The 264,494-nt window shown below is 37.3% G+C and overlaps 13 protein-coding genes and 2 long non-coding RNA genes across 21 annotated transcripts; 5 read left to right on the forward strand and 10 right to left on the reverse strand.

The window, feature by feature from the left end:
• Positions 1 to 24,186: 24,186 nt before the first annotated feature.
• On the forward strand, positions 24,187 to 66,030 carry LOC131951454 (uncharacterized). Its single transcript, XM_059313875.1, has 4 exons — positions 24,187 to 24,378; positions 62,045 to 62,179; positions 63,166 to 63,429; positions 65,917 to 66,030. The coding sequence occupies exons 2-4, from the start codon at positions 62,118 to 62,120 to the stop codon at positions 66,023 to 66,025; spliced, it is 435 nt and encodes a 144-aa protein (XP_059169858.1). The 5' UTR covers positions 24,187 to 24,378; positions 62,045 to 62,117; the 3' UTR covers positions 66,026 to 66,030.
• On the reverse strand, positions 41,183 to 42,550 carry LOC131951283 (mucin-2-like). Its single transcript, XM_059313644.1, has one exon. The coding sequence runs from the start codon at positions 42,548 to 42,550 to the stop codon at positions 41,183 to 41,185; it is 1,368 nt and encodes a 455-aa protein (XP_059169627.1).
• A 1,945-nt stretch (positions 66,031 to 67,975) lies between the features above and the next one.
• LOC131951294 (uncharacterized) lies at positions 67,976 to 70,264 on the reverse strand. The gene is made up of 2 exons (XM_059313656.1): positions 70,229 to 70,264; positions 67,976 to 69,377 (listed from the first exon to the last, which is right to left on the reverse strand). The coding sequence occupies exon 2, from the start codon at positions 69,203 to 69,205 to the stop codon at positions 67,976 to 67,978; it is 1,230 nt and encodes a 409-aa protein (XP_059169639.1). The 5' UTR covers positions 69,206 to 69,377; positions 70,229 to 70,264.
• Positions 70,265 to 77,591: 7,327 nt separating this feature from the next.
• On the reverse strand, positions 77,592 to 86,324 carry LOC131951463 (uncharacterized). Of its 3 annotated transcripts, none has more exons than XM_059313886.1 (4): positions 86,195 to 86,324; positions 84,680 to 84,891; positions 80,636 to 80,779; positions 77,592 to 79,807 (listed from the first exon to the last, which is right to left on the reverse strand). In XM_059313886.1, exons 3-4 carry the CDS (start codon positions 80,767 to 80,769, stop codon positions 77,704 to 77,706), a joined length of 2,238 nt encoding a protein of 745 aa, XP_059169869.1. In that variant the 5' UTR covers positions 80,770 to 80,779; positions 84,680 to 84,891; positions 86,195 to 86,324; the 3' UTR covers positions 77,592 to 77,703. The 3 variants fall into 3 exon arrangements, with proteins under 3 accessions (XP_059169869.1, XP_059169878.1, XP_059169882.1); XM_059313895.1 differs by having other exon boundaries at positions 84,680 to 84,894; XM_059313899.1 differs by lacking the exon at positions 84,680 to 84,891.
• Positions 86,325 to 102,234: 15,910 nt separating this feature from the next.
• LOC131951301 (uncharacterized) lies at positions 102,235 to 114,704 on the reverse strand. The gene is given in 4 exon segments (XM_059313665.1): positions 102,235 to 104,271; positions 104,669 to 104,868; positions 110,871 to 111,163; positions 114,599 to 114,704. Coding segments are annotated over 3 exon segments (2,487 nt in total). The 5' UTR covers positions 111,121 to 111,163; positions 114,599 to 114,704.
• Positions 114,705 to 123,579: 8,875 nt separating this feature from the next.
• Positions 123,580 to 129,043, forward strand: LOC131951169 (phosducin-like protein 3). Its single transcript, XM_059313497.1, has 6 exons — positions 123,580 to 123,713; positions 125,514 to 125,649; positions 126,486 to 126,576; positions 126,913 to 127,056; positions 127,541 to 127,749; positions 128,369 to 129,043. Exons 1-6 carry the CDS (start codon positions 123,708 to 123,710, stop codon positions 128,503 to 128,505), a joined length of 723 nt encoding a protein of 240 aa, XP_059169480.1. The 5' UTR covers positions 123,580 to 123,707; the 3' UTR covers positions 128,506 to 129,043.
• Positions 129,044 to 129,862: 819 nt separating this feature from the next.
• LOC131951315 (lysine-specific histone demethylase 1B) lies at positions 129,863 to 147,135 on the forward strand. The gene is made up of 21 exons (XM_059313671.1): positions 129,863 to 129,970; positions 131,196 to 131,257; positions 132,296 to 132,430; positions 133,194 to 133,283; positions 133,431 to 133,665; positions 133,939 to 133,977; positions 134,430 to 134,589; positions 134,743 to 134,927; positions 135,555 to 135,725; positions 136,045 to 136,119; positions 137,443 to 137,613; positions 138,330 to 138,501; positions 139,054 to 139,112; positions 140,229 to 140,324; positions 141,107 to 141,322; positions 141,559 to 141,630; positions 141,964 to 142,080; positions 142,684 to 142,812; positions 143,251 to 143,373; positions 144,194 to 144,346; positions 145,787 to 147,135. The coding sequence occupies exons 2-21, from the start codon at positions 131,241 to 131,243 to the stop codon at positions 145,874 to 145,876; spliced, it is 2,505 nt and encodes an 834-aa protein (XP_059169654.1). The 5' UTR covers positions 129,863 to 129,970; positions 131,196 to 131,240; the 3' UTR covers positions 145,877 to 147,135.
• Positions 147,136 to 149,859: 2,724 nt separating this feature from the next.
• Positions 149,860 to 152,277, reverse strand: LOC131951183 (uncharacterized). Its single transcript, XM_059313522.1, has 2 exons — positions 151,652 to 152,277; positions 149,860 to 150,113 (listed from the first exon to the last, which is right to left on the reverse strand). The coding sequence occupies exons 1-2, from the start codon at positions 152,275 to 152,277 to the stop codon at positions 149,996 to 149,998; spliced, it is 744 nt and encodes a 247-aa protein (XP_059169505.1). The 3' UTR covers positions 149,860 to 149,995.
• Positions 152,278 to 153,911: 1,634 nt separating this feature from the next.
• On the reverse strand, positions 153,912 to 155,494 carry LOC131951444 (uncharacterized). Its single transcript, XR_009388424.1, has 2 exons — positions 155,306 to 155,494; positions 153,912 to 154,176 (listed from the first exon to the last, which is right to left on the reverse strand). It is a non-coding gene; the product is annotated as an uncharacterized LOC131951444 (long non-coding RNA).
• Positions 155,495 to 157,278: 1,784 nt separating this feature from the next.
• LOC131951363 (ficolin-1-A) lies at positions 157,279 to 160,726 on the reverse strand. The gene is made up of 5 exons (XM_059313754.1): positions 160,556 to 160,726; positions 159,440 to 159,546; positions 159,164 to 159,286; positions 158,428 to 158,544; positions 157,279 to 157,960 (listed from the first exon to the last, which is right to left on the reverse strand). Exons 1-5 carry the CDS (start codon positions 160,632 to 160,634, stop codon positions 157,571 to 157,573), a joined length of 816 nt encoding a protein of 271 aa, XP_059169737.1. The 5' UTR covers positions 160,635 to 160,726; the 3' UTR covers positions 157,279 to 157,570.
• Positions 160,727 to 163,917: 3,191 nt separating this feature from the next.
• LOC131951382 (fibrinogen C domain-containing protein 1-like) lies at positions 163,918 to 188,886 on the reverse strand. The gene is made up of 4 exons (XM_059313776.1): positions 188,735 to 188,886; positions 177,004 to 177,110; positions 172,523 to 172,639; positions 163,918 to 164,330 (listed from the first exon to the last, which is right to left on the reverse strand). The coding sequence occupies exons 1-4, from the start codon at positions 188,811 to 188,813 to the stop codon at positions 163,968 to 163,970; spliced, it is 666 nt and encodes a 221-aa protein (XP_059169759.1). The 5' UTR covers positions 188,814 to 188,886; the 3' UTR covers positions 163,918 to 163,967.
• A 1,827-nt stretch (positions 188,887 to 190,713) lies between these two features.
• Positions 190,714 to 197,814, reverse strand: LOC131951373 (ficolin-1-like). Its single transcript, XM_059313765.1, has 5 exons — positions 197,593 to 197,814; positions 196,403 to 196,509; positions 194,081 to 194,203; positions 193,757 to 193,873; positions 190,714 to 191,887 (listed from the first exon to the last, which is right to left on the reverse strand). Exons 1-5 carry the CDS (start codon positions 197,660 to 197,662, stop codon positions 191,525 to 191,527), a joined length of 780 nt encoding a protein of 259 aa, XP_059169748.1. The 5' UTR covers positions 197,663 to 197,814; the 3' UTR covers positions 190,714 to 191,524.
• A 4,240-nt stretch (positions 197,815 to 202,054) lies between these two features.
• On the forward strand, positions 202,055 to 209,679 carry LOC131951358 (ficolin-1-A-like). Its single transcript, XM_059313742.1, has 6 exons — positions 202,055 to 202,161; positions 205,234 to 205,415; positions 207,545 to 207,651; positions 208,017 to 208,139; positions 208,604 to 208,720; positions 208,977 to 209,679. The coding sequence occupies exons 2-6, from the start codon at positions 205,337 to 205,339 to the stop codon at positions 209,364 to 209,366; spliced, it is 816 nt and encodes a 271-aa protein (XP_059169725.1). The 5' UTR covers positions 202,055 to 202,161; positions 205,234 to 205,336; the 3' UTR covers positions 209,367 to 209,679.
• A 14,459-nt stretch (positions 209,680 to 224,138) lies between these two features.
• On the forward strand, positions 224,139 to 227,781 carry LOC131951333 (uncharacterized). 4 transcript variants are annotated; one of them, XR_009388417.1, is made up of 5 exons: positions 224,139 to 224,213; positions 226,500 to 226,617; positions 226,792 to 226,934; positions 227,297 to 227,361; positions 227,682 to 227,781. It is a non-coding gene; the product is annotated as an uncharacterized LOC131951333 (long non-coding RNA). The 4 variants fall into 4 exon arrangements; XR_009388414.1 differs by lacking the exon at positions 224,139 to 224,213 and adding an exon at positions 224,990 to 225,016; XR_009388416.1 differs by lacking the exon at positions 224,139 to 224,213 and adding an exon at positions 225,010 to 225,090.
• A 16,347-nt stretch (positions 227,782 to 244,128) lies between these two features.
• On the reverse strand, positions 244,129 to 256,979 carry LOC131951397 (tumor necrosis factor receptor superfamily member 10C-like). 2 transcript variants are annotated; one of them, XM_059313803.1, is made up of 3 exons: positions 256,914 to 256,979; positions 244,868 to 245,156; positions 244,129 to 244,497 (listed from the first exon to the last, which is right to left on the reverse strand). In XM_059313803.1, exons 2-3 carry the CDS (start codon positions 245,120 to 245,122, stop codon positions 244,141 to 244,143), a joined length of 612 nt encoding a protein of 203 aa, XP_059169786.1. In that variant the 5' UTR covers positions 245,123 to 245,156; positions 256,914 to 256,979; the 3' UTR covers positions 244,129 to 244,140. The 2 variants fall into 2 exon arrangements, with proteins under 2 accessions (XP_059169786.1, XP_059169793.1); XM_059313810.1 differs by lacking the exon at positions 256,914 to 256,979 and adding an exon at positions 256,881 to 256,907.
• Between the last annotated feature and the right edge of the window lie 7,515 nt (positions 256,980 to 264,494).

The following is a 264,494-nucleotide window of genomic DNA, read 5'->3' on the forward strand; positions in this document are numbered from 1 at the left end:
TTCGAGAACAAACAGTTAACACACGTGTTAAAAATCACAGTTAACGTTGTCATGTACCTACCTACCGTGTAGTCGACGATTCAGGTGAGTTACTAGACCAAGACGTACAGCACACACGTGTCAACACATCCAGCAACACACATATGACACACCGAGGAAGAATAAAGCTCTGTGTCGCATCAAACTATGAAGAAAGAGTGACAAGTGTGGGAAAACCCTGACCCGATTTCGTTGGAAAACGGAAACATGCCTTAGGTCTATTTATAGCCGAGTGAATGGCTGTGTCGTTTTAATAGTCGTTGGAGATTGAACCCGTTTCCGTTCGCTAAGTTTCTTATTGTGATAATATGTGTAGGGTTAGGTTATGGTGTTGTATGGTGATATGTGTAGGTTTATGTTATGGTGTTGTATAGTGATATGTGTAGGGTTATGTTATGATGTTGTATAGTGATATGTTTAGGGTTAGGTTATGATGTTGTATGGTGATATGTGTAGGGTTAGGTTATGGTGTTGTATGGCAGAGGCGTAGCGAGGGGGGGGGGGGGGTGCGGACCGCACCGGGTGACACCATTTAGGGGGGGGGGTGACACCAAGGCAAAAAAGAGCGAAATATATAGAGAAAAACTTGAGGGGGGGGGGGGTGCAAAGCAAATCAAAAGTTCGAGGGGGGGGGGTGCTAATCGAAAATTTGAAAGTTTGTCCCCGGGAAGGGTCGCTACGCCTATGGGGGGGGGGGGTGACACGACACCATTAAGTGCCGCACCGGGTGACACCCGACCTCGCTACGCCACTGTTGTATGGTGATATGTGTAGGGTTATGTTATGGTGTTGTATGGTGATATGTGTAGGGTTAGGTTATGTTGTATGGTGAAGTGTTAGGAGTGGGAAGTATACGATAGAAAAGGGCGGTCCATAGCGGTGACGTGGGAGGGGCGTCCTCCGCCATAAGGGATTTTGTGTTCTGGTGATTTGTTCAAGTAATTACTAATTAGATTTTATGATCAGTGGATTTCTTCCCATAGGCAACTGATCCTCTAGAGCGCATAAGCCGATCCCCTCCCACCAGCCACCAACCCCCCCCCCCTTTCAGCCACCCCCCCTCCCACTACCCTCACACCAGCCCCCCCCCCCCCCCCCCCCCCCCCGTCTGAAGGAAATAGAAAAACCAATTAACTATATGAAGAATATACTTTAACCAGTGCCCCACCCCGGAAGTTTCTAGTGCTCCCCCCCCCCCCCCCTTGGAGAAATTCGATGCGCGAAAGACTCTCTGTATTAAACACATTGTGTTGGGCCAATGTTTTGTTGTGTTTTAATCATGGCGTTGACTGTTTAATTCATATGATCTTATCTTTAGTTACATGAAGTAAAAAACAACACATGATACCATATTATACCTTCATATTCCTTATACCATCATAGACTCATTTTATAAAACCATGTACCCATCTTATGCCGTTGTATACCAGCCGTATACCATGATGTAACCATCTTTTGCCATCGTATACCAGCCATATACCATCAGGTACCCATCTTTACTATTATACACCCATCATATACCCATCATATAACCATCATATACCCATCATATACCATCAAGACTTCGCGGGCCAGTAACCCTCCGACTGAAACTGAAAGTAGCACGCAACTGTTTCAATTTCACTGTGTTGGTTTCTGTTGCTTTAATCCCAGTACTTAGGTTGGTTTAAGGTTAATCTCGTGACGCGGGTTGGGTTAAAACAATATCCGAAGGGAGCGTACACAGATTATTTAACACAATTTGAAACCGACTCGACAACCCCAGTTCATTTATTACAAGCTTTTATTTTACTCACTTCCTCTGTCGTCAGTCTGTCGTCAGTCTAGATCGAAACGCCCGTGTGGAATTGCAGGCACTTCTAACTGACAGATACGGTTCGTAGTTGGTACGTGGGCCAAGACATGAAGACAATGCATCGTGACATACAATTTGACTTAATTGGTCGCCTAGTTATTTTTTTATGAATTAATTAAAATTTGGACCGAATTAGTGGGCAGTTCTATCCACACGCGTCATCACGGCCTTGTTGGGCGTGGAGCGAGGGGGGGGGGGGGGCTCTACGACAAAAGCGCGTCATCACGTTCAATAGGCGCGCGATGGTTTTTAGTCGGGTCAGCAGTCTAGTTCTTTACCACTAGACTACGCCATCCCATAATATTAATACTTTACTGAAACTTTAGCTACAAACTTGATAATGGTTTTTTAGTCATGTAACTATTGTAAATAAAACATGTAAAGTACTGAAAAAAAAAATCATAAAAAAAAACGTTTTAATAACAAGCTTTTATGTAATAATGCACTAAAAAGTAGAACATAAATAATACACTACTATTTAAATAACTATAAAGAAAAGCGTGGGTCACTTTAGTATCTATTGGATACCTTTACTAATATTTAGGAGGAGACCCACGCTTTTTTTTATAGTTATTTAAATAGTAGTGTATAATTTATTTTCTACTTTTTAGTGCATTATTACATAAAAGCTTTTTATTGAATCGTTTTTTTTTTATGACTTTTTTATTTTAATCTTTCCCAGTGTTTCTTCCAGACTTTTTTCTCCGGGGGGGGGGGGGGGGGGTTGCATACACTGTTATAAGTGTTTATTTTCTATATAAATTTAATTTCGTTCGGGGGGGGGGGGGCAGACTTTCTTCGGGGGGGGGGGGGGCTCCGCCCCCGAAGAGATGCCTGGAAGAAACTCTGATCTTTCCCTAGACCAGGGGTCGGCAACCTGCGGCTCACGAGCCGCATGCGGCTCTTTTGATATCAAGATGCGGCTCTCCAGCTCCTTGAACAAATACTAATAATCTTAATAAAAAATAAAATATTTGAAATAAAAAAAAAATGATAGTGGCTCTTTAAAACCAGGGAAATTTTGAAAAATGTAACTTTTGGCTCTTCCGCTTCAAAAGGTTGCCGACCCCTGCCCTAGACCACCACAGATTATAATGTCTAGACCAGTAATTTTTAAACGTGTTAATGTACCGAACCATACCAGTTTCATAAGCGCATTCACTTAACTCTTCAGCCGTCAGGTGTGTCTTGACCTCCAATGAACTCCTGAGACTGACCCACCAAACTCCTGAGACTGACCCACCAAACCCCTGAGACTGACCCACCAAACCCCTGAGACTGACCCACCGAACCCCTGAGACTGATCCACCGAACATCTGAGACTGACCCACCGAACCCCTGAGACTGACCCACCGAACCCCTGAGACTGATCCACCGAACATCTGAGACTGACCCACCGAACCCCTGAGACTGACCCACCAAATCCCTGAGACTGACCCACCAAATCCCTGAGACTGACCCACCAAACCCCTGAGACTGACCCACCGAACCCCTGAGACTGATCCACCGAACATCTGAGACTGACCCACCGAACCCCTGAGACTGACCCACCAAACCCCTGAGACTGACCCACCAAAGCCCTGGGGATCGATTGATATCCATGTTAAGGACTTACTGTCTTCTCCCCATTGCCAATTGAACTTTTAAAGTAAACATAAACAGGTACACGACTCCTTATATCATCGTTGAGTTAGCCGCTTCTTCTCGTTTAATTAGAACTCCGATACGCATCATTGAGCAGATTAACAACATGAACATGAACAATTGATAAGATCAAGACCTTGATTGTGTATATTTCATATTTATTGCTGCATGATTCATATATACAAATAAATAAATAAATAAATAAGGTCAAAACATGGTAATACATGGGTTATAACATATCCATAAAACTGGATTGTATCTGTGAGCAGTAGGGCTATAACTGGATTAATGGGGGGGAGGGGGTTGGACGAGGGTTAACTAGCTGGATTTCGTTATAAGTTTGGTTGAGTGTGGGGGTGGGGGTGGGACGAGGGTTAACTATGTTAACTAGCTGAATTATGTTTTAAGTTTGGTCGGTGAGGGGGGGAGGGGGGGGGGGAGAATAGTTGGCATGTTAAATTTCTATTGACTTGGTATGACAGAGGTCCTCCAGTATCGCTACAGACTGACGATACGAATACGACTTTGGTCAGTCTGAAGTTGACCTTTAAGCCAAATAGTCGTAGCAGTTCAGTATTGCAAGGAAAACGACCACATCATATTTTTCTACATACCGAAAAAATTGAGTGTTTACAGTTTGATCCAGTTCTTTTACCAATTTTACCAGTCAAACGTTTTTAAGTTTTTGCTTAATGTTTTAATCTGTAATCTCACTTATAAAGCTGTATAGATAAAATAAACCAAATGTTCTAATCCTTTGCTCACTATTCAGTTGCATGCCATTCTCTTCATTTATATACCAGGGTTAGTATTTAATACTTTTAATCTCAAGTGAAATCGTTTAATATCAAATAACGCTATTAACAATCACATTTCCTTGAGTTTTGTTGAAAGGAAGTGGTAGAATACATGGAAAGATGACAATAAAGGAATATATTGCTGCCTAGAGTTTAATGAGCTGCATGGAGTTTAATGAGCTGCGGAGAGTTTAATCCTCTGTGTCAAGTGGGGGACATTTCATCACCTGGGGTGTCGGTAGGGGGGTGGTTTGTTGGGAGGTGCTACTGTCGTACACAGGTGGGCGTAAGGTGTGAGGGGGAGGGGTTGTGGGAGGTGGAGGGGTTCGGGGTGGTGGAGGGGATCTGGGTGGCGCGGGTGTTCTGGGTGGTGGGGGTGTGGTTGGTGGAGGGGTTCTGGGTGGCGGGGGTGTTGTGGGGATTGGTGGGGGTGTGGTAGGTGGGGGTGTTCTGGGTGGTGGGTATGTTGTGGGGAGTGGTGGGGGTGTTGTGGGGAGTGGCGGGGGTGTTGTAGAGTGTATAGGAACAGCCTTGTCTTGAACTCTCCTAGGTGGGAGATCTGGGGGAGTCTCATCATTGCAGCATCGTGCTGGTGGAATCACATCTGCCCGAAGCTGTCTGAAGACAGTTTGTCTAGGCGGCGTTTCGTCTGTGCAACGAACTTTGGCTGGTGTTTCGTCTTTTGGGTGTCGCGTGGGACTTCCCCTAGGAGGAAAGTTTACTGTAGTGGGTGGGGTAGCCCTCGGGTACAAGACAGTCTCTGACTGTTCGTTGCTGGATGTGTTGTTTAAACTCACTGACCGAGGGGGAAGGGGCGGGGGGCGGGTGATGTCTGGAACTAGGTAGTCGTTCTCCACCGGAAGTGGGGGCATCGCTGCCGGAAGTGGGGGAATCGCTGCCGGAAGTAGGGGAATCGCTGCCGGAAGTGGGGGCATCGCTGCCGGAAGTGGGGGCAACGCTGTCGGAGGTCCCAGTGGGCCTTCAGCGGGGCGGGACGGGACTGAGATTTGAGGGACCAGGTATCCCCCCTCGGTTGGACAACTTGGCGTCGGTCTATAGTCACGGTTGTTGTTCGTGATGGGTTGTATGGTCACGCATGCAGGTGCATATCTGCATGAGTTGCTGCAGCTGTCGTCCATTTCATCGAACACAATGACCTGGCCTAAAGCATTGTATCCCTGTTGTTGGCTCGATGACCCCTCGTACCCCCGTTGCTGGGTCGATGACCCCTCATACCCCCGAGTTGGGATCAACGACCCCTCGTACCCCCGAGTTGGGATCAATGACGCCTCAGCACTTGCGTCCTCTGGGTCCCTGGTGTATTTCACCAACAGTGCTGGGCGGGGCGGGATCCGGGGTGGGGGTAACGGGGGTGCTGCTCTCCCCCTTGAGGTGTTTGAGTAAGTTCTAGAACTTTGTCTTCTATAAAAGTAGTACGTACTGCCGTACAGACCGTCGGTGTGTTTACAAACAAACACGACGGTTGCTATGACAACGGTGACCAGAATCACGGGCAGGAATCCCAGTATGACGTAGGTCAGCTTGACCTCCGGGATCCAGACTTTGGACGACGCGCTCCGTTTCTTGTACACGACAACCGTCCTGGTTAGATTGTAACACCCGGTCACGTGCGTTGCGCGGCAGACGCACGTGATGATGTCGGTGCTGTTGGTGAGTACCACGGTGAAGTTGATGGCGTGCGACTCGGATGTCTGCTCCAGGACCAGCATCTCAGACTTCCGGCACCGTACAGACGTGGACGTAACGCTGGGCGAGCCGCCGTCCACTGAGCAGACGATGCTCACCACGTCGGTGTCGCTCATCTCCAAGAAGTCGCCAAGTTCGGACTCGTTTGTTTTAAAAACTGGTTCATGCGCCGGGGGCCAATCTAGAATTAATTGTTTCGAATCACCGTAGGAGACGTTTTTAACTTTCGCTTCACATTTCAACATCGTTCTATTGTGTGATGTATTCACAGGGATAGTGTATGTAGAATTAAATACGTAATACTGCTGGAATGACGTACTGTGTAAAGATACATTCTCTGTTAGTAATTCATTTGCGACCCAAAATTGAAAAGTCGGTGTACTTTTCGACCACTTTAAAGTGCAGGTGAGTACAGCGACGTTCCGCATCCCTGGACACACATACACCTGCCCCTGGGTCACCTTGACCCGGGACTTATACTCAATTCTTATTTCGTTTCTACCAGGAATGATGATCTCTTCAAATTCTTTCAAGTTTTCTCCAGTGTAAGGAGGCAGTATTTTAAACTTGTAAGAAATATTCCCCGGCCATTTTACTGTGACATTTTTCTCACACGTATGCTGTTCATCGGTATTAAACATTGGACCATCACTTTCCGTGATGATGCCGTCGGTAGTTTCATTATACACACACCGAATTCCCGGGAAAAAACCTTCGCTTTTACACTCTAATCCGACAACTTCGGAAGAGGCGGAAGCGGCGTGTTTTGCACTACAGTTCACGCGTCCTCTTTGATACACCGCCATTTTACATGAGGTCACGTTCTTGATTATGACGTGAGAGCTGTTGCTGAGACTGCAGGAAATGATGCTGTTGTTGTGTTTGGTGGTGACGCTGCGGATGGTCAGCTCGCTAAACAGGGAGGCGGCGGTGCCCGTGTTGTAGATGCTGATGTCGGCGTGGTGTTTGCATGGTAGTGGACAGCAGGGGGTCGTGTTAGACGGGCAGGTGACGTCTGTGGCGTTGAAACTCCACCTGACAAACTCGCTAAATTAAAAAAAAAATTAATAATAATTGCAATTAATAATTTTATAATTTATTAAAAAGGTAATATATGAAAGCAAGAATTATTTTAAATATCACAACGTATAGTTATGTCTTTATTGCTACAGCGTTAAATAATGTAATCTGTAAATTTTTAGCCCCCCCCCCCCCCTCAACCCCATACCTAACCCAGGGACTGATTAGTGCTGAGAAGGCTCAGGGACCAGAGTCTCGTGCTGGCGATTAAAACCTCATCACGTGACATGGTATTAGATCTTTCGTTCGTTTCAGCCGCCAGGTGGAGTAGTCCCGAGATAAATACTGTGTTTCTTTCAGGCATTTCTTCAGTGTGGGAACACATCTCCCCCTTACCTCCCCACCCCACAAACGAAATAAAATTTGGATAGACAAAAATTATACTTTGTCTGCCCCCCCCCCCCCTCCAGAAAACCTATGAAAGATTTTACAGTCGAGGCTAATAGGTTTACCAACCTACCTATGAGAAATATTACACCTGAGGCTAAAAGGTTTACCAACCTACCTATGAGAAATATTACATCTGAGACTAATAGGTTTACCAACCTACCTATGAGAAATATTACACCTGAGGTTGAAAGGTTTACCAACCTACCTATGAGAAATATTACACCTGATGCTGAAAGGTTTCCCGACCTCAGCGATGGGACACAACTCTACTTCCTCGCACGTGCACGGCGCTAGCAGAAGTTGCAGGAATACAGTCAGGCTTAGAGAGGGCCTAAGCCTTGGCATCCTATCTACAGGGGTACCAGGTTCAAAACCCGCCGGGTCAGGGACATATTTTTTTTCTGTCCCAACCTTCAGGGTTTGGTCGGCACTAAACCAATAAATCAAAGAACATATTAGAAATTTACACTACACATATACGTAAACATACAAACATACATACATATACACGTATATATATGTATGTATGTATATATATATATATATATATATATATATATATATATATATATATATATATATATGTATATATATATATATATATATATATATATATATATATATATATATATATATATATATGTATATATATATATATATACATATATATATATATATATATGTATGTAACTAGGGGAAGTTACCAGAGACATAAGAACGCAGTACAGCGCTGTCAACTTTGACACGACTGATGCAATAACACAGGTGTTGGCTGATAACGATCAGAAAGCCAAGGCGTAGTATCTTGGGAAGCGATACGATAAGAACGCAATACGGTCTGTCAACTTTGATGTGACAGGATGCAGATGGCTTATTAAATCGGACTGTACGACAGAAGCGGCGTAATTAACATTCTGATGCAACGATTAGAATCGATTACGATTACGATTATGATAGAACCGAATACGATTACGAATACGAAGGGGATATATAGGAAGGCGACGGCTGAGCTCGGTCTCTCTGTCTCTCTCTCTCGATCAGTCAGTCAGTGTGGCAGTATCAAGTTGGTTATTGAACGGGTTAGCCGTATTGTGTTAAGAAGGACGATAGACATGTGCATTCAGTTATGTGAAGACTAGTGAGGACTGTTGGGGGTCAGTTGATTCAGACTATTATTGTGAAGCATTCCTTTTGATTCATTATATTATTGTGAAGCATTTCTTTGATTCATGTAATAAAAGGATCAATAGCGAACCTGCATCTTCGAGTATCTATACTGTGGTCGATGTTGTGTAGAATGAGTGGTTAGACTCGGTAACATTTGGCGTTGTCGAGCAGAACTCGTTAACATTTGGCACTACAGGCAAATAGTCTCGTTACATTTGGCGCTGCGGACAGGATGAATTCAACTAGACTTGCCGCTTTAGGCACCCATAGTCAACCTTGTTCATAACTGTGTTTCGTGTGTGTGTGAATTCGGACATTCAGGAACAGTGAAAATTGAGGAACGAGGAAAATTTTTCATACACACACGGTAAGAAAGAACTCTTTTTTTTTTACTCAAGGAATAAAATGTCTACTCTGGACGAGAAGCAGACCCATATTGTGGTCCTGCCCAGAGAGTCCCACATTAACAAATTTTACGGGGACGGTGATCCAGCTTTAACCAACAGGTTCAGTGAAGAGGTCAAAGCGGCCTGGGCCTCGAGACACATGTCACCAGAGGAAAGATTAAGACTGCTGATGGGCAGTATAGGAGAGACGGTTAGGGCAGAGGTCAAATGCCACGATAAAACCATCCAATCAGATCCAGATAAGGTGCTGGATCTAATTATGGAGACCTTTGGGGAGAGACGGTCGGGATCGCAACTGCTATCGGGGTTCGTAGGCTTAAAGCAGAGAATGGCGGAGAGTGTGATGGAGTATTCACACCGAATGAACAGGGCCTTTGATTCGGTAAAGGGCAAAACACCTGACATTGATGTACGCCTACTGAGGGACCATTTCATCGAGGGGCTAGCAACCCCGATCTTAAGGAGAGAGTTGAAAGAGGAGGTCCACAAAGACCCGCAGTTGACCTTCCTTCAGGTCAGGAACTCAGCGATCCGCAGGTCCGAGGATGAGGACCAATCGAACTGTTCGGTGGACAAAGTCTCTGTGCCGGAACAGAAACAATCCCCACCCACAGGGACCGGCACGGTGGAAACCATGATGGCTCAACTGTTGGCCCACCTGGATAAGGTTGACCAACGATTGGAGAGGTTAGAAAGCAGGTCAACAGCTGAGAATCAGGAAAAGAACGGGACAAAACAGAGACAGGTTGGACGGCCGCGACCCGCCGGTCCATCGCTCCGGTGGACGGCTGACGGTCGACCAATTTGCTTGTCCTGTTCGCAACCCGGACATATGGCACGGTACTGTCCGGTGAAACGATCGCCCTCTGTAAGGCAGGTCAAGGCTACAGAGCGGCGAGGTTATGGCCCAAGAAACAAAAGGAAACAAACAATGAAAGAGTCTCAAACAAGACTCGAAGAGAAATTATCAGATATTGAAAAAATGAACTGTGAAATGAACTTGAATGTTAAAAAGTTTCAAGTGAACAATTTGTTGGCTAAGAAAAATGATGATAAGGAAGAAATTGGTAGACTTAAGAATGAGATCTCAAGGTTAACCATGAAACTGGATAGGGAAAGTTCATGCAAATTAAAAGCACAGGAGAAATGTTCATCTTTAGAGTGTCTGTTATCTGAAGAAGAAAATAGAAAATTTGTACCTGGTTTTGCAAAAATTGCCGCACCGTTGCATGACTTGGTAAACAAAATGACAAAGAAACACAGTAAGGAGAAAAAGAAAGGCAAAACACAACTGATAGGTGAATTAGGGACTGAGGAATGCCCGAACTCGTTTAAGCTACTGAAAAATGCTTTGACAGAGGCGCCGGTATTAGGATACGCAGACTTTGACAAACCATTTCGGCTAGAAATTGACGCCAGCTCTAAAGGTCTGGGAGCTGTACTATCACAACAACAAAAGCAAGGTTTCAGGGTTATTGCGTATGCCAGTCGAGCTCTGAAGGAATCAGAGAAGAACATGACAAATTACAGCGCCATGAAACTAGAACTTTTGACATTAAAATGGGCTGTGACTGAAAAATTCAGGGACTATCTATTAGGTGCTAAATGTGTGGTATACACTGACAATAACCCCTTGAGTCACCTAAAGACAGCAAAGTTGGGATCCATCGAACAGCGATGGGCAGCAGAATTGGCGCTCTTTGACCTGGAGATAAAATATCGCCCGGGGCGGTCCAATGGCAATGCGGACGCTTTATCAAGGAATCCGTACGAGAGACCGGGCGATGAGGAAGAAACGCTGACAGGAATATGTGAGGTCAGAGCGTCAACAGATATCCCTCACGGGGTGCAAGTGATGCAAAATGGGAAGACCGGGGTGGAGCACAAATCCACAGAGCCCGGACATATGGACATTAGTGATTTTAATTGCCTTAATCACAAAGAGATAAGAGATGCCCAGAGAACGGATAGTGGCTTACAGCCGCTGTTGAAACACGTCCAGGAACAAAAATTCCCAGGAAGAAGGGAAAGAGAACAATTTGGTCGAGAAACAAAGAAAATACTGAGTCAGTGGGACCGTCTCAGTATAAAGGATGGTGTTCTCATGCGGAGAATTCATGACCAAATTGATGGGACAATACACCAGGTGGTGGTGCCTGGACAATTACGAGAAGAAGTGCTAAGGTTGGCACATGACAGGGCAGGACACCAGGGTCAGGACAGGACGCACAAAATATTACGACGGAGGTGTTACTGGCCCAATATGGAAATGGAGGTCAAACGCCATTGTGAGGCTTGTGTGAGGTGTCAGCATGCGAAAATGCCAGTTGTCAAAATGAGACAGCCATCAGGACACTTACTGGCGACAAAACCACTAGAGATTGTGGCTATGGACTTTACGTCGTTGGAGCAATCATCGGATGGGACGGAACATGTGTTGGTAATGACTGATGTATTCACCAAATGGACTGTGGCGGTGCCCACACGAGATCAGACGGCCAAAACAGTGGCAAAGGTCTTAATAGAACATTGGTTCATCAAATATGGCATACCAAGACAATTACACTCTGACCAAGGAAGGGCCTTTGAGTCAGAAGTAATTAACCAACTGTGCAGCCACTACGGGATCAACAAATCTAGAACAACCACATTTAATCCGAAAGGAAACGGACAGTGCGAGCGGTTCAACCGCAGCATGCATGATTTGCTGCGTACCCTAGAACCTGAACAGAAAAAACGTTGGCCTGATTTTCTCCCAGAGTTGGTATATCTATACAACTGCACCCCCCATGCCACAACCGGCTTTTCGCCACACATGTTGCTGTTCGGACGGGAGGCTCGACTCCCTCTTGACTTGTTCCTAGGAAAAAAGGAGAGTATGACTGGCTCATACACTGCACTGGAATATGTGAATGAACATATGAGACGAATTAGAGAAATGTACAGGGTAGTACAGGAAAGACTAGAACATGAAGCACGGCGAAGGGAACCGCCGGTACAGACAAAGGACCCGCCACTCAAACTGAACGACAGGGTATTACTGCGTAGCCACCCGTTAGGCAGAAACAAAATCCACGACCTCTGGGGACAGGAGATATGGCAAGTCGTGGAGATGCCTAAAGTAGCAGGTGGCCCCTTTAAGATAAGACCCATCGATCACACCAAACCGGATCGGTGGGCGAATATTGCTCAATTAAAGAAATATTGTCATAGTCAAGAAGAGCAGTTACACACAAGGAAACCCAAGACAATTAGGGAACCGGAAACTATAACGGAAATTCACATACCCATCCCGGAACCATGTCACCATCAACAGAACAACAGCGATACACAAGTGGAGGATAACGGCAACGAAGAGGATCCCGTTCCTCCCAGAAGCAGAGAGACAGTAGACCATCAGATAAGTGGTCCGCGGAGAAGTTTGAGAAACAGAAAGAATACGAAATTTTTTGTCAGCAACCATCAATTCTTTCATGGTCGCGCTGGTATGAGAACAGACTGTTCAAAAAGTCATACAAGTGAACTGGTGAAGGCACCAAACGAAAAAAGGTGGATGTGAATTCTAGAACTGTTTTGTGTCTGAGGAAGATGATGTAGACACATTTGATATGTGAAATAGGGATAACGGTCAATCTTATACGAATGTGACGACATTGACAGTGAGTGGAACAATAAATTTTTTTACGGTGGTGCGATTGACTTTGAAGGACTGCACCTGCCAAGCGTTGTTTGTGGTTGATAACACACAAAAAAAGGCAGGGGTGGATGTAACTAGGGGAAGTTACCAGAGACATAAGAACGCAGTACAGCGCTGTCAACTTTGACACGACTGATGCAATAACACAGGTGTTGGCTGATAACGATCAGAAAGCCAAGGCGTAGTATCTTGGGAAGCGATACGATAAGAACGCAATACGGTCTGTCAACTTTGATGTGACAGGATGCAGATGGCTTATTAAATCGGACTGTACGACAGAAGCGGCGTAATTAACATTCTGATGCAACGATTAGAATCGATTACGATTACGATTATGATAGAACCGAATACGATTACGAATACGAAGGGGATATATAGGAAGGCGACGGCTGAGCTCGGTCTCTCTGTCTCTCTCTCTCGATCAGTCAGTCAGTGTGGCAGTATCAAGTTGGTTATTGAACGGGTTAGCCGTATTGTGTTAAGAAGGACGATAGACATGTGCATTCAGTTATGTGAAGACTAGTGAGGACTGTTGGGGGTCAGTTGATTCAGACTATTATTGTGAAGCATTCCTTTTGATTCATTATATTATTGTGAAGCATTTCTTTGATTCATGTAATAAAAGGATCAATAGCGAACCTGCATCTTCGAGTATCTATACTGTGGTCGATGTTGTGTAGAATGAGTGGTTAGACTCGGTAACATTTGGCGTTGTCGAGCAGAACTCGTTAACATTTGGCACTACAGGCAAATAGTCTCGTTACATGTATATATATATATATATATATATATATATATATATATATATATATATATATATATACCCTTCATACGTTTATGACTAAATATCCTTTTTGTGCTTGGACAGAACAATTTTATATTATCACTTAAATGAGATTATGGGGAAGTGTGGCCAAAGCGTAGAGCGCTGGGTAGCTAACCCGGACTCTCGAGTTCAAATTTTGGTTAATGTCAGTGGAACGTCCCTGAGTCCACCCAGCTCTGATAGGTACCTAACTATTGTTAGAGAAAGTAAAGGCGGCTCGGCATAGAGCTTACCGCATCTTCTCTTCATAAGCCGGGGTCAAGAAATAAATGAACTCTACTTCATCTGCCCAATGGATCGTTAGGTCTAAGGAGGATTCTTTACTACTTTACTAATTAAATGAAATTAATTGTTGTAAAATTTATAAAATCAATTATGGTATGGACGCTATGTATGTGTATACTAAAAGTATGTTTGAGTAATCTAACAATGAAGAGCATTAATACAAAAATGCTGATAAACGTATGTAAACAAGAAGATATCTGTAAACTGTGTTGAGTAGATTTTTCAGACAAGCATGATTGAAAGTATTGACATATTTGATTGGGGTTTGGGAAAGATTGTTTGGGTGGGCTTGTTTGCGGAAATGTGTTGAAAGTTTTAGAAATAAATGTTAACATTGACGGATATTCTTGGAATGGATGTATTGTAAGCAGGGTGGATGAAACTTACATGTATGTAAGGATGAATGGATACAGAGATGGATTGAAGCATAAACACATAGGTGGGCATATTTTCGTATGGAGTAGCAAATGAATAAAACGCAATGCTCAAGAAACATGGGGCAGATGAAAAAAGCCAACCCCCCCCCCCCCGAGCAAATTGGAATTTATATAGAAAATACATACATTTCAAGTGCCCCCCCCCCCCGGAGAAAAAAGTCTGAAAGAAACACAGCATATGAAGTAGATTCAATCTTTTTAATAACATCGAAATACAAGGGAATATTGTGTTTATCATGCCCTATATTAAACTCGAGACTTGCTGAATAACAGTCTAGCGCTCTACCGCTAGGCCGCGCCGTCAATGAAAGAATTCATAAAATTCATAAAAACGTAAGTGGGTTAATGACATGTGTTAATTGCTGATAATTGGCTGTTAATTAGCGGTGACCTCCTAACTAACAAATTACCATAGAAGTTCTAGCGCTGGTTCTCAAGTGTTGAGTGTAATCTGTAATTGTTTCTGTGTAGGGGAGCATTCTGGTAGAAGGTAGCTGTTGACAAATTACATGCGGAGACAGTCAATGATTGTTAGCCAAAAAAAATAGAGTATAAGCTTACTGGCAAAAATCTGAGTTAGAACAAATTACTTAAAACAGTCTATCCATTATTAAGTAATACTTTGTTAATTACCAAATAATGCAGTACTAAATTCAACAAATATATAAGTATTTATTATTTAGATGCGTCTCTCTTTAGTGGTTATAATGTATCAGTTTTTATACTTAATTACTTAATTAAAATATCAGTTAATTACGTTTGAAAATGATTTCTTTCACGGCGTCTTCCATTTGCTCAGAGCTTTTCCTCATTCACAACACAGTTGTTGAGTTTGGTTGGTTCCCTGTTCCTTGGGTCGATCTAGTTGGTTGGTTCCCTGTTCCTTGGGTCGTTCTAGTTGGTTGGTTCCCTGTTCCTTTGTTTTATCTGTAGGATAGTCGAAAAGCAATTGACTTACATATTCAGGAATGGATTGAATTGCATGTTATTTAACGACGTCTTTAACTTGTAGGTAACTAACACTATCAGTAGTATTACTTATGTCATTTAACGCTATTTTTACAACGTAAAGAAATATTAAAAAAAAAAACAGAAAGGAAAGGGAAGCAAGAGCACGAGATGTATGCGAACAGAAATCTAAAACAGATCCAGGTTTGTAGAGGGTAGTGCACTCAGGGAGTAATATGACATTACACATTGTACAAGACACCTACACCCAATCACAAGATGAACTGGGACATTCAAACTTTAAGGAAAGATCAGCAAAACCTGGTCCTAAAAATGACCACAAAATGGAGAGGCAAAACAAAATGACTAAGAAATTAAAAGACGAAAATTACCAGGGAAAAAATCATACAAGAAGCAGGCTGTAAACATATTTTTTTATCTACATGAAACATGAAAAACGTTTGTTACCACAACTACATTTCTCATTTTACCACCCTAACCTCACACCACGTGCAAACACCACATGATAATGTAGCTAGATCAAAGTTCAAAATCCAATATATTGATTTGTGCAAAACAGCGAAATTCGAAGTTAAAAACGGCCTTATCGTTTCCCCCCAAAAAACCCCACCCCATTCACAACCTAAAGAAAACGATTTCACTTCTTTTACTCATGATAAAAAAACCGAGGCCGAACGAAAGTCACGTGAAGAGCGACTCACTCAGTGACCTAGATTAGCGAGTCGAAACATTTTCTAGGAAACACCCAATTCAGATAGAAGTCTAAACTTGACATTCGATTCAAACTAGAATTTTGAACTTAACATTACTAAACGCCCCCGCATGTTTCCGAGGCCACCTAACAGATTTGTTTGAACTTCTTTATTTCCTTGTCAATTAGGCTAAACGTTAGGATGCCACTAACAAGGGTGCCACTAACAAGGGTGCCACTACCAAGGGTGCCACTAGCAAGGGTGCTACTACCAAGGGTGCCACTACCAAGGGTGCCACTACCAAGGGTGCCACGACCAACTATTAAGGGTGCCACTACCAAGGGTGCCACTACCAAGGGTGCCACTACCAAGGGTGCCACTAGCAAGGGGGCCACTAGCTAGGGTGCCACTACCAACTATTAAGGGTGCCACTAGCGAGGGTGCCACCTATTTAAATTGTATAATTATGTGGGTTGGAGGTGGGGTTGAAAATTTAAAATGTATCCAAGCAAAACTAAAAGTAACACTTTAAGAAAACGAAATAAAGTATGTTAATATTCAATACGGTTTACCTTATTTCTGTATTTAAAATCTTGGTATAACACGTCTTAACCCACGAACATTAGAACGTAAAAAAAATATTGTAAGAACGATTTGAATCTAACGAGAAGATTTATAGAATACGAACAAATCTATAAATAGCCGCATGACTTAATTTGGGCAATCCGATTACTTCAGTAGATGAAATTTTTTTTTTAGATTTAATTGACGTACACTTTAAATGTATGCTAATTAGTTCAAGTTCAAGATAGTTTCAATTAGGTTAATTAAAATTTGTCCCTGAAGACGTCATACTAATTTTATTTTTATAACACCCAATGTCTGATGATGCTCTCTCTAATTAATTGATCGCTAATGTTTCTATTAAAAGATGTCCTCAAAATCCACTTTTAAAAATTACCGATTGTTGCCATAGCAACGCCAAAATACCGGAACGTTGTTGTACAGATTTTCAGCTTTAATTCATAATTCGGCAGCTGTAGGGTTGGAATTAGAGTTCGGTTTTTTTATGTATATATTCAACTTTCAGCCACGAATACTGCAAGCCAGTAAAATGGTTTTTAAAAGTAGTGCTTTACCTATTATAATTGCTAATAACAATACAACAGTTGCTTGTAAAACGATTGTTGTTTAACGCTTACATAATTACTAGAGTAATTACGGTTACGAAATTTAATCGTTATTGCGATTATCGGCTTAGTAATTATCGACAAACAATTTGACAGACACGATCTACACGTTTCAGCAATTAATTAAATTAATTTAATTAGGAATATTGACAACTCACCACATGCATTATTATTATATTTTTAGACGAAGAAAAAAGAACGATGGAAATTACCAAAAAAAAAAGAACTTTCAGCGTAAGCATACCCTATCCACTAACGAAAACAGCTATTTTTGGCTGTCTTCAAAAAATTTCCAGAAAATAAGCATCATAGGATTTTCTGTATTTCATAATTCCCAATTGTGAACACATTTGTTACGGATACTCAACCGAGTTGTGAATTACCTACTTCTGTCCCTTGGCTGAACAAGGGCGGTAAACGCGATATGCGGCGAGTGATAAGTGGAGATAACTCTAGCACCAGGTCTACGTTGTAAACATCACGTGCGGCAGATGTAAAAATAGACTCACTTCCGCCTCATGGTGTTGACGGGTCAACTGAGACGGTCAGCAACCACTCACACAAAAATTTGGGGGGGGGGGATGAATGGGGGCTAGTGGGGGTGTAAGATAAACGCTTTTATAATGAAACTTAATTAGTTAATTAATTAATTAAAGACATTTATTTTTAATATCGCAGGATCAGTCATGTCGTGATTAGATTTGATCTCTCATGACGAGATGTTTTTCAAGCGTACTTGTATAAGCGAAACTGCACGTTATTTTTAGCTCTAACGTTTTATGGCACCCCCCCCCCCCCCCCCCCAAAGAGAAAGTATGTCATTGATACAAATCTTTCTATTCCGCATGACAGGCGATATATATTTAGAGCCTTAGAACTGTCTCACTGACTCCAGGAGTCATTTGCTTGGTTTGGTGGAGAAGTGGTTTATAAACAAAAGTTGTCTCACTTAGCGACCGGCTGTTTCACTTAACGACCTAATTGTTTCATTAGCGACATGGTTGTTTTACTTAGCGACAGTGTTGTTACACTTAGCGACAGTCTTGTTTCACTTAACGACAGTGTTGTTTCACTTAGCGACAGTATTGTTTCACTTAACGACAGTGTTGTTTCACTTAGCGACAGTGTTGTTTTACTTAGCGACAGTGTTGTTTCACTTAACGACAGTGTCGTTTCACTAAACGACAGTGTTGTTTCACTTAGCGACAGTGTTGTTTCACTTAACGACAGTGTTGTTTCACTTAACGACAGTGTTGTTTCACTTAGCGACAGTGTTGTTTTACTTAACGACAGTGTTGTTTCACTTAACGACAATGTTGTTTCACTTAACGACAGTGTTGTTTCGCTTAGCGACAGTGTTGTTCACTGAACAAACGAAAGTTTTAGTTTCATTTAAACTTTTTATTATTCGTTTCAATAGACAGGGTTAGTTTTAATGAATGGTATATCTTTCACCGCCTGTAGCATACACTGATAAACTATCATCATTGATACACTATCATAATCGATACACTATAAGCTTTGATACCCTATCATCGTCGATACAATATCATCATCGATACACTATCATCATCGATACACTATCGTCATCGATATACTATCATCATCAATACACTATCATCATCGATACACTATCATCATCGATACACTATCATTATTGATACACTATCATCATCTATACACTATCATCATCGATACACTATCATAATCGATACACTATCATCATCGATACACTATCATTATCGATACATTATCATCATCGATACACTATCATTATCGATACGCTATCATTATCGATACATTATCATCATCGATACACTATCATCATCGATACATTATCATCATCGATACATTATCATTATCGATACACTATCGATACACTATCATCATCGATACACTATCATTATCGATACACTATCATCATCGATACACTATCATTATCGATACATTATCATCATCGATACACTATCATTATCGATACACTATCATCATCGATACACTATCATTATCGATACATTATCATCATCGATACACTATCATCATCGATAAACTATCATCATCGATACACTATCAGCATCGATACACTATCATCATGGATACACTATCATCATCGATACACTATCATCATGGATACACTATCATCATCGATACATTATCATCATCGATACACTATAAGCTTTGATACCCTATCATCATCGATACACTATCATTATCGATACACTATCATCATCGATACACTATCATCATGGATACCCTATCATCATCGATACACTATCATCATCGATGCACTATCATCATCGATACCCTATCATCATCGATACATTATCATCATCGATACACTATCATCATCGATACACTATCATCATGGATACACTATCATCATCGATACACTATCATCATCGATACACTATAAGCTTTGATACCCTATCATCATCGATACACTATCATTATCGATACACTATTATCATCGATACACTATCATCATCGATACACTATCATCATGGATACCCTATCATCATCGATACACTATCATCATTGATACACTATCATCATCGATACACTATCATCATCGATACACTATCATCATCGATACACTATCATCATCGATACACTATAAGCTTTGATACCCTATCATCATCGATACACTATCATTATCGATACACTATCATCATCGATACACTATCATCATCGATACACTATCATCATCGATACACTATCATCATCGATACACTATCAACACATTCTTCGTGCATCCATCATGTCTTTAAACTTCCATTCCAACTTATTTGCTGGTGAGACAAACATTTATTGTGGGAATAAAAATACTGATTGTTCACAAAATGTGTATTCAATGAAACTTAAACCTCTGCTCTCCCCTCCCCATCACCCCACCACCCTCTTCCCCCACACAATTCTCCACACTACATACACCACGATTAGTTAGCGGACAGCTCAGTTCAGTCGATAGATGTCTTGTTTTCAAGTCAGTAACTTTTAGACTTAACGGCGTGTGTGTGTGTGTGTGTGTGTGTGTGTGTGTGTGTGTGTGTGTGTGTGTGTGTGTGTGTGATCAAGAAACGATGGCGGTTGTAGGAGGGTGTGGGGATGCACGTTGGAGGGTGTGAGGGGGGGGGCGGTGGGGGTGGATCATTATGAGGGGGTGCACTGTTGAGAAATATGACAGTATACACGTTGTGTTTTTCTTCGAAAAAGCAACGATCATGTAATGTTTTAATAGAATTCGAGTATTTTAAATTGGAACATGTTCGAGGCGTGGGCGTGGGGTGGGGGTGGAATAGAGCTCTTACTTTGTTGGAAATCTCAAGAAGATTCTGGAAAATTTTTTGACAGTTGTGTTTTTATCGTTGTTTTTTTTTTCTAAGTTGATTGTGATGTCCGATTCAACACGGAAATAAAGTTTCTTCTAAAACATCAGTCATGATGTATCTCTTGCATTCGACTTTCTGTCGTTTTAGTACACCGTTTCTTATCTCGTTCTAAAGCTGTTTCCGTGAATTGTCTTTTCGTTGAAAGATAGCGACAAATGTTTTAAATAATCAGGCTAAAATCTAAAATATTCTCGTATTGTCCTTTGATTGAAGGGTCAGTCTAGATTAAAAACACGAGGACGTGCTGAATCAAATAATTGATGCACTGATTTTAAAGGATATAGTTGGGTTTAATGAAGGAACGGTTAGTTTGGTGTAGCGTTTGGATAGGTTTAGTGGCTTCTTCTTCTTCGTTCTTAATTTTTAGTGTTGGGAGGGATCGAGCCTTATCTACCAGAGGGTTTGAACTCGAGACTTTTTTAGAATTTATTAACCATGCGCTTTGCCGACTCGACCATGCTTCCATCACAATTAAGGATTACGTGTCAACTGGTTATGCGCCATTGAGGCCATTGACTCCGATTTCAGCCTGCTTTTCATTTTGGATTTGCTTCCATAGCCTTTGTCCAACCAAGAACAAACTACAAGGCAGCAGTTGTTTGATTTTGGAGTTGTCTCTCCTAGAGGAGTGGCTGTCCCCAGCTAACGAGCCTCATCTGCCCGAGGGTTCGAACTCGAGACTTTTCGGTTTAGTGGCTGATAACTGGAGAAGTAATACCACTGATGTTCTGGCACACCATCATACACACCATCATACACACCATCATACACACCATCATACACACCATCATACACACCACCCAATAAACCACCAGATAATTTGTATAAATCATACATCATCATACACATAACCAATTATTAATGTTGTGTTAACACTCACGGCAATGAGAATGCATGTTGGTGGAGTAAGTTGGGGTTAGTGTTAGGTCAAGTTTATGGTCATCTTGTAGGTGAGCTGTTCGTTTAGATCTAGTTTAGAGCTAGCGTTAAGGGTAAACACAGTCCTAAGTTAGGGCTTGTAGACGCTGATGTAATGTTAATTGCATGAGTACAGAGTTTCTTCCAGGCATCTCCTCGGGGTGGGGGGACGGGACTAAACCCCCCCCCCCCCCCTCCCCAAGAAGGTCTACCGCACCCCCCCCCCCCACTCCGAACGAAATGGAATGTATATAGAAAACATACTTTTACTAGTGTCCGCCCCCCTCCCCGGGACATGTCCGCCCTCCCCCCCCCCCCCCAAAAAAAAAAAAATTATCTAGTGCCTCCCCCCCCCTACTCGCTGCGTGAGTAGAGGTAAGAGCTAGATTTAGATTAAGGTTAGTTAATAGTCTCTGTAACTAAGTGATACTATAATTGACATAGCTAATGACAGCTACACATTAACACTGCTAATTACTCCAAAAAAACACAAACCTACTTGAGACTGGCCTAGATTGCACGATACTATTGCATACTATATCCCAATGGTTTTATTTAACTACACGCCGCTCAGCTCAGAAAGACAATGTAAACTAGTAAACTGCTAGCATCACTATGTATTTGCTACAAACAAGATAAGAGTAGAAACTCTACTTACGGTAAACTTATCCGTCTAGTGTTGACCTACTTAAGAAAATGACACATTGGCAGAATGAAATTGTCACAAAGTTCACTTCAAAACCTTATTAATAGTTGCAATAACAATAGTTGCAGTACAAAAGTTGCAGAGACAATAGTTGCAGTACAAAAGTTACGTAAAATGTGCAGCGAGTAATCCAAACCCTAGCCTACAAATAAGCAGCGATCAACTAACTTCTTCCTACTTCCACTACTAGAGAAGTGCTTCCCCGATGACGCGCCATTGCTATTTTTAGATGCATGGAGAAGCCTTTGGGAAAACCTGACCTATTTTTACGCGGAGGTAAAACATTTACAATAGATATTAATTTTTGACAATTTTCACTGCATAATCTGATGTAAAATATTGCGTATTTGTGTGGGAATCCAAGATAAAAGTTTAAGATGATCCCAGTGTTCAATTATTCGTGTATGTTTGTTACACGTAAACAACAAGATACACAGCAATATTTGGGGAACTTTGAGTTTCGATGACGTTTGAACCGAAACTGTCACTAACCTGCCTTAAAGGCTTTTTAATGCTTGAATATGGTCACATAGATGACACTACATAACATGAGATTTGTGTAAGGTATTGTCACATAAACGAGGGGATCACTGTTTCTTTCAAGCACCTCTTCCGGGGAAAAATAAATACTAGTCGCTTAATTAATTAACTGATTATTTAAAATAAATAAGGAATCTGTTCATGCAATATGGTGTAAATGTTCATGCATGCAGAATGTAGCTAAAGCAGTTGTTGAGTATTTGGTGGAAAGTGAACAAAAAATGTGTGGTAAACTAATTCGGCTCGTTAAGGTCAAGTTAATTAAGTTAATTAAATGCTGGCTTATTAAGTGTGTGGCTAATTACGAGCGTGGCGAGGTCACGCCCTAATTGAATGTGTAAGTGCATGGGGATTTTGTTGAATGGTGAGTAGGGGGTCGATGTAGAGTAGGGGTCAGTTCGGGGTCGGTGTAGAGAAGGGGTCAGTTAGGGTCGAAGTACAGAAGGGGTCAGTTGGGGTCGGTGTAGAGAAGGGGTCAGTTGGGGTCGGTGTAGAGAAGGGGTCAGTTGGGGTCGGTGTAGAGTAGGGGTCAGTTGGGGTCGGTGTAGAGAAGGGGTCAGTTAGGGTCGAAGTACAGAAGGGGTCAGTTGGGGTCGGTGTAGAGAAGGGGTCAGTTGGGGTCGGTGTAGAGAAGGGGTCAGTTGGGGTCGGTGTAGAGAAGGGGTCAGTTGGGGTCGGTGTAGAGTAGGGGTCAGTTGGGGTCGGTGTAGAGAAGGGGTCAGTTGGGGTCGGTGTAGAGAAGGGGTCAGTTGGGGTCGGTGTAGAGAAGGGGTCAGTTGGGGTCGGTGTAGAGAAGGGGTCAGTTGGGGTCGGTGTAGAGAAGGGGTCAGTTGGGGTCGGTGTAGAGTAGGGGTCAGTTGGGGTCGGTGTAGAGAAGGGGTCAGTTAGGGTCGAAGTACAGAAGGAGTCAATTGGGGTCGGTGTAGAGAAGGGGTCAGTTCGGGTTGGTGTACAAAAGTGATCACTTGGGGTCGATGTAGAGTATGGGTCATTTCGGGGTCAGCGTAGAGTAAGGGTCAGTTCGGGTTGGTGTAGAGCCAGAGTAGAATGAGAGCTTGAAGGAAAGAGCATGGGTCAGAAGCAGGCGGGTGTGGAAAGGTTGGGGTGGCAGGGGTCTAGGGGTTGGAGCAGTGGTCAGTGTATGTAGGGGTCTAGGGATCGGGGCATGGGTCAGTGTATAAAAGGGTCTAGGAATAGGCATTATGTTACTTGTGTATATATTGTGATAAAATTTATGTAAGAAACTTTTCAGAAAGGTGGGGTGGGGTGTGGGGTGGGAGGTCACGTTTAATTGTAGATACATAGTAAACAAATTATTATTTTAAAAAGTAACTCTAGAATTAAATGGAAACGGACCTATTTTAAAAGTGTTTTTGCCACCTATTCCTGTACGTTGCACATACCAACAACAGCAAGTCCCAAGATCCAGCCGTGATTAATATTTTTGCGAGACTCCGCCGGGACCAAAGTTTCGGTTTCACTGAGGTCTCCGTCCAAGATGGCCGCCACGTCTGCAAACCATGCAGCTAGCATTGTTTAGCTAGGTCCGGTGTCCGTTTGGTGCATAAACTCGGACATTCGACCCCCACACGTGATCACACCCGGATATTCGACCCCCACACGGACATTACTCGGACACGCAGGTGAGTCACACACCTTTATAAACGGACAATTTAATTCCGGGTGAGACGCCTGTGGAAAATAGATTTACTTTAGCAACAATGGCGGACAACGTTCTGCCCAATTTGCGAAGGTGTAGCAATTTTTTTTTTTTAAATGTCGGTATATAAATATATTACTTTTATCGTCAATTTATTATTCATTTATTTAATTTCAGTAAGTTAGTATGAATTTAAAAATACTCGGTAAAGTTAAAAATATGTATGTGTATCATTAGAAAATAAGAACATAAATGAGAATGTTACATAAAGTAGTTCTAATTTTAGAATTTTTATCTCTAAATTTAATAGATCATTCTTTTTGTCTGATTGAAATTCAATTAAATTTCATTAATTTAAAAAAAAATTATAAATATTTTTAAAACATTGATATTTTGTTTTCAAATGTCAAAACATCTAATTTAAACCTTAATTTGTGCATTATTGAAAAATCGTTTCATTTGATGGTTTTATTTATATTGTGAATAACTTAGATCTTTCAAAATAAGTTTAATTTCTTTATTTAAAAACATCAATTAGTGTATACTTAGAACAATTATAATTTTTTAAACTTTGAATTCAAATAATTCTTATTTCCATAGGTAATACTTTAATATTTTTAAATTATGAGCTTGGATTAGCTGACTAAATTTTAAAGTTTTAAATATGCATTTCAGCTGGAATGTTTTAGAGAAAAAAGTAAAAGTTACGCAACAACGTGGTTTTTGTAGATCTCATGCATGAGTATGCTAGTCGTGTACCTGGTCATAATAACTATATCATAAACTGGAACTATTTTACCTTAGCTAAAAACTGATGATAAAAATAAATCATTATGAGTTAAATCGAGAATAGTTTAAATAGGTTAAAAATTGTCATCATCACAGACTCGGCTATTTAACTTCTGGTAACAAGGAAAAAATTGTTTCATTACATGGTCATTACACGGTCGTTACATGGTTATTACACGGTCATTATACGGTCATTACACGGTCTTTACACTAAACTATGACCTCCCCAAATATGGACCTATAATATTAGTCAAATAACTTATTTATTTTTAATTTTAAACATATTTTAAATTTCTTGTCTTGGTATTTTCATGAAGGACAGTGATTTGTAGTAGGCAGGCATTTACTTCGTACTTGGTCTATTCCATTGTCAAGTACTTGAGTGTTTTATTTTCACGATTGATTTTTAGAGAATTGTCAGAATCCAGTGTTAAATAGATCCATCTGCAGGCGACCCTTTCATAATGGTGGTGTATTTCTGAGTGTTCAAATAGATCATGGTTTAGTTGGTAGCTAGCTCAACAGTACCCGCACTCGTAGATTGCGATTTCCGTGTGTAGTTTCGTATAATGTCCGGCTAGTTGGTTAGTTTCGGAGTTAGTTTCGCACACTGTGCAGGATGTTTCTGCTCAGTGTTCTGATATGTGTGTGTTTTCTTCGTTCTTTGAAGTTGTTCAACGGATGTAGGCAGTATCCCCACACTACCCTCCGTTGAGGTGACTTTTGTAGTTTTTATCTTCGTCTCCTGTTATATTTGAGCTGATGTCTTGTTAAGAGGCGTAGCGAGGGGGGGGGGGGGGGGGGCGGGGGACATATGTCCCCGGGCGCCGACCTTAGGGGGGGGGGGGGCAAAATGGGTTGGAAAAACAAATTGAAAATTTGAGGGGGGGGGGGGTGCAAATCAAAAGTTCGAGAGGGGGGGTGCAAATCGGAAGTTTGAGGGGGGGGTGCAATTCAAGAGTTCGAGGGAGGGGTGCAAATCAAAAGTTCGAGGGGGGGTGGGGTGCAAATCGAAAGTTTGTCCCCGGGCGCCGGGAAGGGTCGTTTGGCCTCTGGTCTTGTTTCCTTTTCAATGGTGTTATGTCTGTATCCATGTTAACCCGTGGTTTTATAACTTGGGATTTGTGAATTTCTGAAGTGTTGGGAGTTGCATTTCTTGCTGGGGACAAATCGTTGGTTGTTGCTAGAGGTGTTGCTAAATCAGTGTTTATTTTACTACCTAGCCTTAGGGATTGCTATATGCTGTTTTTTTTATCGGGTTTGGTACTGTTGTCCTTTTTTAATTGATATCATTTTGCTGGTGTGGGATTCTATTGGTCGCGTGTTGCTGGTGTAGGGTTGTGTTGGTAGTTTGTTGCTTCTGATGTGGAATTCTATTGGTCATGTGTTACTGGTGTACCTTGTTGCATTGTTTACTGTAACGTCGAGTGTTTGTGCTGTCGGTAATTCATTAAGCTACTTGGCTTTTCCCATACTAAGGTAGCCTGTGTCTCTGTATGTATGTATTTATGAATGTATGTGGCTGGCTACATCATATACATAGGAATATAACATTTTTTTTTAAAAGTTCAAAACGCTTATTACAATATTAGAACTCAACATAACTACCGTTTCCACGCTAAATTTCTGATGCATTTATTTAACTTTTGAACAGCTATAAGAACATTAAAGCTAGCGATTTTTTTCACCTAAGCTCTGGGAGAGTCATTTCTAACATCACAAAATTATTCAATATTTTTCTGCCACTGCTAACACTGGAATTATTGATCAAATATCAGGATCAATGTGTTTTATAACACTAGAAACAAAAAGGTTTGCATGGCAAAATAAGTTCCCTGGGCTTTTAATAAAATAAAATATTTTCACTACAGTGAGGAAAAAAAATCACTTGATAACTTTAATTTAATGTACTTTATAAATTAATGTGGCTTGATGTTATACAATGGAGGTGCTGAATGTAGTTAAATGACACCACTTTTGTACAGATATCCATATGTAGCGATGAAGGCTAGTGCAGACGAAAGTAAATACAGGTTGATCTTGGCATTCTTTGCTTTATAAGCTTGAGACCATGAGCCTTCAGGGACTGGTAAAAAGTTCATGTGATTCTTGTTCTCTTCACATATCTGACGCATGGTTTTCCAGTGTTCAGGGACTCCATGGCTCATACGATGGATGCTAGGTGCGACCCTAAGCAGTGGTGTTATTTTTGTCAACATTCTAGATTATAATTTCTTTTCCTAAGGAACGTGAGTGTCATATTTACTCACCTCTAATACATAGGAATTTTTTTTTTTTAGGAATATATTTGCCTTGCTATTTTGATAGAGTATTCCCGTACCATATATTAAAATCTTCCCAGAGCTCTAGTGCATGTGTGTTTGATGCTCTCTGTGTGAATTCTGATGCTAGCTTCCTTATATCTGTGATGTATTCGCTATTTTCTAGAAGAGTGTTGTTGAGTTTCCAATATGTATTCTTTGTTCTGTGAGTGGGGTTAATTTGTAGTTGAGCAATAACTATTTTGTGGTCTGTAAATGTAAGTGTCTTTAGGAATATAACTAATTAAAATATCTGTGCCAAAACACAATAATCATAATGCTGTTTAATCCTATATTTTCATAATTGGGAGTATCACTGAAATATTTTAGCTAAAGGTTTGTATTTTAAATATTAATAAATAAAAGTTTTTTTTCTAAATAACAATTACAAAAATAATCATATAAAAATTTACAAAACTTTAATTTACAATATTTTTATTGACTTATATTTTGTTTAATTCTAGCAAAGATATATAGATTTTAAAGTAAAAGTTTAATTTTTAAAACAATTTTATTTTTTAGGTTGTATCCCTTAGTCTTTTAAAATTTTGCTTAATATTGTGAAACAATTATCTTCTTGTAACATGATATTGTGTAATCGTAGCCTCTGTAATAATTGTAAAATACGTAACTAAGTTAAAATTGTATGGTTAAAATTGTATGTATATATGTATGTATGTATATATATATATATATATATATATATATATATATATATATATATATATATATATATATCTCAGTGTGTCATTTCTAACAACATAAGGGTGGGGGGGGGGGGTTAGGAGGCGGGGTTAAATGTTTAAAATAAAAAAAGGATTTACTGTATAATATTACAACACGATGTCCACTGTCAGTCGGAAATCGCTGAAAAGTTGATACCTAACTACAACTTTGATGTTATATTTTTATATAAAATTTCACCAACCTAGATGTCACGGTACTCAAGTTATCGTGTTCACAGACAAACACATACGCACACAAGTATAGGAAAAAATTAAAAACTAATTTTTTTTCCGACTCAGGAGGTGTGAAACGCCAAGATTTGTGATTATCCCGATTTCAATTTTTTTGCACGATTACAATACTTCCTCTATACTCCGACCATTTAAATTTTGCCATATCAGTTGTGTGGCATGTGGATTTCCTGATGGCAATACAACAGTTCCGTGTTTATCAGTGCCAAAAGTAAAAACCGTTCATACATGAGATAACGTATTCTTACCGGGATTTCGACAACACCAATACGTGAAGTCCCACTTGTAAACGCACCAAACAGTTATTGTGTGCCTTCACTTTCATATCAAAAGCAAAAAAAACTAATCGCTATCAATTTTTAAAATATATTCTGGGAAAACTACACACAATTTTGTGATCACTCTTCTCCTTCTCTTCAATCATAATTATCGGATTATCACGAAAGCAGGTACATTGTCTCACTCCCCCCCCCCCCCCACACACACAGCAGGTACATTGTCTTCCTCTCCTCCCCCCCCCCCACACACACACGCACGACTTGAGCGTGACATCATTTACCAGGGACTTCAAATACCCCATTCTATCGTTAACAATTTACACGCATCGTTAATAATGTACACTCATCGTTAATAATGTACACTCATCGTTAATAATGTACACTCATCGTTAACAATCTACACGCATCGTTAATAATGTACACTCGTCGTTAATAATGTACACTCATCGTTAATAATGTACACTCATCGTTAATAATGTACACTACATCGTTAATAATATACACTCATCGTTAATAATGTACACTCATCGTTAATAATGTACATTCATCGTTAACAATCTACACGCATCGTTAATAATGTACACTCATCGTTAATAATGTACACTCATCGTTAATAATGTACACTCATCGTTAATAATGTACACTACATCGTTAATAATATATACTCATCGTTAATAATGTACACTCATCGTTAATAATGTACACTCATCGTTAACAATGTACACGCATCGTTAATAATGTACACTCGTCGTTAATAATGTACACTCATCGTTAATAATGTACACTCATCGTTAATAATGTACACTCATCGTTAACAATGTACACTACATCGTTAATAATGTACACTCATCGTTAATAATGTACACTCATCGTTAATAATGTACACTCATCGTTAACAATGTACACTCATCGTTAATAATGTACACTCATCGTTAACAATGTACACGCCTCGTTGATATTGTACACTCATCGTTAATAATGTATACTCATCGTTAATAATGTACACTCGTCGTTAATAATGTACACTCATCGTTAATATTGTACACTCATCGTTAACAATGTACACGCATGGTTAATAATGTACACTCGTCGTTAATAATGTACACTCGTCGTTAATAATGTACACTCGTCGTTAATAATGTACACTCATCGTTAACAATACACCCACATTGTTAACAATGTACACTCATCATTAACAATGTACACTCATCGTTAACCATGTACACTCATCGTTAACGATAAACACAATATAGTTAACAAAATACCCACATTGTTAACCATTTACCCACATATATCCATATATCCATTTCTGGGACTAAGAATACTTTATAAGGAAGGAGTTACATTTTCTAATCCGTCTATTTTTAGCTGTCACGTGTTGAGCAACATCCACTTCATGACCTTAAGCATTTCGCGAAATTTTTATTTTCCTCTTCCGCGATTAGATAATATGACATGTTAGCAGTTTATGTTCTAGATTTTTCGCGAAATCTTTTTCTCTTGAAAACACTGGTGTAACGACAATTTACAAAGCTGATTGGTAGCTTTGGTTTTTGGTTTTTTTTTTGGGTTGTGGAAATTTTACAAGCAAGCAATACATTGTAAAACCAGGTCACTCTTTGTAATATATATATATATATATATATATATATATATATATATATATATATATATATATATATATATATATGTATATATATATATATATATATATGAGAAAAATCCCAGCAGAAAATGAAGGGAAAATGAAGTAGGTAACGTTCGGGTATTCAGAAAACTTCACCGATCATGACACGGAAATAAAACACTTCACAAAGAACTTCCACTGCCTCTTCAATAGACCAACACTTGTGACGCCGGATGATTAATGATGTAAGGGCCCGTTATACTGGCATGAAGGTCAAACTACCGTATCTCGAGAAAACGGGATTGGGAATGTTAAGTGGAATTACGCTATTTTTTGGATGTTTTAGGCTGTATCGGTATCGCTGATAGAGTTATGGACTACAAATTGGTTGGGTGGTGGTCTGACGAGTGGCTATGACTTGTGGTGGCCCAAACTAGAATTTGCGGTGGCCCAGACTAGAATTTGCGGTGGCCCAGACTAGAATTTGTAGTGGCCCAAACTAGAATTTGCGGTGGCTCAAGCTAGAATTTGCGTTGGCCCAAAATTTAACAACCGGATCAATCACAAAATCAATATCAAATCGGTTTTGCAATATCTAATATATATATATATATATATATATATATATATATATATATATATATATATATATATATATATATATATATATATATATATATATATATATATATATATATATATATATATATATATATATATGTGTGTATGGTAAAGGTTGAATCGCCGAATCATTAAATCAGTCGTAAGTCGAAAAGAAATGTGATTGTCTACTTATTGATTACTTTACTTACTACTTAACAATTCAAAAGAAAACTATAATAGTTTATTTAATGCCAAGTAATTACAAATTTACATGCAATGAGTTGGATACCTTTTTTATTTCATGTTCGGGTTGAGGCAGAGGGTAGATATGTATGGCAGATATAGAGGGCAGAAATAGAGGGCAGAAATAATGGGCAGATATAAGGGACAGAAATAGAGGGCAGATATAGAGGGCTGAAATAGAGGGCAGAAATAGAGGGCAGAAATAATGGGCAGATATAAGGGACAGAAATAGAGGGCAGATATAGAGGGCTGAAATAGAGGGCAGAAATAGAGGGCAGAAATAGAGGGCAGTCATAGACGTCAGAAATAGAGGGCAGAAATAGACGGCAGAAATAGAGGGCAGATATGTAAGGCAGAAATAGAGGGCAGAAATAGAGGGCAGAAATAGAGGGCAGAAATAGAGGGCAGAGATAGAGGGCAAATACATAGAACTAATAAAGATTCAGGGCGCAGACAGAAAGGGTATTTGGTATCTGCATTAACAACGCAACAAGCGGTATATTACATCATCTTGAAAAACTAGTTAAAGAGTAGTGTAAGGGACGCAACTGAAAAAATATTTCTTTGACAATTTCTTTATCGCTAATGAGTGTACATTTGTTTTATATCCTTTACTTAACAAAGGTTAATTAAAGCATCGTAAATATATATATATATATATATATATATATATATATATATATATATATATATATATATATTTATATATATATATGTGAGTGCGTGCACGCGTGCGTGTGTTTGTTCAGTGTTTTATAACTAAATAATTGAATATTTAACCAGCCGTAACCAATACCTGTCATTACATTAAAGTGTTCTGTTATTTTAGAGATACTAAGGGAGTGGGGGGAGTGAGGTAGGGCCCTAACCCTGACTAAATCTCCCTACCCACCCTGCCTGTCCTACTTGTCCGTACCATTGAGCTTGGATCCTAGTTCACCCTTCGCTGCGTGTATAATTTTTTTAACCGTGAGAACTGTTGAGTTATCCCCCCTTGTTTGTATTCTCTATGGCATCAGACTATTGTGGTGTTCTGGTATTTGTAAACTTGTTAGTGACCCAGTGGTTTAAACGTTGACTGTTATCCCAATAATTCACAGTGTCATGTTCTGACATTTGACCTGTCATACTATGACACGTTCCTAAACATAAGTTGACATTTAGCCTAAGAAGTCCCCAACTGACCTATGAACCCATCTGACCCATGAACCCACCTCGGACCGTGAGAATCTCACCTCAAATGACCGTTGATGTTTGGTACCGCCGAGAGAAAAACGAAAACAAAGTTCGTGTAGACAAACTCGAGCATTGTTTCAGCAGGTTAGATGTTCATTTTTGGGTATTTTTTTAAACAAGGGCGGCAATTTCCTGTCTCACGGAGATGAATCATGGCCCCTTGTTGGTGTGAATGTTCATTTGATTTTGGAGATTTTATAGCTGATCTAACAACACAATTTTGTATCGACAGTATATATGTTTCTCGACTCTGCTCCACTAAATAACTTTGCTTTTAAGGAAAATAGAATTTCCGATGTTGTACTATGTTGATATACGGGGAAACTGGTCAGGGGCGTAGGCGTCGCACTTTGGTTTGGGTGGGAGGGTTTGGGTAGAAATATTCAGAGGGTAGCTAACTTTCCTTACATATATATATATATATATATATATATATATATATATATATATATATATATATATATATATATATATCCTGCTTATATCCGGCGGCCTTATGGAGAAAATCTAACTTCCCCACCCCTTGGAAAGGACCTCGAGACGTCCGTGGGTAATGACTTACATTTAGCGATACTTATAAATACATAGAAGCAAAAGAAGTTATACAATAAATAATCGAATGAATGTGAAACAAAATGGACAGTTAGCACTAATAAAAATGACTCAAAGGTTTAAAAAGCGTTGGAGCTCATGCACTAAAATTGAAACTCAGTTATTTATAAACTCACCCACCCCCTAAAATACTTAACGTTGTATAATATTTTTCTAGACCACCCCTCTTCATTGTATACTAATTTCCAGCTATCTCCCCCCCCCCCCCATCCGAATTACAAGATAATTATGTTGGTTAGTTGTACAATATTTTTGTTACATGATCAAATGATCGATGTCACTTGTAATTACAAAGAACAAAAAGTACTAGACAAATTAAAAAAAATAATTTTAGTGACCTATCAAATAACCACCTATACATCACATCCATGATACAATACCTCATATTCATAATTTACCACAGCAACAGATTCTCGAGACACCATATCTTCAGTGTTTCTTCCAGACTTTTTTCTCCGGGGGGGGGGGGGGGGGCACTTGAAATTTTCGGGGGGGGGGGCGGTAAACTTTCTTCGGGGGGCCTTTGCCCCCCCCCCCCCCGAAGAGATGCCTAAAAGAAACTCTGCATATCTTGCCACATTGTACGACAGTGTTAAGTGCAACCACTTCTACATTAGAATAAAACCTGTGGTCTAACAAGGTCAACCCACTGGCCTTGACCTTGATTCCCAGCCGATCCCTGAGGATCTGTCCGCCTGCCGCTAACTTGTGACCTCGACTGACCCCAGACACACCCCTTCACGCCGTTACGGGAAGTTTTAGACCGGAAACGCGACCATTGTGCGCAATTTACATCAAGGACAGCGTTACATATTTTTATACAATTTTCGAGAGGGATTAGAGCTATTGAATTAAGAAAAAATATCTGAACTTTTTTTTCACAAATATATAGACACGCGTGGGTGTGTTGACTCATTTAAAAAATCGTCAGTGGGGCTAATTAATTGCAATGATTGCAGTTCCTTATACTGTGGTCATAGTGTTTTTGGTGTAGGCGTACACAGCAAGGGTTAGAATCAGTATTAAGTGTTACGTTAGGGTTAGTAGTTAGTGCTTCATAGAGTTTTGAAAGGACCACAAAAGAAATGGTGTATGAAGTACGGCTAACCCAACTGAAAAACTTAAAGTTGCTTTAAGAAGAAATTAAAAAATCCAGTTTTGGGAGTTACGTTTTGTTTTCAAAATGTTTTCAGCGAAAATGTTTAAATTTCCATTTTAATAGAATTTTGTTACTTAGGCCCACTCGACGAATTTAAGCGGAAAATGTTTTTAACAAAGTAAAGAAAGCAGCTATGTTTTTGCTGTACGTTGACTGGACTTAGGCGGGTGTTAAGTGCAGAGGGGAGGTATCTGTGGGGGTGGGGTGGGGGTGGGGTGTGGAGGTGACTGTTGACACCACATGTATGTCAGTGACATCTACATGAGACCACATGGCAGACTGTGACGTCACATGACACCCCGTGACATCTAGTGACTGACATTGACATCTTATTACCTTGTGTAATCCTTTGGCAGACCACATTTAAAACATCTTCAAAGAAATCAACCTTTGAACTTAAACCCAACTTTTCTGCGTTTTTAAAACCATGAACTTTGACCTCTAGCTTGTGAACTGTGACAAACAATTAGACCAGTGATTCTTAACCTGGTTTCGGGGGTTCGGTTAGTGAGCCTCAGGGGTTCGGTTGAGGTCAAGACACACACCCTACTCATATGATTCACGATCGGATTTTGTCAGTGTGGACGATAAAACTATTTAATTGGGGCTCGGTGAATTATGCATCCGAAATTGGTTAGGTTCGATACCTTTAAAAAGTTTAAGAACCACTGATCTAGACTAAGTAAAAAATGTACTCAGTTTGTGAAGGCTGTTGAACAACGAGAACTGATTGATCTAGTTTTTTCTTAGTGTTGTCTTTTCGGTCCCCCCCCCCCCCGTCTCTCCCCCCCCCCCCCCCCATTCGATAATGGCGGTACAAGCCCTGATGTTGTATAACACGCTCTTGTGTTTTGATAAACTAAACCCGATTTTAAACTTAGATCGTGTAATTTCGCAGGTTAGAATGATAAGAAGGCAACCTCTACTATTATTTGTTTAGATTGTCTACAGTAATTTTGACCTAATAATCGTTAAGGCCAAATGTCCTTAGGCCATTTGTTCGTTTGCAGTTTATTCGTTGGGTCCTTAAGTGTTGTCGAATATTCGTTCGACACAGTATTCGTAGGCCTCTACATTTACGATTTCCTATAATTATTTACAGAATATTTAAAGGGCTATATGTTCATATGCGCCGACCCGCATATAGTGACTTTATAATTTTTTGTCCGATATTTGTTAGGCCCTACTTTCTTCCAACCCTGTGTTCAAGGCTCATCCACTCAACACGTATACATTTACCAAACGCTTCAATATGACCTTTGCTTTAACCAACTTCGTCCCATTTCTTTCAATTTTTCATTTCAAATAAGCGAAACCTTTTCTTTATACCGTCGTCGAATTCTTAGAATGTTTGCACATAATTTTTATTCAGTCAGACAACACACAACTTCAGCAGTACGCGACAGATGGCATGCAGCTAACTGAAACCAAATCGAGGTCAATGTGCACACTACCCCCCCCCCCTCCCTCCTCTTTCACGCCTCCTGAGCCCAATCCCTGTACCTCTCCCAAAAGTAGGACCAAAGAATTAAAACCAGTGGACCTTTCGCGGAATGACTTCGTGCCTGCTTGAGTCACGAGGTGAAGTTTTTCAGGAAAATCTGTAGACGCGGAAGAAATGGGGTCGGTTTTTGAAAGCGTGTCGACTAAGTTTGGGTGTTTTCCTTGCTGTGGTTTCAGTATCGGGCAGTGGTCCTCATATTGTCGTGTACGGGGTTGATCCATGAGTTAAAGTTTTAAGCTAAGTCCATGTTTGTCCGAATTCTCGCTGTTAGTCCATGTCTCGTTTTTTTTTTAGTCTAAATATCAAGGGTTGATGTTTACAAATTTTGTTTACCCAAGTTATAAAAGATATATGCTTTAAAGGGGGAGGGGGGGGGGGGGTAATAGTAGACGACATTCTAAAACGGCTTACATAACATTGTCCATTTATAGAGGTGAAGTACAAGTTAGAGAAGTTATCAAGTGGTTATCAAAAATATAAAAATATGGAACCAAATTTGTTTACTACAGTTTTGTATATCAAGTTAAAATAAAACAATAGGGCTAGAAATGTTGAGCACTTACGATTGGTCGCCACAGAGTCAGTGTGTAAAAAATGTTAAGTACTTACAATGGGTCGCGATAAATAGAGTGTAAAAAACGTTGAGTACTTACAATGGGTCGCCACAGAAACAGTGTAAACACTGTTAAGTACTTACGATTTTATCTCCACAATCACTATGCAAAACATGAATATTTACATCCACCGTATCTGAATGCTATGGATAAAATATTTACATCACGTGTTCTATGTTATCGGTTGTATGGTGACGTCAGTAACTAGACAGCTGCAACTCTGCATCACTGCATCAGATACAGATGTGTCGTTCTAATACTTCTTTAGGACGGTTCTCAAAACATAGACGCTATATCCCTACATCAATTACAGATGTGTCGTTCTAATACTTCATTAGGGCGGTTCTCAAAACATAGACACTACATCCATACATCAGATACAGATGTGTCGTTCTAATACTTCATTAGGACGGTTTTCAAAACATAGACACTACATCCATACATCAGATACAGATGTGTCGTTCTAATACTTCATTGTGGCGGTTCTCAAAACACACACACAGTAGATCCCAGAATCTCACACACGGTACAGTGTCAAGTAAATCCACCACACAAATTATTGTGTTCCGTTCTTAAGTTCAACAATCTTACCACATTACTGATAAATAACGTTCAAAGTCTTGAAATATAAAATATTCTTCACCCCCTTCACTCAACGCTATTGCACTACACGTTCGAGTGTGTATGTTGAATAGAGAATGGTAAGATTCCCTCAGTGTCGATATAAAATCAATTTAGCGGCAGCAGAAGTGAAAATATTGCATTGAGCATACCACTGGAGTGAGTGTTGGGGGGGGGGGGGGGAGGGGGTGGTAGGGGAGGTGCTTATTATATTTAAAATGTAGTTGATTTATTTTTCAGCTCAGGTGAGTAAGTAAAAACTAATTAAGAGCTTGGGGTTTACAGAAAAAATGTAGGCTTATGATATAAGAAACTGAATGTGTAGTGGCCAGTATGACACAGACTAGTATAAATGTGAAGTTAGTATGAGACATACACATTACAAACGCTCCTCGGTAAGTTTTCGGTATTACATGTATTCCATATCCCTATTTCAGCGCCAGTGTTATCAAAATTAAAGATTGTTTAACTATTTGTGGATATTACTCCACCCATTTCTGAAGAAAACCACTAAAACGATCTGAAGTCTTTCCCCTTCACATACACAGTGCTAATAGAAAACTCGTATCATGAAAAAACAAATTTATTATCTGCCCTTTAGTCTACTCCCTTGATCGCCACAAATTATTAAAAAGTTTATAAGTAGTGTTCGTAAGTTAACACAGTGTTTTTAATCAGCCTGATTTAATGTCGTGTTAGATAAATTTGACTGGATGTCTCCGTGACCTGGTTAGGATACGGATTTTCCGCCTCTCGTTCCACACGGTTGTACAGAGAGAAAAAAAAATATTTCATGCAAAATCAACCTATCATTTTTTTTCTTACACTTGAAATACAAGCATATCACGTTGTTGGAGTATTTGTGTTGGAGGGAAAACCCGACCGATCGTACGAGTTTGTGCTTCAAGTGTCTCAATTCTTTGATTTGTAAGGCTTTTGACTTCAATGTCAATGTTGGACCAGTCTAAGATTAGATTCGTATTACTTGTTACTTTCACATTCAGAAAAGTATATAAATATAAATTTAAAAAAAAAAAAAAAAAAAAAAAAAAAATATATATATATATATATATATATATATATATATATATATATATATATATATATATATATATATATATATAAGTCGCATACTGTAAGGCTTAAAAAAGAAAACAGCATTTTGATTACAAGAAAAGCACACGGTTTTAACATAAAATTTAATGCAGAAGTTTGAATTTCATAACCTTTTATTTAGTTCACAATGTCTATCTGTTTGAGTGTTGGATGCATAAAGTCGTGTAAGTTAACTTTTGACCCACTTCTAATGCAGCGATTTCGTTCTAAACATTCGTTTCCGGTGACAATGTAAAAATATATTTTTTTAATCTAATTGGACATAAGCTCAGCCAATATTTTTAAATTTACTGTATTCAATATTAAAAGGGGAGATAACAAGATTAAATACCAGTGATTACAAGCTACTGATAGCGTTTGAACGCAAATATTATTAGTCTTAGACTCTGTAGTGCCAACTTCATTTAGAACAAATGACTAAAAAGTGGAAAATTAAACACATATTTTAAAAAAAGGATATATTAAGAAGCTTTTAAATGCACTGGAAATACGAAAATAAAACAAACTTTTTTTTATAATAAAAGCTTTGATCGTTTTTAAATATGCCATAGATCTCATGAGCCACCTAGACTTTAATTAAAGCAAGTTTGTTTCTACTTTTTTTTTTAGTTAAATTTTTTATTCTTCTGTTCACTGAACATTGAATCACAGTTTAATTAAAAATTCAAATTTTCAGGTTTAAAACTTAATATTATGTATAAGTCAACTATCTTTAATAAATGAAAATATATGTGAGACAGTATTACAATTGTAAATATGTATCATTCCTCATAAACAGATGAAATTCTGAAATACTAAAGCGAACACGACAAGGCAAACTGACGCTGTAAATTAAATATCGAAGGCACAAAAAATATTTTATCTCAATTAAAAGTCATCATTATTAAAGTTTTTTTAAATATTTGTTTTATTTGAAATATATTAAAATTAAATTAAATTAATTTTTTTTAAGAACAGCTAACTTGATTCGCATAAGTTGGATAGCTATTAGAAATTTAGATGAAAAAAAAAACAAATGAATTGTATCGCAGAGTTCACGAAGGAAAACGTCTTAAAATTAGTTTCCAACACAGACAACACAAAAAGTCTCTCATGATAAAACAGACCTAGTCCCGTTAAAAAACAACCTGACAAGGTTTTTAATTTGTTAATTGATTTATTTAGATTAGATAATTTAAAAAGAGAATAACACGTCAAGCACAAGAAGGCTCATGGGTAGCTTACACAATTTTTGTAATACGCCGAAATAATGGGAAAAGGAACTCTCCATTTCACCGACAACATTTCTGTAACAGACCAAAAAATGGGAAAAGGAACCTTCTATTTGACCCACACAATTTTTGTAACACTCCAAAAATGGGAAAAGGAACCTTCTATTTGACCCACACAATTTTTGTAACACTCCAAAAATGGGAAAAGGAACCTTCTATTTGACCCACACAATTTTTGTAACACTCCAAAAATGGGAAAAGGAACCTTCTATTTGACCCACACAATTTTTGTAACACTCCAAAAATGGGAAAAGGAACCTTCTATTTGACCCACACAATTTTTGTAACACTCCAAAAATGGGAAAAGGAACCTTCTATTTGACCCACACAGTTTTTGTAACACTCCAAAAATGGGAAAAGGAACCCTCCATTTGTTTCTCCTATCTTCATCCTTGAGGGCCATACGGTATAAATATATATTGAGATTTAAGAAAATTGGGTTGTTAAGTAAACTGAAAAGTTTTTAACGTTTGGCGTCTCCTGAGCTCGTATTATTCGTACTCTGGGTCGTTCGTATTCCGAGACTCACTGTAACTATAATATTACTGTAGTCATGGTTTTCTTTATTGGCCATTTATGTCGATAGCATGTTGCATCAAAACTTATACAAAATAAAACATTGAACACTTGTTGATGGGTGAAAACATTGACTATGGAGTTAAATATAGAATAAATCAATACATTTTGATTGGTGAAAACAATGAATGTTGTGTTAAATATAGAACAAATCAACGCACTATGAACACATTTGACTTGATGAACACATTGAATTTTGTATTAAATATACAGAACAAGTAACACGCTATTCAACATGTTTTAGTTGTATAAGAACAGTGTACTTTATCTTTGTTTTTTTTTATGTACGCTTGGCTGTTTCTTTAGCTTGAGCGATGATTTGTTTAGAAAGTTGTATTTGTATTGCTGTGATGTGTATTAGTGTCTAGCTAATTGGCTTTAGTTATGATAAATGAATGATACAGGGAACCAGCTTACACAATGTACTATGATCCGAACATTATCGGGTGATTCTATGTAGATAGGGCATTAGAAATATATAGACAAAACCACCTATAGGTCAAACCCAGTGGCGTCGCGAGGCGGGGCGGGGGTGCGGGCCGCACCGGTTGACAAGATTTAGGGGGGGGGGGGGGTGACACCATTGCGAAAGTCACAAAATATTTAGAAGAAAAATCTGTTTGTCAGCTTAATCAATGATTATTTTAGAGTTAATCCACAACTATTGATAACCGATTATTAACTGTGCACACTTTAAAACTATCACCCGAGGGTGGGGGAGGAGAGGAGGGGGGAGTTTAACACAAGCTACAAACTTTACAGAGGAAAAATATTTTGTTGAGTATATTGAATTACTGTTAAAAAAAATCAAGATCCTACGAGGGGGTGACACTGAAAATGATGTTTTTTTTTCCATATGAATGAATTAGTGGATTAATATAATGTGCGCACAAATTGACGCCATTAGGCAAAATGGAAGGGGGTGACACCAATTGCAACTATTCATATAGACCTATGTAGACCTTATATATATATATATATATATATATATATATATATATATATATATATATATATATATATTTTTTTTTTTTTTCTTCTGGGGGGTGACACCATAAGGTGACGCACCAGATGACACCCGACTTAGCGAAGCCACTGGTCAGACCTATGTAGACATAACACTACACATTTATGGGTCACTAGTAGATCAGCTGGCTTCAATGGTTCAGAGAAACTCGTTATTTCGTCCTTTGTTTTTCATCCGATCATCGCTCAGTCGGGTTGCTTGTACATCAGAGAGTTATGTTTCTGGGTGTGACTTTTGTGACGTGTTGGGGATTGTCACGTGGTTCTGATGGATACTTCTCGAATGTCTGCACGGCTGTGGGGGAGGGAGAGCAGTGGACGGCTGAACTGATGGATCACTTCCGTTTGGTGGATCCCTTTGCGATGCTTGCATTTCGTGAAGCTGGGTGTCAAGCAAGGGTTGACTGTCACGGTTTAATCTGCTGTCTAGTTGTCCATGGTTGCCACTCTGTGAGTTACTGCCACGCCGTGACTGATTCTCACGTTCTAGATCGCTATCACGTCGTGTCTGGTTGTCACGTTTAGGCCTGGTGTCACACCGTGGCTCACGTTCACGTGGCTGTGCCGTGGCACCTTGCAGATCCGTGTCGTCATACACTTGAACCACGACGACTGGCCTGACCTGTGACGTGGGAAACGATTTGACCCTGTGGGACGGTCTGTCTGCTGAACTGGCATCGACCTGTTTACAACTGGTCGGCCTTCGACTGGCGGCCTGGCGACTCGCAGCTTTTGACGTTTTGGTCTCTGGAATTCCCGCCGAGTTTTTGGAGTGGCGAAAGCCTGTAGGAACATCCCCAAAGCGTCTCCCGGCGTCGTGTGCCTGGGTGGATGTTGGGCGAAAGTTCTCGCTACTTCTGGAAGTTCTGAGCTCCGGGCCGGTATCGTGTCTGGGATTGTCGTTGAGGTACTGGGATTCAGTGGAAGTCTGGGAAGTCAACCGGTGTCTTGGCGGCAGAAGTTCGACGTCGCTGCAGGTGCTGGCTTTCCGGTGGGTGTAGCGGGCCACGGGGAACCCCACAGGGTGGTCTGAGCAGGTCTGAGACTTGTGACGTCGGACTCGTGTAGGTCTACACTCGGCGGCTGCTGGTCTGCTGCTTCGTACGATAGTGCTAGGGGGACGGTTTAAAGGCATTAACCCTAGTAAAATGTCATTTTCTCTTTCCAAACCGTGATCGGTTCTTCTTTGGCGGTTTGGCCTGGAGGATGTACTAGAAGCCAATGCAGCAACAACTACGGGGTCGTTGTCAACGTACCACTCGTTGTCGGAGTCCGACTCGTTGGGGGTCGGGTTGGTTGTGGGGGTCGGGTTGGTTGTGGGGGTCGGGTTGGTTGTGGACGTTCGTCGGGGAGGAACTAAGGGTGGAGTTGGTCTGGTGTTCCTGGGCGGCTCCACGACGTCCTCATAGTGGTGTATGCACTGGCGCTTGCAACATAGCCGAATCTTGTCCCTGTGACGGTAAACGATGCAGCCCACGAGCAGGGCAAGTAGAGTCAAGCCACTGAGTAACGAGAACAGGAGAATCAATTTCTGGTTTAAGTCGACCTCGTCAGGGGAGCTAATCGTTGTGTTGTCTGTCATGGGGCGGCCACGTTTGATGTCATGACAGATGTCACTGACACATACATCTGGGGCTTAATTTCACGTCTGTCATTTTATAATTACGTTTATTAAATGTCATGATTAGTTAGGCGAGGTTCACTTCAAAATGTTGCTAATTAAATCTCTGTCATTTTCCATGCCTTATCGAGCTTTCCTTATTGAGCTCTCTTGTAACAATTTATAATGTCTAAATCTTGATTTAGTACTGTTGTCAACACATCGGACAACTTTCCAAAGTGTCGATGTATTTATGTTGTTGACACAGTGACAACTAGGTCTGACTTGACCGAGTCCTTAAAATACCCTAAATTATTTACAAAACTTGATTCAGTCATGGTAACATATCAAGAAACTTTATACAACCGGTGTAGATTAAATATAGCTAGGGTGCAATATTCATCCAGCTGAAAAACTGTGGATAATTTATCCACTGGTCGTCATGCTTAATCCAAGTATACTTTCCGACCCCTGGAATACCTGTGAATAATCAAACAGATAAGCTGGATAGTCAAATAGTAAAACTATGATTTTCATATTTAATATCAGTAACAAATTGATAAAAAGGGGAGGATTAATTCTATGTGGTGGGTTAATTAAGTATGGTGGATTAATAAGTTTTGGTGTATTAATAAAGAATGGTGGATTAATAAAGTATGGTGGATTAATAAAGTATGCTGGAATAATAAAGTATGGTGGATTAATAAAGTATGTTGAATTAATAAAAAAAAATATTCAAACGAGAGCAACAACATTTGAGACAATTAATAATTATTTTTTTTAAATTTGAATTTTGTTTTATTAACAAGGTGAAAGTTAACTTAAAATCGATAATTGGAACCCTAACTTTACAATTTAGCAAGAAATAATAATTTTATCAAGGTCGCCAAAATTTTTCCACAAAATTGTCTCGCCCCTCCCCTTGAGCTCAACTCAACCTACTTACTGGATACAGGTTTTATATATTTAGAATGGCGCTGTCAAACGTTAGGATGTCGTCACGAGTATTAAAATAAACTTTCTACACGTTGGCACTTTAATTACAACTTTCTTTCTTATAAAAATAGTACGAAATATATGCAAATCTATTATTGGTTTTAGGCATTACATTTAAATATAAAATCCATTAAGGAATTAAGCAGCGAAACTTACGTATTACATAAATAGTGTTCGTTTTTTTAAAAATTCGGAACAACACTGAATAACATTTGAATGGTAATAAAACCAAATGCAATCCTTTTTTTTTCCACACATTTAAGTTAAAATAGCAATCAGAACATGATCAAATCTTTCAACTCAATTTGGGCCCATAAGTGTTTTATTTTTGTAGTCGTTGCAAATAATATAATTGTTAGTTTAAAATAATTTTAAGTCTACTAAATGTAATAACAAACGTGCAATGCTATTGTTTTTATTACAATAATTATATAACTGATCGTTTAAGTTAATTATAAGCCTGTAAGGACGATATCAAGATTAAGAAATTAAATGTAAGTTCAAAACACAAACTGTTGATTGGGTTTTAGGAAATTCTGTTTAGTCGTGCAAATTGTTGACTTAGTTAATGATAGTCTGAATGGAAAGAGTAAATATGGTACCGATAGTTTTCATAAAAGGATTATCAACGAATGTCCTACTATTGTGGCTTTACAATTCCTAAACACTAAAATTGATTTTAAAATCAGTCATAGAAATAACTTTATACGACAGATTTTATAGGAATTTTAAAAAATAATGATAATATAAAGACTCGTATACTTGTTTTATGTTCTATGCTTCTTAATTATTTTTTGTCTTGTTTTAATTATAACAAAATTCTTGGGAATTATTAATAGAAACAAATAAAACTTACAACTGCTCACAACAAAGAGAATACTACACACTCTAATTCTTTTATGATATTGAATTAATGCTCTATCTCTAAAGTCGGTTTTGTTGGAAGAAAAACAACTCGTCTACTTAGGCACAACAGTGAATCATTTTTTTAAATAATTAAAGAAAGGTATTCATGTAATAATAATACGTGTTTTAAATTTAATCTATAATAGCTATTTTTTTCCCCAATATTTAAGAGCTTAAAGATTGGGAAATAATTATGTTTAAAAATATTTAACACGTTTTTTTAATCTTTTACGTTAATTGACTGGTATTTGAAATTGAAAAGTATACATTTCAACCTTTGTATCGACACTTGATCAACTATTTTTAAGAAAAGGTTTAAGTGAGGAAAAAAACCTTTCAGATAATGAATAACTTCCTACTACGTGAATCGAATCAAGCAGAAATAAGTCCATCAGTTTAAACTGTTTCCGCGAATCTATTCCGCTACAAGTCCCTTAGTCGGAATAGACTAGCACACTTTGTTAGCAGTGTTCTGATTGGTCAACCAAACACGTGGTTGATTCCCCTGAGTTCAGCGAGTTCACGGTTGTTTTATCGGAAATGTTTCAAGGCAGTCCTTGGTTAAATTTTCACAGGTATCAGTTACAGGTGATGAAGGTGGAAGTCAATCACACATATATCAGCCCCAGGTGATTGAGTTATCGTTCATTGATATGTGCTATCTGGACATGACGCAGTATGTGACCCGCATACTAAACGTGTGCTGCATCAGAAGAGCACACCTGGCTGTACACACATGATATGTGCCACGGTGTGTGTAGATAGGCCAGAATTGGTGTGTAGATAGGGCAGAATTGGTGTGTGTGTGGTAGGGCAGAATCGGTGTTTGTGGTAGGGCAGAATTGGTGTGTAGATAGGGCAGAATTTATGTGTAGATAGGGCAGAATTGGTGTGTAGATAGGGCAGAATTGGTGTGTAGATAGGGCAGAATTGGTGTGTAGATAGGGCAGAATTGGTGTGTGTAGATAGGGCAGAATTTATGTGTAGATAGGGCAGAATTTATGTGTAGATAGGGCAGAGTTGGTGTGTAGATAGGGCAGAATTGGTGTGTAGATAGGGCAGAATTGGTGTGTAGATAGGGCAGAATTGGTGTGTAGATAGGGCAGAATTGGTGTGTAGATAGGGCAGAATTGGTGTGTAGATAGGGCAGAATTGGTGTGTAGATAGGGCAGAATTGGTGTGTAGATAGGGCAGAATTGGTGTGTAGATAGGGCAGAATTGGTGTGTAGATAGGGCAGAATTGGTGTGTAGATAGGTCAGAATTGGTGTGTAGATAGGGCAGAATTGGTGTGTAGATAGGGCAGATACGGTGTGTGTAGATAGGGCAGAATTGGTGTGTAGATAGGGCAGAGTTGGTGTGTAGATAGGGCAGAATTGGTGTGTAGATAGGGCAGAATTGGTGTGTAGATAGGGCAGATACGGTGTGTGTAGATAGGGCAGAATCGGTGTGTAGATAGGGCTGAATTGGTGTGTAGATAGGGCAGAATTGGTGTGTAGATAGGGCAGAATTGGTGTGTAAATAGGGCAGAATTGGTGTGTGTAGTAGGGCAGAATTGGTGTGTAGATAGGGTAGAATTGGTGTGTTTATAGGGCAGAATTAGTGTGTAGATGGGGCAGAATTGGTGTGTTTATAGGGCAGAATTAGTGTGTAGATGGGGAAGAATTGGTGTGTAGATAGGGCAGAATTGGTGTGTTTAGATAGGGCAGAATTTATGTGTAGATAGGGCAGAATTTATGTGTAGATAGGGCAGAGTTGGTGTGTAGATAGGGCAGAATTGGTGTGTAGATAGGGCAGAATTGGTGTGTAGATAGGGCAGAATTGGTGTGTAGATAGGGCAGAATTGGTGTGTAGATAGGGCAGAATTGGTGTGTAGATAGGGCAGAATTGGTGTGTAGATAGGTCAGAATTGGTGTGTAGATAGGGCAGAATTGGTGTATAGATAGGGCAGATACGGTGTGTGTAGATAGGGCAGAATCTGTGTGTGTAGATAGGGCAGAATTGGTGTGTGTAGATAGGGCAGAATTGGTGTGTGTGGTAGGGCAGAATCGGTGTTTGTGGTAGGGCAGAATTGGTGTGTAGATAGGGCAGAATTTATGTGTAGATAGGGCAGAATTGGTGTGTAGATAGGGCAGAATTGGTGTGTAGATAGGGCAGAATTGGTGTGTAGATAGGGCAGAATTGGTGTGTGTAGATAGGGCAGAATTTATGTGTAGATAGGGCAGAATTTATGTGTAGATAGGGCAGAATTGGTGTGTAGATAGGGCAGAATCGGTGTGTAGATAGGGCAGAATTGGTGTGTAGATAGGGCAGAATTGGTGTGTGTAGATAGGGCAGAATTTATGTGTAGATAGGGCAGAGTTGGTGTGTAGATAGGGCAGAATTGGTGTGTAGATAGGGCAGAATTGGTGTGTAGATAGGGCAGAATTGGTGTGTAGATAGGGCAGAATTGGTGTGTAGATAGGGCAGAATTGGTGTGTAGATAGGGCAGAATTGGTGTGTAGATAGGGCAGAATTGGTGTGTAGATAGGGCAGAAATGGTGTGTAGATAGGGCAGAATTGGTGTGTAGATAGGGCAGAATTGGTGTGTAGATAGGGCAGAATTGGTGTGTAGATAGGGCAGAATTAGTGTGTAGATAGGGCAGAATTGGTGTGTGTAGATAGGGCAGAATTGGTGTGTAGATAGGGCAGAATTGGTGTGTAGTGGGTCAGAATTGGTGTGTAGATAGGGCAGAATTGGTGTGTGTAGATAGGGCAGAATTGGTGTGTAGATAGGGCAGAATTGGTGTGTAGATAGGGCAGAATTGGTGTGTGTAGATAGGGCAGAATTGGTGTGTAGATAGGGCAGAATCGGTGTGTAGATAAGGCAGAATTGGTGTGTGTGGTAGGGCAGAATCGGTGTTTGTGGTAGGGCAGAATTGGTGTGTAGATAGGGCAGAATTTATGTGTAGATAGGGCAGAATTGGTGTGTAGATAGGGCAGAATTGGTGTGTAGATAGGGCAGAATTGGTGTGTAGAAAGGGCAGAATTGGTGTGTTTAGATAGGGCAGAATTTATGTGTAGATAGGGCAGAATTTATGTGTAGATAGGGCAGAGTTGGTGTGTAGATAGGGCAGAATTGGTGTGTAGATAGGGCAGAATTGGTGTGTAGATAGGGCAGAATTGGTGTGTAGATAGGGCAGAATTGGTGTGTAGATAGGGCAGAATTGTTGTGTAGATAGGGCAGAATTGGTGTGTAGATAGGGCAGAATTGGTGTGTAGATAGGGCAGAATTGGTGTGTAGATAGGGCAGAATTGGTGTGTAGATAGGGCAGAATTGGTGTGTAGATAGGTCAGAATTGGTGTGTAGATAGGGCAGAATTGGTGTATAGATAGGGCAGATACGGTGTGTGTAGATAGGGCAGAATTGGTGTGTAGATAGGGCAGAGTTGGTGTGTAGATAGGGCAGAATTGGTGTGTAGATAGGGCAGAATTGGTGTGTAGATAGGGCAGATACGGTGTGTGTAGATAGGGCAGAATCGGTGTGTAGATAGGGCTGAATTGGTGTGTAGATAGGGCAGAATTGGTGTGTAGATAGGGCAGAATTGGTGTGTAGATAGGGCAGAATTGGTGTGTGTAGTAGGGCAGAATTGGTGTGTAGATAGGGCAGAATTGGTGTGTAGATAGGGCAGAATTGGTGTGTTTATAGGGCAGAATTAGTGTGTAGATGGGGCAGAATTGGTGTGTTTATAGGGCAGAATTAGTGTGTAGATGGGGCAGAATTGGTGTGTTGATAGGGCAGAATTGGTGTGTAGATAGGGCAGAATCTGTGTGTGTAGATAGGGCAGAATTGGTGTGTGTAGATAGGGCAGAATTGGTGTGTGTGGTAGGGCAGAATCGGTGTTTGTGGTAGGGCAGAATTGGTGTGTAGATAGGGCAGAATTTATGTGTAGATAGGGCAGAATTGGTGTGTAGATAGGGCAGAATTGGTGTGTAGATAGGGCAGAATTGGTGTGTAGATAGGGCAGAATTGGTGTGTGTAGATAGGGCAGAATTTATGTGTAGATAGGGCAGAATTTATGTGTAGATAGGGCAGAATTGGTGTGTAGATAGGGCAGAATTGGTGTGTAGATAGGGCAGAATTGGTGTGTGTAGATAGGGCAGAATTTATGTGTAGATAGGGCACAATTTATGTGTAGATAGGGCAGAGTTGGTGTGTAGATAGGGCAGAATTGGTGTGTAGATAGGGCAGAATTGGTGTGTAGATAGGGCAGAATTGGTGTGTAGATAGGGCAGAATTGGTGTGTAGATAGGGCAGAATTGGTGTGTAGATAGGGCAGAATTGGTGTGTAGATAGGGCAGAATTGGTGTGTAGATAGGGCAGAATTGGTGTGTAGATAGGGCAGATACGGTGTGTGTAGATAGGGCAGAATTGGTGTGTAGATTGGGCAGAGTTGGTGTGTAGATAGGGCAGAATTGGTGTGTAGATAGGGCAGAATTGGTGTGTAGATAGGGCAGAATTGGTGTGTGTAGATAGGGCAGAATCGGTGTGTAGATAGGGCAGAATTGGTGTGTAGATAGGGCAGAATTGGTGTGTAGATAGGGCAGAATTTGTGTGTAGATAGGGCAGAATTGGTGTGTAGATAGGGCAGAATTGGTGTGTAGATAGGGCAGAATTGGTGTGTAGATAGGGCAGAATTGGTGTGTAGATAGGGCAGAATTGGTGTGTAGATAGGGCAGAATTGGTGTGTAGATAGGTCAGAATTGGTGTGTAGATAGGTCAGAATTGGTGTGTAGATAGGGCAGAATTGGTGTGTAGATAGGGCAGAATTGGTGTGTAGATAGGGCAGAGTTGGTGTGTAGATAGGGCAGAATTGGTGTGTAGATAGGGCAGAATTGGTGTGTAGATAGGGCAGATACGGTGTGTGTAGATAGGGCAGAATCGGTGTGTAGATAGGGCTGAATTGGTGTGTAGATAGGGCAGAATTGGTGTGTAGATAGGGCAGAATTGGTGTGTAGATAGGGCAGAATTGGTTTGTGTAGTAGGGCAGAATTGGTGTGTAGATAGGGCAGAATTGGTGTGTAGATAGGGCAGAATTGGTGTGTTTATAGGGCAGAATTAGTGTGTAGATGGGGCAGAATTGGTGTGTTTATAGGGCAGAATTAGTGTGTAGATGGGGCAGAATTGGTGTGTTGATAGGGCAGAATTGGTGTGTAGATAGGGCAGAATCTGTGTGTGTAGATAGGGCAGAATTGGTGTGTGTAGATAGGGCAGAATTGGTGTGTGTGGTAGGGCAGAATCGGTGTTTGTGGTAGGGCAGAATTGGTGTGTAGATAGGGCAGAATTTATGTGTAGATAGGGCAGAATTGGTGTGTAGATAGGGCAGAATTGGTGTGTAGATAGGGCAGAATTGGTGTGTAGATAGGGCAGAATTGGTGTGTGTAGATAGGGCAGAATTTATGTGTAGATAGGGCAGAATTTATGTGTAGATAGGGCAGAATTGGTGTGTAGATAGGGCAGAATTGGTGTGTAGATAGGGCAGAATTGGTGTGTGTAGATAGGGCAGAATTTATGTGTAGATAGGGCACAATTTATGTGTAGATAGGGCAGAGTTGGTGTGTAGATAGGGCAGAATTGGTGTGTAGATAGGGCAGAATTGGTGTGTAGATAGGGCAGAATTGGTGTGTAGATAGGGCAGAATTGGTGTGTAGATAGGGCAGAATTGGTGTGTATATAGGGCAGAATTGGTGTGTAGATAGGGCAGAATTGGTGTGTAGATAGGGCAGAATTGGTGTGTAGATAGGGCAGATACGGTGTGTGTAGATAGGGCAGAATTGGTGTGTAGATTGGGCAGAGTTGGTGTGTAGATAGGGCAGAATTGGTGTGTAGATAGGGCAGAATTGGTGTGTAGATAGGGCAGAATTGGTGTGTGTAGATAGGGCAGAATCGGTGTGTAGATAGGGCAGAATTGGTGTGTAGATAGGGCAGAATTGGTGTGTAGATAGGGCAGAATTTGTGTGTAGATAGGGCAGAATTGGTGTGTAGATAGGGCAGAATTGGTGTGTAGATAGGGCAGAATTGGTGTGTAGATAGGGCAGAATTGGTGTGTAGATAGGGCAGAATTGGTGTGTAGATAGGGCAGAATTGGTGTGTAGATAGGTCAGAATTGGTGTGTAGATAGGGCAGAATTGGTGTGTAGATAGGGCAGATACGGTGTGTGTAGATAGGGCAGAATTGGTGTGTAGATAGGGCAGAGTTGGTGTGTAGATAGGGCAGAATAGGTGTGTAGATAGGGCAGAATTGGTGTGTAGATAGGGCAGATACGGTGTGTGTAGATAGGGCAGAATAGGTGTGTAGATAGGGCTTGATTGTGTGTGTAGATAGGGCAGAATTGGTGTGTAGATAGGGCAGAATTGGGGTGTAAATAGGGCAGAATTGGTGTGTGTAGTAGGGCAGAATTGGTGTGTAGATAGGGCAGATTTGGTGTGTAGATAGGGCAGAATTGGTGTGTTTATAGGGCAGAATTAGTGTGTAGATGGGGCAGAATTTGTGTGTTTATAGGGCAGAATTAGTGTGTAGATGGGGCAGAATTGGTGTGTTGATAGGGCAGAATTGGTGTGTAGATAGGGCAGAATTGGTGTGTGTAGATAGGGCAGAATTGGTGTGTAGATAGGGCAGAATTGGTGTGTAGTGGGTCAGAATTGGTGTGTAGATAGGGCAGAATTGGTGTGTGTAGATAGGGCAGAATTGGTGTGTAGATAGGGCAGAATTGGTGTGTAGATAGGGCAGAATTGGTGTGTGTAGATAGGGCAGAATTGGTGTGTAGATAGGGCAGAATCGGTGTGTAGATAAGGCAGAATTGGTGTGTGTGGTAGGGCAGAATCGGTGTTTGTGGTAGGGCAGAATTGGTGTGTAGATAGGGCAGAATTTATGTGTAGATAGGGCAGAATTGGTGTGTAGATAGGGCAGAATTGGTGTGTAGATAGGGCAGAATTGGTGTGTAGAAAGGGCAGAATTGGTGTGTTTAGATAGGGCAGAATTTATGTGTAGATAGGGCAGAATTTATGTGTAGATAGGGCAGAGTTGGTGTGTAGATAGGGCAGAATTGGTGTGTAGATAGGGCAGAATTGGTGTGTAGATAGGGCAGAATTGGTGTGTAGATAGGGCAGAATTGGTGTGTAGATAGGGCAGAATTGTTGTGTAGATAGGGCAGAATTGGTGTGTAGATAGGGCAGAATTGGTGTGTAGATAGGGCAGAATTGGTGTGTAGATAGGGCAGAATTGGTGTGTAGATAGGGCAGAATTGGTGTGTAGATAGGTCAGAATTGGTGTGTAGATAGGGCAGAATTGGTGTATAGATAGGGCAGATACGGTGTGTGTAGATAGGGCAGAATTGGTGTGTAGATAGGGCAGAGTTGGTGTGTAGATAGGGCAGAATTGGTGTGTAGATAGGGCAGAATTGGTGTGTAGATAGGGCAGATACGGTGTGTGTAGATAGGGCAGAATCGGTGTGTAGATAGGGCTGAATTGGTGTGTAGATAGGGCAGAATTGGTGTGTAGATAGGGCAGAATTGGTGTGTAGATAGGGCAGAATTGGTGTGTGTAGTAGGGCAGAATTGGTGTGTAGATAGGGCAGAATTGGTGTGTAGATAGGGCAGAATTGGTGTGTTTATAGGGCAGAATTAGTGTGTAGATGGGGCAGAATTGGTGTGTTTATAGGGCAGAATTAGTGTGTAGATGGGGCAGAATTGGTGTGTTGATAGGGCAGAATTGGTGTGTAGATAGGGCAGAATCTGTGTGTGTAGATAGGGCAGAATTGGTGTGTGTAGATAGGGCAGAATTGGTGTGTGTGGTAGGGCAGAATCGGTGTTTGTGGTAGGGCAGAATTGGTGTGTAGATAGGGCAGAATTTATGTGTAGATAGGGCAGAATTGGTGTGTAGATAGGGCAGAATTGGTGTGTAGATAGGGCAGAATTGGTGTGTAGATAGGGCAGAATTGGTGTGTGTAGATAGGGCAGAATTTATGTGTAGATAGGGCAGAATTTATGTGTAGATAGGGCAGAATTGGTGTGTAGATAGGGCAGAATTGGTGTGTAGATAGGGCAGAATTGGTGTGTGTAGATAGGGCAGAATTTATGTGTAGATAGGGCACAATTTATGTGTAGATAGGGCAGAGTTGGTGTGTAGATAGGGCAGAATTGGTGTGTAGATAGGGCAGAATTGGTGTGTAGATAGGGCAGAATTGGTGTGTAGATAGGGCAGAATTGGTGTGTAGATAGGGCAGAATTGGTGTGTAGATAGGGCAGAATTGGTGTGTAGATAGGGCAGAATTGGTGTGTAGATAGGGCAGAATTGGTGTGTAGATAGGGCAGATACGGTGTGTGTAGATAGGGCAGAATTGGTGTGTAGATTGGGCAGAGTTGGTGTGTAGATAGGGCAGAATTGGTGTGTAGATAGGGCAGAATTGGTGTGTAGATAGGGCAGAATTGGTGTGTGTAGATAGGGCAGAATCGGTGTGTAGATAGGGCAGAATCGGTGTGTAGATAGGGCAGAATTGGTGTGTAGATAGGGCAGAATTTGTGTGTAGATAGGGCAGAATTGGTGTGTAGATAGGGCAGAATTGGTGTGTAGATAGGGCAGAATTGGTGTGTAGATAGGGCAGAATTGGTGTGTAGATAGGGCAGAATTGGTGTGTAGATAGGGCAGAATTGGTGTGTAGATAGGTCAGAATTGGTGTGTAGATAGGGCAGAATTGGTGTGTAGATAGGGCAGATACGGTGTGTGTAGATAGGGCAGAATTGGTGTGTAGATACGGCAGAGTTGGTGTGTAGATAGGGCAGAATAGGTGTGTAGATAGGGCAGAATTGGTGTGTAGATAGGGCAGATACGGTGTGTGTAGATAGGGCAGAATAGGTGTGTAGATAGGGCTTGATTGTGTGTGTAGATAGGGCAGAATTGGTGTGTAAATAGGGCAGAATTGGTGTGTGTAGTAGGGCAGAATTGGTGTGTAGATAGGGCAGAATTTATGTGTAGATAGGGCAGAATTTATGTGTAGATAGGGCAGAGTTGGTGTGTAGATAGGGCAGAATTGGTGTGTAGATAGGGCAGAATTGGTGTGTAGATAGGGCAGAATTGGTGTGTAGATAGGGCAGAATTGGTGTGTAGATAGGGCAGAATTGTTGTGTAGATAGGGCAGAATTGGTGTGTAGATAGGGCAGAATTGGTGTGTAGATAGGGCAGAATTGGTGTGTAGATAGGGCAGAATTGGTGTGTAGATAGGGCAGAATTGGTGTGTAGATAGGTCAGAATTGGTGTGTAGATAGGGCAGAATTGGTGTATAGATAGGGCAGATACGGTGTGTGTAGATAGGGCAGAATTGGTGTGTAGATAGGGCAGAGTTGGTGTGTAGATAGGGCAGAATTGGTGTGTAGATAGGGCAGAATTGGTGTGTAGATAGGGCAGATACGGTGTGTGTAGATAGGGCAGAATCGGTGTGTAGATAGGGCTGAATTGGTGTGTAGATAGGGCAGAATTGGTGTGTAGATAGGGCAGAATTGGTGTGTAGATAGGGCAGAATTGGTGTGTGTAGTAGGGCAGAATTGGTGTGTAGATAGGGCAGAATTGGTGTGTAGATAGGGCAGAATTGGTGTGTTTATAGGGCAGAATTAGTGTGTAGATGGGGCAGAATTGGTGTGTTTATAGGGCAGAATTAGTGTGTAGATGGGGCAGAATTGGTGTGTTGATAGGGCAGAATTGGTGTGTAGATAGGGCAGAATCTGTGTGTGTAGATAGGGCAGAATTGGTGTGTGTAGATAGGGCAGAATTGGTGTGTGTGGTAGGGCAGAATTGGTGTGTAGATAGGGCAGAATTTATGTGTAGATAGGGCAGAATTGGTGTGTAGATAGGGCAGAATTGGTGTGTAGATAGGGCAGAATTGGTGTGTAGATAGGGCAGAATTGGTGTGTGTAGATAGGGCAGAATTTATGTGTAGATAGGGCAGAATTTATGTGTAGATAGGGCAGAATTGGTGTGTAGATAGGGCAGAATTGGTGTGTAGATAGGGCAGAATTGGTGTGTGTAGATAGGGCAGAATTTATGTGTAGATAGGGCACAATTTATGTGTAGATAGGGCAGAGTTGGTGTGTAGATAGGGCAGAATTGGTGTGTAGATAGGGCAGAATTGGTGTGTAGATAGGGCAGAATTGGTGTGTAGATAGGGCAGAATTGGTGTGTAGATAGGGCAGAATTGGTGTGTAGATAGGGCAGAATTGGTGTGTAGATAGGGCAGAATTGGTGTGTAGATAGGGCAGAATTGGTGTGTAGATAGGGCAGATACGGTGTGTGTAGATAGGGCAGAATTGGTGTGTAGATTGGGCAGAGTTGGTGTGTAGATAGGGCAGAATTGGTGTGTAGATAGGGCAGAATTGGTGTGTAGATAGGGCAGAATTGGTGTGTGTAGATAGGGCAGAATCGGTGTGTAGATAGGGCAGAATCGGTGTGTAGATAGGGCAGAATTGGTGTGTAGATAGGGCAGAATTTGTGTGTAGATAGGGCAGAATTGGTGTGTAGATAGGGCAGAATTGGTGTGTAGATAGGGCAGAATTGGTGTGTAGATAGGGCAGAATTGGTGTGTAGATAGGGCAGAATTGGTGTGTAGATAGGGCAGAATTGGTGTGTAGATAGGTCAGAATTGGTGTGTAGATAGGGCAGAATTGGTGTGTAGATAGGGCAGATACGGTGTGTGTAGATAGGGCAGAATTGGTGTGTAGATAGGGCAGAGTTGGTGTATAGATAGGGCAGAATAGGTGTGTAGATAGGGCAGAATTGGTGTGTAGATAGGGCAGATACGGTGTGTGTAGATAGGGCAGAATAGGTGTGTAGATAGGGCTTGATTGTGTGTGTAGATAGGGCAGAATTGGTGTGTAAATAGGGCAGAATTGGTGTGTGTAGTAGGGCAGAATTGGTGTGTAGATAGGGCAGAATTGGTGTGTAGATAGGGCAGAATTGGTGTGTTTATAGGGCAGAATTAGTGTGTAGATGGGGCAGAATTTGTGTGTTTATAGGGCAGAATTAGTGTGTAGATGGGGCAGAATTGGTGTGTTGATAGGGCAGAATTGGTGTGTAGATAGGGCAGAATCTGTGTGTGTAGATAGGGCAGAATTGGTGTGTGTAGATAGGGCAGAATTGGTGTGTGTGGTAGGGCAGAATCGGTGTTTGTGGTAGGGCAGAATTGGTGTGTAGATAGGGCAGAATTTATGTGTAGAAAGGGCAGAATTGGTGTGTAGATAGGGCAGAATTGGTGTGTAGATAGGGCAGAATTGGTGTGTAGATAGGGCAGAATTGGTGTGTGTAGATAGGGCAGAATTTATGTGTAGATAGGGCAGAATTTATGTGTAGATAGGGCAGAATTGGTGTGTAGATAGGGCAGAATCGGTGTGTAGATAGGGCAGAATAGGTGTGTAGATAGGGCAGAATTGGTGTGTGTAGATAGGGCAGAATTTATGTGTAGATAGGGCACAATTTATGTGTAGATAGGGCAGAGTTGGTGTGTAGATAGGGCAGAATTGGTGTGTAGATAGGGCAGAATTGGTGTGTAGATAGGGCAGAATTGGTGTGTAGATAGGGCAGAATTGGTGTGTAGATAGGGCAGAATTGGTGTGTAGATAGGGCAGAATTGGTGTGTAGATAGGGCAGAATTGGTGTGTAGATAGGGCAGAATTGGTGTGTAGATAGGGCAGAATTGGTGTGTAGATAGGGCAGAATTATTGTGTAGATAGGGCAGAATTGGTGTGTAGATAGGGCAGAATTAGTGTGTAGATAGGGCAGAATTGGTGTGTGTAGATAGGGCAGAATTGGTGTGTAGATAGGGCAGAATTGGTGTGTAGTGGGTCAGAATTGGTGTGTAGATAGGGCAGAATTGGTGTGTGTAGATAGGGCAGAATTGGTGTGTAGATAGGGCAGAATTGGGGTGTAGATAGGGCAGAATTGGTGTGTGTAGATAGGGCAGAATTGGTGTGTAGATAGGGCAGAATCGGTGTGTAGATAGGGCAGAATTGGTGTGTGTGGTAGGGCAGAATCGGTGTTTGTGGTAGGGCAGAATTGGTGTGTAGATAGGGCAGAATTTATGTGTAGATAGGGCAGAATTGGTGTGTAGATAGGGCAGAATTGGTGTGTAGATAGGGCAGAATTGGTGTGTAGATAGGGCAGAATTGGTGTGTGTAGATAGGGCAGAATTTATGTGTAGATAGGGCAGAATTTATGTGTAGATAGGGCAGAGTTGGTGTGTAGATAGGGCAGAATTGGTGTGTAGATAGGGCAGAATTGGTGTGTAGATAGGGCAGAATTGGTGTGTAGATAGGGCAGAATTGGTGTGTAGATAGGGCAGAATTGGTGTGTAGATAGGGCAGAATTGGTGTGTAGATAGGGCAGAATTGGTGTGTAGATAGGGCAGAATTGGTGTGTAGATAGGGCAGAATTGGTGTGTAGATAGGGCAGAATTGGTGTGTAGATAGGGCAGAATTGGTGTATAGATAGGGCAGATACGGTGTGTGTAGATAGGGCAGAATTGGTGTGTAGATAGGGCAGAGTTGGTGTGTAGAAAGGGCAGAATTGGTGTGTAGATAGGGCAGAATTGGTGTGTAGATAGGGCAGATACGGTGTGTGTAGATAGGGCAGAATCGGTGTGTAGATAGGGCTGAATTGGTGTGTAGATAGGGCAGAATTGGTGTGTAGATAAGGCAGAATTGGTGTGTAGATAGGGCAGAATTGGTGTGTGTAGTAGGGCAGAATTGGTGTGTAGATAGGGCAGAATTGGTGTGTAGATAGGGCAGAATTGGTGTGTTTATAGGGCAGAATTAGTGTGTAGATGGGGCAGAATTGGTGTGTTTATAGGGCAGAATTAGTGTGTAGATGGGGCAGAATTGGTGTGTTGATAGGGCAGAATTGTTGTGTAGATAGGGCAGAATCGGTGTGTGTAGATAGGGCAGAATTGGTGTGTGTAGATAGGGCAGAATTGGTGTGTGTGGTAGGGCAGAATCGGTGTTTGTGGTAGGGCAGAATTGGTGTTTAGATAGGGCAGAATTTATGTGTAGATAGGGCAGAATTGGTGTGTAGATAGGGCAGAATTGGTGTGTAGATAGGGCAGAATTGGTGTGTAGATAGGGCAGAATTGGTGTGTGTAGATAGGGCAGAATTTATGTGTAGATAGGGCAGAATGTATGTGTAGATAGGGCAGAATTGGTGTGTAGATAGGGCAGAATCGGTGTGTAGATAGGGCAGAATTGGTGTGTAGATAGGGCAGATTTGGTGTGTGTAGATAGGGCAGAATTTATGTGTAGATAGGGCACAATTTATGTGTAGATAGGGCAGAGTTGGTGTGTAGATAGGGCAGAATTGGTGTGTAGATAGGGCAGAATTGGTGTGTAGATAGGGCAGAATTGGTGTGTAGATAGGGCAGAATTGGTGTGTAGATAGGGCAGAATTGGTGTGTAGATAGGGCAGAATTGGTGTGTAGATAGGGCAGAATTGGTGTGTAGATAGGGCAGATACGGTGTGTGTAGATAGGGCAGAATTGGTGTGTAGATTGGGCAGAGTTGGTGTGTAGATAGGGCAGAATTTATGTGTAGATAGGGCAGAATTTATGTGTAGATAGGGCAGAATTGGTGTGTAGATAGGGCAGAATCGGTGTGTAGATAGGGCAGAATTGGTGTGTAGATAGGGCAGATTTGGTGTGTGTAGATAGGGCAGAATTTATGTGTAGATAGGGCACAATTTATGTGTAGATAGGGCAGAGTTGGTGTGTAGATAGGGCAGAATTGGTGTGTAGATAGGGCAGAATTGGTGTGTAGATAGGGCAGAATTGGTGTGTAGATAGGGCAGAATTGGTGTGTAGATAGGGCAGAATTGGTGTGTAGATAGGGCAGAATTGGTGTGTAGATAGGGCAGAATTGGTGTGTAGATAGGGCAGATACGGTGTGTGTAGATAGGGCAGAATTGGTGTGTAGATTGGGCAGAGTTGGTGTGTAGATAGGGCAGAATTGGTGTGTAGATAGGGCAGAATTGGTGTGTAGATAGGGCAGAATTGGTGTGTGTAGATAGGGCAGAATCGGTGTGTAGATAGGGCAGAATTGGTGTGTAGATAGGGCAGAATTGGTGTGTAGATAGGGCAGAATTGGTGTGTAGATAGGGCAGAATTGGTGTGTGTAGTAGGGCAGAATTGGTGTGTAGATAGGGCAGAATTGGTGTGTAGATAGGGCAGAATTGGTGTGTGTAGATAGGGCAGAATTGGTGTGTGTAGATAGGGCAGAATTAGTGTGTAGATGGGGCAGAATTGGTGTGTGTAGATAGGGCAGAATTAGTGTGTAGATGGGGCAGAATTGGTGTGATGATAGGGCAGAATTGGTGTGTAGATAGGGCAGAATCTGTGTGTGTAGATAGGGCAGAATTGGTGTGTAGATGGGGCAGAATCTGTGTGTGTAAAGTTATTTTAATTGAGTAACGAAAAGATAATATATACTAAATCAATTTTATATATAAAATATTCCACGAAACAGCCCCCTCTTACTTACCAGACCTATTTTCTTTTAACATAAAATTAAATCGTCGTCTTAATTTACCGTTCCCATATATAACTTTTTTCCAAAAACATAGCTTCGCCTACTCTGGTTCTAATTTGTGGAACAATCTTCCTAATAAAATAAAGCTATCTAGATCTAAAAATATATTCAAATCTAAACTAAAACAACAATTATTTAATGACCTCTCTAACTGACTCATTGAAACATTTCTCATTCATCTAGATCTAGTATATTCTTTTTTTTATCTCATTTTGTATTATAACTATGCAATATTATTTCTTTATTCCACATTTTTATTGCTATGTTACTGCTAAGTCGTTACTATGCTATTGCTTTTTTTAATGCTGTTATTGAATTGTTGTTTTTATTTGTTAATTTTAAAACGGCCAATGTGAAAAAAAGGCCTTCGTGCCTACTATTGTTACCGTAATTGAATAAATTGAATAAATTGAAAATTGAACTGTCTACTTAATAATTTAGAAACTATAGAAGGAAACGACAAATAAGAATATCCGTCACACATATATTAAAAACGGATATATAATTGAAGATGTAGCTAAAATATATATATATTCATTTAACTTTTACAATTTAGTCAGGTTTATATTTTAAAAAAAATTTAAATATTCGAACAATATGTATATATTACCTTATACTTTTTTAATAAGAGAAGCAAAATGATGTAGATGAAGCTTGGAACCTACACCTAGTCACATCAACACAACGTTATGACTGGTGAATCGATAACAGCATTATATGAACAACTACGAGCAAAGTAATCCTGTATTTTTTTAATATTAAAAAAAAATCACCGCAAAATTTTCAAAACAACTGGCTATTTATAGCGTAGCGTAAAAAAACCTATAAAAGTGACGAAACAAAAAATACCACCGAAAGAAAATCTTCAGTCAATGTGGGCGATATTATCCGGTTACTCTACGACCTATTTCAAGAAGACGGAGTTTCGGGGTAAATTCACTCGGCTCTACTTATCACCGAGTTTCGCTTTAACTGATCTTAAAAGTAAACAGTTATTCAGGGAAGATTTTCTGCATGTCAAATGTTCCGCCCCATTTTTCAGAAAGACACGACTTCTCGTGGGTACGCGCGTTTTACAGCCAGATCAAGTAGAGGAAATAAAAAGTTAATCGAGATACGTTGTGCCTATAAAGGAACTTTATCAACAATATAAGCATTATCAAATATACGGGGTGGGGGAATATTGGAAATAAGGTGTATTGACTTTTTACATCCCTACATAGTACAATTCTACATATATCCGTGAAAACATCGGGAAAAAATTATTTTCGTTTTTAAAAAAAAATGTATTGACTTTATATTTTTCTTCAGTGAAGATGTAAATATATAGCGTTTCTAGATACCTATAATTTATAAAAAAAACTATTACTTATTTTAATTTGTGTATGTGCTTTAATAACTCAAGTCTCTATGCCCCCCCCCCCGCCTCCTCCATACACACACACACACATAAAAAAATACTTATAAAAGCTGGAAAATGCCTTTGAGTGTTAGTGACTCTAAGTTAAAAATTTACCAACTGAATTACATATCGGCAACACGACAAATACACAACTGTTCGTTATTTGACACACTTACTTCATAACACGCCTCTAACAAAATGTGACGGTAGTTGTCTTTCATTGGGAGCATACAACGATATGGTGGAAGATATTTGAACGTCAGAAGAATAGTATCTCGATGTTATTTGAAAGTAAAAACACATTTTTTTCATTCTGATTAAACCTATCGACAATCAGTTGGGTTGGGTTAGTAATGTCTCCAATAAAATACCGATTGGAAGAATGTTTATTTTATTACACGAGTTTTTCTACCAGGTTTTATATTTAAATCTGGTTCAATATGCTTATTTTCTGCTTAAATCAAATTTTGAAATAATCTGTAATTTATAACTGTTATAATTTATAACTGTAAATTTTGAAATAATCTGTAATTTATAACTGTTATAACTTATAACTGTTACAATTTACAACTGTTTCACACCATTTTATAAATTGCTTAACATCAATTTATCAACTGTTTCACATCAGTTTAATGTTTCACGCTATTTTGTGAAGAAAAAAAATCCCAAAATTTAAACTTTGATTTTCGTCCCAACATTTTCGCGTGTTCCTGTCAATGAACATCACCCACTGCCGCCACAACTTCAATTTAAAAAGTTCGGTCAATCAAAGTTAAGTCAAGACAATTGGATATTCTTATCTGAATTATCTCGTAAAATCTTAAAATCCATTTCCCGCTGTTTTAGGCAAAGCTAATCCAGGTAAACGTCTGCTTGCCTAAATCACCGCAGGTTAGCCTAACTATTGATCTAGGCAATTGTCTATTAACAGATCTAGGCCATTGTTAGCATACCGGTAGCTTAATATTATAGAGGTCAAAGCTTAGTTGCCAAATATGTGTTAATCCAGAGCTTTTTAATTGTTCAAAACGATATTGATAAAATTAAAATCTTATTTATTTGAGGTAAATACAGCTTAAACGTTTTGAGGCACGATCATAATAATGTAAAGATAAGTGTGTTCCCAATTCTGTATAGATATTTGTGAATACGACGATACATAGATACGTGTGTTCATAATACTTTATAGATAAGTATGTTCACAATATTGTGTAGACGTTTTTACAAATCTCGTAAATAAGACGCTGTGTTAAAATTATTTTTGAGAGTTTGGATGTCAATTTCCGAAGTAAATCTTATTTATTAAACAACAATGAAAAATGTTTAGGACTCCAAGTCTAATTTTAAGAGCAACAAAAAAAATATTGAGACAATTAAGTTAGCCCAACTTTTAACTCTCTCTCACTCAGGGTAAATATCTTAATAAGCTACGATCTTATTTCTTTATCTTCAACTAACTAATTATCACAGGTTTTCTGACAAGGTGTATATTTTCTTACTAAGTGTGCACTTTTATTTATAGTTTTAAAAACAATAGACTTGTTTATTCGCAGGAAAATGTGAAAATACGAGATCGCAGGAAATTGTGAAAATACGAGATCGCATGAAATTGTGAAAATACGAGATCGCATAAAATTACATGTGACCTGAAAATGGATTTCACCAATCACACTTTCAGACGTGGACATTATATGGAACCTGGAGCACGGTCAGAGTGAGTACACTTTACCCGGGTACCACGTGATTAAAGTCCTTCAGTTACCCGGGAACCACGTGATTAAAGTCCTTCAGTTTGTAATACTGAATCTTAATTCGTAGTTAACTTTTTTTTTAAATATCGTCATACGAAAAACAAATACCGACCAATCAAACAATTAGCAGCTAGCTGGTATGTTTTAAAAAAACAATAAACATCAACAACGGCTTCCTAACAAAAATCATGATGTCATTAAATTAGTCTTCTTAATTACGCTAAGCACCCCTTGTTGTTAACATTAAGTTAAATCATAAGCTACGACGTGTATAATTACCGAAGAATCCTGATTTATGTTTTACGTAGAATCATACAATCATCATCGGTACAGTTATATAATAGTCCAGATGTACTTTGTACATAAAATCCTACAACCAGCTGTACAATAGTCCAAATGTGTGGTACAATAATCCATATGTGCGGTACACACACAATCCTACAACTAGTATCGGTTTCCCCGAAGAACACACGAGTAGTAGTCCCTGCCTGAAATAACACACTAGATTACCCGCATCTAGTTTCAGTTTGACAGGAAATTCAGCGAAAACGAGGGCGTTTTACTAGACATACGCCCACTTATTCAGGCCATTGGGTGATAAGAGACGGGGGGGGGGGGGTGGTAGGCTGCACGGTGTACAAACTCTGGTCACGCAAGCTACACCTGTCGCTGCAAGGTGAATAACAACACATCATAAAGTATTTGTGATGTCATATGTCATCATCTACAGTTTGACGGAATGTGTTATCTTACATAAAATTATACGAATTAAACTCGTCGTAAAACCGATTTTAAAGCAATTTCACCCTACACATCATTGAAAACTGTGTAAAAGCACACGTGTAGTATAATATTATACGTTGTTTGTATATGCACTTGTATCATATTATTGTAAGTTGTATATATGCACGCTTGTATTTATGGCATCATCCTGTGTTATCATTTCTAGCAGAGAACCACAGAGACATGGAACCGTATCCTTGTCTTCATATAGACTACAGCTGGACAGTGGTCACCACGCATCAGTAGACACAGGGCGTGTATATCTTCACATAGACACAGGGCGTGTACATCTTCACATAGACACAGGGCGTGTATATCTTCAAATAGATTATGCTGGACAGTGGTCAAAACTCATCAATAGACCTAGGACGTATATATCTTCATATAGAACAATGCTGGACAGAGCTCGCAACACCTTCAATAGACCCAGGTGAACTGAGTAAGATTTAACATGAAACCTCACACATGCATGTTATTGATAACAATACCAAAATCACTTGATGCACTAAAAACAATCATTACGCACACGTTTGCAAACATACACTTTACAACAATGGCGTAGCTAAGGGTGGGCGGGTGCCCCGGGCACTGACCCTAAGGGGGTGACAAAAGGGGTAGAAAAATGTTTAAAAGCTATATTTAAGCTGAAACATTGAAATATAATCAGTGAAACTTACGAAACTAAACGACAACAAGGCTTTACATTGATTCAACTGTTTTCTATAACAATTTAGTGGCACAGAAAGAGAAAATGTTACGGGATAGTAACTGGTTAGAAGCGCCACAATCCATTCCAACTGATGGGGGGGGGGCGCTTTTTTCACACAGGAGTACTAAATATAGAACTGGGAGGAAGGGGGCGCAAAAATGATAGTCCGCCCCGTGAGCCGGAATAGATCGATACGCCTCTGCCTTACAATCCTTACAAAAAAAGTTTTCATCACGATTCCATTTTTATTTCCTAAAGAATTGTTGTGTCTAATTGTAATCAATTCTTGTTCCCAAATATGTTTTTCGTGACATCAAACACCCGATGACTAACCAATGAGGAAATATGTTGTTGAGAGTTTCAATCGTTTACTTCCTGTAAGGTCACGACCTTGATCTTGAGAATCTCTCGATTGATAGAATTAATAACGTGTGTAAATCTTAAGTAGTTATGTACTGTGTTCTTTTAGTTCCTTGAATGTAGCGCAACGAAATGATGCGGTTCAGATAATATGACCACAATGAGATTCTTCTCATTTGAAAAAAATGACCAAAACAAATTAACAAACCAAAAAGAATGCCCATATAAAAATTCGCTCACACGGAAAATAGCAAAAAGTAAAAATGGCGTACATGAAATGTAGCGTATAAAATGGAAAAATCTGTACATTGAAGGCTAGAATAAGTTATTGAGAAGATAAAGAATTGAGTGTAACCAGACTCGTTTAAACAGTTAAAAGATGGGGATTTTGGTAAATTAAAGTTTATTTTTTTACTCAACCTTCCAATCAGAGTATGCTGATGACATATACTTACATAACCGATACTTACTTCAGCGTTTACATTGTATGTTTTTGAAGACGGCTAAAGCTCATCTGTTAGAACAAGCACCTGCAAACTTAAAAGAGAGTGACGAAAAAAAAAATGGAAAGACTTCAGAGAATGGATGCTGTTGCCACTGGGAGTTGGGAGACTGAAGGAGGGAGACGATGATGAGGATATTACAGGCACCAAATTCCTCCTAGACTACGGGAGAGAAGATGGTGAAATACTGGTATAATTGTTGGTTTGGGGTTCTTAGATGTTTAGACCAAATAACTCTTCTGTAATGAGGTAACGGATTATGTCCCTTATATTGTAATAGTGATGTAATTGATTATGTCAATTTTCTTGTAGTGGTGATATATTGATTATGGTCCTTATCTTGTAGAGGTCATTTAATGAATTATGTCCCTTTTCTTGTAGAGATGAGATGGTGAATTCCGTCCCCTGTTTTCCTATTCCCACAAAGATGGGCTCTATCGCTGTCAGGGATTCACTAATTGCGGAAATAGTTTCATGTTGACAAAATATATATACGGTGTCACAACTGAATTAACTGTATGTAAAGAAACATACACTGGATTTAACAAATACTTAGGCATCTGAAATTGATTTACCACAAAATGTTAATTTTATGAGTCGCAAAAGCGCTCTTCGGTATTTACCATTAGGTTCAATATAATCTTTGTATTCACACCCTTTATATATTGAAACTACACCCATTTATATTAATTACTTTTCTTTTTCAGGAAGTTTGAATTTAAATGACCGTTCTTTAAAAATTGATTGAGTGACCGCCTTATGGTTTTATATGTCACAATCATCTTTCAGGATCACATGCTGGAACAAACATTGTCCGTCATAGCTTGCTGTATCAAACATACGTGGTCCATCATCTGACAACACTGACTGTTAAATAGACCTTTGCCATACATCCCACTGATATGTCCGTCATAGCTTGCTGTATCAAACATACCTGGTCCATCGACTGAAAACACTGACTTTAAAATAGTGCCAGAAATCTCACTGATCCCTAAGTCACGACATCTTTGCAAAAAGACTAAATAAAACAACCCCAATTTTTAAATTGGTGTTCAATTATTTACTTATTAATTTTGTGTTCGTGTTGAATGACTAGCTTATATTTTGTATTTATGATGAATGCCTGTCTTCCATGGACCACACAGCTTCTAGAAACACGAAGATTGAGGGGGCAGTTTCACCACGACAACGAAAATGTTGGCCAAAAAAAGTAGAAATAAAACAACTACGCATGCATATATGTACATTCAGCTATAAAACAGCATAAACATAAAAGGCTATGTATGTTGCTAAAAAAAAATAATTGTACGCAAAAAGATATTAATCATTTTTTTTTATTATTTAGTTATCTCAAATACACATTCTGTCTGGAAATTAACATCAGAACTTGGAACCAAAAGAAAAAAAAAACTGAAATAAAATTTGAAACTTTTAATTTTCCTAGTTTGTCTTAACTATGAGACAATAAGCATGACAATTTACAAAAATCTCTAAAAATATTCTTATATTTTTTAAAAACAAGGTTTAAGTTCCGTCCAAAGACAAATATATAAGAAAGTTTCATGTAATATGTCAAATGATTTGGTTCCTGTATAGAGAAACAGTTAATTAAAGAATGAAAAATATGTAAATATGCGTAAAAAACAGTTCATTAAAAATGAAAAATATGGAAAATATGCGTTAAAAAATTTGAAATATATTTTATTGAAAATATATAAGCTCATCATTATATGCTGAATTTTAACTCTTAATTACAATTACCAGTTGTAAACATTTTATTTTATTTTTTGTTTGGCAAAACTGTCTTTGCCTGGGTGATAATGCCCCATTGTCGACATTAGTTCATTGTTGTTTAAAAACTAGACAAAACGGCCTTTATCCAGCTAAGGCTCTTTATTAAACAAGGTAATTAAAAAGTCTAGTGACAATTTTAGCGCAATTTCCTTATGTTATCTAAAAATAGCTCTGTCGTAGCGTAAATCAAGAGCAGGGTTAGTAAAACCATTGGTTAGTTATTAAAATGTTTTTTATTAAAAAATTTTTCAGTATTTTACATGTTTTATTTACAATAGAGTTACATGACTAAAAACCATTGCGCGCCCAGCTACCGAACGTGATGACGCAGCCATTAAACGTGATGGTGCAGCTATTGAACGTGATGACGCGTGTGGTGTGGTTGGATGAACATGCCTACTAATTCGGTCCAAATTTTAATTAATTCAAAAAATTTTTTGGGACCAAACGAAAGGATATTTTTGAAAACTTTCTTCGGCAATATTGTTCTAAATTATGGCAGGAATCGATTGGTAAATGTTTCAAGTCGCTAAGTGGTCTGGTTGCCGAGATATGGGCCAAAAACGTCTGGATGACGCATTGTATGAATGGATGGATGGATGGATGGATGTGTGTCCACAGCTTTAAGTCGTATCTCCTCCTCAACGAAGCAATATCGATGACTAGTTCCAAAAGCAATTATGTTAAGCAAGTTACGAGGATGAACATAGGCTATAAAAATTCCGGGTTTCTTTCATGGATTTCCCGGAAAAGCCAAAAAACCTCGAAAAAAAGCAGTTTTTGGCCCATATCTCGGCAACCAGACCATTTAGCGACTTGAAACATGTACCAATCGATTCCTGCCATAATTTAGAACAATATTGCCGAAGAAAGTTTTCAAAAATATCCTTTCGTTCGGTCACAAAAATGTTTTTGAATTAATTAAAATTTGGACCGAATTAGTAGGCATTTTTTCCAACCACACCACACGCGTCGTCACGTTCAATAGCTGCACCATCACGTTCAATGGATGCGACGTCACGTTCGGTAGCTGGGCGCGCAATGGTTTTTAGTCATGTAACTCTATTGTAAATAAAACATGTAAAATACTGAAATTTTTTTTTAATAAAAAACGTTTTAATAACTAACCAATGGTTTTACTAACCCTGCTCTTGATTTACGCTACGAAAGAGCTATTTTTAGATAACATAAGGAAATTGCGCTAAAATTGTCACTAGACTTTTTAATTAACTTGTTTAAAACAGATTACTTCAAAATGAAACTATAAAAAATAAAACTCTAGAAGTAATAATCATTAAATAATCAAATGAAAATGCTGCCACAATTTACAAAAAAAAAAATTTAAAAAAAAACCCACAAAAAATGTTCGACATCCTATCGTAAAATGTAATGAATTTTAAAAACAATAACTGAATGTTTTCACTCACAAAATATTTAAAATTGTTTCGTTTAAAAAAATTTAAAAAAAAAACTACCCAAAAACAAGCAAAAACTTGACGATAGAGCAAAATGTGAGCAAGATCACTAACAAGCTAATGCCCGGGTAAGATTATAAATGCAAAGTTTATCAAGCGGAGCAAAAAGTTAAAAACATAACTACAACAACATCGCTAGATTAATACTGCTGTGTTTTTGTTACGTTTTCTGCGGTTGTTGTTTAGCTTAGCTGCGGACGGCTGACACATTTTTTGACGGTACATCCACACACCTATAGGCAAGGCTACGACAACTACAAGTCCGACCACCCCTGCTGTGATAAGATAAGCCGCTTGTTTAGTGAGAGTTATGTCCCCTGAAATTTGTTGCGCTGTTTGTACTTCTTGGCTTATGATTGTCAGGTTGGCCGTTCTGCTGTAGCAGTAAGTTTTGTCTGACATAACGCATGCGCAATACGTGTTGTTTAAGGTAACATTAAAATGCACCTCATGACCTTGAGATGTGTTTGTCATGATGACCTGTTTGTCTTGTCCGTAGCAGGTCGCCGTGAGCAGAATCTTGTGTTTGGTTTTAAGTTTTTTAACGGCGCAGGTTAGTCTAGACGTGCCGCCGCCCAGCGCTATTAACGTGGTGTTTAATTCATCGTTTTCATTTTTAAATATTGGGGGCTCGTCAAGATCAACGTGTGTTGATTCTGTCATGGTGTGTATCTTGCCGCGATATTTGTAGGTCACAACACACGTGAAATTTCTCACATTATTCTCAGCGGTCAGCATGTGTTCAAACGTCGTGTAAGCGTTAAACAGCTTGTGTGTTTTAGTTTTGTCAAAACTTTTTATCCGGATGTCCTTCTCGTCAAAATACATCTTGACCACCGGGACTGTTGGCACCTTAAGGACATGGCACTTTGCGACTGTGGGGAGAGTTTTACCTTTCAGGCAAGCTGACACTGATCTATCGATTGAAAGTTTGACTGAAGGTTTCTCTACATACGGTACACTGTAGTTGATGACCGGGGTATCGTACTTGGGGATTTGATGGTCGGGTGAGTTCGATTTGGGAGCAAACGAAACTTTGTAGGTGTAGTTTTGGTTAGGTTCTAGCACAGCGGTGTGAGTACACTTAACGGTGTAAGACGGGAGGGATCCGTGTGTGAGCTGACGTTTTGATGACGTCATGGTTATCATATTCCCAGTGATGCTTTGATCTTCGTGTAGGAAACATGCAACATCTGGGTAAACATTCACGATGGTGCAGCTGATGTATACTTTATATGGAAGAACGTTTGATTGACAGCTGGCGGACACAGGGGGCGTGTACGTCTGGATGACGCATTGGCTGGGCGTGGTTACTGTGCTGGTTGATGTGTCCTTGACCTGACACATGAGTGTGTGTCTGCTCATGGAGGTGTGTAAGGACGTGATGGTCAGTTGGCTGGAGAACGTGTCTGTTGTGGAGTTTGTCACTAGCTTGTACAAGGACTGGCTCTCGAAGATTTCACACTGTTCATCAAAGTAGCAGCTGGCGATGTCTGTCGTCTCGCCACGTGGACCGCTCAGCTTCCAGAAGATGAACCTAATCAGGAAGACAAAAGATTAGATACTTCCCTCTATACACAGACCTCGGTAAGATATACCGGACATTTGCTTACAATATAATGTGAAAAAAAATGTTTAAAAACTTTATTTAAATTAAATAAAACATTCAATTATTAAAAAAACAAGTTAATTAAAAAGTCTAGTGACATTTAAACGCAATTTCCTTATGTTATCTAAAAATAGCTCTGACGTATAATGCTGGGGTGCGTTCAAGCTAGGAGAACGATCGGTTTGTAGGTGTTTATGTAATTTTAAAATTTGTGACCGAACAAAAGGATATTTTTGAAAACTTTCTTCGGCAATATAGTTCTAAATTATGGCATAAATCGATTGGTAAATGTTTCAAGTCGCTAAGTGGTCTGGTTGCCGAGATATGGGCCAAAAACTGCATTTTTTCGAGGTTTTTTGGCTTTTCCGGGAAATCTATTAAGGAATTCCACTTGATATTTTGGAGGGGGGGGGGGCAACATTTTTTTTCTGGGGGGTAAGTTTTCTATATAAATTCCATAACGTTCAGGGGGGGGGGGTAGACATTGAAAAAATAAACAATTGCGAAAATAAGAAAACTATTGATAGTTAAAACATTTCAAAATATTTTTACTGTAAGTTGAGCTATTTAAAAACAAGAAATCAACAAATTTATTTTTCGTTTCAACGATATTGTTCTTAGTCCAGTCAGCATCCCCCCCCCCCCCCCCCTAAAGTAGAGTCATGTTCTTAAACCCCAACCAATAGCTTGAGATGTAAGCTAAAACTGAGGATACTCGATAGTTTGTGACTAGCTGCTTTAATTAAACTAATTGGCCATTACATAACTCTAAGCCTTACCTGTGACTGACTGGCACCTCACCACCGCAGGTTAATGTTAAGGGTCCGCCCACCTTGACGAGAGGACACATGACGTTTGGTGTCTGACACGTGACCTCCACCATCAGCAGGCACCACAGAGCCAGCCAAACAAGGAACATTCTAGAAAAAGAATTACTGATGCGTGATATGACATGTTCGCATATGACAAGTGGTATGTGGTTTTTGACACGTTTCATACGGTGTATTAAGTGACATTTGATTGTGACAGGAAAATGGTGAAATGTGACATCTAGTATACGACTTGCGAGATTTAACATAAGACATATCACATATATGTTAAATGATATACTAAACGAATTGTGTAATTTCGGGCTCAAACTAATAAAACCAGAGAGTTTGTGAGGTTGTAGTTTTTGACAGACCTAAATGTATCGTCAGCTGATTTAGCCCGATTTCAAACTCACGTCTCAAGACATTCAAGAGCGAACCTGCAAGAATCAAACAAGTAGCTAAAAGTGTTGCTCTTAAGCCTTCAAGAAACTAGACTAGGAAACGTCTATAAAAACCTTTCCTAAAGCGGAGATCCAAGACAAGAGAATGTTCTATGCTGCAGAAATGTGGACATTGAACAACCATATAGAAAACCTACTCACACGTCTCAAGAGAAGATTACTTCAACGCTCTCTAAAAATTAAGCGGTAGGATCGAATAACGGATAGAATAACAATAAAACAAATATTTTCAATAAACGTTATAGCAACAAGCTTTAAAATGCAATGAAAATAAGAAAATAAAACTAATTCGTTAAAATATGTCTCATGAGAGACCAAAACTTTTATGAAAAGTGCATTTAAAAGCTTTTGCTATTAAGTTGTTTTTTTTTTTTAAATTTGTTTTATTTTCCACTTTTTAGTGATTCTTAATTTAAGAACTCGACACGACAAAAAATATTTGCTTTAAAACAAGCATGAAATTGAAATTAGTCTTGATTCAATATTTTTGTTGTCGGGAGTTTGAGATTAATTTTTGAGAATAATGGCATCGGTGATTAGTTCCTTATTCAAAGCAGGAAGAAAATAAAATAAAAACGCACACCTTTCTCTGTGGTCGGGGTGGAAAGGGTAAACCAGTTTTCAGAAGCTCTTTACGGTTGGTGGGGAAGGGGGGGGGGGGGAGGGGGGGGTCAGGGTTGGATCAATGGGACAAACATTTTTTCAACACACGTGAGATCATTAATTTCTAGTTCTGCGAATTGTGTTGTAGGTTTCCAATTAAAATAATGGAGGGTCCGTGAAATGAAAATGCGAAATCTTGCGATAATCCTACAGCAATTAATCCCTTGTTCAAACATGCGATATTGCTAGTCATAGAATAACTTTAATCCTAATCTTCTACAAAACAGAGGTAAGATATCAATAGAATAAAAGGAAATAAAATTTTGAACTAGCTATTTAAAATTTTTTAAAATTTAAAGTTAGATAAAAGATTAAATGATATCACGCCTGCTGCGTTCTGGGAAAAAATGAGAAAGGGGAGGGGCGGGGGAAGTGGTATAATGAGATGCAAAAGGAAGTTATAAAAAGGAAGGGTTTTTAGTAATTTTTATATGATAAAATGATGAATCATAACGGTGACCTGATATATTTTAGCTCAAGGTAGTTTTGACAAGGAAGGGTTGATTATCTTTCACATGATAGAAGGATGAATCATAACCGTGACAATGTTTCATCCTTTATCTAACTTTTACAGAAAACATTAAAACCAAATGGCCAATAAAGGTCGATTCTTTATCGTAGAAATATATAATTTTTACACTTAACATTGAAACCAAATGGCTAATAAAGGTCGATTCTCTAACGTAGAAACATATAACTGTTACACTAAATATTAAAACCAAATGACCAATAAAGGTCGATTCTTTACCGTAGAAATATCTAACTTGTACACAAACTGTTCAATAAACAGATCAATCACCAGCGTGATCTAGAGAGATTGGCTAGCCCAGCTTTCCCTACCTTATATAACTATTAAACAAACCAGTTTTCATGTCGGGAATATAAGGAATTTTTACAAATGATACACAGGAAAATGTTACATGATTTGAACAAAAATTTTTTGCTGATGACTTAAAAAAAAGAAAATTTCGCAACGATCTTTCATTGGTAATTTGCATTGTGGGCATAGCCGTCAAACTATACCCATCATTAATATTATCTTTCTATAAATTATTGTGCATTTACCCCTGTCTAGGAGTAAGAAGTCAATTGTTTTACTCGCCTTGAAAATAGTATTATTAGAAACAACATTTCAATCACTCACTAAATTACTGATGAATGCATACTTCGATATTTTGATTCAGGTTGGCCTACAAAAGTTTAAAGTTTACCATCATTTAATATACAAATAATCGTCTGTAAAAAATCATATACAAACTATACTATAACATACAACTTACATAACTACGATATAGATCTAAGCATCCCTCTTGCATCGGTGAAAGTTTGGCTTTGAGGATATATCTAAAAATAGAATTAGAATATCCCCTCGTGACCTAAATAAACATCCGCACGTTCTGTCTTGCACCTGGATAACTCTAGGAACTAGGTCATGGAGATATTCCGTGTTTCTATTTTTAGCTACGTTAGTTTAGAACAGAAGACACGGGCGTAAAAGAAAGAAAAAACTTTTAAAATAACAAGCGTGTACAGGCATTAGACATTAAAAAAAATTAACATACCTTTTCTTTAGCCATGATAATAAAAACCTTTGACACTTATCGCTATAGAATATTTGTTTTCGATTTCGATTATAACCGTCGCGTGACTCATGACGTCACTGACTGATTTTTTTTTCATCTACTCTGACATTTTTTTTTCACGCACCAATTGTTCTGGTTTAACCAACCAGGTGTTTAACCCAATGTTTAACCAACTTTGTGTGTAGAGCTCAATGTATACCGATCATCTCAATTTTTAACTCAATATTTAACAATCCTGATGTTTAACTCAATGTTTGACTGAATATTTAACAAACCTGTTGTTTAACTCAATATTTAACCAACCTGGTGTTTAACCCAATATTTAACAATCCTGATGTTTAACTCAACGGTTAACTGAATATTTAACAATCCTGATGTTTAACTCAACGGTTAACTGAATATTTAACAATCCTGATGTTTAACTCAATGTTTAACTGAATATTTAACAAACCTGTTGTTTAACTCAATGTTTAACCATCCTGATGTTTAACCCAATATTTAACAATCCTGATGTTTAACTCAATGTTTAACTGAGTATTTAACAAACCTGTTGTTTAACTCAATATTTAACAAACCTGTTGTTTAACTCAATATTTAACCATCCTTGTGTTAAACTCAATATTTAACCATCCTGATGTTTAACTCAATGTTTAACCATCCTTGTGTTAAACTCAATATTTAACCATCCTGATGTTTAACTCAATGTTTAACTATCCTTGTGTTAAACTCAATATTTAACCATCCTGATGTTTAACCCAATGTTTAGCCTCTCGAACTATGATAAAACAAAACAACCAACTTACATGAGACTGCCAATTGTGTTGTCCCAATGCCCAAATGTCCACTTCCAAGAAGAAGAAAGTTTGGCTAACTTGTTAATTTGTTTCTCTGGTATTTTCTGGAAGGTGGTAATGAGCAGCCATTGTTGTGGTCCTGGGTACTTACTTCCGGTTCTGACGGTACACGCGCGGAAATTTTATTGCGACGTAGTTTATTTTAGTATTTGTAGTACTCACTCAAAATTGTTGACTGTAGTATGTGTATTACTGAATTGTAGTAATGATAGACCTTACGTATACAACTTACACTAACAAATTATGCTTATAATATCAATTCTTGTAAAAACACATTTCTTGTGGAATGGTGTCAAGTAAAAAAGTTAATGAAAATATTAATAAACTTTAAACAAACGCCTCCAAAATTAACTCTTCCAAAACTTTTAATTGTAATATTAATATTAGTTTGCTACTAATTATATAATCGTTTTTCGTAAATATTGATACTTATAGTACTGATACTTTCAAAAAATAGGTACTTATAAAATTGATCCATGTTGATCTTTGTAGAAGGTTATTGAAGTGTTTTGTGAAGGTTGAGGTCAGACTAGACCACTCGTATCCTCAGGTAACGCTTCCTTAACCACTTAACCACTTAACCACTTTAATTTGCCCCCCCCCCTCCCAGGGGTAGGCGAGTTCTTTTTGTTTTCTAAAAAAAAAAAGTATTGCCATTCTCAGAAATTGTGGTGTGTGGGTTGTGTGTTGTAATAATTGAGTCAGCTCCGTTTGGCATTGTCTAGTTTAATAAGGGGGGGGGGGCAGTAGAGTATGGTGGGAGAGACATGGCGATATGGGGAGCGTGAGGAAAGGTTGGTACACGAGGGAGGATTGGGATTTGGGGATAGAGGGTTAGGATACATATACAGTGTGATGATTAATGAAATGTTTAAGAGGCACGGTTGAGAAACGTTTTGTGTTTTAATTATTTCGTATATAACTTTTTGTATTTTAGAATATTTTTTAAGACTTTTGTCTTCTTTGATAAAACTTGTTTTTTGAAGTCTGTTTGTTGAGGTAGGATTCTGGAGTTCCAGCTTTAGAATGTGAGTTTCCAATGCCTCAAGTTGTATAAATTGAGTCATAACATATTTCTCTTCTTTCTCCTTGTTAGTCTAGAACAGCTGTTGTTTTCATTGTTACGTAAGAGTTGGCTTGAAAAACGATTGAATATCTGGATAATAATTCTAAAGTTTTTTAAATTAAAAAAAAATGGCAAGCGATAAAATTATATTTACATTTTTAAAAAATAAAGCCGTTTAGAAATCATTTTCATATTTTTGTATTACAAAAACCGTCCTCTACGTATAAATGAGTCAACCGAAGTGGCCAGGGAAAGCAAAACAATGGAAGTCACAACAATTGTTTCACACGATAAAGTAAATATAACGTACAGGGTGACAAAAGATAAACAAAACGGCGAACGGTGGATTTTGTCAGCTTGATTCAAGATGTTACAAATGTATTTGCGTATATTTTTATTCATGTGGTCTCACTATTTTAAAGCTTCTATGTTCAGACGATTATTTAGGAATAATTACTTGTAAGAATGTTTCTAACCTTAATAAAACCGGTAGTCATTTTGTACCTTTCGCCATTTTTTAATTAAATAAAGGATTGAATTGTGGTTGAAAAACAAGCTCTCTGGCAACTACAATTTTGAACCACTTTTTAAGCTTATTGTATGGGCGGGTTGGTGGGTTGTGTAGGCGGGTTGGTGGCTTGTGTGGGCGGGTTGGTGGCTTGTGTGGGCGGGTTGGTGGGTTGTGTGGGCGGGTTGGTGGGTTGTGTGGGCGGGTTGGTGGCTTGTGTGGGCGGGTTGGTGGGTTGTGTGGGCGGGTTGGTGGGTTGTGTGGGCGGGTTGGTGGGTTGTGTGGGCGGGTTGGTGGCTTGTGTGGGCGGGTTGGTGGGTTGTGTGGGCGGGTTGGTGGGTTGTGTGGGCGGGTTGGTGGCTTGTGTGGGCGGGTTGGTGGGTTGTGTGGGCGGGTTGGTGGCTTGTGTGGGCGGGTTGGTGGCTTGTGTGGGCGGGTTGGTGGCTTGTGTGGGCGGGTTGGTGGGTTGTGTGGGCGGGTTGGTGGCTTGTGTGGGCGGGTTGGTGGGTTGTGTGGGCGGGTTGGTGGCTTGTGTGGGCGGGTTGGTGGCTTGTGTGGGCGGGTTGGTGGGTTGTGTAGGCGGGTTGGTGGCTTGTGTGGGCGGGTTGGTGGCTTGTGTGGGCGGGTTGGTGGCTTGTGTGGGCGGGTTGGTGGGTTGTGTGGGCGGGTTGGTGGCTTGTGTGGGCGGGTTGGTGGCTTGTGTGGGCGGGTTGGTGGGTTGTGTGGGCGGGTTGGTGGCTTGTGTGGGCGGGTTGGTGGCTTGTGTGGGCGGGTTGGTGGGTTGTGTGGGCGGGTTGGTGGCTTGTGTGGGCGGGTTGGTGGGTTGTGTGGGCGGGTTGGTGGGTTGTGTGGGCGGGTTGGTGGCTTGTGTGGGCGGGTTGGTGGGTTGTGTGGGCGGGTTGGTGGCTTGTGTGGGCGGGTTGGTGGGTTGTGTGGGCGGGTTGTATGGGCGGGTTGGTGGTTTGTGTGGGCGGGTTGGTGGCTTGTGTGGGCGGGTTGGTGGGTTGTGTGGGCGGGTTGGTGGCTTGTGTGGGCGGGTTGGTGGGTTGTGTGGGCGGGTTGGTGGCTTGTGTGGGCGGGTTGGTGGCTTGTGTGGGCGGGTTGGTGGGTTGTGTGGGCGGGTTGGTGGCTTGTGTGGGCGGGTTGGTGGCTTGTGTGGGCGGGTTGGTGGGTTGTGTGGGCGGGTTGGTGGCTTGTGTGGGCGGGTTGGTGGGTTGCGTGGGCGGGTTGGTGGCTTGTGTGGGCGGGTTGGTGGGTTGTGTGGGCGGGTTGGTGGGTTGCGTGGGCGGGTTGGTGGCTTGTGTGGGCGGGTTGGTGGCTTGTGTGGGCGGGTTGGTGGGTTGTGTGGGCGGGTTGGTGGGTTGTGTGGGCGGGTTGGTGGCTTGTGTGGGCGGGTTGGTGGGTTGCGTGGGCGGGTTGGTGGGTTGTGTGGGCGGGTTGGTGGGTTGTGTGGGTAGGTTGTATTGGCGGGTTGGTGGCTTGTGTGGGCGGGTTGGTGGGTTGCGTGGGCGGGTTGGTGGGTTGCGTGGGCGGGTTGGTGGCTTGTGTGGACGTATTGGCGGGTTGGTGGCTTGTGTGGGCGGGTTGGTGGGTTGTGTGGGCGGGTTGGTGGGTTGTGTGGGTAGGTTGTATTGGCGGGTTGGTGGCTTGTGTGGGCGGGTTGGTGGGTTGCGTGGGCGGGTTGGTGGGTTGCGTGGGCGGGTTGGTGGCTTGTGTGGACGTATTGGCGGGTTGGTGGCTTGTGTGGGCGCGTTGGTGGGTGGTCTAGGCGGGTATTATGGACGGTTGGTACGGGGTGGTTAGTGGGCGGGTTGTATGGGCGAGTTGGTGGATCTTGTGGGCGGGTTGCACGGGCTGGCTACATCGTGTCGTGAACCCACTTGTCAAGAACTAATCTACGTCCTGGTACGTCACGCCCACACCTTCCCATCCTTGTCCTAAAGATTGTCATTGATGTGTATATTTAACACACTGCTATGTGGCAAGGTGTGAAGAGGCGATAGGTGTTGTCTCTCTTGGGCAGTGATGCGGAAAATCAAGAATAATGGTCTGGGGTCGATAACACGCCACTAAAATCAATTGGTTACATACGGCTGGTTGGTATTTAATTAAAACAATTATTCTGCGCCTTAACTGATACAGACTACTTTCGATATTTCCTCTAGGCTACTTAAAAAAACAATTTGTACGAAAATTGTAATTGTTGAAGTTGAATTAACATTTGTATTTACACGTTTTTTACAGACATTTCCGACTGTCAAGTTTTCAGCGTCACCTGACTGTCAAGTTTTGAGTGTCATCTGATTGTCAAGTGTCAGTGTCAGTGTCATTATTGCTGTCACTTGAATCGTTGTGATGGACAATATTGCAGTGGGTGCCAAGTCCCCGACTGAGATTGTCCGCTGTGTTCAAATCGTTACACCCAGAGATTGGGGACTGAGGAAAACTGGACGACGACTCCCGAATGCTCGGCGGAGATTGCCGAATGCTCGGCGGAGATTGCCGAATGCTGGGTGGAGATTGCCGAATGCTGGGCGACAACGGATGGAAAATGGCCGAAGACTCCCGAATGCTGGGCGGAGATTGACGAAAGCTAGACGAGGACAGCCGGCTGCATTGTGGTTCATTGACGGAATAGCTGGAGTCTAGATATGTCTCGGACATGGCCGATGGGATGACCTCTTTCTCTCGCGTCTGGAAATATTCCACCGGGGTGGTGGCGATGATGTACTCGTTCAAGTTGTCGTTGATGCTGTCGTGTTTGGTGACGGCGTCGCTGACGTCGGTGATCTCCTCAAAGACTTTAGGTGTGGTTTCCGGTGAGTCGGGTCTGGCGAGTGCGCTTTTCTCGGGCCCAGACTCGAAGTCGAGTTTGTTGTAGCCGTCTGCTTGTGATGGAATGGTGAGGACATCCTGATTGACGTAATGCTTCTCGTATGATTTGGGGCGATGTGGAACTGGGGGCGGGGTCTCGTGAGTTGGTGATTGGGGGCGGTCTGGGAGGGATGGGGCCTGGTCGATAGGGATTGTGGGTAATTCTATGTAGGTATAAACATGCTGGGTAGATCGAGGAGAGTTGTAGTAGTTGTATAAAGCGTGTCTGTATTTGTAGATGACGACAATGACAGTTAAAAGAAGAACTATAACGACGACAGCAACGCTTGAGCCGACGATGTAGTACAAAAGACGGATGTTGTTCGATGTAGCATGTGGTGTTGAGGCGCCGCTGGTGATGCTGATGCGAGTTTGTGGGAGGTCGCAACCAGACGGGTGCGTGGCCGCGCAGACGCAGGTTCGGATACCTTCGCTGCCGCTGATGCTGACAGCGACGATGTTGCTGGCGTTGAGAAAAGACCGTCGCGTGTTCGAACCCATGCAGGTCACGTTGATGGCAGACACCCCGTCCATCTGGCAGTAAAACGTGGCGGTAAGGTTGACCTTCACCTGCAAGCTGCTATAGAACCTCGTCCCGTCCCTCGCTATGAACACGGGAGGTTGCGTCGGAGGTACGGATAGCACCAGCACCGCCCACTCGCGAATTTCCTCAGAAGGTTTTTTAGCGTCCTTAGCCACACAAAGGATAACTGTTCCATTGTCTGAAGGGCTTATTTTTAATTGATATGTGAAATTAAATTTAACAAAGACGTTGCCGTTCGTGACGTTGTTACTAACCAAAACTTCCTTATAGTTTAAGACTTGCCCTCCCATTGAGCAGGTTAAAGACGGTTTATCTGGCATGTAAGCTGTACAGGAAAACTGTAGGGTGTTGGTGGTGTCATGACAGGCTTTTGTTACTGCCGGCAGTGTTAATCTGAGGGAGGGCTTAGCGTTGGCAAAAACATCATTTGTTGTTAAAAATGACGCGTGTTTTTCAATGTCTTCAATGTTGGTGGCGATCTCCGGTACTATTTTTACCTGGAAACTTTGACTTCCGGAATAAACTGGTCTAAAATTTGTCGAACAAGACACGGAGTAATACTGGCTATTTAATTGAGTTTTTATCGAATCCATTGTGATCCAAGTGTTGGTTTCTTTGTTGTAAAGATAGCACACTATGCCAGGTAAAACCTGAGGGGCGCGGCAGGACACCGTGACAGTGTTGTTGGGTTGAACGACCGCCTGGCAAGTCGGAGGTTTCGCCAGGTGGTACACAGCTATCTCACACGTCATCAAAATATGTGTATCTTCTGTTTCCGTGTTGTATAACTCACACTTGATCTGCAAACCGTTCATAGAATTGGTGACGTTGTCAATGGAGAACTTAGTTGAAAAATGTGTTTCAGTCGATATCCAATCTACCTTAAAGCCTCGCTCTTTTGCATTGTCAGACAGGACGCAATCGTCTGCGAAATAGCAGTTGCCGATGTCTTTCAACTTTCCGCCGCCTTTTGAGCTTATCCAATGGATAAACCTGGAGAAAAAAAATTTCTTCATGTAGGAAATAGTTATCATTAGTTTTATTTATTTATTTTCAGAAATAGTTATCATTAGTTTTATTTATTTATTTTCAGAAATAGTTATCATTAGTTTTATTTATTTATTTTCAGAAATAGTTATCATTAGTTTTATTTGCTTATGTTCAGTGCATTTAAAAGCTTGTTGTTTTATTTGTACTTAGTGACCTGTGTCGTTCGCTCGTGGTACTACACGTGTTGTGAGCTGTCTGTAACCACGTGGTCACTCCACGTGTTGTGAGCTGTCTGTAATCACGTGATCATTGTCCGGTTTGTGCTTGTTTGTGTACGTGTTCATAAGGTGCATGGCAACGTAATTCAGGTTTTAATCAATCTGTTTTGTTCTACCACGTTAGTGCAGTTTAGTTCTGTGTAAATGCTTAAGTGTCTAGGATTTGTGTTTTACGTCGTTAGACTTGTCAGAATAGATTGTAATTCTAAAGTGTACATAGCTTAATAAACGAGAATTATTATGTTTTTTAACGACACCGTCAAACACCAAGACGTTAAGGACTAAAGATTGAAAACACATACCCACCAGTACAATTTTTATATGACTAGCCCCATCAATGACTGGAATCCCCAGGGGAAAAGGAGGGTGGGCCGGCCAAAGAAAACATGAGAGAACGGTTGAAGACGAGGCAAAAACAGCTGGGCTCTCATGGGCACAGATTAGAGGAGCAGCCCAAAACCGAGTCCGCTGGAGATGTGTGGTTGCAGCCCTTTGCTCCCCAGGGGCCATAAAGGATTGATGATGATGATGAGCCCTATCAATTATAGTTTACCTGATGTCCTTTGGCAAAGATCCAGGACATTCTAAGCTGAATTCTTGACCCTTCGCTGCTATGGGGCAGAAGTGAGCCTGGAGGGTCCAGCCAGCAGACGTGACTACAATCATCACCGCTAGCACCGTGTCCATCCTACATCGTCTGCAAAGATTTTTGTTCACATAGTGAGTTTTCAATAAGGGAAATTTAAGAAGTCTCATGCGAGTTAACTGGGAAATCAAAACATTATCACATGTTAAGGAAACTAGGATTTTTTAAAATCCTAATAACATGCTAAGAAAAATAAAACTAATTATACCCTAATCACAGGTGAATTAAGGAAACAAGGATTAATTAAAACCTAATCACACGTTGAGGAAACTGGGATTTATTAACCCTTTGAGCCCGCCAGGCCGGTAAACCGGCTTCAACATTAGGCATTTATGTCCGAAAAGCCGGTTTTCCGGCCCGATGATCTAGCGTCATATTCCTAGCGGCCAGTATACCGTCTAATTAAATAAATTTGCGGAAGACTGACTAAAACTGAGCATATGTCTTTTTAGTCGGGATTATGATTCTAAAAATAGATTTTAGGAAAAGTGAAAGTGTTTACATTTCGTAGCAATGCCGCCGAAACGAAAAGCTGAGCCACAGACGTCGATTTCATCACATAAAGTTGGTGCAAAAGATGAAGCAAAAGACCGAAATATCAACAAAAGAAGTAGAATGACTGCATCTCATCAATACAACTACTTATTGATTCTGATGAAGAAGATAATATTACTGGTCTATATTGTGATGATAGTGACGTTGAATTTGAGACTGAACTCAGTGACATTGAAATTGACAGTGACAATGAAACTGTTCAAGTACGTTCTGATGCACTTGGTGCCAAGGACAAAGACTTGCCGAAACGAAAAAACAACTGTTTACTGGTGCAAAACATGCGAAGTTTTTCTTTGCATCGGGTCCGGCAGTGATAACTGTTTTGAAATTTATCACACACAAGAGGACTTCTGGCGATGAACTAGTATGGCCAGATATCAATAATAACAAAACAATTACTAAATGTAAATTGTTTTCTTCTATGTTCTATCAAAACAATAATTATGTGTTCGTTTTATATACATTGTTTGTTCAAACATTGTAAAAAAAATTAAAGAATTTCAGAATCTTGCTGCATTGTTGTTTGATCCTGAGTCTGGATACCAAAGTTGGCTTGATTATCTCAAACGGTTCAAAAGTTATAGGCAAAGTTAGAAGCAGATAAGTGAAAATTGGTTTGGGCCTGGGAGCTCAGGTAATGGGAGAAATTAGGCCAGGGAGGCCCGGGCTCAAAGGGTTAAAACCTAATCACGCGTAAATTGAATAGGGATTAATAAAAAAAAACACAATGAATCTGGATTTTAATCAAATCACAATGATGGATTAAATGTGTAAGATCTTGACGTTCCGTGTTTCTGGTTGGTGTTTCTCTGGTGTGGTTGGTGTTCTCTGGTGTGGTTGGTGTTCTCTGGTGTGGTTGGTGTTCTCTGGTGTGGTTGGTGTTTCTCTAGTGTGGCTGGTGTTCTCTGGTGTGGTTGGTGTTCTCTGGTGTGGTTGGTGTTCTCTGGTGTGGTTGGTGTTTCTCTAGTGTGGCTGGTGTTCTCTGGTGTGGTTGGTGTTCTCTGGTGTGGTTGGTGTTCTCTGGTGTGGTTGGTGTTTCTCTAGTGTGGCTGGTGTTCTCTGGTGTGGTTGGTGTTCTCTGGTGTGGTTGGTGTTCTCTGGTGTGGTTGGTGTTCTCTGGTGTGGTTGGTGTTCTCTGGTGTGGTTGGTGTTTCTCTAGTGTGGCTGGTGTTCTCTGGTGTGGTTGGTGTTCTCTGGTGTGTTTGGTATTCTCTGGTGTGTTTGGTGTTTCTGTAGGACGTCACAGACGTCGTGGGTGTCACTCTCTAGGACGTCCATACGTCATATGTTCTAGTTTGACGTCCAGCCTTCATATATACTAGTTTGACGTCCAAACTTTTTATGTTCTAGTTTTGTTTGACGTCCAAACTTCATATGTTCTAGTTCTGTTTGACGTCCAAACTTCATATGTTCTAGTTCTGTTTGACGTCCAAACTTCATGTTCTAGTTCTGTTTGACGTCCAAACTTCATATGTTCTAGTTCTGTTTGACGTCCAAACTTCATATTCTAGTTTAGTTTCGCGTCCAAACATCATAAAATTTTGTTTTAAGCCCAAACTTCATAAGTTCTAGTTTTGTTTGACGTCAAAATATATATTTTAATATTCCTCGTTACGAAGTCTGCACTCAGCAAATCTATAATTCCTAACGTCTCTATAATCCAACAATTGTGCTCTATATTACAACTAAGGTTCCCTACAATTCAATAGTTGTGCTTCATATTATGAGAGGTCTCTATAATCCAACATATTACGACAAGTCTCTATAATCCAACAGCTGTACTCCACTTTACCAACTAGACAAAAAGATGTTTAAAAACTAGAATCTATGAATAGTGGTTTAGAACCGTGAGACAATGTGACAAGTTATCACTTAATTACCCCACTTAGCTCGTAGTTAAAGCGGATTGGTTAAAAAAAAATTAAAATCTCCTGAGTCCTGTGATGCTATACTTGATCTAGGTCACAGTGATGTTAAACTTGATTTAGGTCACAGTGATGTTAAGCTTGATGTAGGTCACAGTGATGTTAAACTTGATGTAGGTCACAGAGATGTTAAACTTAATCTGGGTCACAGTGATGTTAAACAAATGTTTTTAATAAAAAATTTAATGTACCATTGCAGTTGAAACACACAATCCTTAGCCTTCTCTTTAAATATCAAAGAAATATTTTTAAATTGATTTATGACTTTTCGCCATACACACTGAAATTGAAAGCGAAACCTACGAAAAAGAAAAATCGTTATCTATAAATAAACTGTTGGGATATCGCAACTAAATCTAACATTTTGATTGGCTGAGAAAGACAGCTAGAGTGTGATATTCGTTCAGTTGACTGTGTGGATGTGATTGTGGGGCAGCCGATAGGTGGGCATCAAATAGTTCATGATAACAGAGGGAGTGGTAGTCTCTCAAGCCGAGGTAAAGGATGCGTGTCTAGTGGTAATTTGGTAGTCCAATGTTGGTAATTTGGTAGTCCAATGTTGGTAATTTGGTAGTCCATTTGTAATTTGGTAGACCAATGGTAATTTGGTAGTCCAATGGTAATTGGGTAGTCTAATGGTAATTTGGTAGTCCAATGATTATTTGGTAGTCCAATGTCTAAAGGATGCGTGTCTAGTGGTAATGTGGTCGTCCAATGTCTAAAGGACTTTTGTCTAGTGGCAATATGGTAGTCCAATGGTAATTTGGTAGTTCAATGTCTAAAGGATGTTTGTCTATTTGGTAGTCCAATGTCTAAAGGATGCGTGTCTAGTGGTAATTTTAATGACAAATACCGCCCTTAACAACAGTCCTAACTTTAACGAAAACTAAGTCTCAAATAAAACTCAGTCCTAACCTTGCCTGCATCTTAGTTTAGATTATCACTTGCATCATGCAAGCACCTCTGGGAAAAGTTCAATGTTGGAAAACAAAATACAAAACTAAACTATGAGTGTAAATACACCTAGCTGACTAACATTCCTGTCATGTAACCTAAACTGAAGCTTTGAAACTGAAGCTTTGTTGCATCCTATGGATTAGCTATGCCAAGTAAATAACCACACAACCACATCCTGGGTCGCTTTGAAATCACATTAAAACAACGCACGTAATTTTGTTTTTAAGTTTTCATCAAATTTATAACCAAAAACTCCAAAGGTAAAATGCCACAGGTAAGGCCTAGGCTTAGATGGTTTGATGACTTGGGGGGGGGGGCAGACCCAGGGCATTGGAATTCAGACGTTAGAGACGTCAGATAAATCTGGGTGGATGACGGTCTGTGGATATAAAGCCATAGGTCTGGATATAAGGTTGGATGGATATAAAGCCACAGGTATGGATCATGGATGGATATAAAGCGTCAGGTCTGGATAGTAAATGGAAATTTGGATACAAATCAGACAATCACCTACCAGCTGTCCAGCATAATCCCAAGAATGCAGGTTCGAAAACTGTCCACACCGAGATCTCGAGGTTAGCCTTTCTAGATTCGAGACATTCATGTTGACACATTGACTCATAGAGTTACGAATCTTGACTCACTTAGACTCCTGAAGTTACGAATCTTGACTGAACCCACTCCCACTCCTGAAGTCACGAATCCTGACACAACTGACTCAGAAATCTGCTGACAAGATGGACGGTATAAAAACTTGATTACGCTGATAACGGAACTATAAGAGCACGCATCTTAAAATAGATCGTGTGTGTTTTTTGGGGGAATTGAGTTGATGGAGGGGTAGTGTGAGCTGAATCAAGATGTGGGGGTGGCTTACACAATCATGTTCAAAATTCACACAATCATGTGCCGATGTCACACAATCATGTTCAAAGTTTACACAATCATGTTCAAAGTTCATACAATCATGTGTCAATATCACACAATCATGTCCAAGTTCACACAATCATGTGCCGATGTCACACAATCATGTGTCAATATCACACAATCATGTGCCAATATCACACAATCATGTGCCAATATCACACAAACATGTGTCAATATCACACAATCATGTGCCAAACTTTGTGATAAAATCACATAATCACGTGATATTGTCACACAATCATGTGCCAAGATAGCACAAACATTGTAATACAATCTCACAATCATGTGATAAAATCAGACACTCATGTAATAAAATCACACAATCATTGTGTCAAAACCCACACATCCATGTGCCATTATCACACAATCATGTGCCATTGTCACATATTAATTTCTCAAGGTAAAAATATCAAAGGTAATAATCACTTAATTATATGTTTAAGAAGAGCGACTTAGTGAATGTTTCTATATTTGAGTGGATTTAGTTTACTTTCTTGTATATTTGTGTTATTTTTGTGGAACTTTGTGAGTTTATTTAAAGGAGCTACAACTTTTTGAAAAATATTATTTCGTCAATTCGTAACTGTCGGTAAAGATTCCTGTAACGTGAATGGACGATCACGTTTTGTCTAATCACATGACTCTATAACACAGACTAACTCTCTACGGAACGGCGTGGTCGTACGCTAGAGTATACGACCGCTATCCTGAAAGTCCCGAGTTCGGATCCCGGAAGAGTCTGTCGAACTTCTCTGAGCCTCCCCAGCCCTAATTGGTGCTGGCCACACTTCGACGAGGATTTTGAAACAGACAAACTCTACCTTATCTTCCCCATGTGTCATAGGCTCGACGGAAAAAGACAATGAATTTTAGCACACAAATTTTATATGCTACTTAATCAACTTCCGCGAATGTTTTCGCGTGTTTATCGCAGTTTCAATAAAAACATTAACCCGACATTCGCGATGTCTATATTTACAGTGGCCCTGCCTGTAAAATCTAACGTAGTATCCTCTCGGCCATATTAGCCGTGTTTGAATGAACATTTTAAAACCGAAACTAAAAGTAACTTAAAAATAAAACAACACATGGCAGTATTTACCCATTTCACGCTAAGGTGACGACCACATCCTGATAGAATCAACGACAGGTACTCCTTATTGCTGGGTCCGTGACATGTGATATGTTGTATGTGATTTGCCAGCTACACGTGTGTACTGTACGGTACACAATATTTTACCAACGGATATGACACACGCCTGGATAGAAGCGTTTGACACAGGTCGTGAACCTTGACCTACATGCGCTGTCACGCGGGGGTTCCCCTGTGTTACCCAAACCATTTCCTGGTAAGTTGCTGGCAGTGTTTCTTCCAGGCATCTCTTCAAGTCTGGAAGAAACACTGGTTGCTGGTCAATTCCCTCACATAGGGTGTCAGCTGGTCTAACCTACCTCATGCAACAAGGTTTCCTTACACTACCTTCGTTACATAGTATCAAAGGGCCTAAATCCTAATCAGTTTCTTCCAGGCATCCCTTTGGGCGCCCCTCCCCCCTTAGAAAGTCTACCGCCCCCCCCCCCCCCCCTCCCGAAAGAAACGGAATTTATATAGAAAACATGCTTATACCAGTGACCAGAAAATGGAAAATGTTGTCCGCCCCTCACCCCCCCCCCCCCGAAAATATCAAGTGACCCCCCCCCCCCCCCCGGAGAAAAATGTCTGGAAGAAACACTGATCCTAATCAATTAAATTTCATTTAATTTCCTAACAAAGCCTTCCTTCCGCGAAGTAATGATGATGTCATCTGGGGAAAAAAACCGAGGGTGACCGCTTTTCCGTAGGTCATGAGACTATTTTGATTAATACGATTATAGTAGTTCAAGGGCGGGTTTAGAGTTTAGAATGATTGCAAGTTGACAAGATATGTTTAGTGTTTGGAATGGTTGTAATTTCAAGATTATGTTTAGTGGTTCGAGAAATTGCAATTTCACAGGAATTTGTTTAGAGTTTAGAATCGTTGCAAGTTCACAAGAGTAAGTTTAGAGTTTAGAATGGTTGCAAGTTCACACGATTAACGATTGAAAGAACCACTGAAAGCTGACGTACACACTTAAAGTGGGATTATCTCTGAGAAATATTTTATTTGACCTTTGTAATTAAGAGATAGGTGTTGCGTAATTATGAGTAATAATTGGATTCGTCATGCCCTGTTTTAAGGACGTCGAAAGTTTTAACAAGTTCATTTTTCTATTGGTTTGTTTTTTAATGTAGAAATTATTTTCTGTTGAAAGAGAGGAGCGTGACAAGATTTGGAGGATTAGATCATTGAGAGGAGACTGGGGGGGGGGGGAAGTGTGACGTGTAGAATGTTCTAGAAAATGTGGAGTATTAGATCACAGAGGGACGACCTGTGGGGGGGGGGGGAGGAAGTGTGACGTGTAGAATGTTCTAGAAAATGTGGGATATTAGATCATTGAGAGACGACTGGGGGGGGGGGGGGGAGGAAGGGGGACGTGTAGAATGTACTAGAAGATGTGGTGTATTAGATCATTGAGAGACGACTGAAGAAGGAAGTGTGACGTGTAGAATGTTCTAGAAGATGTAGTGGAGAGTGTGGGAGAGGATCATGGGGAGGGTATCCCAGAGACAAATGGAAATAAATAAAACAAATCACAAAAAAAATAAAGAAACTATTAGACATACATTTATGTTGAGTTTTTTTAAAACAATTATCTATAACCGGACGTAAAACTGTAGCATTGTAATAACATGTAAATTTCAAATACACTTTAAATATTTAAATCATTCGCTCCGAAAAGTATGAAAATAGTTCCTGTAGTTGGACTACTTTGTTTGGGCTTAATGTCTTGTAATTAAAACTTTGCAACTAAAATGGAAAAAGCAAATACACCTCTGCACGCTAGCATTTCAATGGAATAGGTGTTTTTAAATCTGATGTATGTCCACCCCCCCCCCCCCCAAACCTCACCACCACCCCCCACCCCAGCCACCCTCCTCTACAATTTTTCACTCCACTTACACCCGTGTCTGGAAACCGTAAATTTCCAGCCACCCCCCCCCCCTTCCTCCCCCGTCTCAGGGTTTCCCCATATACAGACGTCACAGTCCAGTGAACATCTTGGTCTATTCCAGTTTTTTTTTTTTATAAACGGGTGTAAAAAAACAAATTGTATGTTGTTATGTACAATATGTTGGTACATATCTAGATACGTGTTTGAATTTGTTGAAGTGTGTGTACTTGTGTGTTGAGGTGTTAAACGTGTCTGTACACATGTGTATATTTCTATGTACACTTGTGTATGTACATGTTGGAAGGGGAGTCGAATAGGTGACAATGAGGTCACTGCCAATTGGAAATTCCAATGTACGTTAGCCTCCTACACGGAAATGAATGTAAAATTTCTAAACATTTAACATAAAACATAGAAGATAATTAAAAAAGGATTTTTGGGGATTTTTTTTTTTTACATGCCCTCAATCAAGGACTGAAGTTTACGCACTTGTGATCAAGAAACTGTTGGATTGGGAGATATATCTAATCAGGGGAACAAACCTAATCAGGGGAACAAACCTAATCAGGGGAACAAACCTAATCAGGGGTGACAAACCTTATCAGGGGCGACAAACCTTATCAGGGGCGACAAACCTTATCAGGGGCGACAAACCTTATCAGGGGCGACAAACCTTATCAGGGGCGACAAATAATTAATCAGGGGAACAAACCTAATCAGGGGCGACAAATAATTAATCAGGGGAACAAACCTAATCAGGGGCGACAAATAATTAATCAGGGGCGACAAGCCTTATCAGGGGCGACAAACCTTATCAGGGGCGACAAATAATTAATCAGGGGCGACAAACCTTATCAGGGGCGACAAATAATTCATCAGGGGAACAAACCTAATCAGGGGCGACAAATAATTAATCAGGGGAACAAACCTTATCAGGGGCGACAAATAATTAATCAGGGGCGACAAACCTTATCAGGGGCGACAAATAATTAATCAGGGGAACAAACCTAATCAGGGGCGACAAATAATTAATCAGGGGCGACAAATATTTAATCAGGGGCGACAAATATTTAATCAAGGGCGACAAATATTTAATCAGGGGCGACAAACCGAATCAGGGGCGACAAAAATTTCATCAGGGGGTGAGAAATTAATCTGTGACGACAAATCTAGTAAATGCCAAAAATCTTAGTCAGGAACGACAACTACAAACAACTCGGCGTAAAATCGTGAGCACTAATGAGTACAATGTCAACACGGGAAGTGAGTCATCTTCAGATTTTTACAGTACTCACACAACATGATGGCAATTGACGTGTCTCGTTAAAGTTTTTTTTAAAACTTTTAAATAAACGACACATTGCTGGATACGGGTAAGTGCTAAAACGGGTGAATGAAAATTCAGTTTCTTATTTCAAAAATCATTATAACGCTCATGGTAAACATCTTATAATTTATATACTAATATTACAATGTAAATTACAATAAGAATCTAAAACTGCGTTTTATTCTGTTTATGATTGACTAAGTTTTGACGTATGATTGGTGATCGTGAATTAGTTGTGCAAGGAGTTTATTTATTTTGATGAGATTAACTCAGCCTAAACACAGTGACCTCTTGACCTTGGGTTAGTTTAAACATTCATAAACCTCGGTGTTTAGCGTGCGATTGTTGCATGTACCCAACACGACTAAGATGTTGGGTGTCAGGGGGGGGGGATGCTGCTGACATCTGTCATGTATTTCTAATACATCTGTTATGTATTTCTGATACATCTGTTATGTATTTCTGATACATCTGTTATGTATTTCTAATACATCTGTTATGTATTTCTGATACATCTGTTATGTATTTCTGATACATCTGTTATGTATGTCTGATACATCTGTCATGTATGTCTAATACATCTGTCATGTATGTCTAATACATCTGTTATGTATTTCTAATACATCTGTTATGTATTTCTAATACATCTGTTATGTATTTCTGATACATCTGTCATGTATGTCTGATACATCTTTCCTGTAGGATCTAGTAATCTGTAATACAACACAAATAAATGTTGACTAACTTCACACGCACTAAAAGCATACAATGAAAAGCTCTACTTCACCTACGACAATCACCGGAATCCACCAGGTAGTTAGCAATCACCCCCCCCCCCCCTCACCCCATCTGCCACACTTGTCACCTTTTCTTATCTCAAGATTGTATACCCCCTGCCCGTTAGGTCTACCAATTGTTACCTGTGGTAAGGTCAAGATCAACCTTATCTGCTAGAGACGACAAAGTTTCGATCCGATCCGTTTCTCGAGAAATCGAACCCAACATCATATCTTAAGGTAGGTTTCTCTTCTAGATTTATCTGTATGACATCACAATATTGTACACAGTAGATTCAGCAACAAAAATAACCCAACCTTCATTCACGACAAAACAGCATGAAAAAACTAAATATCATAAAGGAATTCAGCAACAAAAATAACGACAAAACATTCACGACAAAACATCATCAAAATACCAAACATCGTACAAGACAATTGAATATTGCTACATTCTGAGTTTTATGAAATTGTAACATCGTGTTTAGTATTTAGAATTTGATGTAAAACAAATTTAACACAATTAAATTCATCACGATGATGTAGTGGTGTCACGTGTCCGACTTGCGACATGTCTGACAAACAAATCATCACGATGTTTATTGAAGATGTTTAGGTTAACATAAATTTTGTCTCAAGCGGTTCAGTTGCTTGTAAAATTTGGGTTGTCAATGTCAACAAAGTAGACATGCGTGATTATTTTACTGACCGTGTAACCAGCTTTACGTGGTATGGATATTCTGTGTGTTTTTTTTTCGTCAATTTCTCACGTTTGTAATGTTTTTTGAGAATCATGTCTCCCACTTAGTAACAGCTGTCTTAAACGAAACGAGATAGTAGTTTCAGAGTTATGAGTAAAACTCCAAACATGAGTAAAACTCCAAACATGAGTAAAACTCCAAACATGAGTAAAACTCCAAACATGAGTAAAACTCCAACCATGAGTGAAACTCCAAACATGAGTAAAACTCCAACCATGAGTGAAACTCCAAACAACGCTAGTAGATGTAGCAAAGTTTAGCAATGTGCTGGCTTATATTGTATGATGGACCAGGTTTGCACATTTCAAACATTCAAGCTCTTGTTTAGTTGCGGTTGACAGATTTGCTACGTAAAAATTATTGATACATCAGGCTCTTATTTTGACTGCCCTCTGCCCTTTAGAAGTTCCTTTACCAGATGTGCCAACCTAGTTCCCAGTGGCGGAACTAGAAAAAAAGGGCCACCCCGCAAAAAAATTTTTTAGGCCCCCCCCCTATATATATATATATATATATATATATATATATATATATATATATATATATATATATATATATATATATATATATATATATATATATATATATATATTCAAACACAAAATACGAACACAAGATACTCATTGCTGGCCTGTTCGGGTTTAAATAGAATTTTTTTCTAATTAAAACAAATTACAACATCATGTCATGTGTTTAAGTGCATTAGCGTGTTTTTTTTTGTTTTTTTTTTTGTGTAATAATGATCCATTTATTTAGCGCGTTTTGTTAAAATCAGTTTTATTTTATCTCTGTTATATGACCTATGGCCTCTAAGTCGGGCAAAAGAATATAAGCCATGCAAGCTTTGTATAAGTAATGGTGTCTCGTGTTATGTTTATTTTTACGTTTTTTTTTGTATTTATATTACTATTTTTGAATACATTTCCTTTTTATACAATGTCATTGTTTAGTAACTACTTTATAAAAAAAATAATTAAGAGAAATAATTGTTTTTTTAATTTTTTTAGTATAAATCTATTAAAAGGAGCCCTATTTGACAATTTAAAAAAGGGAAATATGTCATGGAAGTGGTTTGAACGTTTAGTTATCTTTGATAAGTTTGATTGTAGGAGAAAGAGGACTCCGCTTTCACCGTGGTTTAAAAATAAAGGGAAAAAGAATATGCAAGAGCGTGGGGTGGTGTCTATAGAATAAAGATAATCCAACCGCAAGTATGAAAAAAATTATTATAGTCGGCTGTGGGCCCCTAAATGGCGTGGCCCCCCCCCCCCGCATTGCGGGGTCTGGCGGCACTGTAGTTCCGCCCCTGCTAGTTCCCCTTTCTTTTTTCCGACATAAATAATTAGATGATTAACACCATGACAACCAAACCAAACTATATTTTCATTTCTACAACTTAATTTTATGAGCATATTTAAATAGAAGCAGCATTTAAAAAACAATATAAGCCTATATGTTATTATGTTCAACGTAAGACTAAATTAGTTCTCAAGGATAGAGGGAGGTTTAGTGTTAGGGTTAGTGTTAGTAACTGTGTTAGGGTTTGTATAGAGTTAGTTTTAAGATTACGAGCCGACCCGCGGCATATCATACGCCGCTATTTAGTTGTTTTATTTTCTACTTTTCAGTAATTCTTAATTTGTGTATTCGACTGTACCAATGCTGCCACTGAAAATATTTGCTTTAAAACACTATCAGTAGGTCGTTAAGGACGATACTACCCCCACCCCCTCCTTTCTCCAACCCCCCCCCCACCCCACCGTTTCAAACTAAATTATCTGCCCCGGATAGCCGTCACTAAACCCGGCTCTACGATTGTAAACATTTAGCGTGAACCACAGCTCACCAGATCATGTAGGGGTGGGGTGATATAGAGCGCGTTTACAGCTTGGTGTTTTCTAGCGTCTCCAAGAAGAGAATCATATGTATAGATTCTTAGGGCTAAGGTTAGTGTTATTGTTCGGGATAAGGTTAGTATTAGGGTTAACGTTCGTGTTTGCATTCGCATAAGTGTTAGTGTTAGTATTAGTGTTGGGGTTAGTGTTAAATTTATTGTTAGGGTTATTGCTAAGAACATTGTTCGGGTTAAGGCTAGCTTTAGTATTCGGGTTACTGTTAGGTTTGTATTTTATGTATCATAAAACTGAGATATAAGCGATAACAACATTTAATTATGACTGATATTTAGCTACACTAACTCCTAAACCTAACTTATGGCTGTTAGATACCAACCCTAACCCCTAAACCTAACTTATGGCTGTTAGATACCAACCCTAACCCCTAAACCTAACTTATGGCTGTTAGATACCAACCCTAACCCCTAAACCTAACTTATGGCTGTTAGATACCAACCCTAACCCCTAAACCTAACTTATGGCTGTTAGATACCAACCCTAACCCCTAAACCTAACTTATGGCTGTTAAATACCTACCCTAAACCCTAAACCTAACTTATGGCTGACAGATATCTACCCTAACCCCTAAACCTAACTTATGGCTGTCACCTACCCTAACCCCTAAACCTAACTTATGGCTGTTAGATACTTAACCTAAACCCTTAACCTAACTTATGTCGCACATATACGTACCCTAACCCCTAAACCTAACTTTCTAGCTAGGCTTGCTTACACACATGACATCTGTGTCGGTTAATCAGGTCAAGATTGTGTTCAGCGAAAACCCCGGATGTAAACTAATCTTCACGCCCCGATCACAACACAGAAGCGGTAGGTTGGTGAGAAATTCACGCTGTGTTGCGTTGGACTTTCGGTTTCACTTTCGTTTGTGGTCTTAGCATCGTTGTTGGACCGTTCACTCGACCGTTTGTGGTGGTGTTATCTCTGTTGTTGGGTTGTTCAATGGACTATTTGTGATAGCAGTCAGTCGTTCAATGACTATTTGAATATAATTTTCATGGATACTTCTGTTTATTGTTTTAGAGAGGCGTTTTGTTAACGTTCTAACTTACAAACGTAAATGTTTCTATTGGAAGATTATCTTGATGAAATTGACTAAAACAAATGACCAAGTTTTCACTTCTTTCATTAACAACATTAAGCAGGTCATCACAGTGTCATTAATTATGCGTATTGAAAGGCCTACCAGGTTATTAAGGCAAGTTTGAAGAGGTCATTGGAGGTCATTAAAGGAGAGGTTATCAAAGACCTGGATAATCTGGACAGTGTTATGTAATTTCAGTGACGTCAGCCGTAAGTCTTAACGCTAATAGTTTTTGAATCGGGAAGGGGAGGGAGTATCGAATAGCGGTGGTATCGAGTGCTACTGAGTGTGTGGTGGGGGGTGGGGGGTTAATAGTGCCAGTATTGAGTATTACATATCGGTGACAGTAGTGAGTGCTTCCGTAGAATGGCGGTACCGAGTTGCGAAAGCTTCGATACTACAGTAGGTTAACGGTATCGATTACTAAAGCTGTGTGCAGTTATCGTGTAGAGGCTGTATCGAGTACTACAGTTGGGGGTATCGACTACAATAGTAGAATGGTGGTATCGAGTTGCGAAAGTTTTCGATACTACAGTCGGTTAGCGATACTAAAGCTGGGTGAAGGTCAGAGGCGTAGCGAAGGGCGGGGCAGGGGGGGGGGACATATGTCCCCGGGCGCCGACCTTAGGGGCCGCCAAAATGGGTTGGAAAAACAAATTAAAAGTTCGAGGGGGTGGGGTGCAAATCGAAAGTTTGTCCCCGGGCGCCGTGAAGGGTCGCGACGCCTGTGGTTCAGGTATCGAGTAAAGGCTATGTTAAACACTACAGTTGAAGGCATCGAGTACAATAGTGGAGTAGCGGTATCGAGTACTATATTTGGATGATGGTATCGAGAGATCCAGCATTTGTTTCGAGTTTGTTTCCCAACTTCTGGCCCCTTGTTTGTCGCTGAGTCAATTCAGCTCTAATGAGTACCCAACTCGAGTTGGTGAAAACAAAGGTAACTTATCTTTGTACTAACCGCTCGATAGCTTCAATTACGTTGTAGATAAGAGCAGCTCTACTTTATCTACCTTTTTACGAATCAGTGATCGCTTACTTTTTAAAATTGTATACTGATATAGGTGTCTTTGTTGTGAGAATGTCTGCACGCAATACGCTAATTATCTAACACTAATTTCACCTTCAGTGGGACATCACTTAATTAACTGATTACCTGCTCTTACCTGTATAGATGGCTCACCTGGTGGCAGTAATACTTCTCGGTGTCCTTCCGGGTCACCTGGCTGCAGAAGGTCATCAGGTGCAAGGTCATCAGGTCCAAGGTCAACAGGCCCAAGGTCATCAGTTCCAGGGGTGCCGGCCTGTCCGAGTTGGGGAGGTGTTTGAATGGAGATGTCTGGTGTCGTTGGAGAATACCATGAGGTCAGTGGGTGCAGTTTTTGGACCGGATGTTGACACGGGTCAGACAAGGGGTGTCTTGGTGGGCTAATAAATACGGTGGTGGGGCATATGTCCTGTGGTGGGCTAAACACGGTGGTGGGCACATGTCCTGTGTTGGGCTAAACACGGTGGTGTGCACATGCTCACAAACTCCCCGTCTCTCCGTCTAGTAAAATCCTACAGAAAGCTCAACATCTTAATGTAGGGTGAAAACCCAGTCAAAGTCCCATACACTATTGGTCCAATGTCAGTATTAGATGTCAGTATTTGATGCTCAGTTCTTAATGTCAGTATTTAACTGTTTGTTTCCACATCCGCAGTATCACATCCTGGACACACAAAGATAACCGGATAGGTCAGTGCGACTTTGACCAAACTGACTGCCGTGTATTCTTCAGTCGCTACAACATCACAAAAAACTCTCCCAACGTGAATTATACCAGCACGACCCTAATCCACAACATCACCACAACAGACCACGACACAGAGATCTACTGCGGGGTCGTAGATTTAAGAAACTTACCAAAGCCGGAGTTTATCAGACCCGATTCTTGTCGTCTCAGCGTGTGGCACCTGGACAAGCACCCCAAATGTTACGCCCAGCAGGTTGGGAATCAGATCCAAGTTTCTTGTGATGTTCAGAGAATATTCCCAAACACCATACAAATCTTACTTGACGTGTTTCTTGACGGGAAACATATTGGTGAGCATACTATGGCGTGTAACTACAACAGAGACGGATCTTACTTCTCTGGTAGGTGTGTTCATATGGTCGAAACTATAAAGAAAGGATACACGTTTAAAGTCTCGTTCAAACTTTCGGGGGACGAGATTCATGTGACTGATCTTATTAGCCCGATCTTCGAGACTGAGGGTATGGCTTTAGAAAATGGTGGCGTATTGAGAGACTCGGGAACGAAGGATTACATTCTCATAGTTGCCGGTGTGATTGGAGTTGTGATTTTAATTGTTTGTGTCTTGGTGTCCGTGTGTTTCTGCAGGTTCTGGCGGGGGATGTACTCGTACTACTACCGTTCTCAGCGGGATTCGAACCAGCACGACTACGAGGACGTACACCAAGACGCGCGAATGGTTGCTATGGCGACACGAGACCATGATGCCGAGGGGTACAGCGATGAGGATTGGACGGAGGAGTTGGAGAGTGAGGGGGCAGGAGGGGGGTCGAGTTCAAGGGAGGCTACTCCGGGTCTGTACAACAACTCCAGAAGTCTTTCGTCAGACAGAGCTTCGTCGGCAGCCAGCAGACGCGCGGCTCCGGCACGGTCTCCGAGATGTTCCAGAAGATTCGAGCAGAGTTCTACGTCAACTAGGCTGATGCCAGACGGCAGAGATGGGTTCACCTACAGCAACCGTGCGCCCAAGAGAAGAACGAGGCATCAAACATGGGCTAAGGTGGAGTCGTGGCTAGACCATATGACGACCGAGGGGAACTCGAGCACACGATGGCTAGACCATACGACGACCGAGGGGAACTCATGCACACGACCTCCCGATGACCGGGTCGACGGTGTCTGCTACAGCTCCGTGCGTCACGCTGATAACAGGCGCAACGAGGCTGAAGGTACTTTTCGGTCTTGTGATGCACCCCAAACCAAGGCTGTACCTAATCCTGTTTTCGCTAACCCACCACAAAATACAACTGTATCTAATCCTTGTTCCAGCTATCCGCTTCAAAACGAGGCTATATCTATGTCTGGCTCCCGTTACCCATCTCAGAACGAGGTCGTATATTATCGTAGTTCTCGCGACTCAGCTCAGAACGAGACTGTAGCTATTTCCAGATCGCGATGTAAAACTCAAGGCGAGGCTGCAGCTGTTCCCGGCTGTAATCAACCCCCACACCCCAGGGGCTCGTCTGCTGATTGTCCGTGTTTAAGGCAGGACAGTGGTCACTCGGGAAGGCAGGACAGTGGTCACTCGGGATACTTGGAGGTGCTGTCAGCCAGAGGAAGTAGTCAAGAGGATTATCAGATTAAGGTATGACGTCATCGACTGGAGGATTATCACACTAAGGCATGACGTCATAGACTGGAGGGTTATCACACTAAGGCATGACGTCATAAACTTGAGGATTATCACACTAAGCCATGACATCATCGACTGGAGGATTATCACACTAAGGCATGCCGGAGGATTAGCCCAGAGCCACATCAATTGATGACGTCTAAAACTTTGCGTACGATGTAGATGGCTTTGATGTAAATGTGTAAATAAATGACAAAATGGCTAGACATCTGAATGGCAGTTTGGCTGTAAATCTGTTACAGTTTAGAAATAAATACAGAGCTTAATCATTCTCTATGCGGTCACCAAATCTATTTCATACAGTAACTAATGTATACAAACATATATACCCATCAAGCGAGGTTATACAACAATCAGAGGCGTAGCGATGGTGGGGCGTGGGTGCGGACCCCACCGGGTGACACCATTTAGGGGGGGTGACACCAAGGCAAAAAATAGCAAAATATATAGAGAAAAATTTGAGGGGTGTGCATATCAAAATTTAGAGAGAGGGGGGGGGTGCAAATCGAAAATTGAAAGTTTGTCCCAGGACGTGTTCTTGTTTTGATATTTTAAAAAAATAATTTCCTAGTGGTTAAGCTGCTAGGTTCTATATTTTATTTTTATACCATGTAGGCCTATAATCCTATTTTGTATTTTATATGTTCGGGTTGTTTGGTGTGTATGTAGAGATTAAAAGCAATTTCTTACAATCTGTGTTTACTTATGCATTAGTTAGGTACACAGAGGTTTAATTGTTTATCTAATTTTTATTAATTTTCATTGTCTTAAATGAAAAACACTCCTCCATTTCTAAAACACAGGAAAAATAAAAGGGAGATAACGCCAATAGTAGATTAAATATTTATTACATTAGATTATTTCACTGCTACATAAGATAATTGATTTAATACATGCTATTAATGAACACCATATAGTACAATAATTTACGCTTGCAGTTCATAAGTAAAAGTTTATTGTTTTTAAAATATATAGGGTTATATGTATTTATCAAACTTAAACTTTGCATTTAGAAGTTTAATTTTAAATAACATAATATTCCAAAATTAGGTGGTACTAAGTATATGAAGAGAAATACAAAGAAAGATAACTCTTACATCAAAAATTGTTTAATGTAATTCCACAGTTGTCTACCTTGCTATATTATAAATACAAAATCAGTGCTATTGTAGACATTTTTAAAAAAGTAATAGTTTCGATGTGTATCGAACTTATTTAAACGTGTGCAAATTTAATTTAATTTGATTTATTCAATTACGGTAACAATAGTAGGCACGGAGGCCTTTTTTCACATTGGCCGTTTTAAAATAAACAAATAAAACAACAATTTAATAACAGCATTTGAAAAAAGCAATAGCATAGTGCGGACATAGCAGTAACATAGCACTAAAAATGTGGAATAAAGAAATAATATTACATAATTAAAATACAAAATGTGATAAAATAAGAATATAACAGATGAATGAGAAATGCTTCAATGGCTCAGTTAGGGAGGTCATTAAATAATTGTTGTTTTAGTTTAGTTTTGAATATATTTTCAGATCTAGATAGTTTGATTTTATTAGCAAGATTGTTTCACAAATTAGAATCAGAGTAGGCGAAGCTATGTTTTTGAAAAAAGTTGTATTAAGACAACGATTTAGTTTTGTGAAGAAAATAGGTCTGATAAGTAAGAGGGGGCTGTTTCGTGGAATATTTTATATTAAAACATTGCTTTAGTATATATAATCTTTTTATTTCATGGAAGCATAATAGTTGTGATAAAAGAATCAAGGCTACTAGACAAGCCTGTAACCAGTTTTATTGCCCTTTTTTGTAGTGATAGTAGAGGACGCTGCTTAGTTATAAAGCTGCCTCTCAACACTACAGAAGCATAATCCAACCTAGATTGAATAAAAGCTTCATAAAAAACCAGCCTGCTCCTATAGTCCAGAAGGTTCTATATCCTTGCTATTTGAAAAGTTGTCTTTAATAGGGACATTTTTAGAAGATGGAGATTACCGGACCAAGTGAGGTTGTGATCTATAATCAATCCTAGGCATTTGTAACTATCAACCTGTTCAGTGTTTGAATTGTCTATAGTAATGTTTAATGCGGTGGATGGAAGACGAAGGCGTTTCTGATTAGTTGTAATAAACATTGACTTGGTTTATCGGGGTAAATTTCATTTTGTTAAATTTTGTCCAAGTAGCAAGCTGATTGGCACATGTTTGAAGTTTGTAACTGAGTGACTCAGCACTGTCTGCAAAGACATGTAACGAAGTATCATCACTGACCTGCGTCGATATGCAATGCAAGTGTTTTCGTATATTTGAATACACAGATGCACATAAGACTATTGTTCAATTTTTTCCGTTTTCCTAAAGTAACAGAATGTGAACTACTACAAAATATAGTACTGTCTCAATTGAACCTTGTGATATAATAAATAAATATCCAGGAGTAATTTTAAATATTTCTTTTAATATGACATAATAGCACAAACATTAAAAGATAGTAAACAAATCCACTTAATAGCGGTTAAAATAGCTTTGTTGAATTACAACAGAAGCATTTAATATATATAAAATATGCATTTAAGTAGGAATATATATATATATATATATATATATATATATATATATATATATATATATATATATATATATATAATTTTGATTATTATGAACAAGGGAGGCTATTCTCCATGTAAAACCAATAAAAGCTCATAAGTCTTAAAAATGTAATACTGATAAAAAGATAATATCAACACATGTACAATATGATATAACAACACTTAATTTTATCATATAACAGTTTTACAATGATTTATTGATAAGAGAGATTATTCTGAATAAACGTAAGGCATTAAGAACATATTGCACCAAGCTGGTATTAACTACATATACAACTTAGTTTGGGTTCAGGCCACATTTAGCTGTATGTTAGGTGTTATGATTATGGCTAGCTTTGAATGGGTTTGTTAGTAAACTTTATGTACAAGCATTTTTGTTTGTTTAATTTTGCAGAACAATCCCACACATTAATTTGAGTATTTTTAAAATAAATATTGAAAGGCGAATCCCCGATTGATTCATGGGGAGGTTACAGTAATGATATGCGCTAAGTGAAGCTATGATAGGTGCTAGGGAAGGGTATGATAGGTGCTAGTGAAGGGTATGATAGGTGCTAGGGAAGGGTATGATAGGTGCTAGTGAAGGGTACGATAGGTGCTAGGGAAGGGTATGATAGGTGCTAGGGAAGGGTTTGATAGGTGCTAGGGAAGGCGGTGGTAGAATGGATGGTGCTAGAGGAGGCGCAAAACGATTAACAGAAATGTAAACAGGTTTTCTAATTATAAAACAAATAAATGACAGAGTTTCTTCCAGGCATCTCTTCTCGGGCGACCGAACCCCCCCCCCCCCACCCCCCTCCCGCCCATTAACGAAATGGAATTTATATAGAAAATATATACATTTAACAGTGCCCCCCCCCCCCCCGAGGCATACCGTTGTAAAAACTGATTTTAAAATAATATGTATAACCGCTTTTTCTAGCGTCGATATAGATTGCTCAATTTATTTTTATTTGGGATAAAATATACAAAGCGAAATGAAAGGTGTTAACTTAATTATAACATGTAAGTAGAGCTTAGAATTTAACATTATAGGTAAAATTGATATAAATATTTTTTTTAATATTATACTAAAAATCTATAAAAATTTATAGTATAATATTAATACTTAAAATTGATTATAACTGGTTATTTAAGTTGTATACGATTTTAAATGTACAAATTATTTTAAGACTATGGTAAAATTAAAATAGAAACTATTAGCGATATTATAGAAACTATTGTTAGACTTCCCAAAGTTAAATTTTTAAACGTTTTGCAGGCGTTTCATTATGGCGTATAGTTTTTCCAAATACACTTCGTCATATACTTACTAACTCAGTTCACTCCATCTTAATTGTGGAGAAAGCAATTAAAATCAACGATGCGCCCACTACATTACCTCTAGTTAAAGCTGTTGAAGAAGAACCGCCTTACATGTTTGATTTGAGCATAGGCCAAATTTGAAGATTTGCCTACATTTAGCACTGAAATAACACTAGTTATCTGCATGGCTCTGTCCAACCTACGTTTCCGTCATGACCACGCTTACATACTCCCACCCATCTACACAGAGGAGGAGCAAGAAAACAGGCCATCTGGCCAACTATTAAAATCTGGCCAACTATCATCATCTGGCCAACTATCAATATCTGGCCAACTATTAACATCTGGCCAGCTATCAACATCTGGCCAACTATCAACATCTGGCCAACTATCAACATCTGGCCAACTATCAACATCTGGCCAACTATCAACATCTGGCCAACTATCAACACCTGGCCAACTATCAACATCTGGCCAACTATCAACATCTGGCCAACTATCAACATCTGGCCAACTATCAACATCTGGCCAACTATCAACATCTGGCCAACTATCAACATCTGGCCAACTATCAACATCTGGCCATCTGGCCAACTATCAACATCTGGCCAACTATCAACATCTGGCCAACTATTAACATCTGGCCATCTGGCCAACTATCAACATCTGGCCAACTATCAACATCTGGCCATCTGGCCAACTATCAACATCTGGCCAACTATCAACATCTGGCGAACATCAACATCTGGCCAACTATCAACATCTGGCCATCTGGCCAACTATCACCATCTGGCCAACTATCAACATCTGGCCAACTATCAACACCTGGCCAACTATCAACATCTGGCCAACTATCAACATCTGGCCAAATATGGCCATTTATTAACACCTGGCCAACTACCCGACCATGGAATCTGGGCCACCCCCCAACTGGAGCACCCTCCCCCTATCCCCAGCGTTACATCTATCTCTATCAAACTTCCCATAGCACCTCCTCAAGACGTCGCTCATTCCCCTCCCATCCCCCATCCGGTGGTAGCAAAACGCCAACGACGCCAAAACATTCACTTCCGGTGTACCCCGGGCTAGGATGGACTCGAACCTGCGCGCCGCCTTGTAGAAGTTTCCCAGCTGCTTCAGCACCTCGCCTTCGTATTCCGCCATGGTTGTGTTCGTCCCGCCGTACGGAACCTTCCCCACGGCCGCCGCCATCTTGGCCTCGGTTTCAGGATCGTAGTCTCGTTTCAACACCATGACGTCATTAGACCGGAAGACCTCTTTAAAAACCGGAACGTGGAACCGGCTGCCGGACTCGACAATGGCGTAGTTATAGTACCGGGACTCGACAATCCGCTTGAGTAAAAAGTCTCGATTACGTTTGTAGATCAGATCCGATACTTTGGTCACAGAGTAGTACCCCTTGTTTAGCTTAACTTTTGGGGTAGTCGGCTGATCATGATTTACTAGCGAATCGTTATCGAACTCTAGAAACTCCGAGCCCAAGAGGAACAACACTGGAATGTTCTGATGGAGCAGGGAGTAACTTCCGGTTTCGTGCAGGTTCCGGTCCAGGAAGAGACCCGTGACGTCATGTTGTGCGGATAAATACCGGAGACAAATGTTGGTATCGATACTGTGTTCGCTGTACGAATACTGCCAGTCTTTCGCGGCCTGTATGGCGTGTCTCTCGTGTGCCAGGAGGAGAAGGAGGGAGGAGGTCAAGAGGGCGACCTGCCACAGTCTGGACTTGAGTAGGTGGAGTAGAGTTACAGCCGCAGACGCCAGGGCGCCGTAGAAGAGGACGAGGGCGTCGTGGAGGAAACGTGTCTCTTTGTGTCCGGACAGGGAGAAGACAGCCACCAACATGACGACACACAAACAAGGGGCGATCATGCTGGAGTCTTTTACCTCCAGTAACAGCCCCTTACTTTGTTCTACCTCCAGTAACCGCCCCTTACTTTGACAATTAATATCATTATTTGATAAACCCCGCCCTGTGAAGTTCATCTTGCTCAAGATAAAGTAACAGTGCACGCATAGCAAGCAAATAAAGTAGACAACAAATACCAAACTTAAACACATCATCCCGACATTGTGGAGAAAAACTTCCTCTATGTAGAAGAACATACCAGAAGTTCCAAACAGTTTGGGGGCCATGCCAGAGAACACGTTAAACTTCACCCAGTTGACGGGGGACAGGGCGAAACTGCCGTAAAAGTATACGTCATCGCCGACGGCCAACACGAGTCCGACGCAGGCACCAATCAGGTAGAGGAAGAAGAACTGTTGCTTCCAGATAAGCCGGAAGTGATGTGGTTTCATGCTGAGCAGTGTAAGTATGGAGATCATGAGAGCAGAGTCTGGGCGAACATAGACAGACAAAGCTAACGTCAGACCTGTTATAAATTGAACTAATCTCCGATCTTCCTGGGCGGTTTCTGAAATTCTGGAAAAGTTTGTTTTCTGTGTTGACTCCGGGAATGTTACTTGAGTATTCGTGGACTGTAAAGACGCTTCTTTTTTACCATTTCTGAAAACATTGGTCTCTTGTTCACATTCGCTTTCTTCTGTTACGTAAGAACCGTTTTTAGAGTTACCGAAACCTTGTAAACCGTTTAATTTTGATTTCATCGATCCTGAAGGTGTCGCTTCTTGTACGCTCCGCTGATCGTCAGATGAACTTCCAGTTCTGTTGAGGGGTGACGGGGTGACATTCCTCAGCTCGTAGACAACTGAGGCCAGGGCGAGAAAGGTGAAGGTCGAGACAAAGCTGTTGATCAGCGTGTGCGTGCCGAAGACGGTGAGGGAAGCAGACGTGGCCACCAAGATGGCTGCCAGGCTGGACACGTCACGTGATCCGGTCAGTGACAGGAAGTACCTGGATGCGGCCAGGGGTAGGCATGACGTCACGAACACATGCCCGGTTCTCCAAAGCTGGGAACAGGTAAAATTAGGCAGGTGTGAACAGGTGTAAATCAGGTAAATGAAAGATTACAGGTGTAAATAGATATATCAGGTAAGTGAAAGATTACTGGTTTAAGTATACCTTACGTCATGCCTGTAGGTATCACCGCCAATCACAACAACACCATTACCACCACCAACACTATCACCACCACCAACATCAACAACAGCACCATCACCACCACCAACAACAACATCACCACCAACAACAACACCATCACCACTAACAACAACACGATCACCACCGACAACAACTACACCATCACTACCTACAACAGCAACATCAAAACCACCAGCAACAACAACACCATCACCACCCCCAACAACACCATCAAAACCACGACCACCAACACAACATCATACTAACCATATATGGGTTGGGCGAGTACCCTGTAACGGACACGACAGAAGAGAGCAGCATGAAAAACTGGGGAAACAAGGGCGACCTCAGGGCCCTCATGCCAAGCTTGTGTTCTATCTTCTGGTAGTGGGAGAGGTTGTCTCCCCTCACTGGCTGCATGAACTCGTAAGGTCTCAGTCCGTACCCGTACAACTATGTGTGGGCCACTGGAATAACACATGCACGAGTTACTCTAGCATGCTTATGTGTATTATATATATATATATATATATATATATATATATATATATATATAATGTTATATATATATATATATATATATATATATATATATATATATATATATATATATTATGTATGTATATGTATAATTTATGTGTGTATGTGTGTGTGTGTGTGACTGTTATTCATTATCTCCACACTTGAGTTAAATATCCTGCATGAAAAATTTTTGACAAAACTTTGATTGAAAGGTGTTGACAATATTGACTCAGCTACAACTGCCGATGAAGTGAAGAGCTGGGTTTAGTACATCAAATACGCTACACCGCGGTGCTAGAGAATATTTGCATAGTCCGTCGTATACCGCGTAGGTTGAATATAATTCATCTACTTTGTTGTGTAAATATACTCAGCTGAGAATACCGTACTTATCACTGTTAACCGCTACCGTACATGTTGTAATGAACATGTTGTTTTTATCTAAATGCTGTTTCGCTTTTTACATCATTAAAATTACATGAAAATAATACTTATGGGACCAACGCTTTTAAATTTGGCTCTGTTTTGCCTCTGAGTAAAACAATTGAGGCTCTCGGAGAATTGGAGGCCCTTATAGGGCGACCAGGGCATTAGATGAAGAGCCCATGGGCCGCCCGTATATCGTGATCCGTCTCTAGACCTGTGCTGGTATTGTCCAAAGAAATGCTAAGCTCTGCCTTTGGTGTCAATTTTGGTTGTATAAGCTGCCGAAAATTTCATGACCATTTACCTAGTTTAGCTGTACCTGGTTTACTTAATCAGTGTTTCTTCCAGACTTTATTCTCCGTGGGGGGGGGGGGGGGGGGGGGGCACTTGAAATTTTCGGGGGGGGGGGGGCGGACACTGTTAAAAGTTTATATTTTCTATATAAATTATATACATTTCATTTCGAAGAGATGCCTGGAAGAAACTCTGTACTTAATAACGCAGTTTTACATCAACTGTCAAGTTATTTGAAGCGTAATGCGATTTAGTCAGGCATAAAATTGAGGTGTTGATCCGTAGTGTGTTCGCTAATTTTTTTTTCTTCCTGAATGACGATTAAAGATGACATTTCGTCATGGCTGCGACAATTCTGGGACAATCAGACATTTCGTCAGGCTGGTATTCATAGAAAAGCAGACATTTCGTCAGGCTGGTATTCATAGTGAAGCAAACATTTCGTTAGGGTTATGGTTCAGGAAAGTTAGACATTTTGTCAAGCTGGAATTCAGCAGAAACAGGCATAACTTTTTGAGGACCGTTATTCATAAAAAGCAGACATTTTGTCAAGGTCGGGATTCGGGAAAAACAGGCATTTTGTCTGGTTGTGATTCGGGAAAAGCAGACATTTTGTCAAAGTCGGGATTCGGTGTGTAGATGTGTGTGTGTAGATGTGTGTGTAGATGTGTTGTGTGTAGATGTGTGTGTGTAGATGTGTTGTGTGTAGATGTGTTGTGTGTAGATGTGTGTGTGTAGATGTGTTGTGTGTAGATGTGTTGTGTGTAGATGTGTTGTGTGTAGATGTGTGTGTAGATGTGTTGTGTGTAGATGTGTGTGTGTAGATGTGTTGTGTGTAGATGTGTTGTGTGTAGATGTGTTGTGTGTAGATGTGTTGTGTGTAGATGTGTGTGTAGATGTGTTGTGTGTAGATGGGTGTGTGTAGATGTGTTGTGTGTAGATGTGTTGTGTGTAGATGTATTGTGTGTAGATGTGTTGTGTGTAGATGTGTTGTGTGTAGATGTGCTGTGTGTAGATGTGTTGTGTGTAGATGTGTTGTGTGTAGATGTTTGTGTAGATGTGTTGTGTGTAGATGTGTTGTGTGTAGATGTGTTGTGTGTAGATGTGTTGTGTGTAGATGTATTGTGTGTAGATGTGTTGTGTGTAGATGTATTGTGTGTAGATGTGTTGTGTGTAGATGTGTTGTGTGTTGTGTGTAGATGTGTTGTGTGTAGATGTGTTGTGTGTATATGTGTTGTGTGTAGATGTGCTGTGTGTTGATGTGTTGTGTGTAGATGTGCTGTGTGTAGATGTGCTGTGTGTAGATGTGCTGTGTGTAGATGTGCTGTGTGTAGATGTGTTGTGTGTAGATGTGCTGTGTGTGGATGTACTGTGTGTAAATGTGCTGTGTGTGGATGTACTGTGTGTAGATGTGTTGTGTGTGGATGTACTGTGTGTAGATGTGCTGTGTGTAGATGTGTTGTGTGTAGATGTGTTGTGTGTGGATGTACTGTGTGTAGATATGCTGTGTGTGGATGTACTGTGTGTAGATGTGTTGTGTGTAGATGTGCTGTGTCTAGATGGTTACACGTTAGCGCCCCAGGCATATGCAAGGGCGGAACTACAGTGCCGTCAGACCCCGCAATGCGGGGGGTGCACGCCATTTAGGGGCCCACAGCCGACCATAATAATTGTTTTTATAGCTAAAAAAACTTTAATTTTCTTGCATTTTTGACTTGATGGTTGTTTTGTAAAAAAGATAACTGTAGATGCGGTTGGATTATCTTTATTCTATAGACACCACCACACTCTCTTGTATATTCTTTTCCCTTTGATTTTAAATCACTGTGAAAGCCGAGTCCTCTTTCTCCTATAAGCAAACTTATCAAACATAAGCAAACGTTCAAACCACTTCCATGACTTTTTCCCTTTTTTAAATAATGCTCATAAGCTCCTTTTAATAAATTTGTACTAAGCAAATGGAAAAGCAATTATTTCTCTTAATTATTATTTTTTTATAAAGTAATTACTAAAGAATTACATTGTACAATAGGAAATGTATTATGGCAGAGATAAAATAAATCTGATTTTCAATTTTCATAAAACACACTAATGCACTTACACACATGACATGATGTTGTAATTTGTTTTAATTGGAAAAAATCATTTTTTTAAAAACCCGTCAAGTTCAGCAATGAGTATCCTACGTTCGTATTTTGTGTTTGTATATATGTAACTAGGGGAAGTTACCAGAGACATAAGAACGCAGTACAGCGCTGTCAACTTTGACACGACTGATGCAATAACGCAGGTGTTGGCTGATAACGATCAGAAAGCCAAGGCGTAGTATCTTGGGAAGCGATACGATAAGAACGCAATACGGTCTGTCAACTTTGATGTGACAGGATGCAGATGGCTTATTAAATCGGACTGTACGACAGAAGCGGCGTAATTAACATTCTGATGCAACGATTAGAATCGATTACGATTACGATTATGATAGAACCGAATACGATTACGAATACGAAGGGGATATATAGGAAGGCGACGGCTGAGCTCGCAGTCTCTCTCTCTCGATCAGTCAGTCAGTGAGGCAGTATCAAGTTGGTTATTGAACGGGTTAGCCGTATTGTGTTAAGAAGGACGATAGACATGTGCATTCAGTTATGTGAAGACTAGTGAGGACTGTTGGGGGTCAGTTGATTCAGACTATTATTGTGAAGCATTCCTTTTGATTTATTATATTATTGTGAAGCATTTCTTTGATTCATGTAATAAAAGGATCAATAGCGAACCTGCATCTTCGAGTATCTATACTGTGGTCGATGTTGTGTAGAATGAGTGGTTAGAGTCGGTAACATTTGGCGTTGTCGAGCAGAACTCGTTAACATTTGGCACTACAGGCAAATAGTCTCGTTACATATATATATATATATATATATATATATATATATATATATATATATATATATATATATATATATATATATATATATATATATATATATATATATATATATATATATATATATATAAAAGTATAGGCGTGTATATAAATATATATATATATATATATATATATATATATATATATATATATATATATATATATATATATATATATATATATATATATATATATATATATCTAATATATAAAGCTCACTTCTGTAACGCATATGTTTGTTTGTCGCTGGTTATCGATGGATTTAAGTGTTAGAAAATTATCGTGCGCATTTGTCTAAATTTATGAGTTTAAAAATTACTATTAAAAGTGTTGGGAAATCATTTTCATTTTTCAAATTATAGTAATAATTGTCGGCTTGTTCATTAAACACACGTTTTAAAAAAATATCATCTTTTACAAAAATTCTAATTACGTCTTTTTTTAGTCCTATAGCGCTTACTTCCCTTTGATAAATTAGGCAAAACACAATTACTTCCCTTTATAAAACCATTGCATTAGTTGAAAAGCATTTACTTTTTAATTACTTTGTTTTGGTGTTGGGAAAAAAATAATTGCATAATTAGCGGGGATTGATCAAGTGCAAATGTTGTAGGTATTTTACGGATAAGCTTGGAGTATTATAATTGTTCATTAAATTGAAACAGGCGCGTTCGTTTAAGTGAGTGCAAAAACTATGAATAAGTTGGGGTACTATAGTCGTTCATTAAGCTAAAACAGGTGATTCCGCCCCGGGCGTTTATGTTCGCGTTAGTGTTTTCTTTGTGTTTAGGTGGGTTTGCGTTAGTGGTTGCGTTTTGATTTGGTTCGTTTTTGTTCTTTCTTTTTTCGTTTTTGTTTGTGTTTTTTTTGTTTGGGTTTGTATTTGTGTTTTTGGTTGGTTTTGCGTTTGGATTTGGTTTGTTTTCGTTTGCTTTTTCGTTGTTTTTTTTTTTTGGTATTGGTGTTTGTGGTTGGGTTTGTTGTTAGGTTTTTGTTTTCGTTTGTTTTTTCTTTGTGTTTGTATTGGTGTTTGTGGTTGTGGTTGGGTTTGTTGCTAGGTTTTTGTTTTCGTTTGTATTTGTAATTGTGTTAGCGTTATGTTTGCGTTTTGTTGTTTTGGTTTTGGTTTGGGTGTGCAATGCCGGGTTTATGATGATTACTAAACACACAGGTAATGGTCTTTAACAGAAAGGTTTTTCACAGAAGCCAGAGCAGGGCCTGGCCGGGACGGCTAGTATATATATATATATATATATATATATATATATATATATATATATATATATATATATATATATATATATATATATATATATATATATATATATATATATATATATATGAGAGGGGGGCTAAAGAAAATTTTGCGGGGTGGCCCTTTTTTCAAGTTCCGTAACTCAAGCGAGTCAGCCTGATCTAGCTGGGCGTCAGACGAACCTACCCAGGTTGAAGCAGACGGCATCCTAATTGTATGTGACAATCTAAATTTTACAACTTTAAATGTTCGTGTAACTCGTGTTACTTACATTTATCTCAACCATAATTAAAGTTTGAATCATAATCTTAGCCTACACTCTAAAACTTAACGAAAAATTAAACTATCGTTTAGCCTTAACACTAGAAACCATTTTACACCCAAGTGTAATACCTTGATGTACGTTACTGCTTAACCAAAGCCAACCTAATTTTTATCATAACCTCTAGACTTAAAAAGCGGCCGATTTTTCAACATTTCTTTTATTTCATGTCTTAAGATTTCCCTGGCCTGCTTACCCGCCCTTCCCAATCAAAGGGAATCAACTCACTGAACCCAGTCCTCAAGGGCGACAAAAATCAGGTCACATTTTGCTGTACATTCAGAATATCTTTTTCTTTAACGTCACGGTTGGCCGACTCCCAGCGGGCGAGAAATTGTGACGTTAAGTGAGGTAAATAGCGGCAGTGTCAGGCTAAATCGGGACGGTAAAATGGTCTTAAAGTGACATAACTCAGTGGGCCAAATCTAATTCACGGATCTTACGATAGCTTCAGAGTGGAGTGAATACACTTAGATTTATACAAACACAAGTCTGAAAAAAACTTTAGGGTACACATGCATATATATATATATATATATATATATATATATATATATATATATATATATATATATATATATATATATATATATATATATATATATATATATATATATGCATGTATGTAAATATGTATGTGTGAATGCGTGTCTAAGGTGTGTTTGTTTGTGGACTTAATTTCATTTAGTTATCAGTAAATTAACAGCTCTTGACAAATGCTCACCTTCCATTGACTGATATATTTCATCGGGATGAAGAATCCACATGCTGCTAGGCAACGTGACGTAATACACACGAAACACCAGCGTCACACACACAACCAAATACGGAACAAAATGGGGCAGAATATCCTTCGCATGGTCACCCTCTCCGCCATTTTCTAATAACCTTTTCGCCCTCATATCTTTCGGCTCGCTTGATTTCATTTCCGACTGCCTCGCTTTACGTTTATCGCTCTTCTTCGTCAGTCCCATTCTTTTGCCGTCTGCTGCTAAAGGCACTCGGGAATTCCAGTACCTGAATAAAAATAACGAACGATCGGGATAAATGAATTCATAACAAAGCCATTTAGACCACGTGATATAACGATCAAAAAGGACCGAGACAAAGATAGCCGTACATAATACAGTTTTATATTGATTTCAACAAACTGGATGCCAAAGCTATATACGTAGGTCTGCGTGTTCACTGAAGCGTCGCGTGGTTCAGTGTAATACTGTTCAGTTTGTTCCATTGTGGGCGGGTGATTTGTTCAGATGTTCAAGCTTTTTGTTCTTGTAGGAGATAGGGGTCGCTGATTTAGCATAATCGATGGCAGCGCTGAATACTTGTAAAGGCAGAACATATGCTTGGATGAGTTTTAAGACACAAGTATATGCTGTAAAAAACTGCTTGATACATGATTGAATGAGTTTTAAGAGACAAGTATATGCTGTAGAAAACCGCTTGATGTATGCTTGGATGAGGTTCAAGTATATGCTTGTGGGAAACTATGCTTGGATGAGGTTCAATGCATAAATATATGCCCCTGAGAAACTATGCTTGGATGCGTTTAAAGATATAAATATATGCTTGTAGAAAACCGTTTGATCTATGCTTGAATGAGCTTTAAGAAAAAAAGTATATGCTTGTGGGAAACTATGCTTTGCTGGTTTCAAGACATACGTATCTTTATCATCGTTGATACGTCATCTGCTTGACATTAATATTAAAACAATTTTTCTTTTGTTTTCTTCACATTTACTTTATACATCCTGGTACCTTTAACAAAATCCGAGAGACATATTTTCCTACACACATTCAGACTAATTAATGGCTTGATTAGTCTTGTGAAATTCACCTTAACTAAAATACTATCAATTCAAACGTCACTATTGTATTCAAAATATTTATGGCTTGATGTCTTGTTTCGCATTGCTTTATCTCTGTGTAGCTGATGTAATGCAGAAAACATTTCATCATAACTGTCAAGTATTGCGATTGTTGGCATGAAATATGCTTCCCATTTAGTTTGGCCAAGACTTTGGTAGCTTTAAACTATTTTCGAAAACAATCATTTTGCCCATGAATGTGTCTTTCAGACTTTTTTTCTCCGGGGGTGCATTTGAAATTTTCGGAGGGGGGGGGGGGGGGCGCGGACACTGTCAAAAGTATATATTTTCTATATAAATTCCATTTCGTTCGGGGGGCGGTAGACTTTCTTCGCCCCCCCCCCCCCCCGAAGAGATGCCTTGAAGAAACTATGAATGTGTAGAAGATGAATAGAAATGATATCTTTCTGGAAAGGTTCCTAAAAACGTTGGCAGCAGCTAAGCAACAATCAGTTGCTTAGCTGTGACAACAAGATTTAACAATTGAACAGCACATAGAATACACATTCATACATATATATCGTAATTCTATATAATTTCTTGCATATGCTTGAACTAGTCAGACATATTTGCAGCATTATCATATGACTGGCCTCTACACTTGACAAAACATAAGCTGCACTAATTGTAAGGTAGTTGTAAGGTAGTTGTAAGGTAGTTGTGTGCCATCTTAACTATAACTTCCCCGGGGTGGCTTCACTCATCTAGGAAAGTTCGAGAACGACGAATAGAGACACCTTCATCTGGTGACACATACCTCACAATAACTGTGTGTTTATCAATATGGGACCAACACGGGGTGGAACCTACAGATAAACTACTGTACCCGCAGCTCTTAAATCATCCACCATTAAGTAGATTTCTTTTTTTTTTTGTGGGTACTTTATATAACATCTTTACATATTGTTTTAGAGAGACAAAATTTGACACATAATGCTTTAAGCCAAATTTCTTTTAGACGGCTGCTAGAAGATGACAAAATATTGCTAAAGGTTTGAGTTATTCAAGTTAATAATCTATCATGTGAAGAACCAAAAGTAAGGTAAACCGTCCTTTGACATAATTAGTATAACAGCCACAATCTTTGTACATATTTATAACAGCCACAATCATTGACATAATAATTATAAAAGCCACAACTTTTTACGTAATGATTATAAAAGCCACAACTTTTTACATAATAATTATAAAAGCCACAACTTTTTACATAGTTATAACAGCCACAACGCGTTTAAAAGCACATTTTCCAATACTGCCGTGTATTATTTATCTGTTCTGCTGACGAGTATTCAATTGTTTCTTGCACGACAGATTATCCTATTAGCTAGTATTCAATTGTTTCTTGCACGTTAGATTACCCTTTCAACTAGTATTCAATTGTTTCTTGCACGATAGATTACCCTATTAGCTAGTATTCAATTGTTTCATGCACGATAGATTATCCTATCAACTAGTATTCAATTGTTTCTTGCACGATAGTTTACACTATCAACTAGTATTCAATAGTTTCTTCCACGATAGTTTACACTATCAACTAGTATTCAATTGTTTCTTGCACGATAGTTTACACTATCAACTAGTATTCAATTGTTTCTTGCACGATAGATTATCCTATAAGCTATGCTGGCTAGTATTCAAATGTTTCTTGCACGATAGATTACCTTATTAGCTATGTTGGCTGGCATTTAATTGTTCCTTGCACGATAATTTACTGAAGATGTTCAATTGTCTGCCGATTTTTCAATGGAACATGGTCATAATGAGCCAATTAGCGGTTCACACGGAAACATGTAATTTGGGCAGGTTGCAACAACAAAAAATGTGTGTGTTGTGTGTGTGGGGGGGGGGGGTATATTTATAGCGTTCTGAAACTTATACGTAATCTTGTATAAATAAAACATAATAAAATTTTCAAAATATTATCGTAAATTTTGAATTTAACAAACTTTAATTACTTGCTAACAACTAAGCCATGTAATTTCATTTATACTGCATTCAAACTGCATTTCTAGTTTTGCTATTGCAATCTACTCCTAACAGCATAATCAACACCGACAAAATAAAATTGTACGGTACTCGACTGTGTTATTACAAGAAATAAAAAGATATTTTACAAAACTGTATTGGGTTTAAAAGAAATTGAAATATATTTGAAATAGATATTGTTTTCTTAAACTGTATATATATATATATATATATATATATATATATATATATATATATATATATATATATATATATATATATATATATATATTGCCTAATCAAGCCATATGTTTTGTCTAAAATCTTCTTATAACCGATACGCAACATCAGAAATTAAATTATCCATGATCCAATATTTCATTAAAATATCTCGCTTATAATTAAAGTAAGTAAAGTTCCTTTCGTACCTGACGGTCAGCAGGGCAGGTGAAGTAAATTTCACCTCTTTCTCTTTCTGAGACCTCGGCATATGATGCATATACAATTAACTATGTAGGAAAATTAAATTGTATCGATTGTATCTCGCATTGTTACCTCATGCTGTCAAAGCGACTATTATGTCTATGTAAAATTAAAAAACAAACAACATACGAACCTCTCATAGCCTGCTCCTATCGCTGCCAACACACAATGTATTGGAGCCTATGACTAGAAAAAAACAAGCGTCCGTTGTTATCCTACCCTATCTCTGTCATGCTCGATCTACTTCACGTTCGTCAAGCTACAAGCCTCAGGTAATGCGATCCCCACCCCCCGTTAACCCGGGGTTTAGCGGCCTGGTATATCGACAGGCAAATCTCTCTGCCACTAGTGAGGGGGCGAACTATGTGACCAGGATTACCTACCCCCACTCCCACACATTACCCCTATTGCGATAGAAAACTTGAGTCTATTGGAGTTATACATTTTCTTCCCGGTTCCAAAGAAAAGAATAAATAAGGCATGCATTTAAGTGTATACAAGCGCTGGCGTATAGGGAAAATGTGTTCTGTATTAAAACGAAATATTGCCGAGTTATGTAAGCTACGTGCTGTGACGTGGCTCTGTGAAAAGAATATTTGAATAGATTAGAGATCCACTGAAGCGTTTCTCCTAAAACATTTTAATTTTTAATTTATTCCGTGAACTTTGAACTGCTGGGGGTTGTCTTGATTGGTGGAAATATGAAACAGTTGCAGGCAGGTTGGAGATTTCAGATGTTTGCCTTGTTCTAGTCTGTCATGTTCCTTATATTGTCTGTTAAGTTCCTTCTCTAGTCTGCCATGTTTCTTCTGTTGTTCCTTCTGTTGTCTGTCATGTTCCTTCTGTTGTCTGTCATGTTCCTTCTCTTGTCTGTCATGTTCCTTCTGTTGTTCCTTCTCTTATCTGTCATGTTCGTTCTGTTTTTAGCAAGTTCCTTATCATGTCTGTCATGTTCTATAGTACATACGCCACTGATCATTCTACAGACACCACTGCTTATTGCACACACTTTTGTACAAATACACATAATATACACAAATATATACTTTTGTACACTCACCCACTCACCATTGTACACACACGATTGATGATTGTATACACCACTTATTGTCGTACACACCACATACCATTGTACACAGCATTGTACAGAGGCGTAGCGACCCTTCCTTGCGCCCGGGGACAAACTTTCAATTTGACGACCCCCTCGGGAGCAACCTTTCAATTTTCAATTTGCGCCCCCCCCCCCCATCACCCCTCAAAATTTCAATTTGCACCCTCCCCCATATATTTTTATACTTATAATAAAAAAAATACAGCTAAAATGAGATTTTAATTTGTTTTTCCAATCCATTTAGGCGCCCCCTAAGGTCGGCGCCCGGTGACATATGCACCCCCGCCCCCCCCCCCCTCGCTACGCCTCTGCCATTGTACAAACACCATTGTACACAAACCATTCTACACACACGACTGATGATTGTACACACACCACTTATTGTCGTACACACACCACTGTACACATACCATTGTACACATACCATGGTACACACCCCATTGTATACACACCATTGTACACACACCATTGTACACACACCATCGTACACACACGACCATTGTACAAACACCATTGGACACATACTACTGATAATTCCCAAATGAACATCAACTAATTACATCCATGAAAACGGAAGAATGTGGTAAACTCCACCTTTGTACGTGTGGTTTGTGGTAGCCTCCACTTTTGTACGTGTGGTTTGTGGTAGCCTCAACTTTTGTACGTGTGGTTTGTGGTAGCACGTATCGTCTATTCACGCAATGAACGTGAATTTTTGTGGAAAACTTTGTAAGACGTCTGAAGTGTCTACAGAACAGGCCACTAACATGTATATAGATCAACGTGCCATTTGTGAAGGGGTGTTGGGTTTCGTCATGCTATGATGGGTGGTGTAAGGAGGGCTGCACGGGGTCGGGAAAGGTTTTTCATGGAAGAGTTGTCGTGTTTCTTTTGTGTAGTAGTAGAAGTCGTTTAAGATTTAAACGTCCGTGTTTTGTATAACTCTAAATGTCCGTGTGTGATAAAATTGAAATGTCCGGGTTTGATAAAATTGAAACGTCCCTGTATAATAAGATTGGAATGCCCGTTCTTTGTTAAATCTAAATGTTCGTGCTTTTTAAAAATCTTTTTGTCCAGGTTTAATAAGTTGTACATATCCATTTTTAATTTGTAAATGTCCGTGTTTAATAGTCTAAGTTTCAGTTGTTTGTTTGGTTGTTTTTTTCCGTAAAATAATGATTTTTAATGAAGTGTTGGTCTCTTTTTACCATATATTTATGCCAAGTTTAGTGTCTTAACATATGTGCTCGAATTTCAAAGCGCTCTACATTGTACCTTTCAAATATATGTTTATTAAGTTTACAAGATCCAGCAGGTCCCTGGGATTTACAGATCCTAAAAGTTTCTAACATTATCCAATATAAATCCTAAAAGTTTCTAACATTATCCAATATAAATCCTAAAAGTTTCTAACATTATCCAATATAAATCCTAACTCTCTTTAACAGTAAAGCCCATACAGGATTATCAAGTTCCTGAAATATTTTGATTTACTGTAAAGCTTACTTAAGTGTTAAATGGCGCCCTACCGACTTAAAATTCAGTTTCCAGACAGGTACTCGCAGTTGTGCGTTGACTTGACATGGGTTCGAGCCTGGCAACTTTTCCTGGCTGGCAGTCCCTAATTGTTCCACTCGACCACCCCGCCCCATATCTGGTACCCGAGTAAACAAAACTTGAACAGGTTCAAGTAGCACATGACGGAATTGTTGACTAGCGGAGTTTTGTCTTCAGGTGCGTGACTTTATACTACAACTTCAAATGCAAATTTTGTGCTTAAGTAAGCTACAGGGGTATCGCATCAACTGTTGCGTTAACGTAGGTCTTCAGATTACAGGCAGGGTTTTAGACAAATAAGTATGGTAGCGAAGATCTAAAGATTACACACGATGAAAATTGGTCTGGTGTCTCCGATGTTGTGGTTGTTGTTTTTTTTTTTTTTTGCTTGAAGGACAAGGTCGTATCTCTAAGGACTGTTTTGATGTAGCGTATAACCCTTGACAGCTGCAGGGAAAAAGTAGCACAGGTATATGACGAAACAAAAAGTTACACAGATATATGACGAAACAAAAAGTTACAGAGATATATGACGAAACAAAAAGTTACACAGATATATGACGAAACAAAAAGTTACACAGATATATGACGAAACAAAAAGTTACACAGGTATATAAAGAAACAAAAAGTTACACAGATATATGACGAAACAAAAAGTTACACAGATATATGACGAAACAAAAAGTTACACAGGTATATGACGAAACAAAAAGTTACACAGATATATGACGAAACAAAAAGTTACACAGATATATGACGAAACAAAAAGTTACACAGATATATGACGAAACAAAAAGTTACACAGATATATGACGAAACAAAAAGTTACACAAGTATATGACGAAACAAAAAGTTACACAGGTATATGACGAAACAAAAAGTTACACAGGTATATGACGAAACAAAAAGTTACACAGGTATATGACGAAACAAAAAGTTACACAGGTATATGACGAAACAAAAAGTTACACAGGTATATGACGAAACAAAAAGTTACACAGGTATATGACGAAACAAAAAGTTACACAGATATATGACGAAACAAAAAGTTACACAGGTATATGACGAAACAAAAAGTTACACAGGTATATGGCGGAACAAAAAGTTACACAGGTATATGGCGAAACAAAAAGTTACACAGGTACATGATGGAACAAAAAGTTACACAGGTATATGATGGAACAAAAAGTTACACAGGTATATGGCGGAACGAAAAGTTACACAGGTATATAAAGAAACAAAAAGTTACACAGGTATATGATGGAACAAAAAGTTACACTGGTGTATTACAAAAGAAAACTGCGAATGCATTGTAAAACAAACCACCACTTTCACAGCTATGGTGTACATTACAAGTTGTCATCCATGGGTCGTGGAAGTTAGAGATGATTTAACTTTTAGCGACAATCTGTGACGATATGAGAGGAGGGGGGGGGGGAATAGGAAGGGGGTGACGTCACTTACGGCTGATCGATTAGTACACACTGAGCTAATTTTTCTGTCTCCATGGTCGAATAGTAGAGCAAACGACTACTAACCCAAAAATCTCGAGGACAAATCAGGGTTCGAATCCGTAGAGCGTCCTTCAGTCCAACCAGCTCAGACTGGTACCTAACTTACGTCGAGGGAAGTAAAGACGGCTGGGCTTAGTGACCACAGTATCCCTTCATATGCAGGTCACAAAAAACAGGCGAACTCCGTGGGAACCTTACCAGTGGTCAAACATCTTCCGTCAGATATCCGATGAATACCCCCATTAGTGAACCATCCTTAATGTAATACAATTCAGTTCAAGTCCAAGGTCTTTCGATTTTGGAGTTTTGGGCAAGGTTTGGTGTAACTGCAATCAAATTCAGTCGATACTATTTATTTTCAATAAAACAGAAACAAAATATAAACCATCCTAATATGTAATGACGATAGTAACAGACTGAGTTTCTCGAAAAATTCAAAGACAGAAAAAAGAAAAATGTAGAGCGTTGGGTAAGTTTTCAAAATCACGGTAAAAAATATTTTAGTTGATGACGTCAATCGTTTTAATTAAAGTTTTGTATGTTGTCAGGTTGCGTTATTTAATAGGCCTAAATCAATTATTTTAATTATAAAAGTGTATTCCAACTTCTGATTTATACGCCCGTTTCAATATTGTTTGGTTTTGTTAGTGTAGGTTGGTTTATTTTATTGTCGAAAAACACTTCAAAGTGGACTACTGCTAGACGTATAAACTTTATAGTGGTGTAGGACAAACAGTTATATATATATATATATATATATATATATATATATATATATATATATATATATATATATATATATATATATATATATATAAATATATGTATATATATATATGTATATATATATCTATATATCTATATATATATCTATATATATCTATATCTATATCTATATCTATATCTATATATATATATATATATATATATATATATATATATATATATATATATATATATATATATATATGCCTAAATAAAATCAAATAATAAACAGAATTAAACAATTATATATATAAAAGAATATTGTTTTTACATACCAAATTTTCTTACTAAGAACTGAATGCGGGTCATTTTTATTTGACTAAATGTGTTTTATGCTATTTTAAACCTTAAACATAAACTGCGGAGGACTGCTATAGATACAGATGTTTGAACGGGAATATTGTTTGATTTCATGTGTCTCATCGTACTCAACATAAGATACCGGCTGCTTATAATATTTATATTATTTTTCTTTTATCCCAATTTTTTTTTAGCTCTACGTATAAGCCCAAACCCCCTCAACCAATCATGTCGATTTTAAAAAAAAATCTCTTGAATCACTATTTAATGACACTTTTGCATTATGAGGTTTAAAATTAAAATTGTAATTGGACTTTTGTATTCAATCTATGTATAAGTAAACCATAATATTTGAATGCAAGTAGGCTCTTTAAAATTGTCCAGGCCTTTTGATCCTGTCCATAGAGGCCTATATATTTAAGAACACCTCCCGTTTGTAATGTGAAAACACGTGATGTAATCCGAACGATTGACCTTGACCAACTCACTCCACCATCCAGCACTAACAGCGTCCACAGTGACCTGTGACCTTTTCTTTTCACAGGTGAGACAAGCAGAAGGACAAGATGGTTCACACCTTTAGACGTCTGCTGTTGTTGCTGCTTATCACTGGTGTGTTGGTGCCTTCATTTTACAACTAGCAACGTTACACCACAGCCATGTTTGCAAATATTAACGTTAGAGTTCCTACATTAACAAATGTACTTTGTTACAGTTCCTACATTATCAAATGTACTTTGTTAAAATTCCTACATTAACAAATATACTTTGTTACAGTTCCTACATTAACAAATATACTTTGTTACAGTACCTACATTTACACATGTACTTTGTTACAGTTCCTACAATAACAAATATACAATAACAAATATACTTTGTTACAGTTCCTAAATTAACAAATATACAATAACAAATGTACTTTGTCACAGTTCCTACATTAACAAATGTACTTTGTCACAGTTCCTACATTAACAAATGTACTTTGTCACAGTTCCTACATTAACAAATGTACTTTGTTACAGTTCCTACATTAACAAATGTACTTTGTCACAGTTCCTACATTAACAAATGTACTTTGTTACAGTTCCTACATTAACAAATGTACTTTGTCACAGTTCCTACATTAACAAATGTACTTTGTTACAGTCCCTACATTAACAAATGTACTTTGTCACAGTTCCTACATTAACAAATGTACTTTGTTACAGTTCCTACATTAACAAATGTACTTTGTCACAGTTCCTACATTAACAAATGTACTTTGTTACAGTCCCTACCTTAACAAATTTACTTTGTAACAGTCCCTACCTTAACAAATTTACTTTGTTACAGTCCCTACCTTAACAAATTTACTTTGTTACAGTCCCTACCTTAACAAATTTACTTTGTAACAGTCCCTACCTTAACAAATTTACTTTGTTACAGTCCCTACCTTAACAAATTTACTTTGTTACAGTCCCTACCTTAACAAATTTACTTTGTTACAGTCCCTACCTTAACAAATTTACTTTGTTACAGTCCCTACCCTGCCAAGTGCTGTAGGCGATGATGACGTAGGTGAGTGTGACCTGACCAAATGCTACACACAACACTGTGACCCCTGTCAGTGAGTACACTCTCACCTTCAGTTTTTTATTCTTTGTCTTGCAGGTGAAACATGCATTGCCTCTTTAATAGTACATCCATAACTGGGGAGGGGGGGGGGTCGCTAGACTAGTGTTTTACGTTGATTTCTGCCCCCCCCTCTTCCTTCTTTATTAATAGTTTAATACTAATAATCTTTTGGATAAATTAAATATTTTTGTATAGAGAACATTTGTGTATGCAAGTTTTGAATTTAATATCTATCATTTAAATTCTTACCCTAATTGCTTTTTTTTAATATGTCGCCTTCGTGATTGTCTTAATTAACTAGGGCTACATAAAACAAAAATATTATCGTGTGTTGAATTTTTTTATACTGTTAGCTCTTTAGTCAATATTTGATGGCGGGGTTGGCGGAGTGTTGAGAGGAGAGGTGGGGGGGGGGGGGTGTCAAGTACTCGCTTTTGACAAGTTTGAAACAAGTAAACAGATACCTTATATATTAATGGGGAGAAGGGCGTCCGTAAGTGACGACATAAAGTAGGACGGGGGGGGGGGGTCTAGTCATATGTGACGCCTTGTAACTATTATGTATGATGTAAGAATCTGTTTAACTTGTGGGTCGTTTATGTACGAGATAAAATAACAGCAACATAACTATGAGATAATACTTTTATATTTAAGGAGAAAACGGGACCGTGTGGACTGTTTGAAGACCAGTGTGATCAGCAACCCTAACTGTCTGGAGATGACCCGAACTTTATGGAATAACGCCATTGAGGGGTTGGAAAGGGAATTGGCTGAACAATGTGCAGCCGATTAGCATTACATGAAGAATTATCTCCCTTTCTTTTTTTCAAGATGAAAAACTTCCCCTTCTGACGTACACAAAAATCTATTCGTCACGACGATTTATTAAAATGATTTAATTAAAATATTTTTTATTTGAAGGATTATATCTTTTGAGTTATTTTTTTCCTAAATTGAAAAATATATGTTGTCAAATACATTTATTTAAAAATGTGTTGTTTTTATTACAAGCTTTTATTTAACTCACTTCCTCTGTCTGTCGTCAGTCTGTCTAGACGGAAACGCAGGAGTGAAAATTCGGACAGTTCTACTTGACCGATACGATTCACAGTTGGCACGTGGGTCAAGACATGAAGACAATGCAATCTGAAACTAAATTTGACTTAATTGGATGCCTAATTAATTTTTTATGAATTAATAAAAATTTGGACCGAATTAGTAGGCATGTCTAGCCAACCACACCACACGCGTCATCACCTTCAATAGCTGCGCCATCACGTAATGGCTGCGTTCAAAAACCATTGCGCGCCTACTGAACGTGATGTTCAGTAGGCGCGCAATGGTTTTTAGTCATGTAACTCTATTGTAAATAAAACATGTAAAGTACTGAAAAAAAAACTCATAAAAAACGTTTTAATAACAAGCTTTTATGTAATGATGCACTAAAAAGTAGAAAATAAATTATAGACTACTATTTAAATAACTATAAAGAAAAGCGTGGGTGTCTTCCTTAACATTAGTAAAGGTATCCAATAGATACTAAAGTGACCCACGCTTTTCTTTATAGTTATTTAAATAGTAGTCTATAATTTATTTTCTACTTTTTAGTGCATCATTACATAAAAGCTTGTTATTAAAACGTTTTTTATGAATTTTTTTTAGAAACTGTAAACGTATCAATCATTGTGTATTTCAAAAATGATATTATGATAGTTATAAGCTTTTACTGTATGTCAGAATACATTTTAGATACATTTGTAGGCATACAATACACAGATAGTCATTACAATCTGAGAATTAATTACTTATATTTATAATTCAGTTTTGAAAACTGTTTTCAAATATGCCATTGTACCTCCCTAACACTACGTCGTCAAATAGATCTAAATACTTTCTGCTATTTTTAAGAATCAGTGGAAGGCAAGTGGATAGATGTTCTTATTTATTTACATATTTATAAATAGAAAAACTCCATTTATGGTAATAATTTCGGGGATAGCCCTTTATTCAGAACCAATCAAAATATGATCAATTCAAGTGTGCCAAGTAAAAAAAGCCATTTTGAATAAAAAATATCAAAATTAATAAAAATGATAAACAACCACAGTAATATTTATTACTAATATTTTAATACGTAGCAGTAATTTATTAATGACTTATTTGAATGTATTGGTTTTAAATATTCATAAACTATTTATAGAACATAATTTTTAATCACGTTTTTACTTAACGGTTGTAAAAATACCTGTCCAAAGGAAACCCCTTTTCCTGTGTTACCCGTGACTAATATTAATAATAAGGAAAAGACTACCGGAATCTAGATTGAAAGGAAATAAAACAAGAACGTGTTTTTGACTTTTTCAACACTTTGTAAAACCAAAATGCAGGTATTTTAAGATATGGAGCACAACATGTATTTAGATGTGATTATCACCGTAGACATGGACTAATAAAAAAGTACTAGATTCTAGATCTAGATTCTTGATCTATCCAGAATTAATTGAATTAATAATTCTGGATAGATCAAGAATTCCAGAAGTAGAATCTTTCTAAAATATCAGAAATCTAGATCTAGATCTAGATCTAGATTCTAGATCTAACTCGGAGTTATTAATTTAATTTTGCTTTTTTTTTACAAGCTTTTATTTAACTTACTTCCTCTGTCTGTCGTCAGTTGTCAGTCTAGATCAGGGGTCTCCAAACTTTTGAGTCCGTGGGCCGCATTAACTATCAAATTTCAGTTCGGGGGGCCAGTTTTTTCCAGGCATGTCTTTAATTTCACTGGGCAAAGTTCCTCAGCCATCACCAACCAACGTTTTTTCCGTGGACAAAAAGATCGCAGCGGGCCGGATGAGAGGACCTCGCGGGCCGCATCCGACCCGCGGGCCGTAGTTTGGAGACACCTGGTCTAGATCGAAACGCCGGAGTAAAAATTCGGACACTTCTACTTGACCGATATGATTCACAGTTGGCACGTGGGTCAAGACATGAAGACAATGCAATCTGAAATTAAATTTGACTTAATTGGATGCCTAATTAATTTTTTATGAATTAATTAAAATTTGGACCGAATTAGTAGGCATGTCTATCCAACCACACCACACGCGTCATCACGTTCAATAGCTGCGCCATCACGTTCAGTAGGCGCGCAATGGTTTTTAGTCATGTAGGCCTAACTCTATTGTAAATAAAACGTAAAGTACTAAAAAAATTCATAAAAAACGTTTTAATAACAAGCTTTTATGTAATAATGCACTAAAAAGTAGAAAATAAATTATAGACTACTATTTAAATAACTATAAAGAAAAGCGTGGGTCTCTTTAGTATCTATTGGATACCTTTACTAATGTTAAGGAAGACACCCACGCTTTTCTTTATAGTTATATAAATAGTAGTCTATAATTTATTTTCTACTTTTTAGTGCATTATTACATAAAAGCTTGTTATTAAAGCATTTTTTATGAATTTTTTTTCTATTTTACATTAGGATTAGTGTTAAGATTACGGGTTAGGTTCAGGGTTAGTTATAAGATTAGATATAAAAACATTAGTTCTACATAACAGTTGATATTGCATAATAGGGGAATTCAATTCAATAATCACAGAAAAATGCCTCTGTCTGATTGGTTAGAGTATGAGTGGCCTTATGAGGGCTATTTGTAGTGAACTGACAACCCCTTGGGCACTAGGCCCAACCCAATAGCCAAGGTGCAGACAGCCCCATGGCAACAATTCCATGCTTGCCACTTCTGAAGTGCCGACTTTTTCGAATATTGTTAAATTTAAATGGAAAATGTTATTTTATACCCTAACCATTACAGCGTTACTTAAGTGGCTGAGTAATTGCTTGTGAAGTATAGGCCTAATTTTTATAGGCCCTAATTAAATTTTAACATTTATTTAATCAGGCCCAAAGCTGCTTGATTGCTTTTTTTATCATAACTATTATTACCATAAATATCAAATTCTGCCAGCATTTTTTTTTACCTTTTTACTAATAGCCTAATGTTTAGGCCAAGTAGTTTAAAAAGTTTATAATCTCATTTATAGTGAATGCAACCATTTTTAGCAGACCATATTATAACATTATAATGTATTTTTAGTTTTTATCACAAGTTTAGTGTTTAAAGTTTAATGACTGATAGAAAACATAATTTTTCCATTTCTGATATAACTGTCCATTTCAGAATCCAAATGAAGACAGTGAATGGAATGACGCCTTGCGTCGGTACAACATTATACCTGAAAAAGAAAAGGAGAAAGAAATTACAGAAGAGGATATTGTTAATATGCTTGAACAAACAGTAGAATCTAAACAACAAGGTGTGATCTTTTTAAATTATTCACAAATCCCAGTTTAGTATGGGGCCCCATCTCCACCCTTAGTGAAGCTAAGATAATCAACTGTGAATTATGATTTTTCATTTTTCTAAACTAAACATTTTAAAGCAAATTTTAAAGAAGTATGGGTTTTGGGTTTGTGTTTTTTTAAATAGTGTATTCAATATTCCACTTTAAAAGTTTCAATAGAACAAGTGAAATTCAAAACTTGATATTGATTGGTTGACTTCATCATATTATAGCATGGAGATACAGCCTTATAATTTCTAAACCAAATCATAACAGACAATACTTTCAATGTTGTTTTAGAGTAACATAAACTTGTTTTATTTAAAATATTAGCTGTATTAAACAGTAACAGTGTGAGACTGCTGTAACTGCGATAAAAAATTGATCAAACATATTGTGTTTTTGTCCAAATAAAATTTCCAATTTTTTTTTTCATGGCCTGGTCACATCCCTAAAATTACATAATTAGGTATATAACAAGTGGTTTAATTCCTATTTTTTTTTTCAAAAAGTGAACATAGAACCCAATTATTCTAACATGAAGTGTTAATTGATATGCCAGCCATCTAAAAAAACAGCTACTGTTTGTTGACAAACTCAGGCTTGACAAATATTATAATTATTTGAAATTTAATTTTTTAAATCGACATTTTAAAATGTGTCTTTAAAATTGGATCAGACTTGATCATACCTCAAATATAGTGAGTTACTATTGTTTATCTCAGTTGATATAAAGATTTAACTTCTAATCATGATGTCTTGTACTTGTACAAATCTAAAGAGGAGAAATTTCTCTAAACACTTCACAGGTAAAGGACTAGACGAATTAACACTGGATGAATTAAATGAAATAGAGGATGATCTTGATGAGGAGGATGAAAGAAGATTTGAAGAATACAGGTGTGTAGTGATTGTGTTAAATCGCTAGCTGATATCTTACAGGTATTTGTGATGGACTGTCAGCTGATATTTGTCAGGAAATTCATATTTATTTCAGTAAACAGTTGTATTTTTACTGAAATAAATACTAAATGATAATTAACTGATATCTAGAATTAAGTAGAATGCAGATCGATGTTAATTAAAAATCATGCATTTTAAATTGGTAATTTAAAGTATATTATTTTTGTGTTTTATAACTGAATATAAACCATATACCTACTTACGTATTCAACTAGATGATTTTGAAATGTTACTTTTATTATGGAAGTATTTAATTGACTTTTGTATACATAGACGTCAAAGGCTGGCTGAGTTAATGGCAATCCAGAAAAACGCAAGATTTGGAGATGTTGGAGAGATCAGCAAAGCTGATTATGTTACTCAAGTAAACAATGCAGGAGAAGGTGTCTGGGTTGTTTTACACATTTATAAAGACGGGTAAGTCTTCTGTTGTTGCTGGATCTGTCATGTGGTGTAACTATACTTGCTTTACTAAGTGTCATTTAGGGTAAAGCATCTTATATAATATCAAAAGATAACTAATATGAAGTAGTATATTAATCAATTTATTTAGTATTTTTAAAATCCAAAAATTGATGAGAAATACTTAACATTTTTAATAGAATTATGGTTACCTACTGACAAAATTTCCAGGGGCAGGCTACTCCCTTTTTTTGTAACAATTTAGTTTTGTAAAACAAGGTCAGTTAAAATTGCATCCCCTCATTTATGGAAGACCACAGATAGTGAACTGAAATCACTTTACCACCAACTGTTACAAAAATTATGTTATATCTATCAGTGACTGTTTATTCTAGTTATCAGGTCCTAAGAAGTTTTTAATACCATAACTATGTCTAATATTAATTGATGATTTTGTTCTATGATACCTATTCAGCATTTTATGATAATTTTTTCCCAGAATCCCCATCTGTAAATTGGTAAACAACCACCTGGTCAACTTGGCGAGGAAATTCCCACAGACAAAATTTTTGCGGAGTGTCTCGTCAGTGTGCATACCAAATTACCCCGATAAAAATCTGCCCTCCATTTTTGTTTATTTTGAAGGAGATTTGAAGAAGCAGTGGGTTGGACCATTTGCTTTTGGTGGGATGAATCTAAAACAGGATGGTAGGTTTAATTAACCATTTTCATTAGTCATTGCTGATGTTTTTTTTAAATTATGTTTAGTATCATCTTGTCTTTAGGCCTGTTCCTCTATTTTTTTAAAATATTGTTTGCTTTACTCAAGTTTAAAGCTTTATGTACAGATGCTACATTATATACACATTTTGTAAAGTATAATAAAAAGCTAGTAAGGGGTACAACTCTAGCTAGTGGTTCATAATTCATTGTAAAATATAAAAATAAATTAACATTTAAGAGTGTAAGCTATGTTTAAGTATTGTGAATGGTATTTAAATTATATAAATGGTGTTCATGTTTATTTTTCAAAATTTTACTTTTAAGCTTTATACAAACATTTGACAGTAGCCTATTTAATTTAAGTAAATACCATTGGACTGGGTATAGATGTGATGGAATAACTCAAGAGAGAGAGAGAGAGAGGGGGAGTTATTTCAGTGCTTGTATTAAAGCTATCATAAAATCTTCTCTTTTAAAAATCTTTCAATGTTGCCTATGCAAAAAATTATGATGTGTTCTGAATCCATGCAATTTTGTTAGCAATGACTGTTTCATCCCTTCAACTTTTCAAAGTTAATATGTTTGACCCACTTGAATGTTGCAGAACTTGAGTGGATGCTAGCGCAGGTAGGCGCTATTCAGTCTGACATTGAAAAGCCTGAAAAACCTGAGATTGAGGACGCCATGACAAGTGCAATTAGGCAAAGTCGGATCAACCAAGATGACAGTGATGATGATTGAAAGCAGTGTGTTTGACTGATGGAACAGCTGCCTTTTGTAAACATGTTGGGAATGGTTGATTGAATAGCTGTGAAAACAGATCTTGCCTGTTTTGAATAATGTGTGTGAATATCTTTTAAATAAGAACAAATAGAATTTTGTAGAATTGTTAAAGTATACATTTAAAAAACAACCTAGCAAAAACCTGGAAAAAAATTATTGTTGATGTAATTTTGATATTAATTATAAAATTAACACTGACGCACGCCTTAGTTCGAAACATAACTCATAGAGGGGAAAGCTTGGTTTGTGATTTGGGCATAATTACTATTGCCCATTTCTAATTATACCATCCAATAATAACTGTTGTTGAAAGTTTAAGGAATGTTTTTGTATATAAACATTTTAAATCTTAACTTGACTTAGTTATGTGTGGGTTCTTCTTATACCTGTGTGATTTTTTAAGCAAGGTGAGGGACTTTATTAATGTACATTTGTTGTTTCTGAAAGTTTTCTGTGTGCATTGTGATGTGATAAAATACTTTTACCTGCCAATAAAGAAAATATTTATAAAATACAAACTTGTGTTTCAATTTTTACTAGTAAAGTAATGCTAACCTTTCAGAACTAACAATTGTAACACTCACTCAATGGGGATGCTTATTAACCACTGAGGTAACAATATGTTACACAATCCTTAGAGCAGATGAAGTAAAGTTTATGTTTCTTGGCCTGTGCATGAAGGTGTGGTCAGCATATACCCAGCCACCTTTACTTTCCTCAATGTAAGTCAGGTACCCATCAAAGCTGGGTGGACGTCCATAGTGTGGATCGGGATCCGAACTCGAGACTTTCAGGCTACCAGCCAAACAAATTATAATAGGTGTTCTTGTTATATTCTGTGGCTGTATTTTAAATTAAGGGCATATATGTGGTCCTAGATCTTCCAATACACTGTCTACGTTAATTTTTTTGTATATTTCTACTGTTCTTTCTTTCTGAACTTATTACATATAGTTGGATTTGGTTCAAATACCTTTTTCTCATCCTTACATCTTGTATGGGGAATATATAAGAAAAACATTGAAAAATTTATATTTATGTAACTAAATTATAAGCCTTGTAGAACAATGGATAGCCCACTCGAACAATGTAAATTCATTATCATTTAGTACTAGATTTAGAACATATATTTAAATCGACCTAATACGCCTAGCAATATGTGAATAGTCTAATGGTTTCAAAAATTTATAAAGGGGGGAAAAAAAGCGAAAATCCCGCATCTAACTAGGTCAGCTACCAGACTCAGAGAAAGTTAACTGTGAATAATTTTAATGAGAATTATAAATGCTCTCCCCTGCTAATATGGCGACTTCGGTAACAAAAGCGTACCTTAGTTAGCTTAAGTTACTAAGTTAGATATAAAGTATAAAGAAGTGAAGGCCGACAACTGTAAAAGATAAAATTCAAAATCTTGTACTAGTTGGTATAGTGTTGTTCTTAATCTAAAAATGCTTACGTTCTTAGACTCTTTATCATGCAAATTTTAAAAGTAATTGCAAATCTTGCATTGATCTGCTTGAATTTTGTTTTTGTATGATTGTTTATTTTGTTACTTTCATAACTTTCACACTTTGTTTGTTGGCTGAGTCTGGTGTCTTAAAGTCTCAGACACTCCACTTCAAAATAATTATTAATTACTCCATTAGGCCTACTCATTACTACTGATTACAAAAGTGTGCACTGCCCACTGGTGTACAGTGAGAGTAGATCAGTCTTATCTAGATCTAGATCCTAGATCTAGCTGCCACTCTTTCTGTCAGTGCTTTAGCCAGTAGGCCTCCTACTGTCACTTTGTTTTTTAGTTTTGTTGTGAAATTGTAGTGTAGTCCAAGGTTTGTCTCTGAGTTTCAGTTTAGTTAGGCAAATGGTTAACATTCAGAATAGTTTTATTAGTTGACAAATAAGAAATGTTAGCTGCTATTTTTAAAACTTAAGAACTTAAGATTTTAAATCAGGCACTAGTCTAGATCTAGGCTGAATTTTAAATTAAGCAAAATGTTCGGAGAGCTCAAACTTTTGGAGATGTTGGCTTAAGAGCAAGGCTTAGTTAGGGTTTAGTTATTTACTGCACGCAATTATTGATGCCCATTTTAAAACAATTTAATTTTCAAAATAATTATTTTTTTTAAATGTCCCCAAAATGTTTGAAAAATTGTTGAAATAAAATGATTAGGTTGAAATTAATTCCTCCCCCATCTCTTGCTTATTGCTAGAAAAATAAGCAGTGTATGTGTTGGCCTATGCTGGCTATACAATAACATGATATAAAATGTTTTCTATCACTTTCCTGCAAATTATTTGTTAATATTTAATGTTTCATTTTGAAGTTATACCATTGAGGTCTAGATTTTTTAAAAAAATAGGCCAATTAAAAAATGTATCCTTAGAATTAATGAGGTATTTTTCTATTAACTCCAAAGACTGAAGCAGTTCGCATTATCAACAGTGCTGTTTTAAAGTTGGGGGCTATATATTTGTATTTAGCATCCTGGCTCGCATTTATTTTATGATTATCAGACGAAATTCTGATCTATGTATGGCCTTTTAATTTACATTGATTAAAAACTGACTAAATGCATGAAGTACCAATTATCCATGTTCATTTGTAAAATCAAATTTTAAAATTGCTTTTAATTTTCTTTGTGTAGGAACTGGACATGGTAACTGCTTGAGGGATATTTGAACAAGGCATCATGTTCACTGTGAAAAGGTAAACAATATTAAAATCTGTTTATCTAGAGAGTAAAATAGAAATTAGGCTACAAACAAGTTAATAAAAAGTCTAGTGACAATTTAAGCGCAATTTCTTAATTAATTTTTTGTAACCGAACAAAAGGATATTTTTTGAAAACTTTCTTCGGCAATATTGTTCTAAATTATGACAGGAATCGATTGCTAAATGTTTCAAGTCGCTAAGTGGTCTGGTTGCCGAGATATAGGCCAAAAACTGCTTTTTTTGAGGTTTTTTGGCTTTTCCGGGAAATCCAGGAAGGAATTCCGGGAATTTTTTTGGCCCCCAATCATCCTCGGAACTTGCTTAACATATTTGCTTTTGGAACTAGTCCTCGATATTGCTTCGTTGAGGAGGAGATATGACTTAAAGCTGCGGACACACATCCATTCATCCATCCATCCAGAAATAACGAATTAATAATCGCAATTGTCAGTATGGAAATTGCGCTAAAAAATTTCCTTTTGAGCAAAATAAAACAAAAATTTATTGTAAAGAATTTTACTTTTTAAAGTAATAGACGAGGAAGCTAAATAGCTTTTTCCGAGTCAAATTTTAGAGGACATCTGTCATGATTAGTTTAACACATACATTTTAAAAATCAACAATGGTTAGGCCTATGTTTCTGTGTATGAAATGATATCTTGTGGTCAGCACCATTAATTCCTGCCATCTTTTTTTTCTAGACTATTGTCACTTTCCATATAGTTCAGTAGATTAAAAAATGTGCTATGAACAGTTTTGTTTTGTGTAACCCTTTCTATTTATAAAGAATGTGTCTTAGTAGATCTTTTTCAGTATTTTATGTTGTTGATCATTTTTAATTGATTACATAATGTTCTTCACTTGTATTTTATGTTGTTGATCATTTTTAATTGATTACATAATGTTCTTCACTTGTATTTTATGTTGTTGATCATTTTTAATTGATTACATAATGTTCTTCACTTGTATTATATGTTGTTGATCATTTTTAATTGATTACATAATGTTCTTCACTTCTTTTGTCTGCTTCAGATCTGGGAGACAAGTGAAACCCAATGTTAAATACGCCAGTGAAGATTCAAAATCATCCGAAGGTCCCAAGAAAAAATGTGAGCGTTCAGGTTGCCCAGCAGTTCATCCCATTTGTTTTGCTGGAGCAAGTGAAAGGTTAGCTCATAATATTTTAAACCACTTTTTTTTCATAACGGGTAATGTTATTGAAATGTTGTCTCGCTATATTTTAAATCACTTTTTTAGTAAGCTTATTACATCACATTTCCTGATTTCTCTTCAATCATGATTTTCGGTTCCTTCTGATTACCAGCTTACTAGTGGCCCTATTGAGGTGTCTAATCCTATCAGATTAAGGACCAGGATTAGGTTTAGTTATAATCATCTTTAATCTTTTCTTCTTCTTCGTTCTTAATTATTAGTGTTGAAGGGGATAAAGATTTATCTGCCAGTGGGTTTGAACTCGAGACTTTGTTCGAATTTATCAACCATGAGCTTTTTGCCGACTCGACCGCGCCTCCAACACAATTAAGCGTTACGTGTCAACTGGTTATGCGCCATTGAGGCCATTGACTTCGATTTCAGCCTGCTTTTCTTTTTGGATTTACTTCCATAGCCTTTGTCCAACCAAGAACAAACTACAAGGCAGCAGTTGTTTAATTTTGGAGTTGTCTCTCCTTGAACAGTGGCTGTCCCCAGCTAACGAGCCTTATCTGCCCAAGGGTTCGAACTCGAGACTTTTCGGTTTAGCAACCATGAGCTTTACCGACTCGACCACGCCGACCCCTATCATCTTTAATGATCTTATCAAATAAGTAGTAATGGCCAAGCAATGAGTTCTTTTTGATTAATGCTGTTAAGTAAATATAAATTATCATTTGATTTACCGGATGTTACAATGAGTTTTTCTATTTATCAGATGTTCAGGGGCTAACTGGACTTCAAGATGGGGCCACATAACCTTAGGAGAACATTACTGCAATGAATGTTTTGAATATTACTACAGAAGGTTAGTAGATTTTTTAAGTGCTTTTAAAATAACATTTTATAATTATCTTGAACGTACTAAATTTAAAATATAAATGTATTCAATGTATTTTTTTTAAAATATTTTTTAACTGAATAAAATTCTAAATAAATTTTGTTTTTATTTCAGCACCAAAGGTGGGTACGAGGTGTACGAGAAGTGGAAGAGACACTGGTCATCTAAAGCGAGGACCGAGGCAGCCGTTGCTAATTTTATGGTGGACCAGATCATGCCCTACTGGGTCCAGTGTCAGGCCGAGGGCTGTGGCAAGTGGAGGCAACTCTCAAGAGATTCCGATTTAACGCCAGAGTTCATCGACAGTTTTCAATGTGGCATGACAACCACACAGAACTCAACATCCAAGGTTTCTTATTGTTGTATTCATGTTTCACTTAAACACATTTTTAGAAATCTTTATCTTGATCCTAATACTTAGTCACTTAATAAGTTACTCTAACTTTTTATGATTAATAGTTTTAATACAACTTTGTTAGGAGTTATTTTTTAATAATCATATAATTATTAACTTAATAATTTTTCTGTCAAGTAGTATTTTTCACTTTAATTTTTTTATGTTACTTCAAATGTATTGGCAAAAAATTTAGTATTTTAAAATTGGGAATTATTGTGTTCACAGAAAATGAAACAAAGCGCCTGCAGTGTCCCAGAGGATGAGGCAAGTGCTAAATTGTTTCACTATCCTTTTTTTATGTAAACTGTGATCTGATCAGTCCACTCTGTCACATAATGTTCTCTACCACTGTAGGGACTTTTCCTGCTTAAGTAAAATATATCTATGAAACTCATTAGCGCCAGATGAAGTAGAGTTCCTCTCAACATATGTAGTCACTCTCCTTAACTTTGCCTTCACTCAACTTGCCCTGTGCCAGTATGAGCTCTTCAGACCACATCAACCTTGGGATTTGAGTCTGAAACAGAATTTGAGCCTTTTTTTTAAAATCTTATTTCATCTCAATATTTCCTACCTTATGAAGTCCACTTGTGAAGAAATATTTATTTACATTTTTCAAAGCATAGATATTTTTGAATAATTATATTAATAAAATAAAATTTGCATAGTTTATGTGAAAATTACTGTTATGGATACCATTTTTTTCTCATACACAGAGGGTCCATTATGTACATAGTCCACTGTGGTTGATACAGAACAGATGCACATCTTTCTTGAAAAAATCCCCTGCGGCGCCATTTCTAATCAACTACTACGCTGATGGTGTGGGCTTGAGTCCGACTGAAGAGGTGGCAGAGTTCACCAAAGAACAGAAAAGTTGGTGCATTTTTACAGCCTATTTTTACAGCCTAATTGGGTTTTTTTAAATTTCGTTAATTAAAATTACATTATAGTGAAAAATTAAATAATTTTAAATTTAAACTATTCAAAGTAAGATTCATAAACTTGAGTAATTTCGTTATCTTACAGAAAATCTTTGCCCATATGTTGTCCCCTTCCCCAAGGGAGAGCACCACATGCATGCCCTGGCCGTCACCCCTGACATGATGATGGAGGCAGAGATCGATGCCTTCCCACTGATGGCCCAGGAATGTCCTTACAACTATCTGGCCATCAGAAACCTTATCCTGGCCATTTGGGCGTTCAATCCCAAGGTATGAGTATACAGCAGTTGCCATTGATTTAAGTACCAGATTGAGTGTGTAAATATTTCTCATGTCTCACATTATAAAACAAGATGTTATTCACACTTAAGATTGTTTCATTAAAAAACTACAGCTACCTCCAATCTCCCTTTTTTACTCTTATATAAAACCTGTTACCATTTTTATTTTAAACAAATTTTTTTTTTTTTTTAAATATTCATGATGAACTATGTATTGGACTTTATTGTAATTTTTCAATGATGTTGAGCTTCTTAGTTTGCAGAATGTTTATATCCTCTGATGGTTCTTCTTGTGTATTCTTAATTTTAGTTTTGGAAGAGATTCCATCCAACACAATTAAGTATACATGTCAACTTGTTATGCTGTTGACTCCGATTTCAACCTGCTTTTCTTTGTGGATTTGCTGCCATAGCTTTATTCCAACCAAGAACAAACTACAAGGCAACAGTTGTTGGATTTTGGAGTTGTCTCTCCTTAGGGTTCGAACTCGAGACTTCGGTTTAGCACCCATGAGCTTTACCATCTCAACCATGCCAACCCCATCTGATGGATCAAAGTGAACTGTTCAAATTAATTGTAATTAATGTTCATTAATGATTATTTAATTTGTTCCAGGAGTGGGTGACCAAAGAAAAATGTATGCGCCAGATAATTTGCCGAGGCCTGACCAGGGTCAGCTGTATAGAGTTTTTGCCACAGATTTTAGCCTTCCTCACGTACCATAATTTTATAAACCAAGGACTAGTTACTCCTCCTGCATCTGTCTTGTCCTATTTAAATATTCCAGTAAGTTTTTTCAACCTCATTATTTTTTTCGCTTGTCTGGTGATTAGTTATACATGAAAGTATCATTATTTCTTATACTAATTTAGTAACTTTTGAAACTTTAAAGAAACCTTCATTTATAAGTAACAATATAAGCCAGTATTGAAAATGAATACATGTTCGCTCAAGAAACAATAAGTTACGATACCAACCTAACACCATAAATTTAATAATTATTTTTATACGTTTTTTACATCATTTCAATGTTATTAACTATTGACTATTTCGGGATTCTGTGTTTGTGGACAACCACATAAAATATGATCGTGTTTTGTTTCAGGGTTCCGTAATTGTTGTAGGGGCTGGCATTAGTGGTCTGGCTGCTGCCTACCTGTTAAAGTCTCATGGCTGCAAGGTAAGCTTTGATTGCAATTAGCCTACCTGTTAAAGTCTCATGGCTGCAAGGTAAGCTTTGATTGCAATTAGCCTACCTGTTAAAGTCTCATGGCTGCCTGCAAGGTAAGCTTTGATTGCAATTAACTTGCCTCATTCCCACAGTCTATGTTGTTGGAGAATCTTTTTTTCTCTCTAAGAGTTTACCTCTTTTTTTATTTCGGCATATGAAATCAAGCTGTATCATTTCCATCTGCAGGTGACTGTAGTAGAGTCCAAGTCTAGGTTGGGTGGTCATATACATGACGTAACAAATTTTGTTTCTATCTGCAGGTGACTGTAGTAGAGTCTAAGTCTAGGTTGGGTGGTCGTATACATGACGTAACAAATTTTGTTTCTATCATCAGGTGACTGTAGTAGAGTCTAAGTCTAGGTTGGGTGGTCGTATACATGACGTAACAAATTTTGTTTCTATCCTCAGGTGACTGTAGTAGAGTCTAAGTCTAGGTTGGGTGGTCGTATACATGACGTAACAAATTTTGTTTCTATCCTCAGGTGACTGTAGTAGAGTCTAAGTCTAGGTTGGGTGGTCGTATACATGACGTAACAAATTTTGTTTCTATCCTCAGGTGACTGTAGTAGAGTCTAAGTCTAGGTTGGGTGGTCGTATACATGACGTAACAAATTTTGTTTCTATCTGCAGGTGACTGTAGTAGAGTCCAAGTCTAGGTTGGGTGGTCGTATACATGACGTAACAAATTTTGTTTCCATCTGCAGGTGACTGTAGTAGAGTCCAAGTCTAGGTTGGGTGGTCGTATACATGACGTAACAAATTTTGTTTCCATCTGCAGGTGACTGTAGTAGAGTCTAGGTTGGGTGGTCGTATACATGACGTAACAAATTTTGTTTCTATCTGCAGGTGACTGTAGTAGAGTCCAAGTCTAGGTTGGGTGGCCGTATACATGACGTAACAAATTTTGTTTCTATCTGCAGGTGACTGTAGTAGAGTCTAAGTCTAGGTTGGGTGGCCGTATACATGACGTAACAAATTTTGTTTCTATCCTCAGGTGACTGTAGTAGAGTCTAGGTTGGGTGGCCGTATACATGACGTAACAAATTTTGTTTCTATCCTCAGGTGACTGTAGTAGAGTCTAGGTTGGGTGGCCGTATACATGACGTAACAAATTTTGTTTCTATCCTCAGGTGACTGTAGTAGAGTCTAGGTTGGGTGGTCGTGTACATGACGTAACAAATTTTGTTTCTATCTGTAGGTGACTGTAGTAGAGTCCAAATCTAGGTTGGGTTGTCGTATACATGATGTAACAAATTTTGTTTCTATCCTCAGGTGACTGTAGTAGAGTCTAAGTCTAGGTTGGGTGGTCGTATACATGATGTTGAGATGAACGGCTCACACGTCATCACCAGTGGTAATGTGATGAACGGCTCACACATCATCACCAGTGGTAATGTGATGAACGGCTGCATCAACAACCCCATAGCCATCATGGCGTATCAGGTCAGTCTAGTCTTGTCTGATTGGTTTAATTTTCAATTGTGTAAGGATGATTTTGACTGGTCAATTTAGTTGGATGGCTTTTGGTGCTAAATCTTGTTTGATTTGCACTTTTTTATTATAATTTTAAAAATTCCTAAAAATAAATTACCTTGATTAAAGAACACCCTAATTGAAACAAACCACTCTGCTAAATGTGTATTGAGTCAGCCATACCTCACTAAGACTACACCAGAACTAACTTTGGTTTTGTAATATTTGCATAACAGCCTCTTTATTTTTTTATTTGTCGTTAAGCCTTAATATAGTGTTGATTTGAGCAGAAGTGAATAATATTTGAGCTGAAGTGAATAATTTTTTAGCAGAAGTTAATAATACTTTAACAGAAATTAATAATATTTTAACAGAAATGCATAACATAGCAGAAGTGAATGTTTTAAGCTAAGCTTTAGAACTGACTTGCAGATTTCAACAAAAATATAAAAAGCACTAGAAAGGACCTTCTAACATGTGGCTGCTAACATGATCCAAAGTTTTAATCTACTTAGTTTATAAAACAACATACAGCTTCCGTTTTATTTAAATTTATAGTGTTCTAAATGGGAAAAATACAATTTTGTGTGGAAAAAAATATTTCTCATTGCGAATTATTGTATTATTTAGAGTGTATCTGTATGTTTTTGTCAAACTTTGTGTCAAGCGCTGTTATGATTTATCAGTTAGGTATTGAATTGAAAGAACAGAGTGACAACTGTCAACTTATCACTGCCACTGGACAATGCCTTGATGAAAAACTGGATCGAAGGATTGAATTTCACTACAACGCTATCTTGGATATTGTCTCGGAGTGGAGAAAGAACAAAGCCCCATCCTCAGACATCCCACTGATTCGTGAGTTGTCTTCAACTTATCAGTTTATAGGTTGGCAGGGTTAGGCTGGTAACTTTAAAACATTAGTTCTTAACCTGGGTCCCAGAGGTTTGGTGTGTCTGTCTCAGGGATTCGCTGAGGTCAAGACACACACCTGACTCGTATGATAAGTGATCAGATTTTATCATTGCAGACACTATTTGATACCTTTATAAAGACTAAGAACCATTGCTTTAAAAGCTCAAGTTGAGATCCTGAGTCCACCCTACTCTGATGGGTATCAGACTCACGTTAAGTAAACAGAGGCTTAGCACTAACCACATTATTGATGTATATGCAGAACTCATAAAGCCAGATGAACTACTTCATCTGCTCTATTGTGTGCCTGCTCTATTGAGTGCCTGCTCAGGAATGATAACTTTAACTTGCCCCACCTGAAATTCCTCTGTATTTGTTTCTTTGTCTTACAACCTACAATAATTATAGAATAATTTGTGTAAGTCATTAAAACTTAACTTAACCTCAACTGGCCACATATTGAAAGAGAAGATTTACTGTATTTTTTTTATTCAGATAAATTTAAAGAACTTCATGGAGAATTTGTGAATGAAACTCAAGGTTTCTTTACTGAAGTAAGATTTTTCCCTATCATTTTCTTGAAGTTTTTCTTTAGTTTTTGCTTTATGTGCAAGTATGGTACAAAGTGCTGCCACAATCAAATATTATCCAACCATTTTGTTTTGCACGTAGTCTCACCTGGACACTTTACCTGGGCTAAGTTATTAGTAAAAGATTTGTCACTTTTTTAAAGATCTTCTCAAGTGGCGCAAGATTGCCTTTTACTCACACACAACTATCACAAACACCATTGTAAATTCCTATGGAAAGATTTAAACACAGCCATCCACCATAAATTGCACTTGTCTGTGTGCATCTGTACCCAGCTATTTACCACAAAATTGCACTTGAGTTTTTGAACTGCTAGACTCTGTACAGTTCTACATAACTACTCATGATAAATTGCACCTATTTTTTATAAACTGCTAGTCTATGTACAGTTCTACATTATCCACCATAAATCGCATTCTAGTTTTTAAACTGCTAGTGTGTCTACAGTTCTACACAACTATCCACCATAAATTGCACTATAGTTTTTAAACTGCTAGTCTATGTACAGTTCTACACAGCTATTCACCATAAATTGCACTATAGTTTTTAAACTGCTAGTCTATATACAGTTCTACACAGCTATTCACCATAAATTGCACTACAGTTTTTAAACTGCTAGTCTATGTACAGTTCTACACTATCCACCATATATTGCACTTGTTTTTAAACTGCTAGTCTATGTACAGTTCTACACAGCTATTCACCATAAATCACACTAGTTTTTAAACTGCTAGACTGTGCACAGTTCTACACAGCTATTCACCATAAATAGCACTATAGTTTTTAAACTGCTAGTCTACAGTTCTACACTATCCACCATAAATAGCACTATAGTTTTTAAACTGCTAGACTGTGCACAGTTCTACACAGCTATTCACCATAAATCACACTAGTTTTTAAACTGCTAGACTGTGCACAGTTCTACACAGCTATTCACCATAAATAGCACTATAGTTTTTAAACTGCTAGTCTACAGTTCTACACTATCCACCATAAATAGCACTATAGTTTTTAAACTGCTAGACTGTGCACAGTTCTACACAGCTATTCACCATATTCCTACTGTCATCTGATCGCAGCTTGCACCAAACAAGGCCCCATCCTACCACTATTTTCAGAGATTTTGGAGTGAATTAAAGTTGTTACACCAAAATTACTCCACTCTCTTCACTCAGGTTCATTAAAAAAATTCTTTAATGAGTTTTTTCAAATTTTGCAGTGTTTTTATTGTACTTTTTGTTAAGCAATGCACTGCTTTGTTAGAATTTTTTTTAAATTTCATGGTATCTGACAAGCTTACATTGAAATTCTGATTAAAATTTGATGGTTTCTGACAAGCTTACATAAACTTACATAAAAAGATAACTTACATAAATAGATCAACTTAAACAAACACATTAATTTAGATAGACATATAAACTTATATAAACACATACATTTGCATAAACCAAAAATTCTTATTAACCAGTACATAATCCTCATTTTATATGTATATTATAAAATATTGGACAAGTGTTCTTAAATTTTAATGTCAGATTTTAACCAACATAATGAGACCATTGTTTGATTTTTTATTTTTTAAATGTATACATTGATTCACATTATGAAGTTCATTATAAAGTTGGAATTCAATTTTTTAAAATAATTATGTTCATGCTTCAGTTGTTAATTTTAAATAGAAAAACATATTTTTTAATCTGTAATGATCTCTCATAACCTCTTGTTAATGGAAAGTAAAAGAGAAGTAGATTTAAATTGTAACTGTTACAAACAATTTTGTGGCTAATTAAATTCAAATTTTATTATTTTTATTCTCTATTCTGGAATTTGGGCAATTTATTTCACCTTTTTTTTGTGCAACTTATTTTCGCCTGTTGTTATTGTGCCTAGTATAGTTTATAACACTTTTGTTTGCTTGGCTTTACCTGTTATTTCTCCCACCTGCCCGTGTGTAAAGGGTGTCTTCTCACAGGTGGAGGAGGCGGTCATGGAGTTCCACCACAGCAGCCTGGAGTTCGCCTGCGGTGCCTGTCTGGAGCAGGTGTCCGCACTGCACTGGGACCAGAACGAGGCCCTGCCCCAGTTTGGGGGCCCCCATGTGTTGTTTCCTAATGGCTTCAGCCCTATTGTCAACAAATTAAGTCAAGGTTTGGATGTACGGTTAAACTCACAGGTAAAAATATAACACCTTAAGTGAGACTAAGGCTTTCTTTAGCTATACTTATAAATCCAGAACTGAAATATCTAAACTCCATACTTCTACTTCTATGCAAATAATTACATTTTAGAAAGACAGGAACATAGATTTTTTTTACATAATAGATGATAGAAAAGAATATAAATAAAAGTATATTAGTTGTAAAAGTAAGTTACTTTTAACTGTAATCCGATGTTCTGATGTAATTGTAGGTAACAGAAATAGATTACTCTGGCTCTGATGTGCTTGTAAAAACAAACAACGAATCTCTCTCAGCTGACAAGGTAACATTAGTTTCTACATTCATTCGTTTATTCTATTAATTAATAAATTAATTCATTTTTATTTGTTCATTAATTCATTAAACCAGTTGTAACTAACATAGTTGTTGATTTGTGTCTAGCAAACATACTAGCAACATAGATTAAGCAAAGAGTAGCAGTAGATTTTGCTTGTAGTCCATTCAAGGCTGTGCGTTATTACAATTTTACAAATGTTATTCTACAAGTATCTAACGCTGGTTGTAATGTAGATACATTTGTTCAAACATTTATTATTACTGCTGTTACACAACTTATTTTTTATAAAAAATAGCCTGATAATTTTGTTGGTGTCAGGTGATAGTCACGCTGCCTTTAGCTGTTCTCAAGAAAGAGGCCGTGAACTTCAAGCCTGCCCTACCTGAACCCAAGCTCAGTGCAATAAGGTCACTTGGTGCAGGAACTGTTGAAAAGGTGAGGGGCTGGCTTTACTTTTTGTACAGGACAATATTCCGGCAAGTAGTAGTTGAAAGAGGAGGGGGGGGGGGGGGGGGGGGGTGAGGGGCTGGCTTTACTTTTGTACAGGACAATATTCCGGCAAGTAGTAGTTGAAAGAGGAGGGGGGGGGTGAGGGGCTGGCTTTACTTTTTGTACAGGACAATATTCCAGCAAGTGGAAGAAATACTGGACCTTGAAGTATAGGTCGAGATTACATCGGAAACCCTAGCTATGCCATAACAAACAGAATTTTGTAAATTTAAAGTAATGCTTGAGTCTAAATGGTGTGGTTATAATGTAGAGCTTTTGACTGCTAACTCAAATGTCTAGATTTTGGATCTTGGGCTTGAGTTGGTAGGACCTCGCTGAGTCCACCTAGCTCTCTCAGGTGCCTAACTCACGTTAGGGAAACGAAGGTGGCTTGGCATAGTGCTGACCACATTATCCTCTTAAATGTTGAGCTCATTGAAACAGATAAACTTAACTTTATCTGCCCCATGTGTCTTGGGCACAAACAGGAAAATGATTATTATCATTACTTGTTTTAAGTGGTCAATGAATGGTTGACTGTTTCCTCAGGTGGTGCTACATTTTGATGTCAACTTTTGGTCGCAACAAGTTCAAGGTCAGGCTGTCTTTGGACATCTACCTTGTGAGGGGTCACCCAGAGGACACTTCAGTGTCTTCTACTCCCATGTCTGTTCAAAGGTGTGTTTAGATCAGGTGTATTTAGGTGTGTCCACACACAGGTGTGTTGTCAGGTGTGTCCACACACAGGGGTGTTGAGGTCAGGTGTGTCCACACACAGGTGTGTTTAGATCAGGAGTGTCCACACACAGGTGTGTTGAGGTCACTTGTTTTACACGTGGGTATGTTAAGCACTGTTTTGTTTGTCTATGAGTGTGCCACTGGTGACATGTTAGGGTTAGTTTCATAAAATTTCAGTTGTTTATTCCCATCCCTAACCCAACATTTTGCAACATCCTACCAATTGCCCCCAAGAAATGTAATGTAGCTACCTCCCCTTCCTACTGCAAGAAATGTAATGTAGTTACCTCCCCTTCCTACTGCAAGAAATGTAATGTAGTTACCTCCCCTTCCTACTGCAAGAAATGTAATGTAGTTACCTCCCCTTCCTGTTGACAGACAGGTCAGCATGTCTTGTCCAGCTACCTGTTCAGTCAAGGTTTGACACTGCTGGGAGATAACTCTGATGACAAGATTGTCCAGGCTTGTCTGCAGGTGTTGACAGTTATGTTTCCTGACCAGGTCAGTAGTGTTTTTATTGATTGTTGTTGTAGTTGGTAACAGATGGTGATGCTGTACTGCTAGGGCAACTGACCTCTTAGTGTTGTCTACTCATTAAATTTAATTTAAAAAATGTCAATAAGGTGTTTGTGTTGTTTGTTGAAAAAATAAAATGAAGACAAACAATCTCTGAGTCAGACAAAGCTATTATCAAGATTAATGGAAAACATGAATTTTTACATAGTACGAGCCGGCCCGCGGCATAACATACGCCGCTATTTAGTTGTTGTTTTTTCTACTTTTCAGTAATTCATAATTTGTGAATTTGACCGTACCAACGCTGACACTGAAATATTTCTTTAAAACACTATAAGTAGCTCGTTAAGGACCATAACCTCCCCCCCCTTCTTCCCCCCCCCCCCCCCCCCCCAACGTTTAAAATCATTTCAAACTAAATTATCTGCCCCTAATAGCCGTCACTAAATCCGACTCCACAAAGGTAAACATAGCGTGAACCACAGCTCACTAAGACCATGTAGGGGTGGGGATGGTAGGGAGCGCGTTTACAGCTTGTTTTCTAGCGGATCCCAGAAGAGAATTATATATATAGATACCAGAAGATATTCAAATATCTAATCCTAAATTTATGTTCCAAAATATACTAAAACATACAAGTGTCTTGTATACCCAAATCTACTAGAAAATGTACTTATACAATGTATACCCAAATATACTAAAACATGTACTAGTACCCTGTGTACCCAAAGTGCTAGAATATGTATATCAAAATATACTAAAACATGTAAATACACTAAAACATGTAATATTGACACTCCACCAGGATATCCCCACCCCCTTATGGAGTCATGTGACCCACTGGGGCAGGGACCCTGACATTGGCATGGCTTACAGCTATATCCCTGTGGGCTGTGATGGTGAGGCTTATGACTTGCTGGCAGAGACTGTGGAGGAGAAACTCTACTTCGCAGGGGAGGTAAGAACACTTAGCTTAACCTACCTTTCATTGCACCTGATTTTGTTTTTACATTTTGTTCATTTCTATAGGGATAAATAAGGGATTGCTGTAAAAGTTAATCAAAGTACAAAATCACCTAATTTAAAAAATAGGATTATCAATGGAATGATTGACAGCCAATTATAATAAACATTAGATGGACAAATTTATTTAAGAAACTAGGCAATTTATCTTTTAACCTTTTGAACCCGAGGTATTACTTTATCTGTCTGAGCCTTAAATATCAAATGCTCTGAGGTATTAGCTTATCACAGTCCGTACATTAAATTGTGATTGGGAATTTTAAGTTACGGAGCTAAGGGTTCAAAGGGTTGAATCCTGATGTTTAAATTTTCATTAAATGTTGGGTTTTATATTTCTTTTTAAAACTGGGCTTTTCACTAATTTCCAGAAAATATCATCTAAATTTATAGAATCTATGACTGGTTATTCAATAATTTGTATAATAATACAAAATTTGTATGAAATTATTTTTAAAAAGTGAGAAGAATTTTCTTTTTTTATAATTCAGAAAGTGAGTTGTATAAAAGTAAATTGTCTTGCCGTACACATAAACTGTTCCATGTTGTATAAAAGTAAATTGTCTTGCCGTACACATAAACTGTTCTATGTTGTATAAAAGTAAATTGTCTTGCCGTACACATAAACTGTTCCATGTTGTATAAAAGTAAATTGTCTTGCCGTACACATAAACTGTTCCATGTTGTATAAAAGTAAATTGTCTTGCTGTACACTTCAACTGTTCCATGTTGTATAAAAGTAAATTGTCTTGCCGTACACATAAACTGTTCCATGTTGTATAAAAGTAAATTGTCTTGCCGTACACATAAACTGTTCCATGTTGTATAAAAGTAAATTGTCTTGCCGTACACATAAACTGTTCCACGTTGTATAAAAGTAAATTGTCTTGCCGTACACATAAACTGTTCCATGTTGTATAAAAGTAAATTGTCTTGCCGTACACATAAACTGTTCCATGTTGTATAAAAGTAAATTGTCTTGCCGTACACATAAACTGTTCCATGTTGTATAAAAGTAAATTGTCTTGCCATACACATAAACTGTTCCATGTTGTATAAAAGTAAATTGTCTTGCCGTACACATAAACTGTTCCATGTTGTATAAAAGTAAATTGTCTTGCCGTACACATAAACTGTTCCATGTTGTATAAAAGTAAATTGTCTTGCCGTACACATAAACTGTTCCATGTTGTATAAAAGTAAATTGTCTTGCCATACACATAAACTGTTCCATGTTGTATAAAAGTAAATTGTCTTGCCGTACACATAAACTGTTCCATGTTGTATAAAAGTAAATTGTCTTGCCATACACATAAACTGTTCCATGTTGTATAAAAGTAAATTGTCTTGCCGTACACATAAACTGTTCCCTCCACAGGCCACAAACAGACATTTTCCACAGACAGTCAGCGGTGCCCACCTCAGTGGCATTAGAGAGGCCAGAAAAATTTTAGACTCCTTCACATAAACTTTTTGGTGGCAAGACCTCGACTAGGGCAGAGATGCCAGACAAATTCTAGACTCCTTCTCATAAACTCTTTGGTGGCAAGACCTCAGAAGGGCCAGAAAAATTCTAGACTCCTCAGTAACTCTTTGGTGTGAGTCTTGAGATTGTTATCAAACCACAAGGCAGCAAGACCATAATTTATCTCACCTTTTTACGTTATAGTGCTTCTATACAATGTGTCATGTTTTAGGCTATTTGTGTCACGCTAGGTCAGGGGGCGGGCATATGAAGACTGTTAATGGAGTACAGGAAATTTAGGGCTGGGCAATGAAGACTTAATGGAGTACAGGAAATTTCATGTGAATACATTAAAACGATTGTGGCAGTTTATGGAAATGTTAATCCCCAAAGATTATTTGAAAAAGTGAGTCATTTGTAGCATTTTTTTAAAATAATGAATGCCCCATTTTATAAGTCCTATAGTTATTATTATACCTCAAACCAATCTAGTGTAAGTTGATTACCTAAAGGGGAATGGGTAAAAAATTTCAAGAATGTAAAGCTACTAAGCCCTCTCCAGCCAATAACAGCATTCAGTCAATTAACTAAATAATATCACATTGCACAGTTAACATTTCATTGAAAAAATCGTGACATTATTTATAGAAGTGATCTCACTTTGTTTGCTCAAGATGTTTTGAAGTCCTGCAGTTGATTTATGTTTTTTGTTGAGTATTCAAGGCATAGTTAAGAAAGATTGTCAATAATATGCTAACAAATGTGTTATGGATGGTCATTATGAGTGCTGTATATAGGTTAACGCACCTAAGGTTATCGTATGTATGAACTCACATAGTGTGTTGTGTCATTTGTGAGATTTGCATTAAGACAAATAATTCATGTGTTTATTTGCATTGATTGTATGAGTGCAAATTATACAAATAATTCCTATGTATATAGATTGTATGAGGCTTACCATACAATCATTATTTGATGTATTGTTATTCAATGGTGATACCACTACGTTTGTAGTTGAAGATATTTTTCTACTGTTATGATGTAAGATTCTTATAAAATTATTAATGTACTATTAATTAACCTTTTGTTCTGAAGGAAATATAACCAACCATAATGGTATTATATCAGTCATTGCACTTTCCTCAAACTAATTTTTTATGATGTCATGTGGGTACATTTGAAGCAACTCAGCAAATTGTGTGTCTGTCATGTGGGTACATTTGAAGCAACTCAGCAAATTGTGTGTCTGTCATGTGGGTACATTTGAAGCAACTCAGCAAATTGTGTGTCTGTCATGTGGGTACATTTGAAGCAACTCAGCAAATTGTGTGTCTGTCATGTGGGTACATTTGAAGCAACTTAGCAAATTGTGTGTCTGTCATGTGGGTACATTTGAAGCAACTCAACAAATTGTGTGTCTGTCATGTGGGTACATTTGAAGCAACTCAACAAATTGTGTGTCTGTCATGTGGGTACATTTGAAGCAACTCAACAAATTGTGTGTCTGTCATGTGGGTACATTTGAAGCAACTCAACAAATTGTGTGTCTGTCATGTGGGTACATTTGAAGCAACTCAACAAATTGTGTGTCTGTCATGTGGGTACATTTGAAGCAACTCAACAAATTGTGTGTCTGTCACGACTGAAGAGAAACAAATTTTTTTTAAAATGTTAGGCTTATCATTTCAATGTTTGTGTCAATAAACATTTACAGTGATCAGTGTTTAGGCATTTTATCTGTTTCTGAATCACTGACTCCTAACAGTTATTTCTGAATCACTGAGTTGTTTCTTAGTCACTTACTCCTGGATATTTGTTTTCCTGAGTTACTATGTAGGGATCTACGGTGGGGTTATTGAGTATTTGACTTAACTACTTACGTCTTTAAAAAGAGAGGGAACCTAAGATTAGTCCTGATTTAATTAATCTCTTGCTAATCCCATATATTCATGCAATGCTCACCTACTACCATAAACTCTATTGGCAGCCATGTGTCACTTTGTTTACTTTATAAAAATGTGAAAGGTTTTTTCTGTTAAATTTTGGTGCAATGTTATGATTTTTTTAGCTTCATGCTATTTGTTTTTACATGAACACTTTGTACTGAGGAAAGTTTTCAATTTATTGTAACATGAGATCAGTTTTAAAAATTCAGATGAGAAAACTTTAAAAAATAAATTTCTTAGTCATAACATTTATTTTCCAGTTTGAGAATGCAAAAGTGAAAGATTGTAGAAACTATGACTTTGATCCATGATAGCTTTCTTTTTACAAATAGGTGATCTAGAAAAGAAAAATAAATTAACAAACTTTGACAGATATTAAAACTAGATTGAATGTTGCCGAAAAAATTGGTAGTTACAACTTCCCCAACTCCTGTAGATTGAATGTTGCAGAATGAATTGGTATTTACAACTCCCCCAAAAGTTTACTCAGGAGAAGTAGTGTTGGTACATTCTGTGGTAAACTTTTTGTTGCTCCCCTTAGTTTCACTGGGGTTATCTTTACATTCCATTCAAAACACAGGGGTAACAATTGTTTTCAGGAAATTCTTTAGCTCAGGTGTTTGTTTCTACAATGAATTTTCCCAATGTATCTATGCAATTAAAACTGTTTTTATAATTGTTTTTTAAAGACATTAATTTACACTTTTGCTTAATGGAGTTTGTTAAAAAATGTGGTTTGATTTTTGTTTAGTAAATCTTTTGTTAAATTGCATTATTGTAACTACTGTATTTTATTTTTTCTATTGCATTATTATAACTATTATGTTTTGCTAATTTGTATTGCATTATTATAACAACTGTATTTTATTAATTTGTATTGCATTATTATAACTACCAAATTGTTATTTTTAGCACCTGGTTTGCATGTTTTTCGTCTACTGTTTTTTATTGTTGCACATTTTGAATTTGATTTGTTGGCTTTGTATTTATGATGAGTATAAACTTCATTCATCATGCAAGATGTTTTGATATATATAAAGATAATGGTAAACCACAAAGTTATTGTTTGTGTTGTTTCATTTTTAATGCTGTTTTCATTTAGAGGGATGTTTGAGTTTTTACACATTTCAATTCAAGTTGATGTAAAAAAAAATACTCAACAAATCCACACAGATAAGTCTACAAGATAAGTCTACAAGATAGGTCTACACTGCCTGAATATTTTGTAATGCTGAATCTCAGAAACATGGGCAAACTGCTTTTGGGTAAATATCTGGTAATGTGTTGATACTGACACCTATTTTTGTCTTTATCTGGGTGAACAATTTTAAAAATAGTGGCACCACAACCCATCTCTGTCCCACCATCTTCAATGTCTAGATGGGAACATATAGCTTAAAAAATGGTGGCACCACTACCATCTTCAATGTCTAGCTGGGAACATATAGCTTAAAAAATTGTGGCACCACTACCATCTTCAATGTCTAGCTGGGAACATATAGCTTAAAAAATTGTGGCACCACTACCATCTTCAATGTCTAGCTGGGAACATATAGCTTAAAAAGTAATGGCACCACTACCATCTTCAATGTCTAGCTAGGAACATACAACTTAAAAAATTGTGACACCACAAACTAGCACGAACTTCAATGTGTAGCTGGGAACATATAGCTTAAAAAATTGTGGCACCACTACCATCTTCAATGTCTAGCTGGGAACATATAGCTTAAAAAATTGAAACAATTCCTGAACACAAGTTTTGCAGTGTGACTGAAGTAAGCAATAGATCCTCCAACATGTTTATCCTGTCTGGATCACACTAGAGGTGGTCAGTATGTGTAATTTACAGGTGGTCAGTATGTGTAATTTAGAGGTGGTCAGTATGTGTAATTTAGAGGTGGTCAGTATGTGTAATTTAGAGGGGGTCAGTATGTGTAATTTAGAGGTGGTCAGTATGTGTAATTTACACACTGCTGATGTAGTAATTTTAATCAAACAATTTTATAATATGCAGCAGGTGTGAATTAAACAAAAAAAATATCGAACAAAATTTATTACCATTTTAATTATTTCCAAACCTAGTTTTTTATCAAATATTTTTTTAGGCATGTTGTTTTCCTAAAAGTTCATACACCATTATTTCGAAGTCTTCTTTAACTGCTTAGGATAATTTTTCCTAGTTGCCAACCCTGCACCTACACCGCCAGGGATTGTCAAAGTTCATTACAATGTCCAAGATGCACCTTGGTACACACTCTACGCACCGCCCATATTCGATACAGGCAGTTTCGTCCCTGTGTGGATGGTAAAGTAGCGTGTACGTTAAAATGTCCGGTAATCTGTCGTTTTAGGTAAAATCGCCCGCGACTAGTAATGTGAAAAACAGGTGACTCCTCACATTTTAATAATTATTTCACATTTTGAGGAGGATTTATGTTTTGAAAAATACAAAATGTTTCCTTGTTTCATTTATGTACCTTTTTTTAAACAACCGAATTAAAACTTTTCAGTAATAAATGAATACCAGCGATGTTTCCAACAGATGCAACCATGCTCATTTAGTACATTTACTATTATAGCAGCCATCTTGTTAAAGTTTTATTTTTATAGACTTATAGCGAGAGATGCAGGCGGAAGTCACTCTATTTTACAAATGGCTGCTGTTTATAGCAAATCTTGCTTGCAGACACTGCTGCTTAAATTTAATTTCTGGCCTATATCGATATATTAAGCCATTGATTTAGGTTGATTATTAATATATCTATAATATTTGACACAAACATATCACAATATACTTCTATTAAAGCCTTGATAATGAGGTAACATTTTTGTACATTACTAGCCGCGGGCGATTATACGTACCCAAAACGATAGATTACCAAATGTCTAAATATTCATTCAACTAAAAAGTCAAGTAAGTAAAAAATATCAAATTGCAAAAACGTATAACTTAATTACTTGTAAGTCTAAATGCCTATTATACAGAGTTTCTTCCAGGCATCCCTTGAATTTTTTACCGCCCCCCCCCCCCCCGAACGAAATGAAATTTATATAATTTATATAGAAAATATATACTTTTAACAGTGTCCGCCCCCCCCCCCCCCCCCCGAAGAAAGTTTACCGCCCCCCCGAAGATTTCAAGTGCCCCCCCCCCCCCGGAGAAAAAAGTCTGGAAGAAACACTGCTATTATATATATATATATATATATATATATATATATATATATATATATATATATATATATATATATATATATATATAAAATTCTTTACGTGGGGACCATGCGAGACACCACCACGTAAGGTCTAACCCGCTCTCTAGGCATATCGCTACCCCCCACCCTCCCCTCCCACCAGTCTGGTGAGCTGTGGTTCACTCCTGAATGTTTACAATGTGACGGCTATTAGGGGCAAATAATTTAGCTTTTAAACAATTTGAAACTAATGAGAGGTAAGAAATTCTGCTTGATCTTTTCATTGTCGTCTGTAAACTGTCGTCACAGACAGCTGCTTTCACGGTGGGGAGGGGGGGTGTGGTCGTGGGTAGTGTCAAATCCATAAAATTATGAATTACTGAAAAGTAGAAAATAAAACAACTAAATAGCGGCGTATGCTTACGGCGCGGGTCAGCTCGTAAAGATAAATTCCATAGGGCACGAAAACTTCTTTCACGTTAAATAGAGACTAGAGTAAAATTAACTCCTAAAATTTTAAAACACGATTTACAAGATTTCAGACCTCATGAAACGGGAGTCTACGCCTTAAATATTTGTATTCGAAGTTCACATAGAAATCCGATTCTTAAGGTCAGATGAAAATAACAAATGAATACCTGAAAAATTCGTATTCGAAGTGCACGAAGTAATTCGGGTCTCGGATGACTGGGCTGGGGTCGGTGGGTCCGACACGGCCCGAGCTTCCGTCAACTACCCTTAAAGCAACTTCCGGCTCAGAGTCCCGAGGGTGGCTGTCTTGGCCAGGCAGATCATGTGTCGGGGGACCTTCAGAGTCCCGTGGGTGGCTGTCTTGGCCAGGCAGATCCTGTGTCGGGTTACCATCAGAGTTCTGTACCCTTGGTGCTGGGGAAACCAAGTCGTCAGATACCCTTCGTGTGTGCTCTAATCTATCGGATTGGTCTGCGGGTGTAGACAATGTCATATCAGTACTCGTTTGCTCCAAATTTAGCCCCGTGTCTTCAGTTTGTCCACCAACTTGACCCACTCCACCGGTAGAGATTGTCTGGTCGAGAGGCTCTTGTGTTGACGCCACATCCGAACTGTTTCTAAAATCTATGACGTTAGACAAACCGAAAACCGAGTCTGAATCTTCCGAGAGTAAAGAGTTCGATGTTCCGTTTGGACTGCTCAAGTTGGTATCGTTTGGTTGTGCCTGTGGTGTTACAACCAAACACAGGACGACAGCCGCCACGGTGAGGCAGCAGACGGCACCGCCAGACATCTTGTCTGGAGATCAAGATCGAAATTATTAGGCAACATAGTATTATATATATATATATATATATATATATATATATATATATATATATATATATATATATATATATATATATATATATATATATATATTTATATATATATAAATATATATATATATATATATATATATATATATATATTTATATATATATACCTTTTTTAAAACTTCGTTGTATAATTGCATCTCAAAAATTTAATAATATTACAGTAAACATCTAGTACTCTTAAAAAAACTCTTACCACTTCTACAGGAGAAGAAAAAACAACTTGTTCGGTAACTTAAAAAATCAGCAGATAATTTTATACTGTGAAACACCTGGCTCCGAAATTAAGTTAATTAAGTCTCCCAATTAGCGCCAGGTAAATGAGCACATGTACTGTCTGCGTATTTGCGTGTGCGGTAAAATTGAAATATGGACACTGGAATACTTACAAAGTCTAAGATATCAGCAATAGAGATACTGAATACTGGTCAGGTCCATTTTTTCCTCCAGACTTTTTTCTCCGGGGGAGGGGGGCATTCGAAATTTTCGGAATGGGGGAGGGGGGCGGACACTGTTATGTAAATTCCTTTTCGTTCGGCGAGGCTGTAAACATTCCCCACCCCCGAAGAGATGCCTAGAAGAAACTCAATTTCACTAAATTGTAGCCTTTATATTTTATTTTTACTTCCTGCAATGAATAACATTTTCTCTACACAGAAAGGTAAAAATAAAGAGTAAATTCAGGTCTATTTTTAGTTGTAATTAGGCTACAGGCAAGGGACAGTAATTAAGTCATCGATATTGAAGTAAAGATACAAAATTTTAATCAGACGTTGTTCGATTATTTTCTTAAGTTTCTCTCAACTCTAAAATTCAGTATCAGACTGTCTCGAGCTGATTCATTGGAAATTTAGTATGGGGTCTTTGTGGAGGAGGGGGGGGGGGGGAGAGGCGAGACATGCAGCTTCATTACGTGACTCAGAAAAATGGCTCAAAATGTTGGTAGTCACATGACATGAAAACGCGGATAACTTGAGCTCAATTGTCATCACATTTTTTGTGTGGGTTTAGCTAAGTTAAATTATTTGATTGTGTTTTCTAATGAGTTTGGTCAATTAGTTGATTGTGTACCAAAGTGTTGACACGTCGACATATTGTGGCAAACTCCCGACTTGCCCAGTGTCTCTAATGTGTCTCTAATGAAAAGACGCTAGATTAGCATTTTACTCCTGACTCTCCTGACTCTCCTGACTCTCCTGACTCTCCGTCTATGAGATGTGTCATCAGCTAGATCAGCATATTACTCTTGACTCTCCGTCTATCTGATGTATCATCAAGTGCAGTACAATAATTCTCGAGCTTTGATATTTCAATTCAAAGCTGGTTAAATTACACGCTTTCTTGATGCGACACACACGCACACACACGGACACACGCACACTCATACTCACAAACAAACACATACACACACACGCACACTTATACACACATATACACACACTCACACATACAAACACACACGCACACATACAAGCACACACTGTTACTGCAGCCCAACCTCCAACAAATACCTCACACAACAGAAGACAGGAATCAGAATGTAACTCTCTCAACAGTCTCCACACTGATTTAATCAGCAAAAACCGAAGGCAACGATGCGACAGTCTACATGAAGTCTTGTAGAGACCTCTGTTATGAAGTCAGTCTACGGAAGAGGCGAAGTTTCGACAAGTCCGCGTCAGGTTCCGTGGTGTGGGGGGTGTGGGGGGTGGTGAAGGGCGTGGGTTTGATCTTCCTACAGCAGGGTGCGGCTACCGAAAGACACCACATCACCGCCATCATACAGAAGAGGAGGACCAACCTCACAGGATTCATGTCTGCAGAATAATTATAAAAAATTGTCACCTTGTTCAATATTCAACACCGCTGTGCAGTTTGTTTAGAAATAAGTTGAAATAAAAGTGCCACATTAGTTGTGTTTGTGTGATGCGTAGTTTTAGAAATTTAATTACGCCATTCAAACTTTACAAAGAAATTGATTATTTATAAATACATACGTGTAATATTTTCTAATGTATTTGTTATATCAGCAAATAGACTATACTATTGACTATAATTTAACAGCCCTGTTTTCAAGTGGTAGGCTTACTACCTGTTGAGATTTTCAAATCATCTTAATAATTTATTTAAGTGCCAATACGTGTTGTAAATTTAAATACGCTACAGAAATAGAGAAAAAAGTTTTCCTACAAATACAATTTTTTTTTTATTTAAGTAAGATTAGATTTCAAATAGGCGCCACTTTGCAGATAATGGCGATAGTCATGCTTCTGATCCTGCTCCCCCCCCCCCCCATCCCCCTTGCGCACGCTACTCTATCAAGCACATACCCCAAGAGAAACATGTCCGTAAAGAAGCCTGTGTATTATAATGCCCGAACTTATGTTGTAAGTTGTAATATCATTGGTCGTTCAGAGACTTTAAACTCTTTTTACAAGATTTAGGCCTAATTTGGTTCATTAAAAAGTCTAAACTGCTGTTGTAGTTGTAACATTATGGACTTCCTTTTAAACACGAAATAAATAGTTTTATGAATAGACAAACTACTTTAATTTCTGTACCCGGTAGTCTATAAATGACGACCGCTTTTCTAATCCATTTTACCCCCCCCCCTAGGTGAAGCAGAGTTTATCTTACATCAGTTTTTGCTATAAAGTGGTTCCAGCCATCTCACACGGATGTTCCACAACTACCCATAAAACGTGTTGCCAAGTAATCGAACAACTTCACCTTTATCGTAAAGATAACTACAAATTTTCATCGTAACTGTTTTACCTCGTTAGGAGCTCCATTGTATCCTATATCAACTGTTGTTCTTTAAATATAGCAACAACCCTTAACTTGTTTTATTGTGGCTGATCATAATGAAAACAAACCACTATTTAAATTAACGCAAACAGTAAACTAACGAATTAGGATTAAGTCTAAAGACATTCTTCACGTTACCTGATTGGAAATTGGCTAAACGAAATCCCTAGAAAAGAAAACTGTACTCCGGACTGATGTAGTGTGCGCATGAAAATGCTTGTTTAATTAATATATCCAGTCAAGTGAAAGTTACCTCATTTAATCAATACCTTACTAATTAATTTTCAACTGTGTTTAATTTCACGTAAGACAGGGGAGACTAGACATGGGCCCATACATGCTTTGTTTGATCTTACATTCCACTGTCTATATGGAAGTACGTATAGTCAGGTGACCCGAACTTTCTAAACTGTGTAAACAATTAGCAAAGTGCTAGCGTCAGCCTCCGTTCATAACAACAACAGTAAGCGACATCAACCTCCACATCAACAACAGTATGAAAGTCCCAACATCAACCTCCATATCAACAACATTATGAAAGTCCCAGCATCAACCTCCACAACAACAACAGTTTGAAAGTCCCAGCATCAACCTCCATATCAACAACATTATGAAAGTCCCAGCATCAACCTCCACATCAACAGTATGAAAGTCCCAGCAACAACCTCCACAACAACAATATGCAAAGTCCTTGCAAATCGATCTTTTAGAAGGAGCTCCAATCCCGGTCTGGAACTTAGCAAATCAGAATGGAGAAAACAGGTAATGAGGAAATCAGAATGGAGAAAACAGGTGATAAGAAGATAAGTATGCTTTTAGTGCATTAGTACATAAAAGCTTGTTATTAAAACGTTTTTTATGAATGTTTTTATTGCTTATGGTGTCCGTTATTCATTTTTGTATTTGAATTTTTTTTTAAATTAAAATTATTTACAATGGATCAATACATTTCAAAAGTTGTGTTATTTTCTAACACGCACTTTCAAAGAGCATTTAAAAACAAAAAGTTTACATTTAACTTATAACATATTGAAAAATTTATGACAATGACTCAAACCCTCGAAATATATAACTACATTGATTTTAGCTATATATCACACAAGTTTTATTAGAATAGAAAAATTACGCATTAAACATATCACAAGTCATGTATAACAAATCAATAAAAGAAAATGTAAGAACATCGACACATGGCTACATTATTTAATCACTATTAAATGTACAATTACTATTGTTCTATTGACGTCACACACACACACACACACACACACACAAACATACATACACACACATACACAACACAAAAACACACTCTCACACACACACAAACACACACATACACCCACACAGACGTACAACATACAATCTTGTAGGATGTTGTATAATACTTTGATTGATCGAATTATATGTCGTGCAGAAAGCAAGCGACACACTTTGATTGTTTCTATTGGTTTCATTTAGAACATTCAAATGTACTGCCGATGGTCTTGTAAACTGTTGTACAGAGTACATTTTTACTGCTGTGAGAGTATGTACTATTAGCAATCATTACATAAATCGATGACAGTTAATTTTATCAGAGGCGTAGAGACCCTTCCCGGCGCCCGGGGACAAACTTTTCGATTTGCACCCCCCCCCCTCGAGATTTCGATTTGCACCCCCCCTTCAAACTTTCGATTTGCACCCCCCCTCGAGATTATTTTGATTTGCAGCCCCCCTCAAACTTTCGATTTGCACCCCCCCCCTCCTCGAGATTAGGATTTGCAGCCCCCCTCAAACTTTCGATTTGCACCCCCCCCTCGAGATTTTGATTTGCACCCCCCCTCAAACTTTCAATTTGCACCCCCCTCAACCTTTCAATTTATTTTTCCAACCCATTTTGGCGCCCCCTAAGCTCGGCGCCCGGGGACATATGTCCCCCCCTACCGCCCCCCCCCCCCCGCTACGCTACTGAATTTTATAGGTAGCAGATTTTCAGTTATTCTGTAAAAGGTACTAATATTTAATAATAATGATGTAAAATATCTAACCAGAATATATTTCTACTATAGTTGCGGCACGTTTTATATGTAACTATTAAAAATAATTGATGGTATTTCATTTGAACAGAACATATATTTAGTTGTTTTTTATTTAAATAGTATACTCAAAAGAAGAAAATAAATAAAGACTGCATTATAACTGGGTTTTAACCGACGTGTCTAGTTTAAATAAGTCGGTCCGTCAGAGGTGGTCGAAATTTCGCTGGTATGTTTCAACACATAATGAAAAAACACAGACAAAAGAACTAGGAATCAAGTAGAAGCTTTTGATTTTTTTTTTTTTTGGGATTTTTCAACAATTCTGACATGTCTAGGGTATGTACATGTACTTGATGAATCTATTGAACACAATATTTATTTGCTAATTACTTGAAATCCCAGGTGAGATTCTAGGTTTTTTTCTCATTTTCATCTCAGCTCTATCAAGTGTCTTAAAACCACCCACAGACTTCCAGTGTATTCCTGACTGATACTGCGTCATAGGGTGCTCACCATTCAAGTTTACTGTCAGGCAATTCTGGAACCACCACCCCGTTCTAAATTTGGCAGCGCAGCCCATTTCGTCCGGATAATCTGGAGTGGCAAAGCTGGCGTCATTGTGATATTTTAAGTCGTCGGAAACATTTCCTGAAAAGCCAGAAATGCGAAGGGGAAAATACTCTGACTCACTTCCGATTTTGAACGATTTGTATTGGGCGTAGTAGTCGACCTTCCTGAATGTCATTTCAACTCTTAGTTCCCATCGCCCCATCTGGTGATTCAAAAAAAGTAAAGTGGATGAAATAAGCAAACATTACAAATAAAGAAATAGGTCCCACCCTTTTCAAAACACTGCTGGCTAACATCCGAAATCGTAGAACGTTCGGACATACTTCGGTCAATACGAAATTTTGGCCGGCAATTTTTTTTTTTTGAAGTGTAGGTGTCCTACACAATAAGTCAGAGGTACTACACGATTCAACTCCCCAACAGCATAATACGACTCACCTGTTGACGGTAGATCAAGAGCACCACGCGCTTGTTTGTTTTAAAGAGCGCCTAAAACTTTGGATATAATGGGTTACGATAGTGGTTCAATAATTCAAATTAGACGCGTCTGAAGGTGGCACGGCGATGGGGTAACCGGAAATGCTAAGGGCTCCCTATATATATATATATATATATATATATATATATATATATATATATATATAAAGAAAATAATATAACATTTTTTACCGATGTTAATTTGTACATATGTTTAAGTCCAAGCCAATAGTCGCCAGCATATGTACCAAAACCATCTCTGTAGTCCTCCCAATTTCTTCTAAAGTCAACATCCAGTTTGTTACGTCGCTGAAATATAAAGGCAGTAACTGTACGTACATGATGAGTGACTACAATCATACTTGATGAGTGACTACAATCATACATGATGAGTGACTACAATCATATATGATGAGTGACTACAATCATACATGATGAGTGACTACATTCATACATGATGAGTGACTACAATCATACATGATGAGTGACTACAATCATACATGATGAATTGCTACAATCATACATGATGAGTGACTACAATCATACATGATGAGTGACTACAATCATACATGATGAGTGACTACAATCATACATGATGAGTGAATACAATCATACATGATGAGTGACTACAATCATACATGATGAGTGACTACAATCATACATGATGAGTGACTACAATCATACATGATGAGTGTCTACAATGTCTTTTAATTAAAAAAAAATTGACCTATAATTAGGCGAAGAATAATAATCGTAAACATCACCACATTTACCTACGTGATTGCTGGATTGTCTAACGTTACTTTTTAGTTAATCTAAAATATTTCCTCAAAAGAACAACAGGCAAACTAGTTACTGTGTTCAGTTTTTATCTTACTGTAGCTAGCTTTCTGTTCACAAGTTAACGAATCAAATATGAAATAGTTACCTGAAGCACAATCCACCCTCCGCCATCAGTTTTGGTATCACACATCACATCTACCCCTATTTCGGATTTCATGATCGCCCTTTCTGGTAAATCATCAGACATAGAATTCCTGTCACAAGTTTTCTGTCCAACAAATTATATATTTTTTTCAGAACAATTTAATTATAAAGATATATATATATATATATAATGTCATTGGAATACATAGAGATTTATGAAACTTTAATTTTAAACTTTTTAAACTTTTTAAACCGTATTTAAAAAACCATATCCTACCTGATATGTTTGAAAGTTATCTGTAATTTTGACTTCACGCCGAGCGATAACTTCAGCCGAGAAGTTGACTCCACCCACAGTTCTAATTGAATTTTTTCCGTGTAAAACTGAAAAAAAAAGAAGTTTCTGTAACTTATAGTAGGTAAGTTGGTGGAAGTATGTATGATATCATTCATATCTTTATAGGCCTACTGCTAAAATTGACCCAGAAAATCTGCAATAGGAGTAGAATTTCGAAATAATTATGCAGATTTAAAACAAACGAAATATACTAATAAATGATCTTTTTAGATTCAGAAAAAATAATATATTATCATATATTATTATTAGATGTTGAAATTTTCATTAATTTAATTTAATTTGTTCCAAATGACATACTTAAAGGCATTCTTTTAGCATAGCTAAATTTTGAATCTGTAGCTAAACATTTAGATAATACTAAACAAGTGTATTTTTCTCAGATTCTGTTTTCAGCTACTTAAACAGGTTTGGCAAGTTGACTTTTTAGACAAGGGTACATTTATATTATTAAGGATCCTACACGGAGTTATTTTAACGTGGATGGCATTATTATTATTTTTTGCTTTAACTGGTGAGGTATTGTGAAAATTATTATTTTAAAAAACCGTTTCGGACATAATTCTCTTCACTACAATTTAACGATTAATTTTCCATCATATTTCTCTGAGCGAGAGTAGGTTGATAATTAGCTTATAAAAGATTCGCACATATTTATTCCCACTTTGGAGTTGGCTGCAGAATTGCTTCCAAATTCGATGCAACATGCACATTTTATAATAAGCAGATTTAGAAAAAAATAACTAAATCAATATTTTAATGTACAATTAACTTTACAGTAGGCGCATAAGGCTTGATAAAGTCATTCACGTATGCTGAATATAAATGACTGTTTTACATAAAACATCTGTGTTTATAAAATAGTTCATTTACTGTATGTTTAAAACCCAGAAAAGAATGTCAGTAAATTATCCTAGCATATCAGCTAGCTAAAGCGTGAGTAAATGTTCTTTCATCTAATGTTAATTTACAGTAATCTGCAAATCTTTGCAGTAATAAAATCTGCGCAGGCAATTGTGCGGAATAAACTTCACATACCTGGAGCATCGTCTGAGAAAACGAAGTGAGTTTGTAAAGTCAGCAGCACGATGATGCCCAGCCAGATGTTGATGTCCATGGTGGATGAACTTGTCAAACTAGGCCGACTGACGATGGGATTTTAGCCAGGTTGTGAACAACTGACCAGCCACGTAGTGAGACAGTGCAGACTCTGATGTTTATAGGTGGAGATATAGAGGCTGTCATCAACGGATCAATTGGCTTATGTGTTGTAAGAAATCTACTGGTTGGTTTTGCTTAAGGTTCATTAAAACATGTCACATAACTCCGTCACATACAGCCATAAAATATATTTACACGAAATAACCAGGGGTAATTATAATTTCTTATCTGATGTTTTAAACTATTGTGTTTTCAAGTGTGCAGATTGTTAATATATATATATATATATATATATATATATATATATATATATATATATATATATATATATATGCATATATGCATATATGCATATATGCATATATGCATAATACAAGAGTAGAAGAGCAGCAATAACTACTACCAAGACATCACTTAACAGTCGTTTACTTAAAAATATATAGGATTGTATTAATTTAAAAGATTTGTCACAAGGCTCAAGAAAAGTTTAACCCGAACCCTAACCCTAACACGGTGCCTAGCCATACCTTTAGCTAACAACATAACATCACCTTATTTTCACGGTTAAGTTTCAAGTTACCTTAAACCCTAAAATCAGCTAAGCTTTACGGTTACGTTTTAGGTTGAGATTAAAATATATACATGTACAACAACTAAAGTCCTTAGTCCTACTACTCTACTTTCAACTAAAGTCCTTAGTCCTACTACTCTACTTTCAACTAAAGTCCTTAGTCCTACTACTCTACTTTCAACTAAAGTCCTTAGTCCTACTACTCTACTTTCAACTAAAGTCCTTAGTCCTACTACTCTACTTTCAACTAAAGTCCTTAGTCCTAATACTCTACTTTCAACTAAAGTCCTTAGTCCTACTACTCTACTTTGTCCCTAACGGTCTCTTCTAGCCTATGTCTAATACTAGACTAATACAGTACAGACATCTCGTGGCTTGCCACCGGCTCACAGAGGCGTCCCTTGAATCTCCTCACTTTAGCCACCCGAGTGTGTGTGTCTCCCTAGTCTAATCTTACCGTCTCAAACCCCTCCTTAAATAACTGTCTCACTAAACTCCAGGTGCTGGGGTAATTATGCACCAACACTAGTGTCAAAATCTTATTAGACCGACTGCCAAGCTTCACACGGTCAATGCTGACGTCCATGAACATGCCTCCGCATTTCATTTTAATTACCTGGCCGGCTGATCAAACGCTGGTCACCCGTCTCATTTGTTTATGGGCGGCGGCTTACTTACTCTTTAATAGGGCTAACATAAGTACAATTACCTTGGAATCGTAACTACACACACACACACACACACACACACACATATATATATATATATATATATATATATATATATATATATATATATATATATATATATATATATATATATATATATATATATATATATATATATATATATATATATATGATGTCTACACAGTGTAAATATTTGATTAATATTTTGATATTTTAATTTTTTTTTTCAGCTGGTTGTTAGATAAAACAAGAGTCTTAAGTGTTTCAACCTAAAGTTCAGGCAAATATTATCAAATCAGAAAATAAAAATCTAAATAAACAGTCAAAATTGAAAATCATTTTTTTTATATATTTAACTAGAACTCGAGTTGTTTACAACTTAGTAGATCTATATTTAATTTTTTTTGTTTGTCTGTTCGGTTACACAAGGGCATCTGCACTATGTGTAGAACTGTAAAATACTTATTTAAGTAGAAAATAATTTTTTTTTTACCAAAATGTTAAACACAAATTCATTTAAAGACGTTAATTAATTTATTGATAATTTTCTTCGTAGAAACACCACATTAATTATAAAAGTTCAGAACAATTATTTTAATTTTTTCCACAACAAACCAGGTGCCAATATGATACGCTGGGCAGTTCTTCTTATTTAACTGTACAATAAATTTATCTAGCCTAGAACTAGAGATTCTATGCTCAACCAAAATCGCTGTTTTAAATTACAAAAACATGTTGTCTGAGGTGTGACGTCTTTTTAATGTATGGTCTGGCTTTTTCTGATGAGATGTGACAGTAGGGAGGCAAAGGGAAAGATAAAAATCGTCACATGTATGTGACGTTCTTTATGTAGGCATATGACCCCCGAAACCCACAGTTTTCCAAGGAAAACGATTATCCTACTTTTGACTAAAAAGTATTTAAGTGGTTGTGTAAGTAATATCATTTTACAATTACTACCCTATATATAAAATATTTTGAAAATGTCTAGACCTAAATTGACAATGTCCATAAAATATTTATCTTCTGTTGTTTAAGGAGCTAAAAATAATATCGGGATGTTGCTTTTAGTTGGAGATTTAATTTATTTGATTACGGTTAAAGCATTTTATTTTTATGTTTCAGTATATGTTTAGAGCATTCAAGTTTACTGATGATATTCATGTTAAATCTCATAATCTTAATACATTTGTTTGCAGCTGAAGTAAGCTATACATTTAACCACTATAATAAAATATATTAAATCACCATTATAAAAAAAATACATTGTTTTAAGGGGGCAGTATCACCCAGACTAAGGGAGGGAAACAAAAACTATCACCAAAAAAAAAACTATTTGTCATACACATGTCAAATTTTTACAGCAATAGTAACGTTTCTTCTGCTATAATACAGTATATAAATTGTAGGGTATATGTATGGCAATAAATTGTCAAAAAATTATTTTGTTAATATTTTGTCACATTTTTAATTTTTTGTAAACATTTTTTCGAAACCATAAGTAAAGTACTTAAAATTTGGTATAAACCTTCCTTGCGTTTATGGCTATGTCCAGGACTAAGAGAATAGTATTCTATTGAGAGATAAATTTTTTATGAAATTTCAAAGTTCAATTATTTTGGTCTGACTTTGAAAAATTCTAAAATTTTCAAAATTTGTCACAATGGATATCTCCTAGCCCCGGACATAGGCAACCCTGTTAAGCATCTCCCAGAGTATTCTCAGAAGGAAGGGCCTAAATGTTGGAAAACCGCAGCCAAAAATTACTTAGTAAACATTTTTTGGTAAAATTATTTATAAAAAATGTTTGCATCATACGTTAACTTTCTTTTATGTGCTGTTTTATAGCTCCTTGCTATTTACTATTATGGTAAAAGATTTATGTGTGTATGTATAATAGTTTTTTTTTGGCAAATTTTTTCGTCAATTTTCAAATTTCTGGGTGATACTGCCCCCTTAAAAAGAGGTTCAATTAAACTTTATGCCCGAGTGTTTGAACTATCTGAATGCTATATAATTTATTTTCTCACTACTGTTTTCTTATTTTCATCTCCACTGACTGAAGATTGCTGTTGTCGCCAGTCAATGAGTACCAGTGTATGCCGCCTGCCATTCTCCTTCTTGGCTGCTCTCCATTCAGGAACACGTCATGACAATTGTGGAACCACCATCCCGCTAAATAATAAGCAGCGCATCGGGTTAACCCAGGGTAATCTATCGTGTAAAACCGATATCCATTGTGTCTCTTCAACTCGTCTTTCACGTTGCCCGAGAAGCCAGAAACTCGAAGGGGAAAGTACTCTGATTCGCTTCCTATTTTGAAAGATCTGTATTGAGCGTAGTAGTTGACGTTGTTGTATCTCATATCGATTCTTAGTTCCCATTTACCACTCTGGCGATTGTAATAGGTAAACATTGCTTTCAAATATGCCTATAATATAAACACATACTTAACTATAATTTTTTTCAAAATTATCAGTTTAATTAAAGTCACTCTGGACTGAAAAAAATTAAAGAAAATGTATCACTCTTGACAAAAATTCTAATTGTGTCTGAAAATTACTTCCCTTCGTCTCTTAGCACCAATTACTTTCCTTGATAAATCGATAAATTACAAAAAAAAAAACGAAAAACACAATTACTTCCCTTTAAAAAAATTACTTTGGGAAAAAAGTACTTTTATTACTCTGTTTGTGTTGGAAAAAATATATACATAAGTAGCATGAATTTATATGTAACTAGTGGAGTTACCAGGGACGATAAGAACGTATTACAGTCTGTCAACTTTGACATGACCAAGGCCAAACTGGGCTGACGCAACAGTGCAGGTGGTCTAATAATCGGATTGTACGACAGAGCTGCGCAATTAATATTCTGATGCAACGATTAGAATCGATTACGAATACGATTACGAATACGATTACGAATACGATTACGAATACGATTACGAATACGAGGAGATAAAATAGGAAGGCGACAGTTGAGAACCGGGGAGTATCAAGTAGGAGACTGAACTGTGTAGACGTGTGGTTAGTTGTGAGAATAGGAACGCGGGACACGTGCATTCTGATATGTGAGGACTAGTGAGGACAGTGGGGGTCAGTTGGTTCATTTTATTCTTGTGGAACATTGATGCATTGTTATGTGGAGCATTTCTATTGATTCATGTAATAAAGAGATCAATGTAAACCTGCATTTCCGAGTATCTATATTGTGGTCGATGCTGTGTGCTGGTCAAAGGTAGCACGAGTAAATACACTCGGTAACATTTGGCTCTGTCAGCAGTGAAATCGGTAACATTTGGCACTACAAGCAAATAGACTCGGTAACATTTGGCGTTGTCGAGCAGAAGAATTCAACTAGATCAGCCGCTTTAGGCACCCATTATCAACCTAGTTAATAACTGTGTTTCGTGTGTGTGAATTCGGACATTCAGAAACAGGGAAAAGTATTCTTACATACACGGTAGGAAAGGTCTTTTTTTTTTTTTTACTCAAAGAATTAAAATTAGAATGTCTACTCTGGACGAGAAGCAGACCCATATTGTGGTCCTGCCTAGAGAGTCCCACATCAACAAATTTTACGGGGACGGTGATCCAACCTTAACCAACAGGTTCAGTGAAGAGGTCAAAGCTGCCTGGGCCTCGAGATACATGGCACCAGAGGAAAGATTAAGATTGTTGATGGGCAGTATAGGAGAGACGGTTAGGGCAGAGGTCAAATGCCACGATAAAACCATCCAAACAGATCCAGATAAGGTGCTAGATCTAATTATGGAGACCTTTGGGGAGAGACGGTCGGGATCGCAACTGCTATCGGGGTTCGTAGGCTTAAAGCAGAGAATGGCGGAGAGTGTGATGGAGTATTCACACCGAATGAACAGGGCCTTTGATGCGGTAAAGGGCAAAACACCCGACATTGATGTGCGCCTGTTGAGGGACCATTTCATCGAGGGGCTAGCAACCCCTATCTTAAGGAGAGATTTGAGAGAAGAGGTCTACAAAGACCCACAGTTGACCTTCCTTCAGGTCAGGAACTCAGCGATCCGCAGGTCCGAGGATGAGGACCAATCGAACTGTTCGGTAGACAAAGTCTCTGTGCCGGAACAGAAACAATCCCCACCCACAGGGACCGGCACGATGGAAACCATGATGGCTCAACTGTTGGCCCACCTGGATAAGGTGGACCAACGATTGGAGAGGTTAGAAAGCAGGTCAACAGCAGAGAATCAGGGCAAAAACGGGACAAAACATAGACAGGTTGGACAGCCGCGACCCGCTGGTCCATCACTCCAGTGGACAGCTGACGGTCGACCAATCTGCCTGTCCTGCTCACAACCCGGACATATGGCCCGGTACTGTCAGGGAAACGGTCGTCCTCTGTAAGGCAGGGTCAGGCTACAGAGGGGCGAGGTTATGGCCCAAGAAACAAAATGATGGGAGTCTGTCCCGAAATGGTGATTACGATCGGGGACATCGCGGTGAAGGCAATTGTGGATACAGGCTCCCAGGTGACGACAATTACGGAACAATTTTACACCAAATGAATGAAAGGAAAAGACCATAGTTTAAGGTCTGACACATGCATGCGCCTGACGGCAGCTAATGGACTAACCATTCCATACTGTGGTTATTTTCTGGCGGATGTAGTGGTGGCAGGACATAGGTTGAAGCAGGTTGGGGTGTTCGTTACGAAACACAACCTAGAGACAAATGTGTCAAATATACCTTGCCTGTTGGGCATGAATATTCTTGGCCAGTTGCCAGAATTTCTTACAAATATTGTCGGATCGTCCACACCAGGTCGGGGATCCAAGTTGGCCAGGTTTGCCAAGACCAGAGGAAGGACATCAGTCCCGGCAAACACGGTCAAGGCAATCACATTACAAATTGGTGATAGAAGCGTGAATGGTGATGTGATGATAGAACCATGTGGCGCCGCACTGAGGGCAGGCGTCGTGTTACTGCGGACATACACATCAGCGGAAAATGGACTGGTTCTAGGGTTGGTGGCAAATGTATTGGATGAGGAAATTTTTATACCACCTAACACTCTGGTAGGAGTACCACAGAACGTCGAGGTACAAAAGTCGACACAGTGCATCGAACTGATCAATACCAGCAGCAATGAAGTAACAATTAGGTCGGTCAATGTGACGGCCGAGGTGAAGAAAGAGGATGGCCGATCATATACATTCCCGGAAACTGAGGACCCAAAATTAAATGAATTACTGAATAAGTACAGGGATATATTTGCCTCGTACGAGGGTGATTTGGGGTACACGGAAGTAATAAAACACCAGATACCCTTACTACAAGACAAGCCTGTGGCGCAACCTTATCGAAGATTACCACCAAGTCACTACTCGGCGGTGAAAGCACACCTGAACGATCTACTAAAAAAGGGAATTATTACAACCAGCACAAGCCCGTATGCGGCACCGATAGTAGTGGTAAAAAAGAAGTCAGGGGAGATAAGACTGTGTTGTGATTACCGGAAATTGAACAATATCACAAGAAGGGATGCATTCCCCTTGCCTCGTATTGATGAATGTCTTGATGCGTTGGGGGGAGCAAGATTTTTTTCTACCTTGGATTTGGCTAGTGGCTACCACCAAGTGGCCATGCACCCCAACGATCAACATAAGACTGCATTTATTTCTCCACTGGGACTGTACGAGTGGACCCGTATGCCGTTTGGTCTAACTAATGCGCCTGCTACATTCCAGCGAGTAATGCAGAGTGCTATGAGTGACTTTCTATTTCAAATAATGTTGGTGTACTTGGACGATATACTAGTTTACTCAAAAACTTGGGAGGACCATCTAGAAAGATTAGAACAAGTGTTTCTCCGTCTTAGAGAGATAGGAGTAAAGCTGAACCCAGACAAATGCGGCTTCGGTCTGAAATCGGTACGTTTTTTGGGTTATATGATTTCGTCGGATGGCATCGCTACTGACCCAGATAAAATTGCAGCTGTTAAAGAATGGAAACAGCCAACAACCACAGTAGAGGTCAGATCATTCTTGGGCTTTGCTTCCTATTATAGAAAATTTGTACCTGGTTTTGCAAAAATTGCCGCACCGTTGCATGACTTGGTAAACAAAATGACAAAGAAACAGTATAAGGAGAAAAAGAAAGGCAAAACACAACTGATAGGTGAATTATGGACTGAGGAATGCCTGAACTCGTTTAAGCTACTGAAAAATGCTTTGACAGAGGCGCCGATATTAGGATACGCAGACTTTGACAAACCATTTCGGCTAGAAATTGACGCCAGCTCTAAAGGTCTGGGAGCTGTGCTATCACAACAACAGGAGCAAGGTTTCAGGGTTATTGCGTATGCCAGTCGAGCTCTGAAGGAATCAGAGAAGAACATGACAAATTACAGCGCCATGAAACTAGAACTTTTGACATTAAAATGGGCTGTGACTGAAACATTCAGGGACTATCTATTAGGTGCTAAATGTGTGGTATACACTGACAATAACCCCCTGAGTCACCTACAGACATCAAAGTTGGGATCCATCGAACAGCGATGGGCAGCAGAATTGGCACTCTTTGACCTGGAGATAAAATATCGCCCGGGGCGGTCCAATGGCAATGCGGACGCTTTATCAAGGAATCCTTACGAGAGACCGGGCGATGAGGAAGAAACGCTGACAGGAATATGTGAGGTCAGAGCGTCAACAGATATCCCTCACGGGGTGCAAGTGATGCAAAACGGGCAGACTGTGGTGGAGCACATATCCACAGAGCCCCGACATATGGACATCAGTGATTTTAATTGCCTTAATCATAAAGAGATACGAGATGCCCAGAGAACGGATAGTGGGTTACAGCCGCTATTGAAACACGTTCAGGAACAAAAATTCCCAAGAAGAAGGGAAAGAAAACAGTTTGGTCGGGAAACAAAGAAACTACTGATTCAGTGGGACCGTCTCAGTATAAAGGATGGTGTTCTCATGCGGAGAATTCATGACCAAATAGATGGGACAATACACCAGGTGGTGGTGCCTGGACAGTTACGAGAAGAAGTGCTAAAGTTGGCACATGACAGGGCGGGACACCAGGGTCAGGACAGGACGCACAAAATATTACGACGGCGGTGCTACTGGCCCAATATGGAGATGGAGGTCAAACGCCATTGTGAGGCTTGTGTGAGGTGTCAGCATGCGAAAATGCCAGCTGTCAAAATGAGACAGCCATCAGGACACTTACTGGCGACAAAACCACTAGAAATTGTGGCAATGGACTTTACGTCGTTGGAACAATCATCGGATGGGACGGAACAGGTGTTGGTGATGACTGATGTATTCACCAAATGGACTGTCGCGGTGCCCACACGAGATCAGACGGCCAAAACAGTGGCAAAGGTCTTAATAGAACATTGGTTCACCAAATATGGCATACCAATACAATTACACTCTGACCAAGGAAGGGCCTTCGAGTCAGAAGTAATTAACCAACTGTGCAGCCACTAAGGTATCAACAAATCTAGAACAACCACATATAATCCTAAAGGAAACGGACAGTGCGAGCGGTTCAACCGCAGCATGCATGATTTGCTGCGTACTCTAGAACCTGAACAGAAAAAACGTTGGCCTGATTTTCTCCCATAGTTGGTATATCTATACAACTGCACCCCCCATGCCACAACCGGCTTTTCGCCACACATGTTACTGTTCGGACGGGAGGCTCGACTCCCTCTTGACTTGTTCCTAGGAAAAAAGGAAAGTATGACTGGCTCATACACCGCACTGGAATATGCGAATGAACATATGAGACGAATAAGAGAAATGTACAGGGTAGTACAAGGAAGACTAGAATATGAAGCACGGCGAAGAGAACCGCGGGTACAGTCAAAAGACCCGCCACTCCAACTAAACGACAAAGTATTACTGCGTAGCCACCCTTTAGGCAGAAACGAAATCCACGACCTCTGGGGACAGGAGATATGGCAAGTCGTGGAGATGCCTAAAGTAGCAGGTGGCCCCTTTAAAATAAGACCCACCAATCACACCAAACCGGATCGGTGGGCGAATATTACTCAATTAAAGAAATATTGGCATAGTCAAGAAGAGCATTTACATACAAAGAAACCTAAGACAATTAGGGAACCGAAAACTTACACGGAAATTCACATACCCATCCCGGAACCATGTCACCATAAACAGCACAACAGCGATACACAAGTGGAGGATAACTGCAACAATGAGGATCCCGGTCCTCCCAGAAGCAGAGAGACAGTAGACCATCAGATAAGTGGTCCGCGGAAAAGTTTGAGAAACAGAAAGAATACGAAATTTTTCGTCAGCAACCATCAATTCTTTCATGGTCGCGCTGGGATGAGAGCAGACTGTTCAAAAGCTATAAAAATGAACTGGTGAAGACACCAAACGAAAAAAGGTGGATGTGAATTCTAGAACTGCTTTGTGTCTGAGGAATATGATGTAGACACATTTGATATGTGAAATAGGGATAACTGTCAATCTTTTACGAATGTGACGACATTGACAGTGAGTGGAACAATAATTTTTTTTTTACGGCGGTGCGTTTGACATTGAAGGAGTGCACCTGCCAAGCGTTGTTTGTGGTTGAAAACACACAAAAAAAGGCGGGGTGGATGTAACTAGTGGAGTTACCAGGGACGATAAGAACGTATTACAGTCTGTCAACTTTGACATGACCAAGGCCAAACTGGGCTGACGCAACAGTGCAGGTGGTCTAATAATCGGATTGTACGACAGAGCTGCGCAATTTATATTCTGATGCAACGATTAGAATCGATTACGAATACGATTACGAATACGATTACGAATACGATTACGAATACGAGGAGATAAAATAGGAAGGCGACAGTTGAGAACCGGGGAGTATCAAGTAGGAGACTGAACTGTGTAGACGTGTGGTTAGCTGTGAGAATAGGAACGCGGGACACGTGCATTCTGATATGTGAGGACTAGTGAGGACAGTGGGGGTCAGTTGGTTCATTTTATTCTTGTGGAACATTGTGGAGCATTTCTATTGATTCATGTAATAAAGAGATCAATGTAAACCTGCATTTCCGAGTATCTATATTGTGGTCGATGTTGTGTGCTGGTCAAAGGTAGCACGAGTAAATACACTCGGTAACATTTGGCTCTGTCAGCAGTGAAATCGGTAACATTTGGCACTACAAGCAAATAGACTCGGTAACATATATAATAAATATAAGTTTAAAAGCCGCTCCTAAATGTTCTCTGTTTACTTTTATCTTTCCGTTTGCGGACAAGCTAGGGATATTATAGTTGCTCACTAAATTGAAGCAGGCGCGTCCGCAGGTGACCGGACACATTGCTATTTGGCGCCCCTGGCCTTTGCGTGAGCGCTATGGCGCCTACGTGTGTTTTAAACAGTGCAATAGACTATGAATTAGAAGGGTTACTATTGCGCCTACGTTCGTTTCAGTGAATATGAATATGTTGGGGTACTATAGTCGTTTACTAAGTTGAATCAGGCGGCTCCACTGGCGCCCCGGCAGAGTGCGATTTTGGCATCCTGTGCAAGACTGTGAACAGTGTGCATTTATATTTGCATTCAAGTTTGTGTGTTTATGTTTTGCTCTACTGTTTGCGTTTAGGTTTGCATTTGTGCTAGCGTTTGTATTTGTGTTTGTGTTTGCTTTTATAATTGCTTTACTGTTTAGCTTGTTTGTTTTTGTTTACGTTTGTGTTTGCGTCTTTGTGTTTGTTTGCGTTTGCTTTTGTATTTGATTTTGTGTCAGTGTAATGTTTGCTTTTGTGTTTGAGTTTGTGTTTTGGATTTGGTTTGTTGTGGTTATGGTTAATTCGAAAGTAATATATTTCTTAAACCCGCGCAATGCCGAGTATATGCTGCATCTTAAACACAAAAGTCATGGTCGTTTACAGAAAAGTCTTTCTCAGAGGCCAATATATATATATATATATATATATATATATATATATATATATATATATAGCAAAGTAGTCAGGATGCAACTGTTGGTGCCGATTTCGATTCACATTTGACAGGCACCCGCATTGGGCGATTTAGTCGCCGTTTATCTGATGCTGGCTGTACGCTTGCGAATGGTGTTTTTGTTCTTGTTTCTCCGAGGCTCAACCCTTTGCTATCTTTCTGTACCTTGGCCTTGTTAACTTGAATCGTGTGCGAGTAATGTAGATGTGTAGATGATTGATTATTAAGAATTGTTTATAAAGATTATCACGAATATCACAAAAATCAACTTTTTTTGTATCGTCAAGTATATATATATATATATATATATATATATATATATATATATATATATATATATATATATATATATATATATATATATATATATATATATATTTAAAATTCGGACTTCAGAATACTGCTTTTCAAAGATTTCATTCTTTTTTTCTGTAATACTATTGTTTGTTTAGATTTGAAGATGGCTTCATTATTTTAGTTTAATACTGGTATTTGTTTATGTTTGTCGGTGGTTTACAAAGGTTATTTAAACATCCTTGTCCCAACAAAGATGCAAGCAAAATTAGCATACAGCCACTTTGTCCTTCTCAAAATGTTTACTTACTTTGGTTAAGTTATGCATATGTTTGAGTCCAAGCCAAAAGTCCCCAGCAGATGTACCAAAACCATTTCTGTAGTGGAGCCAACGTTTATTAAAATTCACGTCGAACCTGATACGTCGCTTAAACATAAAGGCGGTATTAGTACAAGTATGATGAGGGATTATAATATTTTTTTTAATTTAATTAAACGATCACCCAAATTTAGTCTCAGGACCAACCCTTAACTTTACCAACGAGATGAATAAATTTCCATAGACAAAAGTCATTAATGGGTTTAATTTCCACATAAATGTATTCATTGCTGTAATCCATTATTTGCTAATTACTTGTATCACAATCCACCCTCCGCCATCAGTTTTGGTGTCACACATCACATCTACACCAATTTCGGATTTCATGATCGCCCTTTCTGGTAAATCATCAGACATCAATTTCCTGTCACAAGTTTTCTGACCAACAAATTTATATTTATTTCAGAACAACTTAATTATAAATATCTATATATCTCTATCTCTATCTCTATCTCTATCTCTATCTCTATCTCTATCTCTATCTCTATCTCTATCTCTATCTCTATCTCTATCTCTATCTCTATCTCTATCTCTATCTCTATCTCTATCTCTATCTCTATCTCTATCTCTATCTCTATCTCTATCTCTATCTCTATCTCTATCTCTATCTCTATCTCTATCTCTATCTCTATCTCTATCTCTATCTCTATCTCTATCTCTATCTCTATCTCTATCTCTATCTCTATCTCTATCTCTATCTCTATCTCTATCTCTATCTCTATCTCTATCTCTATCTCTATCTCTATCTCTATCTCTATCTCTATCTCTATCTCTATCTCTATCTCTATCTCTATCTCTATCTCTATCTCTATCTCTATCTCTATCTCTATCTCTATCTCTATCTCTATCTCTATCTCTATCTCTATCTCTATCTCTATCTCTATCTCTATCTCTATCTCTATCTCTATCTCTATCTCTATCTCTATCTCTATCTCTATCTCTATCTCTATCTCTATCTCTATCTCTATCTCTATCTCTATCTCTATCTCTATCTCTATCTCTATCTCTATCTCTATCTCTATCTCTATCTCTATCTCTATCTCTATCTCTATCTCTATCTCTATCTCTATCTCTATCTCTATCTCTATCTCTATCTCTATCTCTATCTCTATCTCTATCTCTATCTCTATCTCTATCTCTATCTCTATCTCTATCTCTATCTCTATCTCTATCTCTATCTCTATCTCTATCTCTATCTCTATCTCTATCTCTATCTCTATCTCTATCTCTATCTCTATCTCTATCTCTATCTCTATCTCTATCTCTATCTCTATCTCTATCTCTATCTCTATCTCTATCTCTATCTCTATCTCTATCTCTATCTCTATCTCTATCTCTATCTCTATCTCTATCTCTATCTCTATCTCTATCTCTATCTCTATCTCTATCTCTATCTCTATCTCTATCTCTATCTCTATCTCTATCTCTATCTCTATCTCTATCTCTATCTCTATCTCTATCTCTATCTCTATCTCTATCTCTATCTCTATCTCTATCTCTATCTCTATCTCTATCTCTATCTCTATCTCTATCTCTATCTCTATCTCTATCTCTATCTCTATCTCTATCTCTATCTCTATCTCTATCTCTATCTCTATCTCTATCTCTATCTCTATCTCTATCTCTATCTCTATCTCTATCTCTATCTCTATCTCTATCTCTATCTCTATCTCTATCTCTATCTCTATCTCTATCTCTATCTCTATCTCTATCTCTATCTCTATCTCTATCTCTATCTCTATCTCTATCTCTATCTCTATCTCTATCTCTATCTCTATCTCTATCTCTATCTCTATCTCTATCTCTATCTCTATCTCTATCTCTATCTCTATCTCTATCTCTATCTCTATCTCTATCTCTATCTCTATCTCTATCTCTATCTCTATCTCTATCTCTATCTCTATCTCTATCTCTATCTCTATCTCTATCTCTATCTCTATCTCTATCTCTATCTCTATCTCTATCTCTATCTCTATCTCTATCTCTATCTCTATCTCTATCTCTATCTCTATCTCTATCTCTATCTCTATCTCTATCTCTATCTCTATCTCTATCTCTATCTCTATCTCTATCTCTATCTCTATCTCTATCTCTATCTCTATCTCTATCTCTATCTCTATCTCTATCTCTATCTCTATCTCTATCTCTATCTCTATCTCTATCTCTATCTCTATCTCTATCTCTATCTCTATCTCTATCTCTATCTCTATCTCTATCTCTATCTCTATCTCTATCTCTATCTCTATCTCTATCTCTATCTCTATCTCTATCTCTATCTCTATCTCTATCTCTATCTCTATCTCTATCTCTATCTCTATCTCTATCTCTATCTCTATCTCTATCTCTATCTCTATCTCTATCTCTATCTCTATCTCTATCTCTATCTCTATCTCTATCTCTATCTCTATCTCTATCTCTATCTCTATCTCTATCTCTATCTCTATCTCTATCTCTATCTCTATCTCTATCTCTATCTCTACTCTATCTCTATCTCTATCTCTATCTCTATCTCTATCTCTATCTCTATCTCTATCTCTATCTCTATCTCTATCTCTATCTCTATCTCTATCTCTATCTCTATCTCTATCTCTATCTCTATCTCTATCTCTATCTCTATCTCTATCTCTATCTCTATCTCTATCTCTATCTCTATCTCTATCTCTATCTCTATCTCTATCTCTATCTCTATCTCTATCTCTATCTCTATCTCTATCTCTATCTCTATCTCTATCTCTATCTCTATCTCTATCTCTATCTCTATCTCTATCTCTATCTCTATCTCTATCTCTATCTCTATCTCTATCTCTATCTCTATCTCTATCTCTATCTCTATCTCTATCTCTATCTCTATCTCTATCTCTATCTCTATCTCTATCTCTATCTCTATCTCTATCTCTATCTCTATCTCTATCTCTATCTCTATCTCTATCTCTATCTCTATCTCTATCTCTATCTCTATCTCTATCTCTATCTCTATCTCTATCTCTATCTCTATCTCTATCTCTATCTCTATCTCTATCTCTATCTCTATCTCTATCTCTATCTCTATCTCTATCTCTATCTCTATCTCTATCTCTATCTCTATCTCTATCTCTATCTCTATCTCTATCTCTATCTCTATCTCTCTCTCTATCTCTATCTCTATCTCTATCTCTATCTCTATCTCTATCTCTATCTCTATCTCTATCTCTATCTCTATCTCTATCTCTATCTCTATCTCTATCTCTATCTCTATCTCTATCTCTATCTCTATCTCTATCTCTATCTCTCTATCTCTATCTCTATCTCTATCTCTATCTCTATCTCTATCTCTATCTCTATCTCTATCTCTATCTCTATCTCTATCTCTATCTCTATCTCTATCTCTATCTCTATCTCTATCTCTATCTCTATCTCTATCTCTATCTCTATCTCTATCTCTATCTCTATCTCTATCTCTATCTCTATCTCTATCTCTATCTCTATCTCTATCTCTATCTCTATCTCTATCTCTATCTCTATCTCTATCTCTATCTCTATCTCTATCTCTATCTCTATCTCTATCTCTATCTCTATCTCTATCTCTATCTCTATCTCTATCTCTATCTCTATCTCTATCTCTATCTCTATCTCTATCTCTATCTCTATCTCTATCTCTATCTCTATCTCTATCTCTATCTCTATCTCTATCTCTATCTCTATCTCTATCTCTATCTCTATCTCTATCTCTATCTCTATCTCTATCTCTATCTCTATCTCTATCTCTATCTCTATCTCTATCTCTATCTCTATCTCTATCTCTATCTCTATCTCTATCTCTATCTCTATCTCTATCTCTATCTCTATCTCTATCTCTATCTCTATCTCTATCTCTATCTCTATCTCTATCTCTATCTCTATCTCTATCTCTATCTCTATCTCTATCTCTATCTCTATCTCTATCTCTATCTCTATCTCTATCTCTATCTCTATTATCTCTATCTCTATCTCTATCTCTATCTCTATCTCTATCTCTATCTCTATCTCTATCTCTATCTCTATCTCTATCTCTATCTCTATCTCTATCTCTATCTCTATCTCTATCTCTATCTCTATCTCTATCTCTATCTCTATCTCTATCTCTATCTCTATCTCTATCTCTATCTCTATCTCTATCTCTATCTCTATCTCTATCTCTATCTCTATCTCTATCTCTATCTCTCTCTCTATCTCTATCTCTATCTCTATCTCTCTCTCTCTCTCTATCTCTATCTCTATCTCTCTCTCTCTCTCTCTCTCTCTCTCTCTCTCTCTCTCTCTCTCTCTCTCTCTCTCTCTCTCTCTCTCTCTCTCTCTCTTATATATATAATGTCATTAGAATACATAGAGATTTATGAAACTTTAATATTAAACTTTATGTGTACCGCTTTTACACGCGGTAAACCATATCCTACCTGATATGTTTGTAAGTTATCGGTAATTTTGAATTCACGCCGAGTGAGAGCTTGAGCCGAGATGTTGACTCCATCCACAGTTCTAAGTAAATTTTTTCCGTGTAAAACTGGAAAACAAAGTTTTCTGTAGCTTATTGGTGTGTTTGTCGAACTACGTATGGGATCATTCATATCTTTATAGGCCTACTGCTTAAATTGACCCATAAGTTGTATGTTTTCTTATATAAATAAAAGAAATAAAAATAAAATAAAATTAATGAAAAATTAAAAATAAAGACTTAAATTAACCGGGAGTGATCTCCCCTAAACTTTCTCGAATATTCTAATATAAAACTACGATGGATGGCAACTCAGGACATAGACAATACTAGCCATCCCGGCCAGGCCCTGCTCTGGCTTCTGTGAAAAACCTTTCTGTTAAAGACCATTACCTGTGTGTTTAGTAATCATCATAAACCCGGCATTGCCCGCCCAAACCACAACCAACTAAAAAAACAAAACGCAAAACATAACGCTAGCATAATTACAAATACAAACGAAAACAAAAACCTAACAACAAACCCAAACCCAACCACAATCACAAACACCAATACAAACACAAAGAAAAAACAAACAAAAAGCAAACGAAAACAAAAACCTAACAACAAACCCAACCACAACCACAAACACCAATACGAACACAAAGAAAAAAACTAACGAAAAAGCAAACGAAAACAAACCAAATCCAAACGCAAAACCAACCACAAACACAAATACAAACACAAACCCAATGAAAAAAACACAAACGAAAACGAAAAAAGAACGAACAAAAGCGAACCAAATCAAAACGCAACCACTAACGCAAACCCAACCTAAACACAAAGAAAACACTAACGCGAACATAAACGCAAAGTGCTCACAGTCTAGCCCGGGGCAGAATCGCCTGTTTCAGCTTAATAATCGACTACAGTACCCCAACTTATTCATAGTCTTTTGCACCAAACCAAACCAAATGAACAATTATAATACTCCAAACTTATTCGTAAAATACCTACAATAATCGACTACAATACCCCAACTTATTCATAGTCTTTTGCACTCTCTTAAACGAACATAGGTGCCAAACCAAACCAAATGAACAATTATAATACTCCAAGCTTATTCGTAAAATACCTACAACATTTGCACTTGATCAATCCCCGCTAATTATGTAATTATTTTTTTTCCAACACCAAAACAAAGTAATAAAAAGTAAAATTTTTTCCACTAATGCAATGTTTTATAAAGGGAAGTAATTGTGTTTTCCTAATATATCAAAGGGAAGTAAGTGCTAAAGGACTAAATATAAATAATTTTCAGACATAATTAGAATTTTTGTTATTTTTTTTTTAAATTATGTTTAATGAACATGCCGACAATTATTACTTTCAGTTTGAAAAATGAAAATTATTTCCCAACACTTTCAATAGTAATTTTTTAACTCATAAATTTAGACTATGAGCACGATAATAGTCTAACACTAAAACCCATCGACAATCAAACTTATTTTTACATACAGAATTGAGCTTTATATATTAGTTTGTAATCCATTATTAATTACTTAACCTTTTTAGAATAGACTATTAGAAGCTCGTAAAAAAAAGAATTGCACACCAAATGAACGCCTAATAAAATGTGCATTATAGTGCGGGATATTATAAGTACTTTATAAATTTACGTGCGTTTTTTGAGAAATCGAAAATAGCGTAAATTAGTACTTCCGATCAACGGAAATTACTCAAAATTTGCCAGAAGGTAGAAAATTAAACCATTTACGTACATGTGAATATTCATTCATCTATCTGAAATAGAACTCAAGTTAGAGGCTTATTGAAAAATTAAAAGTAGAAAAAGTACCACTTTCGGTTATCGGAAATCGCTTAAAAGTTTATCAGGATCTACGATTTTGATTAAATACTTTTATACGAAGTTTCATCAACCTAGCTGTAACGGTACACAAGTTATCGTGTTTACACACGGACACACAGACAACGGACAGAATTTTACGACTCGATAACGCATAAAACGCCAAAATGTTTATATTTTGTATTTATAATTTTTGCCGGATGTGAAGAAGGACTGAGGAGTAAAACGGTGAAAACTGTCAAAATTTCATGTTATTTTTGTGCCTGATTACAATACTTTCTCTGTACTTCGTATACACGAGAAAGTAAAAAATAAGTATAAAAAAAAATTGAAAGTTAAAAATAATCAATTATAAAAATTAATAAATAAATAAAATAAATACATCAACAAACAAATAAACAAAAAAACAAAAACAAACAAACTAACACCCAAAAAATAAGTAAAAATAATAAATAAAATAAATAAATAAATAAATAAATAAATAAATAAATAAATAAATAAATAAATATATATATATATATATATATATATATATATATATATATATATATATATATATATATATATATATATATATATATATATATATATATATATATATATATATATATATATAAATACATTAATACAATTATACATTAATGTATTAATACATTAATACATTAATACATTAATACATTAATACATTAATACATTAATACATTAATACATTAATACATTAATACATTAATACATTAATACATTAATACATTAATACATTAATACATTAATACATTAATACATTAATACATTAATACATTAATACATTAATACATTAATACATTAATACATTAATACATTAATACATTAATACATTAATACATTAATACATTAATACATTAATACATTAATACATTAATACATTAATACATTAATACATCAATACATTAATACATCAATACATCAATACATTAATACATCAATACATTAATACATTAATACATTAATACATTAATGCATTGATGCATTAATGCATTAATACATTAATACATTAATACATTAATACATTAATACATTAATACATTAATACATTAATACATTAATACATTAATACATTAATACATTAATACATAAATACATAAATACATAAATACATAATTACATTAATACATTAATACATTAATACATTAATACATTAATACATTAATACATTAATACATTAATACATTAATACATTAATACATTAATACATTAATACATTAATACATTAATACATTAATACATTAATACATTAATACATTAATACATTAATACATAAATACATTAATACATTAATACATTAATACATTAATACATTAATACATTAATACATTAATACATTAATACATTAATACATTAATACATTAATACATAAATACATAAATACATTAATACATTAATACATTAATACATTAATACATTAATACATTAATACATTAATACATAATTACATTAATACATTAATACATTAATACATTAATACATTAATACATTAATACATTAATACATTAATACATTAATACATTAATACATTAATACATTAATACATTAATACATTAATACATTAATACATTAATACATTAATACATTAATACATTAATACATTAATACATTGATACATTGATACATTGATACATTGATACATTGATACATTGATACATTGATACATTGATACATTGATACATTGATACATTGATACATTGATACATTGATACATTGATACATTAATACATTAATACATTAATACATTGATACATTGATACATTGATACATTGATACATTGATACATTGATACATTGATACATTGATACATTGATACATTAATACATTAATACATTAATACATTAATACATTAATACATTAATACATTAATACATTAATACATTAATACATTAATACATTAATACATTAATACATTAATACATTAATACATTAATACATTAATACATTAATACATTAATACATTAATACATTAATACATTAATACATTAATACATTAATACATTAATACATTAATACATTAATACATTAATACATTAATACATTAATACATTAATACATTAATACATTAATACATTAATACATTAATACATTAATACATTAATACATTAATACATTAATACATTAATACATTAATACATTAATACATTAATACATTAATACATTAATACATTAATACATTAATACATTAATACATTAATACATTAATACATTAATACATTAATACATTAATACATTAATACATTAATACATTAATACATTAATACATTAATACATTAATACATTAATACATTAATACATTAATACATTAATACATTAATACATTAATACATTAATACATTAATACATTAATACATTAATACATTAATACATTAATACATTAATACATTAATACATTAATACATTAATACATTAATACATTAATACATTAATACATTAACACGTTAATACGTTAATACGTTAATACGTTAATACATTAATACTTTAATACATTAATACATTAATATATTAGTAAATACATAAATAAATACATTATATATATATATATATATATATATATATATATATATATATATATATATATATATATATATATATATATATATATATATATATATATATATATATATATATATATATATATTTCGAAATAATTATGTAACTTAAAAAAACCGGAATATAGAAATAAATGACCTTTTTGGATTCAGAAAAAAATTTCATAAAAAACGTTTTAATAACAAGCTTTTATGTACTAATGCACTAAAAAGTAGAAAAGAAATTATACACTACTATTTAAATTACTATAAAGAAAAGCGTGGGCCACTTCAGTATCTATTGGATACCTTTACTAATGTTAAGGAAGACACCCAGGCTTTTCTTTATAGTAATTTACATAGTAGTGCATAATTTATTTTCTACTTTTTAATGCAGTAGTACATAAAAACTTGTTATTAAAACGTTTTTACTGAAATTTTTTTTAGTACTTTACATGTTTTTATTTACAATAGTTTCATGACTAAAAACCATTGCGCGCCTACTGAACGTGATGGCGCGCCTACTGAACGTGATGGCGAAGCTATTGAACTTGATGACGGGTATGGTGCGGTTGGATAGACATGCCTACTAATTCGGTCCAAATTTTAATTAATTCATAAAAAATTAATTAGGCATCCAATTAAGTCAAATTTAATGTCACTATGCATTGTCTTCATGTCTTGACCCACGTGCTAATTGTGAATCGTATCGGTCAAGTAGAAGTGTCCGAATTTTCTCTCCTGCGTTTCGATCTAGACTGACGACAGAGGAAGCAAGTTAAATAAAAGCTTGTAAAAATAATATATAATCACATATTATTATCATATGTTGAAATTTTAAAAATTTAATTTAATTTGTTCCAAATGACATAATAATAGGCATTCTCTTAGCATAGCTAAATCTTGAATCTGTAGTTTAACATTTAGTGATGATACTAAACAAGTGTATTTTTCTCAGATTCTGTCTTCAGCTACTTAACAGGTTTGGCAAGTGGACGTTTTTTACAAGGGTAAGTTTATATTATTCAGGATCCTACACAGAGTTATTTAAAGGTGGATGGCATCTATATACTACTAAAACTCAAGTTTGTTAACATGTTTGAACATTTATTTTTTTGTTTTTTTTGTTTGTCTGATCGAGCATTGTCGATACTTCTATTCATCGTGGACATCTGTAGAATAGTATGTAGGTAGAGAATAATTTTTTATTGCAGACAGACTGATAATCACAAATTTATTTAAAGAAGTTAATTAATTTATTGATTTATTCATAGGTAGATTAACCACAATTTTTTAAAAAGATTTGAAAAGCCACTAGACTCGACGGAAACAGTGACGTCACATGATGTGTTTATTTTTTTTACATCAATAATGGCGGCCTATCAAAGAAGATTGTGTTCCCATTCCAATGTTTAACGCGTTCTAAAGCTAATTTTCTGTCGGCTTTATCTTTAACAATACGTCAGTTTGCTGTATTTATTACGTTCCAACACTTATATCAATTTTCAACTGTCTTTTTCATTTAGATCTATTTTTACGATAAATTTCTCTAGATCTACAATCTGTCCAAGAAAGTTATTTATAGATCTAGATCTAGAATCTAGGTCAAATAAAAGATTTATTAGTTATAGATCTAAATACAATCCAAAAAAGAAACGAGACTTAAGCAAACCAGTCGTAGATCTAGAATATAGATAATTCTATCTAGATTTAGATAATAATGAGTTTCTATATACTAAAATATTTTAGACCTTTATTATTTTGTATAAATCTTTGTTTCGACTATGCAAATTTTGAAATGCTGGCTCCAGGGCCTATTTGCATAGCTTAAGATTCATACGCGGCTTCGATACCGGTAATTTTGCTAAATTATAAACATAAATTCTAAATCTAGCTCAGTCGTAGATCTAAAATATAGATAACGAGCCGACCCGCGATGTATCATACGCGCTATTTAGTTGTTTTTTTCTACTTTTCAGTAATTCATAATTTGTGAATTCGACTGTACCAATGCTGCCACTGAAAATATTTGCTTTAAAACACTAAACCCCCATTCCCCCCCCCCCCCCCGTGAAAGCAGCCTCCTCTTAGTTACCTCCTCTAAGTTTAAAATAGTTTCAAACTGAATTATCTGCCCCTAATAGCCGTCACCAACTAAACATTTATCGTGAACTACAACTCACCTGACCATGTGAGGGGGGTGGGGGGGGGGGGGTTGGGTGGGGGGTGGTGGTAGCGATAGAGAAGAAAGGAGGGGACTGCAAGGCGGCTGCTTGCAGCTTGTTTTCTAACGGCTCCCAGAAGAGAATTATATATATATAGATTCTATCTAGATTTAGATAATAGTGATTTTCTATATACTAAACTATTTTAGACCTTTATTATTTTATATAAATCTTTGTTTGGAATATTCTAATTTTGAAATGCTTGCTCCATGGTCTATTAGCGTACCTAATGATTAGATCTAGATTCTAGATCTAATCATTAGCTACGCAAAAACTAAGCTTAAGACTTAAGCAAACGAGTCGTAGAATCTAGATCTAGATAATTCTATCTAGATCTAGATAATTTCAGACCTTCTTTATTTTATATAAATCTTTGTTTGGCTAATTTAAGATAAAATTTAATTTGAAAGTTACTACTATGTAACACATATGGTTACCAGCCACGGGGGATAAAAATATGAAGTTTTTATTCATTGGGTTGCGGCCCCTGTGGGACTGCAACTGAACTGTTGACGTTGTTTTTTTATGCTTTTTTGAGCGATGTTACCTGTGTTCCATGTCATGTGACATGGGACTGTGGGTAGTTTCATGCCTAGCCGTGTCGCACACGCAAGGCTGCTGTCTGTGGACATGGTGACCAAGGTGTAGACCTAATGAAGGTAGTTATATAAATTATGTTTGTTAAAATACTTATGTATTCCTGCTAGTGTTGCATGTGCACACTAGTTAGGGTGAGTATTAATATAAGTATTTATTTGAAGTACTACGTATTGGTACTTGTTGGCAGTACTGTGTACTGGCCAAAACATATTTTATTGTTACCCGTGTATATTGTAGCCTACACATGGTGTTGTCAGGAATGTAACTTTTTTATTTACATTTGTTTTAGGGCTACAGCTTTTGGTTTTGGTTTTTGGATCTTTTGGTCTTTTGGTTTTGGCTTTTGGATTGTTTGGATTTTTTGGATCTTTTGGTTTATCTTGGCTAGTTTGTTTTGTACTACTGTGTTGCATCGCCGTCATGGCTCGATGCTGTAAATAAAGCGAGTACTGGACAACTACTGTCGCTGTCGGTGTGTACTTAATCTCAGGGTCAGCCCGTCTTAACCACAACACCTCAGTGGGTAAAAGCATCCCCACTGAGTGAGGGTTACATTTGGCGCCCAACGTGGGGCTTGACCTTGGGAGGTAGGATGGAAAACAGTGACCCGACGTTGGAGAAGTTGTCGCAGGAGCTGGCCAAGTTGACGGCTAAGATGGCGGCGATGCAGGCAGATGCGCAGCGGCCCGTGACGGTGGAGTTGTGTGCTCCAGCACACAACAGCAAGCTGAGTGTGTTCACCGGCCTTCCACCCACTGGAGGAGGGGAGGTGAGTTTCCCGGAATGGGAAACCCAAGTGCAATGCTTGCTGTGGAACACCAGCGTTCCGAACCCGTTGCCACGCGTCTTAGGCAGCCTGAGAGGGATTGCCTATGAGCGGGTGAAGCAAGCTGCGAGTCCAGAGGAAGTGCTATGCCTCCTACAAAGCACTTTTGGCGACACCAGATGTGCCGAAGACAGGTATCTGCAGTTCAGCCGACTCACTCCACATCCAAGGGAGTCAGCGTCGGAATTTCTCTGCCGACTGTGGTCAGAGATGACGAAGCTAAACCAGCAGCGTATCTTTACTGAGGCCGATGCCCAGAAGAAGGTGTATCACACTTTCTGCAAGGGGGTTTCACCTCTTCTGGCACTCGAACTTCGCGGCACATTTGGTTTCGCAGGGGAAGCCAGTCCGAAGGTTGAGGACGTCCTTAAAGCTGTTAAAAGGCTGGACGGGACAACTGAGTCCCCAGTCGTAGCCACGGCAGCAGCTAACAGGACTATCCAGGTCGACGCAGTAACGGCAGCTGTTCACCAAGAGACGACGCCGCCGCTGATGCTCACGGAGGAGCAACTCGACCGTCTGGCGGAGAAGGTCGACGCAGTAACGGTAGCTGGTCGCCAGGAGACGACGCCGCTGATGCTCACGGAGGAACAACTCGACCGTCTGGTGGAGAAGGTGGCAGATATCCTAGCCCGGAAACAACAGCCCTCCAGAGGAGCTTGTTACGGGTGCGGGTCTACGAAGCACTTCGTCCGCGACTGTCCGAGAAAAGAAGCTAGGCAACGGGGTCAGCAGCAGGGAAACGCCAGTCCATCAGCCTAGGGGAGCGGATGCTGATGCGTGTTCTGCCAAGCTCCCAGCCCAAGTTTACGCCACCGAGATCATCACAGTGTCGAGCAACCACAGCTCAGGTTACCTCGCCTAGCGGCTGGAGGTACGGCTGTCGGGTGTTCCGCCGTGGAGGAGGGTTGCAGCCGGAGGGTGCGCGTGATGAGGGTAGACAGCCACACTATGCATGTCAGTCTCAGCGCGAGCAAGATCGTCGCTTGGGAGACAGACATAACACAAGCAGAGGTCGGAGACGCCGCCGGAAGAGAGGCCGACGACGTGGTGGACGCCGCCGTGGTTGGCAGCGACCCGACTATACAATGTCGAGTGCTGAACCCACTGTGGCGGAGGGGGAGCGACGGAGAGAGATCATCCCAACCAGTGAGGCAGATGAAGGTGAGGAACTGACAATCAAGGTAGTGGTCCCAACCAGACTTCGGCCGGAGGCAACGCCTTTCGTGCCCGAGGTGGTCGCCCAGGACGGACAAGAAAAGGTGATGGTCAGGCCAGCCGCCCCACATCTGGACGAGGTGAATGCGAGGGACGAGGCATCGGACGAGGAAGACTCTTGGATCAACCCAGAACCACCAGCGGAGCTGCGGATGTCAACCCGTCAACGACGACCCGTCGAGCGACTCAACCTGGCGCATCAAGTGGTGACCAGTACCAGCACTGGAGCCTCTACCGGTTTGCCGGGAATAATGTATTTAAGTTGAAAGGACTTAATGTCTGTGTACTAGTGTACTGAACTTTTTTAAAGTACTATTATGTATGAGTTGTAAATGTAAATGTAAATGTGAATTCCATTGTACATTTATTTGTGAGGGGGGGCTGTGTAACACATATGGTTACCAGCCAAGGGGGATAAAAATATGAAGTTTTTATTCATTGGGTTGCGGCCCCTGTGGGACTGCAACTGAACTGTTGACGTTGTTTTTTTATGCTTTTGTGTGCGATGTTACCTGTGTTCCATGTCATGTGACATGGGACTGTGGGTAGTTTCATGCCTAGCCGTGTCGCACACGCAAGGCTGCTGTCTGTGGACATGGTGACCAAGGTGAAGACCTAATGAAGGTAGTTATATAAATTATGTTTGTAAAAATACTTATGTATTCCTGCTAGTGTTGCATGTGCACACTAGTTAGGGTGAGTATTAATATAAGTATTTATTTGAAGTACTACGTATTGGTACTTGTTGGCAGTACTGTGTACTGGCTAAAACATATTTTATTGTTACCCGTGTATATTGTAGCCTACACATGGTGTTGTCAGGAATGTAACTTTTTTTATTTACATTTGTTTTAGGGCTATAGCTTTTGGTTTTGGTTTTTGTATCTTTTGGTCTTTTGGTTTTGGCTTTTGGATTGTTTGGATTTTTTGGATCTTTTGGTTTATCTTGGCTAGTTTGTTTTGTACTACTGTGTTGCATCGCCGTCATGGCTCGATGCTGTAAATAAAGCGAGTACTGGACAACTACTGTCGCTGTCGGTGTGTACTTAATCTCAGGGTCAGCCCGTCTTAACCACAACACCTCAGTGGGTAAAAGCATCCCCACTGAGTGAGGGTTACAACTACTAGACTTAGATCTAGATCTATGCGCGTAAATCAAGTTGAATAAGGAGACTCAAAGTATAGTATAAAAATTCACTTGTGACGTCACCAGTAAATAGCTACGTTGGCAGTGTAATCGGCTCTCATGCGGGTGGCACAGGTTCTAGACCAATACGTCAATGATATTTTTTTTTCAATTTTTTTTTTTTTTAGATGTGAATGATAAAGTTGCCTATCTGAACTTAACGGGATACAGGGCAGGTGAAGTAGAGTTCATCTGTTTCTTTGTCCTAAGCATATGGAGAGATAGTGTGGTCAGAGACACGCTCGGCTGGAATCGTTTTTAAACAATAAAAACATGTTGTCTGAGACTTGGCGGGACACTGGGCAGGTGAAGTAGAGTTGAGTAGGTCACCTGTGACGTCAGTATATGAAGGGATAGTCCGAAATCGGTGTTTTCGGTGTTTTTAAATGATAAAAAACATATTTTTGAATGTGGGGTCTGTTTTTTTGTGACGATAAGTGACACTGCAGTAGCGTAGCGAGGGGGGGGGGACATATGTCCCCGGGCGCCGAACTTAGGGGGCGCCAAAATGGGTTGGAAAAATAAATTGAAAGGTTGAGGGGGGGGGGGGGTGCAAATCGAAATCTTGAGGGGGGGGGGGTGCACATCAAAAGTTTGAGGGGGGGGGGGGGGGGGTTCAAATGGAAAAGTTTGTCCCCGGGCGCCGGGAAGGGTTACTACGCATCTGAGTGACAGACGTGATGTTTTTTGATGGATGACCCCCGAAACCCACAGTTATCCAACGGATGATGGGTAGTCTAGTTATTATTATTTTTGTTTTAACTGGTGATGTATTGTAAAAATAGAAATTAAAAATTATTATTTTAAAAATCCGTTCCGGACATAATTCTTTTCACTACAATTTAACGATTAATTTTCCATCATATTTCTCTGAGCGAGAGTAGATTGATAATTAGCTTATAAAAGATTCGCACATATTTAATCCCACTTTGGAGTTGGCTGCAGAAGTGCTTCCAAATTCGATGCAACATTTACATTTTATAATAAGCAGATTTAGAAATAACTTTACAGTAGGCGCATAATATAAATGGCTGTTTGACATGAAACATTTGTGTTTATAAAATAGTTCATTAACTGTATGTTTAAAATCTAGAAAAGAATGTCAGTAAATTATCCAAGCACATCTGCTAGCTAAAGCGTGAGTAAATGTTCTTTCATCTAATGTTAATTTACAGTAATCTGCACATCTTTGCAGTAATAAAATCTGCGCATGAAATAGTGCGAAATACACGACACTTACCTGAAGCATTGTCTGAGAAAACGAAGTGAGTTTGTAAGATCAGCAGCAGGATGATGCCCAGCCAGATGTTGATGTCCATGGTGGATGAAGTTGTTAAACAAGGCAGACTGACGCTGGGATTTTAGCCAGGTTGTTGACAACTGACCAACCACGTAGTGAGACAGAGCAGACTGTGATGTTTATAGGTGGAGATATAGAGGCTGTTATCAACGGATTAGTTGGCTTATGTGTTGTAAGAAATCTACTGGTTAGTTTTGCGTAAGGTTCATTAAAACAAGTCACATAACTCCGTCACATACAGCCATAAAATATATTTACACGAAATAACCAGGGGTAATTATAATTTCTTATCTTATGTTTTAAACTACTGTGTTTTCAATTGTGCAGATTATTAATATATATATATATATATATATATATATATATATATATATATATATATATATATATATATATACATATATATGCATATACATAATACAAGAGTACAAGAGCAGCAATAACTACTACCAAGACATCACTTTACAGTCGTTTACTTAAAAATAATAAGATTGCATTAATTTAAAAGATTAATTTAAAACAACTGCTGCCTTGTAGTTTGTTCTTGGTTGGACAAAGGCTATGGAAGCAAATCCAAAAAGAAAAGCAGGCTGAAATCGGAGTCAATGGCCTCAATGGCGCATAACCAGTTGACACGTAACGCTTAATTGTGTTGGAGGCGTGGTCGAGTCGGCAAAAAGCTCATGGTTGATTAATTCGAACAAAGTCTCGATAAAACTCACTGGCAGATAAATCTCGATCCGCCTCAACACTAATAATTAAGAACGAAGAAGAAGAAAGAAGAAGTCACAAGGCTCAAGGAAAGTTTAACCTGAACCCTAACCTAACCCGAACCCTAATTCTTACCCTAACACGGACCCTAGCCATACCTTTAGCTTACATCACCTTATTTTCACGGTTAAGTTTTAAGTTACCTTAAACCCAAAAATCAGCTAAGCTTTACAGTTACGTTTTCCGGTGAGATTAAAATATATACATGTACAACAACTAAAGTCCTTAGTCCTACTACTTTACTTTCAACTAAAGTCCTTAGTCCCACTACTCTACTTTGTCCCTAACGGTCTCTCGAAGCCTATGTCTAATACTAGACTAATACAGTACAGACATCTCGTGCCACCGGCTCACAGAGGCGTCCCTTGAACCTCCTCACTTTAGCCACCCGAGTGTGTGTGTCTCCCTAGTCTAATCTTACCGTCTCAAACCCCTCCTTAAATAACTGTCTCACTAAACTCCAGGTGCTGGGGTAATTATGCACCAACACTAGTGTCAAAATCTTATTAGACCGACTGCCAAGCTTCACACGGTCAATGCTGACGTCCATGAACATGCCTCCGCATTTCATTTTAATTACCTGGCCGGCTGATCAAACGCTGGTCACCCGTCTCATTTGTTTATGGGCGGCGTCTCACTTACTCTTTAATAGGGCTAACATAAGTACAATTACCTTGGAATCGTAACTACACACACACACACACACACACACACACACATATATATATATATATATATATATATATATATATATATATATATATATATATATATATATATATATATATATATATATATATATGTGATGTCTACACAGTGTAAATATTTGATTAATATTTTGATATTTTAATTTTTTTTCAGCTGGTTGTTAGATAAAAAAAGAGTCCTAAGTGTTTTAACCTAAAGTTCAGGCAAATATTATCAAAACAGAAAATAAAAATCTAAATAAACAGTCAAAATTGAAAAACATCTTTTTATATATTTAACTAGAACTCGAGTTGTAGTAGATCTATATTTAATGTTTTGTTTGTTTGTCTGTTCGGTTACATGAGAGCTTCTGCACTATGTGTAGAACTGTAAAATACTTATTTAAGTAGAAAATAATTTTTTTTTACCAAAATGTTAAACACAAATCCATTTAGACGTTAATTAATTTATTGATAAATTTATTGGTAGAAACACCACATTAATTATAAAAGTTCAGAACAATTATTTTAATTTTTTCCACAACAAACCAGGTGCCAATATGATACGCTGGGCAGTTCTTCTAATTTAACTATACAATAAATTTATCTAGCCTAGAACTAGAGATTCTATGCTCAACCAAAATCGCTGTTTTAAATTACAAAAACATGTTGTCTGAGGTGTGACGTCTTTTTAATGTATGGTCTGGCTTTTTCTGACGAGATGTGACAGTAGGGAGGCAAAGGGAAAGATAAAAATCGTCAAATGTATGTGAAGTTCTTTATGTATGACCCACGAAACCCACAGTTATCCAAGGAAAACGATTATCCTACTTTTGACTAAAAAGTATTTAAGTGGTTGTGTAAGTAATATCATTTACAATTACTACCTTATATATAAAATATTTTGAAAATGTCTAGACCTAAATTGAAAATGTTCAGAAAACATTTATCTTCTAATGTATAAGGAGCTAAAAATAATATCGGGATGTTGCTATTAGTTGGAGATTTAATTTATTTGATTACGGTTAGAGCATTTTATTTTTATGTTTCAATATATGTTTAGAGCATTAAAGTTTACTGATGATATTCATATTAAATCTCATAATCTTAATACATTTGTTTGAAGCTGAAGTAAGCTATACATTTAACCAGTATAATAAAATATATTAAATCACCCCATTATAAAAAAAATACATTGTTTTAAAAAGAGGTTCAATTAAACTTTATGCACTAGTGTTTGAACTATCTCAATGATGTATATTTTATTTTCTCATTACTGTTTTCTTATTTTCATCTCCACTGACTGAAGATTGCTGTTGTCGTCAGTCAATGAGTACCAGTGTATGCCGCGAGCCCATTTCCTTCTTGGCTGCTCTCCATTCAGAAATACGTCATGACAATTGTGGAACCACCATCCTGCTAAATACTTAGCAGCGCATTGGGTTGTCCCAGGGTAATCTATCGTGTAAAACCGATATCCATTGTGTCTCTTCAACTCGTCTTTCACGTTGCCCGAGAAGCCAGAAACTCGAAGGGGAAAGTACTCTGATTCGCTTCCTATTTTGAAAGATCTGTATTGAGCGTAGTAGTTGACGTTCTTGTATCTCATATCGATTCTTAGTTCCCACGTACCATTCTGGCGATTGTAATAGGTAAACATTGCTTTCAAATATGCATATAATTTAAACACATACTTAACTATATTTTTATTTAAATAAATATATAAATATATGTTCTATTATATCAAGCCCAAACGGATTCTGTGGCCATGCATGAGGCGAACGGACCTAGGGAAGACATGAATACTGTTAAAAAAACTCGACTTCATCACCAAAGTGTACAGTTCTTTAAGTGTTTAATTTTTTCTTTTAATTAATGAATTTATAAAAAAATTAATATGCACGGTTTTGTAAAAACAAGTTTTCATTTGTCAAAATTATCGGTTTAATTAAAGCCACTTTGGACTTTAAAAAATTAAAGAAAATGTATCACTCTTCACAAAAATTCTAATTGTGTCTGAAAATCACTTCCCTTCGTCTCTTAGCACCAATTACTTTCCTTGATAAATTGATAAATTACAACAACAAAAAATAAATAAATAAATCAATAAATAAATAAATAAATAAAAACGAAATCACAATTACTTCGTTTTAAAAAAAAAATTACTTTGGGATAAAAAGTACTTTTTTTACATAAGCAGCATAAATTTATAAAATAAATATAAGTTTAAAAGCCGCTCCTAAATGTTCTCTGTTTGCAGACAAGCTAGGGGTATTATAGTTGCTCACTAAATTGAAGCAGGCGCGTCCTCAGGTGACCGGACTCAGTGCTATTTGGCGCCTCGGGTCTTTGCGTGAGCGCTATGGCACCTACGTGTGTTATAATGAATTAGAAGGGTTACTATAGCGCCTACGTTCGTTTCAGTGAATATGAATATGTTGGGGTATTATAGTCGTTTACTAAGTTGAATCTGGCGGCTCCACTGGCGCCCCGGCAGAGTGCGATTTTGGCATCCTGGGCTAGATTGAGAACAGTATGCATTTATATTTGCATTTAAGTTTGTGTTTATGTTCTGCGCTATTGTTTGCGTTTGTGTTAGCGTTTGTGTTTGTGTTTGCTTTTATAATTGCTTTACTGTTTAGCTTGTTTGTTTTTGTTTACGTTTGTGTTTGCGTCTTTGTGTTTGTTTGCGTTTGCTTTTGTGTTTGATTTTGTGTCAGTGTAATGTTTACATTTGTTTTTTAATTTGTTTTGGATTTGATTTGTTGTGGTTATGGTTAATTCGAAAAGTAATATATTTCTTAAACCCGTGCAATGCCGGGTATATGCTGCATCTTAAACACACAAAACATGGTCGTTTAGAAAAACGTCTTTCTCAGAGGCCAGTATATATAAATATATATATATATATATATATATATATATATATATATATATATATATATATATATATATATATATATATATATATATATATATACAGCAAAGTAGTCAGGATGCATCTGTTGGTGCCGATTGCGATTCACATTTGACAGGCACCTGCATTTGGCGATTTAGTCGCCGTTTATCTGATGCTGTCCCGTACGCTTGCAAATGGTGTTTTTGTTCTTGTTTCTCCGAGGCTCAACCCTTTGCTATGTTTCTGTACCTTGGCCTTGTTAACTTGAATCGCGTGCGAGTAATGTAGATGTGTAGATGGTTGATTATTAAGAATTGTTTATAAATATTACCACGAATATCACACAACTTTTTTTTGTTTCGTCAAGTACATATATATATATTTAAAATTCGGATTTCAGAATACTGCTTTTCAAAAGTTCCATTCTTTTTCTGTAATACTATTGTTTGTTTAGATTTGAAGATGGCTTCATTATTTTAGTTTACTACTGGTGTTTGTTTATGTTTGTCGGTGGTTTACAAAGGTTATTTAAACATCCTTGTCCCAACAAGGATGCACGCAAAATTAGCATACATCCACTTTGTCCGTCTCAAAATGTTTACTTACTTTGGTTAAGTTATGCATATGTTTGAGTCCAAGCCAAAAGTCCCCAGCAGATGAGCCAAAACCATTTCTGTAGTGGAGCCAACGTTTATTAAAATCCACGTCGAAGCTGATACGTCGCTGAAATATAAAGGCGGTATTAGTACAAGCATGATGAGGGATTATAATATTTTTTTTGATTTAATTAAACGATGACCCAAATTTAGTCTCAGGACAAACCCTTAATTTTACCAACGAGATGAATAAATTTCCATAGACAAAAGTCATTAATGGGTTTGATTTCAACGTAAATGTATACATTGTTGTAATCCATTATTTGCTAATTACTTGTATCATAATCCACCCTCCGCCATCAGTTTTGGTATCACATATCACATCTACACCAATTTCGGATTTCATGATCGCCCTTTCTGGTAAATCATTAGACATCGATCTCCTGTCACAAGTTTTCTGTCCAACAAATTTATAATTATTTCAGAACAATTTAATTATATATATATATATATATATATATATATATATATATATATATATATATATATATATATATATATATATATATATATATATATATATATATATATATATATATATATATATATATGTGTGTGTGTGTGTGTGTGTGTGTGTGTGTGTGTTACGGTCAAAGTCCCAAGTCGGCCAATGCGCGGATTGGCCTGCCAATGCGCCCATTGGCCAATATCGCCTCCCATTAACCGGTCAAATTCCGAAACTTTGCTTGATTTTGGCCTTTGGTCGGCCAATCCGCGGACTGGCCATGGTGGACCGGCCAAAGTCTTAATTAGAAGATCATCTGGCTAGGGACGACCGGCCAAAGTCCGAATTAGAAGATCATGAGCAGATTTTGAGTTTTTTTTATACCGTAAGGATCATGAAATTAAGTCCTTATTGATTATTAATTAAAGTAAATGACAGAAACATTCAAATTTTTTATTGTACTATAATCTCAATCAATCAATATTATCATTTGTTACAACACGTTGAGCTTTTATGGCATTTAGAATTACACAGTAGCTTGTTATGTTTACAGTTGTAGCGATTTTTTGTGTACTTGGTTGTGCAATTGCAGCGGGTGTAGCGTTCAATGATTGTGATGATGCGATTGTTCATAGTGATTTTTCCTCAGTGCCAAATGACGACAATAAGAGCAGTTTTTCGTGAAGAATTGAAAACTCACTGCTAGCATACAGCTGTTTTAGAACACCATGTTCCGTTCCTAACTTGTAGAAAGCGCCCTCGACGCTCATGACAGCTGCAATGACGCTTCGGGGATCACCACGACCTCTGTCAACATCTGGTATACGGATGCGTACATTGTCACCCACTTTACCATCTTTAAATTTTGTATTTGATGTTTTAAGCATCTTAGCATCTTGAGTTTGCAAGCTAGTATTAGGTGTTGTACATGATTTCTTGTTTGTTGTGACATAATCTGCAGGTAATATTTCCTCCGTACCCTTTGTCTGCTTCATTGGGTATTCAGCAAATAGCATGGACATCGTTGCCACAGGATCAACAAGCATGGGCTGCACTACAATATTTTTAACAACCTACACATAATCTATAGGCCGTATTATTGTCACTCAACTGGTCAGGACTTTCCGCCACCGCAGCCTATGTGTTAGCTGAGGATGTCGTTGCATTTAGGGCAACCTCCATTTCTTGTTCAATGTTCTCAAGATCTTCCTCAGTAACTAAATTATCGAGATCCTCCTTTGGTAGATTTGATGTGCTAAGCCCCTCTTTTGCTTTGCATCCAAACAATCTTCGTATGGCGATTGTTGGATTCCTTGATGAAAAGAACGATGTTTTATAAATTGAATGAATATGAGACTCTCAGCCCGATGAGCTAATTGTTTGCATCCATGTAATCATCATGTTTTGAACATCTTGGTTGGCAAGTTCGACTGAACCTTGGCTTTGGCTATGCCTTGGTCTTCGCAATAGTCGTGAAGATATCCAGCAGCTGGTAAGCAACTTCTTCTGATCTTTTGGTTTCCAAAGCTCGCAATGATATGAACTTGGTTAAATGATCCTGGTAAATGAGTATAAACTTGTATTTGCCGTCTTGGTTACTTTGCATTTCAATAAGACGCCAACTGTGTTTGAATTTGTTCTTTGATGATTGTCTCACCTCATCGTCATCATGGAGGAGGCTGTCACATACAGTTGTAGCCCATATATGGAAACTAACATGGTTTTACATTTTTCTTTCTTTTGACAGCCATCTGCTACGTCTGTCTCATGGTCTGACGGTCCTTTTGATCTATGCCGCATTGCATATATAATGCTATACAAACAAGAGCTAAACAATACATTACTCACAATGAAACCGCACCCAGAATAATGAAAACGCAATCACAACTTAGTCTAGATAGAATATTGGCCAAGAAAGCCGGCCAATGCGGGCTTTGGCCGCACTTCGGGCTTTGACCGTAACACACACACACACACATACATACATATATATATATATGTATATATATATATATATATATATATATATATATATATATATATATATATATATATATATATATATATATATATATATATATTGGAAGGCATAGAAATGAATGAAACTTTAACTATATTTGTACAGCTTTTACACGTGGTAAATTGGTAAACCTGATATGTTTGAAAATTATCTTTCATAATGACTTGACGGCGAGCGAGAGCTTCAGCCGAGCTGTTGACTCCATCCACTGTTTTAAGTGAGTTTTTTCCGTGTAAAACTGGAAAAAATAAGTTTCTGTAGCTTATTGGTGTTTGTCGAACTATGTATGAAATTATTCATATCTTTATAGGCTACTGCTTAAATTGACCCATAAGTTGTATGTTTTCTTATATAAATAAAAAAAATAAAATAAAATAATTTAATGAAAAATAAAAAATTAAGAATTTTAAAAAAAGTAAAAAAATAAAATAATTGAAAGTTAAAAATTAACAATTATAAAAATTACTAAATAAATAAAATAATATAAAGAAATAAAGAAACAAACAAGCAAATCAACAAACAAACAAACAATATAAATAATATAATAATAAAAATAATATATAATAATATATTATTATCAAAGACTGAAATTTTCTTTTCTTTAATTGTGTTTGTTCCAAATGACAAACTCAAAGGCATTCTTTTAGCATAACTAAATCCCGAATCTGAAGCTAAACATTTAGTGATGATACTAAACAAATATATTTTTCTCAAAATCTGTCTTCAGCTACCGAGCAGGTTTTGCAAGTGGACTTTTTTTGACAAGGGTAAGTTTATATTATTTAGGATCCTACACACAGTTCTTTAAAGGTTATTTTTTTTTACTGATGAGGTATTGTAAAAATAGAAATTAAAAATTATTATTATTATTAAAAAACCGTTCGGACATAATTGTCTTCACTACAATTTAACGATTAATTTTCCATCATATTTCTCCGAGCGAGAGTAGATTGATAATTAGCTTATAAAAGATTTGCACATATTTAATCCCACTTTGGAGTTGGCTGCAGAAGTGCTTCCAAATTTGATGCAACATTTACAAACATGAGTCAATATTCTTACATCTATTGTTAATTTACAGTAATCAAGCTTTAAATATTATCTGCAAATCTTTGCAGTAAGACTGGAATTTGAGTCCGATAAACTGGACGCTTGCAGTGAACAGCTCTATGTCATCGGCTGGACACGTGATTAGCTAGAGTACCCCTTGAAACCTATACACACGCAGTAAAAAAACAAGATTTGTTCATGTCAGTGTCTTCTGCTGGCACAAATAAATAAAATCTGTGCAAGAAATGTGTGCGGAATAAATGTCACATACCTGCTGTAAATACGAAGTGAGTTTGTAAAGTCAGCAGCAGGATTATGGCAAGCCAGTTGTTGATGTCCATGATAGTTGAAGTTGATAAACAAGGCAGACAGTGACGATGTGGGTTTAGCCGCTTAGGTTTTGGAAAACTGACCAGTCAAGTACTTACACAGTGCAGACTGATGTTTGTAGGTGGAGGTATAGAGGCTGTAATCAACTGATAAGTTGGCTGATGTGTTTCAAGAAATCTACTGGTTGGTTTTGCTTAAGTTTCATTAAAACATGTCACATAACTCAGTCACACACAACCATAAAATGTATTTACACGAAATAGCCAGGGGTAATTATAATTTGTTATCTGATGTTTTAAACTATTGTGTTTTCAATTGTGTTTATATACATAATACAAGAGACAACAATAACTACCAAGACGTAACTTAACATTCGTTTACTTAAAATAAAACGGATTTTACTAATTTAAAATATTTGTCACAAAACCCCAAGATTCAAGCAAAGTTTAACCCGAACCCTAACCCGAACCCTAACCTAACTTTTAGCTTACAACACACCATCAACTTATTTACACGGTTACGTTTCAGGTTATCTTAAACCAGGGGTTCCCAACCTTTTTTAACTCTAGAGCACATTCTAAAATATCGGTAGGGTGACGGGCACCACCAATTTTAAATCGACAAACTCCTTCCATAACTTGTCATTTTCCCATAATTTATTTTCTTATTTTCTTATGTTCTAATTGTAATAATGTATTAATAAATATACATTAATATAAATATATATTAATATATATATATATATATATATATATATATATATATATATATATATATATCGTTGAAAATTCTTTATGTATGTAATTATGTTTGTCGTGGATTACAAAGGAATATAAGAAAAAAAAATAATTACATAATTAGCGGGGATTGATCAAGTGCAATGTTGTAGGTATTTTTAATACTGCTTTTTATTTATTCACTACACTGAAATTACAGTTTACTAATTATTTTAAAAAAAAATCATTAACAGTTAATAAGCCAGGTCCTACATGTCCTATACGTTTATTTCTTTCCGTTTACGGATAAGCTTGGAGTATTATAATTGTTCATTAAATTGAAATAGACGCGTCCGCCGGCGCCCACCAGGGCTAAATTTGGCGCACTGGGCTATATTATGAGCGCTATGGTGCATAATTTCGCTTTGTACAGTGCCATAGAGTATGGATAAGAAAGGTTAGAATCGTCTTTAAGTGAATCGAATCCGTGAATCCGTTTTTGTTTGTGTTGTGTTTTATTTGTGTTGTATTTTGTTTGTGTTGTTTTGTGAATGTGTTGTGGTTGTTTTGTGTTTGTGTTATGTTCGCGGTTCTTTTTTGTGTGTGTTTTGGTTATGGCTGGTTGTGATTAGGGTGGGCAATGCTGATTACAAAACACAAATGTCATGGTCTTTTACAGATAGGTTTTTCACAGAGGCCAGAGCAGGGCCTGGCCGTGACGGCTAATATATATATATATATATATATATATATATATATATATATATATATATATATATATATATATATATATATATATATATATGTGTGTGTGTGTGTATAGTCCTATATAATATGCATACACACATAATAACACATAAATGTTTTGGAGTCTATAAGACTTTAATAACAGATGTTAACCTCTCCCACGTTTTAACCCAATGTTCTTAGTTTTTTTTTCCTTGCTAAGATATTAAATCACTTTTGACAGTTATGTAATTCATACCAAATCACTTAAGAAAATTCAATTACGTGCCAAATAATTAGGAAAATAAAGTTGTTTAAATTGTCTTTTGATGACTAATTTTTAATATAAAAGCAGGGGCGTAGCGAGGGGGGGGGGGGTTGCAGACCGCACCGGGTGACACCATTTAGGGGGGGGGGGGGTGACACCAAGGCAAAAAAAAAGCAAAACATATACAAAAAATGATTGTTTCACTCTAAGAAGTGGTTAATTAGAGTGTTAATAGTCAAATTTAATAGCAAATTTGATAAATCCCGACAAGGGTGGAGGGGGGGGGGGAGGGGGTGGTGACACCATGACGTTAACCTGCTAATGATAGAGGAACCATGCTACATCAACACTTTTAACTTTCTTCCAAAAAAAAAGAATAATAAATCACTCTGTCTAATGCCCCTTGATATAGATCCTAAGGGCCTCGTCGCCCTCTTCCCACCCTCTGCACGCAACTGAATGTTAATTTTGTTATACCAAGACAAGTAGGCCTACATATACGACATCTACAACAAGCAAGTCAGGACTAGCGTTCATCAGGTCACCAACTGTATACTACAGGCATCCAGTCCTCTCACCAATAGGACGTCTTCATCGGTATCATTTTACGTGTTTCCCAAATTTACATTCCATGTCAGGTCGGGGGCTGATTCGCGTCCAACTATCTCCAGTCAGCTCAGGTCAAATGCGAGGCGACCGTACCCAGCACACAGCGAGGTGTGACACTGTTTTTTTTTTATCGAATTACGGCCTGTCCCAGTTTAGGGGGGTGATAACTCACTAACATCAACCGGGGCCTCAGTTATAACAATCAACAACTTCGGCATTCGACCATTTAGTTTTTCCCAATTGAATTCAGCAACAATTTATTTAAGTTTACAAACTTATTCAGATAACAATGACAGTGCTGCAGCGCGGGGCCCCTTCAAGCGCGGGGTCTAGGGCGACCGCCCCGTTAGCCACCCCCTAACGCCGGCTCTGGTTACGGTTACCTTTTAGGTTGAGATTAAAGTTAAAATAAACTTTTGGACGATTTTATATTCCCCCCCCCCCCCCCATTCCCTAAGTGAACAAAACGCCAGAACCCTAAATCTAAAAAGACGTCAAACCTCAGCTTATATTGATTTCTTTCTAAATAGTTTTCAGCCGAGTCAACGTTGAGCATATGAATCAATTTATTTTTTAATTTAAACGAAAAATAAAAATAAATAAATGAAAAAGCAAAATATCAGCCTTTATTTTCCCCTAGTGTAGTGTGTCGTCGTTTTAGGACGATCCTTTTTAAAAAATGTGTTCGAATATTTTGAATCAGTTTTATTTTCATCACACTGCTTTAAAAAAACATTATGTACTGTACTGTTAGTAAGTGCACCTTACAATAGAGCAAAGTTTTGTACCGTTGTTGGCATAGACTACATTACACAGTCAGATTGAAATAAGTAGTTAACTAATAGTGTGTTTCTACAAATGAATATACCGCTAATTTAATTTAAATCTTCACATACATTTGTGTATAAAGTAATTTATAAATTCTCTACATAAAAAAGTATTTTTAAGTTCTATACCTAGTTTGGATGCTCTGATCAAGCATAAACGACAAATAACCAAAATTTAAAAAAATAATTTTTTAAAGTAAACAAACTCCTGAGTATATAGAATATAGATTATAGATAAACAAGGCTAATCCACTCTAGATTTATTAGCAGTGTAATATCGAAATAGGAAGGAGGTATGGGGGGGGGGCACAGTAATTTTGTTTTAAGCCAAATTGAATTACTATCCACCTAGTTTAAGGTATAGTTAGGGTTACGGTTAGGGCTAGGGTTTGTGTTAGATATTGGTTTAAGGCTAAGGTTAAGACTAAGGTTAGGGCTAGGGTTAGTTTTATGGTTAGGGTTAGTGTTAGGATTATGGTTAGCACTAATTACACATCTCAACCTATCAAGTTATCGTGTTTACAGTCACACAGGCACACACACACACACACACACACACACACACACACACACACACATACACACAGACATACTGACAAGATTACAAAATTATGTTTTTTCCATATCAGTGAGGTGTAAAACGTCGAGATTTGCAAAAATCTTGATTTTTTTTAAACCTTTACAAGACTTTCTCTATACTTTGTATATACGAGAAAGTAAAAAAAGAGCGTTAGTAAGCACAGAATGTTAGACAAATTACAAAATCAACAAAACTGAAGTAAATAAAGTTGAAAAGAATAGGAAACTTTTTTTCATAAAAAACGCTTTAATAACAAGCCTTTATGTACTAATGCACTAAAAAGTAGAAAATAAATTATAGTTTACTATTTAAATAACAATAAAGAAAACCGTGGGTCACTTGAGTATCTATTGGATACCATTACTAATGCTTAGGAAGAGACCCACGCTTTTCTTTCTAGTTATTTAAATAGTAGGCTATAATTTATTTTCTACTTTTTAGTGCATTAGTACATAAAAGCTTGTCATTAAAACGTTTTTTATGAACAAATTGTTTAGTACTTTACATGTTTTTATTTACAAAAGAATTTCATGACTAAAAACCATTGCGCGCCTATTGAACGTGATGACGCGTGTGGTGTGGTTTGATAGAAATGCCTACTAATTTGGTCAAAATTTTAATTAATTTATAAAAAACTTAATTAGATATCAAATTAAGTTAAATTTAATTTCAGAATGCATTGTCTTCATGTCTTGACCCACGTTCCAACTACGAACCGTATTTGTCAGTTAGAAGTGCCTGCAATTACGCTCCAGCATTTAGATCTAGAATTACGACAGAGGAAGTGAGTTAAAAAAAAGCTTGTGAAAAGATTGATATCTTTTGACTTAGCTCGAATCGGGAATATATACTGGTTACGAATCGTAAAAACAAACCCTATGTTTATGGATATCCAAAAGAAATTATTCTCAAATGTAATCATTGACGCTCAGTAGGATGGAGCTTTGGGGTGGGTGGCAGTTGGTGGGGTGAAGTAAAGGATAACTGTGCATTTAAATCTATGGCTACGGGATGCTATACTCTAAGGAAAGGGGCACTAAATTCAAGTACTACGTTACTAAGAATGTTTGTGTTTATAGAGCGACCACGTATTACATTACCGGTCATGATCGCGGTCTCACAAGAGAAGGTTCGTGTCTATTATTAGGAAGTGACAGCCAGCTACACCTTATTTATGAGTTTCGCGACGGCTGCGGTGAAAATCGGTACTTTAAACGTGTGAGAAATAAGGACAAATTTACAATAAAGCCAACTCGGCCTGATGTATCAAAACAGTATAGACTTCAAAACTTGTTTAGAATCAGTACAATATTTTAAAACTTACATTTTTTAGCCCCCCCCCCCCCCCCTCCGAAGAGATGCCTGGAAAAAACTCTGTGTCCACTACAGGATCCCATCTTATCACTAAAAGGACGTCTTCATCGGTCCGCATACAATAGGGTATCTCTTTACGTGTTTCCCAAATTTACATCCCATGTTGGGGGCTAATTCGCGTCCAATTTTTGTATCGAATTACGGCCTTTCTCAGTTCAGGTGGGCGATAACTCACTAACAGCAACCGTGGTCTCAGTTATAACAATTAACAACGTCGGGGCCCCTTCAAGCGCGGGGCTGGGTCGACCGCCCCGTTTGCCACCCACTATCGCCGGCCCTGTGTAGGCTTATGTGTATTTTCTTATTTTTTCTTATGCTTTATTTTTTATTGTGGTTTATCCACCATAAACATGTTTGTTTTTAGTTTTGTAGTTTATTTTTATATTGCTAGGTTCAGTGTTTCTTTTTTTTAGCCTTCAGTTTTTGATGCTTTGAACGTCATGTGTGCATGGATCCTTCCAACGTTGTTAACACCTACTTTGTCATCATTGTGTCTGCATTTATCGGGGCGAAGTGTGTTTTGCTTTATTGTTTACCAATGTAGTTTGTGTATGTTGTTCGGGCTGAATTCCTTGTGTAGGTAATAAGCTGACTCTTATGACTTATAAGAAAATTATTGATTTTAGTATTTTAGATTGTAGAGTTAGTGTTAGTAGCAGTAATTCTCTCTAGGCCCTAGTTAGTTATCCTTAGTTGTTGTTAGTGTTTAAATATTTTATCTTTTGATCATGTATGTAATTATGTTTACATTTGTCATATATTTTACTTATGTTTTTTTTTCCTAATTTTTTTCTCCATACAGGTTACGGTAGTAATTTGGCTGGGAGTTTGGTTTTGTTGTTTGTGTTTTTTTTGTGTTTGTTTGCTGTCGTTTTGGTTGTTTGTTTTGTTCTGTAGTTGCCTTTGTTGTCTTTAGCTGGTATATGTGATCAGTGTAGTACTTTGAAATTTATTACAAAAAAGCGTGTTATTAAAACGTTTTTTATTTTTAAAATTATGAATATTTTTTCAGTACTTTAAATTTTCAACTAAAACTATTTCGCACCCAATGAACATGATAACGTACGTATAATAGAGCGGGATATTTGGATAAGACTGCCTATTAATTTGGAATTTTTAAAAAATTAATTCATGAAAAATGAATTAGGCATTCAATTAAGTCAAATTAGAAGTGCCCAAAATTTCGCTCGAGTATTTCGATCTATGACGACAGACTGTCGACAGACAGAGGAAGCAAGTAAAATAAAAGCTTGTAAAAACGTTTTAATAATAGAGTGTATGTAATAATGCACTAAATAAATAAATTAAATAAATTATAATACACTACTATTTAAATAACTATAAGTTGATTTGGGTCCATTGATTTTTCGTGTGTAAACAAAGTATGCCAATAAGTTAATTTTCTTTTTTTTTATCTTTAAGACTAAAATTAGGGATTATCCCTTTTGGCTTCAGCTAGAGTTGCTCTGACCCAATGGATTATAATAAACCTAGTCATTAAATTGTAGGAATCAGTCACAGGAAAAAAAAGTCACAGGAAAAAAAGTCACATATGCGTTGCATGGGGTATTTAATACTTTTACGTTATATGCCAATCAACTTACGACTAACTAAATGTAAAGTAAACATTTTAGATATAGATGCGTGGGTTGTATACATATGGTTATATTTATAACACAGATAAAAGCATTTTAGTATAGAGTCTGTAGGTTTTAAATGTAATTCCGTTTTACACATCACATTTAATAAAATGTACGATTCAATCGTGTTTTTAAATACTAACTTTCAATTAGCGTGAAATGGTATAAAGACGTAGATAATGCGAACTTGCTGTCCTCAACTCGTCTCAACAAAAGCTCAACCACCTTTATCACGCTCATTACGTAACAAACCTTAGGATCATAATAGAAAGCTTACAAGGTACAAAGGCTGGCTTTGACGCTAAACGTAAAAAAACGTAAAAAAAACAAGGCCGGCTGAGGAGAAGCTGACCAACGAACGGCCAACGGTAAAAATAAATATGCAAAACACAAATATGTGCCGATTTTCTTTTGTAATTAACTTTTCTACCGCGTATTTAACTAAATACGTAACACAATTGAGGTTTATGTGTAAATTACCTTCCAGTACTTTTACATATTTTTGTTATTAACCATAATGCTTTTAAAATTAACAAATGTGGTACACAAAAAAAAAAACTCACAACTTAACACCAAAATTTTACGATTCACAAAAATTAAATCAAAATATTCCTTAAAAGATTTTGGAACTTTTTTTTGTGACTTTATTTCTGTGACTTTTTTTGTAAATGAAATTTTTCCTTTGTGACTTTTTTTCTTAGCAAAAGCTGTAACTTTTTTCCTTTTTTTTCCCTGTGACTTTTTTCCGTTCACCAGCTATGAGATTAGACCCACTCACTACTGTCAGGGCTTTCGTTTTTCACGTGTTTTAACCAACCAATAGATTTCTCTCAATACGTCAGCAAACATCACAGTCTGCACTGTCTCACTACGTGGCTTGTCAGTTGTCCACAACCTGGCTAAAATCCCATCGTCAGTCGGCTTTGTTTAACAACTTCACCCACCATGGACATTATTAACTGGGTTGACATCATCCTGCTGCTGACTGTACAAACTCACTTCGTTTTATCAGACGATGCTCCAGGTATGTGAAGTTTATTCCGCACAAGTGCCTGCGCAGATTTGATGTGCAGATTAATGTATATTAACATTAGATGAAAAAACATTTACTCACGCTTTAGCTAGCAGATGTATTAGGATAATTTACTGACATTCTTTTCTAGCTTTTAAACACACAGTAAATGAACTATTTTTTAAACACAGATGTTTTATGTAAATCAGTCATTTATATTCAGCATACGTGAATGACTTTACCAAGCCTTATGCGACTACTGTAAAGTTAATTGTACATTAAAATATTGATTTAGTTATTTTTCTAGATCTGCTTATTATAAAATGTAAATATTGCATCAAATTTGGAAGTACTTCTGCAGCCAACTCCAAAGTGGGATTAAATATGTGCGAATCTTTTATAAGCTAACTATCAATCTACTCTTGCTCAGAGAAATATGATGGAAAATTAATCGTTAAATTGTAGTGAAGAGAATTATGTCCGAAACGGTTTTTTAAAATAATAATTTTTAATTTCTATTTTCACAATACCTCACCAGTTAAAGCAAAAAAATAATAATAATGCCATCCACCTTAAAATAATTCTGTGTAGGATACTGAATAATATAAACGTACCCTTGTCAAAAAACGTCCACTTGCCAAACCTGCTAGGTAGCTTAAGACAGAATCTGAGAAAGATACACTTGTTTAGTATTATCACTAAATGTTAAACTACAGATTTAAGATTTAGCTATGCTAAAAGAATGCGTTAAAGCATGTCATTTAGAACAAATAAAATTAAATTTAAAAAAATTTCAATATTTGATAATAATATATGATTATATATTATTTTAGCGCAATTTCCATTCTGGAGAATTGCGTTTATTAACCCGTCATTTCTGGATGTATGAATGTATGAATGAATGGATGTGAGTCAGCAGCTTTAAGTCGTATCTCCTCCTCAACGAAACAATATCGAGGACTAGTTCCAAAAGCAATTATGTTAAGCAAGTTACGAGGATGAACATAGGCCATAAAAATTCCGGGTTTCTTTTATGGATTTCCCGGAAAAGCCAAAAAACCTCGAAAAATGCAGTTTTTGGCCCATATCTCGGCAACCAGACCACTTAGCGACTTGAAACATTTACCAATCGATTCCTGCCATAATTTAGAACAATATTGCCGAAGAAAGTTTTCAAAAATATCCTTTTGTTAGGTCACAAAATTTTTTTTTTTTAATTAATTAAAATTTGGATTGAATTAGTAGGCATGTTTATCCAACCACACCACACGCGTCATCACGTTCAATAGCTGCGCCATCACGTTCAATGGCTGCGCCATCAAGTTCGGTAGCTAGGCGCGCAATGGTTTTTAGTCATGTAACTCTATTGTAAATAAAACATGTAAAATACTGGAAAAAAAAATTAATAAAACACGTTTTAATAACTAACCAATGGTTTTACTAGCCCTGCTCTTGATTTACGCTACGACAGAGCTATTTTTAGATAACATAAGGAAATTGCGCTTAAATTGACACTAGACTTTTTAATTACCTTGTTTTTGAATCTAAAAAGATCATTGATTAGTATATTCCGTTTTTTTTAAATCTGCATAATTATTTCGAAATTCTACTCCTATTGCAGATTTTCTGATCAACTGAATATATATATATATATATACATATATATATATATAAATATATATATATATATATATATATATATATATATATATATATATATATATATATATATATATATATATATATATATGTATATATATATATATATATATATATATATATATATATATATTTTTTTTTTTTTATTTTTTTTTTTTTTTACTTATTTGTGTGTTTGTTAGTTTGTTAGTTTGTTTATTTTTTTGTTTATTTTTTGTTTGTTTCTTTTTTATTTGATTTATTTATTAATTTTTATAATTGTCAATTGTAACTTTCAATTATTTTTTTTTACTTTTTTATAAAAAGTCTTAATTTTTTATTTTTCATTAATTTTTCATTACTTTATTTTATTTTTATTTATTTTATTTATACAAATTATGTGTCAATTTTATCAGTAGGCCTATAAAGATATGAATAATCCCATGCGTAGTTCGACAAACACACAAACACACCAATAAGCTACAGAAAACTTTTTTTTCCAGTTTTACACGGAAAAAATTCACTTAGAACTGTGGATGGAGTCAACAGCTCGGCTGAAGCTCTCGCTCGCCGTGAAGTCAAAATTACCGATAACTTTCAAACATATCAGGTAGGATATGGTTTTTTAAAAGCGGTATAAATAAAGTTTAAAATTAAATTTTCACACATTTCTATGCATTCCAATAACTATATATATATATATATATATATATATATATATATATATATATATATATATATATATATATATATATATATATATATATATATATATATATATATATATATATATACATATATATATATACATATATATATACATATATATATATATATATATATATATATATATATATATATATATATATATATATATATATATATATATATATATATATATATATAAATATATATATATATATACATATCTTTATAATTAAATTGTTCTGAAATAAATATAAATTTGTTGGACAGAAAACTTGTGACAGGAAATCGATGTCTGATGATTTACCAGAAAGGGCGATCATGAAATCCGAAATTGGTGTAGATGTGATGTGTGATACCAAAACTGATGGCGGAGGGTGGATTGTGATTCTGGTAACTATTTCAATTTTATTAGTTAACTGATCAAAGTAACTATCTTTGACAGCAAATTATTTTCTAGATAAATCATTTTTCTTTCGGTAACAAACAACATTGAAGTGTTAAAATCACAACAGCCTTTGTATGTATACAATCTTAACTTGTGTCATGGGAACATTACACAACATGACAAATGAACGGGATGGCCAAGCGGAAGACTGCTGGACTGCTAACTATAAAGTTCCGAGTTCAAATCCTTGTTCAAGACAGTAGAAAAGGAAACTGTATTTATAATTTTGACTAACTTAGACGTCAAATGAAGTTACACACGTAACGTTAGACCTTCGAGCAATTACGTAGGTAAAAGTGGTGATGTTGACAATAATTATTTTTCACCTAATGTTAGGGCATTTTTTTATTAACTTAAAGACAATTTAATCACTCGTCATTTATATATAATTATTGCTTTTATATTTCAGCGACGTAACAAAATGGATGTTGACTTTAAAAAAAAATGGGTGGACTACAGAGATGGTTTTGGTACATATGCTGGCGACTATTGGCTTGGACTTAAACATATGCACAAACTAACATCGGTAAAAAAACAGGATCATATATATATATATATATATATATATATATATATATATATATATATATATATATATATATATATATATATATTTAGAGGACAATTCAAGAACTTCCCGGCCAAGTTTTCGTATTGACCGAAGTGTTTTAACTTTCGACGGTTTCGGATATTAGCCAGCGATGTTTTACAAAGTCTAAGACCTGTTTCTTATTTATACTATTTGCTTATTTCATACACTTTCCTTTTTTTATAATAACCAGATGGGACGATGGGAACTAAGAATTGAGATGACATTCAGGAAGATCGACTACTACGCCCAATACGAATCGTTCAAAATCGGAAGTGAGTCAGAGTATTTTCCCCTTCGCATTTCTGGCTTTTCAGGAAATGCTTCCGACGACTTGAAATATCACAATGGCGGCAGATTTTACACTATAGATTATATCGACGAAATGGGTTGCGCTGCCAAATTTAGAACGGGGTGGTGGTTCCAGAGGTGCCTACTTGTAAACTTGAATGGTGATTACCGTAGGACGCAGTATCAGGGAGGAATACACTGGAAGGGTGTGGATGGTTACCATTCATTAGGTGCAGCTGAGATGAAAATAAGAAAGAAACCTAGAACGTCACCTGGGATTTCAAGTAATTAGCAGATAAATAATGTGTTCAACGGATTCACCAAGTACATCACATACATTGGACATGTCAAAATTGTTGAAAAATAGCAAAAAAAAAAAAAAAAAAGTCAAAAGCTTCTACTCGATTCCTAGTTATTTTGTCTGTGTTTTGTCATAATGTGTTGAAACATACCAGCGAAATTTCAACCACCTCTGACGGGCCGATTTACTTCAACTAGACACTTAGGTCAAGATCGGATCACAATGCAAAGTGTTTATTTTTATTTTTTTATTTTTAGTATACAATTATTTTGTCTAAAAAGCGTGTTATTAAATATTGTATTTTATGTAAAACAATTTTATGTTCGTAATGCAAAAATATATTGAGAAAAAACAAAAAATCTGTTCTGTATGAATTTTAATGAAATATCATAAATTGCTTTTCGTATTTATATTATACAACTTGCCGCAACTACAGTAGAAATATATTCCGGTAAAAAAAATTTTTTCGACCGAGCGAAATAGCAGGCATTTCTACTTAACAGATAAGGTTCTTAATTTGTACGTGGTTCAAGACATTAAGACAATGCATCGTGACATTAAATTTGACTTAATTAATTTTTTGAGAATTAATTAAAATTTTGACCAAATTAGTAGGCATTTCTATCCAACCACACCACACGCGTCATCACGTTCAATAGCGCGTCATCACGTTCAATAGGCTCGCAATGGTTTTTAGACATGAAACTCTATTGTAAATAAAAACATGTAAAGTACTAAAAACAATTTTCATAAAAAAACGTTTTAATAACAAGCTTTTATGTACTAATGCACTAAAAAGTAGAAAATAAATTATAGACTACTATTTAAATAACTATAAAGAAAAGAGTGGGTCTCTTCCTCAACATTAGTAAAGGTATCCAACCTATCTATCTATATATATATATATAGCAATGTATGTTTGTTTGTTTGTTTGTTTGTTTGTTTGTTCTTTATACATTACTACACCTCTCATCACATCGCCGTGAAACTTTGGGAAGTTGTAGAGAATATTTGTGGGGAGGTTTCTGCGGAATTTTTTTTTTAAAATTCGCAGGGGTGGCGCCCCGACAGGGCGCGATTTGTTTTTTTCTATATACGGTATATAAAAATCTATATATATAAAAAGCAATGTATGTTTGTTTGTTTGTTTGTTTGTTTGTTTGTTTGTTTGTCCTTTATGCATTACTACACCTCTCATCGCCGTGAAACTTTGGGAAGTTATTGAGAATATTTGTGGGGAGGTTTCTGCGGGAAAAAAAATTTCAAATTCGCAGGGGTGGCGCGCCGACAGGGCGCGATTTGTTTTTTTTCTATATACGGTATATAAAAATAAAAGTCGATTTTGGCTTGGCATCGTTCATCCGATAGCCATGAGACTTTGGGGAGCTCATTATACCACTCTAGGGAAGGGCTCTGTAAAAAAATCATTTTTAATTTCGCAAGGGCGGCGCCACGGGAGGGTCCGATTTTTCTCTATATACGGTATATACAAATAATAAAAGTGAATTGCAGTGACACCGTTCATCCGATCGTCATGAAACTTTAGGCAGTTGTTGAGAATATTCCTGGGGTGGTTTCTGAGATAAAAAATAATTTCAAATTCGCAGGGGTGGCGCCCCGACAGGGCGTGATTTGCTTTTTTCTATATACGGTATAAAAAATAAAAGTCGATTTTGGTTTGGCATCGTTCATCCGATAGTCATGAGACTTTAGTGAGTTCATTATACCACTCTAGAGAAGGGTTCTGTAAAAAAAAATTAATTTCGCAAGGGCGGCGCCACGGGAGGGTCCGATTTTTCTCTATTTACGGTATATAAAAATAATAAAAGTGAATTGCAGTGACACCGTTTATCCGATAGGCATGAAACTTTGGGGAGTTCATTATAAAACTCTAGGGAAGGGTTCTGTAAAAGATCATTTTTAATTTCGCAAGGGCGGCGCCACGGGAGGGTGCGATTTTTCTCTATAAACAGTATATAAAAATAAAAGTCGATTTTGGTGTGACACCGTTATCCGATAGCCATGAGACTTTAGGGGAGTTGATTAGAACAATTCAGGGAAGGGTTCTGTAAAAAAAAATCCTTTTTTAATTTCGCAAGGGCGGCGCCACGGGAGGCTGCAATTTTTCTGTATATACGGTTTATAAAATTTCGGTTTCACACCGTTCATCCGTGTACCATGAAACTTTGGGGAGATGCAGATGAGTAGATCACTCAATGGTAGGGTTATGCAAAAAATATTGTTTAATATTGGAAGGGCGGCGCCCCCGGGGGGGGGGGGGGGAGCGATTTTTTTCTCTATACACGGTTAATAAAAAATAAAACTCGGATGCGGTTCATCCGAGTACCATGAAACTTTAGGGAGTAGTTGAGAATACTCCCGAGAATATTTCTGCGAAAAAGAAAACTAAAGTTTCTTATGGGTGGCGCCATATAGGGTACAACTTTCGTCAATACACGGTTTGGCGCCCAGAGTTTTAGAGCGACTATGTTGGCACTTGGCATCCGTTAATCGAGCGTCCTGCATAGCGAGTAAGGGGTACTACTATATTCAGCGGTAAAACTACACCAGGCTTCTAAAAATAACTTTGTAACGCGAGGAAATCCTTCTGTACAGTTTCGTCACCTTGCGAAAGATGAAAAAATAACTTTTTGAATATGAGGAGCCTACTGTAGAGTTTCGTCACTTTGCGAATGATGCAATAAGTATCTATTATTAGACAATCCAGTCAGAAATTGAGATTGAGCATCTAATAATAGACCATTAGTAACGTTAGGATATTGCATCAGTCACAACGATATTTAAAACACGTCAAATAATTTTTTACGTGTTAAAGAAAAAATTCTGTTCATTTGTGTCACTTTAGCGAATGATGAAATCTGCATCATTATTAACAGGATGCTATTTGGCCGATGGCGCCTGTTAGTTTTAAGGGGCCAGGGGTCGTACGCCGTGCCTATGCGGTAGTGTAATCCGGGGGGGGGGGGGCTGAGAGCGCCCCTATACGCTCTGACACATGGGCGGTCACCGAAGTGTGTTCTACCATATTATTTCGGTGAGTGATTAATGTACACTCAAGGTTTTCATGCGGTAGTGAAGGTAAACCCGTATCCTGATATTTATGATTCAAGCACAGGCATTGTTTACATTTAAATAACTCACTTTTAGAAAAGAAGGTCACGCGTCTAAGAACATATAATTATAATTGATAACGCGTTGGTGAAATCCTAACATATTTCGTCAAACTTTCTTCTATCCCCGCGGCAACGCGCTGGGGTCGGGTACGCTAGTAAATACTAAAGTGACCCACGCTTTTCTTTATAGTTATTTAAATAGTAGTCTATAATTTATTTTCTACGCTTTAGTGCATTAGTACATAGAAGCTTGTTATTAAAACGTTTTTTATGAAACATTTTTTTAACTTGCTTCCTCTGTCGTCAGTCTGCCTGTCTAGATCGAAACGACCGCGCGAAATTGCAAGCATTTCTACTTAACAGATACGGTTCTTAAGTTGTACGTGGGTCAAGACATGAAGACAATGCATTGTAACATTAAATTTAGCTTAATTGGTCGCCTAATTATTTTTTTATGAATTAAATACAATTTTGACCAAAATAGTAGGCAGTTCTATCCACACGCGTCATCACGACAAAAACGCGTCATCACGTTCAGTAGGCGCACAATGGTTTTTAGTCATGTAACTCTATTGTAAATAAAAACATGAAAAGTACTAAAAATAAATTCATAAAAAACGTATTAATAACAAGCTTTTATGTAATAATGCACTAAAAAGTAGAAAATAAATTATACACTACTATTTAAATTACTATAAAGAAAAGCGTGGATCTCTTTCTAAATATTAGTAAAGCTATCCAATAGATAATAGAGTGGCCCACGCTTTTCTTTAAAGTAATTTTAATAGTAGTCTATAATTTATTTTCTACTTTTTAGTGCATTATTACATAAAAACTTGTTATTAAAACGTTTTTATGAATTTGTTACGAGCTTTTATTTAACTCACTTCCTCTGTCTGTCTCCAGTCTGTCGTCAGTCTGTCTAGATCGAAACGCCCGAGCGAAATTTCAGGCACACCTAACTGACAGATACAGTTCGCAATTGGTACATGGGCAGAGGCGTAGCAAAGGGGGGGGGGCGGGGGGGACATATATTCCCGGGCGCCGACCTTAGGGGGGGGGCGCCAAATTGAAAGTTTGAGCGGGGGGTGCAAATGAAAAGTTCGAGGGGGTGTGCAAATCGAAAGTTTGAGGTGGGGGGGGGGGCAAATGAAAAGTTCGAGGGGGGGGGGGGGGGGAGGTGCAAATTAAAAGTTCGAGGGAGGGTGCATATCGAAAGTTTGTCCCCGGGCGGGTCGCTACCCCTCTGTACATGGGTCAAGACATGAAGACAATGCATCACTACATTCAATTTGACTTAATTGGTCGCCTGATTATTTTTTTATGAATTAATAAAAAAATTGACCAAATTAGTAGGCAGAACTATCCAACTACTCCACAAACGTCATCACGTTCAATAGCGCGTCATAACATACAATAGGTGCGCAATGGTTTTCAGTCATGTAACTCTATTGTAAATAAAATATGTAAAGTACTGAATTCTTTTAGCGCAATTTCCATTCTGGAGAATTGCCTTTATTAACCCGTCATTTCTGGATGTATGAATGTATGAATGAATGGATGGATGTGTGTCCGCAGCTTTAAGTCGTATCTCCTCCTAAACAAAGCAATATCGATGACTAGTTCCAAAAGCAATTATGTTAAGCAAGTTACGAGGATGAACATAGGCCATAAAAATTCCGGGTTTCTTTCATGGATTTCCCGGAAAAGCCAAAAAACCTCAAAAAAATGCAGTTTTTGGCCCATATCTCGGCAACCAGACCACTTAGCGACTTGAAACATTTACCAATCGATTCCTGCCATAATTTAAAACAATATTGTCGAAGAAAGTTTTCAAAAATATCCTTTCGTTCGGTCACAAAAAAATTTTTTAATTAATTAAAATTTGGACCGAATTAGTAGGCATGTTTATCCAACCACACCACACGCGTCATCACGTTCAATAGCTGTGCCATCACGTTCAATGGCTGCGCCATCACGTTCGGTAGCTAGGCGCGCAAGGGTTTTTAGTCATGTAACTCTATTGTTGATAAAACATGTAAATTACTGAAATTTTTAAAAATAAAAACGTTTTAATAACTAACCAATGGTTTTACTAACCCTGCTCTTGATTTACGCTACGACAGAGCTATTTTTAGATAACATAAGGAAATTGTGCTAAAATTGTCACTAGACTTTTTAATTACCTTGTTTTTTAGTACTTTACATGTTTTCATGTAATAAATAAAATACGAATTAAAACCTAACCTAGACGCCAGGTGGGTACCTCATGGATACTACTAGATTTATCTCGAAAGTAAAAAACAAGAAGTGGTAAAGCCATAACTCATGACAGTGACGGGTTAAGGGGCTGAATAGGAGGCCAACATCTTTCTGTTGTCAACGATTGTAAAAAAATTCCTATCAATATTATTTTGGTTGCTTACAATCAAAATAAATGTTTGATGTCGAAACCACGACAAGGGATTAAATTACATCAGGCTAGGGTTCTTTGTATGATCTGCAAGTGTTAAGTGGACGGATCACACATCTATAATCTATCTATCTATCTATATACTACTAAAACTCAACTTTGTTTACATGTTTGAATATTTTTTTTTTGTTTGTTTGTTTTTTTTTGTTTGGCTGGTTGACTATTGTACATGGTTGCACTCATCGTGGACAGCTGTAAAATAGTATGTAGGTAGAGAAAAAATTTGCTTTTAAGACAGACTGTTAATCACGCATTTATTTAAAAACGTTAATTAATTTATTGATTTATTCATAGGTAGATTAACCCTATTTTTTAAAAAAGATAAGAACGACCACTACACTCGGCGGGACCGTGACGTCACAGTTTTTTGTTTACTCTTTAGTACAATAAAATGGCGGCATCTATCGAAGAAAATTGTGTTCCCATTCCAATGTTTAACGCGTTCTAAAGCTAATTTTCTGTCGGCTTTAACTTTAACAATACGTCCGTTTGCTGTATTTATTACGTTCCAACACTTATATTAATTTTCAACTGTCTTTTTCATTTAGTTTTACGATAATCTATATACTACTAAAACTCAACTTTGTTTACATGTTTGAATATTTATTTTTTTGTTTGTTTTTTTGTTTGGCTGATTGACTATTGTACATGGTTGCACTCATCGTGGACAGCTGTAAAATAGTATGTAGGTAGAGAAAATTTTTTTGTTTTAAGACAGACTGTTAATCACACATTTATTTAAAGACGTTAATTAATTTATTGATTTTTTCATAGGTAGATTAACCCTATTTTTTTAAAAAGATAAGAACGACCACTACACTCGACGGGACCGTGACGTCACAGTTTTTTGTTGACTCTTTAGTACAATAAAATGGCGGCATCTATCGAAGAAAATTGTGTTCCCATTCCAATGTTTAAAGCATTCTAAAGCTAATTTTCTATCGGCTTTAACTTTAACAATACGTCCGTTTTCTGTATTTATTACGTTCCAACACTTATATTAATTTTCAACTGTCTTTTCATTTAGTTTACGATAAATTTCTCTAGATCTACAATTTGTCCAAGAAAGTTATTTATAGATCTAGATCTAGAGTCTAGAATCTAGGTCAAATAAAAGATTTATATTAGTTATAAATACAATCCAAAAAAACGCGACTTAAGCAAACCAGTCGTAGATCTAGAATATAGATAATTCTATCTAGATTTAGATAAAAATGAGTTTCTATATACTAAACTATTTTAGACCTTTATTATTTTATATAAATCTTTGTTTGTATAGCTATGAAATATGCTAATTAGGAAATGCTGGATGCAAGGCCTATTTGCATAACTTAAGATTCATATGCGGCTTCTATACCGCTAAGTGTGCAAAATTATAGACGTAAACTCTAGATATAGCTCAGTCGTAGATCTAGGATATAGATAATTCAATCTAGATTTAGATAATAATGATTTTCTATGTACTAAACTATTTTAGACCTTTATTATTTTAAATAAATCTTTGTTTGGAATATGGTAATTTTGAAATGCTTGCTCCCGGGCCTATTCGCGTAGCTATTAGCTAATGATTAGAACTAGAAAATCTAGATCTAGATTCTAGATCTAGCAAGAAAAACTAAACTTAAGACGTAAGCAAACGAGTCGTAGAAACTAGATCTAGATAATTCTATCTAGATCTAGATAATTTCAGACCTTCTTTATTTTATATAAAAATCTTTGTTTGGCTAATTTAAGATAAAATTTAATTTGAAAGTTACTAGATCTACTACTAGACTTAGATCTAGAATCTAGATCTATGCGCGTAAATCAATTGCATAAGGAGACTCAGGGTATAGTATAAAAATTCACTTGTGACGTCACGAGTAAATAGCTAAGTTGGTAGTGTAATCGGCTCTCATGCGGGTGGCACAGGTTCAAGACCAATACGTCAATGAAGTTTTTTTTTTTTCAATTTTTTTTTTTAGATGTGAATGCTAAAGTTGCCTATCTGAACATGGCAGGTTACAGGGCAGGTGAAGTAGAGTTCATCTGTTTCTTTGTCCTAAGCATATGAAAGGAAAGTGTGGTCAGAGACATGCTCGGCTAGAATCGTTTTTTAAACGATAAAAACATGTTGTCTGAGACTTGGCGGGACACTGGGCAGGTGAAGTAGAGTTGAGTAGGTCACCTGTGACTTCAGTATATGAAGGGATAGTCCGAAATCGGTGTTTTCGGTGTTTATAAAAGATAAAAAACATATTTTTGAATGTGGGGTCTGTTTTTTGTGACGATAAGTGACACTGCAGTAGCGTAGTGAGGACATATATCCCCGGGCGCCGACCTTAGGGGGCGCCAAAATGGGTTGGAAAAATAAATTGAAAGGTTTAGGGGGTGCAAATCGAAAGTTTAAGTGGGGGGGGGTTCAAATCGAAATCTTGAGGGGGGGGGGGGTGCACATCAAAAGTTTGGGGGGGGGGGGGTTGCAAATCTAGGTCCTGCGGGGGGGGGGGGGGGTTCAAATCGAAAAGTTTGTCCCCGGGCGCCGGGAAGCGTTGCTATGCCTCTGAGTGACAGACGTGATGTTTTTTGATGGATGACCCCCGAAACGCACAGTTATCCAAAGGATGGCGGGTAGTCTAGTATACTACTAAAAGTCAAGTTTGTTTACATGAATATTTATTTGTCTGATTTACTATTGTATATGGTTCTACTCTATCTGGAGAGCTGTAAAACGGTATGTAGGTAGAGAATAATTTTTTATTGTAGACAGACTGTTAATCACACATTTATTTAAAGACGTTAATTAATTTGCTGATTTATTCATAGGTAGATTAACCACATTTGTTTTAAAGTTTTAGAATAATGGCTTAACTTTGGCTGAATAGTGATGTTTGATAACTCATTTTTTTTGTTTGTTTGTTTTTCTGATTTGTTATTGGGGAGAATCTTCATTATGTGTAGAGCTGTAAAATGGTATTTAGGGTGGTAAATATTGTTCCTTCTTAAAAACACTGTTAATTACAAACTAATTTAAAGCCGTTAATTAATTTATTGATATATTCATGGGTAAATTAACCACATTATTATAAAAGTTCAAAACAATGACTTTAGTAATAGTAAAGAGAATTATTTTCTTTGTACAACAATGTTTTCAATTATTTTTTCTTAGGCCTACATGTGAATGATAAGGTTGACTATCAGGACCTCGCTGGGCACAGGGCAGGTGAAGTAGAGTTCACCTGTTTGTTTGTCTTTAGCATATGAAGGGATAGTGGGGTCAGTGACATGCTCGTCTGGAATCGTTTTCTTAAACGATAAAAACATGTTGTCTGAGACTTGGCGGGACACTGGGCAGTTGAAGTAGGGTTGAGTAAGTCACCTGTGACGTCAGTATATGAAGGGATAGTCCGAAATCGGTGTTTTCGGTGTTTTTAAAAGATAAAAAACATATGTTTGAACGTGGGGTCTGTTTTTTGTGACGATAAGTGACACTGCAGTAGCGTAGAGAGGGGGTGGGGGCGGGGGGTACATATGTCCCCGGGCGCCGACCTTAGGGGGCGCCAAAATGGGTTGGAAAAATAATCGAAATCTTGCCGGGGGGGCGGTGGGGGTTCAAATCGAAAAGTTTGTCCCCGGGCACCGGGAAGGGTCGCTACGCCTCTGAGTGACAGACGTGATGTTTTTTATGGATGACCCCCGAAACCAACAGTTATCCAACGGATGACGGGTAGTCTAGTATCTATTATAAGTAAATTACATCAGGCTAGGGTTCTTTGTATGATCTGCAAGTGTTAAGTGGACGGATCACACATATCTATTATAAGTAAATTACATCAGGCTAGGGTTCTTTGTATGATCTGCAAGTGTTAAGTGGACGGATCACACATATCTATATATATAAAGCAAAGTGGTCAAGTGTTTACATGTTTGAATATTTATTTGTTTGTCTGATTTCGTACTGTAAGGAAACTGCTCTATATGGGGGGCTGTAAAATAGTATGTAGGTAGAGAACATTATTTTTATTGGAGACAGACTGTTAATCACACATTTATTTAAAGAAGTTAATTAATTTATTGGTTTATTCATGGGTAGATTAATCACATTAATTTTAAACTTTTAAAACGATGGCTTAACTTTGACGGAATAGTGACGTTTGATAACTCATTTTTGTGTTGTTGTTTTTTTTATTTGTTATTGGGGAGAATATGCATTATGTGTAGAGCTGTAAAATATGATTTTTGGTGGTAAATATTGTTCTGTTTTAAATGCACTGTTAATTACAAATTAATTTAAAGCCGTTAATTAATTTATTGATATATTCATTGGTAGATTAACCATATTAATTATAGAAGTTTAGAACAATGACTTTAGTAATAGTAGAAAGATTTATTCTATTTTTACAACAATGATTTTAATTATTTTTTCTTCAGCCCTGTATGTAAATAAAATAACAAATAACAAATAAGGTTTTTCTGTATTCGTACGAAAAAAAAAAAAAAAAAAAAAAGCCGTGTATGTGAATGATAAGGTTCACTATTAGGACCTCGCGGGGCACAGGGCAGGTGAAGTAGAGTTCACCTGTTTCAATGTTCTCAGCATATGAAGGGATAGTGTGGTCAGAGCCATTCGGTCGGAATCGTTTTTTTAAACGATAAAAACATGTTGTTTGAGACTTGGCGGGACACTGGGCAGGTGAAGTAGCGTTTAGTAGAGTTTTTAAAATATAAAAAACGTCTTTTTGAATGTGGGGGTCTGGTTATTTTGGGATGATAAGTGCTGACAGACGTGATGTCATTTATGGATGACCCCTGAAACCCACAGTTATCTTACTAGATAACGGGTAGTCTAGTAGACTACTAAAAGTCAAGTTTGTTTACATGTTTGAATATTTTTTTTTGTTTGTTTGTCTGATCTACTATTGTAAATGGTTCTACTCATCGTAGAGAGCTGTAAAATAGTATGTAGGTAGAGAACAATTTTTGTTTTAAGACAGACTGTTAATCACAAATTTATTTAAAGACGTTAATTAATTTATTGATTTATTCATATGTAGATTAACCACACTTTTTTAAAAAGATTAGAAAAACGACTAGACTCGACGGAACCGTGACGTCACAGTTTTTTGTTTACTTTTTTAGTACAAAAAAATGGCGGCGCTATTGAAGAAGATTGTGTTCCCATTCAAAAGTTTAACGCGTTCTAAATCTAATTTTCTGTCGGCCATAACTTTAACAATACGTCCGTTTGCTGTATTTATTACGTTCCAACACTTAAAATCAATTTTCAACTGTCTTTTTCATTTAGTTTTACGATAAATTTCTCTAGATCTACAGATCAGCTGTCGAAGGAAGAACATGTTGTTATGAAATCTAGATTTTAGATCTAGCTCTAGGGCACTAGACTTTACGTAAATTCTAGATCTAGACTTAATGCAAATTCTACATCTAGAATCTATTTCAGGCCTTATTTTATATAAATCTTTGTTTGGCTAATTTAAGATAAAATTTAATTTGAAAGTTACTACTACTAGATCTAGATCTATGCGCGTAAATCAAGTTGCATAAGGAGACTCAAAGTATTAAAGTATAGTATAAAAACTCATCTGTGACGTCACGAGTAAATAGCTAAGTTGTTAGTGTAATCGGCTTTCATGCGGGTGGCACAGGTTCTAGACCAGGGGTCTCCAAACCTTTCAGCCAGAGGGTCGCATTTGCTATTAAATATCAGTTCGGGGGCGAGAGTTTCTTTCAGGCATATGTTTGCCCCCCCCCCCCCCCCCCTTCCCCCGAAAAACGTCAACCGCCTCTTCCCCTTATCTCGACGAAATATAGTTTATATAGGAATATATACAAATTTCAAGTGTCCCCAACCCCTACCCCCCCCCCCCCCTGGAGAAAACAAGTCTGAAAGAAACACAGAAACCCACTCGCCCTTCTAAGGAGGTCATTTGCTGTAGTTCAACTGAGCAACTGGCCAAATTTGCTTCAAATGTGTTTGAAACAGTTTTACTTCTTTTGCCTTTTATCTCAGTCAGAAAATACTCAGCTCATAACTTTTCTCACAACTTAGCTATCTTACTTTTGTGTAATATGGTAAATCTTGCGATTCCTTGTTTGTATCTTTCAACATGTCTCTGAACTATCTATGGTTGAGCAATTGTGACCTTATAAAATTCACCTTCTTCACCAATGTCTGCAACACGGCTGGCAAAGGTATTTGCACCCAAAGTTAATGTTCAAATTGTTTTGAATTTTCTGGTAAAAGTTCCTCAGCCACCTCCAACAAACAATGATTTTTCCGTGGACATAAAAATCTGCGCGGGCCGGATGAGAAGACCTCGCGGGCCGCATCCGGCCCGCGGGCCGTAGTTTGGAGACCCCTGTTCTAGTCCAATACGTCAATGATAATTGAACTTAGCGGGATACAGGGCAGGTGAAGTAGAGTTCATCTGTTTCTTTGTCCTAAGCATATGAAAGGATAGTGTGGTCAGAAACATGCTCGGCTGGAATCGTTTTTTAAACGATAAAAACATGTTGTCTGAGACTTGGCGGGACACTGGGCAGGTGAAGAAGAGTTGAGTAGGTCACCTGTTACGTCAGTATATGAAGGGATAGTCCGAAATCGGTGTTTTCGGTGTTTTTAAAGGATAAAAAACATTTTTTAATGTGGGGTCTGTTTTTTGTGACAATAAGTGACACTACAGTAGCGTAGCGAAGGGGGGGGGGGCGTGGGGGACATATGTCCCCGGGCGCCGACATTAGGGGGCGCCAAAATGGGTTGAAAAAATAAATTGAAAGGTTGAGTGGGGTGCAAATCGAAAGTTTGAGGGGGGGGGGGGGTTGCACATCGAAATCTTGCGGGGGGGGGGGGGTGTAGGTTCAAATCGAAAAACTTGTCCCCGGGCGCCGGGAAGGGTCGCTACGCCTCTGAGTGACAGACGTGATGTTTTTTTTATGGATGACCCCCGAAACCCACATTTATCCAACGGATGACGGGTAGTCTAGTATCTATTATAAGTAAATTACATCAGGCTAGGGTTCTTTGTATGATCTACAAGTGTTAAGTGGACGGATCACACATATCTATTATAAGTAAATTACATCAGGCTAGGGTTCTTTGTATGATCTGCAAGTGTTAAGTGGACGGATCACACATATCTATATATATAAAGCAAAGTGGTCAAGTGCCCGATAGGGCACTTCCCGGCGCCGCAGGCGCGTCAAATTTGGCACGATGGTGCCTTGGGGAGATAGAACACGAGGGCCCGTGACGGTTGGCCGTAACGTCGACGGAGAGGGGGTCTAAACTGACCTCGACTGACCGGCGCCTTATATGGGCTATATTACGAAAAAAAATTTCCTCCGACGACCCCCCTTGATATTTTGTGAGGTCGTAGGAGAACGCCTTGGGGTGTCACAAAAAACTCGCCATGTCCGGGAAAACTTCGTAAAGGGGTCAAAACTCACCAGTCGTATTTCCCTATATAATCTTTGTATTTTATGGGAAAAACAGAGGGTCATTTCAAAACGAATTTTAGGGCACTTATCCTCTTTCCATCTGGCTAATTTTTGGCATGTTTATAGGTAAATGGCTTGGCCGTAGGGCAGATATGTCGGTTTGACTCAAAGCACTCGACGAGGGCTAAAACGTGACCGCCAGTGAAATTCTCTTTATATGAGCTCTATTACGAAAAAAAAATTCCTCCGACGACCCCCCTTGAAATTTTGTGAGGTGGTAGGAGAACGCCTTGGGGTGTCACAAAAAACTCGGCATATCTGGGAAAAATCGGGAAACGGGTCAAAACTGAGCAGTTGTATTTCCTTATATAATCTTTGTATTTTATGGGGAAAACAGAGGGTGATTTCAAAACGGATTTTAGGGCATTTACCGTCTTTACATCTGGCTAATTTTTTGCATGATCTTAGGTAAATGGCTTGACCTTTAGGGAATACTGCCGGTTTCACTCAAAGCCTTCGACGAGGGCTAAAAAGTGACCGCGAGTGAAATTCTCTTTATATGAGCTCTATTACGAAAAAAAATTTCCGACGACGACCTCCCTTGAAATTTTGTGAGGTGGTAGGAGAACGCCTTGGGGTGTCACAAAAAACTCGGCATATCTGGGAAAAATCGGGAAACGGGTCAAAACTGAGCAGTTGTATTTCCTTATATAATCTTTGTATTTTATGGGGAAAACAGAGGGTGATTTCAAAACGGATTTTAGGGCATTTACCGTCTTTACATCTGGCTAATTTTTTGCATGATCTTAGGTAAATGGCTTGACCTTTAGGGAATACTGCCGGTTTCACTCAAAGCCTTCGACGAGGGCTAAAAAGTGACCGCGAGTGAAATTCTCTTTATATGAGCTCTATTACGAAAAAAAATTTCCGACGACGACCTCCCTTGAAATTTTGTGAGGTGGTAGGAGAACGCCTTGGGGTGTCCCAAAAAACTCACCATGTCCGGGAAAATTCGTTAAATTTGTCAAAACTGACCACTCGTATTTCCCTATATTATCTTTGTATTTTATGGGAAAAACCGAGGTTAATTTGAAAACGGATTTTAGGACACTTACCCTCTTTACATCTGACTAATTTTTTGTATACACCTCAAAAGCTGACTACGCCGTATGGAAAACTGTTGGTCAGACTTATAGCCCTCTTAGAGGGCTAAAAATGACCGCGAGTGAAATTCTCATTATACAAGATTTGGTCATTTGGTCTTTGAACAGGGGAGGTAACTTTTTAATGTGATAATTTTTAAATATTTTGTATACTCTTTTTAAGAAAAAAACAAAAATCATAAAGTATAGCATTGTTTTAAATAAATATTTTGTTACGAATTAAGTTTTGCATTGAACTGTAATTGTATAAATTAATTGCGAAAGTAATTTATTATAATATTTGATTGATAATATTAAGAAAACCCTTGCAGTTCTAATAATCGTACAAGTAATAAGTTTGCGAATATTCCATCGATTATTAAGTGACATTAAATTACTCCACCACCCCATGCGGATCATCTCAACGACAGAATCGTAGAGCCTCTCTCCGACTGTGTCGCTGAGAATAAAACCCTTTGGTGGTTTCTCAGTCAACACTGTCGTTGAAAATAAAACAATAATTAAACATGCTCTCCACAATTAGGAAAGCATAAACTGTAGGTGTTTTGAAGCTAACATTCCAGCCATTTTGTTTTGACGAGAGCTAGTCCAGATCTAGACTAGATCTACTTGATCAACGATTTACACTGATGTAAAACCTACGTAAATCAAATCTACAAGATCAGGATTTACATTTAGATCTAGATCTAGAAATCTACATTATTGACTAGAGAGAGAAAGTTAAAAGTATGCCTAGTGCGTCGAAAGTAAATGATAGAATCTAGATTAGATCTAGAAAATCTAGATCTAGATCTAGATCTAGTAATTTTTCAGTAGCACAAGTCTAGATTGACTAGATAGAAAGATAATTAATAATTATTAATTATTTCTGTGGCATAGCTGTCCTTTAGGATCTACTCAATTTTAAATCTCCTCTATTTCAAATTGTTTGTAGATCTTATCTACAAGCTTAGGCTTAGTCTAAAAATATACTAAAGCTACACAAGTACACATCATTCCTAAACTTAATGCCATTAAATAGGCCTAATGGCTAAAATTCACTGACCATTGTTGCACTTAAGACTTAAACGTAAGGCCTAAATACTAAATAAAATTATTACGTTAGCTTAATTTTCGTGACAGCTTTTCTCGTTTTTGCCATGCTTAACTTAAGAAAGTTAAGTCACTTTCATGTGCTGGTAGCTTAAAATAAAACTTGTTTAGGAAGTTTATTTCTTTCTCCCTTTCATAATGCTGCAAATATGAGTAAGACGCTTATTATTATAATTAAATAGCTGCGATAAATAATCATTTGCATCTTTTTGGGGGTATTTCTTTTACATGAACTGTGAAATACGGTATCTCAAATTTTGCGTGTAACTCAAAGCGAAATATTACTCGCACAACTGCTCGTATTTAAAAAAATCTGGTATGTCGAGGCACTAGAATGTTGAGGTACCACAGGATCTACTATGTATTGAAAGAAAACATAAATTAATTATAGAATAATAGGCAAATATAGTAATAAAGTAGGCCTATAGCTTTAGATTTTATTCAGCCTACTAATAAATAATTAAATAGGCCTAAAGTAGTACTAGATATTAGTTAAATCACTAGTATTGTGTAGGGTTATTTTTATTAAAAAAACAGATCACATCTTATACATTAAGGCGGGCTCAATAAAATAAAAATAATTTATTTAGGACCTAGGCCTATCTTTTGGAGATCTAAAATTCTAAATGAAAAATAAATTATTAATTAGACCAACAATAGGCATAGTATGCTAAATCTATTTTAGTATTTAAATTTAAGGCTCGGCCATCTACTAAAAATTTTATAAATGTCATAAAATGGCCTACTTAATTCTAATTACTAATTACTATTAGGCCTAAGTTTAAACTAGAGATAGCCTATTTTATTAGTAGAAAAAGTATTAGCCATAGTTAAGATGGTATAGTCTTATGTAAATTAATGTAATCAGTGTTAGATATTATATCGATCAAGCATTTATTATATAATATCGGAAAGGGGCCTAGCACTCTCTTAGTCATTAGTCTATTAGGTCTTACAAGGAGTTTAGCCTATTTATATATTATATAGGCTGTTATTTAAATTAGGCCAAAGGCTTATTGTAGGAAAAGGCTTAATAGGCTTTAGTTTTTAATTAGGCAACAAGGCAGAGGCTTAATGTTGCTTATAGATTTAATTTGAAATTATTATGATATACGCTACTCTGCGACTATCACTATAGACTGCTATAGAGTATATTATAGCCTAGGCCTATCTAAATAAAATAATTCAACTCACTTAGCTTACTATAATTTTTAAAAATGTTTAGTTAAGTATTCAGCTCTCTATGTCCGCTAAGGCCCATAATTGTAATTATCCTACTGTTAGATCTATTAATTATTTAATAATTAGTAGGCCTAATTATAGGAATTAGGTCTGATACAATAAGTCCTATACATTGGTCGTAGAGTAATACTATTGGGCTAGTAATTATATACAATATCTATACTATACAAGCCTACTTATCGCTAATTTGGAAGTCTTTGCATTGACCTTAGTTTTCAGATTTAGCAGCCTAATTTTTATCAGATTATACCATAAAATCAAAAGTAGACTTGTAGATCTTTTTAAAACAAGGCATGAAATATTAATTTAAATAATATAAATTAAACAAATAGCCTAAATAACAACTACACAAAGTTAAAGTCATAATAACTTTTTATAAAGGTATCTTGAATTTCAACTGGAGGTAGTTTTGATAAATATTAGTATTCTGAACATTAAAATAGGTAGACTTAACATAAATTTGTTCTGAAAACATATTTAGAAATTGGTTTTAAAAAATGAGGTTAGGATTGGGGTGATAACTAGTTGAGGATTAGATATGATATTCATTGTGTTTATCCATGTTGTAATTTCTCTTTTACAGGTTCATCCAAAAAAAAGGGAAGATCTGATTTTTACCAGTAATAAGACTACAGCATACTAAATGACACAAGATGTTCTTTCTCTATTACCTCTTACATTTGACATAAAAGTAGGAAAAGGTATGACAATTATTAATAAGCTGCTTTAAATTTTATAATTTGTTTTTTTTTATAACTTAATTGTACCACTTTTATTTCCAATGATGATAAATATAATTTAGTGTCATTTATTTTTTAAATATTTATATTATACTTATACTAGATATAATTTACTTCTATAATATTACTATCCAGGTTTAACAGTCTATGCCTACAACATGGATCTCCAGGACTAAAAGTGCACAAAATGGCAATCAGTATATCACAAGTGTTATAACACATGCATCTAATCTGCTTCAGTGGCGAGAACTGGGTGAATCCTTTCAAACATTAATCAGGTAAGTTATCACAAGTTTGCTTTGGTTTATTTTGAATATGTTGATTGAGATAGATTTTTATTTCTATAAATATTGTATTTAAAAAATATTTTACCTAGTAAAACTATGTCAGTGGTGATGATTGATACAATATCATTATGTATTTTTTTAAATATTTGTTTTGCAAAATATGCTGATTTGCAGGAAGGATATATATATATATATATATATATATATATATATATATATATATATATATATATATATATATATATATATATATATATATATATATATATATATATATATATAAAACAGTATCATTTAGTGGTTTGTCTTACAAATTTGAATTATTTACTTAATCTGTCTTAACTGCTCAACAGGAACTAGGCATACCTAATGAGCGTCAAGCTGATACAGTAGATGTACATAAGAATTTTTACACAAGGTAAATATTGATAAATTTTAAGTTTTCTTTTTTTAAGGACACATGTAGTGTTTTGGGAGAAAGGAATTAAATTATTTAAATTAGGCCTAATAGTTTATTTCTCTAGCTTATGTTTCACTTAAAATAACTAAAATTGTTCCCCCTTTATCACTAAAGCAAAATTTTATAGATATCTATGCCATGATTCATCTCATTCAATCACTTTTTTCTTGTTTTGTTTTGATGTATTACTATTAAACTAATTTAAACTAAAGATTTTTTTTGTGCTAATTTTATTATTTCAGATGGATGATTAAGAAAATCATTTTGTTTTGTTTCAGGAAGTGAAAAGTGATGTAAAAGGCAACTAATACTTCCATCTACCATAGTTAAACAAGAATCTGCAAATGGTGATAATTGCAATAATCTTGATATATTAATTAATGTTTGGCTTTATAATTATATGCAATTGTCAGGTTTCATAAATAAATTATTTCTCAAAATTTGATGTATTTGGTTTTCTTACTTTGTACATAAGATGCAAGTGATTGAAAGCTGAAAAGGGTTGTATGTAGTTATAGTATTCCCAGCACAAGTTGACATTAAAACAGCTGAAGCCCTTTTAAAAAAAAAAAAAAAAAAAATCTAGGAATGCTGTTTCCATTAGCTGAGCATATATTTGGAAAAGAACTTAATTGTTTACCAGAGAATACTGTGACCCAGTTTGTACTCCAGGCAAAAAGTGTCTATGGTTAATATTATTAAGTTAAAGAAAAGTATCAAACAAACAGGATAATATTAATAATAAAGACCTCCACACTAGAGAAGTATGGAATGAGTGTTGCATGGAATCCAAATCAACTTTGATGTTGCTAATTGCTACACTGGCCATAATTGGCCTACATTGACTTTTGCTGAGGTAGGCAACTGTTTTTGTTTAACTTTAGATGTCGACTAAATAAAGAAGAAAACTGACACGCCAATACCAAAATCAAGAACTTGTAAAGTTCGTGGTTGCTAAACCGAGAAGTCCTGAGTTCAATCTCCCGTGTAGATGAGGCTCTATAGTTGGGGATAGCAACCTATCTTGGGGATACAACACTTGTTCTTGGATTGACAAAAGATAAGAAAAGAAATCCAGAAAGAAAAGCAGCTGAACGAAGAAGAAAAAGGCTGGATATATTCGGTATCAACTGTACAATTTTAACAGACACACATTTCAAACTACACATGCATTTCAATGACAAAGTTCAGTGAAGCCATAATGTTGAGTTTGACTGAATGAAGAACGATACTGTTATTTCAAGCAAAGTTAAGGTTTATTGTCTTAAAGACATTGTCGTGGATTGATTTAGACTAAGACTTCCCTGTTAAATAAGCCGACAACGATGGCTCTTATTATTTCTCGTCTTTGATGTTGCTTTCAAGAACTTGTATGAGATTAGATTACTTACATACATAAGGCTACAAAGTTTGGAATTTTGGCTTTCTAATAGTGGACCTGGCTACATGACATTACCCCCACCCCGTCAATTACCCCCCCCCCGGAGGAGACCCCCCTCCCGTATTTACCCCCGGGGCAATTACCCCTTGTCAATAACCCCCCTGGAGAATTCCCCCCCCCCCCGGCATCAAGTTATGATCCTAACTCAAACTCTATACCTATGTATTTCCTTAATCCTAATCGATAAAAAAAATTACCAAACCCTAAGCATTCACCTCAGCCTAAAACTTAACACATAACCAGTAGCGTACGCAGGGGGGGAGCAGGGGGAGCGGCCGCTCCCCCTCTGGCCATTTTCAGCAAAGTGGCGCCTTTTTGGAAACTTTTTAAACTCAAAGTTTTAAACAAGGATATTTGTTAAAAAAAATATTTTTGGTCGGCACATCTATGTAAATCACAAGATTTCTTTTCATGCAGCAAATAAGCATTATTGTACTAGTCTAGTAGTGTCTACGTTTACAACAGCTGCATCAGTTTGCCATTCTAAAAATAACCATTATGATGCATTGCAATGTTTAAAAAACCTCTACGGGTAGTACCACTTTGCAAGAGGGGTGTTAAGTTTAAGGCAACTGTATAATGTATTTGCTTACGAATAATTGAATTAGAAAATGTTATACATAAAAATTCACACACAATTACTTTATATATATACAGTTTGAATCGTGTGATTAATTTAAAAAAAATTACAATACAGAAACAAATACAACTGATGTGGCACCTTTATTTAAATTTACTTATGAGCAAACTGCGTAGTGGTGGGGAAATTTTGACAAGGTCGACAACGTCACCACGATGAAGTAGTAGTATTCTTACAGTTTGGGTGATAGTGATTACGATTACAAATTATATGAAACAGTTACAACCCCCCCCCTACCCCATGGACCCCTCTGTAAAAAAAAAATTGTCATAATACCACTGCTATTTATTTAAATATATTTATTTAAATATATTTCTGTAATATATATTTGTGTAATATATATTTGTGTAATATTTATGTATGTTTAGAACAGTCATCTAAAAACTGACGCTATGTTCACTGTGTTGGTTATCCCCCCCCCCCACACACACACCTCACCACCACAATTGTGTAGAGCGACATTAATGTCACACCTAGGTATACACTGGGTTGGATAATTGACCTAAAGTGACCGGACAGTGGTGAATGAAGTTGAACCCCCCCCCCCCCCAACCCACCCCGAACTGATCTGTTAAGTACATGTAGAAAAACGCATAATGATGTACCAAAGTACCATGCCGCCAGAAAATTAGATTTTTAAACGTAAGACTCTGTGGATATTGTTTTTGCAATTACCAGTAAAAGGTTTGTGATCAATACAGTGATCTAACCCATACCTATCACTATGTTAAAATGATCTTTAAAGAACACAAAGAAGCAGTAATTAATTAAAAATATATGATCTGAACTAAAAGACGAATATGTAGTTAAATGTAGGCTGTTATTTCGAATGTTTTTTAATTAGATTGAAAAGCGTGGTTTTATACCAACTCTGATTTTAAAAACTTTCATTATGCTGTAATACTTTAGCATTTATGATGACGATATATTAAATTAGGTATATAGACAAAAACATTTTATAAACAAGAATACTGTTAAACAATTTCATTATATTTTAAAGTAATTATTTATTTGTTTTGACATTTATTATTAAATGTGTAGATGTATACATATTTATATTAAGAGAGTAATTATTTCCCCTATTTCACTTGTCTTAAATATTCCCAGGAATTATTATGTAAGAATTTTTTTACAAGAATTTCAAAACAGATTGTGTTACGTTCATCGTTTTTTGGTTGTAGTGTGTGTATATATTTTTTTAAAGATTGATACAACTTTTGTTTTGTCGGCCTACCTTGTGTGTTTTTTCTTATTTCTTCAGTGTGCTACTTTCAATTTGTTTTACACCATAGCGAAGTAATGGCATACAGCTAGTAATTATATATATATATATATATATATATATATATATATATATATATATATATATATATATATATATATATACACGTATATAGAACATGTTAAAAATTCGGCGCCTTTTTTTGCTATTTCGCTCCCCCTACAACGAAAACCTGGATACGCCTCTGCACATAACCAAAACCAACTCTAGACTTAGGTTTCAGCCTAACCTTGACCATAACACTAACCCTAATCCTAGCCTTAATCCTAACCCTGACCATAACACTAACTCTAATTCTGAATCTAACCCTAGCCCTAACCTTAGCCCTAACGCTAACCCTAACCTTAGCCCGAACGCTAACCCTAACTCGACTAGCCCTAACTCTAACCCTAGCCCTAACGCTAACGCAAACCCTAACCCTAGCCGTAACCCTAACCATAACCCTAACCCCAGCTGTACCTTAAGAGGTGTGGGGGGGGGGGGGAGATGTCCTCCTTGGCGGGGGGGGGGGGGTAAATGACAGGGGGTAATTGCTTCAGGGGGGGGAGAGAACTAATAATCTGTAAGTCATACTATTCAATACATTTGGTTAACACAATGTCCTCACACATGTAAAACAAAATAAGCAGTGTTTTTATTATTTGTATCCTTAAAAAATGCAAAATAAATGCTACGCCAATAACTCAACCCTCTTTTTTCTCGTTACATATCGTCACATAAAGCCACCGCCCAAAATGATGGTGACGTCAATATACAATCATAAAGTGGTCACCCATTAACGACGACTCACTCTTCAGACGATTTTGCACCCAACCCCCCTTCTCTAATTGTAACACATTTTCACAAAAAGCCAGATCTTCGCTTCCCCCCCCCCCCCCACCACTCTCTTTTAAAACACCACACCTCAACACATAACCCCCTCCGCCGTTCCCCTGAAACTGCATTTTTACTTTCTCGTATATACGAAGTATAGAGAAAGTCTTGTAATCGTGCAAAAAAAAAAAAAAATCGAGATTTTTTTACAAATCTCGACGTTTTACACCTCACTGTTACGGAAAAACATAATTTTGCAATCTTGTCCGTATGTCTGTGTCTGTGTGTGTCTGTGTGTAAACACGATTACTTGAGTACCGTTACAGCTAGGTTGATGAAATTTCATATATAAGTATTTTATCAAAATCGTAGATCCGTATAAACTTTTGAGTGATTTCCGATAACCGAAAGTGGTACTTTTTCTACTTTGAATTTTTCAAAAGCCTATAACTTGAGTACTATTTCAGATAGATAAATGAAATTTCACATGTAAGTAAAAGATCTAATTCTCTACCTTCTGTCAAATTTTGAGTAATTTCCGTTGACAGGAAGTACTAATTTACGCTATTTCCGATTTCTCAAAAAACGCACGTAAATTTATAAAGTACTAATAATGTTGCGCACTATTATGCACATCTTTATTTGACGTTCACTTGGTGTGCAATTCTTTTTTCTACGAGGTTTTATTCTATTTTAAAAAGTTTAAGTATTTAAAATGGATTAAAAATCATGTCTATATCCCGAGTTGCCATTCCCCGTAGTGTTATATTAGAATATTCGAGAAAGTTTAGGGGAGATCACTCCCGGTTTATTATAATATGTACTGACCTAGATAAACATTGAGTTAATAAATGAATTAATACCAAAAGCAATCTTTTAAAGCCCGAAATAACGGATGAAAGCAAAAATGTGTCGTCACACTTTCCGATCATCCCTTCCCATAAATGAAAAAAAAAAGCCTAAACATACTAAAGGAGAGTATGGATGTTGATGGAGGATCCCAACGTTAAAAATTAAAGCAGCGCAAAATTTCAGGAATCCATGTTACATATTATTATTTTCCGTAGGTATAACAAAGGTATTTACATTGTGTTTTATATTTTACGAGCCGCTATCATACGCCGCTATTTAGTTGTTTCATTTTCTACTTTTCAGTAATTCATAATTTGTGAATTCGACAGTAACAATGCTGCCACTGAAAATATTTGCTTTAAAACACTATCAGTAGCTCGTTAAGGACGATAACCCCCCCCCCCTCCCCACCCTCCTTTCCCAAAAATCCTACCCCCCCCCCCTCCCCGTGAAAGCAGCCCCCTCTGAGTTACCTCCACTAAGTTTAAATTATCTGCCCCTAATAGCTGTCACTAAATCCGGCTCTACGATTGTAAACATTTAGCTTGAACCACAGCTCACCAGACCATGTAGGGATGGGGGTGGTAGGGATAGAGAGAAAGAGAGGGGGCTGCTAGGGGCGCTTACAGCTTGGTGTTTTCTATGGTATCCATGAAGAGAAGTATTTATATAGAAGAAATATATATTAAACCAGCGTACCCGTCCCGCGCGTTGCTGCGGTCTCAGAAGACAGACTGACGCAATATTTTAAGAGGATTCCATAATTACATTAGCAATCACGTATTTTTTTACGCTTGACATTGATTTCTAAATCTAAACAATTTAAATGTAATCAAAGCCGGTGTTATATTGCTTTCATCATAGTTGTTGAGGCGCAAATTCTACCGCACACAGTAGCCCATTGTATCCATAATGTATCGCACTCTTAAAAACGAACGTAGGCGCAATAGTGTTTATGGGGGACCCACACAGGGGCGCTAGACCACACGCCAGTGGTGCAGTAGACAAAAAATTTCCCTACTGTAGGGCGCTCTTTTAAAACTCATAGTGTTCCTCCCGAAGCCAGTGGCGCACCGGGTCAAACGAATTGTCATGGAATGTCGTCTGCCACAGGGTCAATATTGTAGAGTGCTCTTTAACACAACCTTAGGATATCCCAGGGCGCCAAATCGCATCCTGCCGGGGCGCCGGCAGACGCGCCTGATTCCATATAGTCAAAAATTATTGTTGCCCATCGTGTCTTTAGTGTATAAATTAAAAAAAACAAAACAAACGTAGGCGTCATAGTGTTCACATGGTAGCACGGGGCGCTTCGGGTTACGTAATATCCGGGGCGCCGGCGGCTGCGCCTGTTGTTGCTTTTTTACCTTAGCCCCCATGCAGTTTTAATATCGCCGCCCTGGATTTTCAGGCGCCAACCCGTTTATTAACAAAAATCGCACCCTCCAGGGAAACGCCCATAATAAATTTTAATTTTTGTTTTCGCAGAAACCTTCTCGTGAGTGTTTTCATTAACTCTCAAAAGTTTAACGGCACTCAGATAAACGATGTCAAACAGCATCCTTTTTGTTTTTTACAAACTGTGTATAGAAAAATTGCACCCTCCAGGAGCGCCGCCCTGTTAAAATAAAAAAAATAACCTCCCCTGAAGTTTTATGGCGAGCGGATGAACGGGATTAAACCGCAATCTACTTTTACTTATATATACCCTATATAGGGAAGAATCGATTCGCGCCCTGCTGGGGCACCGTGCTTGTGAAATATATCCAGTGGTATTCTTAACTTAAGTTGCATGGCCATAGGATGAAAGGTGTAGTGCTGCATAGAGGACATAAACAAACCCACAAACAAACAAGCAAAACTTCATTATATATATACATAGAGAGAAATATAAATAATTCTACATATGCATATATATATATATATATATATATATATATATATATATATATATATATATATATATATATATATATATATATATATATATATATAGCTACATTTGGTGACTTCCCATTTTCCCCAATGGCGTCAAATTTTGCACATAATCCACCTATTAATTCATGTGAAAAAAAGCATCGTTTTCAACGTAAATTATTAGATTTTGGTATCAGCCTCTCTCCGGTCGTCGCTTAGGAAATCTATTATCCAAAAATTCAACAAGCATGTATTCACCTGTACATTTTGCAGTTTGTGTCATCTCCCCTCACCCCCCCCCCCCTGGGTGATAGTTTTTAAACGTGCACAGTTAATTGTATTTTTTTTTTATCTGCAGTCAGTTATTAGTACAGTTAACTCTCATTAGTCATTTATTGAACTGGCAAAATGCATACTTCTTCTATATATTTTGCTATTTTTCGCCATGGTGTCACCCCCGAAATTTTGCCACCTTGCGCATTCCTCAGCCCCGCCCCCCAACCTTGTGACGCCTCTGGTTAGGGGTACTACTTGAGTACAGTAAATATGTATATGTATATGTATATATATATATATATATATATATATATATATATATATATATATATATATATATATATATATATATATATATATATATATATATATATATATATATATATATATATATATATCGGGGGGGGTATAGCCCCTTGGCACACCTTGTACCTACGCCACTACATAATCATGTTCTTAAGATTATATAGCACATTCTATGTATAAATTCGATAAAAATAGCTATTACGTATTCTGCAATTTTATATTTGTAATAACATATTGTAAACGAAATGAGTCTTAAATTCGATTAAAAAATGGGCCTTTATATTATGTATTTTTTCTATTTTGCAATGATATCATGTATTACTTGTTGTATAGCCTAGATTCTATAATAATATACTAATATATTCTATATTACATAATCCTATATTATATCGTTTAGTAATCTCTACCCTAATGTTTTCTATACCGAATAATCAATATTCTGTAATTCTAAATTGTGTATAAATTAATCATACAATCTCTAAAATTAATCATAACTATGATCACAATTAAATTCAGCAATCCACTGTATTAATTTATATTGCTAAAAATAATTTAATTTTCAATTTTAAAGACATTTTTTATAATATTAATTATTATTAGCTCTGTAAAATGAATGGTTGTTTAATTTTTCTTATATTAATTATTTTAAGCGATTAATTAATCGAAATGGTTTTATTCCGTTAGCTAGTTTTTACAGTTTATAACTATAATTAGAGTCTCAACGACAGAATCAAATGAGAAAAAATCTATAGCGTTATTATATACCGACACTGTTGATAAGCCACTCAACGACAGTGTCGTTGAGAATAGTGTAGGATCGGCTGACTCCACTGTAAAAATTTAGGCCCTAAGCATTTAAGATAGCAGCCAATCACCTATTAATTAATCATTCAATTCCCCAACTTTTTTGAAAACCTAAGCGAAGCTAGGCAGTATGCCTAGTCTATATATATAAAGCAAAGTGGTCAAGTGCCCGTTAGGGCACTTCCCGGGGCCGCAGGCGCGTCAAATTTGGCACGATGGTGCCTTGGGGCGATAGAACACGAGGGCCGGGGACGGTTGGCCGAAAAGTCTACGAGGAAGGGGTCAAAACTGACCTCGACTGACCGGCGCCTTATATGGGCTATATTATGAAAACAAAATTCCTCCGACGACCCCCCTTGAAATTTTGTGAGGTGGTAGGAGAACGCCTTGGGGTGCCACAAAAAACTCGCCATGTCCGGGAAAATTCGTTAAATGGGTCAAAACTGACCAGTCGTATTTCCCTATATAATCTTTGTATTTTATGGGGAAAACAGGGTAATTTCTACACAAATTTTACGGTACTTACTCTTTGAATAACTGGCTAATTTTTTGCATACACCTCTATAGATTACTGGGCCGTATGGAAAAACTGTTGGTCAGCATCAAAGCCCTCGAAGAGGGCTAAAAATGACTGCGAGTGAAATTCTCATTATACGAGATTTGGTCATTTGGTCTATGAACATGGGAGGTAACTTTTTAATGTAACAATTTTTTAATAATTTGTATACTCCTTTTAAGAAAAAACAAAAATCATAAAGTATAGCATTGTTTTAAATGGATATTTTTTTATAAACTAAGTTTTGTATTGTATTGAAATTGTAAAATTAATTGCAAAAGTAATTTAATATAATATTTGATTGATAATTTTTATGAAAGCCGTTTCAGTTCTAATAACCTTGCGAGTAATAAGTTTGCGAATATTCCATCAATTTATGAATACAATAAAAGTACCCCACTGTACAAATTTAGGCCCTTAGCATTTAACAAAACAGCCAATCACCTATTAATTAATCATTCAATTTCTCAACTTTTTTGAAAACCTAAGCGAAGCTAGGCAGTATGCCTAGTCTATTATAAGTAAATTACATCAGGCTAGGGTTCTTTGTATGATCTGCAAGTGTTAAGTGGACGGATCACACATACCTATTATAACCCTGCATCTTACATTGGATCCAGACAAGCAGCACTATAACCCTCACACGTTTAGAACAGTAGATTTGTTTGAAATGTTTCGAGAGATGTTTCTAAATCTAATATAGGCCTTCTTTCTTTATTCACCTCAGACATGTAATTTACAGCGTCAGTTTGCCTTGCATGTTCGCTTTAATATTACAGTTTTCATCATCGGCTTGTGAGGACTGATATAGATTTACAATAGTAATATATTTATTTCTTACTTAATGGAACCTACTTTCATTTTTCTTTCCATCGGTGTGGTGGGCTGAGGGGAGGGGGGTGTTTGGGTTTTCAAGTAGAGCTGAAATAAATTTAGGATTACAGAGAATTAAAATGATACAAATTTTAAGCAACAGGAAAAGTTATGTTATTACAATGAGACATATCAAATCAAACATTCTTCACTTTCAAACATCAATATCTATAGCAGTCCACAAACAGTTTTGTTTTAAATTTATTTTTTTAAATTTAAATTTTTTTAAATTCAATTGTTTTAAACGTTTAAAATAGTAATAATAATTTATTTGATGGTTTTACACAGCATCAAAGACATTAACATGAATTGCATATTGAGTAATTACATGAAGAAATTAAAATGGCCTAAGAACTAGACTAAAATAAGGTGTGCAAACTCGGTTTCTCTTGACTGCTTTGTTTACTGTGCTCCAGTAGCGTAGCAAGGGGGGGGGGGGGAGGGAGGGGGGGAATATGTTCCCTGGCGCCGACCTTAGGGGGCGCCAAAATGGGTTGGAAAAATAAATTGAAAGGTTGATGGGGGTGCAAATAGAAAGTTTGTATTTGTAGCCACCCATGGACATAAATAGAAAAGACCGTGGGAGAAGGGTCTCTGTAGTACTCTTATCATTCCAAAACTTTCCATGACACAAAATAGAGTCCTTTCATATGACGTCACGTCCGTTCGTGATACCTACGCCCGCCGCCACAGTGGTGTACACCAGACGTAAACACAATCAGCTGTTCGCCAGCGCTGGACGTGTTCACCAGTGCTGGACGCGTTCACTGTATGTAAAGAACCGCACCCGCGGAAAAGGAAAAATACGTTAAAAAACTTGAACTCTTAGGAATTGAAGATCCTTATACTGTTATTGACAGTTTCGTAGATAATATAAATATGTGGACAAAATTTCTAAATAAAAATAAATAAAAATACCGTTAGTAATACTGTTTGCGTTTAGAGTTAAAGTAGCCGAATCTGATCAAATGCAGTTCTCGATACTTTGTTTCAGGTAAAATAATAAACTTCATTTTAATTATAAAAGATAACTATTAATAAAACAAATATGCTCGACCTTCACAAATACTAATAGTAAAAGACAAAGTCAAAAGTAATAATAAGAATAATAAGATCTAATAGTAGGCCTAATACCTGGCTCCGCTGGGTAGATTCTAGAATCTACTTCTTTACTTAAATTTAATTACTTTAGATCTACATTCGATTCAAAATACACCCATAATAAATCAAAAGTAGCCATAATAGGCCTAATAAAGCATTTAATTGTCTCTAAGATCTAAAATCTCGCTCTATAATCTAATCATTTTTTTAGCAAACGAAATTTTCTGAAATTGAAATAGATTGTATGACTAGACTTAGATCTAGAATCTGCTACTTAAATTAAATTGTAAAAACTTTATACAAGCATGTAGTTGATATTATTGTAGTAGAAGGCTTTAATAAATTACTAAGGCCTACCTACTTTGTTGTCTTTTTACAGCAATATGTATCTGATATTGGACTGAGTTTAATTAAATTCAAATTCATATCTAGTAATTGGTCTACTAAGTTTTTGTAGCCTAGTAGTACAATCTAGATCATACCAGCCAACAACAAATAACCACATTATTATTATTTGGTTAATGATTAGGCTAATTTTTTTTAAATCCACTGTTTATAAAAGAAACAAATCAAGCTAGAAACATTATAAGTGAGATGGTTTAGAATAATAACAATGGACCCAGTCTACAATTGATACAATTGCAGGTCTACATAGGGCCTACAGTCTAGTAGTTTACAGTAGGCACCTAGTGTGTAGCTAGTATACTAGTGTGTAGCTGTCCAGAGTTAAGATTCTTAATGCCTTAATGCTTTCCCCTGATAAGCCATGTGTGCTATAAATGACATAACATGACATCAAGTGAGAAATGTTGATGGGAGAGCAGTGGGACTTTCCCCTTTGTTCTCCCTGCTGGGCCCTGAGGGTCAAATTATATAAGAAATACTATCTCTGTGGGGCTGGGTATCACGGAGGTGAGACATTTTCAGGGGAGGGCAGGGCAGACTCCTCTTTGGTTTTATTGTGGGCTAGATACAGGTGGGGGCAGCCATCATGAGGGTTGAACGTCAGTATTAATGTGTCTGATTACTTCCCTGCTGGATTATAAGGGTCTTAAATTGTATAACATGCTACCCAGATTGGTTATTACCCATGGATTATATTAGCCGTTGTAGTGTGGGTTTTGTAGGAGTTAAGTGGTCTCACGTTTGCTACAGTAGATAACCTATAATATATTACTGCATTTAATCAGCTTCGTCTACTTAAACTCTAAACGCAAACGGTATTACTAACAGTATTTTTATTTAGAAATTTCGGCCACATATTTATATTATCCACGAAACTGTCAATAACTGTATAAGGATCTTCAATTCCTAAGAGTTCAAGTTTTTTAACATATTTTTCCTTTTCCGCGGGCGCGATTCTTTACATACGGTGAACACGTCCAGTGCCCAGCACTGGTGAACACGTCCAGCGCTGGCGAACAGCTGATTGTGTTTACGTCTGATGTACACCACTGTGGCGGCGGGCGTAGGTATCACGTGATTTAGGTCACGTGTTTGCAAGGACTCTATTGGCCCTTGGCGATGGGGGCACGCTACCTTGATATATCCGCCAGTCCGGTAGAGTAGGGGGGGGGGGGAGGTTGGGAAGTGTGTGTGTGGGGGGGGGGGGGGGGGGCTGAGGTGTGTATCTCTTTACTAATGTTAAGGAAGACACCCACGCTTTTCTTTATAGTTTTTTAAATAGTAGTCTATAATTTATTTTCTACTTTTTAGTGCATTATTACATAAAAGCTTGTTATTCAAACGTTTTTTTTTATGAATTTTTTTTCAGTACTTTGCATGTTTTATTTACAATAGAGTTACATGACTAAAAACCATTGCGCGCCTACTGAACGTGATGGCGCAGCTATTGAACGTACCGTGATGGCGCAGCTATTGAACGTGATGACGCGTGTGGTGTGGTTGGCTAGACATGCCTACTAATTCGGTCCAAATTTTAATTAATTCATAACAAATTAATTAGGCATCCAATTAAGTCAAATTTAATTTCAGATTGCATTGTCTTCATCTCTTGACCCCCGTGACAACTGTGAATCGTATCGGTCAAGTAGAAGTGTCCGAATTTTCACTCCTGCGTTTCGGTCTAGACAGACTTACGACTGACGACTGACGACAGAGGAAGTGAGTTAAATAAAAGCTTGTAAAAAATTCATAAAAAACGTTTTAATAACAAGCTTTTATGTAATAATGCACTAAAAAGTAGAAAATAAATTATAGACTACTATTTAAATAACTAGAAAGAAAAGCGTGGGTCACTTTAGTACCTATTGGATACCTTTACTAATATTTGAGAAGAGACCCACCCTTTTCTTTCTAGTTATTTAAATAGTAGTCTATAATTTATTTTCTACTTTTTAGTGCATTATTACATAAAAGCTTGTTATTAAAACGTTTTTTATGAATTTTTTTCAGTACTTTACATGTTTTATTTACAATAGAGTTACATGACTAAAAACCATTGCGCGCCTACTGAACGTGATGGCGCAGCTATTGAACGTACCGTGATAGCGCAGCTATTGAACGTGATGACGCGTGTGGTGTGGTTGGCTAGACATGCCTACTAATTCGGTCCAAATTTTAATTAATTCATAAAAAATTAATAAGGCATCCAATTAAGTCAAATTTAGTTTCGGATTGCCAAATGTGAATCGTATCGGTCAAGTAGAAGGGTCCGAATTTTCACACCAGCGTTTCGATCTAGACTGACGACTGACGACAGACTGACGAGGAAGTGAGTTAAATAAACGCTTGTAAAAACAGCATCCGTTTTGTGTAGATTTATCTATTGTACACATAGTATCTTAGTAGTGTATATGTTGTTTAAAGATTAACCTATTTTATTTATAGCATAAACACTGAGGTTGGTTTTTATTTAGTAATTATTTTGTAATCAGCTGTTTGTTAGATCAAGCTAAAGTCTTGAATACCTCAACCTGCAGTTCAATTAAACTTTATTCCAAAAACACATTTTTTTTCTCTGAAAGTCTTGGAGATTTGTGAGAAGTGGGTCATTGAATTTAACCATTAACAAGGCAAAAACAACAAAAAGTGAAGAGGAATTTAGTAAAAACAATAAATGGATGTTTAAATAAATAAAATATAGGCTAAAACCTGTCTGTAAAGATCAAACTACTCCATTAAAATGACAACGTAATGGGAGGCATTGGGAGGAACTAAACTGTTGTGATGAGAAGTGTGACATCTTGTCTCTGTTGTCACCAAAGCTAGTTTGTTGCATTAGTTTTTTTTTTAAACTTGTTGAAATTAGCAGAAAACATACAAAACTGATATTATAAAATGATAAAAAGAATAAAGAACTGAACCTAGCAACAGAACAGCCATGGTCGAAGACACCAAAACTGATTTCATAAAATCATAAAAAGAATAAAGAACTGAACCTAGCAACAGAACGGCCATAGTAGAAGACATGTTTAGGAAGTCCAAACTATTGTGACAAGACAAATGGTTATAGCCTCTTTAGCGTACAGCTAAGTAACGAATTGTTGCCGCTGAAATGTTGTTATAGATAACGTTTTGGTTGCAGAAAGGGAGGGGGTAGGTTTGCTTAGCGGTTACTGTCACTCATCAAATATAACATTTGCATACTACTACGAATAAAATAGCCAAAAACCTTTATATTTATATATTAATCAACAAAACAACTGTTATTAAATACCCAAAGAGAATAATTGCTTTAAATTATTCCTTTGAAACCCCAGTTAGGTATTGGTATTTTAAAAACTTGTTGGTTTTTTTTTTTTGTGCATAACATTTTGAGAGAAAATAAACATTGTTCTGTATATAAAAACGTATTTTATAGTTCTACACATAGTGAAGATGCTCTGATCAAGCTGAACCGAAAAAAAAATACAAACCTGTAACTTTAGTGAGTTTTAGCAGAATATAGGTTTAACGGCCATTGGACATTTAAATGCAAACTTTCTTAAACTGGTTATAGGCATGAAACCACAGCAACATTATGTATGTTTGGTATTTTATTAAAAAGTAAAAAAAAACAATTTTGAACAGTTAGAGAAACACATAATGTGTTCCTTTTCTTGCATTCAACACATGAACACATTATACAACATGTTGATGTCACATCAAATATGCAGCTATACACAAACAGTCTAATGAACAGAAAAAGTAGAATTTTGTGTGTGGGTGTATATATATATATATATATATATATATATATATATATATATATATATATATATATATATATATATATATATATATATATATATATATATATATATATATATATATATATATATATTTATATATATATATATAAATATACATATATATATATATATATAAATATATATATATTATATACAGAATGAAATAGACATTTATTTTTTTTTATTTCCAAAAATTTTGTTTCGTTAAAGAAACATTATCCTAACAGTATTGATTGTCTTTAAATCAACAAAACTACGTTGCTTATGAAAATCTCCCACTGAGTTTAAAGGAATCCACCACCCCCCCCCCCCCCTTACACCTCTCCCCCCCCCCCCCCCCCCAATTGTTTTTGTTTACGTGGTTTAAAAAACAGTTTTTGTTAATATTTTACCTTCATACTGGTCATTAAAAAATTAAAGCTGCAAAAATAATTTTGAAATTTAATATTTTAAGATTCAATGTCATACAATTTGTAAATGAAAAGAACTTGCGAATTTTCTTTTTTTTTTAATTTACATCGATCCAATATTTTAACGGTACATGACACTTAGGTTAGACAAAGTTGGATTAGCTGAGGCATTGGTCCATGGATTTCATGTCTGAAAATACTGTTTGAACTCATGATTTGTCGTGAAAACATGTTTCATAAACTCAATATCTTGAGAACATGACCTAAAAATGTCATGTTTATTTACATGCTTCAGTGTGAAAGTTTAGAGAAAAAAACTATTTTTGTATATTGTATAGCTACAGAAAATATTAAAACCATCAAATATGTGGACTCTTTAGAAAACTATTACAAATAAACAGCATTAAGGTTGTTAACAACAGCATCAAGGCTGCTAACAAAATCATCAAAGTTGTTAACCACAACATCAATGTTGTTAATAGCACCATCAATGTTGTTAACAACATCAAAGTTGTTAACAGCAGCGTCAACTTTGTGCAACAACATCTGTTTTAATAACCTTTTAAAACTAACAAAAAGATTACAGGAGAGTGTTCCCGGTGGGAGTCACTATTGGGATGACAAATGTGTTTTACAAGAGTACAGAACAAGACAAAGGAAATTTAAGCACCACTTTACAGTTGGCCAAACCTCTTGGCAAGTCAGGTATTTGTCGCACAATTCTTGAGGCTACCACAACATTGTGGTGCCAAGACCAGTTCATTAATGAGATGTTCAAAATTCAACGAAAAAGTAGACTTAATGTTAAAAATTCAACTAAAAAGTAGACTTAATGTTAAAACTCAACTAAAAAGTGGACATTATGTTCAAAACTCAACTAAAAAAGTAGTCATTATGTTCAAAACTCAACTAAAAAAGTAGACATTATGTTCAAAACTCAACTAAAAAGTAGACATGTTCAAAACTCAATTAAAAAGTAGACATTATGTTCAAAACTCAACTAAAAAGTAGACTTTATGCTGAGAAAATGTTGAAACAACAAGCCATGTTATTAAAAATAGTATTTCAGAAATGATTCCTCAAAATTCAAATCTATTTTTGTAAAACATGGAAGATTTGAACTAATATCAGGCTTATACAGAACAAAAGTACAAAAACAAACTGCTAACAATTATGTCGATATATTTTTGTAAAATAAAACAAAAGAAGGCTAGATCAAATATAAAGCATATAAATTTACAAAAGCTGCCAAAGATTTAAAAAAAAAATGAATCTATTTTTGTACAATATGGCAGGTTAGAAGAAATATAAGACTCATGAAGGTACAAAACAAACTACCAATGAGCACGTCGGAGCTGTTCCCATCGCCCTTGACCTCCGACTTGCTGGCACATTGACCGTTGATAATAACATCGTCTGCGTGCTTGCAGCATAGGACGTTGTCGTAGCCAAAACAGACTCTGATGGCGTAGTTCAAGCCCAGGTTCTCCCCCGTACCGCAAAGGTCGCATGCCTTGCACGTAGAGTTGCAGAGGTTGGTAGAGTTACGTTCCCTGAAGTAGCCAGGCTTGCATAGAATGTCTGTGTCCCTTGTTTTGTTGCATTTCTCTTTCATCACTTCGTGTTTGGTCTGTTAATGAGTAGTAGGTAAACATATACTTAGTTTATCGATTGACTCCGACTCACAGCAAGACACGGAGCGTTACAACACGACACGGAGCGTCACACGGAGTGTCACATTAAGAGACTGACGTCAAACAAGACACGGACGTCACAACAAGACACTGACGTCACAACAAAACACTGACGTCACAACAAGACACTGTCGTCACAACAAGACACTGTCGTCACAACAATACACGGACTCAAAACAAGACACGGAGCGTCACAAGTGGACACAATCACAGCTATACATGGAGCGTCACAAGTGAATACGGGACATCACAAATGGACACGGAATGTCGTAAAAAATGACGAACCAAGAAAGAAAAGGGACTTACATCATTGACGGCAAGACACATCCGACAGGCGTACTGCAAGGGGAGCCCGGCCATCTTCTTGGTCCTGAAGTAACCCTCGGGGCAGGAGTCACACTTGCTGTTGTTCCAGAACTGACCGGCCGTGCAGTTGGGGGTGCTGATGTTGGCGCCGTCTGGTAACATAGGCCTGGAGGGGATGTCGGGGTCACACGTGATGCCCGCGCTGACAAGGACCCAACACTGGGCCAAGACAATGAGGCAGACGACTTTAAACATGGTGGGTGTGGCCGTTTATAGTGGGGTAACAAAGCTGTGGATATGGGGATAAAAGCTGTTTTTTTTTAAAGATTTAGATAAAAAACTATCAGACACATTTATAATATCCAGACTAAGGTCCGATGTCCAGACTACAGTCCAATATCCACTCCAATGTCCAGTCTACAGTCCAATGTCCAGTATACAGTCCAATGTCCAGCTTCTATTTATAGAATGTCGTAAGAATCACCATCCAATCAAAGCGAATCAAAGGCGTATTAAAACGTCAGGCAAGTAGAAGACTGACCATAGTGTTGTTGTTGGTCACTTGTTGAGAGTCAGATTAAGCCATTACGCTAATTTTCTTCTGGATAGAAAATTCACACACAAACATGTAGGCCTACCCTTCGAATTTCTATCTCTAAAATTCGCTTAAATATTGAGGTAATTTTTATATTATACAAGCTTAATTCATTATTAGGTAAATTATATGCGCACTGATTTAATCTAATATATAAAGCTCAGTTCTGTAACGTGTGGCAAAAAACAAAAAAGTTTGTCGTTGACACTTCTACGGATTTAAGTGTTAGATTTTTTAGCGTGCTCAAAGTCTAAATTTACGAGTCGAAAAATTACCATTGAAAGTCTTTAAAAACAATTTTCATTCTATTTACTTAGAAGAATAATTTTTAATTATGAACGCGACATAAAATTTTTAAAAAGTGTATCGACGTTTATAAAATTTCTAAAATTGTGTCGGAAATGTATTGACTGCAAGTTACTTCCCTTTAATGAAAAATAAATCCTTAAGAAGAGAGAATTAACATTTTATTACTTTGTTTTTGGTGTTAAGAAAAAAAAAATAATTACACAATTAGCGGGGATTGATTAAGTGCAATGTCGTTAGGTATTTTTAACACTGCCTTTTATTTATTCTATACACTGAACATACTGTTCAATAATTATTATTTTTTTTTTAAATCAATAACATTTAATAAGCCAGGTCCTACAAATCATATACGTTTATTTCTTTCCATTTACGGATAAGCTTGGAGTATTATCATTTTTGTTCACTAAATTGAAACAGGCGCGTCCGCCGGCGCCCCTGCACGGTTTGATTTGGCACCCTGGGCTATCATGTGAGCGCTATGCTGCATAATTTTGTTTTAAACAGTGCGATAGACTATGGATAAGAAAGGTTACTATAGTCTTTAAGTGAATCAAATCCGGGCGTCCTCCGGCACCCCGACAGGGTGCTATTTGGCGCCCCGGGCCTTCCGGTGTACGCTATGGTATCTACGTTCGCGTGAGTTCAAAAGACTATAAATAAGTTATGCACTATAGGCGTTAACTAAGTTCAATCAGGCGGTGACGTCATGGTGCGTCCTCTGGCGCCCAGACAGGGTGCTTTTTGGGGTCCCGGGCCTCCCGTGTTCGGTTTCGCGCCTACGTTCACTAAAGTGAGTGCAAAAGACTATGAATAAGTTGGGGTACTATAGTCGTTTATTAAGTTGAAGTAGGCGATTCAGCCCCGTGAGCACTTTGCGTTTATATTCGCGTTAGTGTTTTCTTTGTGTTTAGGTTGGGTTTGCGTTAGTGGTTGCGTTTTGATTTGGTTCGTTTTTGTTCTTTCTTTTTTCGTTTTCGTTTGTGTTTTATTTTCATTGGGTTTGTGTTTGTATTTGTGTTTGAGGTTGGTTTTGCGTTTGGATTTGGTTTGTTTTCGTTTGTTTTTCTTTTGTGTTTTTTTTTCTTTGGGTTTGTGGTTGGTTTTGCGTTTGTATTTGGTTTGTTTTCGTTTGCTTTTTCGTTTGTTTTTTTTCTTTGGGTTTGTGTTTGTGTTTGTGGTTGGTTTTGTGTTTGGATTTGGTTTGTTTTCATTTGCTTTTTTCTTTGTGTTCGTATTAGTGTTTGTGGTTGTGGTTGGTTTGTTGTAAGTTTTTGTTTTCGTTTGTATTTGTAATTGTGTTAGCGTTATGTTTGCGTTTTGTTGTTTTGGTTTTGGTTGGTTGTGGTTTGGGTGGGCAATGCCGGGTTTATGATGATTACTAAACACACAGGTGATGGTCTTTAACAGAAGGGTTTTTCACAGAAGCCAGAGCAGGGCCTGGCCGGGACGGCTAGTCTAATATATAAAGCTCAGTTCTGTAACGTGTGGCAAAAAAAAAAGTTTGTCGTTGACAGTTCTATGGATTTAAGTGTTAGATTTTTTATCGTGCTCATAGTCTAAATTTACGAGTCAAAAAATTACCATTGAAAGTTTTTAAAAACAATTTTCATTCTATTTACTTAGAAGAATAATTTTCAATTATGAACACGACATAAAATTTTTAAAAAGTGTATCGACGTTTATAAAATTTCTAAAATTGTGTCGGAAATGTATTGACTGCACAGTTACTTCCCTTTAATAAAAAAATCCTTAAGAAGAAAGAATTTACATTTTATTACTTTGTTTTTGGTGTTAAGAAAAAAAAAATAATTACATAATTAGCGGGGATTGATTAAGTGCAATGTCGTTAGGTATTTTTAACACTGCCTTTTATTTATTCTATACACTGAACATACTGTTCAATATTTTTTTTTAAAAATCAATAACATTTAATAAGCCAGGTCCTACAAATCCTATATGTTTATTTCTTTCCATTTACGGATAAGCTTGGAGTATTATCATTTTTGTTCACTAAATTGAAACAGGCGCGTCCGCCGGCGCCCTTGCACGGTTCGATTTGGCACCCTGGGCTATCATGTGAGCGCTATGCTGCATAGTTTTGTTTTTAACAGTGCGATAGACTATGGGTAAGAAAGGTTACTATAGTCTTTAAGTGAATCAAATCCGGGCGTCCTCCGGCACCCCGACAGGGTGCTATTTGGCGCCCCGGGCCTTCCGGTGTACGCTATGGTATATACGTTCGCGTGAGTTCAAAAGACTATGAATAAGTTATGTACTATAGTCGTTTACTAAGTTCAATCAGGCGGTGATGTCATGGTGCGTCCTCTGGCGCCCAGACAGGGTGCTATTTGGGGTCCCGGGCCTCCCGTGTTCGGTTTCGCGCCTACGTTCATTAAAGTGAGTGCAAAAGACTATGAATAAGTTGGGGTACTATAGTCGTTTATTAAGCTGAAACAGGCGATTCCGCACCGGGCTAGACTCTGAGCACTGTGCGTTTATGTTCGCGTTAGTGTTTTCTTTGTGTTTAGGTTGGGTTTGCGTTAGTGGTTGCGTTTTGATTTGGTTCGTTTTTGTTCTTTCTTTTTTCGTTTTCGTTTGTGTTTTATTTTCTTTGCGTTTGTGTTTGTATTTGTGTTTGTGGTTGGTTTTGCGTTTGTATTTGGTTTGTTTTCGTTTGCTTTTTCGTTTGTTTTTTTCTTTGTGTTCGTATTGGTGTTGGTGGTTGTGGTTGGGTTAGTTGTTAGGTTTTTGTTTTCGTTTGTATTTGTAATTGTGTTAGCGTTATGTTTGCGTTTTGTTGTTTTGGTTTTGGTTTGGGTGTGCAATGCCGGGTTTATGATGATTACTAAACACACAGGTAATGGTCTTTAACAGAAAGGTTTTTCACAGAAGCCAGAGCAGGGCCTGGCCGGGACGGCTAGTCATGAGATAAAATAAGACAAAAGCATGAGTAGCTTTGTTAACGACTACAGCTTTGATTTAAGGGGGTCACGGATAAATGACGTCACACTCCTTTGGGGTCGGGACCTGTCTTTTGAGACGACGTGTAAGTAGGGGAGGGGGTGGGTTAAAAATGATGTGACGTTAGCTTCAGCTGACTTAAGTTTCACACAAGCGGAAAGTTTATCTAATCTTATTCCTGCACTGGTTAAATTTGTGTTATTAAGTCTGTTAATACAATTTGTATTGAGTTGGATTATTAAGAGAGGTAATACAACTGGTATTAAGTTGTATTATTATGTGTGTGCGTGTGTGTTTGAATGTGCAAGTGTATGTCTATGTGTACGTGTATGTGTATGTGAATGTCCATGTGAATGTGGGGGGGGGGGGTAGTCAAGCAAATAGTAGTGACGTGAATATGGAGTACGAATTGCTTGTAAACTTTCCATATTTTAAAACTACACAGATTTTTTGTTGTTGTACAATCTACACAGCTAAGAAAAAAGAGTAGGCCCTATAGAAATAATGCCACTCAGCAGTATCAAACCCGGCTTTTATGCTGGGGTCTGCCATCCTGCCTTCCGCCTACTGCATACTACATGGCTGGTTACATAGGTCGCGGCACATAGACATCAACTGACGCGAGTCGGTCGTGTTTAAATTGTAAGAAATTCATCACAAACACAGCTCTTCATTGCGGGGAAATAGATCAAATGGCAGTTCACATTTGCTATACGGTGCAGTTTTTCAAGCAGTGTCAAGTAGTAACAGAGTGAAAATATAGAGAAACACTTAGCGATTGTTTAGGTATATACATACAACTGCAAACTTAATTTAAAATAAAACACGCCTTTGCAAACAAATGGATAAAAATCATTTGAAAATTGTCATCATTTGAAGCTATCGAAGTATTCAAATATCTACGGCCTCAACTTTGTATAGTTGAATACGATGCTCCCCAATGCAGGCCTGTTACACCTCGTTTACACTTGCGACATGTATACTATACAAGTGGGAAAAAACAATTTCGCCTTAAGTATGATAAGTTAATCAGAACATGTATGGGTACTGACGGTGCTACTGGGTACACTGTGGGTACTGATGGTGCTACTCGGTACACTGTGGGATGTGTAAGCCTACTTACGGTGCTACTGGGTGCACTGGGTACACTGTGTATGGGTACTGACGGTGCTACTGGGTACACTGTGGGTACTGATGGTGCTACTGGGTACACTGTGGGCTGTGTAAGCCTACTAACGGTGCTACAAGATGCACTGTGGGCTGTGTACGCCTACTGACGGTGCTACTATGTACTGAACCGTGAACAGTCACGCATCACGTTTACCGCTGGTTTACCAGGTCATCGTGGGGGGGGGGGGGGGGTGAGGGGGGGGGGCTAAGTAAAACCCTTAACTCTTAGACCTTTGGAACTGAATCACAGCCCAGAGCACAAACGGGTGATATTCCTGTGTGACCAGCTAACAGTTAGATCTGACACGTCATGCAGGTGAAGGTGATATTCCTGTGTGACCAGCTAACAGTTAGATCTGACACGTCATGCAGGTGAAGGTGATATTCAAGTGTGACCAGCTAACAGTTAGATCTGACACGTCATGCAGATGAAGGTGATATTCCTGTGTGACCAGTTAACAGTTAGATCTGACCCTTCATGCAGGAGAAACTGTACCTCATTATTTAGAGTGTTCTGGAAAACCATTCGTACAGACGTAAAAATAACATTTAGGCCTGTGTCGTTAGATAGAAGAACCGGTAGTGTTTTTACTTTCTCGTATATACGAAGTATAGAGAAAGTCTTGTAATCGTGCAAAAAAAAATCGAGATTTTTACAAATCTCGACGTTTTACACCTCACTGATACGGAAAAACATAATTTTGCAATCTTGTCTGTGTGTTTGTCTGTCTGTCTGTCTGTGTGTGTCCGTGTGTAAACACGATAACTTAAGTACCGTTACAGCTAGGTTGATGAAATTTCATATATACGTATTTTATCAAAATCGTAGATCCGTATCAACTTTTGAGCGATTTCCGACAACCGGAAGTGGTACTTGTTCTACTTTGAATTTTTCAAAAGCCTATAACTTGAGTACTATTTCAGATAGATAAACGAAATTTCACATGTAAGTAAAAGATCTAATTCTCTACCTTCTGTTAAATTTTGAGTAATTTTCGTTGACCGGAAGTAGTAATTTACGCTACTTCCGATTTCTCAAAAAACAAATGTAAATTTTTAAAGTACTAATAATATTGCGCACTATTATGCACTTTTTTATTTGGCGTTCACTTGGTGTGCAATTCTTTTGTCTACGAGATTTTATTCTATTTTTAAAACTTGAAGTATTTAAAATGGATTAAAAATCATGTCTATAGCCCGAGTTCCCATCCCCTGTTATTTTATATAAGAAAATTCGAGAAAGTTTAGGGGAAATCACTCCCGGTTTATTTATTTTTTTAAATAACGACGTGTTAAAAACAAGTCCTAAACACTTGCATATAACAGGCGAATAATGATAGCCGACCGACTTATATTTATAATGCGGTAAAAAAATAAATGAAGTTGACTTGTAATTAGATTAAGTTAAAGAAACTGAAAGTCATTAAACAAATGAGCTAAACATGTGGAGATGTTAACTGCCATTAATTCATGCAATAGATTTCGAATACATGCCGCAGCAATAAGGTTACCGGCAATGTATGAAAACTCGGCATTCTATCGAGTGCCTAGGCAATGTATATAATCCCTGTCGTTTTCAGGCAAGGTATGAAATATAGGTGTTGTTAAATACATTTTCTAGGCATTATATAAAATGTCTAGGCTCAGGCTTTATATAGCATGCCAAGAACTGCTCGGGAAAAGTGTGAAATAGCCTGTTTGGAAAAGACTTTAAAAACAGTCAAAAAATGAAAGACAAAAATATAATATGAGCAACAGGAAGTCTATATCGGGAGAAGAAAGGAATCAGAAGAGTTAGAACTTCCTATTTGTTGATACATGGAAGGCTAGAACGGCATTTTGAATTGCACTTCATTTTTTTTCTAACCATAGCGCTAACCCTTACCCTAATCCTTACTCTAACCCTAAAGCTTACCCTAACCCTTTCCCTAACCCTAACATAGATAGCGGAATGTTCTGGTGAGAAAGCGTATTCTACCCTCTGCCTGTTAGTGATATGGTAGGCCCTATTCTATAGAATGTCTAGGGAATTGTGAAACATGACAGAAATAAGATGTATTTCGTACACCACCCACTTAGGGATTTATATACATTACATAGATGTTCTATAGAATTGCCGGTTTTTACTAATTGCTGGTGGTCAATTCATGCAGCAAATAACTCTTGCAATAATAACCAACTGCAGCTATAAAGACACCTACCAACATCGGTATAATAGATTGACGACAGAAGCCTGTGGTTGTATATAACACATTTAATGGGTCTAACTACCTCACGATGGTAACACACAGAGAGGACGGAAGGAAGTACCCAAGGGACATCACTCAAGATAACAATATTATAAATATAACTAATACAGAAGAGTGAGTTCCCTTGACCTCACAATTATTTCAATCTATTACATCCCTTTACCCTTAGAACACAATAACACATCTCTCAATAGAACAATTGATAGTATCCTAAAATCACCAATTATATTGTAACATGAACACTATGGTAGATTACATCCTTACAAACAATGCACAATATGCTACAACATAATCAAAATACAAAACAATAATGTCAAAGTCCTTTTGACCTTTAGAATCATAGGTCTAACTTATTTGGGACTTTGATTGTCCTGCTTGACCTTCTCAGTGGCTTTTGATTTGGTGACTCAAGATTCTGACCATCTGGATTCTCTATCTCAGGAGGTCTAGGATTTAAATCATTAACTCCAGAATTTACATTTTCTGACTCCAGACAACTTGATTCACTCATATCAACAGAACTTGGTTGTGGAACAAACTGAGTTGGTGTGAACTGTTCAGATTTGGTGGGATTGACAGATTCACACTTATTATCTGCACAAGTTATTTTTAACTTTATAAGACACAGGTCCTGTACCTTGAACAATTTGACCTGGTATCCATTTTTCCCTTCTCCCATAGTTTCTTAGATACACATTCTCATTAACACCAAATTCTCTTTCAATGAATGTTTGTCATGATCTAATGGAACTATTTTTGAATTGGCATCTGAAAGTATTATGCTGTTATTCAGATCCTTGACTGACATAGATTTCTTTGATTGATCAATTTTCTCAGGTAATCTGATAGTGCTTTCCTGGTAACCAAAAATACTGTTTAAAGTAATATCCTGGACAATGTCACTTTGCAACTGTGATCCAGTATTTGAAGTGGGTGTATTAAATGGCAAAAATCTTTTTCTTCTTTTGATGTTACCCTTTTAGTTTCTGTAAGTGCTAATGATGTTAGCAAAGTTGTTTGATGATCACATTCCTTCTTACTAATGTATTCTCTTTAAAACATTTGAAATTGCCATATCACCATAATCATTTATTAAATTACAAGTACTTTGTTTAGGCAACTCTAACTGATAATGGACTGCATCTTCTCCATCTTTTATATTATCTTCACAAAGGTTTTTATTTCTTATTTAATATGGCCTTAAGTCATTATTCACAGACTCTTCAGGCCAACCATTCATACAGTACTCATATACTTTTATTAAGCACTCATCTTTTTGTGTTTCTCTTTTAATATCATTCACATTTATATTGGAGTTATCCATGATAGTGAAGAGAACAAATACATCTTCTGGTACATAGCTCAGGCTTTGGTTCTTTAAAGGTAATCTACTAAGACTATCTGCACTATTCTCAGATCCAGGTTTGTATTTCAATTCATAATTGTATGCAGTTAGTGTGATAGCCCATCTTTGAATTCTTGGTGAGGCATGCTCAGGTAGGGTTTTATTTTCTCCAAATAAACCTAGCAATGGTTTATGATCTGTAAAGATGGTGAACTTCCTACCAAACAGAAACTTATGAAATTTCTTAACACCAAAAATGATGCCTAAGCCTTCCCTATCTAACTGAGAATAATTTTTCTCAGCCTGGTTCAAAGATCTACTGGCAAAAGCAATGGGTCTGTCACCCTTCTCATCCATGTGGGACAAGACTGCTCCTACACCATCTGGTGAAGCATCACATGTTAATATAAGTCTTTTCCCTGGGTCATAGTGAGTTAGTAAGGTGTCAGCAGACAAAGCCTCTTTTGCTGTATTAAAAGCAGCTTCTTGTTGTTTACCCCAGTGCCAAGTTGCATTTTTCTGTAGCAGCTTGTACAGTGGTGATAGTTTACCAGACAGATTCCCTATGAACTTTGCATAGTAATTTATCAAGCCCAAAAAAGCTCTTAGTTGTTGGGTATTTTCAGGTTTGGGTGCTTCTTTAATGGCTTTTGTTTTCTCAGGTTGAGGTCTGATGCCTTGCTTGCTTAATATATAACCAAGAAAACTAATTTCTGTCAGCATGAATTGACATTTATCTTTGTTTATCTTTAAACCTTTTTCACCAACAATTTTCAAGACTTTATCTAGTGTTTTAAGATGTTCAGTGTCATTCTTACCAGTTATGTACACATTGTCAAAGTACACACAAACATTTGGAATGTCCTTAAAAATACTGTCCATGACAGCTTGGAAAATTCCAGGGCTGGATGATATGCCAAAACATAGTCTTTCATATTGGTAGAGTCCTTTATGTGTGTTTATTGTCGTATAGACTTTTGAATCTGGATGCAGTTCTAGTTGAGTGTAAGCATGACTAAAGTCTAATTCAGTGAATTTGTCTCCTCCTGCCAAATTCAAAGAAATTTCCTCAATGTTAGGTATAGGGTACCTATTTAGCTCTATTTGCTTATTCAGTGTAGTTTTATAATCTCCACAAATTCTTATAGAACCATCCTTCTTTAACACAGGCACAATGGGTGTCGCCCAATCGGAATAGTCTACCTTCTTTATAATGCCATTAGATTCCAATCTACTTAGCTCATTTTCAATTTTATTCCTCATTGCATAAGGTGGAACTCTAGCTTTGCAGTATCTTGGATTTGTATCTTTAATGTTTAACTTCACTGTTCTATCATTTAGTAAACCTGAGTTACCAAAAACACATTTATTTTCAGATATAACTTTATCTAGTGAAGTAAGACTAGATTCTTTTACATTCTTCAATGAACAAATACTCTCCCAATTTAACTTAAGATCTCTTAACCAGTTCCTACCTAGTAATGGCGGTCCATTTCCTTCAACCACAAGAAGAGGAAGTTTAACACTTTGACCATTATAACTTACATGAACCATACACTCTCCTATTACCGGAACATTGTCACCAGTGTATGTTGTTAGACACTTGTGACATGGCTGTAGAGGCACTGATCCTCCTATGACAGCGTCAAAATCTTTCTTTGTTATGACTGTTAGAGATGCTCCAGTGTCAAGTTGGAAGCTGATGCTCTTACCGTTGATATTAACTTGTACATTGATGGGAGCATGACTTATTGATTTAACAGAGAACAGGTTGAAATCCGGCTGCAAATCAGTTTGAGCATTTTCACAGGTAGAGTGGTTCATTGGTTGGGTTAGGTAGTCTTGGTGAGAGTTAACATAGTGCTGCTTTTGGTTGCGGTACTGTCTTGACTGGCTAGATTTAGCAACAGACGAAGACTTTGCAAAGCAGGCCTTGGCAATGTGACCTTGCTTACCGCACTTATAACAAGTTGCTAACTTGAACTTGCACCGATGAGATGCATGGGGACCTTTGCATCGATGACATTTTTGATAATTATTACTAGATTTAGATCTAGAATTTGAACGAGCAGGCTGTTTAGCATAAGTTGGAATGCTCTGTTGGGGTTGATGTTTATTGACTAACCTGCTGTTTACTGCATGGATCCCTGAAGGCGTAAGAGATTTCGCCGCATCTGATGACTGCTGGTATGAATTTGCAAGTTGTATTGCTTTTTCCAATTTTAGATCTGACTCGAGCAGCAACTTTCTTTGAATATCAGGGCTGTTTACACCTGTCACAAACTTTTCACATAATCTGTCAGACAGCGTGTCTCCAAATTCACAAAATCTACTTAAATGACGTAAAGCAGCAACATATTCTGATATTGACTCGTTTGGTTGACGAGTCCTACTGTCAAATCTAGCTCGACATAGAAACTTTGATGGGGTAGGCGCATGGTGGTCTGTTAGCAATTTGCTCAGCTCGTTAAAGCTCTTGGTATCTGGACTAGCTGGTGCGCATAAGTCTTTTAGTAGCCTAAATTGTTGAGGCCCTATGACTGTTAACAAAACAGCTCTCTTTTTGGCTTCTATCGTCACGTCGTTAGCTTCTAGGTAAAAGCTTAACCTCTCTAGGTAATCTTGAATGATTTCATCATTCGCATCAAATTGTTTTATTTGGCCATACAGCGCCATAATTCTAGAAATAATTAGCTAATAAGCTCTAGCAAACCTCTTTTTTGCGTAAGTAGGTGCTCTTTCTAGTAGATGTTTATCCTCGTCGCCAGTTATAATAGATTGACGACAGAAGCCTGTGGTTGTATATAACACATTTAATGGGTCTAACTACCTCACGATGGTAACACACAGAGAGGACGGAAGGAAGTACCCAAGGGACATCACTCAAGATAACAATATTATAAATATAACTAATACAGAAGAGTGAGTTCCCTTGACCTCACAATTATTTCAATCTATTACAATCGGCAACTACCAGCAGCTATAACTACGTGCATATGTAACTACCTACAGCTATAACTAACTACAGATATAAAGAAACCTACATGCAGCTATGAAGAAACCTACCTACAGCTATAATTAACTGCAGCTATAAAAAAACCTACATGCAGCTATGAAGAAACCTACCTACAGCTATAATTAACTGCAGCTATAAAAAACCTACATGCAGCTATGAAGAAACCTACCTACAGCTATAATTAACTGCAGCTATAAAGAAACCTACATGCAGCTTTAAAGAAACCTACCTACAGCTATAATTAACTGCAGCTATAAAGAAACCTACATGCAGCTATAAAGAAACCTACATACAACTATAGCTAATTACAGCTTTAAAGAAATCTACCTACACTATAACTAACTACAGCTATAAAGAAACCTACCTACACTATAACTAACTGCAGCCATAAAGAAACCTACCTGCAGCTAAACCTTCGTGTGTGTGTTCAAACCGACCCGACACAAGTGCACCTCGTCAATGCTCAGGTCATGTGTCAAAGGGTAGCGTCACCCCCCCCCCCCCCCTCACTCCCACATTTCTGTCATTATTTACGCTTGAGTAGTCGGTCTGTAGCGGGACTGGGGGGGGGGGGGAGGGAGAAAAAGAGAGGGGTGTACAAAAGGGGTTGTGTTGTGGACCGGCTTCAGGTCGGCAGGAGAAGGCTTAGCTGGGGGGGGGGGGTTGGGGGAATTCCTCTTAATGGCGGGGTTTTTTTTCATTTAATAGTTCACATGTTGAAAATAACTAAACATGCAGCACATGCCATATCATTATCAAGTGGGGGGGGGGGGGGGGCGGGGCTAATAATTCTATCTGGTGCCGACTGCAGAAAGTTCGCTCGTCTGTCACAGATCTAATGTACATCGGCATGTTCCAGAAACAGTTCAACTCTACTTCATCTGGTCCGCCATGGATCATCGTTAATGATAAACCATCGCAAACACGACTTCGCCTCGCTCATTAGTGTACTTGAAGTACTTCGATCAGCCGGTAACCCCTTCAAACCCCTGTCAACGGTTATGATAAGCTAATCCCAAATAACCCTTTTAAATTTAAACGTTCGTTGCGGGTTTTCCCGTAAAAAAGTAGACCTACTCATTGTTTTGTTTTTATTTATAGGCCTACTGCATTTTAAAAAATAGCTTTAGTAAACTTAGATAATATTGTGGCGTTTTGATCTAATCGTCACATCTTCACTAGCTTTTCTTCGTTCTGTTAGGAGCTAGGGCCTACGGTGTATCCTATCAAGAGGGTCTAGTACCAGCTACGTTTGACCTGCGCGAGGTAGACAGCCAATCACTGCAGGGGATAACGCCACCACCGCGAGACGAGGTGACACACCAGATCCTCTCTCGACACGGTGGGTGACGCACGACACGGCGTTTACCTGTGCTTGTTTACAGTTTCACGCGAGCTGCAGAGGACGACGAAGTTCAGCCTACACATGCAGGCGGTGGAATAAAAACAATCTTGGTTTGTATTGCGTCTGAACAATCTCGGTGCTTTTTTTAATATTTCGTTTACACATTCATTTCTTGAGATACATTCTAGGTCACTATAGTCATAGACTTGACCCGATTGGGCCTAAATCAGGGGCGGAACTACAGTGCCGCCAGACCCCGCAATGCGGGGGGGCCCAGACCGATTGGGGGCCCAAAAATCCTGGCTAAATTATTTTAAAAAAAAAATTAAAAAAAAAAAAAAATTAGGTGGAGGTCGAGTTATCTTTCTTCTACAGTTACAAACAAACACGATAGTCGGCAAACGTCTTTGATAAAAATGCACAGACTATATAGCTCGAGAGACCGCCAGACATAAAGTCAACTTCAAAGACGCAGCCTACCGTTCTTTTTAGTGGCGTCGATTAGGAGAACAAAAAAGCATTGTTATATTGTTTACATTATTAAATTACATATCTATGATTGTGTGTTTAAACTACTGGCCTGAATTCTACAAAAAATATAATTATTTATTTCGATCTCGTACATTTATAATTGCGTTCATTTTTACTTTAACAACTGTATCAATAAACTTGTAAAAGTTTAAGTTATCTCCCTTCAGCGAAGCATCTGAAATTTGACTGTGCCGGTACACTTTGAAATCGGGCTGGGGACAGAGTTTCTTTCAGGCATCTCTTCCCCCGAAGGAAATGAAATTTATATAATTTATATAGAAAATATATACTTTTAACAGTGTCCGCCCCCCCGAAGAAAGTTTACCGCCCCCCCGAAGATTTCAAGTGCCCCCCCGGAGAAAAAGTCTGGAATAAACACTGGCTGGGGAAATGTTGCGGCGAATATCCTGGTCTTCTAGACGACCGGAAAAAGTCGGCACTATTGATGTAGTTGTTCATCGGCGCTTTCTTATCCCCTTCCAATGAACCTTCCCAACTCTCTCCCCTGCCCCCTCTCACCCCTGCCCCCTCTCACCCCTACCCCTCACCTCTACCCCTCACCACACCCTTAATCTTACAATAAGATGTAATGCATAGATTAACGAACCGTCTATGAACTACTGAACTGTAAACTGACCACTCCTGCACATTTTGTTAAAGACACTAGTCAGTAGTTGTTCATTTACCTGATGAACAGGGGCGGAACTACAGTCCCGCCAGTCCCCGCAATGCGCGGGGGGGGGGGGGGGCAGGCCGTTTAGGGGCCCACCCACGGCTGACCAAAATTAATATTTTTTTAAATTTTGAATTTAATTTTCGTGCATTTTTGCCTTAATATTTGGTTTGTAAAAGAAAAACACTAGCTGCGGTACGATTATCTTTATTTTACAGTCACTATACCACGCTCTTCCACAACAGATAAAATCCATTACACAAACTACAGTGTAAAATATAGGCAACTCTTCAAATTTGAATGACTTCTTTGACTCGTTGCCCCCCACCTCTTTAATAGCTAAATAGAGGACACGTAACTGTTTAACCGATCCTCCAAAGTGTACTGTCGCGGATTAGGCAGGGGATGGGGACCAAAAAGGGGGTTCAAAAATTGTTGAATTTTTTTTACATATTTTAAACAGTTATTTATAGTTGTATTTTTTAACCATTGTCAAGGCCGAGTTCTATTTCCCTACAATCAAACACACGCTGTCGTCGGCAAAATTCTTTTTAAAAAACAACAAAGTCCATAGCACGAAAAGCCGCTACATATGAAGTGGGCTTTCGTCTTTGCGGCATTGGTAAGGGACCCGAAATCCATTGTACATTTTTCAATGTTAATGTGTTTGTGATAGTGGTTGAATTTGTATCTTGCATCCTACAAATAATAAAAAAATAATATAATACTATACTAGAAACTTCAGTTTTATATACGGTTAGTTGTTTTTGCTTTTAAGAGAAATATCATAGTAAACTTTTAAAGTCTATACTTGGAATAATCTCCCCTGAGTAAGTTTTACAATGGGCGATGCTGACGTACATAGATCAAGGCGTTTTGATGTCGCTTTCAAGTTTTTTTCCCGAGCCGACCCCTATCCCACCCCTCTTTCTCAACCTCACAAGTATCGAGGAGATAAATGTATCGTTTATGAACTAATTCCTAACCGTACGATTCAACACTTCAGCACATTTTGTCAGACACTAGACAGCACTAGATCTAGATCTAGTCAACAGATATTAATTTACTTTCATAGTATTAGGCACATCTAATTCACAAAACAGGGCAGGTAAGATTATTTTTATATAATTATTTAGAAATTAATTACGTTTAGAATTAATTGAACATTATTAATAGTCAATTACTATTTATAAATGACGTTATTGAGGTGGGGGTGTGTGAGGGTCTGGCTTTTTGTTAGTCCCCCCCCCCTCCCCTAAATCAGAAGGTTATCCAACGCGTGACCTGGCCACATACAGTTGTACATGTGAAAAACATTTTTCTGTCTATTTTGCATTACTGCATCATTCACCCAATCGCCATGAAAACTTGGGAAGCTGTTGAGTACAGCCCCGCAAAAGTTTCTGTCATAGGCCTAACATTTGTACATATTGGAGTGGGGACTCCTAACGGAAATATGTGATTTAGCGCCCCGTGATCCTGCATAAACGGATGAGGTTACTACTTGAATACAACCGGCGTCAATGTCATCCTGAGCGCATCACATATGAGCAAGTTGGCCCCCCACAGACAGTCGTTTAAAAGTTCCCACAACACTAGGAATAAGTCTCGCTACAACACTCGATGACTAAATCTAATTAGGTGTCGCACCAATGTTTCTTCCTGGGTAGACTGTTTTCGGAGGAGGGGTGGGGGAGGGGGAGCTCTGCCGGAAGAAACAATGTGTTGCACCCATCACCCGTGCAGTAATGTAACCGGTAGCTCCAAGAGCCCCGTGACTCCCCTGACACCTGGGTCGTCGCCGAGGGACTTACAACATGCCTTGGCGTGTCTAGTTTGTGTTGGAAAACCTCTGATTTATTCGGGTTGGAAAACCTCTGATTTATTCGGGTACCGGATACATTTTTTTTTTTAAATTTAGTGCGACCTTTGTTTTCCATATATATATATATATATATATATATATATATATATATATATATATATATATATATATATATATATATATATATACATATATATATATATATATATATATATATATATATACATATATATATTTATATATACATATATATATATATATATATATATATATATATATATATTTATATATATATATATATATATATATATATATATATATATATATATATATATATATATATATATATATATATATATATATATATGGGCCCAAAAAAAAATTCTGCGGGGGGGCCTTTTTTTCTAGTTCCGCCACTGGCCTAAATTAGTAAATAATTCAGTTATAGTACGTTAGGCTAGGCCTATTCAGTATTTGTAGGCTATTATTATAATAATAATAAACGATTAGGGTTAGGTTTATGTTTCCCCATCGTCTTCCTAACTCTAGGAAGCCCCCCCCCCCCCCCCCCCCTTACTACTCAAACTGACGAACCTAATTTGAGTAATCTAGTAAGGGGTCATCCATAAATGACGTCACGCTTTTTTTTGGCGATTTTTACCTCCCTCCCCCTCCCCTCCGTCACACGTCGTCACAAAAAGCCAGATCCCCCACCTAAAACGACGTCACGCCTCAGCCTACACTCCCCTCAAAATTTCAGTTACATTTTTTTTACAATTTTCGTCCGTATGTCAGGTATGTCTGTTTATGTGTGTGTCTGTGTGTATGTTAACACGATAACTTGAATACCGTTACAGCTAGCTTGAGGAAGTTTCATATAAAAGAATTATATAACATTTGTAGTTCTATATCATCTCTTCAGCGATTTCCGATAACCGGAAGTGGGACTTATTCTACTTTTAGTTTTTCAAAAGCCTATAACTTGAGTACTGTTTCAGATAGATTAACGAAATTTCATATATAAGTAAAAGATTTAATTCTCTGCCTTCTTTCAAATTTTGAGTAATTTCCGTTAACCGGGAGTAGTATTTTACGCTATTTTCGATTTCTCAAAAAACGCATATAAATTTATAATGTACTAATATTTCACACTATTATACACACATTTGCTGTTCACTTGGTGCGCAATAATTTTTTTCTAGGAGATTCTATTATATTTTTAAAAGTTTTAAGTAATTAAATATTGTTTAAAAATCATGTCTATATCCCGAGTTGCAATTCTCTGTAGTGTTTAATAAGAATATTCAAGAAAGTTTAGGGGAGATCTCTCCTGCTTTATTAAAACATCGATTTATTTTTAAAATATTGACTGAGCATGGTCATAAATCAATATCTATAACTATATTCAAAAACAGTTTTCAAAAAACGATAAATAACCGCTAAAATTCAGTTCCTAACTTGACTTTTTTTTAATGCTAAAGTTTGTCGTCACACTATCTGAACCCTCCCCCTCATTACACATCGTCAAAAAATGACTCCCCTGCCCCCTTCCTTCGAGTATTACGTCATTAATTTAAGATCCCTAAACCTAAAAGTAATAAAGGATTTACCAAAACTTAACAGAAATCTGTAGTATGGCTTCATGTGTTGGCCCAAGCATCATACATATATAATATAGATCTATAAATAATGCAGGTGAATCGATGTGATATCGATTAGATCTAGACCAGTAGGGATTATTTTAGGTTTTTTCTAAGGTAAAATAACAACATTAAAGTAGATTCCCATAGGATACTCGCAGTGGCGTAGGCAGGGGGGGGGGCATAACCCCCCCCCCATAGACCCCTCGGTATATATTTAAAAAGTATGAGGGGGTGCAAATCGAAAGTTTGAGGGGGGAGGTGGAAATCGAAAGTTTGAGGGATGGGGTGCAAATTGAAAGTTTGAGGGGGGTAGGGGTGCAAATCGAAGATTAAGAGGGGGGGGGGTGCAAAAAGTTTGTCCCCGGGTAAAAATTTGACCCCCCCCCCCCTTGAGACGATCTTGGCTACGCCACTGGATACTCGATGTAGTAGGTCTGGTCACTTACCTAATCGAAATGGTTCAGATATCAAATGTTCGGATTAGATTAGTTTGAAGTGTTGCAGTCAGTTGATTGTCCGGTCCAGAGAGTCACACTGCCCTCAGGTCTAGAGCGTGGGTCATCCATAAACGACGTCACGATTTTTTAAACAACGATTTTCATTCCGTTTCCCATCTTGTTGTCACACATCGTCACATATCGTCACACGTCGTCATAAAATGCCAGAACTCCTCTCCTACTAAAATGACGTCACACCCGAGACTACCCCCCACCCCTCCCACCAAATAGCAGTTTTTGCTTTTTAAACTGCGATTTCATCTGTAATGTTTATTTTGCTCGATCAACATTGAGTTTATTGATACCATTTATTGCATTTAAAAAAAAAGTTTTTTTCAGAGAAAAAAATAATGGCTAAATTTCAGTTTTAACCTTTTTTTTTAAATGCAGAAATGTGCGACCCGACTTTCTGATCTCCCCTCTCCCTCGCCACACATCACATGACCCCCCCCCCCTCCTCTCCCCTCCACCTAGGTGGTGACGTTTGTGTACACAACCTCTTGGCACAAGCCTTGTTGACGTAATTTAGGGCTTTTGTTTAGTGTTCTAGTCATTAGAATAGTCATTATAATAGTCATTACAGTAGTCATTACAATAATCATTATAATAGTCATTACAATAGTCATTACAATAGTCATTATAATAGGCATTACAGTAGTCATTACAATAGTCATTACAATAGTCATTACAATAGTCATTACAATAGTCATTACAATAGTCATTACAGTAGTCATTACAGTAGTCATTACAATTGTCATTACAATAGTCATTACAATTGTCATTACAATTGTCATTACAATTGTCATTACAATAGTCATTACAGTAGTCATTACAATAGTCATTACAATAGGCATTACAATACGATTATTTGAAGATAATTGAACAGAAAACTAGAACTATCATACCAACAACTAATCTCTAGTTAGAATTTAGTTTAGTACCCGCTGTTTTTTTAAACCTTGCACGTATCTAATTGTTGCTTTGGGGGGGGGGGGGGGGGATGCTGTAGTAAACCAGATATGTAAGCAGGCATGTAAGCAAGTATGTAAGCAGTTGTGTAAGCCACATTTCAAGCTGCGACTAAACAGTCCCTGGTTAAACGACCTGTTTAAATGAAACCTCATCAAATCGATATAATCAGAATGTTCTTTGGCTGTAGGACAAAAATCAATACAGCGATCTGCTATAAATCCCCATCAAAGCGGTCACGGTCAGCTTGACTTTCAACACTGGCCAATACCTGCGTGCTCCAGCAGCTAAGCTGTCTCTAGAGCCACGGCAAAAGACCCCGCCAATGTCCAGCTGATATTGCATGGTATTATTTGCAGCTTAATTGAAATTAGATATATTGTCGGCAGGCAATATAAAGTTCCCCGTTTTAGAACTAACAATATGATAGATGAAGTAGAGTTTATGTTTCTTGACCTCGACATATGAAGGGACAGTTTGGTCAGAACTATGCCCAATC

Source organism: Physella acuta, unplaced genomic scaffold (genome assembly GCF_028476545.2).
Source record: "Physella acuta isolate Inbredline_101_S28 unplaced genomic scaffold, ASM2847654v3 ptg000065l, whole genome shotgun sequence".
Taxonomy (NCBI): Eukaryota; Metazoa; Mollusca; class Gastropoda; family Physidae; genus Physella; species Physella acuta.

Coding starts and splice junctions, on each gene's coding strand:
- LOC131951283 (XM_059313644.1), bottom strand. CDS start 42,550: ATGACAGACAACACAACGATTAGCTCCCCTGACGAGGTCGACTTAAAC.
- LOC131951454 (XM_059313875.1), top strand. CDS start 62,118: ATGGATTTCACCAATCACACTTTCAGACGTGGACATTATATGGAACCT. Junction 62,180..63,165: donor GAACCTGGAGCACGGTCAGA/GTGAGTACACTT, acceptor TATCATTTCTAG/CAGAGAACCACAGAGACATG. Junction 63,430..65,916: donor AACACCTTCAATAGACCCAG/GTGAACTGAGTA, acceptor TTTATTATTTAG/TTATCTCAAATACACATTCT.
- LOC131951294 (XM_059313656.1), bottom strand. CDS start 69,205: ATGAGCAGACACACACTCATGTGTCAGGTCAAGGACACATCAACCAGC.
- LOC131951463 (XM_059313899.1), bottom strand. CDS start 80,769: ATGGACACGGTGCTAGCGGTGATGATTGTAGTCACGTCTGCTGGCTGG. Junction 79,808..80,635: donor TCTTTGCCAAAGGACATCAG/GTAAACTATAAT, acceptor TTTTTTCTCCAG/GTTTATCCATTGGATAAGCT.
- LOC131951169 (XM_059313497.1), top strand. Junction 126,577..126,912: donor AGAAGATTTGAAGAATACAG/GTGTGTAGTGAT, acceptor TTGTATACATAG/ACGTCAAAGGCTGGCTGAGT. Junction 127,057..127,540: donor TTACACATTTATAAAGACGG/GTAAGTCTTCTG, acceptor ATTTTTTCCCAG/AATCCCCATCTGTAAATTGG.
- LOC131951315 (XM_059313671.1), top strand. Junction 132,431..133,193: donor TTTGCTGGAGCAAGTGAAAG/GTTAGCTCATAA, acceptor TCTATTTATCAG/ATGTTCAGGGGCTAACTGGA. Junction 144,347..145,786: donor AACTCTACTTCGCAGGGGAG/GTAAGAACACTT, acceptor TTCCCTCCACAG/GCCACAAACAGACATTTTCC.
- LOC131951183 (XM_059313522.1), bottom strand. CDS start 152,277: ATGTCTGGCGGTGCCGTCTGCTGCCTCACCGTGGCGGCTGTCGTCCTG. Junction 150,114..151,651: donor TTCGAATACGAATTTTTCAG/GTATTCATTTGT, acceptor CCATCCACACAG/GGACGAAACTGCCTGTATCG.
- LOC131951363 (XM_059313754.1), bottom strand. CDS start 160,634: ATGGACATCAACATCTGGCTGGGCATCATCGTGCTGCTGACTTTACAA. Junction 159,287..159,439: donor ATAACTTTCAAACATATCAG/GTAGGATATGGT, acceptor TTTGTTGGACAG/AAAACTTGTGACAGGAATTC. Junction 157,961..158,427: donor ATATGTACAAATTAACATCG/GTAAAAAATGTT, acceptor TTGAATCACCAG/ATGGGGCGATGGGAACTAAG.
- LOC131951382 (XM_059313776.1), bottom strand. CDS start 188,813: ATGGACATCAACATCTGGCTGGGCATCATCCTGCTGCTGATCTTACAA. Junction 177,111..188,734: donor TTTCTCAGACAATGCTTCAG/GTAAGTGTCGTG, acceptor TTTGTTTTCCAG/TTTTACACGGAAAAAATTTA. Junction 172,640..177,003: donor ATAACTTACAAACATATCAG/GTAGGATATGGT, acceptor TTTATGTTTAAG/CGACGTATCAGGTTCGACGT.
- LOC131951373 (XM_059313765.1), bottom strand. CDS start 197,662: ATGGACATCAACAACTGGCTTGCCATAATCCTGCTGCTGACTTTACAA. Junction 193,874..194,080: donor GAGGGTGGATTATGATACAA/GTAATTAGCAAA, acceptor TTTATATTTCAG/CGACGTATCAGCTTCGACGT. Junction 191,888..193,756: donor ATATGCATAACTTAACCAAA/GTAAGTAAACAT, acceptor TACAATCGCCAG/AATGGTACGTGGGAACTAAG.
- LOC131951358 (XM_059313742.1), top strand. CDS start 205,337: ATGGACATTATTAACTGGGTTGACATCATCCTGCTGCTGACTGTACAA. Junction 205,416..207,544: donor TTTATCAGACGATGCTCCAG/GTATGTGAAGTT, acceptor TTTTTTTTCCAG/TTTTACACGGAAAAAATTCA. Junction 208,721..208,976: donor ATATGCACAAACTAACATCG/GTAAAAAAACAG, acceptor TATAATAACCAG/ATGGGACGATGGGAACTAAG.
- LOC131951397 (XM_059313803.1), bottom strand. CDS start 245,122: ATGTTTAAAGTCGTCTGCCTCATTGTCTTGGCCCAGTGTTGGGTCCTT. Junction 244,498..244,867: donor TGTGTCTTGCCGTCAATGAT/GTAAGTCCCTTT, acceptor ACTCATTAACAG/ACCAAACACGAAGTGATGAA.